The 288,358-nt window shown below is 39.0% G+C and overlaps 1 protein-coding gene across 3 annotated transcripts; it reads left to right on the forward strand.

Moving 5' to 3' along the window:
- The first annotated feature begins 7,929 nt into the window (after positions 1–7,929).
- dtwd2 (DTW domain containing 2) lies at positions 7,930–114,627 on the forward strand. Of its 3 annotated transcripts, none has more exons than XM_003223007.4 (6): positions 7,930–8,230; positions 49,595–49,685; positions 57,994–58,088; positions 72,359–72,548; positions 105,766–105,894; positions 111,008–114,627. In XM_003223007.4, exons 1-6 carry the CDS (start codon positions 8,058–8,060, stop codon positions 111,176–111,178), a joined length of 849 nt encoding a protein of 282 aa, XP_003223055.1. In that variant the 5' UTR covers positions 7,930–8,057; the 3' UTR covers positions 111,179–114,627. The 3 variants fall into 3 exon arrangements, with proteins under 3 accessions (XP_003223055.1, XP_062828228.1, XP_062828230.1); XM_062972158.1 differs by lacking the exon at positions 49,595–49,685 and adding an exon at positions 63,193–63,428 and having other exon boundaries at positions 8,092–8,230; XM_062972160.1 differs by lacking the exon at positions 7,930–8,230 and adding an exon at positions 63,193–63,428 and having other exon boundaries at positions 49,654–49,685.
- Positions 114,628–288,358: the final 173,731 nt, after the last annotated feature.

A 288,358-nucleotide genomic window follows, 5' to 3' on the forward strand; every position in this document is an offset into this window, starting at 1 on the left:
AAGATTGGTTGCACTGACCTACACTAGAGCAGGCATGGCAAACCTCGGCCCTCCTGGAGTTTTGGACTTGAACTTCCACAATTCCTAACCATTGTGGGAGTTGAAGTCCAAAACTCCTGGAGGGCCGAAGTTTGGCCATGCTTGCTGCAGAGTTACAATAGAGTCTCGCTTATCCAACATAAACGGGCCGACACAACGTTGGATAAGCAAATATGTTGGATAATAAGGAGAGATTAAGGAAAGGCCTATTAAACATCAAATTAGGTTATGATTTTACAAATTAAGCACCAGAGCATCATGTTATACAACACATTTTACAGAAAAAGTAGTTCAATACATACTATGTAGCAATTACTGTATTTACTAATTTAGCACCAAAATATCATGATATATTGAAAACATTGACTACAAAAATGCGTTGGATAATCCAGAATGTTGGATAAGTGAGGGTTGGATAAGTGAGACTCTACTGTATGTCTTGTTAGGGTTGTTGAGCCAGTATGTTCAGTTGGTCACCGTTTTAGGTCAAGGAGTCCATTTTCGTGACTCAAATATTGTTGTCGACCGCGTTTCTGGGGGATCGGGCCCCTTAAGGAGAGAGCCGATCCGGTCCTGAGAGAACGGACCTTGGCGGAGCCAATAGGAGAATATGAGCCGCAATACAACCTGGAGCCGAAATGAAGAAGGTCCGCCAAAGTTGAAGGAAAATCCGCCAAGGAGTCTTTATTGAGCGATTCAGCTGAAAAGGACACTAGTAGCGATCATTCAGTCTACTAGCGTCCCATATAACCAAAATAAAGCCATATTTATACAATGTTTCAGTCTGACAGCCCCTTGAATTTCCCGCCCCGCTCCCCCGCCCATCTGATCGCGGATAGGCTAAAGTGTTGAACGAGGCGGGCTTTCGTTTCCCGCCTTGCTCTGCTTTTTGTCCCCACTCGGGCCAATCAGAGCTGCTTTTTGTCCCCACTCGGGCCAATCAGAGAGGAGAAGGCGGGAGCTATTGAAACAATGAAGTGACTGAGCAGGAAGGATCGGATTAGCTCCTGCCCGGCCGAATTCTAAAGGGATTAATGACAGCCATCAGGGGTTCCTGTCATGTACACTGATTTTAGATATGCCTTGGGGTGTCAGGGGGAAGTGGTGATGGGTGTTGATGAGCCAAAATTGACAGGCTCCACAGGGCGCCTTCTTGAGGTGTCCTGGAATTTCCTTAAGATGAGATATGACAATGTTTGCCTTGGGGGCGAATCACCTTTGGACAATACTCCGAATTTTGGTGACTCAAGCCTTATATTGTCCATGCCATCTGAATTAGATTGGGTTAAGCTGTGGCAGATTATCCTTTTGTTTTTGGGAAGGTAAGCCTGGGTCATAGAAAATGGGGCAGGTCCTGAGGTTCAAGTTGAGTTCGAAATATTCCCTATCTGATTTCATGACTTGGCAATTATATGAAATAAAATGAAAAATAAAATAAAGTTGGAATATAAACCCAGCTGGGAAAAATGCATGTTTTCCGGGGATCCCAAAGAGTACAAACACATATAGGCAGATAGATAGATTTCGAGGAAATAAGGGAGAATCCATAAAGGTGGGTTACATTGCATAAAGGGGAATCATGAATGATATAAACAATTGAAAACATTTGATAAGAACGAAGTTCACAACATCTGGGGAACCCAATATGGAAATTCATAAAAGTGGAGTTTTAGCAGCATGATCTCACAATTCATGAAGTTAGCCCAACGATTAGAAATTCATACAACAGTGATTCATGAGGGTGTCCAGGTACATAGAATATGAAAATTCACGGATACATGAGGAAAAGAGTTCATCTATGGTGGAAGGAATTCATAGAGATGGCATGGGGAAGGGGCACATGTGGGTTGCAGTCTTTGGAAGTATAAGATTTCATAAGTCCAGGGATAGGTCTGGGGAAGAGTGTTCTTCTCCTTCATAAAATTATGAAGGTATGGATGAAACGTGGAGGGCGCCCGTCCAGGCACCCTCCTGGCAGGCTGTAGAGAGGGCGAAGGTCCTTGGAGAACTATGTCTCCCCAGCGGGAGAGCGATCCCCCATCCCCAATTCACAGAAATGGGCCAGGGATCTCCTAAAACCATTCCGCGGGTCGCGGGGAGAGGAAAGTCCGGGATAAGGCTGGAGGAGAGCAGTCCGGCTTGAAAAGAGCAGTCGGTCCCGTTTGACAGTCAGCTGTTGAGGTGCCGAGAACCGGACCGATTTCGGTTCCGCTGGTGGTCCTTGAGTCAGGGGCCTTAGAAAGGGTTAGGACTAAAAGATGAGTGTGCTAGGGGTAATTTTGATAAAGATATGAGCCAATTTGTACCGTCCGCCGTATTAATCTATGGCGGAGAAGCCTCCGCCAGGGTTTAAAGATCAGACGGGTTAGTGAGAGGGAGAGAGAGAGAGATTGCATGCAAAGGAAGGAGTCAGAGAAAGACACAAAATAACCAGATAGAGAGTGTTACTGTTAAAATAAATGCTACTTTTATTGGGGGATTTGTTACATAGTTCAGGGAAGGGGAAAGTGAAGAAAAAAAAAGATCTTTTAATAATAGTCTGCTGCGGTCCCGCTCCGTTCCTTTGGTGATGGATCTGCGGAACTCTCCGCTGCGGGTTCAAATCAATTTGAAAGCCGGGGTGACGGTCATCAATATTAGCCCCATTTCTGGGTATATCCGACCTGCCGATTCCAAAAATGGCACCAGTTTTCCCCTATCTGCTCTAGTTTTATTGGGATATAGGATAATAGAAAATTGGAGTTGGAAGAGACCACATGGGCCATTTTGTCATGCAGGAAAAGCACAGTAGCCCTGACAGATGGCCATCCGGCCTCTGTTTAAAACAGTGGTTCTCAGCCTTTTTTTTAACCAGGGACCACTCTCCCAACAGTAGTACCAAAAGGATTACGAATCATTTTTTGGTCAACTTTATATTCGGTTTGGTTATTTGTAGTGCTGATTCAGAAAATTGCATTGGATAGACCACATCAGCTCTAGTTTCTGATACAGAACGTATGCCATCCAGTAGTTGCCATCTGCTTGCCCACAGAAAACTGTATTTAATACTTTAATGTTGAATGTTTTAACATTTTATGGTATGTCTGATGATAGTGTTAATTGGCCTATTTATTGTTAGGTGTATCAATTTTAGACTTTTAATGTTTTCTTTTATATGGTTGTATGGCATTGAATCTTTGCCATTTACTAGGTTGTTAAACCGCGTTGAGTCCCCCTAGGAGTGAGAAAAGCAGTATATAAATGAAATAAATAAATATTTAATAATCTAGAGCTGATGTGGCTTATCCAATGCAATTTTTTGAATCAGCACCCCAAATAACCCTAGGAACAGGCCTAAAAACGAAAACCCACTTCCAGGCGTCACATGAAATAGCTCCGCTCAGGAGGAGGGAGGAGGAGAAGCAGCAGTCAGGAGGCTTGTTGTCATGCCTTTTGTGGGTAGTCAGCCTCTCTCCTCCTGACTTCTCTGTTGCCTCAGCACTCTAAGAGGGTTTAGAGAGACCAGTCGCTCTTGTTGCAACAGTGTAGTAATGGTGAGCCCATGGACCATATTTTAGTGCTTGGGGATCACTGGTGGTCCATGAACAACAGGTTGGGAACCACTGGTTTAAAAGCTTCCAAGGAAGGAGCTTCCACCACACTCTGAGGTAGAGAGTTCTATCACTGAATAGCTCTTACAGTCAGAGCATATGCCATATACCAATCTTCATCTACTTGCCCACAGAAAATCATGAATTCCAGAGGAAAGAAATGGCAAATGAACCTTGGGATTATTATTCATCATAAACTGGTTATGAGCCAGCATTGTGAATGCTATTTTAACCTGCATTAATAGAAGCATAGTATCTAAGTAGAAGCCATTATCCCACTATATTCTGTGCTGGTCAGGCCTCATTTGGAATATGTAGTGCTTCAGTTCTTGGTGCCTCAGAAATATAATTGGAGCAGCCTTAGATATAGGCAAAAAGGATGTGAAAAGGTGTGGAAAACAAAATGTGTATGAAGAAAAGTTGAAGGAGCTGGGCTTGTTAGGTTTGGTGAGGAAAAGACGGAGGGATGACAAGATCTCACTCTTTAAGTACCAAAAGGGTTGCCAAAAAAAGCACGGTGGAAGGCCTGTTCACTGTTGTCCCAGGGGGTAGGACCAGGTTTAACACAAGTTAAAATAAATAACAGGAGGGTAGATTTTGGTTTAACATTAGAAATTCAGTCACTAAGTTCTAGACTGCAAGAGCAGTTTATTAGAGGAAGCAATTCCATAGATAAGTGAAATCTTCTCAATGTCTTCAAAAAGAGGCTGGGCAGCTGACTGCTAAGGATTGAGCAGCAGGTTGGACTTCATGGGCCATGAATCCCCTTCAAACTCTATGACAGATTTGAACTATCTGGGGATCCTGCATTGAGCAGTGAGTTGGATTCAACCGTCAATGAGGCCAAATTCCAACTCTTATGATTATGGTTCAGCTGGTTCTTACATTTTTCAAATAATCTTTAACACCCTACAGTTTAAATGTGAATTGAGAATGTATTCAACATTTCTAAGTTGATAGAGATGGCTTGCCTTTATGAATTCGTGGTATTGTTAGTGTTATTGATAGATTAATGAAGATTTTTTTGCTATTGCTTAAGCAACAACATTTCTTCAATTTACCTTGGACACATTATTTGGATCATCCCAAATGCTATTTTGAACAGCATGTTGTTAACTATAGAATATTTTAATAAAAATAACAACACTGGATTGGACAGATTTAAAATGGGATTAGAAAATTTGTGGAGGGCAAGGTCCTAAATGGCTACTAGTTATCATAGCTATATAGTACTTGCAATATGCACCTATGTGGCAGTTACTGTGAATCACAAGAGTGTGATATTACAGAGTATGGAGTTAACTGCTTGGTCTCTGCAAACAGCATGCTGAACTAAATAGGTCTTTTGTCTGTTCTGGAGAGGCTGTTCTTAAGCACCCCACTGCGTTCACAGAGTTCCTTTGATCATGTGCAGAACATTGCAGCCTTACAGTTTAATCATGTTTACTCGGAGGTTAGTTTCATTGATTTCAATTGAATTTTCTTCTATGTAAATGTTGATACCATACTCACAGTAATCATTGACTTTTAGCTTGACTGATGCCTGATCTGAAAAATGAAGGCATGCTATTCTTTGTTCTGCCCATACGTTCTTTTTATCCATAGTGGTCGATGTTTGTATCATTACCTCATTTTGCTTGGTCATTTTATGTTTTATTGTATGTTATGTTTTAACCGATTATTTTACTTGATTGTTGTACCATTGTTTTTAGTTATTGATATGTGTTTTAAATTGTTATACTGTACTTTGTTTCTGTGTTGGGCTCAGCCCCATGTTAGCTGCCCCAAATCCCTTTGGGGAAATGGTGGCGGGACAGAAAAATAAACTATTATTATTATTATTATTATTATTATTATTATTATTATTATTATTATTATTATGTGATTCATGGGTATTTCCAATTTTTGCTGCCTTAAATAACTACAATAAAAAATGAAGCTGCATAGCTATTAGGGGTTTTTGTTTGTTTGTTAAATGTTCCCCTTTCTGATTATGATAAACACTTGCTGCCCAGAAACTTGCTGTTTATGGTAACCCAAACTGTATGCTTTAGTGAAAATGCAAGAGTGGTCTTGGGGCTTTCCAACTGTATCAGCAAAATTTCCACTGAACAATTGCTTCCTAAATTCTATTAGGAAATGTGCAGAAATCAGAAGTCTTCCATGAAAAAGTAGTACATGCTAGCAAAATAAGGTAGCAATCCAGCAGCAGACCCATTTCTGTGGTCATGAAATGCCAGCAGACCTTAGGAGGAATGGCTTCAGTCCTGAAAAGCCACATTCCACAGCCCCAACACTTTGTTGTATGTCTCAATTATGGATCTTGGTTTCTGTTTTGGTCCCACATTGGTGTAAAACACACTGGTGACTTTATTCCACTTCACCTTTCACTGTATTTGTATTGAAAACATACCCATACCTCCTTGGCCATGTTGACACTTTATACTTCAGCAGAGAAAGGACTTTGGCACAAAGCCAGAGTATGCCTTTGGGGTTAAAGGAAGTGTTTATATGCTAATATTAGTTGCAACAAGGAAGTTGTCTTACACTAAGGCTGCATCTACACTGGAGAATGAATGCAGTTTGACACCACTTTCACTGCCATGGCTCAATGCTATGAGTCATGGGAGCTGTAGTCTGGTGAGGCGTCAGCCCGCTTTCACATAGAAGACAAAAGACTTGTTAAAACTATTACACTAAACTACAAATCCCAGGATTCCACAACATTGAGGCATGGCGATGAAAATGGCTTTTTTTTTTAAAGTTCAAAGTCAATTTGATATAGGAGCCCCCAGTGGAGAGTGGGCTAAAGCCTTGTGATTTGAAGGTTGGGCTGCTGATCTGCAAGCTGCCAGGTTCGAATCCCACCCGGGGAGAGCACGGATGAGCTCCTTCTATCAGCTCCAGCTCCATATGGGGACATGAGAGAAGCCTCCCACAAGGGTGGTAAAACATCAAAACATCCAGGCGTCCCCCGGGCAACGTCCTTGCAGACGGCCAATTCTCTCACTCCAGAAGCGACTTGCAGTTTCTCAAGTCGCTCCTGACATGAAAAAAAAAGTCAATTTGATGGTCTCTAACACCACAAAGCATAGCTTTTAAATATATTTTGATATTTTAATTCATAGTTTGCTTTTTAAATCATATACTATTTTATTCTAGGTATGTATTGTTTGAATTTGTCCTGCTAACTGCTAGGAGTCCCATATCAGGAGAAAGGAAGGATAAAAACGAATACATTCATATTAATAACATATTTAAAACAATACAAATTCAAAACTATAAAAATTAATTTTAATTCCCCACACTTTTGAGAAACACATTTCTTAAATACAGTAGAGTCTCACTTATCCAACATTCTGGATTATCCAACACATTTTTGTAGTCAATGTTTTCAATATGTCGTGATATTTTGGTGCTAAATTCGTAAATACAGTAATTACTACATAGCATTACTGTGTATTGAACTACTTTTTCTGTCAAATTTGTTGTATAACATGTTTTGGTGCTTCATTTGTAAAATCATAACCTAATTTGACGCTTAATAGGCTTTTCCTTAATGCCTCCTTATTATCCAACATATTCGCTTATCCAACATTTTGCCAGCCCGTTTATGTTGGATAAGTGAGACTCTACTGTAATAGCACACATGAATTACTGGATGTATAACTCTCTTGTGTTGTCCAAGGCTTTCATGGATGGAATCACTGGGTTGCTGTGAGTTTTCCGGGCTGTATCGCTATGTTCCAGAAGCATTCTCTCCTGACGTTTCACCCACATCTATGGCAGGCATCCTCAGAGGTTGTGAGGTTTGTTGGAAACTAGGCAAGTGAGGTTTATATATCCGTGGAATGTCCAGGGTGGGAGAAAGAACTCGTTTGCTTGAGGCAAGTATGAATGTTGCAATTGACAACCTTAATTAGCACTGAATAGCCTTGCAGCTTTGAAGCTTGGCTGCTTCCTGCCTGGGGGAATCCTTTGTTGGGAGATGATTAGCTGGCCCGGATTGTTTTTGTCTGGAAAACTCACAGCAACCCTAGGAAAATCTTCCTCGAATGCTAATGAAATAGTGCTGACTCTCGTCATCCCGTGACGCTTACCATCACTGATCTTTTAGGCTTCTAAATTTCAATTCCCAGAATCCCTGATCATTGACCAGGAAGCTGAGGCTTCTGGGAGTCGAAGTCCAAAAGAGACCAGTTTGGAACTCATGCCATTTTGTTGCGCAGGCGCAAAACTCTCTCCGCTTGACCTTCACGTCGCTTTCTGATTGGCCGAGCACCCTGGAAGGGGCGGGCGGAGGCCCTTTCCATCACATGACACTTGAGAAAGGCGGGGTGGCTACCCCGCACGGGGCCCATCCCGACGGGTTTTCCGCAGGGTCTTACTGCCCCCCTATCCCACTAGCCACCGTATAAAACGGAAGCCATGGAAGAAGAAATGTTGGCAACGGGCGCGGCGGGCCCTAGAGAAGAAGAAGAGGAGGGCCACACAGCTCCCACGAGTGTCAGCGCTCCCATGGAGGACAGCGAAGGCTGCGAGGGCCTCTGGGAGCTACCCGTGGAGCTCAGCGAGCGGAGACCGGAGTGCAGCCGCTGCGGGTGAGTGGGAAGCCAGGCCGGCCTGGCCTGCAGGTCACGTGATGCTCCCTCCCTAGGACATGTGTCGCGCCCCCTCTGCTGGCCGAAAGCGGCGTTGCAACTCTTTTTCCCGCGATAAGAAAGGAAAGAAAACCCTGAAAGCAAACCAGGCAGCTGCAGCCAAAAATAATTGCACCTGAGCTGTGCAATGAATGAAGTTTGATGTCACTAACTACCATGGCGCAATGTTATGAAATTATAGGAGTTGTTGTTTTGCAAGTTCTTTAGGCTTCTTTGCCAAATTTTCCCCGATTCCATATAGTATTGAGACACAACAAGTTAATGTGGTGTCAAACTGCATTCATTCTACAATGTAGATGTCCCCCTCTCCTCTCTTTCCTGAGCGGTGCTTTGGCTGGATTGTTTTGCTTTCATTGGTTTCCTCTCTTTTGTTATTATAGGTGGAACATTCCTTATCCTAAAATGGCCTATATTTCGGATTTTGCAACATTACATAATTAAATGCTGGGGGCCATGTCTGCACATGAAATCCATTCTGCTTCATATACTCTGCATCCACTTAGCTTGAATACACAGCTCTTAAAAATGCATCAAATGAAGTTTGTTCACACCATATCCTTAAAAAGCAAAAGTATCACTATCTCAGCCACTCATGTGAACAATTTTAGAAAAATTCAGGATTCTGCATAAGAGTATTGGGAATTGACTGGATTAGACCTGTTAGGATCACAACTCATCAGGGTATAGATTATGACCTGTTAGGATCACAACCCATCGGGGTATAGATTATGACCTGTTAGGATCACAACCTAATAGAATAGCAGAGAATATTTGGTAAAGGATGATCGCTGGGCACATAGATATTTTGTTTTTATTAGATGCTTTCAACAGACAATGATGCAAGCAGACCTTTTAAAAATAACAAGTTTGTGTACTCATAACTTCTTGTATTTAATGATACGCACATTACTTGTCAAGGGTTAAAAACTTCAAAATGTTTAGAGAGTTTCTATCTTAAGATGATAAACTTTAACAGTCTCTTCATAAACTGTGTTGTTTTGTACAACTCTCTTTAATAAGAGTTTATTTCCTAAAAAAACACAAGTCTCAACAGTTTTATAACTTTCTACACTGCCTTCTGCACTCTAACTGACTTCTATACTCAAGCTGACTCAACACTGACTTCTAACAGGCACAAGGCTCAACTGACTGTCATCCGTTTAAAATGGAACATTCTAAACTGTCACTAAGTCAGTCACATTACCTGCAGCCCCTCTCACTGCTTTAAGTATATAGAGATGAGGTAACTGCAAATTAAATAGACATACACTTCAAGATACAAAATGGCATACTAATAAAACAGACAAACATCAAATAGAGGAGGTTTGAGAAGGTTGCTTCCTCCAACAAAAGGATGCTCAACCTGTACTGCTCTTTCCACAGAGGTGAAATACGTTCCTCCTTTGTAGATGTGTGAAAGAGGAATAACTAAAGATTTGCATTTGTTAAAAAAAAAGATAGCAATTTTCAAAAACTTTGATGTGACTCTTGTGGTTTCAAAGTGTGCCCCCTGAAATCCCTAAAGTGAGAAATCGCTAAAGACCCTTAAAAAACCCCACAACATTTGTGGCTGATTTTTTATTTGAAAACAAAGTGACGTGACCTCAGCAACCAGCTGGAGTTCAGTGGTTTATTTTGCTCTAACCCAGTGGTTCTCAACCTGTGGGTCCCCAGATGTTTTGGCCTTCAACTTCCAGAAATCCTAACAGCTGGTGAACTGGCTAGGATTTTTGGGAGTTGTAGGCCAAAACACCTGGGGACTCAGGTTGACAACCACTGCTCTAACCACATAGTGCCGCCAACCTCTCCTAAAATTTGGGAAAGATTTGTATCACTTCATTAAATATTGCAGGGAGGGAGGTGCCCCCAAATTCTGCAATTGACCACTTTGGCCTAGTGCAGTGGTTTTCAACTTGTGGGTCCTCAGGTGTTTTGGCCTACATCTCCCAGAAATCCCAATCCCAGTTTACAAGCCGTTACGAGCTGTTAGGATTTCTGGGAGTTGAAGCCCAAAACATCTGGGGACCCACAGATTGAGAACTACTGGCCTAGTGGGTTAACAATAGGAAAAGTTACGGTATTAAAAGTAACCACCAAATCCTCTCTCACTTAAATCTTTTTCTCCCGCTGAGTAGCATGATGCTAGAGATGGGATCCAGCAAACCTTGGCTGCCTCTATATTGTAGGAAAAAATGCAGTTTGACACCACGTTAACTGCCACAACTCAATGCTATGGACTCATAGAATCATAGAATCATAGAATAGTAGAGTTGGAAGAGACCACATGGGCCATCCAGTCCAACCCCCTGCTAAGAAGCAGGAAATCGCATTCAAAGCACCCCCGACAGATGGCCATCCAGCCTCTGCTTAAAAGCCTCCAAAGAAGGAGCCTCCACCACGGCCCCGGGGAGAGAGTTCCACTGTCGAACAGCTCTCACAGTGAGGAAGTTCTTCCTGATGTTCAGGTGGAATCTCCTTTCCTGTAGTTTGAAGCCATTGTTCCGTGTCCTAGTCTGCAGGGCAGCAGAAAACAAGCTTGCTCCCTCCTCCCTATGACTTCCCCTCACATATTTATACATGGCTATCATGTCTCCTCTCAGCCTTCTCTTCTGCAGGCTAAACATGCCCAGCTCTTTAAGCCGCTCCTCATAGGGCTTGTTCTCCAGACCCTTAATCATTTTAGTCGCCCTCCTCTGGACGCTTTCCAGCTTGTCAACATCTCCCTTCAACTGTGGTGCCCAAAATTGGACACAGTATTCCAGGTGTGGTCTGACCAAGGCAGAATAGAGGGGGAGCATAACTTCCCTGGATCTAGACGCTATTCCCCTATTGATGCAGGCCAGAATCCCATTGGCTTTTTTAGCAGCCGCATCACATTGTTGGCTCATGTTTAACTTGTTGTCCACAAGGACTCCAAGGTCTTTTTCGCACGTACTGCTGTCAAGCCAGGCATCGTCCCCCATTCTGTATCTTTAATTTGCATTTTTTCTGCCGAAGTGAAGTATCTTGCATTTGTCCCTGTTGAACTTCATTTTGTTAGTTTTGGCCCATCTCTCTAGTCTGTCAAGATCGTTTTGAATTCTGCTCCTGTCTTCTGGAGTGTTAGCTATCCCTCCCAGTTTTGTGTCGTCGGCAAACTTGATGATCGTGCCTTCTAACCCTTCGTCTAAGTCGTTAATAAAGATGTTGAACAGAACCGGGCCCAGGACGGAGCCCTGCGGCACTCCACTTGTCACTTCTTTCCATGATGAAGACGACGCATTGGTGAGCACCCTTTGGGTCCGTTCGCTTAGCCAATTACAGATCCACCTAACCGTAGTTTTGTCTAGCCCACATTTTACTAGTTTGTTTGCCAGAAGGTCGTGGGGGACTTTGTCGAAGGCCTTACTGAAATCCAGGTACGCTACATCCACAGCATTCCCTGTATCGACCCAACTCGTAACTCTATCGAAAAAAGAGATCAGATTAGTCTGGCATGACTTGTTTTTGGTAAATCCGTGTTGACTATTAGCAATGACCGCATTTGTTTCTAAGTGTTCGCAGACCACTTCCTTAATGATCTTTTCCAGAATTTTGCCTGGTATTGATGTGAGGCTGACCGGACGGTAATTGTTTGGGTCGTTCTTTTTTCCCTTCTTGAAGATAGGGACCACATTCGCCCTCCTCCAATCTGCTGGGACTTCTCCCGTTCTCCAAGAACTCTCGAAGATAATTGCCAGTGGTTCTGAAATAACTTCCGCTAGTTCCTTCAGTACTCTTGGATGTAGCTGATCTGGCCCTGGGGACTTGAATTCGTTTAGAGTGGTCAAGTGTTCCTGGACAACTTGTTTCCCTATTTGGGGTTGGATTTCCCCCAATCCTTCGTCCATTCCATGTTGCTGAGGTTGAAGATGGCTTTCTTTTTGTGAGAAGACCGAGGCAAAGAAGGCATTAAGTAGTTCTGCCTTTTCCCTGTCCCCTGTCGCCATCATCCCTGTCCCCTGTCGCCATCTTCTCCTTGCAATGGCCCTATCGCCTCCTTTTTCTTCCTTTTTCTACCAACGTAAGCAAAAAAGCCTTTTTTGTTGTTTTTTATGTCCTTGGCAAGCCTGAGCTCATTTTGCGCTTTAGCCTTGCGAACCTTTTCCCTACAGGTGTTGGCTATACGTTTGATTTCTTCTTTGGTGATTTCTCCCCTTTTCCACTTCTTGTGCATGTCACTTTTGAGCTTTAGCTCAGTTAGAAGTTCTTTGGACATCCATTCTGGCTTCTTTGCACTTGTCTTATTTTTCTTCTTTGTTGGCACTGTTTGCATTTGCGCCTTGAGTATTTCACTCACGGAAGTTGTTGTTTTACCAGGTCTTTAGCCTCATCTGCCAAAAATTGCTAGTACCTCACCAAACCCTCAGGATTCCATAGCACTGAACCGCTGTAGTTACAGTGGTGTCAAACTGCATTATTTCTACAGAATAGATGTACTCCCAGTCACCCCCACTGCAGGGGAAGTCAAGAGCAAATACAACAGGGTTGGGGAATATGAGGCCCTCCAAATGTTACATGCCACTCCTGTGATCCCTCACCACTAATGATATTGGTTAAGACTATTGGGAGTTGCACTTCAAAACTTCTTGAGGACCACTGAGAGCCCACTAGTAATGTAGAACTTTGCAGAAAAAAGGACTTCCATAAGCAGCTATAATGGCTCCACACTGTTATCACGAATTTTGCTAGTAGGGAAGGCTCAATAAAAGCTTGGCGAAATAAAACTTGTCTAATCTACATGGAAAAAATAACCAAACTTAACCTGTGGAAATTCCAAACAGTAATTTTGTAACACTTCATTTACACAGTGTTCCACTGAAATTAGGAATTTTTGATGTGTCTTTTAATGCAGAGTTTTCTAAACATTTCATGTTTGATAACATACTTTTTAGACCTGCAATATTTTGCAACACAATTCTGTTTTATTAGCAAACTGGAGTGTAAAGTAATCCCTTATAAGAGATATGGACACATCTATAAAGTTTAATAACAAAATGTATGTGGACACAAGATCTCATGAAAATCTTTCATTCATATTTTTATAAATATAGTTTACAAAAACCTAGATTCAGAGGTTTTTTGTTATGTTCTTGCAACACACCTACAGGCTGCTGACACACAGTTTATGCTTTTCTTCCAAAGAAAGCATTTCCATTCTGGGTCAATAAATGTACAGATCCTATGTATATGATGAGCAATGTGCAAAGACATTGACTCCTGTAAATGGTCATTGATTTCAATGTGTGACTGTTATGTATATGAAATAGCTATATGTAGAGACATTATGCCTAAAACCTATGAGCTTTGCACCTTTTTCTTTATCAAAACAGCAAAAGCATAGTTACTTGCAGTCACAGATTATTAATACTTGTATTTTATTAAGCCTATTTTTGAATGATGAAGATGAACATTCCTCTATGGCTTGGAACTTTAATAGCATGCAGATTAATTTGAGCAATTGTGAAGATAAGTTTCCAATCATCATGACAAAACTTAATTGAGTTGTCAGCATGAGGAATTTGTATCAGACATGTTCTTCAAAAGCCCAGGAATGGCAAAGAATGCTTTCCAGAGTAAAATTGGCCGTCTGTATAATCTGTTTGCTTTCGAGTGTGGAAATGGCTTTTTAGTTAGATTTAAGAGCAAACTATTAATGCATTTATTCTGATCATAAAATGTGTACTTTTTGTGATAGCTACTGGCCATGCATGATTGAGTGATGCTATAGTGCCATCTAGTGAACAATAAAGTATATACAATACTTCAACCACATTTTGCATTGCAAGTTTCTTTTTCTTTAGCATAGTTTTAATCATTAAGTTTGTATTGTCATGATTGAGTACTACTCAGTAGGCATGTGCGATCCAGGAAAAAATGGTTTTAAACGCTCTTCGAAAGTAGGGAGAGCTGGTGCTTCAGTTCTAAAGTCATTTCCGAATTTTGAAGGCAAAAAGTACAAAATGTTACAAAACTTCCGAATCTTCATATGTACCTTGTTAATGGCGGATGCGCGTGCACATGAAGGAAAACATTATTGTCAATGGAGAAACTTGAGGGGCTTCTCTCTCCCTCATTTTTTGAGCAATCCTAATGAAATTAAGCCAGTTGCTAGCCCCAGCCAGGAGAGAAAATGCTCAGGACTTGGTTTCTTTCTATGGTGCTTTTATTAAGCCCGTTGCTAGCCCCAGCCAGGACAGAAGATGCTTAGGACTTGGTTTCTTTCTATGATGCTCTTATTAAGCCCGTTGCAAGCCCCAGCCAGGAGAGAAAATGCTCAGGACTTGGTTTCTTTCTATGGGGCTCTTATTAAGCCTGTTGCTAGCCCCAGCCAGGAGAGAAAATGCTCAGGACTTGGTATCTTACTGTGGGGCTTTATTAAGCCCGGATGCTAGCCACTGGAGAGAAAAGGCTCTTCCCTTTCTGCCAAGACTCAGCACTGATTGGGCAGGGAGGCAAGCCCAGGCTAAGCTGCTTCTCCCTGCAAACAAAATTTGGTTGAATTAAAAATGCTTTCTCATATATCCAAAGCTTTTCCAAGGCCATTAAATAAATGGGCTCCAATGTTTCGAATTGGAAGGTTAATTCCGAATTGCCAAACCACCTCAGATCCCCGTTCAGAACTCAAAATTTATACGATTTTATTCCGATTAACGATGATTCCGAGGAGTTCACACATGCCTGCTACGCAGCACAATAGAACAGTGATAAATACGACACATTTAAGGAATAGGGGAAGATACTTCCCTATTGAAATCTATTTAGAATTTGCATTTGTGACAAAAATATCCAGGTGCCTACATAGTATGAATCATATGAAATGCTGCCTACATAGTATGTAGACAAGACAGCCCTTTGTATCTGTGTGTCATTTCTACTGTAAATGCCATCTTAGCAAGGAAAGGAATTACTATTAGAGATAGAGGAAAGAGGAACTTTAACCTCTGCTTTTCTGTAAATATCCACTTCAGTAAATCATTTTGTATCTAATTTAGAAAATCTACAAGTGGTCCTGATCTGTATCTGAGCTAACCATGCCCTTTTTAGACTGCCCCCCTCCAGCATTTTATTCCCATTCTGGTGTTCTTAAATATTTCTGACATTGTTAAAGGTTTGTGTATATTTGAAATGACTATGCTGAAAACTCTCTTCTGGTTTTCATTGATCCCTGCCATTTTATCTTGTACCCATATTTTTTGTGCCCATTGCTGGAGATTGGCCTCATTTACACTACACAATTGTAGCACTATTATTCTACCTTAACAGTCATGATTCCTTCCTATGGAATCCTAGAATTGGCAGTTCAGGGAAGTGCATGTATAATTCTCAGTTAGAGCTCTCTATTGTCTCATCAAACTATAACCTCCAAGATTCATGTGACATATTTACATCTTATTTGGACTAATATAACATATATGACTCGGTAGCGATATAAGTATTATTGGCCATCTAGCTGCTTCCACATGCAATTCAAAGTGTTAGTTCTATTACGTTTTCTTGATGGCTAATTACAGCTCAGAACATTTTGGTTGCATCCCTTTAAGCATTTATGTTGCACTTCTTTGTGGCTCTAGATTTGTATTTTGTACTTTCTTAATAGTACTGTTGTGGTAGTAAGTGATATGTTTGTACACTTATTTTGGTTTTATGCTATTCATGCTGTGCTTGATTATTGTGGTGTGTTTATAAAATATGTCACTAGAAAATGATGGAGAAGTAACACAGTGGGAATTAGGGCACACAGTAAGAGGGCTAACCTTGAAGGGTCAGACAGAGCAGTGGAAGAGAAATGGGGAGAAATATATTTTAACTACCATATATGGAGCCCCGGTAGCAGAGTGTGTAAAAGCACTGAGCTGGAGACTGAAAGGTCCCAGGTTCAAGCCCCGGGAGCAGCGTGAGTGGCAGCTGTTAGCTCCAGCTCCTGTCAGCCTAGCAGTTCGAAAACATGCCAGTGTAAGTAGATCAATAGGTACGGCTCTCCATGCAGTCATGCCAGCCAGATGACCTTGGAGGTGTCTATGGACAACGCTGGCTCTTCGGTTTAGAAATGGAGATGAGCACCAACCCCCAGAGTCAGACATGACTGAACTTAACATCAGGGGAAAACCTTTAACCTTTTTTTAGACCAGGCACGAGGAAACTTCGACCCTTCAGGTGTTTTGGACTTCAACTCCCAGAAATCCCAGCCAGCTCTTCAGCTATTAGGAATTGTGGGAGTTGAAGTCCAAAACACCCATAGGGACCAAGTTGCCAAAGCCTGTTTTAGACTGTATCCCAACCAACAGAATTGGAATTGCCCTGTCAGCCATGCTTCTCACCTGTTGATGCAAGTGTTAAATGATTAGTTAGTCTGATCATTTGTCAAAATCTCAACCAACCATGGTTTGATCATGGATGGGAAGATAACCTATTGTGTTTTACTGAGACTGGAAGGAGAGTTTGTGTGATGCCTCTGTTTAATGCTGTATCTAAAAAGTTGATGATTTGGATAAGTTCTCAACCTTTGGCCCTCCAGGTGTTTTGGACTTCAACTCCCAGAAATCCCAGCCATGTTTCCAGCTGTTATGAATTGTGGGAGCTGAAGTCCAAAACACTTGGAGGACCAAAGGTTAAGAATCAATAGGTTAAGGTGTGTCCTTGTGATCCATAGGAATTCATTTGACCTTGCTGGAGCCCTTCTTAGATCTGGTCCAGAATCTGGTATATCACTAAACACAGAGATAGAACAGGGCCAGAGTTGATGTGCTTCCTGCTTCTCTGCTGCTTTTCCTTAGATGACAAAAGTGACTTCCATTTTGATTTTGGAGACTCCCCCATGCTTTTACTACAGCAGGATTTCAAAATTTATGCTGGTGTCTGGGGCATATCTCAAAGCTTAATGGCCACCATGACAACCATGAAGCTGTTTCAATACAACACTAGCCCAGTACATTTTGCAGGTAATCTTTGAATCAAGCCTTTGTTGATAAAGTGGAAGGGAAAGTTCTGTAACTGGATGTATGTGTAGTGATTGAATCTCATTATTATGGCCTTACAATTTCCAGATAAGATTTCGATTTACAGTCACTGTTCTTCCCTTCTGCAGTGGTTGGGAACCGGTTAAGGAGATCAATTCAACCCTCCATTGTATTCTGAGATAAAGCAAGGTGGAAAACAGCTTGAGCACAAGTGATTGAAATCTCAAAGAAAATGTGATCAACACTGGCGAGAGACTGTTATGCTTACCATGTGACAGTGATAACAGCTAAGAGAGCTAGTACACTGGCTGTCCCCATTTTCAGAGATGTCTGATCTGGTTATGTTGACATATGGCTTAGTCACATCCTGCTTGGATTGCTGCGACAAGCTACTGTATCTCAGTAGACCTACCCTTGGAAAGTTTTTGAGAAGATCAGCAAATCCAGATGCTTCAGTCAGACTGTTAAAGGAAGTACATGATTTCCTTGTTATTTTGACTTGCAAATATTCCCTTCTTGAGCAATATGTTTTAAAAAAGGAAAACTCCATGCATACCTGGAAGAGGCAGATTATTTTGACGCATTCCTGTCTTGCTTCATACCAGAGCTAAGCAGTGAATGCAGGTTAAATATCCCTTATCTGTAATTCTGCAATGCTTGGGATCAGAAGTATTCAGGATTTCAGCCACCACCCACCCTGCCCAGGTTTTGGAATACCTATTTGCATATTTTGTACAAAGATAATGAGATAATTTTGAGATGACACCCAAGACTAAGTATGAAATTCATTTGTTTCATGTACAGCTTATACACATAGTAGAAAGTAAATTTGGCAGAATGTTTTTAATAGTTTTGTGCAGGAAATCAGGTTTGTGTGTACATTGAGCCATTAGAAAGCCAGCTGTGTAGCTCTGTTTTATGTAGTTTAACGGGAATTTTAAAAGGTTTTATTGGTTTTAACTATGTATTTTAATAAGTCCTGTGTTTAATTATATTTTAACGTTTGTATGCTTTAGGTTTTAATGTATATATTGCATGATTTTAGTGTAGACCGCTTTGATTATGTTTTATGTAGTTTAACAGGAATTTTAAAAGGTTTTATTGGTTTTAACTATGTGTTTTAATGTACATATTGTATGATTTTTAGTGTAGGTCGCTTTGAGTCTCCTTTGGGAGAGAAGAAGCGAAGTATGAATACATACAACAGCAGCAGCAACAACAACAATATTTTGGTGTCTTTTGGATTTCAGAAATCTGGATAAGGAATGCTCAGTTTGTGCCTATCCTAGCACCTTCAAGATGGTCTGATTCCTGAGTGCCTTTCAGAAGAAATGTCTTTCTTGGTTGCCTAGCCTCTTTGCAGTGGTTTCACCTGCAGTGTGTTTTGAATTAAATTTGAGTGGTATTTCCTCTTAAGCGACAGGACCCTCCCTCCCATGACCCAATGGATGTACAGGTGCGCTGGGCCCAAGGAGCAGATTCCTAGAGACATTTGGGAAGAAACTAAAGATGGCATATGGCTTGACAGCTATTTTTTTCTCCTTCCCTTGACTTGACTTTTAAAAAGAAAGATGTAAAAGAAAAGAGAGGCACAATAGTTAACCCATTAAAAGTAGAGTTTGAAAAATTTGATAATAATTAATGGTAACATTGTCACCATCCCCAAAGCCTGGTTGTTTCAAAAAGAAGATATCCATGGATAACCATGGGGGAATATTTGTCACAGCAAACACGAAGTCTAAAAGCTTCTTTTTAAAAAAAAAAAATACTTTTAATTAATATTACTCAAAAATGTCATCAGAATGTCTTCTTAAAATGACAAGTGCTTTCACAGAGCTGTGGAATGACATAGACCTAGCTGTTGATTAATTAAATGTGTCTCAAAAGAAATACCAAGTATTATCTTTCAATGTTTCTCGCAGTAAAATGATGAAGTGTTAAAGAAAGAACTGAAAGAAGCATCTTTGCATAATTTTACCTTGTCCCGCACAAGATTGACAAAATAAACCCATCTTCTTCTGAAACCCTTTCTTCCAAAAAGCAGTGATGAGTTGTAAACATATCCATTAGGGACTTAATTAGGAGGGACTAAAACATTCCTCATAACATGTAAAGCTTATTCCCACCATCTAACACATTAGTCGGTGCATTAATTCTCTCTAAACCAAGCCAGCCTTTCGTTGTGAATTATGAATGAGCTATTTCAAAGACTTCTCTCTCCCCCCCCCCCCCTTTGACTGACAAATCTCAAAAGTTAAATTTAATAAATCACTCCTGATGATGATGGTCATGACTGACATGAGGAAAATGTCAAGGCTACAATATCTCTCTGAAGTACAGAGATAGCATTGCCATGATTAGAATGGAAAGTTCACAGGTCATGGAGGAATAATATTGCATATCAAAATGTCTCTGGTTTATTAAACTTCACAGTTCACTCACTTCATAGTTCTTTAGCACAAAGCATTTATTTGCAAGTCTCTGCTTTGCATGTTCATCTGAATCCTCCATCTGGTCTGCACAAATAGTGGTGAGGTATTTTTGGACTGATAGATATTTTTAGTACATAAATCATCTCAGACAGTAATTATCTTGCTTTCAAAAACACACATTTGGAAAAGTGAAGCCAACAAAGACTGGCTGCAAGAAATTGACAGGTTGCAAGATACTGTTTAATCATCCAAAGGAAACCGGATGTTTTCATAGAATACTAGAGTTGGAAGAAGCCACATGGGCCATCCAGTCAAACCTCTTGCCTGCAGGAAAAGCACATTCAAAATACCCCTGACAGATGGCTGGATGGTTTAAAATTCTCCAAGGAAGGAGCTTCCACCACATTTTGAGGCAGGGGTTCCACTGCTGAACAGCTTTTACAGTCGGGAAGTTCTTCCTAATGTTCAAGTGGGATCTCCTTTCCTGTTATATGAACCCATTGCTCTGAGTCCTAGTCTCCAGGGCAGCGGAAAACAAGCCTGCTCCCTCTTCCTTATATCCTTTCAAATATTCAAACATGGTCATCATGTCTCCTCTCAACCTTGTCTTCTGCAGGCTAAAACATACTCAACTCTTTAATCTAGCCCACTAACCCCATAGTTCATATAAAACAAAAAGAGCAGAAAAAATCAGTGATTAGAAAACAACTTTAATGTGTTGTATATCTGAAATACATGCATGAGAATTTTGATACCACTGCATTCTGCTATGATGGTGAAAATCATGTGGTCCTCTATGCTACACGATGGCATCTTTAGGCAGGTTTTCTCATCTAAAGCCAGTGTTGAAAAATACTGAGAGCTGCAGTGAAACAACTACTTGGACAGCTACATGATTCTTATCCCTACACTGTGAGGGCAAAAGCAAATCCAGAGAATGGCTAGTTGCATTATCAACACTTTTCAGGAAGTCTGGGAACACATTAGAACTGGAAGACCAATGCAACTTTAGTGGCCAAAAGCGAGGTTGGTCTCCCTGTAACTAAATAATTCTATGAGAAAATGCAAATGAGATGCTGGTGATAAAAGTAGAATTATTGGTGTTTTCCCCCTCCATTGTATATCTCATGCTGGGTCCTTTTGCCTTTCTAAATGTTTTAACACACTTCTCCCCATTCTGGTAATACAGTGCCTCTTGCCCTTTCAGGATTTGTGGAGGAGGGTTTCCATAGCTCAGTAATAGAGATAATACTTTTCACCCAGAAGGCTCAATCCTTGGTTACTTTATTTAGAGATGGCAGAACTCCAGATTGGAACTGTGGATTATCACTGGAGGACAATGGCTGTACTAAGCTACATGGATTTATAGTCTGATTTTGTATAAATTGGCTTTGTGTGGTCATATGTTTGCTAGCAAATGCAACGCCCTTACATGCAGTAGATATAAGTCTGCATAAGAAAGGATAGGTGAAATAAGAGGTCATTATTTCTTACAATGAAGAGTTCTTGACAGCTGTGTTCCCTTTTCCTGGATTTTCTAAACCTAATAGTTTAACTCATCTTTGAATGGAATAAGGGAAAGAGGCTGTTAACAGTACTAGCTTTGCATCTGATAAATGATAGTAGGCAGGCAGACTTCATGGGGCTTGGGCACGATGAGATGAAAGCCTAAGTGGTGGCTGTTTCAGGACCTGACCTGAAAGATGAAAACAAAAGGGCCCTGTTCTACCAAGACTGCCTACTTACCGTAGTTTCCTATATTGCTTCTTGACTCACTTTTCACCCCAAACCTTTGCTAATACACTAGAATAAGAGCTGTAGCAGTTACAAATTTGGATCACTTCCAGCCCTCTTGAAGACAAGACTTTGCTGAAGAACCAACACACATTAAACTTTTTTGATTTTGTGAATACATTGCAATTTATCTTTTATTTTCATTGTGAAGAACTACAATGAGTTTCCTCTTTACTTTTTTATGGATCATCTCCAAGAAAATCCTTTCTGATTTGTAGTACTATTGTCAAGTTGTTCATTTTCTTAAGGACTCTTGGAGAAGTACAATAGAACATTGACACACACGAGTTTTGCCACTTAGTGAAGAAAAAGCAGGTTTGACAATTGCAGGAATTAGCAGGCTTGATTATATTTTAAGTTACATGTTTTATGAACTGTAATGATTAAGAAGATTGATTTAAGGGCTCATGATTACATCTTTTATGCATTTTTAACTGACACATAATAGGGATTTCAGGGTAGGTTTCTGTGTAAACTGGTATACAATTATCACGTTAACAAGACGTGCAAGAATTCTTGGTGGTTTTTGGTGGGAGGGAAGAAAGTATTCCTAAGTTTAATAAGTATGTGTTTTCAATATTAGTTTTCCAAGTTCTTGCTTGAGTACAAATGTTGTGCTAAATATGATGCGTAAATAGTGCAGTGTGATGACTGATGTATCCGTAAACTTTGCATGATACAAAGAAGCCAGTATATATGAGTCTTTTGCATCCCTCTGTATATCTAGGTGCACCATCATGTCATGGTATCTAGACCCAGGGATTAGGTGTTGGTGTGGGGAGTCAATTTTTTTCTTCATTGCATTTCCAAGTGCAGACCTTTATTTTTCCTTGGTGCAAGTAGCAACCAATTATATGAGTGAGAGTAAAGAAGCGCAATTGGATACACCATTGGTGAGAAAGATAAATTAATGTCCTGCCCCTGATCATGTTAGTCATTGAAGCTGCCTTGTGACGTGTTTTAAATCTAATCAGGAGTAAGCTCTGTTGTGTTCCCCAGGACTTACTCCTAAGTAAGTGTATACATAATATATTTGTTTCATGTAAGAGCATAAGGCTGGGAAATTATTTGGGGAACTGGATTTATAGACAAACTTTAATTGGAAAAAAATAATTTCACATACCATCTGATTTTATGTGGCTTACATTTTGTGAGTAGGGATGTTGCCAACATATGGACATCTGCCAGATTACTAGAACTGAGTAACTATATTATTGTGGATTTTTGCTAAAATCTGAACCAAAATATTTTTATTGCAATTTCATTCAATGACTCTAGGGACACTGCATACTTGGTTCTGAATATGGATAGAGGGGTGGGTGTTTTTTTTTGGAGGGGGGTGTTATTCCAACAGAAGTTGTGCTTTGTTCCGAGCATTCATCTTATGTCCATTCAATTCGGCAGTTACATTTTGTTCTAATGACATTAAGACCTCCCCCCCCCCCCCCCCGCAAAAAAAGAATTGACGTCATTGGATGGCTATATTCTTTGACTGGTGAGAACAACAGAAACCTCTGACTAAAGGAGTGACTAATCTGTTTAATTAATGTCACTACCTTTTTGATCAGTGCTGTCTTCTATAATTATATTAACTTCATGCCTTGAGGACTGCAATCTTATTGTGTATGATTGAGAGAAGAAGGCCATTTCAGCTTAGAATAAAACTGGAAAGAAACATCATAAGCTGTATTAATAATAGAAAATGTTCACTTACAAGATGACCTATTTTAGAAAAAGCAAAATTGTCTTTTTTGCCTTTCAGCGCCTACCATATATCCTTGCAGAAGAAAAAGAACAGTACTGATTATATACCAAAGAACTACTTACAAACGAGGGATGTTTATTCCTTCCTTCATTAAATTATGAAGGTGAAAAAATACAAGTAATATTTTGTTACTTGATTCTAGTAATTGTGATTTGTGTTTTGAGCTTTTGGATTATGGTATGGAAATATATTTATGAACATTTCATAATGCGCCTGGATTTCTTATGCCATATAATAATGCTGCTGGTTAAAGTCTCTTTCAGCAGTTTGGTTTGTAATATGAGCAAAAATCAGAAAGATTATATTTGACACTAATCCCTTTTTGTATAATTTGAGTGCATTTATTTGCTTTCAAATCTTGAAAAAGTAATTAATTGGCATATATGTCCATTATCTTGATATATTAATCTCAATAATAGCAAGTCACGTTTGCTTTTCCTTAACCCAAGAACTATGTATTCTTGCTTGATATCTTTAAAATCTTAATTGGTTCTGTCAAATCCCTAAAGTTTTTGCAAAGATTCTAACTGCAAGATAGGAATATAGGACATTCAGTTAACTATAGTAATAAAGTGTTGCCTGACAGTATTCAGATAAAGACCTCAAAATACTGATGAGGGAAAATATTCAAGAGGCTTTTAATCAACTATGGATTGTTTCACTATGTATTAGGGGTGTGCGGAATTCTGGAGGTTGTTTCGGAATTCGGATAATGTCGACGATTAGGCAGCTGAACTGTAGAATACAAACCAGAAAGGACCTCCTCCAAAGCTTTACCGGAACTAAACACGAAGTTGATTCTGACTTATTTTTCATCATTAGTATTCTTACCATTCGTTTGTTTTGCAAGCACAAGCAGCAATCTCTCTGTGATGGGGGCAACAAGGCTGAGCGGCAAGTGCAGTCACACTTGCTGCATCACATTTCTCAGCCAATCACAGGCCTGGTTCTCTCCATTTTCCTCCCTCTTGTGGTGCGCACTGGTTTGGACTTCAAATCCCAGAAGCCCCGCTTGTTTTGTTATTTATTCATTCAGTCACTTCCGACTCTTAATGACTTCATGGACCAGCCCATGCCAGAGCTCCCTGTCAGCTTCACCACCCCCAGCTCCTTCAAGGTCAAGCCAGTCACTTCAAGGATATCATCCATTTACTTTAGCCTTGGTCAACCTCTCTTCCTTTTTCCTTCCATTTTCCCCAGCCCCTCTTGCAGTTTTTAAAAAATGTTTAAAAATGTTTTTTAAATGTTTAAAAATTTGTGGAATAGTGAAATGTTCTGAAACTACCCAAAAATGGAACTGAAAACAGAATGGATTTCTGCCATTTCGCATACCTCTACTATGTATTGTTAAATGGCAATGACTGCTAAAACATTCACATTGCCAAAGTTTAATAACATGTGGTGTGATATAATCTGCATTTTTCACATCTGCGCAGGACCTTGAAACTGAATCTCAATGGATATGGCAGGCCCGCTATATTACAAAATGTCTTTGTGCCTTTTGGAATGGTTTTAGAAGCTTTTCTCTATTAATTGCTTTGTCATTGTCTTGAAAATTCTTACCAATGTGCTCAAATCTGCTAATAGAAGAGGAGCAAAGGAAAAGGGGAGCGGTATATTAATTTTTGTGAGGAACATTAGAGTAGCATTTTTTCTGATCTGAAGTAGAGATATTTCTTTTACAAAGAATTGAAAGGAGATGATAGTGAAGACTGAGTGAATGCATCTTGACTGAGATTACTCTAAATCTGACTTCAGTAAAATGAGTCATCTGAAATGGTGTTGCTGTATTTATCATGAAAGCGAGTTAAAAGGAAACTACAGAGAGAGAAGATTGCACTTATGTATATATGTAAATAATTGGGAATTATGGAGATCATCAGCTAAAATCTATATAACTGGATCCTCACCCTATTTCACCCACACCGATCAGCTCCCAGGGCAAGATAAGAGCTCTACATTAGCTTCACCTCTTGCCGGATACGAATGTCCAGAAATGGAGATGATACTGCCATGAGGAGATATGGCTTCCTTCATATTAAACTGAGATAATATGAAAAGAGCCTTATTTTAGCAGTATGCCCTGAAGAAATTGAAAATTCATCCCATAAGACTTTGGTCATTCCTGCTTTGATCACTTCTGCATGACGTTGAAGTATACTTCAGAGCCCAGTAGGTGCTTACAAAGTACTCCAGATTCATTTAAAGTGGCACACAAAAGGGTTGTTCCAGCCAAGCCAGCTTTTCCATGTGACACAATGTCCATCAAGAAGGTTCCAGAGTACATCTCAGAGGCATGCTTGTTTTTAGGATGCAGATGGACGAGGAGGCTGAGCAAATACTGTACATGCAGTGCGGGTGATACAGGGGATGTATCCTTTATTGTTGCTTTGGAAATTAAGGAATTATTGTAATAATCTCCAGTGAAAGCCAGTAGAAATAAATAAGCACAATCAAAAACTGCCAAAATGTACTTTGTGCTTGTACTTTTGATAGTCTTTTATTTTCTTTTGAAATAATTATTCTGAGCGCTTAGAGTGATACAGACAGCTTTTTGTGGTTTTCAAGAATTCAGATCAATAAAGCAAATAAATAGAGATAGGTGCCCTTTAAAGCTTCATTGAGTAAGTGGTCTACTCAGTCTTTTACTGCTTTTTATTTTGACATGTTTGTAAAGTAAATCTATTTAAAGATGTCTTGATGCATTCTGAGCATGAAGAAATGTTTAAAAACCCACAAAAAACAATGCCATAAAATCCTTCTAACAAATAGCAGTGTACCCTAAAAATGTCCTGCAATAAATTCCTAGTCTTTGACTAATTTATTGACTAAATTGTTCCTTTTTCAAAGAACCAGAAATCTATTTTTAAAAAATTATTTAGAGCATTTATACATTATCTCTTAGACCAAAAGGTTTTCCAAAGCAGTGTAAAATAGATACAAACTATTTTTATAAACCACTCCTTAGATAAAGAATAAAATGAAAGAGTTAAACAAGGCCAATTTCAAGGACGAGGAGCCATGCGAAACAACAACATCTTACCTCCCACCAAACAATAAAAAAGGATGGAGGCAACCTGATTTATACTGAGGGAGAGATTTTTTATTAATGGTCTGCTACAGAGACCTATCATGTGCACCCACTGACTTATTCTTACAGTGGGATGGAGCATGCAGTAGGGCCAGAGCTGAGGATCTTAAATTTTGAGCAATCATTAATGGTAGGAAATCCTGATCTCATCATTTAGGGCCTTGTAAATAGAAATTAGTACCTTCTATTGAGTTTGAAGTAAGTGGGAAGCCACTGCAGTGTATGTAAGATCAATATTATATGCTTCCTAATACACACACGGAACAGTAGTCTAGCTGCTATAATTTGCTGTTTCCAAACACTTTAGAGGGGCAGATCCATGCAGATATCATTTCAGTAGTCTAGTTTGGAGGTGATTAAAACCACCTGAGCTACTGGATCTTTGAGGAAGCATTCTAGATTCAAGAGGACCCTGAAACTGATCATTTTGAGGGAGTACAGGGCCATCCAGAAAAAGGTTGCGACCCCATCCCTGAGTTAGACTTTATACTAACCAACCGAACTTCCATCTTATCTTTTTAGTGACCTGCTGCACCCAGACAAGATTTCAGAACACACATCCAGCACACCTTGTAAACATATATAATTATTTTGCATATTATTTGGGAAGAAAGGCTTTTGATATGGTGGATATGGACCTGAGCACAATTTTTGAAGACTTGTCTCTGAACTTAGACTCATATCAAACATTCTCTGAAAAGTGAACTGACTTGTTAGCTTTCTTAATAGAACAGCAGGATAATTACACACTTCCTTAGCTCAGGTCTTTATAGGATGATAAAAGTGACTGCACGCTTAAAGCCAGATGTGCTCTTTCTGCTGAAAGGATATAATTCCTTGTAAATTTGGAGTTCTATTTCAATCACTTAAGAGCAGAGGCTTCTGAAGGTGATAAGTGTGTGTGCGTTTCGCTTGAAGAGAGAGAGAGAGAGAGAACGGCAATATAATTATTTGAAAAGCTGTCACATAGGTGATGGAACAGATTTGGTTAAGGCCCAAATCACTGGGTTTAAGTTACAGAATGGGGTGATTACAACAAGACATTAGGAAAATGTCCAAATCCTTCACCAGCACAACCTCTGAGGATGCCTGTCATAAATGTGAGTGAAACGTCAGGAGAGAATGCTTCTGGAACATGGCCATACAGCCCGGAAAACTCACAGCAACCCAGCAATGCTATAAACTGATGATTTGAGAACTCCTATAGTAAAACAGACTGCCTTGAAAGGTTTCTTTTGATTGGAGTGATTTCACTTTAATTGCAGGAAAGGAAAACTTACAGTGTTTTTCTTTTCCCAGGTTTGCCTTGTCTGTAGTTAAATCAAACTCTTTACTATGGAGAAAGTGCAGCCTGGGGCCACATTGAGACCCTTGACCCTTTTGATGTTCTCCAGAAGCTATTTTTTACAACCTCGAAGTGGGAGAAATCTTGAGGAAAATCAGCTAACCTTTTAAAAAGACTGAATGGGCACTGCACTATTTAACATAAAATAAGCCTCCCCTGCACCAGACTTGACTCCAAACTTTTGGTTAGTTCAAGGTTTTGTTTTTGTTTTAAATTATTGTGGGCAATTCATGCAACCCCTGGACATTTTCAGAGGCTGAAAATTTGCTCCTTGGCCCACAGTATTTTTCCATCTATGCTTTGTAGTTATGGGCAGGTAGGGATCAGTGTTAGTTGTTAGTACCTGCCCTCTATTTTCTCCCCTCCCCTTCTTCTGTTAAGACACTCTGAATCCCATTCTCTATGTTTTACGTTGCTTCCTCCTCTTGTTAGGCAGCATCTTAATAAGCTGGCAGGTCATTGTGGTTTCTCAAACTATGTTGCTACCTTATTTGCCATCAGTCAGTGGGCTAGAGGATTAAATGAAGAAATTGTTATGAAATGGGATGCCTCTCCAAAATTTGGTGTGTGTGAGTGCTTCTACACAGACACTATAATCCAGTTTGCCATGCCTAAAATCGATTTGAGGCCAGGAAAGTGGTTACATTTTTCATGGAACCTGACCTTAAATCGATTTGTAGGATTTTTGTTTTCATTTCCAGGAGAGTTGTGCAAAAATGCAGCTGAAGCAGATAGAGTTGAGGGGGGGGGGTGGCCGTTTAGCAGTAGAGGTAATCAGTTAACCCTCCCAGGGGGCAAATTAACTCCCTACTGCCCGGCCATGCCCTTGGGGTATGCTTTGCCAGCCCCTGTTAGAGCTTCTTTACTACATCTCAGTTAGGGCAGTGCTTCTCAACCTGTGGGCCTATAACTCCCTGAAATCCCAGCCACTTTACCAGCTGTTAGGATTTCTGGGAGTTGAAGGCCAAAACATCTGGGGACCCACAGGCTGAGAACCACTGAGCTAGGGGTGTGTGATTCCATTCCGTTTTCGTTCTGTTTACATTTCGAATTTCAGGTGCCCCCCCCTTTTTTTTTTTTGAGAAGATTCCAGGGGCCGTTCAAATTAGTAGTTCAGAGCCCTGAGTTCCATTTCAGTTTTGGGAAGAATCTTCCTGAAAACAGCATGGGGCGGGGGAGAGGGGCACCCGAAAACAGAATGGATTCTGTGCCATTTTGCACACCCCTAATTTCAACAGCAGTGGGTATCTATAATGTGTTCTGCATGTTGCGGAGCTGATTTCATCCTGGATCTGGGATACACTTGCATCTGCTGCAGTGCATTTTTGGCTACTCAAGGACTTCCTGATACTTTTAAAATTGTGTTTATATCCTTAGATTCAAGTTGCAGTGCACATTGTCGGTGTCCTGTGGCTACCTTAAGTTGACATTGAATTGCATTATATGGTCAGTATAGGAGGGCCCTGAGAAAAAAAAGGAAGAAACAATTGGGTTGGATGTGGCTTTCCCCCAGCAGAAAGTATGATAATTGAAGTAGAGAAAAGTATTCTCTCTTTTATTTTACTTCTATCTGCAGCAGAGACACCAGCTTCTGAGACTCTCTGCATGTGTGATTACCCATCAAATTGAAATCTCTGTATGTAAGCAGGCCCCATGGCAGGGGGGTTTCACCCAGCTTGGAGACACCATAAAAAAGCAGGAGCAAAAAGGTTTTGAATTTTTTTAAAGCTGCCTTTCTTTTTCTTTAATTAGGTCTTTTAATTTCCTTTCTGGATAGGTTTTTATTGTGGTCTTTGAAAGTCTCTTGGGATTTGTGTTTGTTTTTTATTATTTTTTTTCTTTATGATATTCTAGGATTTGTGGCTCTTTTACAGCTCTGCCCCTCCTGTCAAAACCCCTTTGCTCTGCAATAACCTTTAATTTAACTTTCGTGTTTCAATTTCCCGTTCTTTTTACAGTGAATTGCTGATGATATAGAGGAAAGTAGGCTGTAATATGGTTACCCAGTATGAATGTAAAAGTCTGCTATGTATATGTCCCGCCCTCCTCTAGAACTAGTGTTACTAGGTGGAATACAGGACAGGATTCATTTAGCTTTAATTGTCAGTAGATCATGAATCAGGAAGAGATACTGTCAAGTTCTGTCCGATGGACCTATGAATGCATTTTCTCCTTCATCTCCAACCCCTCTGTTTCAGCATTTCCAGTCCTCTGCATGGCTATTTAGAGGCTGGTGGAGGGAGGCCAAGGAGAAATGTCAACTCTCTCCCAGAACTGGATAAAGAGTATGACCACCATACCTTTGGGGGATATATTTCATGTCTGCCCCTGCACACCTGACACCATACATAATAGTGAACCCTATATTTTGACCATACTTGGTCTGGAGTCATACCATAGAATTGCATTCAAGGATTTACTTAAAGAGATGCATAAACACTTTGGAGTGGTGGTGGTGGGTATTTTTAGGTGTGTGTGTAGGTGAAGGCTTGGATATCAAATCTGCAGATAAGTGAGTTGTCTTATATGGCAATAATGTCTCCTTCATTGCTGTGCATCCATTTATAAGAATTGATTTAGATGCCAGAACAGCTAAAAAGTGGGGTTGTATGGTGGTGAGGGAGAAGAACTGTTATAGGTCCTCCTGCATGAACTTTACTTTTCCTAATCCACAATCTGCTAACAGTTAAAGCTATAGGCACCCATCCTTTATTGACCTGGTAACTCTATTCACCAAGCTTTGCTTTCTGACAAGATCTTAACTTTGAGTCAATTCAGTTTGCTCTTTCTTTACAGAGGATTACTAGAATGGAGTAGGGAAAAAAGTAGACTCAGGGAAAAAACCCTTATTCACAGATTCGATATCTGCAGTTTCACTTATCCACATCTCCCCCAAATATCCCTTTCCCAGAAGTGATTGTGGGCCTCTCAAAGATCTTTCAGTGCAAGATCTAGTTGGATCATTCCATCATGATCCATTTAGCATTTCTTCATGGCAGGAGCAACTTGAGAAACTGCAAGTTGCCTCTGATGTGAGAGAATTGGCCATCTGCAAGGAGCACAGATTGTAATTCACAATATGGAGCCCATGACAAAGTATAAAAAGATAGTAGGTGAACTCATTAAACTTCCTAATGTTCATAATACCTGCCAGTTGTTATGAACAAGGCTAGGAGAGTTACTTTTTTCACACATAAAGCAAATTTCAAATAATGTTTCTGGTCTGTTTCCTATTTAGTATTTTATTAAATTACTTGGCCCCCCAAATCGTCCTTTAGCACTGAACAGAGTAAGACATAATGTGCATTCTTTTCAAAATGTCCAAGTTATTTCTAAATATTACACACTATACAAAAATATTTTTTCTTGCTTGTGTTACTTCTGAAAAGCAATTGTTACATCTTCATTGCAATGCCCTTCCTCTCTTCCAAGAAGTAGTGATGTGTTACAGATCACATCTGTATTTTCAAGCTCCAGTTAAGAAGAAGACAGGAATCCCATTAAGAAGCACCTGGCTCATCCTTAAGAAAAATAGTAATACCACACTGTAATATACCATTGCTTCCTGGAGATGAAAATCAATACAGGGATTCTGAACTGAACTGTTCTTGGACATCAAACAGTAAACAACAGATTTTTTACTGTGTCATCCTTCTCTATTACACCTCTAATACCTCTCCTGGCTGGTTATGCAGTGTTATGCTGCCGCTTTTAGGTATCTCGTGTGTAGATGGGAATTGTGTAGATGGGAAATCAGCCAGAGATGTTCATTGTTATCTCCAAATTAGAAACAAACATCACACATGATATTTGCGGAACTTCCCAAACTAGTTTGTCACAGTGTTCCAATAAAATATGTCACTTTGAATTTGTAAAGATATTCGATTTTTCACCATTTGTTTTCCTTTCAAATGTTTTTCTCTTCTTGCTATCTACAATAGTGAAGAGATAAAACTAAGTCAGACATTTTGTGTTGCTTGCAGTATATGCTTGAATGAGATAATTTGAGTTGAATCATTGTGCTTTGGATAATTTTTTTCTTAACCTGTTACCCTTTCCAAGAATGTTAAGCATGGACAAAAATGGAGCATGCTTGTTCTCAAATGGACTGCAGAGGGCAGTGGTGCCTTTCAGTACTGAATATTTTTACATAAAAAAGGTTGGTTTGAAAAAAAATCTCACTTGCTTACACATATATGAGTTTCCGGAGTGCTTACTGCTTCTCTCCTTAATGTATTGGAAAGACATTGCAGGCAATGTGTGATGTGTATATTCTGCAATGTACACGTTTTGAATTGTATAAAATGCTATAAGCTGTGAATGTAATAGTCCAGAAATTAAAAACAAACACAGAACGTTATTTATGGTAGGTAATATTTCACTTATTTGAAAATGCTTTTCTTTCGACCTCTAAATGCTTGTTTTGTCATCTGTGTTATACTACTATGTATTCAGAGCCAACTAACTTCAGAATTGCTTTTGGGACACATGAAAATTGTGACTGCCCTGCAGACATGAAATAAGGAGTCTTTAAACAGTATCCTAGACTTAATTATTTCTTTATTGTTGCACTTTGCATTTGATCTACTGTAGAAAAATAGTAATTGACATGTAGGAAATAGATTCTTCCTTATAAAAGGTGTTCAACAGTACATGACATTTTGAAATATAATTTTAGTAACTTTTTCAAAACTGCATCCTTAAGTATTTCAGTATAATCCAGGATCAGACAGTAAAGATCGTAACAAGACAACATTAATACCATTCCAAACATATCTGACTTTCAGTAACTTAATTTTTCAAGCTCTGAAATGTCAGGGCTAAATCCAACATTGGGCTTACCTAGAGTGCTCCCATTGAAATCAGTGCAATTACCGGTAAATTACTTGTGATTGGCAAATCCATTCATTTCAATGAGTTTGCTTTGAGTGAGGCAGATAGCCAGTTTAGCTATCAGTGGTATACAATAAAACCTTAAACTTCCTCAAGTTTATGCCCCTAGTTGTGACGCTTATAGCTGATAGCTTTGCATGGCAGTGAAGATTTTAGAGCTGATGTTTTCAAAGGTAAAAAGAGCCACAGGTTCCCAGCGTTCCTCGGTTGTTACCTTGAGAGTTGACTGTTAACTCATTAGGAATAGCAGCTGACCTAATAACATTTGCTTGGTTTTAGGCCTGGCCTTTTCATGACCAGGGACCAGCATTTTTCATAGACCAGATTACCATCTCCGCTAGCGCAAATCCCTTCAATTACATTCCAGCATTTCTGTGACTAAGAGGTTTAATTCAAAATGGACACACATAATATTGTACTGTAAAGCTCATGTACAGCACATATTGTTCGACATAGATTTTAATTGGAGTATAAAACTACAGTGTTAGAAGAGCTGCATGGTAGAACAGAACCTTTTCTGTGATGTCCCCAGATATGCTTTTCAGTTATATTCTTATGCTTCTACCATGGTTTTCAGAGAACCTTGCATGACCCATTTGCTATAATAAGCCTTTTAAGGGCTAGAAGAGTGCTTTGGTTCTTTGTTGTTGTTGCCTCTAAATATTAATTTTGTCATATGAATGTTTGAGTTTTGTAAGCCAGTTTAAGTATGGTAATTAGGTGAAACATAAATATATTGATATAATCTTCATTGCAGTCTTGTCCTGGGGGATGACAGTGAACGGGATCAGTGGAACAATACAAAGTCAATCTGCACATCACTGTTGATGTGTTCTGAAAGCATCTATTTTTGTTGTGGCCTTGAATATTCAAAACGACACTCAACCCCAGTTGGTGCCTTGATTTTTTTTCTTGAATTAGATAATATATAAATTGCTAACTATATAACTTGAAAAAGTTTTAGGTAAAGAAATAGTATTTAAATTTGAATATAAATTAATTTTTTAGGGAAGATTTCTATGGATTATTTTTCCATCAGGCAAGGAGTTCTTTTGTTCGCTTAGACTTTACAGATTCAATATGTAATATAATTATATATTTAAAAAAATCTCTGCATTGATTGGGTACAAGATTTTCCACATCTTAAAATAGATGTGTTCCATATGTGCTATAAATAATTCTTAACTATTTTCCCTGTGGTTTCTCACAGTAGTTTAACTTATAGAAATCAGGGAAGATTTTCCAGTATTCTATATCTGTTAAAAAATAGAGATAATGAGACAGCAGCTAAATTTCTGCTTAAAGATACTGGCATTTAAGAAGCAATTTGCAATCCTAGCTCTATATCTGTGAAAAGCAAGTCTTGTAATCCAGAGTTGTGTGTTGTGCTTTATATTTTAAGTCTATACTTGACAGTAAACCTCATTTAACTCCATTTTTCCTCCAATATCCAACTGACTGTTATCCAATTCAGTAATCTATGTTAAAGAGAAAAATGTGTGACCTTCAAATCATTATTGTGCATTTAGGAAGCTTCACTTTGGGGAAAGAATGAAACAGTAATTAACAGTTTTAAACGTTAAATAAAATTTCTTTCATTAAAATTAGGAAAGATACAAAGTGAGCTGGTTTTTAACTATTTCTACTCTTGTTAATTTTTTTCTATGGAACATTCACATAGCTTTTCCAAGGTAGGATGTCATTAAAATATAAGCACAACTTGCAAGTTACTCTTACCACTAGAGGGTGATATGTTACTAAGAATTTCCTCTGTCAGAAACAATGAATTCAGTGCCCTTATAGTAGCAGGAAGGAACAGTTATGGAGCTATTTCTCATATGCAGACTGGATAAAAAAGCTTTTACTAGCGTCTTCTGTTCTATAATTTATCAGTTTCTGTTATGTTCATTTGAAGCTACCTGAAAAGTCATATTCAGCCCTTTATTATACCAGTTTCCATGAAGATAATAAAATGTATTTCTGTCCACAGGAATTAGTTTTGGCTTAGATGTACAAAAATGATGCAAAGAAATACAAGAATGTTTTCAGATGAAACACTAAGAGAAGTTTAATTATTGCCTTTTTATCAAAGTGTATCAGAAGGAAAAAGTGAAAATGCTTCATCAGTTTTTCTGCAGTAGAATAACTGTCAAATAAATTGAGTAAATTTGGCACTAATTGTTCTTAATGGTGATAGGCAAACTTCCCCATGCTAGATTCACAGTTGGCCTGACCAAAATCAATGAGGGCACAATTTAATTTATTTTAACTGTGATCCATACTCTCGCTGCTTCATAACCACAGCATTTACTCTTTTTGCTATCATTCTTTCCCAAACTTGCCTTTGCAAAGTGGGCTGTGATGGTATCATAGCATTCCAAGGTTTTGAATTAAGATCTAAGGTCAGCCAAATCTATCATATCCATTAATGTCAGAAAGTAGAAAGATTACTACAAAGGAACAGAAAACTTCATAGTTGTATAGCAGCCTTTCATGGCTGCTTTCACTTCAAGCAGACCAGACATAAAAGAGAAAATTATTTTTGCCCAAACAGGTACTATTTTGTTTGGTCTATTGCTTTTAAAAAATGTGCAGGGTTTTTCAGGTAACTATTCTTCTCTGTTCTTACAGTTAATACAAGGCAGCTCTTGGTAAAGCTCAACCCATCATTCTTGCTGTTAGAATTCAGTCCATGCGTTTATGGGAAAGGGAGATTAGTGTCCTTTTTAAAGCCAGCAAGGGAACAAACAAACACACAAGAAATAATAGAGGAAAGACAGTCCAATCCCAAGGCTTACATAAGAATACCAACACAAGCATGATGCAGGCAGGCAAAGGTTCAAAAAAGGAATGCAGTCTTGGGCAGAGTCCAAAACCAAAAAGAGAGTTACTGAAAAGATTAGTCCAAAGATATGTACCAAAAGCCAAAGAACAAGAGATGTCAGACAGAGCAGCACACAGGTGTGGATACTATTGTTTTGCAATGTCAGCATGGCATGGGATGAGAAAATTTATACAGGCAATCCCCAAGTTACAAACATCTGACTTCCATATGGCTCCTAGTTACAAACGGGAGTGAGACAACAGGAAGTGACAGGAAATCAACCCCTAGGAAGGAAAATTCACTCTTGTAAGAGTTGTCATGGAGGAAAGGTGTCTTCACTGAAACTTTATCACTAATCCTGGTTTCCATGACAACCCACGATTTTCAAAACCCAATTGTCACAAGGATGGAAAGTGAGGTAAAATCTTCAGAAGAGGGCGACAGGTAGCAAAAAAAATTACAGGCATGTTAACCCTCTGTGCTTACCAAAACTAAAAAAAATTGACTTCAGTTACACTTAAAATGTATCTTAATTACATACAAATTCAACTTAAGAACAAACCTACATAACCTACCTTGGGGACTGCCAGTAGTGAGCAGACAAATGGCCCTAATGGCCTCATTAGCTCAGCATCCTGTATTTAAAGTGGAGCAGAGAGTTGCCTGACATTTTGCCTGGAATGGACCATGGTGCCATGGCAAGACTGCTAGCACCTACAAGTAGGTCCAAGTAGGGACCATTTGTTTTTTAGCCAAGGAAGATTCCTCCATATAGAGCATGGTGACGTATGCCGAATATTTACAAAGCTTTCAGAAATAAGTTATAACCGTGCGATCCAATGTTTGTTGATTAGGCGCACCCCATTGAACTTGGTTGGATTTCTAAGTAAAAGCATCCATAGGCTTGCAGAGCTTACAAATAAATACCAGTTTTCAAGTAACTCCATGGTAGAGCAATTTTCATGCTTTTTCCTCATGAGACAGGATCAGCAGCATCTTTGGAAAATGTAAACAACTGATTAAGATTCATTTCACACTTTCTCCTATGTCTTGGCCTCTGAACAAGCAAAAGTTAGAAGAAGATGAGAATTCTTTTTTGCAATTAAAGGCACTTAAGATCAATTCTCCCATTTTCTCATTAGCTTAATTTACTGGATCTTGAGAGGTGGAAAATGATACAAACAAAAAACAAAACACTTCTAGAATAATATAAAAACAACTAGATTTGCCCACAATTAAGATCAGTGAGTCTATGTCACCTTTTCTCTAAATTGAAATACATACAAATGTAATTAAAAGCATACATATTAAAAATAAGCATATTTATTGTTGTATAATTAAAAACATATAAAATCATAATTAGAATAGAATCCAACTATTATAACCATATAAAGCAATTTAAAACATACTCTTTAAAAGATAACAGTTTAGATAGTATAATTTTAAACGATAAAGCACTCTCTTAAAAGCCCTTAAAAGCCAAAAGTTTTAAAAAGCTGTTGGAATAATAATAATATTATTAATAATAATGACTTTGCTTGTTACGGAAGGACAAAAAGAGGGGGTGGGGCATTCAAAGGTCTTTAGAGAAGGGATTTCAGAGTCAAGAAGCACCCATTGAGAAGGGTGTATCTTGTTTTTCCACCAACTTTACCATTGAAGGTGATGAGAATGAAATATGAGTTTCTCTTGTTCATCTCAAGATTCAGGTAGTTGCACAGGAGATGTTTATCAGATACTATGGACCTAAACTCTACTCTGTGATATTGGTGGTGTGATTATGGTGTGATTATGAATGTATGTTTTAAAGTTTGGTGCCATGGGCTCCTACGAAAAAGAATGGGATGTGTGGCATGTTGGAAATCCAGGTAATCCCCAGAGACATGCAGTTCTTGGGGTGGTCTTGTGCAAGTCATTCTCTCAAGCTTTCCAAGCCACATAGGGTGGGGAAGGGGTAATCATGTAGGTTTCCTTGAATCCACTAAAATAAAGACAGGGTATAAAAGTAGTTGGATGATGTGGTTCTGTATTATAATGTGAAGTAAGAAATTCAGTCTCAGGTTCAGTCCTGAATTTTGCAAAAGTTGAAAAACCCTTGCTTTGTCCTCCTGCAACCAATACTCCCTATCTTGAATAGTTAGTTAATGTTGCATCTCAAGTGATTTAGTGCAGTTATTTTCTTTATTTTCCCCAAGAGTTCATTAGCTGTCTTTACTGTCTTAAAAGCTATGCATGAATATTATACTTTTTAGGATATTTAAAAAGCTGCTTCAAAGCCCTTATCCATTGGGGGTATGCTTTTGAAGGTTTCTTGCAGTCTTAACTTTAGCAAGTAATGACTTAATACTGTAATGAGAATCTTTCAAATATATTGCCGCATTTGTTGGAAGTCAGGCTTATTGAATTATGAATGAAAATCATTATGATCAGATGTCTGTTTGGGGATCACATAATGTGATTGGTGATGTCAGGTTCATTATTAACAAAGGAAGAGTCTCAATCAAAGCTGGTTTTAATTCTCACCCTTACGTAGCTATATTTAAAAGCAAGCCAAAGATTTAGGTGGATGTGGAATCTTGAATGAAAGCAAGCAAGTTCTTTACTTGAACCTTAAGATAATCATCATCATCATCTTTATTTATATTCCTCTTCCTCTTTTCAAGGGGACTCAGGGCAGCTTACAACAGGAAAGACAATATAAATAATAATAAATGCCCGGCAATTCGGGGGGAAATTAAATCAACAAAAGTAAAAACAAATAATACTTAGAAAAGAATAAATAACAGTAAATATGTTAATTATAAGTCAAAAATATCACCCATAAGTATGAAACTAAGTAATAAATTAGAACATGTAAAATATTAAAAACATCATAAAACTTGCTCTTGTTGATATGAGCAATAAGATCCAGTTATTTATTTATCGTGTCAGAAGCGAATTGAGGGTACAGTTATAATGTATTTTTAAAAAACACGAACAAAGTTAAGAACTTGGCATTATACTAGATTTTCTTTGACCAGAAGCTGGCCACTTGGAATGCCTCTGGTGTCACTGTGAGAAGGTCCTCCATTGTGTGTGTGGCAGGGCTCAGACCATGTTGTAGTAAGTGATATGTGGTTTACTCTTCTCCACATTTGCATGCTGTGGACTCCACTTTGTAGCCCCATTTCTTAAGATTAACTCTGCATTTCGTCGTGCCAGTTAAAAATAGTCCCATTTAATGCTCCAGATGTGAAATCTCTTTATATTTTTACTAGATGTCAAGTGAATTGTTTTTCATTCCGAGAAAATCTTGTTATGTTAAGCTTGCTGGTATTTATTTGAACTTGACTGCCCCCTCCAACCACTTTTAAGCCAGTATCCAAAACTTGTGAAAAGCCATCCTCAGATGGGATGTCCCATCTTTTGCCTGTTTAGATGCAATTTCTTCTAACATTTTTCGTCCTTCGTACATGCCCAACACTCAACACATGCTGCATCCTTTGATTCCTTCTATCCACACAGTAAGGGAGATTCAAGGGCCTAAAGTAGGAAACCTCTATGTATGTAAGCAGAATTTGGAAAAGTCATATTTTGAACTATAACTTCCTTTCTGCTGTTTACCTTCACTGCATTCTTTTCATGGAATCAAGCTTAAGGTCCTACCTTCTCTTCTTGCCTCAGAAGACCTTCTGATCGTAGTTGCTGAGAAGAGGAGAACTACCATTGTATCTTGAAGTGTTAGTGTAATACACAATAATGTTTATTCATTCTTCTCATTGTATGTGTCTCATACTCATCACTGGAATTTGAAATGCACAATGTTATCATATAAGGCAAAAGAATGATTAAAAGTGGATAACATTTTTGTAGAGAATACTGTGTTCATTTTCAAATAACATACTTTATCAAATCATTCATTTAAGCCTGACTTAGGAAATTAGATTCCTATTATATGAATAGACTGAAACCGAAATTGTAAGCACCTGTTTCAATGTTTTCCCTTGCCTTTTAAAATTTTACCAAGTAATAACATTCAGTAACTTGCTTCTGATTCCCGACACTACCACCTCCATTCCTTTCACTTCATTTTCCAATAATGATTACACTGGAAATAAGAAATGTTTTGAAAACTTTTTCCCCCTGGTGTTCTGTACACCTGTGATCATATTATTTTACTGCCAACTTCAAAAGAACCATATGTAGCAGAAGCTTATTCCATGTTTGAAAAGTGTCCTAATGAAAGACGTTGCAGTTGGAAAAGATTTGTTTGAAGACAGACATTAGTTAATTCTTTTTTTAAAAAAGCATACTGAATTCCTCACTCCTTTAGGGTTTAGGGGCTTACACCCATTTTACAATATACATTATCAAACTCGGATTAACAAGCAAAATCTCATTTAAATAAGTCTTTCATCACTTCCCAAAATGCCCAGGCTTGGACATTTGCAAACCTCCTGAGGGAAGTTCTAACGCTTGAAACAGCTGCTGACAACACATGTATTTCTGCCCTTTATGGTTCCTATTTGATGTACTTCTTGTTGTGTTTATACCGTAGCGTTTTCCCAGTTAAGAAGTGAGGTAGCTTAGAGAGTTAAAATTTGCAGTAGCACAAATCAAACATAAAAACTAATATAATGAAGCAGCCAATTAAAACGTTTTTCTCACAGTTGTTCCAACGAGCTGCCGCCTCCAGCTGAAGGCAGCCTTGTGTAGAATGAATCCCAGAATTATCCCCTGGATTCAGTTCCACTTGCTTGCATCTTGTTGCCAGCACCAGCTTTGTGTGTGCATCAAAAACAAAGAAGAACAAGAAGCAACAGAACAGAGTGTTGCAATTAAGCTGGTAACATCTTAGGCTGGAATCTCTACAACAGGGAGCCTACTGGTTTGGCATAAGTGAAAAGGGAATCAAATAAATATCCTTTGGACACGATGAGGGACAATTCTTAAATTGTTGTTTGATATTCCGGTTGATATATTGAACTGTAGAAATATTTTCTAGTGTAAAAAATATAAAAATCTTACTTATGACTGGCTCAGCTAGGGAAAAATATTTATGAATGTTCCTTCATGTTACCTGTCCATTTATTGCAACCCCTGAATTTTGTGAGGTTATCTTAGGTAATGAATAATCAGAAGTGTTTTTGTGTCAGGACCCAGTCTGCAGAGCACCAATAACCTTGCACAGAGGCCAGTCTCTATCTAATATCTTTATTAAGGAAATATATAAAAACAATAAAAACAAGTGAAGAATATAGTTCAGAAGTAGACCTTTCAGATGAGGTCAAATATAGTCCAGAAAGGTATTGTCCAATATAAGATATTAGAGTCCAAAGTTTTAATCCACTTGACCGAAACACACACTTTGCCAAGCAATAGTGTGGGGAAACAACAGAGTCCTTAAAGTCCAATGTAGCTAGACAACAAGGCTGGAAAATAAACTTGATTCTTGGCTGGATCCGTGACTAGAAGACGAGGCAAACATGAAACATGAACAGAGTCCAAGGAAGTCCGTGAGACAAGGCAAGGCTGGAAACTTGATCCGGGAAACAAGGAACTGGGATTACGAAGTCCACACACGATCTCTCTCCTCAAGCTGATCAATTGACTCCGCAAAGTATCCCTCGTGCCAAGCACCTATATTGGGTCTCGTTTTCCCGCCAACAGAACTCTTTCCCTAGAGAACGAGAAGCGAAACCCAACTCTGTCCAGATGTGTGACTCCTTAGAATTTCCCAAGGGAAGCAAGCCTAATCAGCTTGATTTCTGGCAGCAATGCGTGAACTCCTCCGATGAGCCTCTCTGTTTCCCCTTTCCCGGGAATAAGATTCTTTTCTGGGAAACGGGGGGGGGGGGGGGGGGGAGTTCTGCCCAAGGCCTGTTTGGCTGAATTCTTGAGGACAAACATCAACATCCTGCAGGTGAGGAGACTCCGGCTCTGGCTGAACCAGCAAAAATCCCATGTTTTCCTCTTCGTCTGTCACAATAGTACTAGGAACAGGACTACAAGGCCCATGAGTCATCACATTTTGCCAGTTCCTTCCTCTAAAATTGCCTCTACTGTACCTGGTATTCATTGACAGTCTCCCATCCAAATACTAACCAGAACTGGCCCTGATCAGACAGGATCTGGTCCTTTTAGAGCCGTGGTTCTCAACCTGTGGGTCCCCAGATGTTTTGGCCTTCAACTCCCAGAAATCCTAACAGCTTGTAAACTGGCTGGGATTTCTAGGAGTTGTAGACCAAAACCCCTGGGGACCCACAGGTTGAGAACCACTGCTTTAGGGTACTTTGCAGAGATGATAATCAGTGGTCAGAATGAATTAGGGTACTCTTAGAAGATCTTAGTCTTCGCAGTGGTTGGTAAAGGGAGGCATCTCAGTGCCTGGGCATGTTGTAGCTACAGTACATGCTAAGCCAAGAGACTTCTTCTATGCAGTATACTATTCAGTCATATGATTTTTCCTTCTAAGATTTTACAAAAACATTAAAATCATGACTGGCTGTGGAAGACCTTCAGACAACAACCCAGTCAAAAGAGGGAGATAATGTATTTCTGTTGTTTTAATTCTTAATAGTTTAAGAAAGATACATTCAGAAATTGTCTTCACAAAGTCAACACAGTTGTAGTGCAATCCATTTGATTCCAGCATGGGCTTTAAATTAAGTGTTATTGGGGGAAAGTAGTGATAAGTCATCCTGAAAGCATAAAATACAAGGTATTAAAGAAATAGAAAAATAATTACCCTCATTTTAACTCCTTTTAAATCAAAACAGACTAATCAGAAAATCAGGTGACATAGTATTTTTCTCCTTTTAAGTTACTCGAAGTCTTGGCTTGCTGGAGAAATGAGGGGAGAGAAGGTGCAGCCAGCCCTCCTGTGGGAATGAATACTACATCCTGGGAGCAACCACTAAGAAGACTCTCTCTGGTGTTCTCACCAAATGGGCCTGTGATGGTGGTGGGGCTGACAGCAGCTTCCAAAGACAGACTCACGATGTGTGTGTGTTATAAATATCTGAGCAAAGCTCACATCTTGAGTCCAGGACTATGTCCTTGCTGTGAACCTGAAATGTCAGGTGCAGTGTAACCCAATACAGCACTGTAGTTAGATGGAAAAGACACATTTGATTGTACATTATAAGCATATTCTTGACACTGAAGTCCCAAACTTCAGACAACAACCCCCAGCATTTCCATATAGATGTTAAATAGCATAGAGAGCAAAATTAAACCCAAAGTTATCCCATAGGCCAATAGCAGGGGGTTGAAAAGAAATTTTCCTGTGGCAACTTCTGCGTTCTCCCCTCCAAGGAGGGGTAAAACCCTGGCACCAGTGTCCCTAAATCTGAGATACCATGGCCATATTTGAATGCCATTGAGAGGCTTTAAATATGGTGGTCCAGTAGAATCATCAAGGATACATTTCCCTTGTTCAGTTCCTGGAATGAGTCATCCATCAATGTGTCCCATAGTGAGGCCTGATGCAAGATTGAAATGGATGTAGATCATCCATTTCATCCAGGAACCTGTAGAATTGGAAAACCACCACATACTCCAGGACCTTTCCTGAAAAGGAATGTTTGGAGAAAGGTAGGATATAAATGAATACACTCATCATCATCATCATCATCATCACAGAGTTTAATCAGGTTCAGGGAGCATGTTTTTAAGACAAAATTTCAAGGCCCTCGTGGAGGTTTTTAGACAAACGCCAGAGGTGGCATTTACACTTTTACACTTTCCATGCATGTGTTGAATGCCTGCTGCAAGCTGGTTTTCAGTTTAATGACACAGCTATGGACCAGGTACAGAAATAGAAACAGAAATTGTGGAATTGGGAGTTGCTGGTGGAAAAGAACACTGGCATAATCCGTGAAGAGCAGCTAGACTTTTCCTTTTTAGAGGAGCCCAGATCTGCTAAGGAGAAGAAGAGACCAACTCAAATGTTAATTTAAAAAGCAATAATGTTATAACAAACCGATCCAGTTTTAAATCAGATATATAGGTAAAGGTTTTCCCCTGACATTAAGTCTAGTCGTGCCCAACTCTAGGGATTAGTGCTCATATCCGTTTCTAGGATGCAGAGCCGGCGTTGTCTGTAGGCACCATCCATGTGGCCAGCATGACTGCATGAAGTGCTGTTACCTTCCTGCTGGAGCAGTATTGATCTACTCACATTTGCATATTTTTGAACTGCTAGGTTTGCAGAAGTTGAGGCTAACGGGGGGGGGGGCTCACCCTGCTCCCCGGATTTGAACCACTGACCTTTCAGTCGGCAAGTTCAGCAATTCAGCGGTTAAATCTGCTGCGCCAACAGGGGCTTCAAATATATAACATTATACAATATTCCAGTGATTTGGATTTGTACACGTCTTGCTGGCTGGTGAACGACAGTAAAGAAGAATAGAATAGAATAGCTTTATTGTCATTGTGCTATTGCACAACAACATTAAATGCCTTCCCCAGCACACACCACAAAGCAATGCACCCATCCCTTCACACCCCCACCACCACTACACTGTCATCAGTGTGAAACCATGGAGTTCAACATAGCCACAGTTCTAGGATAAAAGCTATTTCTAAGTTTATTTGTCCTTGTCTTTGTTACCCTGTATCGTGTGCTAAATGGCAATAAAAAAAGAATATGCCAGATGAGATGGATCTCCAAGAATGCTCTGAGCTTTCTTGAGGCTGCGGGACCTACACAGTTCTTCCAAAGAGGGAAGGGCAATGATTCTCTGTGCAGTAGTGGTGACCCTTTGGGGCACCTTCCTGTCTGCCATTGTGCAGTTACCAAACCACAAGCAGATGCAGTAGGTTAGGACACTTTCTATAGCACAACAGTAGAAAGTCACCAGTAGTTTTTCATTCAGTTGCTGGTTCCCTAGAAGTCTCAGGTAGTACAATCTCTGCTGGGCCCTCTTAGCTTAAGAGGGTGATAAAACTGGGCTTAGTAGCCATGTGCTGTCTGACTTCTAAAGGTCTGTTTTTCCCATTTTCAGTGTAAACACTGAAGAAGAATTAAGAGGTGCAGCTGGGTCTATTAATTTAGTCAGGTAAAGAGCATGTAACATTCAATTTCTGTTTTAAAATATTTCCCAGCAATATCTTTAACCAGAGTTAACAGCCCTATCTGTACACCTTAAAATCCTGTTCTGGAGAGCTGGAAACCCTCGAGCAGTGTCTCTCTGACTCTGGTCTTCTGCGTATTTTTGGAATCATCTCCCAGAATCCCTGATTATTGCCCAAGGCAGCTGAGACTTCTGGGAGTTAAAGTCCAAAACACCTCGAAGATTAGAAATTGAGATATCACTGTTGTTTTTTGTGCCAGAGGAAACTACATAGAAAGGGAAAAAATTCTAATTCTCCTGACATACTTAATCTCTTCACTGAATCTTGGCTAATACAGTATGTGAAAGAAATGGAGGTCAGTGTTACTGTGTGGATCCTTTAGAGTTAATCTTGGTCACCTTAGGGCAATCTGTCATTCTTTGGGAATACTACATTAGTGTAAAAATAATTTTTTCAAGCAGCTGCAATTTTTCAGAGATTGGTTTTCCAATGCGGTCATTCATTTTGCAAGCACACACACACAACCATGTTGAATTTGCTGTGTGCTGAGCTAATTGACCACTGGATGATCAGTGGGTGACCTCAGTGCCATGACAGCCATCTTTCAATGCTAATGCAATCCACAATTGGTTGCACATTGTAGATCCAACATAACTACGCTAGTATATATTTACACTGTGCTAAAACTATGTATTTAATAGACTATGTATTTATTGTTTATCCTCTCCTGTCATTTATAGGCAGATGTTAGAAATACTTCTATTTTTTCTGGCTATGCCTATCAGACAAGCTACTTACTGACTATGGAACTTCCTCCGCAGGGACATTAGATCAGCCCCCTCCCTCCTGATCTTCCGTAAGAGAGTAAAAATGTGGCTTTGCGGCCAAGCCTTTGGAGATCCTGTGCAATAAACAGATTTGGAATGACATGTTATGACTATAGGAACGGCCTGATTTATGCTTGTGGATTATGTGATCAATTGAGATTGTATGGTTTTTAAATACCTCTAATTATTTTAATTGTAATTATTATTCTATTTTAAATGACCATCAGATAGCTGCCTACTATCTGATGGCCGCCTTGAGTGCCCTTCGGGGTAGAGAAAAGCGGGATAGAAATATCGTAAATAAATAAATAATACTTGGCCTACCAGTCTGAAACTTCCTTATAGTTTCAGTGCCTGGGAGACAGAACACCACCTATATGGTTAAACTCAGCAGGAAGAGGAGAAAGAAGGGGTAGATGCAATATAAACTTAGTAGAAGCAGAGAGACTAAAGAGTAAGATGAATTTTTAGATGGAGAAAATTCCTGTAGTATCAAGAAGGGAGAGACTCATCAAACCCACTGATTGTTAATCCTTACTTCTGATCCACAGGAAAACAAATGATACTGCCAGATAAAGCTGGGGGCATATAACAACTCAATATAAGGTTCTTGGTAGGTAGATGAAAAGCTTGGGGTGCAGGTGGTTATTTCAGCAGTACTCCCTGAACATGTTCATTGCCTAGGATGACAAAAAAGAATACTGGAGGATGAGAACATGTGGTATAGATAGTATTTTGGAGAAATATTTGAGTTTTTTAACCATGGTCTATAGTTCCATGATGTCAACCTTCTATCAAGAATAATTAATTAATTAATTAATTATCTTGTGTGTCTTTCAACATGGGATCCAAGGTGATGCACAACTGTTTTAAAGTCACAAAACAGTTTTAAAATCCTTAATACGAAGAGATTACACTCAACAGGGCTGTGAAGACCATATTGCCCAGGAGATTAATGAAGGAAGGAAAATAGCATTTAATAGGCAGTGAAGGTGCCGATGACTTGAAGTGTGGAAGATTGGTTGAGAACATTTGGATAGAAATCAAATTTAAATTTAATTCATATTACACTACTTAAGCCTGGTAAAAATAAAATACAAAATTGATTGAAATGCTTATTTTTTATCACAGTTTTTAAATCACAATTCAGCTTTCAAAAACTAGCGAGATACTATAATTAAGATAGTATAATTGATAATTAGCTACTCGTCTTGGATTCAAATGTGTCAGTAGCATGTACAAACAAGTGGCTGGAAACTATAGTGCACTATAGTGAGCTTTTTTTTTTTCGTGTCAGGAGCAACCGGAGTTGCTTCTGGAGTGAGAGAATTGGCCGTCTGCAAGGACGTTGCCCAGGGGACGCCCGGATGTTTTGATGTTTTACCATCCTTGTGGGAGGCTTCTCTCATGTCCCCGCATGGAGCTGGAGCTGATAGAGGGAGCTCATCCACGCTCTCCCCGGGTGGGATTTGAACCTGGCAGCTTTCAGGTCAGCAACCCAACCTTCAAGTTGCGAGGCTTTTATCCCCTAGGCCACCGGGGGCTCCACTATAGTGAGCTGAACAATCAGAAGCTAAAATAGAGGCGTTAATCTCTGTTTTGCAGGACAGGGATCTATAAATATGAGCAATTTTCTGTTTAGAAGGTGTTTCATACTCCTTGATTGTCCAGATGTATAGTTGTGTTATAGTAGTGCCCTTACACAATTTCATTGATTGCAAATGTTGTTAAATAGTATCTTTTTGTCTCCCTATATATGTGTGTGTTGGAATCATTCAACATTAATTAGGACCCTTCTTTTTTATAAAAGCTACACTTCACAGCACATATAAAATGGTGTTATATAGTTTTTATATGGGATCGGGACTTACAATAATGGATTATAGAAAATTAGGTGAAATTTCTGTTTGCTAGTTAGATTCTGGATACAAAACTGGAACAGAATTCTTCTGGTTCCTTTTCAGATGGTGGGAGGACTCCCTTTAAAAAAGATCAAAAAATCTTGTCTCATTAAGTATCAGGATTAATAGATTTTTATATTTTGTGCTGTCTCATTAGAATTTTATTGTTCACTTATTTTTATTGATGCTGTTTGTTAAAATGTGTTGTTTAATGCTGCTTTATTTTTCAGTATGGGAGTAAAAAGGGAGATTATATGCCGTGTCTCTCATATTCTAAAAGCTGGTAAAACAACTGTTGGCAACTCCTCAATTTAGGTCTTTACTTTTGAATAACATAGAAAGGGCAGAGAATAGCTTTGACACTAATTGTCTGTTGCCATAATTGTACGGCAGAGGTAATTTACATTCTTGGAACTGTAAACAAAAGTACAGTTAAATCATCTATCAGTGTAAATTGTTAATACCATTGGATGCTTCTCTAATGAGAAAGCATTTGGCTACCAAATGTGAGATAGAGAAGAATTACCCATAGATAATCACCAGATTTGTTCTCTGACGTTAATAACTTGTACCATTTTGATTCTCTCTCTCTCTTTGCTGGAATCCCTAAGACTGAGGGCTTTCCTCCCCCAACCCAGTTATATTATATGATTTCAGAAATATATGACTATGTATGAATCATAAATGTGATGTCATTGTTCATTCAGAAACATCAGGTTCTTAAATTCACAAACATTCACTTAGACCCGAAGAATCTGCTGTGCAAGTAAAAACATTTATGTGTGGGTAGGATCCTGGTACTCCATATACAGACATTGTGGTCCTTGAATAGTGAGTGTAATGATGCCCCGAAGATAGTTATCAACAGATCTGGATGCTGCTAGCTATTTTACAATGAGATCTTGATAGAGTAATCTTTTCAATTCACTTCCTTGTCAATGCCTAGGAACTACTTACTAACCCAATGTACATTGTTTTGATCATTTTTAAGAAAAAGTAGGAAATAAATAAATAAATAATCAAAATTTCTGTACTGTATTATTCTATGTACTTGAATTAAATACTCTTGGGGTATTTGGAATTTTCTTCCAAGTTTATGATTTGTACTTTGTCTGAAATGTCACTTTCTTTGGTTTATTAAACCAGCTCTTAAACTATTGCAAATACACATGTCCTCTAGGCGATTCTTATCCAAAATATATGGACAATTTCCCCCAAATGGGAGCAGGAACAAATTTTTGAAATAATCCATCTGATTCGAGATACAGGTTTAGTATCTCGTATCCCAAAATCCAAAATGCAAAATTGTCTTCATGAATAGCTGAGATAGTGACACCTTTGTTTTCTGATGGTCCAGTGTATACATACCTAACTTTAAGCACAGATATTGTGTATGACGTTACCTTCAGGCTATGTGTAGAACATGTTCATGGAAATTTAAATGAGTTTTGGGTTTAGATATGGCTCCCACCTCCAAGAGATCTCATTATGTATATGCAATTATCCCAAAATCTGAAGTGCAAAATGCACCTGGTCCCAAGCATTTTGGATAAGGAATACTTCATCTGTAATAAGGCAGATGGGACATTTTAATCACCCAACCTCATGTGGTGTTGCTGAATTCACACACAATTGCATCTACAAGATAGGCATTTTACAACATTGAAGAACGTAACTTGTGTTTCTGAGTTTCATCCAATTGCCAGTACAATTTTGGATTTCGCCCACCAGTCAAAAAATAGCTGGAACAAAATTTGTTGTACCAGGGTTAGTGCCTATACATTGGTTTCCTTTTTTGTTTAAAAGAAAAGAGTGGCGGTGATGGTAATGTGGACTTGACAGCTACTTAGAATCAATGTTTGTCCTCAAATTTAAATACTTTTCTTTGTTGTGGGCATTTGGATATTATAAGTATATCCTATCTGTGATAACCACAACTGGGTAAATGAATACAAAGATTATCATAGTCTCACCGAACACTTGGGCAGGACATTGCTTTCATATTTTACCTTGGCCCTGATTGTGTATACATAAACATTTCTGTGGACATAGAAATACCCTATAATTGGGGTCATAAAAAACCCAAGATTAAGGCACTTAATAGATATTTTTTCTGTTTGTTTTAATCTGCCTGGATGAGGGTACATTATTTAGTATCATCTTCATGTTGCAGGTCATTATGTTTACCTCTATAGTGAGAGATAATTCCAGAGTCACAATTCTATTGTTTAATGTTTCTGAATATTGACCTAAGAATCTGTTTCAGAACCTGTTTGGAATGGCTTCAGAAACACACAATATTTGATCTGAATATTTTGTAAAAATACATCACAATCAAAGTGCATTATAAATAATGAACTGCCAGTATATTTTTTTCTATATCTTTGTGTCCTATAGGCGTCCTCAAAAGGTTTGTCTGTGTCCATTCTTGCCAGTTCATCCCTTGAAAGTCTCCACCTGTCTATATATCATCCAACATCCAGCAGAGGTAAGTCAGACCATGGAAAATGCCAAACTTGAATAAGGATACAGTGCAAATGAAAATTATTCCTGCTGGTCTTTTGTGATGTAATTTTAATGGCAGGAGCAGTCAGAAGTGCAGTGAGGACAGCTAAATTGCTTTAAAAAATCCATATGCAGCCCATAATCCATGTGTGGCCCACCCTGGTTTAGTTCTGTTTTGAAGAAGGCCTCCTTGGATTCGACTAACCCGTGTAACTACAGACCAATCTCTAACCTTCCATTTTTGGGCAAGGTCTTGGAGTGGGTGGTTGCTTCCCAGCTCCAGGGATTCTTGGAAGATACAGATTTTCTGGACCAATCGCAGTCTGGCTTCAGGCCTGGTTTCAGTACCGAGACGGCTTTGGTCGCCTTGGTGGATGACCTCCGCAGAGAGCTGGACAGGGGGAGTGTGACCCTGCTGGTTCTCTTGGACATCTCAGCGGCTCCTTCTAGGATGACTCTCCGGGATGAGCCTTGGGGGTACTGCTTTGCAGTGGCTCCAGTCCTTCCTGGAGGGTCGTTCCCAGATGGTGAAGCTGGGGGACTCCTTCTCGGGCCCCTGACCATTGACCTGTGGGGTCCCGCAAGGTTCTATTCTGTCCCCCATGCTTTTTAACATCTACATGAAACCGCTGGGTGAGGTCATCTGGAGTTTTGGAGTTCGGTGCCATCTCTATGCGGATGACACCCAACTCTACTATTCTTTTCCACCTAAATCCAAGGAAGCCCCTCGGGTACTGGATCAGTGTCTGGCTGCTGTGTTGGCCTGGATGAAGGCGAACAAGCTGAGACTTAATCCTGACAAGACAGAGGTCCTCCAGGTCAGTCACACGGCTGATCGGGGTATTGGGTGGCAACCTGTGCTTGACGGGGTCGCACTCCCCCTGAAGGCGCAGGTCCACAGCTTGAGGGTCCTCCTGGATTCGGGGCTGACTCTGGAGGCCCAGGTGTCGGCCGTGGCCGGGAGGGCCTTTGCACAATTAAAATTTGTGCGCCAGCTGCGACCATACCTCGAGAAGTCAGATCTGACCGTGGTGGTCCATGCCTTAGTTACCTCTAGACTGGATTATTGCAATGCGCTCTACGTGGGGCTGCCTTTGAAGATGGCTCGGAAATTACAATTAGTACAACGCTCGGCAGCCAGGTTTCTAACTGGAGCAAATTACAGGGCGCGTTCAACGCCTCTGTTTAAGGAGCTCCATTGGCTGCCGTTCATTTTCTGAGCTCAATTCAAGGTGCAGGTTATTACCTACAAAGCCCTAAATGGTTTGGGATCCACCTACCTTAGAGACCGCACGATCTCTTCGCTCGTCAGGGGAGGCCCTCCTCTCGCTTCCACCACCTTCGCAGTCGCGGTTGGTTGGGACGAGGAAGAGGGCCTTCTCCATTGTGGCCCCCCGGCTTTGGAACTTGCTCCCCAGGGATATCAGGCAGGCCCCCACCCTCCTCTCCTTCCGGAAGAGCCTGAAAACCTGGCTCTTCCAAAAGGCCTTTGATGATTGATCCTTGTAGGCTCGAGTTGTCTGCCTACGTAACAATAGACCCACTGATTCGCCTTCTCAGTATTATTTTTAGCACTTTATTGACAATGTCAGCTGTGTAACTACCTCTCCCTGATTTTGACCCATTTCGCACTTTGGCCCAGATCTGTGAATTCATTTCCTGTTTTAACGTTTTATTTTGTATGGTGACCTTTTATGACTGTTTTTTATCGATGCTGATGTTTTATTGTTGTGTAATTTGTTTTATTGTTTTGTTTATGCTTCTATATTGCTGTGTCTGGGCATGGCCCCATGTAAGCCGCCCCGAGTCCCTTCGGGGAGATGGGGCGGGGTATAAGAATAAAGTTATTATTATTATTATTATTATTATTATTATTATTATTATTATTATTATTATTATTCATCTGTTGTAATAGTAAATAACACTGCACCTTTGCTCATTATATCTGTCCTAACTCTAAGCATTTTTGAATGGCTCTACCTTTTTATTTTGCATGAGTAAAACAAGCAGGTTTATCTCTTTACTTATTGAAATATTTTTAGCCTTGTCTTGATCCCTAAAGGCTCCCAGGGAAACTTATAAGGAAAATAACCCTATTTCCCTGAATGCACCTGGAGGAGATCAATTCTATGTTTCATTATTTCTGTTTTTTCCATCACGCTCTACATATGGAAAGTAACTTTATAAAAAAGAGGGTCCATGGAGACACTCCGTGTGATTGGAAAAACTGATTTTTAAAAGTTTTCCAAATCACATGCCTTTTCAGAAAGTGGTCCTTTATTAGGGTGGAAACTGAGGCAGAGCACATGAAGCTAGTATGTTTCCCCTTCTTATGTCTTTTGTAAACACAATTACAAAACATCTGAATAGGGTAAAAGTTATGTTATAAAATAAAATAGAAAAATACATGTCTAATGTGAAACTCAAGGGAATGGGATTAATTGTGTCATTTTCCCCCTTATGTTTGTGTTTAGTTTTCGCCTTATTGTCTGGATTTTATTAGCAACTAAGTTATTGATTAGATTTTACTTAGATTATCAACTCAATTGCGAGAAGGTTATTTTGTCCTATACATAATCTATAACCATACTCGAATGCATGTAAAAACTGTTGTACAAAATACTATTTCCAAATGTATATATAAATGAATATCTAAACTGAATGTAAATCAGTTTTAGTATCACTGTCTTTGAGGATGATTTTTATCCTAGCTAAGACTTATGTAAAAATCAATGAAGAAAATTTAAGTCTGTAGTGTATCTTTCGACTGTTATGTTCACATGTATTGATCTCATGCCATTAATTAACTTTACTGCTTAAAGAATTCTCCATTGAACAATGAATATTGAACTCTGAGAATTTGTAATGTTACATATTACCCATTTCAGAGGAAAATAAAAGATCAATTAAACAAATATCCAAAAGGAATTTATAAAGATATCAGTGTATAACATTTGAAGTTCCATATAAGAAACATTCCTCTTGATTAATGAAAACTGAATAATTTGTTTGTTGACATCTGTAGGGGTCATATGCCAAATGTAATTACTCCTAGAATTGGGCCTTTAGTTTATAGAAAGAGCAGAAAGTCTGGAGGGCAGGGCACCTCCTCTCTGCAAAATAGGTACAAGTAGCCTTTTCTTTACTCCAGTGCAAGAATGCCTGGCTTATATGATACTCGTACAAGCAAAATTCTTAATGAGAAAAAAGAAATTCCTTTGGATCTATAACCTGTTTTCTTTAAGGCACAAAACCAGGTCTCTTAGGGCGCAAAACCAGGAAAGGTTAGCCATAAAACAATTCTGTTTTTGGTCAGTAGAACGGGGCCGGGCTGTGGCGCAGGCTGGTTAGCAATCAGCTGCAATAAATCACTCTGACCAAGAGGTCATGAATTCGAGGCCAGCCCGTGTCAGGGTGAGCACCCGACAATTAAAAATAAAATATAGCCTCTGCTCGTTGCTGATCTAAGCAACCCAAAATATAGTTGCATCTATCAAGTAGGAAATTTAGGCACCACTTATATGTAGGGAGGCTAATTTACGACACCATAAAAATCATCCAGCCGCCGTTGGAATGAGGAAGTGCCATCGCAGTGGATGATGAAGCAGGTGCTCCCCCTGTGGCCGGAATCAAGCATACCCTCAGGGAAGCTGGAAGCTGGAGAAGGTTTAAATTGCCTCTGCGTCTGTCTCTGTCTCTGTTCTATGTTATATGGCACTGAATGTTTGCCTTATATGTGTACAATGTGATCTGCCCTGAGTCCCCTTTGGGATGAGAAGGGCGGAATATAAATACTGTAAATAAATAAATAAACGTAAGGGCATAATTGCAGTTATCTGTGGGGATCCGTTCCTGGACTTCACATGGATACACAAAACTGTGGATAATAGTGAACACTGTTGAAATGAAGGACTGCCAGCACAAGAATACAATTAATTCTTGTTGGAGGAACTAGAAAATGCCTAAAGAGGACAGATTTTGTCAGTGTGCATACTTTCCCCATGGATATGGGCTATAAGCAACAATACCAGTGGTTTCCAGCCTTTGGGCCTCCAGGTGTTTTGGACTTCAATTCTCAGAAATCCCAACTAGCTTACTAGCTATTAGGAAATGTGGAGCATAAAGATATCTAGCCTTCTTTAAACTGTATTGATATTTTTTTTTAAAGCAACTAGAATTAATGGACAGATACTGTAGTAGTTCTTTTAGTTCAACAAGGTCTTTATATTTCATCTCAAGCAAAGGATATAACTAACTGATCCAGCCATTCTTTAAAAGTACTACCTTCAGCAAACTGCTCACACCGGTGTCCTGAATATCTTCATATTTTCTTCATTATTAAGTAACACTTTAATTGCAATTATCATCTTTTTTAGTTTTATGGATATAACAGTTTCTCTTATAAGTATATCCTATTCATGATAACTGCAATTGGATAAATGAATACAAAGATTATCATAGTCTCACCAAACACTTGGGCAGAAATGTATTGTTGAATGCTTTCATGGCCAGAATCACTGGGTTGATGTGAGTCTTTTGGGCTGTATGGCCATGTTCCAGAAGCTTCCTCTCCTGATGTTTCACTCACATCACAACCTCTGAGGATGCCTGCCACAGATGTGGGCGAAACATCAGGAGAGAAAGCTTCTGGAACATGGCCATACAGCCCGAAAGACTCACAGCAACCCACTTGGGCAGAACATAGTTTCATATTTTACAATGTGCCTCTAATCCTCTGGTTCTCTTTAAACAATTCAAAGATAGACATTTTGCCACCTAATGGGCCAAACATGAATCCATGCTCTGAATCTGGATCGGTTATTATGTTTATGGTGTAATTGCAGCATAAAACTGTGTGGCAATTAAGTGTCCAAATGTATTACACAAGTGTAAAACGAACATAGTTACAACCTTCCTCCTCTGCAAGTGTTGCTGTTTTTGACCCCTATTTGTCTACCTCTTGCAAATAGCAGGATGTTTTGAAATTGCTTGGGTAATGGATGCAGTTCTTTCTAAGAACGTTAAAGGAAAATTTGGTCCTTGTTATTATCTATTGAATGGCATTTATCAAAGAGCTTCCTTAGTTCATATATAAATAAACATATATTTGAAATAAAGTTCCTTAGATGCCAAAGCCATTTGAAGATTATCTTAAATTGAGACTATGTGCCACTGTCTTACTGTCTTTTCAAAAGTATTTCAGGATTTGCTTCCTTTCCAGTAAGAATATTTTGCAGGTTCGTTTACATTATTGCACCAAGATAGACAGGTGCACCAAACTGCTATTGACTATATAAAACACCTTTATCATCCACTTGTACACATTTGGGCTGCTGTTATAAAACACGCTTACTAGGGAATAAGTTCCATTGATGTTTACAGGTCTTGTCAGAAAATAAATGTATGGGAATATGTTGGTCATCCCCACTTCCTCAATCTGGCTAACAACTCCCAATTATTCTGTCATTTAATGATAGAAAAGCAGAAATGAAAATGCCTGGCAGAGCAGCAAAGACCTTTTTCTTTGGGATGGTGGCCTTTTATTGACATGGATTAGCACTAGTGTTGGAAAAGTAGAAGTTCTAGTAACTGACTCCATTCCGTATCACATGGGTATCCTGGATGAAGTTCTGTTCAGACATTTGGAACCTAAATTAGCCATTCCTGGCATTTGAAACCCAAAGACAAATGTAATGTTCTGTTTTGGAATACTTTGCTACTCATGCAATAAGATGAGAACTCTTGAGATGACAGAGGCAGACCAAGCCAGCAAGAGCACAGCAGACTGGAGGAGAGGAAGGAACACTGGGAAATTTGTTAGACCATTTTCTTCCTGCAAATAACGGGAGGAAAATTATTTATGCTAGGTCCAGTAATGGCATAAATTTCTCTCAGAATTGGAGGCACGCTTAGAGAAGGAGAGGATTTGGATTCTGGGAGCAAAAGCTACTTCTGATCCATCCATATCCTGCCCACCAATCTGCTTCATTTTTATTTCCACTAACATCTGCTATGTCTTGCCAACTGATCAAGGCTGATAATAACAAATGAATGTGAATTCTATTTCTCTTGCTGATTTGTGCACCATCTAGATACGCGCCATCCAAAATTCTTGGTTACTTACAATGATATATTATAGTGACTGTTTGGGAAAGATTAAATTGCTTCCATAGAACAGTTCAATGGTACAGGTTATAAAACTGCAGCTTTCCCTCCTCCCCCTTTTCATGAAGCTCTGTTAATTTCTACAGATTTAAGGCACAGTCCTTTTTCATCACAGATCATTTTTCTGTTGGAATAGCAGTCTTAAGAACTTTTTAAGGCTTAAAGACCACTCATAAAATACTGTTCCCATGGAAAGCTCTCTTAGATTTTAACCTCTTACTGAGCACAAGTTCACTGAATACATTCTTATTATGTTATTCTCTTGAGCAATGAAACACAGGAATAAAAACTTAATCCATAAACATCAGTCATCAAGTCCCTCCCTGCAGTTCCTTTTACATATGGAAGACAGCGTATTACCAGGCACATCTTTTGCATACGCTTGGTCCTGAAAATCTCAATTGAAAAAGTTTTTCAAAAAAAGACCTCCAAAAGATTTTAAAGTAAAGAATCATGGGCCGGTTGGAAAAGAATTACCTGCCAAATTTGATTACTATAAACCAGTAAAGATTATGAACTGTACATGTGCCTGCATATAAAATGACCTTTGTTGTTTCTTGTTGTTCTTCAGTAATGGTATCAGGAAGCACTTACAGTTGCCTAAAGTGCATCTGATTATGTTTGTGGATTTTTCAAATCCGTTCAATAACTTGTTGAAACATATATTTAGTTTACTACACAATGTGTCTGTAGCTTGTTTCCTGTGTTTATTCCAATTTGCTGTTAGGTCTGGTGAGATTAACCCATGTTTTCTTTGTTCCATTGTAGCATCAATTATCATTTTTAAATAAGAAATTCAGGGTTTTTTTCTTAGATTTTTCTTCTTGTTGCTTGGTAAAATTGCAGTAACTGAGTTTTAGCCACCATCACTGCATGAAAAATGTTTTAGGCCACCCTTGTTTGCAATTCTGATAGAAAATAGATACCAGTAGTTACATAGTGAATTGGGCAATCTTCCCCATTCCCTTGAAATGAGCTGATGGTTGCTTTCAGTGCATTGCATCCAAATAAATGTGTATACATAGTGGTGGTTTCTGCATGATGAGCCATTTATATGCAGTATCTCAACATGTAGATCAAGGAATTTTTTACACCTCACTGCACATTTCTAAAACAAAGTGTCAAGTGGAACAGAGGAAACTGTTATCTGCATTATGAGGAACTTTGCACAAATAGCTCATGATGGAAACATCAGCTGCACTGAGTCATTTTTAAATACTTCTGCATGGCAGCCACATCACATGTCTCAGTTCATTTTAACTGAAGCTTGCATGTTGTGCATAAGTCTCATTTTTAGTGGTTCTGATACATTCGCTAATGTTATGTGGATTAAAATTTCACTTCTGGCTTAAATGTGAGAAACTATAGTAGCCCATTTTCACACTATTATGGGATATGCAGTTGTTCTCTATTCATGAGACAACTCTAGCCTGAATTGACCAGGGGTTGACCTTGATGACCCATAGACTGGGCGTCCCTTGGGCAACACCCTTGCAGACAGCCAATTCTCTCACACCAGAAGCGACTTGCAGTTTCTCAAGTCACTCCTGACACGCAAAAGAAAAATTAAAACCTGAGAAAGAAGAAATCTGTAACTATACGGTAGAGAAGGAATATGGTCGCCGACGTAGGATGAAGAATAGTGGTGGCACTAGAGAAAGATAGAGACAGCATTGACGGTTTGCCGTTGATTGATTTGACAGGTCATGAAAATGACCCATTGATCCCCAGAGTGTACCCACCTCCTGCTTTAGAAGGAGCTAGTCGTGATTTTAGAATCTTTACTAGTGTAGTGGACTATAGTGGCTAAATTAGATGGAACATTGTTACAATGTGTGTGACAACATAGAATGTCATTATTTATTTCATTGTGTAAATTCCTTGACTACTGTATTTGGATTATACTATTTATTAGTATTTTTACTTTTAAACTTTGATGTGCTTTCTTTTTTTAAATCAAATTATGCCTTGTTGTAAGCTGCCTTGAGTCCCCTTCAGGGTGAGAATGGTGGAATATAAATGCAGTAAATAAATACATAAATATAGTAAAAATATGAAACTGAATAATAGATTACTATGACATAAAAAGTTTTTGTTCTTGTTTTTATATTCAACATGAACTGAAGGAAAGTAGAGTACTACGGACAGTTCCTCTTCTTGCTGCTTGCCTACCCGAAGACAAATGTAAAGTTTTGATTGGTCGACGCTTTAGTGAAGACCGGTAAGGAAAGTTTATAATTGAACTTGTCTGTATTTTGAGCCCTAAGGGTAATCTACTGGAGAATGCTTCATGTTATTAGTCCCATGCTTGATGAACATATTCATAATAAAAATGAAATCAAAAAATTCTCCAAATGCATAAATAAAAATATCATTCAATACAATCCCAAATGACAGATATTATTATTTCTTTTCTCAGTTCTGAAGTCTACTTTTCTTTTCTCGTCCAGGGTTGCAATATTATAGCCTCCCCAAATCTGGAGAGGTTTTTTTAATATATAGAAAGTATATTTATTTCTAATTGCACAAATCATATGAGGATTCTGTTATCTTTGAATCCTTCGCTAGGAGAAAGGCAAGAAATCAAATAAAACTGACTAAACTTTCTATTCAGAATTTTTATTTGCATGTTAACTTATTCGGTGGGAAGCAAAAAGTGTGTCATGCATTGAGTCTGCATATTTTATTGAAACATGGACCATGGATCTCATGTACCCTTATACCTAAAATATTTTGTATGACTCTTCAGAATTACTTTTTTTTGCTACCTTTTTGCCATACTTTTTTCCTCATAATGTTCCCATGTCTTTAACAGGAAATGCAGATCTTCAACAATTATAGATTTTCCATTAATGAGTATTTTGCAAAGTTTGCTATCGTGTTTTAGATATGATTAAAGTACCTGTCCCAATGAGATAAGATGTGGATATCAAAGTATCACTCATCAGTTATCAGTTTATGAGTCCTCAAAATGTAGACCAAACTGTCAGTGACTCACTGGTTCATGGAAGTTAGTAGCAGGCTTGCTTCTTGTAAAATGGTGATTTCATATTCCACAAAATATCCAATGTCTATATAACAACACACAGAGTTTAGGAAAGAAGCAGCATGCAGTTGAAGCCCTAGTTCAGAGAGTAAACGTGACTTTATAGGCATAACAAACACCTATGTATAAAGAATGAAAGGAAGGACAAATCATCAAGGAAGAGTATAGATGTGTAGCCTAGACTTGCAAGCCTGGTATAAAGAAAGCTAATGAGTGAGACTGGCTAGATAAGTAAGGAGAAACAAAAAGGCAAGATAAATTCAAGGCAAGAGAATAACCAAGGAGACAGTGGGACCATTGTTCGGTAAGGATGGCAAAATACTAACAGAGTACAATGAATAGACCAACACCTGTTTTCTCAAAAAGGGAACTATGTTCTTTTGTACACCAGGTGCCTAATCACACTAGAGCATGACTCCACTTTAAATCCGGTTTCTGCCTCCTGCAGAATTCTGGGGTTTGTAGTTTGGTGAGGCCCAGGACCTGTCTGGCTGAACTGTTTAAAGCCCCCTCCCCAAAGTTGATTTAAAGTGGATTTAAAGTGGATCCAAGCTCTACTGTGATGAGGTCACTAGAGAGACAAGGGATCTGGATTGCAAATCAAGATTGATAGAGAATTAATTAGGAATCATCATAACCAATCTAATTCAAATCTTCAGGACCATATAAATTGCATCACAGACTACTGAAGGAACTTGTTATTGTACTCACTAAACACCTTGCCAGCATTTCTGAGAAATTTTGGAGAAGTAGTGTACCAGAGGACTGGAAAAGGGCAAACATTGTTCAACCTGGTGAAAAGAAGATCGCAGGACTGGCATAACTGCATTCGTTAAATTCCTCAAGGTTATTTAACGAGAGCAGGGTGCAGGCATGTTCTCTGCTGCCTCAGAGTATAAGTTTAGGTCTAATGGTTTGAAGTTACAGGAGATTAGATTTCAACTAAACATTAGAAGGAACTTCTTGACAGTAAGAACAGTTCAGCAGTGGAATCAATTGCCTAGAGATGAGGTGGGATCCTTTTTCAGAGGTCTTCAAAAAGAGACTGGTTGGGCAGTGGATTGAACCTGATGACCTATAAGGCCTTTTCCAACTCTTTGACTTATTGTTCAGTGATTCTGGTATTCTAGGTCAGGTGCTGTGGGACTAGATTGATCTGACCTAGCAGGCCTGTGTTTCAAATTATTGTCTGGAAGCTGACACATATCTGTTATATTCATTTGTTGTTGTGCCTGCTAGTCTCTCAACTAGTTTGGGGACCTGTATTTTCTGAATTATGGCTTGCCTGAAGGCATTATCTCTCCTTCTTGGCTTGCTGGTTCTTAGCTCTCTCCCCAAAGCCTTTGCACTTTCTCTCCCCCTTCCCTTTTGCATTTGCTGATATAGCTTCAGTGACGTTCCATCTTGCTTTATCCTACTTCCATCCAGATAGTCCCATTCCCTAGTGAGTCACTATTGAGAGAATTGCCACCTGGGGCATTCTGCTAGTTTGAGTCATAACCACTGAATGCTTAAGGACTGCATCTATGTGTGGGTGTATGGCAGATAATAAATATAATGCCATGAGGAAAAAAAAGTTCAGACTTTTTAGAAGCACAGAGAAATGACATAAAATATACATCTGCCCTAAGGGACAGTAAAGTAGCATAAACTGCACCCAGAGATCAGATTTCAGCCTTTATAACTTGTCTGCTATTGCTCTGTGTAATCTCTTGGCAGAAATCTCCTCAAAAAAATAGTATTAAATTCATAACATATACAGTAGATAGTTGTTTATCTATTTACCATCATGCTTAATTTAAAATACATCATAAATAAATAAAGCTATATCCGGTAACATATTATGGTTTATTTAATAATAACTGTGTATTTTTGACCAAGTGCGTGTTCTATTATTCATCGTAAACATTCTAGCAGAACAATAAAAGCCCTTATTCTGGGATTTATTCTCTTTAAGATTTATAATACATATTATTGCAACCAATCTCAAATCATAAATACTATTTTGTTTGAACTGTAAAAGATCCTAATGCTTATTCCAAAGCAAACATTACTAGCAAACAAGAAGAAAAATCTTGGTGGAGCTTTTTAGAATAATTTTGCATTTGCTTAAAAAGTCCTTTGTACTAGCTTCTTAATTCACTGAAATGTGTTTCTTGATGCTATCACAATCCTGTCATTTAAAATCAGTTTTTTTAAAAAGCTCAATAAATAAAACAGTCCAAGAATGCTTTTTGCTTCAATGGGCTTTGTTATATTTTTCTCTGGCACTTTTATTTTTGAAAGGTTTTCAAATTAACATAATGTTTTAATAAAATGTATATCAAACAATAATGGTTGTTAATACAAATACTCCTAGATGCAGAGTTTCCATACTTGCAATTGTTATAAATTCTGGTCTAACTTGTCACACTTGCAGCTATCTGCTGTAAAACAGGGCTTCCCCCCCCCCTTCCAGCAGATCTTGATGCTCCACACAAACTTTCTCCTGACATTTCCTATAACTTCAGAGCAGGTTCTGAATGTAGCCTAGAACTTCAAGGGAAAAGGTAGGTTTCACGTATGGCAAGCATTACATCAAAGGAACAATACTATTGGATCTTGACCTTCAAGTTAATACATATACTTATGTGAGAAATAGAAATATAGATTCTTGTAATATATTACTGATAATCTAGCCTGAGAACTTACCTGTCGATTATCATATCATGACACATACGTGATCGGCTAAAAATATCAACCTACGTTTGAAATTATGATGATGATATTATTGTTATTATATTTATTTATACCCCTACTTTATCTCTCCCAAAGGGGATTCAAAGCAGCTTAACATAAACCGTTATTGATCTTAATAATCTTCTGAGTCCCCTCGGGGAGAGAGAGCAGAATGCAAATAAAGCTATTATTATTATTATTATTATTATTATTATTATTGAGACAAAGAAATATTATGACCCAACAAACAAGATATATATGCTGGATTTCGTATCACAAAATCACAAGTCGAACACTTCTCAAGTGTTTAGGATGGTGTGATGTATTTTCGGATGACGCGTGCAGATCCCAGTAAGGTGGCCTTTTGTAGTTGACAGATCATAATTTTGTCAATGTTTATTGTTTCCAAATGCCAGCTGAGATCATTTGGCATGGCACCCAGTGTGCCAGTTACCACCGGGACCACCTGTACTGGTTTATGCCAAAGCCTTTGCAGTTCGATTTTGAGGTTCTGATAATGGCTGAGTTTGTTGTGGTGGGTGGGCTTAATTGCTCCAAGGATGCTGAGAGCTGTACTGATGGTAGTGTAGCTATCGGCAGGTCCAACCAAGCCAGAGAGGTCTCAGTTGAGGAGTGGAACTAGGAGCACCTAACCCATTAGCACTATAGAGAAACGAACCAAAATGAAACTTATACTGACTCGGTCGTCGCCCAGGATAAAAAGGACCGCGGTGGATGCTGCTGATTCTGGACATCCATCGACAAGTGGGCTACGGAATCAAAATACAAATGAACAGTCACAGAAGCGGCAGAAATATACAATGCTGGAAAATCGCACAATAATAATAATAATAATAATAATAATAATAATAATAATAATTATTATTATTATTATTATTATTATTATTATTATTATTATTATTTGAAACACAACAAGTTGAGTCCACAGCAGATACTCTGCTGGCTGTTGTATTGGATTACACGTCGGACACTTCCAAGTGTCTGGGACTGTGTGATATATCGGCGAATGATGTGTGCAGATCCCAGTAAGGTGGCCTTCTGCAGCTGGCAGATGGTAATTTTGTCAGCGCCGATTGTGTTTAAGTGCAGGCCAAGGTCTTTAGGCAGTGCACCCAGTGTGGCAATCACCACTAGGACCACCTTGACTGGCTTGTGCCAGAGTCTTTGTAATTCGATCTTTAAATCCTCATATCATGTCAGCTTTTCCAGTTGTTTTTCTTCAATCCTGCTGTCCGCTGGGATTGCCACATCAACAGTCCATACTTTGTTTTTTAACATGATCGTGAGGTCAGGAGTATTGTGTTCCAAAACCCTTTCTGTCTGAATTCGGAAGTCCCAGAGTAGCTTGACATGTTCATTCTCTGTAACTTTTTCTGACTTGTGATTCCACCAGTTCTTTGTCACAGGTAGATGGTATTTGTGGCACAAGTTCCAATGAATCATCTCAGCAATGGTGTTATGCCTCTGCTTGTAGTCTGTCTGTGCGATCTTCTTGCAGCAGCTGAGGATGTGATCTATTGTTTCATCTGCTTCCTTGCAGAGTCTACATTTGGGATCTGTCGTCGACTTTTCAATTTTGGCTTTGATGGCATTGGTTCTAATGGATTGTTCTTGGGTTGCCAGAATCAGCCCCTCCGTCTCCTTTTTCAAAATTCCATTTGTGAGCCACAGCCATGTTTTTTCTTTGTCAATTTGGCTCTCAATTTTTCCCAGGAGCTGTCCATGGAGAGCCTTCGTTCACCAGTTTTCTCTTCTGCTCTGGATTGTATTTTTACGGTATTCACTCTTTGTCTTTTGCACTTGAAGCAGTTTATTACTATTGACTTCGCTCAATGTTGGTTCTTGACTGCCTTTCACATAATCTGCCAGGGCATGTTTCTCTTCTTCTACTGTTTGTTTCACTTGCAGAAGGCCCCTGCCTCCTGATTTTCTGGGCAGGTAAAGTCTGTCGACATCAGTATGCGGGTGTAATGAGTAGTGGATTGTCATCAGTTTTCTTGTTTTTCTGTCCAGATCATCTAGCTCTGCTTGTGTCCAGTTCACAATTCCAGCAGTGTATCTAATGACGGGGATGGCCCAGGTGTTGATAGCCTTGATCATATTTCCACCATTTAATTTGCTCTTCAAAACCTTTCTGACTCTTTGGATATTATTATTATTATTATTATTATTGTTATTATTATTAGGAAACCTATTGAATAAAAAGGTTTTAGACTGCTGTCGGCAGGACAGCAGGGAGGGGGCCATTCTGGCATCCCTGGGTAGAGAGGTCCAGGGTCGAGGGAAAGCCACCGAAAAGACCTGCTCTTTCATTCCTACCAACCAAGCTTGAGATGGAGGTGAGACTGAGAGAAGGGCTCTCATGAAGATAATAATAATAATAATAATAATAATAATAATAATAATAATAATAATAATAATAACAACAACAACAACAACAACAACAACAACTTTATTTTGTATGCTGCCTCCATATCCCCAACGGGGACTCAGAGCGGCTCACACAGGGACAAGCGCAATACAAATCACATAACATCATAAAATCAAACAATTAAAACAACAAGCATCACATTTTAAAACAAAGTAAACAGGTCATAGTTTAGAAAACATAATTAAGAGCAGGAAATATAAACAATCATCCACAGCATTAAAAGGTCCAATATGGACATAAATGGGCAAACAATCAAACTGATAAAAAGAGTGTATATATCAAAATAGAACATACATCAAATAGACAAAGCAGGTAGGGAAGATAAATATGGGACGGAAATCAAACTATAACATGACAGGGCAAATTTCGATGTGGGTAAGGGCTAGGATATAACGGATTTGTCTAATCGAATGCACGACAGAACATCCATGTTTTTAACTGCTTCCGAAAGACAGCGAGGGTCGGTGCTAACCTGGGGAGGTAATTCCAGAGCTGGGGAGCCACCACAGAGAAGGCCCTCTCCCACGTCCCCACCAACCGCATTTGCGAAGGGGGAGGAAGTGAGAGAAGAGCCTCCTCAGAAGATCTTAGAGATTGCACAGGTTCATAGGGAAAGATGCAGTCACGAAGATAGGCCAAACCATTTCAGGCTTTATAGGTATAAGATCTCAGGGCCTGGGCAGGTTCATGCAAGGGGATGTATTAAGTATTATATCTATCATTTGCACTGGGATGTTTCCAATCTCCTTGTATATCCAGAAATTTACAAAATAGTTGAATTTGCATAGCTGTCCATACAAAGTAATCCTGGAAGTTGCAGCTTTGAGGAAGCAGGACATTTAACAATTTTGCATTCTTGTCTCTTCATTCGTCTGTAGGGAAGAGGTTGTGTATCAGGGCTGTGCAGGAAAATGTTGGTCTACCACAAGTGATTTCCTCTCTGCTAAATTACAATAGTAATGTTTCCCATGCAGAGATACTGAATATTACAGAGCAACTATCCAGCTCTTATGTTTCACTCTGGTGGAGGCCTTTCTGATGTTTCCTGTTGCCATCCTCGATGTCTTAGAAAAAGCAGGAGACATTAAGTTTTTTGTGGGAAATAATATAATATTTTGATTTAAAAAAAAACCCTAGCCCAAGCATTTCTTAGGAGCATCCAAACTGGAATTAAGGGCTATATCCAATGATAATCCCAACTCAAGTAGGCACATTGAAATCAATGGGACCTACACTTTTGTGAATAAGAAGTGCTATTCATTTCAGTGAGTCTGATTTAGTTGGTATTCACAATGGATTTATTTGTAAGAGTGCAATCCTAATCATAATACAGCAGATACAGTGGGACTTGGATATGAGTAAATATAGTGTACCATACTGTATGCATTTCTTTACATCCTCTTTCCTCTGTTTCATGTCTTTTACATTGTAAGCCTGAGGAAAGGAAATGTTTTGATCTTTGTAAGCTGTCCTGGGAGTCATTTTCAATTGAACAGGCTGCAAAATGCTTTAAATAATAAATAATGCACCCCATTGAATCGGGCTTCTTAACTCAGGCCTATCATACATTACTAAGCCTTATGTGATGGCAGAATGTTGACAGAAGAATAAGCTACCCTTCAGAGAGTTGCAGAGAGCCCAGGGAGGCACCTGTTTTTCTTCAATATGAGTAATACAGAACTAAAGAGAGACAGTTTTGGGGAAACATTTTAGGAAAGTGATTGCTGGGATGGGTGACAAGAGACGAGCACTGGTTAATAATCTGGGAAGGAAATTAAGAAACTAAGAAGAACTTTAGGAATAAGTGCAAAGTTGCTTCAGATAGTCACATGAGAGAGATTACATTTGAAAAATGGACAGTGGATTCTCAGGACAGAGAATTCTTGGGACAAGTAGCTGTCAAAAGCTTTTTCCCGAGGCAGTATTCAAATGCATGCTAGTCAAATTATTAAATTGCTTTTCTCTGTTCTGGTGGGGCAGGGGAAGAGAATTGATGGCCAGTAAGGTATTGCTATTCATAATTGTTCAAGCAGGTACTCATTCTTCCTTTACATGTCTCGGCTGTCTCAGATGAGATACATAGCATTAGGACAGGTTATCCAGTCTAGCACCTGTTTTATAAAAATTATTCAATTTCTCAAATTATTGTTTCCAGTGTTCAGCAAATGCTTGTCTCTCCCTTGCACTTTGACAGGCAGGAATTTGTTCTAATGTATGTTAGACCTGGGCACTCTTTTCTGTGATAGAACAACTCCACTCTAAGATAGTTGAGTTCCTCTCAGCAATCTTACTTTCCCATAATGGTCTCAGGTTTCACTTTTTATTACAGCTTCCCCGTGCTTTCAACTTTGAATACGCTGCCCTTGAATGTGCAGGGCTTACAATCACCCCTTCCACTTTTTCTCAAGCTCTGAACACTCTGATATTCAAATGCTGAAAAAGGAGGAATTCAAAAATGCTACTTTTCCTGCCCCTGCCAATCTAACAAAAGGGCAAGGTGGTGGTGATGGCAAGAAGAAAAGTATCGTAAAGTGAAAAAAGTACTAGAGCTTGCCAGATCCAACCCTTTTGGGGCCTCTCAGGGGACTAAGTTTCCAGACAATCCCAAAATGGGTGTTGTGTTGTTCTCAGGTTATATGGCTGTATTCTAGCAGCCTTTTTTCCTGACGTTTAGTCTAAATTTGTGGCTGCCATCTTCAGAGGATCTGACGGTACTCAAGCAATTGCACCCTTTACACCTGTTTAACTGACAATGGTTCTTTCCTCCCACCCTGGACATTCCACAAGTATATATCCTCTCCTTGCTCGACTACCTTCAGATCCTCTGAAGATACCAGCCATAAATGCAGGCAAAACATCAGGAGAAAATCTTGCTAGAAGACGGCCATACAGCCCGGAAATTACACAATACCCCAGTGATTCCAGCCATGAATGCCTTCAACAATATATTGAACAATCCCAAAACAACTCTGCAGGGACTTTTCAAGTCTTGATTTTCTTTACAAGGTCTCCTCAGTCTCCCTTTGCCCTCTTACAATGGTTGAATTCTCACAGTACATCAAGCTACTACCTCAGTTAGGTGTTACTGTTGTGTGCCTTCAGATTGTTTCCAGTTTATAGTTGCTTTCTTGGCAAGATTTGTTCAAAGGGGCTTTGTTCCTGCTATCTTTTGAAGTCAAGACAGTGTGATGTGCTCAACGTTACCTGGTGGGTTTCTATGGTTGAGCAGGGATTTGGACGCTGGTCTCCCAGATTCCTAGTCTGGCACTTAAACTACTACAGTACATTGACTTCACACACACACACACACACAAACCATCACTACCACCAATTTACATTATATGACTCGTATTCTCCAAGGGGCTCAGCCAAGCCTACTGATTCAATTTTTTCTGAGAGACTAGACAAATCCTTCCAAAAGGCAGCTCCTCCATCATCTGAGATACTCTTTCTTAGCAATTTCATATAGGTGAATAAAGTGTACTAGAATAATTCAGCATCTTCTGTGTTATGTTCTTGCTACTGATTTCCCACAGGATTCCCTATTTGTGGCTTTGATTTGCTCCTCCACTAAAACAGAGCAATGATACCTTTTTAAAAAAAGAGGAAAAGCAGTCAGCCATTAAGAAGATGCACAAGGATGCACAGCCATTAAGAAAATGCACCTTTTTAGTCATGTACAACCTTTAGAGTGTTGGGGAAAACACATACCTGGACTATTGAACTGTATTTGAAACACAGAAAATTATTCTGCCTTTGGATGCATTGTTTGTTGCTCTGGAATGAAGGAAGTTAGAGTCTTCTGATAGACTGGAGTGATGAGGTTTCTGATTTGTGTCTCCTTAGAGGAGGAGCAGAAATTACGTCACCACACACCCCCACTTCCCCAGATTTTGTGGTGGGAAACATTCACCATCTGTTCATTTGCTAACTTGGGATGTTGCGACTTGTAGCTCAACCTAGGGCTATGAAATGAGGCCAGCTAGTTTGAGATTCCCACAATTAATCACATTAAAAATCTCTCATGGAAATGAGTGGAAAGGAGAAGCAAAAAAGGCCAGCTGTGCTCTGCATGTGCTCAGATTTCTACTTTAGTATCCTTTTGGTAGAGAACCCATACCCCCAATAGCACATCATAATTATGGGTAGGGTGCAGGCACTAAATTGTAAGGATGCATGTCCTCCTACAGTTTGCCCTTTATGTGAAATTTTTTTGACATAAAGGAGGCACCCTATTTTGTCACAGAATAGCAAGGTGAATTGGAAATATGTAGCTGAGGGCATTTGTGCTCATTCGTCTCGACCCTCATGATTACTTCAATATCCTTGAAGTCCAGGGCTGTTGCTTGCACATTCCTCTTTCATATCATGGGTTTTGTCTTCAGATTTTAACAAGTGCTACAAACCAGAAACAACAAACTCCCAAACTGAGATTTGTGACTTTGAGAGTTAAGGAATGGAACTATCATTTTTGCTGAATTAACTTTTTTGTTAGCATGAAAGGGATGTGCATTTTGCTGGTAAGAGCTGAAAAGATGGAAGAATAAATCCTTTGCCTGTATACGTAGAACTTGTATGCACCAGTTCCGTGAATAGAATTCTTTTTTGAATTATACCAGATAAGGATTATGAAAGAACACAAAACCCACTTTTGTTTATTTTTAGTAATGCTAAATCCTTAGAGGCTTGAAAATGCTGGAACTGAAGTAGCTAACCTTGGTAGGAACATTCATTTTGCCCTCGATTCGCACTGAAGCAGCTGCCAGTCTTTTGTCAGCTTCTTTGAAGCAGCTGAAGTCTCAGAAAGAAAGTGAGTTCTTCATAAGAAAATCATATTTTTATGGAACACAAGTTTATTTTTCTCAATTTACATCAAGATGTAAGATACTTAAAACTTTGTCTTGGAATAGAGGAGGGGTGATTGTTCTTTGGGATAATCAAACACTTGCATCTTCTCTGCTTGAATTAAGAAATATTGTCAAAACCCTTTCTACTTTTTGATATATCTTTGTTTCAGGATAATATTCTTTTCATAATTATTCCTACATAAAGTTATGAAGTACCACAGAAATTGTGTTAATTTCAAATAGACTACAGTCGACCACCCACATTCGCGGGTTTATCTTTTGCAAATTTGATTACAGGCAGTCCCCAGGTTGTGAACAAGATAGGTTCTGTAGGTTTGTTCTTAAGCTGAATTTGTTTGTAAGTCAGAACAGATACATTTTTAAGTGTATCTCCAGCCAAAAAATTTTTTTGTAGCTTTGGATAGCATAGGGAAAGATTAACACCCTTGTGGTGTTTGCTTTGCTGTCTGGGCTCCTGTGAAGATATAGCTGTAGGGAAGACACCTTTTCCCCATGGTAACTGTTCTAGGAGTGAATTTCCCTTCCGGGGGGGTAGATTTCTCTCACTTCCTATTGTATCACCCCCTTCTTATACAACATAACATGTAGATATAAACACATGACTTTTTCCAGAATTAGTGCAAGGAAATGGAAGGTAGGATAGTAAATATCCTCATATCACAAAATGAAAAAAGAGGGTTTTTATGTAATTTTTAAAAAAGTTTTTTTTGGGTGGGGAGGAAGGTATAGGACTGAGTGCAGATAGAAGCAAGAAGATAGGGCTGGTGAGGAATTGGATTCTCCCCATGTGGACTCAAGGAATCAGGCTATCCCTTCCCTTCTGTAAACCACCTCAATATTTAAACAAACACCCCCAAATGCCTTTTCACAGCCCCCACCAAATGCATGCCCACCATCACTTCCTTTGCAAAATAGTAAAAAAAAAAGAAGCAATGAAAGAGATTAAATTAAGAAATTTAAATTAAATTGCCAAAGAAAAATTTAGGAATTGTCCAAAAGCAAGCGAAGAGCAGCATGATGGCACTGAGATAGAACATGGGGCAAGCTAGCACATGTCTTTCTTCTTCTGATTGACTCAGGTAGGCAGGAGGGCTCACAACCTCACAGGGAAACCCCTATGCGCACGTAGATGCCTCTCCGTGCTCCACGTGTAGCTGAAAGAAACTGAAAGCAGCCGTTTTCAACAACTGTGTGTTTTGTTGCAGCCGAAGAAAACATGACGGCCCAACCCATGCTGTTACAGGCGATCTGGAACTCATTTTGAAAAACATATCTGTGCACAGTCCTACTTGGGAGCAAGAACAAAAGCTACAGTGGCCATGATTAAAATAGAAAATTGTGTACTTTTATCTTCTGAAATTTACTCATAACTTCTCCATCATTCTGCTTTGCTTTGATCTTTCTCTACTAGCCAACTGTCACTTTCTTAATATCCGTTTTAATCTTGTGGGGATATCTCTGTCTTGGATATAGCCACCAAGATGTTTGCAGTTTATTTTATATCTTACTTGCACATACTCCATTCTTGTCTGTGATCACTGACTGTCATGGCGAGATATGGTCAGCCAGAAGCAATCCCCAACTTTGCTAAGCATAGAACTGAATAACTTCTGATGCTTGATGTAAAATGTCATATCCTTAGTGAGAAAATTAGTAGTTTGGACTACAATTTGCATATTCCTTTGCCAGTGGCTCTGTTGGTTGGAGTTTCTGATGGTTGATTATCCAGACTTTGGGGAAGCCACAGCTTCATCACTATGGAGTACTGGAAGGACTTTATATTGGCTATCTAAAAGCAGTCATTACCATAGGTCTCAGATGTGGGGCAATTCGTATACTTTCTTCGTTTCAGACCAAACATTGAGTTCTCTCCAGGGAAATGTTCATCTCTATTTTAAGGTCTCAGTCTAAAAACCATTTCATAATCTTGCCTTATCATGTCCTAAAATGTCCTCTTTCCTGATTTAACTTCCATTACTTTTCTGTTGCTTTAGTTTATGTGTTGTTGCTCATCTCTGCAAAACCTTAGATGGATAGCTGTTTTAATTGTTCCAGCAAGAGCAGCAAAATAGTTTAGTGCTTTTAATATTTAATGAATTTATTATTGTATTAACTTTGGGAGTCCATTTCATTCATTAGATACCTTAAGTGTATCCTCATTTGCCAAGTTGGGGGGAGGAATGAGGAGGGAGGGGGTAGGTTAAACAGTAAGGCCAAAAGGAAATGAAAGCACAAAGATATAAAATTGCCTTAAACATCAATATATGTAAAATATGTCCAATGATCATTCCCAAAGTAGTGTTGACAATACATGCATTCTACTATTGCCCATGTCTTAAGAATTCAACACAGAATCATAGAGTTAGAGGGGTCTGTGATGTCTGTCTAGTCTAACTTCTCACCTTGCCAGATTACACAATTAAAACAACTTTGGATATATTTTAAATGGTTTTAAATTTTATAAACAATTTCATAGATATTTTATTTTATAGACAACTTGAATTACATTTTAAAGACAGTTTTTCTTGTGTTTCATATATGTGTGTGTGGGGTTTTTTTTTTAAACATAAATTTCTCATTATTTTTAAGCCACCTTGAGTTTCATCTTTGGGAAAAGGCGGAGTAGAAATAAACCAATATGATTCAATTCAGTAAATATGTTTCAGTAAAATTTCAATCCGAACCTAACTGTATGAATAAACAACTCAAATCAGCCTTGCATAAGAAAACAAAAACATTTTGAACTATGTAGAGACCATTTGAAAGCTTCTTCCAAAATGCATACAGGGACTTTTTCCTTTCTTTCACCAGCCTCCATCTTTTTTATGATTTCCATTTTGGTGGCCAAACTTGTAGATCTTTGTTCTTAAAAAAATGCTGGGGAAAGCTGGTAAAGCAAACTTGCCTTCTCTCCCTCTTGAGCATTTCATGCAGGGTCAGATTCTAGAGGGAGCTGCTGTTTACCCTGCCTGTTGTAGGCAGGCACACAAAGTTACCGTACAAGCCCATTTTTCCTTATCTGAATCTAGGTAAACTTCGGCCTTTCAGGTATTTTGGACTTCAACTTCCAGAAATCCCAGCCAGCTTACTGGCTGTTAGGAATTGCGGGAGCTGAAGTCCAAAATGCCTATAAGGCCGAGGTTTGCCCTTGTCTGAGCTAGACAGTGGAGAAGGAAAAGGGGGGCTGGTCAGGCACAAAAATCAAAAACTAGTTACTTTGTTAGAGGCTTTATTCACTGGGGCATGCCTGCATTTAGAATTGATTTTTAGATGCCAGCCACACCTTAACTGCAGTTGGGTGTAAAGCTGGGTAACTGAGATAGAATGAGATGAGGTAGTTATATGTCTAACTTATTTTAATTAGAAGAAAAACTTAACTTTCTTTTTTTTTTTTTACATTTATGTAGGTACCCAGAGTTGGCAACTGTCTGCAAAAATTCAAATACTTTAATATTATATCCTGGAGCTGGAGCAACAAATTTGGAAGAAATAAATATAAATTCCTCTGATCCCTGTGTAATTATTATCATTGATGGGACATGGAGTCAGGCCAAGGATATATTTTTTAAGAACTCACTTTTTCGAATACCTAAACAGGTAAGCTTGTATATGTGTGTTTCAGTCAATGACTGTGATCTATGATTGGAAAGGATGGGTAACTGCCACACATGGCATGCAGTTTCTCTTTGTGTCCATATTGTTTTACATAGTACATGCATTCATGGAAGCAGTGCTGATGAGGTGCCAGCATGTGTCTCTGTGTACAAGGTAATAGATTTCCAGGTACTGTACACATACAGTGATACAGTATAATTTTTCACTTCACAGCAAAAGCAAGATTTAAAACTTATTGAGACCTTATGTGGATGACTGCACTAATTATAGCTTTTATTATGGTACTTTTACAAACAAGCCTTTGTCATTTAAATTTCTGCATTAGCACATTGTCAAAGTAGTGCTGGGTTCAAACAAGAAGGAAAAAGATCAAGGTCTTGGCTATATAATCTGACATGATGCCACAAGAATGTGAATGTATGTTATTATTTTAAACTGTTTATTTTATGATGTTTTATACTTATTACTGATTTGTTTGGATTGTTGTTTATATGATTTTAATATGTCCCATGAGGGAGAAAAGCAGGATACAAATAAAGATGATGATGATGTTAATATTGCCTGTGCATTACCTGTCTGACTGCAGGTGAAAGCCAGTTCCATCACCACTTGCAGTGTTCTTTTGAAAAGAGACAATTTGTCCTTCTGTAAATGATTTATCATAATTGATATGTAGTCAGTAGGTTCTAATGTGAAATCATAATGACAGTTTAATCTTTTCCACATACTGACTTTATTGGTATGATATTGTTTAAAAAGATTAATTTTGACATTTTAATAATGATGTACCAGCGTTTGCATTCTTTTGAAGTACCACATTTTACTTTCATCAATTAGGTGCTGGTTTTGCTGGCTGACAAACTGCCAATTTTTCATTCTCTTTCATTATACGAATGAAAGGTGCAGATGAAGAACTATCATTGTTTTAAAGAACATAACTTCCTCTCACTTACACTGAACCCAAGTTGATAGATTTCACTATGCTCTTTAAAGGTCCAAGCCATGACTCAGAAGCTACAAGGTCTAAATATGGCTCCCACATAGTTCAGGATAAGGAATTGCTTTCCACATCCCAGCACTGGAGGAAAAGAGAGAGATGAACTGGTGTAGAAGATGCCAGAGACAGCAGATTTGTGTGTCGATCCTATGGGCAGTTTGTTTGAAAGAATTACAACATAAATTAGATTTTGTGCCTAGCTTCCTTCTATTGGAAAATGGATTCTTCAGGGGGTGGCCATTTTTGTTAAAGGAAAAGAAAACCTCATGAAACATTAAAGGATTCAGCTAGAACCACTCATTAAAAACATTTAAAAGGAGCATTTTCATGTGGGAGAGGATCCTTCCTGTGTCAAAGCCTCAGGGAGGCTGGTGAAATTGACCGCTGGATTTGTGAGAAACAGGCTTGTTTCATGCAGGATCGGATTAAGACCTTTTGATGGAAAATAATATTTATTTTCTATACTACTTCCATTTTATGTATATTTGAAAAGTTTTCTCTTTTTCTGATTGCAAAGTATTTTATTGTGGGAACCTCTTTTTGTGGTTTAATTGCACCATTTGCAGTTTTGCACCATATGGTCCATGGTAAATCTGGCAATGGGAACTTTCTGTGGTGTCCCCTTCACTTGATGTCCTAAGCATGTGCTTATTTTGCTTAAGTGTTCATCCAGCCTGGGTTTCATGCTGTGTTCCCCCATAAATATAATTTTGATCAGACATAAGAGAATCTATAGCCTGTTCAATGTGTTACATTCACATTCCTTCTAGGCCTAAGGAACATAAAACAGCATATGGAAGGCAACAAGTTTCACATCCTTGACCTAAAGATTCCTTTTTTAATCATAATAGTGCATTGTACAAGAACATCTACAGCACTCTGTTCAGTAAAAGATGTGTGTATGGCAACTTCATGACTTTCATAGGCTTTTTAGGGCAAGGAAAACTCAGAAGTGGTTTTGCTGGTTCCTTCCTCAGAAATATAGCCTGTATCATTAGGGGTCTTCCATCCAAGTACTAACCAAGGCTTAGTTTCCATGATTAGGCAGGACCTGATGCCTTTTGGGGTATTTAGGTCCAGTTCAGTAAAAAGTATCCTCAGCTATGATGGTCGGATTATATTGACAATAGATCTTGTATGCTTGATGTAAATGCCAAATTCAGCATGCTATATAAAACTTTCTGACAGGATATAGGTTTTCACAGAACTTCTTGGTTGGGAAGTATAAGAACATACATCAAGTCAGACCATCATTCTGTCCTGCTCCCTGTTGGTTGAATGCTTCTGACAAAAGTCTTTCCCAACCCTTCCTTCACATGTCAGTGATTCAATTTGCTGGGAAGGGATGTGTTTACTACTGAGCCTCTGCCCTTCCCCTTCTCATAAGCTTTTAAAATGTCAAACATAATATGAATGTATGACAAAATTATAGAAGTCTCCATCTCTGCTCATATTGTGGTGCAGGTGCCAGAACGAAGGACTATAAATAGAATGTCTAATGGTTTGTATCTCATTTGAGAAAGATGTAATATTGATAGTGCTGTGTATGCCAAATCAGTTAACATAAAAGGCTCTCCACCACAATCCTGAGCTGCTATCTTTTTAATCTGCCATTTAAAGTGTTCATTTAACTTTTGTTTATTAGTTTTATTAATTTTAGAGTGGCTTTCATGGCCTCAGGCCCACAAGAAGAGCAACTTATGTTAATACATCTTGAAGCATTACAGAGAGAGATGAATGAAAGCGAATTAATACATCGTTCTATCTTACAAGCTTAGTAGTACTAGACCTCGTCTACTCTAAAACTCTCATGTAATGTATTAGATTCCTTCCACATCCATTTTTTGTTTGCTACAATTTTTATTAAAATAGTGTTGTTAATTTTTTGTTAAGGACTTGCTATTGAATTGAGTGGGAACCATTACTATAAAAGAATGACTTGGACCTTCAGAAATGATACTCAGAACTAGGGTTTTTTTCTTGTTTGCCTTGGAATTCAGTTTTCAAAAGGGTGGCATTTTTCAGGACCACAGGAAGAACAAGCAATAGTTTGTTGCCACATTCCTGCATTTTTCAGGGAGAAAGAATCTATAGATTCTTCCAGAAAGGAAACTGAGAAGGGAGTGAAGTAGTGTGTATTACCAAAGTCATTATTATTACTATCATTATTATTATTATTATTATTATTTTATTTTATTATGACACAGCAAACAAGATAGATATGCTGGATTATTATTATTATTATTATTATTATTATTATTATTATTGTGTTGCTGTGAACCATGAAATGAATACAATCTGGCTCCAAGTATTCAAAAACACTAAAATCAGAATATATAAAAATTACTGTGGTATAATAAAACAGAACAATATAATCTCTAAAATCAGAACACTAAATAAAGAACAACACTCTGAAAACAGGGGAATTCCACACAGGAAACTATCAGGGCCAGCTAACACCTCCCAACAAAGTATTCCCATCATCAAAGTCTGGCAAATCCTCTGTTTTCTCAGGGCCACAGACAGTAGAAGCACATAAAATATCGCAAACAACACCACTCTGAAAACAAGGGAATTCCAGACAGGAAACAATCAGGGCCAGCTAACACCTCCCAACAAAAAATTCACTCAGGGAGGAAACAGCCAGGCTTTAAAGCTGCAAGGCCATTACATGCTAATAATTTTCCCTAATTGCAGCATTCATACTTACCTCCAACAGACAAAAAAAAACAACAATCAGAAATATTGTATATTCACAACCTTTAGGAAATAATATTCCCCTGATGGTGCAGCGTGTTAAAGCGCTGAGCTGCTGAACTTCTGAACCAAAAGGCCACAGGTTTGAATTGGGGGCGCGCAGAGAGCCCCCACTGTTAGCCCCAGCTTCTGCCAACCCTAAAGTTCAAAAACATGCAAATGAGAGTAGATGAATAGGTACTGCTCTGGCGGGAAGGTAACGGTGCTCCATGCAGTCATCCCACATGACCTTGGAGGAGTCTACGGACAACGCTGGCTCTTCGGCTTAGAAATGGAGATGAGCACCAACCCCTAAAGTCAGAAGGCTTTATGAGGTAGGCCGGTGGAGATATCAATATGCTGCTAACAATGGACAATCCTGAAAATGACTTGGTACATAAAGTATAACATTCTCTTTGCCAATTCACAAAAGGGGCCCTATTGAGGAATATGTGCCCATTGTATTAAAAATAATACATTTACATCAAAGCAGAGTAATGATTATTGGGAAAATGTGGTTTAAATTCAGTTGTTAGTTCTAATTCGAACAGACCTGTTAAATCAATGGGAGCTTTTTAAGCCAACTTCACATAGATTCCATTGATTCAGTGGGTCTACTTTAATCGGGATTAACAATTGGATTTGGGCTACATATTTACCTTTAAGTGCATCTTACCTTTAGACTTCAGGGAGCCAAACTGAGCCCAAGTTTATGTCAAGTTTAGTAGACTCAGACAACTGGATAAAGAGCTGTTTCCGTTAAATAATTCATTTTTATTAAAAGAATATTAAAATGGTTTTCCTTATTTTATTATATGTAGCCAGTCAATTGTTATTCCAGTTTATAAAATTTCCCTGTGAGACACCTAAATTAAAAGATGGAATATAAATTGAATAAATAATTATAGGGAGATCCAGAAAAAATGATTTTTTTTCCACTGTCAGAAAGCTTGAATATTCATGAGTGCTTGATTCACACAATCAAACCAGTATGCTAACTAAAAATGAGCATAGAGTGAATTAACACAGAGATTATGGCTGTCTAGTTGCTTTCTGGCACTGCTAATTGACCCCTAATTTTTAATATGCGAAACATTCCAGAATTGATTGGATAGCTATATTGTAAAAAAAAGGGCTGTATTTTGCTTTGGTGTTTAGGGAAATGAACACCATGCTTTGCCATGTATTCTATTACTATCAGCCTCTGTTTTCAGCATTCCAATTTAATTGTAGTAAATAGTTTTGTAAAATGAAGTGTGTCAATCTTTAAAAATATTTCCCTCAGTAAATGCAAAGAACTTTCTCATCACTTAACATCTAGTTCTGTGCTGCTTTTTAAAAATTCCTCTTTGGAGCTATATAAAGCTGTTGAAAGAGGGGGTGAAATAACTCTTGTAAGAGTTCATAATATTGTTACTTTTCATGAATTTACATATGAGAAGAACTGTAACATTTTGCGGCTATCACTAAAAGTTATTGGTACATGAACCATAGCTTTTATTTATAGCTCAAAAGATCAGCCAAACACTGGTTGAAAGAGTTTCCTCTATATTTTATTTCCATTAATACAAAGATTATATTATTACACTATTTTGTTACAATCAAAATGTCTAACCCTTTGAGAGTAAACTATAAAACACAGAAATAAAGTACACTCCATGTTTTTCTTCTTCAGAAACAATGTAGTTATGCCTTGCTTTTTCTAGAGAATGACTTAGTTTTTATTGTTTCTCTTTTTCTGTTAGCCTTTTTTGCTTCTGGCATTATTAAAAGTTTTATAATGACATAAAAATTAAGTATTAAGGCATTTTCATTGTCACGAATTACACGTATTACAAGAAAGTTAGAGCAAAGTATTTTTAGTACCATGGGGGTTGTAGTTTGCTGGGGCATCAGCCCTCTTTGGCAGAGAAGGTTGAAGACCTAGCAAAACTAGCTCCCAGGATCATATACCTTTGAGCCATGGCGGATCAAGTAAAGTGGTGTCAAACTGCATTGATTCAACTTTGTAGATGCACCCTTTGATTGAAGACTGGAAATACACTTTCTTGAATGTACGGTACTGCTGAAAATGGCAATCATACATTTAATTTTCTCCTCAGGGTTGTTGTATGGAACATGGCCATACAGCCCGGAAAACATACAACAACCCTGTGATCCCGGCCATGAAAGCCTTCAACAACACAATTTTCTGCTCCCCTTCTCTATTGACTTATGCCTGCAATCAGAATATATGCATTTACATTGATTGCACCTTAATGTAGATTACCGAGGCAGCCTTCTCAGAACATCTTTTGCTTCCAAGATTTAACTGGAAGCTAGACACTGAGGAAATAGGCTGCTTAGGACCCTTTTCTGATTTAGATGGTGACAGCAAATGTGTTCTTTGACTTCCACTGGTGCCCATTCCACCTTATTTACTCCATTCGCTGCCATGCCCGCCCCCTTTCACTAGTATAGTTATATTAGGCAACAGGGCCTTAGCACAAAACTTTAATATCAATTAAGTAATTGAAGCTTTCCAATATCAGTGAAATTTTTAGTAGATAGAAGTTCAGTGGTGACATAATTTCTGTTTTTATAGAAAATACCTTTAGTCCAGATGAAGTGTTTCATTAGCATGACTACAGTCTGGTTGGCAAATTTACAGACATTTTACAGGCTTTATATGGTCATTGTTTATTCATATAATGCAGTTCAACATAGTTGCACGTGCAGAAAAACTATCAAATGTGCTGGAAGCATATCTTGACTGTGATTGACAGTTTTTTCTGAATGTAAAGAAACTTCTTGAGATTTCTGTAACATTGCCAGTGTCAAGAGCAACAAATGAAAGATTGTTTTCAACTCTGAAACATTTGAAAACATACATACGAAGCAAAATGGTGCAAGAAAGACCGACTGGACTTGCACTCTTCAGGGTCCTCCAAAATTTATCGATGGAGTCTGATTTCAGTCAAAGTATATTGACACAGTTTTCATGTGTTTCCAACAGACGTTGTGGTATTCTTTTGTAACCACTAAATCACCAATTAATAGTCATTTTTGGGGTTTTTTTTTAGACTTGAAACTTTGAGACTAAAATAGAAATTTGATTTAATTAAGTCTATATAAAATATAGAACAAATCATACAATTTAAATTATTTTGTGTTATGGAACTACTCTTCATGATTTGCTAAAAATGTTTTAACCTCCCCCCTGAATTTCTTTTCTGACCATGGCCCTGGCTCTTATATTGATCGGCTCCAGCAGAGAAGACTTCAGAAACCAAAACATAGAGGGCAGCACGCAGGATAGTCTCTTTGGTGAGCAGAAGTGGCATCCATCCGTCCATCTATCTAGAACGGAATTCATAAGACCTATTTATTTATTTACAACATTTCTACCCTGCCCTTCTCACCCAAGGGGACTCAGGGCGGCTTACAACGACTGGCAAAATTCAATGCTAAACAAATTAATAAAAACAGCAACACATCTAAAATCATTAACAATAATCCATAAAATACAATAGTCAAGCTTAAAACATATACAGTAGAGTCTCACTTATCCAACACTCACTTATCCAACATTCTGGATTATCCAACGCATTTTTGTAGTCAATGTTTTCAATATATCGTGATAATTTGGTCCTAAATTCATAAATACAGTAATTACTACATAGCATTACTGCGTATTGAACTACTTTTCCTGTCAAATGTGTTGTTAAACATGATGTTTTGGTGCTTAATTTGTAAAATCATAACCTAATTTGATGTTTAATAGGCTTTCCCTTAATCCCTCCTTATTATTCAACATATTCAATTATCCAACGTTTTGCCGGCCCGTTTATGTTGGATAAGTGAGACTCTACTGTAGTTACTTATTACCATTCTTTCAAAGAACCATTACACATAAACCTAAGTTCAGACCATGTCAATATAGTAATTATTCATTAAATGCTTGTGCACAAAGCCATGTCTTAACGTTCTTCCTGAAGCCCAGAAGAGTTGGGGCCTGCCGGATGTTACTGGGGAGGGCATTCCACAGCCGAGGAGCCACCACTGAGAAGGCCCTGTCCCTCGTTCCCACCAGCTGTGCCTGCGAGGCTGGTGGGACCGAGAGCAGGGCCTCTCCAGACGATCTTAGTGTTCTTGATGGTTCATAGGAGGAGATACGTTCGGAAAGATAAGTTGGACCAGAACCGTTTAGGGCTTTGTAGGTCAAAACCAGCACTTTGAATTGTGCTTGGTAGCATATCGGCAGCCAGTGGAGCTGGCTTAGCAGGGGGGTGGTATGCTTCCTGTATGCCACCCGAGTTATTAATCTGGCTGCCGCCCGTTGTACTAATTAGAGCTTCCGGGCTGTCTTCAAAGGCAGCCCCACGTAGAGCGCGTTGCAGTAATCCAAACAGGATGTAACCAGAGCATGGACCACCGTGGGCAAGTCAGACCTCCCAAGAAACGGGCACAGCTGGTGCACAAGTCTTAGTTGTGCAAATGCTCCCATGGCCACCACTGAAACCTGGGGCTCCGGGCTCATGATGAGTCCAGGAGAACCCCAGACTGCGAACCTGTGTCTTCAGGGGGAGTGTGACCCTGTCCAACACAGGCTGTAACCCTATTCCCTGTTCAGCCTTGCGACTGACCAGGAGGACCTCTGCCTTGTCTGGATTGAGTTTCAATTTGTTCACCCTCATCCAGTCTGACACAGCGGCCAGACACCAGTTCAGGACCTGGATAGCCTCCTTAATGACAGGTCGGAAGGCGTGACAGAGCTGGACATCATCTGCGTACAGATGACACCGCACCCCAAAACTCTGGATGATCTCCCAGTGGCTTCATGTATATGTTGAATACATGAAGACCAAACTATATATACTATGTATACTTATACTATGTATAAGAGCTACTATATCATACATCATTCATATATGGTTTCCTTACAGACCCATGACAGCCCATTATCAAGATGACATTTGGAACAGATGTATTCCTCTTATTTATAGTAAACAAAGTGATATGAATGATAAAACTTCCCATAGAGATTGTTGCCTTGTTTCTTAACTGTGTTGGAGGCAAATGCTTCATTTGAAGTATGAACTTTTTCGACGTATATGAAGAAGCACATACATTTTAGTATTTTGTATAATAATAACAATAATAATAATACCCCTGTATCATCATCAGTAAAATGATTTAGCTTATGGCCAGAAAAAAGGAGGGCACAAGAAAAGATTCAGAGATTTTTTACCATTGACTATACTGGTTGAGGCTGATGGTACCACATTTGCATCATAGGGTGCATCTCTACACTATAGAAATAATGCAATTTGGTCTCATTTTAAACTGCTGTGGCTCAATGCTATGGAAACATAAGAGTTGTAGTTTATCAAGGTCTTTGGTCTTTTCTTGCCAAAGAGTGCTGGTGTCTCACCAAACTACACTACCAGGATTCCATAGCATTGAACCATGGCAGTTAAAGTGTTGTCAAACTGCATTATTTCTACAGTGTAGCACCATACTCATTTATCAGAACCTTCATAAGTATGTCAATCCACCAAAGAAGAGCCACAGTATCAAAATGAAGCAAGTCTTCAGTGTTCTGCTCTTTTTAAATATACTTTTTAATAGTGCCTTTGGCTAATTAAAATTGGTTGACATTTGGTTAGAACTTTTGTTGGTCAATATCACAGTCTATGGGTTTGCAAAGCTATCTTCCTTGAGTCTCACTCAGATGATAGAAGAGAATTGTTAGAGGAAGTAGACAGACCCATGTATGCAAAGCCTAGCTGAAAGGCAGCTTTTAGATTTAGCTTTCTGGTTTTGTGTTTAGGTTTCCACATGCTTCACAGGAAGAACGTATTACCAAGCAGTGTTTTTTGTATGGGCATAACTGTGAGAGGCTCTGAAGGGCTTCACATGCGCCACAGTTATCCTTGCAGCAGCTGTCATGGTTGGCAAAGGAGATACAAAAGAAGTGCAGCATTAACTGGCCTACTAGATACAAATTAGTTCAGTGAAGGGGACACGTTGGTGTGCACAGCAGGTGTGGTCGCATAGTTAGGCGACTGGTATTTTGCACAAAGCAATCACTCTGCTCTGTGAGATACCCTGCTTTTTATGAAGGGTGATGTGCATGGCATGGTAGGAACAGATGGCTAAAAAGCACTTGACCTTATTACTTCATTATACATGCAAAAAGAAGTTTCAAACTGTAAGGTGAAATGCTTTTACTTTCTAAGCCGAGTGTATTCCTGGCTGTTACAGCTTATCTGTGGCAGAAGGGTAAGAAATCTGATCATAATTAAAATGTATATTGATATTTAATCAATGACTCACAGGCCAGGGTCTGTAACCTGATTTTGTAGTCTGCCTGATAAGCTGTCAGAAGGAAGATACTCTGGAAGCCATGCCTTCAGGGCTGAAAGCCTATCACTACCAGGTCTTTCTGATGCCTTTCTGTCACTTTAGCTATTATAGCATCGGTTCAATTAGAGTCATGTCAAATGACAAAGAGTGCATCCTTCTCAAATATAAACCAAACGAAAAAGACTCGGATTTTTCCAAAGATCCTACTTGCAGTACAGATGCCCTGCTCCCAGTGTCAGGACCAGAATGGAATACACTGGGAGAGGAGGCTACTGGTGGAGGGGCAATACTGCAGAATTCATGTAAACAGAAGGGCCTTTTGCTCACCTCCCTTTTGATTGATTGATCTGTCTATCTATTCTCATTTTCATTTATATGTTGCCTTTCTCCCTGAGCATGACCCAAGGTAGCTCACAGAAAGAATAGATTAAAAATCCTGAGAAATACTGTAGTAAGTATTGGTTACATGACAGGACAACATGGTGTTTTGATAACTGATGGTGGACTTGCTTATCTACTACACAGTGGGCCCTCGGCATCTGCCTGTGTTTAGTCCCAGGACTGCTGTGGATGGCAAAATTCTTCCATTACACGTTCTGTTATACACAGTGGCATAATACAGTGGCATCCCTGATATGAAATGTCAAAATGGGATTTGCTTTCAGGATTTTTTTTTCTCTTTTTGGAAATTTTTTTCAACCATGGATGGTCAAAACCATGGATGAAGACTAATTCTCGTGTGCCTGCATTCAAATTCTTTCATTTCTGATTGTCATATATTTTTTAGAAATAATATATACTAATTCACAAATCCTGTCACGCCCAGGCCGCAGAGCACTAGAACCAACACACAGAGGCCAATAACAGTCTAATATCTTTATTAAAGAAATGAGTAAATAGGATAAAAACAGATAGAAAATAAAGTTCATCAATAGACCTTTCAGGGAAGGTCAAATATAGTCCAGAAATATATTGTCCAGTATATAATATTAGAGTTCAAAGTTATAATCCAAAACCGAAACACACTCAACTTCCAAGCAGTTTGAGTGGGGAAACGTCCAAGATTTTACTAGAGTTCAAAGTAAGTCCAAGGCAGGAAACTGAAGACAAGACTGGATACTTGGCACAAGATACAAGGCTGGGAACACGATGAGACGGGTCAAGAACACGACAAGGCAAGGCACGATGAAACTGGAGTTAGCGGACTCAAAACGCAGTCCACACTTGGCTGGAACCGAAGTTAATCCTTGAGCTGACTTGTTGACTCCGCGCGGGCTAGCCCGTGCGGGGAACTTTTAAAGAACTTCAAATCTTTCTACAAACAGGTGTCCAGTGCTTCTTTTCCCAAGGGAAAAGAACTGAAACATATCTTCATCCAGGTGCGTTCCTCCCTGAAAACTCTCAGGGGAAACGAGCTAATTAGTACTCTGTCTGGCCGCTAATCTGGCGCTTTTTCTTGTTTGCGCTTTCTCTGAGCGACTAGTTTCAAAAAACTCCCTTCTCGCGAAAGGGGGAGAAGCGCTGGGAATAGCCTGTTCAAGGTCCGTTTTAATGAGCTCTTGGCAAGAATTGTCAACAAAAGGCATCTGGAATGGAACAGTCTCTTGCTGAGACGGCAGAAATCCCATGTCTTCATCACCGTGATCCATAATGGCGCTAGGGTCAGGACTCAGAGGCCCATGGGGCATCACAAATCCCTGTAAAGGAACTACACGGATAATTTAGGTCAGTGTGAGGATGGATCACGCTGCAGGTGGCTACAAAATTCACATGGACTGATCCAATTTAATCTGGGGAAAGCCGCATAATGTGGCAGTACCCTGGGTTAAAATTCTTGGGGGGTGGGGGCAGGGGAGTGAGACGAAACACTGAATCTAGTTCCAGGAGTCAGGTTCTCCCTTGAATTATGGCAGTCCAGACAGCTGTCCCATGCTCCTGAGCTCAGGTGGCCCAGGTATGTGGGATGTTACTCCCCTCTAGTCTCTTCCCCTCATGGAAATAGTAGTAACATCCCACATACCTGGGCCACATACAACAGGGACTGAAAAAAAAATCTACCTCTTGGAAGGGAAATTAGCTATCCAAAGCTAATATATTTTTGGTGGTTGCACTTAAAAAATATACCTGTCCTGCCTTATAAACAAATTCAGCTTAAGAACATACCTACAGAACCTATCTTGTTCATAACTTGGGGACTGCCCGTGTATTTAATTATAAAGTGTGAAGAATGCAAACCGTTTAGATTTGAATAAACAATAGTGAGATATTAAACAAATATCAAGTAGTAAGCAATGATGAAAATAACCATAATTTGAATTTTAAAATTAAAATTTAAAAATTAAAGCCATAACTGAAAGGTTTGACAATATAAATGAAAGGCATTGCCACTATGTTACTTTGCTGGAAACCACCCTGAGTCCCCTCTGGGAGATAGGGTGGGTTATGAACAGGAGGCTACTATATAGCAACCTGGAATCCCAGTATTAAACACACTTCCTTAGGAATAAACTCTGCTGATTTCAGTGTACTTTCAAATGACTATGTTTAGTCTGAAGTAATAAGAAGGCTTACTACACCAATTATTACAGTGGAAAGAAAGTTCCCCTTCATTTGTCCTTCGTTGTTACTTTTCAGACTTCTACAGTTAAAACTATAGTCTTTTTTCTTATTAGGCATACCATCAGTTTTGCAGTTCATATTACAAGGTATGATAAGCATGATAAAATTGTGTAATACAAAATGATAGGAGCTCCTTTCTCATAAACCAATCTATTTCATCCTTTACTCGATATTTTTGAGTACATTTGGCAAAAGAATAGTAATCAGAAAAAGGAGTTCTTCCTATAATAACCTTACTCTGTGTTTGTAATCCCATATGAGTTGAAAATCAATTTATTACTTGATCTTTTCATAAATTAATAATCCATCAACTGTCTCAGCACCATTTTTTCCTATAATTTTCCTTGAATGTGTCCTTCAAAATCACTTGAACTTGTCCTTCAAAATCACTTTAGCCCTTTTTTGTCTAGAGCTTCTATGGGATTCCCAAGGTCATAATTCTTTAAACACTATTTTATTTCTCTGTCAGCTTTTATTGAAGTTAGCCTTTCTAAAGAATACAGCCAAATATACACATACCCATTTTGGCACTATTCTTTCAGTAATGACATGGAATCTCAGAATAAACAAATATAATGGCATGCTATGTTTCTTTCATTTTACTGGGACTATGTTTTTGGGTAATTGCTGAGAAAACATACGAGACGGTGTGGCTCATTGGCTAACCCTTTGACATACTCACATTTTGCTTTTAAAGAAGAAGAGAAGCCTTTAGACTTGAAAAGCAGACCTTTTCAAAAGGACATATCTTTTCATTTTATAAAGAACACATTTTCCACAAAATATTGCAAAAGCCCAGGCCTAAAATTCTTTGTTTAGTTGTAGTTTAAAACTGAATGGTAAGGAAAGAAAAGTCATCATGAATTTTTTCAGTTGTAATTATTCCTCATTCAAGTAACAACCAGATTTTCTGTTTTTAGCTGAAATGAGAAAGGTTGTAATATAACATCCTTGCATTTTGGAAGACCAGTGTATGCTCCCAGATGATTTGGCCAGCCAGTTATTTAGTTAGTGGAAATCATTGTGCAAAGTACTGCCATGTGCAGATATCGAAGAAATAGCCATATTAGTATCCTACAGCATAAGTAAGTAAGTAAGGAAGGAAGGAAGGAAGGAAGGAAGGAAGAAAGAAGAGGGAAGATGAAAAAAATGAAATGTGGTAGGGTAGCACCTTTATGTTTGATTAGCTGTGTGTGATGCCTCATGGGCCTTGTAGTCCTGTTCCTAGTGCTATCGTGGCAGATGAAGATGAAAACATGGGGTTTTCGCCGGTTCAACAAGAACCGGAGTCCTTTCACCTGCCGGATGTTGATGTTTGTCCTCAAAAATTCAGTAAAACAGACCTTGGGCATTCCTCGCCTCTGTTTCCCAGGAGAGAATCTTACTCTAGAGACAGAGGAGTCAGAGAAGCAAATCGCAGGAGTTTACGGATCGCTGCCAAACAACAGGCTGATTAGGCCTGCTTCCCTTGGGAAATTCTAAGGAGTCTTGCATCTGGACAGAGTTGGGTTTCGCTTCTCGTTCTCTAGGGAAAGAGATTGTTGGCGGGAAAACGAGACCCAATATAGGTGTTTGACGCGGGAGATTCTTTGCGGAGTCAACAGAGCTGCTTCAGGAGTGAGATCGTGTGTGGACTTTGTAACCCCAGTTCCTTGCTTCCCGGATCAAGAATTCAAGTACTGCCTTGCTTTGCTGTTCCACGGACCTTGTTCCAAGATTCACTGTTTGCCTTGTTTCTAGTCACGGACCTTGTCAAAGAACCAAGTCTATTTCCAGCCTTGTTGTCAAGCTTCCTTGGACTTCTAAGACTCTGACATTTCCCCACACTATTGCTTGGCAATAGTGTGTGTTTCGGTATTGGATAAAGAACTTTGAACTCTAATATCATTTATTGGACAATACATTTTTGGACTATATTTGACCTCATTTGAAAGGTCTGCTTCACTTGTTTTTATTGCTTTTATATATTTCCTTAATAAAGATATTAGATAGAGATTGGCCTCCGTGTATGGTTCTTGGTGCCCAGCTGCCAGGGGTCTGACACTGTGCCCGGCCACGCGTTGCTGTGGCGTTGTCTGGTGGTGTTGGTGAGAACTTGTTGAGGTAGTGGTGGTACTGAATGTCTGTTGTATGGTTGTCTTTATGTTTAGTATGCATTTGGTTGTTTGTGTACTGTGAAAGTGGTGAGGGTAGAGGGGGTCTATGTCCCTGTGTAGTATTGTATAGTATTTATATGTTGTCCATGTGTTGTGAATGCTTGGATTGTATCCTGCTGCATAGTAGAAAGGGTTGGGCTGGATGGCCCTTAGGGGTCTCTCCAAACTCTTGGATTCTATGCTATTATTATTATTATTATTATTATTATTATTGAGAGGCTGGGTGGCCATCTGTTGGGAGTGCTTGGATTGTGTCCTGCATGGCAGAATTGGGTTGGACTGGATGGCCTTTAGGGGTCTCTCCTAACTGTCTGATTCTATGATTCGATTTGTATTATTATTGTGCAGATCTTGGATGGCCATCTGTCAGGAGTGCTTGGTTTGTGTCATCCTGCAGGGTAGAAGGAAGTTGAACTGGATGATCCTTAGGGGTGTCTCCTAACCTTATGATTGTATGATATTTTTCTTTTTCTTCTTCTTCTTCTTCTTCTTCTTCTTCTTCTTCTTCTTATTATTATTATTATTATTATTATTATTATTATTATTATTGAGAGGCTGGGTGGACATCTGTTGGGTGTGCTTGGATTGTGTCCTCCATGGCAGAATTGGGTTGGACTAGATTACCACAGTAATTATTTCATATTACAGTAGAATCTCACTTATCCAAGATTTGCTTATCCAGTGTTCTGGATTATCCAACGCAGTCTGCCTTTTAGTAGTCAATGTTTTTGTAGTCAATGTTTTAAATTCATTGTGATATTTTGGTGCTAAATTTGTAAATACAGTAATTACAACATAGCATTACTGAGCATTGAACTACTTTTTCTGTCAAACTTGTTGTATAACATGATGTTTGGTGCTTAATTTGTATAATCATTACCTAATTTGATGTTTAATCGGCTTTTCCTGAATCCCTTCTTATTATCCAACATATTCACTTATCCAACGTTCTGCAGCCCTGTTTATGTTGGATAAGTGAGACTCTACTGTATATTTATAATCTTATATTATCTGTTTAGAACTGGATTATATGAGGCCCCTTCTACACAGCTGTATAAAATGCACACTGAAGTGAATTATCTGGCAGTGTGGACTCAAGATAATCCAGTTCAAAGCAGATAATATAAGATTATAAATGGGTAATATAGCTGTGTGGAAGGGCCTTGAGTCTACACTGCCATATAATCCAGTTTAAATCAGATAATCTGTATCTTATAGGCAGTGTGGAAGAGGCCTCAGGCCTAACTGTGCCTGTCCCCTGGGCTGAGTAGGTTGCTAGGAGACCAAGTGAGCAGAGTTTAGCCTTGTAACTGGCAGCAATTGGATAAAAACAATTATTCCTCTCCCTCTAATTAGGACTTTATTTTTCTTTTCTTTTTGTTGTATGAACATAGAGTCATGGATGAGGGGTTGTGTTGCCAAGTTTAGTGTTTCTGGGATGTGTAGTTTTGTTGTTTTGTCCTAGGCCGAAATGTTTTTATCCTTTTATAAATATATCCTTTTATTTATATATATAGATAGGGTTGTATTTTTACATGCACTTTTGTAAATATACATCCACTTGTTTGGATGATGGACAGAGTGATAATAAATGTTAGGGGTCAGTCAACATTACTATGCCGAATAGGTGAAAACACACTGAATTTATAGCACTGTGATTGAAAAAATAACAAAAAATCCTGCAATCTTGATTTGAATTACTGCAGTTCGCATCTTCTCCAGCTTGTCAGTTTTTTTAGTTTTTTTAAAAACCAACAACAAAAAAACAAAAAAACAAAGCAATTCCCTCATCTTTGTCTGTGCTTTATTTCTATTTCTTTGGATTCATTTTTATTCTTCTTTGTCTTTTGTTTCTCACATTGAGGCTGTATCAAAATCATTTTGTTTTGTTTTTTTCTTTATAACATTGCCCAAATGGGATCTCTTCTTTCTGCTTCCTCTGCTAAGATTGTAGTTCATGCATTGCTCATTAAAAAAAAATCTTGCTTTGATTGTTGTAATCATCTTTTGACTTGTCTCCCATGATCTGGCTTCTATTCAACATTCTTCTGCTAATGTTATCTTTTTGGCCCATTGCTTTGATCGTATTACCCCATTTTTGATATCTCTTCATTGGTTATCCATATCTTCTAGGATTCAGTATAATCTTCTTGGTTTTATGTTAAAAGTCCTACACAACCCAGCTCTCCACTATCTTTCAGCTTGTATTTCTTTTTCCCAGCCCACTCAGGATCTGTGTTCTAGGAATCTTAGACTTCTCACCAAACCAAGGATTTCTTTTTCTTAGGTTCAGCTCCATACTCCTGGAATTGGCTCTCCGAACATTTGCAGTCTCCTTCTTCCCTTGTTATTTTAAAATTTAAATTAAAGCCTATTTTCCAAAGCTTTTGGAATTTTACGGTGATATTGTTTTATGGTCGGGTATATTTTGAATACACATATTGATTAATTTGCTTTATATTAGGAGCTTAGGAGCCCCCGGTGGCACAGCAGGTTAAACCGCTGAGCTGCTGAACTTGTTGACCGAAAAGTCAGTGGTTCGAATCCAGGGAGCGGGGTGAGCTCCCACTGCTAGCCCCAGCTTCTGCCAACTTAGCAGTTCAAAAACATGCAAATGTGAGTGAATCAGTAGGCACCATTCTGACAGGAAGGTAATGGTGCTCCGTGCAGTCATGCCGGCCACATGAGTTTGGAGGTGTCTGCAGACAACGCTGGCTCTTCAGCTTAGAAATGGAGATGAGCACCAACCCCCAGAGTCGGACACGACTAGACTTAATGTCAGGGAAAAACCTTTACCTTTACATATTCTTTTGCATTTGGATAATTTGTTTTACAACTGTATTGTAGAGTTTAATTTTTATTACTCTTTCTTTCCCTCTTTCTGTGTATATGTATGAACATATATTTTAGATTGTATGTCTTTGGCAGGATTCACTATTATTTGGTTGTATTGTACAGCTCTATGTACATTGGTGGCACTATATGAATTAATGATTAAAAACATACCTTTTCAAATTTAGACTCTGATCACTGTTTGTACATGAATTTTGCTGGGTGAATTGTGCCACCCTTTAAACTTTACTGGTATGTAATAAATGATAATGTCTGTAATAATAAAACGAGAATCCAAAATCATTCAGTGAAATGGAAGGAACAGAAATGCTCTTCCTATGTTTCACAGAAGTTGTTTTTGGAGAAGAAATAACAACTCCAGCTTTGACACCTGCAGTTTTACCATCTGGCTCTGAAAAAATGGTTATTTGTCACTGAAATGAGATAGAGGGATTTACTCTTAAGTCCATAAAGTATCATTTCCCAATACAGAACGAATCTTCCTTCTCTTTCCCGTAATACATTTGTCATCAAAATTAGTTTTTCCCTTTAGGCTGGTTATAATTTTTTACTCTCTTCTAAATGGCATAGAGATAAATATAAGTACTTAACCAACATATTCTTGCTATGGTATGTTTTGTTTCTAACAATTAGGGCCTAAATATTCCTAGAGCATTTTCATCATGTGCTTTGCATTTTGTTTGCTTTTCTTTTAAAAAATAATAAACAGATAAATAAATTTATCTAGCTATACCATATGGTATATGTAAATATAAAATACTGATGAAATACATATGGTGAGGTATCAATTAACTAATGACTTGAGGCGTGCAGTATGCAATGCTTTGTTCTTTTCCATAAATTTTTGTACCTGTCTCACAGTTTGGATAGATATAAGTCTTGAGAGTGGAAGTGATATAGTTTATGGGGGAACAGGAAGCTCTTTAGGGTTGGTGATGCTTGAAAATCTTTTCATAAGTATTCCTTGAAATATTCAAATAAACTGCTCATTTTCATTTAAAAAAATAGAATTAGAGGAGACTCAAGCATCCCAGCAAGCACCAGGCGCTTTGAGAGGCCCCTGTGTGTTGCTGCCTAGAAAAACAGCTGTTTTTCTAGGCAGCCAGGTGCTTATCGGGAGGGAAAAGTCACTGCCCACCCTGCCAAGCACTGGGCTTGAAGCGTTGCTGCCTCCTTACTAAGCCACCAGCTTCCTCCGTTGCTGCCTAGATAGGGAGCCCGGGGCTTGGGGAGAGAAGCATCCCTTCCCTCCCTGCCAAGACCCCGGCTTCCTCCATTGCAGCAACGGAGGGAGCCCGGGGCTTGGTGTGTGGAGAGGCTTGGATAATAGGGCCTCCCTATTATCCAACAGTTCCCGTTGTCTGTCATTCAGCCCGCCCCTTTATGTCGGATAACTGGAACTCTATTGTAAATGTGTGTGTGTGTGTGTGTGTGTGTGTGTGTGTACAGTATATGTATACACTTTGCATAGCATAGGGAAGGGGTAATACCCCTGTGGTGTTTGTTTTGTTGCCTGTCCCTCTTTTCAAAAGATTTCACCTCACTTTCTGACCCTGTGATAATTGGATTTTGAAAAATTTGGCTTGCTGTGGAAACAAGGATTGGCAAGAAAGCTTCAGTGAAGACACTTTTCCCCATGATAACTCTTTCAGGAGTAAATTTCACTTCCTAGGGGTAGATTTTTTTTTCCTGTTGTCTCACCCCGATTTGTAACTATGAGTCATTTGTAAGACAATGTTTGTAACTCAGGGACTACCTGCATTCCATTCTTTTGAAGAAAAAAAAGTGCTAAACTGTATTTTCTACAATTGCAGTTAGAGATGATTGAACCTTCTGGAGCTATCCTTAGTCTGACTTCATTTTTTCCTGCATTTTCCAGAAAACAATTTGAATCTTAGAAAAATGTTCAAAGTCAATCTGGGATCTTACAAAGATGTCTCCACCTTGACATCTTTCAAAATCACCTATTAGCAGGGTTGATAAAAGTGGGAAGGGACAGACCCTTTTCAGTTCTCCAGATTACTTTCACTGCTGCAGTGCAATAACAGAAGTGGCCAGTTTTGGCTTCTTTGGCTTGCAAAGTTGGCCAGTTTTCAATAGGCTTCTCTCATATTTGCTTCTCAGCTTATTTTTCACAAGCTCCCAAACCTGCTTCCCAGTGTTTGTGAAGTTGTCTTGTATTGAGCCTCCCTAGTTTTAACTTTTATTAGATCCTAATACTGCAGGTTTTCAGGTAGATACGTTTGAGTTTCTAAGATGGTTGTTTTTTAACGGTAATTGTGGCGTGTTTTGACCACCCAGTACAAACTGACCTCCCGATGTGGATTTCCTTCTACTTCTGTCTTTTGCTATCCTATTTAAATTTTGGAAGGAAAGATATGAAATAAGAATAGTACTGATTTTACTCATAAGAAAATAAGCAAATCAGGAAATCAATGAGTTTCCATCAGTTGTGCCACAAGTTTAAGGTAAAAGCTTTAAGATATAATATACTGCATTTCTTCAATTCTAAGACACAGTTTTTCCTATATAAATATGTCTAAAATTGGGGTGTGTCTTAGAGTTGCAGTTTTATTTTATGTATGGTGGTAGAACTGAAATTAGAGTGCATCTTACAATCAATGGTGACTTGCAATTGAAGAAATATGGTATAACCTGACATTTACTATCCTTTCCCTTTGCAGTTTAGACCAGAGCTTTTTAAACTTTTTTACTCACAATCCTTTTCCCTTCCAAGAAATGTTTACGTAATCCTGAGTATACAAGTATACAAAATAGATATAAAAATCAAACATTCACTGTTCATAAATAAGTATTTTCAAGGCTTGCTACACAAATTAATTTTCCCTTTTATGAAGTGCAGCTTCAGGGGTTGCAGAAGTTATAAAAACGTTTGAAGCTAAGAAGGCAAGCTCCCTTCCTCATTGCTGTATGTGACGTGTGGAATGAGAATGCTCAGTAGCTGGGGAATGTGGAGTAACAGGTGGAAAACAAAAATGGAACATGCCCGAGGGGGAGGTATGCTCTGCTTAAAGCAAATGGAGATGGAATTCTGAAATGGAGCATTCATTTTTGGATGAAGCAACATTGCCACATTTTTGTAGGTCGGTTTGTTTCCATCTATTTTGTATGTGTGTCATGATTACTTTTTCTTTGTCACAGATATGTTCACTGAAATCAATATGCCTATGCCACTTTTAAAAATTGTCTCACATATTTTTATTACTATATGTTACTTCTTTCTTAGGTCAGTGTGTAATCAGTATCATTAACAAATAATCTAAAGCAATGGAAACAAAAATAATTAGGAGCTTTGACAATACTTCAGTGTGAAGGTGTTTCTTTAAATGTTTCTGCTATTCACCATTAATTAAAGTTCAGTATGTATAATTATAATGTGTGTTTTATACTGCTACTGTTTTTATTCGGGCTTGGCCCCATGTAAGCCGCCCTGAGTCCCCTCCGGGGAGATAGAGGCGGGGTATAAAAATAAAGTTGTTATTATTATTATTATTATTATTATTATTATTATTATTATTATTATTATTATTACATTTTATTTCTTTCATAGCCCTAGCTTGAAATCCTTATTTTCCTCTGTGCCTCCATTTCCTTGCAGCCCTTTTCATGTGCATTAATTATTAAAAGAATAGCACTGCATAAAATATTGATCTATTGCCTGACATTCATTTCAAAAATATATGCAGAGCAAAAAGGTAATGTGAGGAGACTTTTCAAGATCTAGCCTTTCCTTTCTTTCTTGTGCTTCAACAAAGATGTAAAAATGTGAATTCTGTTTTTAATAGCTTATTAAAGTTTATTAATAGCTACGCTGAATCACTATTCAGCATAGAGATTTTTCAAAAGAATGCCAGTTTTTATTAAAAATTAAAACCTTGACCTGTCAGAGATAAAGTCTCTTTAAAATAAAACTATTTTAGTGGCAATTGATGCCCCACAAACAAAAACTTTAATCAATTACAATACTAGGGCAAGAAGCATCTAAGATACAGGACATCACATTTTAAAAATGCAATTTCTTTCCAATATGGATGATCGCTGTAAGACAACATTCAGTCATAATATATTAACTGCACATTTCGATTGCCAAAAAAAAATTGCTTTCACCATCCTGGAAAAAAAATAAATTCTAACTATTTCTCGTTAGTATTCAAATATTTAAGCTATTGATATGATGAGGTGAAAGCCAACTTGGTATAGCAATTTGAGTGTTGGACTACTACTCTGGGAGACAAGGGTTCAAATCTTTGCACAATGGAAGGAACCCACTGGGTGACCTTGGGTAAGTCATACTCAATTAATCCGAAAAGAAAACAGTGACAAACTTCCTCAGAATAAATAAATCTTGCAAAAACAAAAAGAACCTGTTGGTCACCATATGTCAGAATCAGTTTGACAGCATATAACAGTATAGTGCAGTAAATTATTCATCTATTCTGTATCTATACCTAGAGTTGAAGTGATAGACTGTCTAATTATTTGAGCCCATTATCTGGAAAAGGAGCAGGTAAGCCCAAATAAGGATCGCTCAGCTCTTATATTAAGAAAAAACTATTTCATTCTACCCCAGTATTTCCACAACTACCTACATACATATTGATTCTTAACTATTGGGGACTTTAGTAAGAGAAAAACATGCAGAAACAGTATTTATCCAACATCTAGGGGTGAAAGAAGAAACTATAAAGTATGATGTTACCGCAACACTCATTTCCATTTCAATCTGGCTTCAGGCCGGGACATAAAATGTAAAGGGCTTTGGTCACCTTGGAGGATGATTTACGCTGAGAACTAGATAGAGGGAGTGTTACCTATCTGGTTCTCTTGGACTTCTCAGCAGCTTTCGATACCATTGACGATGGTATCCTTCTGGAACGTCTCAAAGGGATGAGGCTGACAGGCACTGTTCTGCAGTGTTTCCGGTCCTTTCTCTTGGGTCGTAACCAGAAGGTGGAGTTGAGGGAGTCCTGCTCGACCCCATGGCCGCTAAACAGTGGGATCCTGCAGGGCTCATCACTATCCCCTATGTTATTTAACATCTACATAAAACCGCTGGGAGAGATCATTCGAAGTTGTCATGTTTGGTATCACCTGTATGCTGATAATGCCCAACTCTACTACTACTTTCCACCAGACTCCAAGAAAGCCACTTCACATCTGAACCATTGCCTGTCATCAGTAATGGACTGGATGAGGGTAAACAAATTTAAACTTAATCCAGACAAAACGGAAGTACTACAGGTCTCGCATAGGAAGGTGTGGGAATAGGGTCACAACTTGAGCTAGACGGGGTTACATTCCCCCTGAAAGCCCATGTCCGCAGTTTGAGGGTGATTCTGGACTTCTTAAAGATGGAAGCTCTGGTAGTGGAGGTAACTAGGATTGCCTTTTAACAATTAAAACTTGTGTGCCATCTGCACCCATTCCTGGAGAAATCAGACCTGGCCACAGTGGTACATGCTTTGATAACATCCCAATTGGACCACTGTAATGCGCTATATGTATGCCTATTTGTCATGCTCAAGGCAGCGGAGCACCAAGAACCATACACAGAGGCCAATAAACTATCTAATATCTTTATTAAGGAAATATATAAAAATGATAAAAACAAGTGGAAGATATAGTCCAGAGGTAGACCTTTCAAATGAGGTCAAATATAGTCCAGAAATAGTTTGTCCATTAAATGATATTAGAGTCTAAAGTTAAAATCCAATAAACCGAAACACACACTATTGCCAAGCAATAGTGTGGCGAGTTGTCCAGGGTCTTTCAAGGTCCGTGGTAAATCTGCAACAAGGCTGGAAACAAAACTTGATTTTAGGAACAAGGTCCGTGGCTAGGAACGAGGCAAGGCGATTCTTGAATACTTGGATAGGCAAGGCAAGGAAACTGGATTTGCGGACTTTGCGAAGTCCACACAAGGCTGGAAACACGAAGTCACTCCTGAAGCTGCTCTGTTGTCTCCGCACAGAAACAACCGTGCCAGGCACCTTTAACTGGGTCTCGTTTTCCCGCCAAACAGGTGTCCAGCGCTCTCTTTCCCTAGAGAACAGGAAACGAAACCCAACTTTCCAGATGGGAGACTCCCTGGATTTTCCCAGGGGAAACATGGCTAATCAGTGTCTTGTTTGGCTGCAATTCTTAAACTCCTGCGAACCCGCTCTTTCACTCCCCTGTCTGCAGCAAAGGACTGTCTCCTAGCGAAGGGAGGTGAGAGCTGCTCAAGGTCTGTATTAATTGGTTCTTGGGCAAGAACATCAACATCAGGCATGTGGAATGATTCCGGCTGTTGTTGATCCGGAGAAAACCCCATGTTTTCATCCTCATCTGCCACAGGGACACTAGGAGCGGGACTACAAGGCCCATGAGTCATCACACTATTATGAAAACTGTCCTCCCACCCGCTACCTGTATTCTAGAATCCAGAATAGAGGTATGCAGCTGTATTTCTAATTGATCCTATGCCGTATGAGATCCAGGACATATAAAATTAAGAATGTTTTCACATATATATAGTGAAACTGTAGAATTCACTACCAGAAAGAGTATACCAACTTGTGAGAAAGGGTAAGGCTTTAAAAACTGATATGAATATATTTATATCCAGTACTGGAGACAGCATACATCTCTGCATCACTTGCTGGGGATTATAAGCTAAAATGTGCTTTTTTGCTAGGATCTTTATGAGTAGACAATTACACCTGATTTTCATGCATGGCCAGATGTTTTGGAAAATTCTTAAGTTATCCTCATAGCAAACCTTCAGAGGCTTTGAGACAATGATCAGAATAAGTTTGTGAGTCCCCATAACACAGCTAGACTAACTTAACATATTTTGAAATGCTAAGATTTGATGTGAAAGATTGAAATCCAGAATGCAAATGATACCATGACACAACTGCCGTATCCACTCAAAATAGCATGTTCCCAGACATCTTTAGGAGATTGGTGATGTGATTATTGGGACAAAGGCTGAGGCATGTAGAACAGGAAAACATCTAGGTCAGAGTAAAAATCATAAGCTGCCCAGATGTTGTCAGAGGAATACTGGGAGTTACAGTGCAGCAACATCTGGGGGAACACATGATTCCTGACTCTGATCGTCTCTTTCATTTATTCAGCAACTTGAAGTGAATGCTGATTAATGGGAGTCATGTTCTGGACCTGCAGCAACTTGCCAGATATTTTATCTGCAACGAAGTTCCCCGCTTTCCTAACTCAGTGTCACATACTGTTTGGCATTGTAGTATCATTTCAGAAGCAATTATGAGATTGCCATGCTATTGTTTTAATGGGCCACCGTGACCGTCAGAAATAAATGCACAATTAGGGCAGTGTTACCCAGCCTGAAGATGCCATCAGCAGAGAAGGTGATTGTTTACTTGACTACACTGGTCCCTTGCAACAAACCAGAGTAGGATTTCTCAGCAATCCCTATTGTGATAATGTACACTGACACAGTTTCCAGAGACACAGCAGAAGTGTCTGTCTTGCTGTACTGGCTTTTAACTCTGCCGCCATGCAGGTATAGGGCTGTAATTGTCCCAAAGGCAGCAAGTACCCAGTATAATGGGACCTGCAGAGTCTATGATCTCTGTGTTATGTTTTAGTTCTTAGTGTAGAATTGAATAGCTGAATATAGGTTTGCTCAAGTAGGCAACTTCCTGTTTCCCAGCTGCGTTCTGATTGTCCCTGTTCTATAATTGAGGAGCAGAACATATTGATCGTATTTTATAGTACACCAGCCCTAATACAGGCCTTTGTCTAAATGCTAGAATCTAACAGTAGATAAATGCACTTAATAAGATGAGAAAACCAGAGATTCTCTACCTTGATAGTAGCAATCATGTAGAAAATTGTGGGGAAATGGATTTGCGGCCAAAGAGAAGATGGAAATTTAACAAGAAGCTTTTTTCATGCCTACTGAAAAGTCATAGAGATCCTTAAGTGCGCATAATACATGGGATGCACTTATTTTCCTACATTTCTGTAAATATTCTACTATACACAAAGATAGTGTGATTGCCTACGCATATGCAAGCTTAAGAACATGAAAAAAATCAGGTTTCGTGACATCAATTTACTTTTTCTGGCTATCTGTTCCCAACAGTTGCATGGCAGCTATTCTCTGTAGAATATGAAAACATGGAGCTCTTAAAATGTCACTTTAAATTAAAGCCAGGATGTTTGAAATGGCTAACTTATTTATGTTCTTGATGTAAATTTCAGCAGTGGGCTGAGACTCACTTTAGCTGTGCTTCTTTTTCTGTCAGAAAGGCAACTGCTGGAACTTTATTCAGCAGCAAGTCAAGAGAGGTTGAATCTGTATATAAAAGCCAAAGGAAATACTCCTTTTCACCATAAAGAAGATATTGTTACAGTGTAATAATATTTTGCCAAGTATAGAATATTTTTCTTGAAAATGATTTGGGCTACATTGGAAGGCAGCAAAATTCAACAAAATCTAAAATGCACATCACGGAGATACTTTTATTAGGCCAAGGAAATGACATAAAATATATTGCGATAGCTTCAAAGTTCACTGGCTTTTCCATCAGGCAAAGATGTTAAAAATCTTATGAGAGAAGAAAAGTGATGATCAGAGGCAAACATCTCAACAAGATGCAGGGCAAAAATAGTTATTCCCGACAATGTACATGGTAGACCAGCTTATTATGTTAACTTGCTGAACATGGTTTTGTTTATACATGAACAACTTCTAATACCATAAAATGGCTCTGGATGACCTAGAAAATGCATAGACAAATATTCCCTCTTCTGGAAGTTGACCATATAATCATGCTGAAAGCCTGGAGAGAACACTTCTGCAAGCATTTACTACCCTGTTTCCCCGAAAATAAGACAGGGTCTTATATTAATTTTTGCTCCCAAAGATGCACTAGGTCTTATTTTCAGGGGATGTCTTATTTTTCCATGAAGAAGAGCTCACATTTATTGTTGAACAACAAAATGAACATTTATTATATACTGTAAAGTAGTTGTCATCACAAACCAGCATAACCAGACAAACTATGAATCCTATCAAGAATTTCTTGTTACTACCATTATTTACATGTGCAACAATCTATGGTACCTCTTGCAGTTTAGGTTTCACAAGGTTTCCACGCTGATTTCTCTCTATTCTAGTTTCAATGTAGTCATGAATGATGAATAATATAATATACTATAATAATAATAATATGATAATATAATAATAATAATATAATGATATACAATATATTAATGAGATAATATAATAATAGGATATAAAAATAACAATATGATAATAATATGGTATTAATAGGATAATATAATAATGGGATATAATAACAGAATAGCATAATATAATAATCATAGAATAATATAATAGAATAATAGAATGGAATAGAATGATATAAAATATATTAATAGGATAATATAATATGGAATATAATAATAAAACAGAATATGCTAATAATAATAAAATAATAATATGATAATATAATAGAATAATAGTATAGAATATAATGATATAAAATATATTAATAGGATAATATAAAATAGAATATAATAATAACAGAATAATATAATAATATGAAAATATAATAGAATAATAATATAATGATATAATAATAATAATAATAATAATAATAATAATAATAATAATAGAAAAAATATAATATAATGATATAAAATATATTAATAGGATAATATAATAATGGGATATAATAATAGTAACAGATATGATGATAATAATATGGTAATAGAATAATAGTATAAAATAATCAGTTTCATGGCATAGGATTGGAATAAGGATGAGAGGAGAATCCCTATGCGTCCTGTACCTTTAAGAAACAGAAAGAGCAGGAAAGCCCTCTTCCTTCCTTCCCTCCCACCCTCCCTTGCCCTGGCTCCAGGAGCCAATCAGAAGCCATGGGGGCAAAGGGAGCAGGGCCAGGAACAGAGCCTTCTCTCGGAAGGAAGAAACGGCAGCGCAGCAGCAGCCACGGAGGCTGGGGGACAGGCAAGGCAAGGCAAGGCCAGCAAGCACTTTCTCTCCCTCCCTCCCTCCGGTGTGTATGAATGAGTGCTGCTTCTGCCCTGCAGCCATGCTTCCCAATGGAACTCTGCTGCAGCCTTAATTGCTAGGTCTTACTTTCAGGGGAGGCCTTATATTTGGCAATCCCCCCAAACCCCTGCTAGGTCTTATTCTTTGGGGAGGTCTTATTTTCGGGGAAACACGGTAGGTCAAGAGTAATTCTGTAGTATACTTTGGTTGGAAGTCCAAGACATAGTTCATTTCAGGTGAGAAAAATTTGGTTCCATGTTACATTAATGTCGTATTATGCAATGAGTTCTGGAACTCACATAATACATGCACCTACTGTACTTTTCATAGAATCATAGAATTGGAAGAGACTACTCTATGAGGGCCATCCAATCTAACCCCCTGCTATGCATGAATATACAACCAAAGCAAACTCTCAACGTTAGTCATCCAAATTCTGTTTGAAAACCTCCAAAGATGGAAAGTATCACAATTCAAGGCAGCATATTCCATTGCCAAATGTTGGTTTTTTGTATTTTGATGCATGGCCAACACAGCTGCTGCAAATACATATTCTTTGTTAGCTTATGTTAGCTTATGAATACCATTCTCACCCTTATGGATACTGCCATCCTCATGAGAGGAGCATACCAAGGGCCTTGTTCTGCTTGTGATGATAGTGCACTGTTAGAATGTCAGATTATAATTTTCCCCAGATAATGTTTTTTTCACTCTAATTAATACATTTGTTGTCATTATGTAAAAAGCTTATTTTAATATTTTTACAATGAGCTGCTGATAATAGTATTATAATAACCATAGTGTGCTAATGAATCATTATACAATAAGGACCTTTGTGAATAGATTTAATACTGAAAACTGACACTTTGGTCCTGATTTTGCAGAAATGAAATGTTTTAATAAGTTACAAGTAATCTATCTCTTATTGGCTAACTATAAAATTGTACTGTGTGCATTAACTAAAATATCAGTCATATGCTCTGCTATTCCATTTGCAAAAATGTGCTGAATAGTAGCTATGGATGAAGATGATACTTAAGTAAGGATGGCAGTGAATCTGTACCAAGAAATGTAAGCTATCTCCTCTCCTCCAATTACTATAACATGTATTAAATCACATCCTTTGCATGTCCTCCTAATGAGTTCTAATCGCTCGTGGATAATTTGTATCTGTTTTCATAATTTTTATTTTAACTTATTTGATAATCCTGTCAAATGGAAATATTTTAGACTTCCATAACCATATCCATAATTCCAGAATTGACCACAGAAATTTTGCTGCCTGAGGAAGAACATAAAATATTAATTCCCTTTTCACATTTTCCACTCCTAAGACAAATGCATAGCACCTTGTTATAATCTTTTTCCAGTGTTCAAGGAACACAAAGTACAGGTTGAACATTTTTATCCGGCATTCTGAAATCCAAAATACTCCAGAATCTAAAATTATCCATATGAGATGTAACACTGTTGTTTCTTATGTTTCAGTATCTCAAACGTTACTTCTTGCACAATATAAATAATAATATTCTGTAGAAAATTACCTCACAGCAATGCATATAAGGTGTGTATGAAACATAAATGAATGTTCTGCTTAGACTTAGCTCCCATCTTCAAGATATCTCATTATGTACATATATGTGCAACAACATGTATTCCAAAAAAACAAAAACAAAATCCGAAACAATTGTGATACTTACCAAGCATTTTGGATAAGGGATATTCAACCTGTGTTTTAAAAATACATCAAACAAGGAATAATATATTGTCAGCTACAGGACACTATTTAATCATAGGTATAAATCTGCTTTTCTACAATTCTTGTTGTTAAGAATGTATCAAGTCCTATTCAGAATTCAGACGCTGTATGTGTCTGTTACACATGTTTTAGATTTGATTCAGAAACAATAGCTCTATAATATTTTTATGGCAACTCCTACTCTAGTGTTTTATGTACTATCTCAAGTTCATCAGGGTGTACCTCACCTCCAGACATCACTCATTTCTTTTTAAAAGATATTATCGTAAACCTCAGTGTATATATTCTTGTTTTTTCATTTATAATAATAATAATAATAATTATTATTATTATTTATTTGTAACCCGCCCTATCTCCGGGGGGGGGGGGGGCGCTCAGGGTAGTTTCCAACGAAAGTGGCAAACATTCAATGCCAAAAACAAAGAACAAATAAAATAAAAACAATAAACAAAACAATCACAATATACAATTTATAACTAATCCAAAAAGTAACCAAAATTATTAAAAATTAACAACTTAGATAAACAAAGTGTAACATATAACAAACAATTAGCACATAATAGCAGTAACAGCTAAAAGGCATTAAAATATGGGATGAATTAAGGCAACCAACAGGACTGAGGTAGGTTTCCAATATGTAGACAAGGATAAGAATTAAGAGATTATATAGATTTGTATGAATGTTCTAATGATCTCATTACATTTATTGATATATTGACACCTGAAGTGTCACTTCACTGTATGAAAACATCCTATGGGGGAATAGAGAAGGGATGGGTAACTACTACATAGGATCCAGCAGACAGTTACCTGCCGAATCCATTGGAGGCTGCAGCAGCAACTGTTGGCTTCTTTTTACTTCAGTGGTCATAGAATCATAGAGTTGGAAGAGACCTCGTGGGCCATCCAGTCCAACTCCCTGCCAAGAAGCATTGCATTCAAAGCACCCCTGATTTTCTAATAGACTAAAGTCTTGCTTTAGTGTATGTGGAAGGTTCTAGCATGGTTTTTAAAACAAAAGTGAACTTTCAGGTATTTTCACGTTTGAAAAAACATTTCAAAATTGTATTTGAAGCTGTATTTTATTTACATTTTATAATAACGCAGTAAGCATGATAAGCAAAAACTGCCAAAACTCCCTCATTCTTATGTTTTGCTCCTTCTTCTCCAAATGTCAATGCAGCTTATGTGGGAGAAAGAAATGATGAGAAGATCATTGAGAGTATTCGAGTTCTAGCATTGTATAGAACTTATTTAATAGAGGTTTTCTCTTTCGAGCCTTTAAAGGTCAAGTAGACCCAAGCAAACAAACCAACAGCTGCACAGTCGCTCTCATTGTGGATGCTTTGATTCAGCAGGCCTAATATGGACTTTGTTTTGAAAATCCTGATGATTGTTTTCCTACAAGTGTTTATGAGAGAGCTGTTAATATTTGTCATTCTGAAATAAAGCTGCAGTAGTGTGGCTACTGGAGGTTTTACTTTTGCATTCATTTCATGTTTAGTCTTCTAATTGCTGACCTCTACTTTAGATCTCAGCATGAGGCTTTAGCTATGCTTTTATTGCCCAAAAAGTCAAAGTAAGAAAACATCTTTATTAGAACTAACTTGGCCATGAGTCCTTTTAAAAGAATCCTATATAATTTGTATTTGCTTGCTTCTGTTTCCAACTAGTTCCAACTAATTTGAACAATTTGCTTTTATATTTTAAAAATAATAAAAAACAATAATGTGTTAGAAAGGAGTGGGGGAAGGAAATTCCATGTCTATATAGAGTTAGCAACAGCATTCATGAAGCAATCCCAAATTTGAGATGGTGATTTACAATTAGGAATTTCTTAGGTTAATAAAATATTTGATGGTATAACTGCTGCTAGATCAGTTACCATAATATATTACATGGCTGAAAACTTTTCCTGAACAGAGTACAAAAAATACTTTAAAATGAGAAGCCTGGTCAGCTACACTGACTATGATTCTACATTTTGACATGTTTTATGCTTAATGTTGCTGTTCAATTATTATTCATTGGGTTCCTTCAGATTCACATAGAATCTGAATATTGAATGGCTTCAAAGCCAAAATAAGGTTTTCACCTAAGATCTAAGCCTCGAAAGGTCTCCCTCCCTACCTTCATAAAATTGATCAGAACTTAAATGGGAAAGTGAAGAAAAACCCAGAAATGTGTTTATTAGGACTAGAAGGTGTAGTGGCATAGAAGATGAAAAAAATTGCCAATATTGCTTTGTTGCGGCAAGACTAATAATAGCTAAAACATGGAAGGGGGAAAAAGAACTAACTATTAAAGACTGGCGAGATGAAATAGTAGATTATATCCAAATGGCCAAGCAGACAAATAGTAGCAGAGGAGGAAATAATGAAGAATTTGCCAACGAATGGAAGCTGGCATTTGGATATCTGGGAAAGAAGACAAAGGTAGTTTTGATTATTTCAACAAAGGGGATCTAGTGAAAGAAGACATATAGGTAGTTGCTGGTTAGTTATGTGATCCATATTGGGGAGGTGTTGGAGGTCATGGGGGCTGGGGTCACAGGTGTTGGGTTAGAGGGATAAGATATGTTAAGGCATAATAACTGTACAGCAAATTTTGATTTTTCATACATTTAATTACTGCTGACTGTATACTATTTTGTAAACCTGCTTATTCTTTTTTATATTTTTCCTTTTTCTTTCTTTTTTCTTTTTTTATTGTCTGTTTTATTTCCTATATACACAATAAAACAGTATTTTTTTTAAAAAAGAAAAGAATAGGTAATTATGATGAAAACAAATAAGATTCTAAGGCAACAGTCCACAGGTCCCTGTTCATCAGGCACTTTTTTCTTAATTGGAAATGCTGCTAGTGTTTACAACTTACTTGTTGGCCTACTGTTTATTTGGTTAAACATGCCAAGGAAGAACTGTAGAAACATGAGATAATGCAAATATAATATTAAAGGAAATACATTCTCTCACATTTCAGAGTGTTTTTACATTTCCTCTCTATTATGTTCACTGCTATAAATTTTAGGCGAATACTTTCTTTTGGCTTTGAGTTTGAAGCCATTCAACACTCAAATTCTGCATGAAACTGAAGAAATCCAATGATTTCAACAGCAACACAAAGCATCATTTTTCAGTAACTGGAACAATAAAAGGGTTCCAATCTGATAAAACATGTAGCCTAATGGTGTAATGGTGCTTGTCTTTCTTGAAAAACATTTAACATATGTGATAGTGCTAAGTGCTTATCATTTTAAGCAGAATGAATTAATCACTTTCAAACATTTACAGCGTACGGTTAGATACGCATGCACTCTAATGATCTCTTTTTATTCAATTCTTTATATTATCGTTCGTTCATAAAACAATGCAAAGTAAGTAATAAAAATAACCTCATATAATATTTTGAAAATATTAAAAGTAACTTTACTGTTTGTATCTCTTTGCTACCAATTAAGGACCAGTTAGATTTTTAAATCCTTGTATTGTGAGTAACAATATATACATAAATTAGAGTTTTGATTTTGTTGGCATGCAAAGAACCATTGGGGATCACTTACACTGATTTTTAGAAGTTAAGTTCATATTCATTGTAACGTCTACTTGCTTTATCACTTAATAAACAAATAAACAAATATTATAAATGTTTGTTGCTTGCAGGTGGAACTGAAAACTAGCCTTTCAAGTCAGTATGTAATTCGCACACAGCCCACAAACACCTGTCTCTCCACACTTGAGTGTGCAGCTGTTGCCCTTGCCATCATGGAGAAAAATGAGAGTATTAAAGAGGTAGGTAACTAAGGTTATTGATTTTACTAATTGAATAATGGGAAGGGTACAATGCAATGTAATGAATGGGACTGTATTTAAAGAACCACAACCCCTATAACACTTTGTAAAAGCTTGCAATTTGTTAACTGCAAAGAATCTAGCTGAAGGAAGTAATATCTCCAAAAGTCTATCACACTTTCTTACATAGTTACTTCCATATGTCCTTAAAGTAGCCACATAACTAATCTTTTGTCATTGCATGTTTCATCCCAAACTTGTGATACACCCCAGAAAACCCTTCTTTCAGCACTGTGTAATGTGGATCTCCCAGTATGACCAAAAGCCTGAGCTGTTGTGAAATCCATTTTCCTACTGTAGGAAATTATTTCAGATAGTAGTGAGATGGAGATGCAAATATTTCAAATAAAGCATCAGTGATGTAATGTAATCTAAAAATGTTGAGGTACTGAAGGCAAACTTGAGAAAAATATGGAATAGTATGATGAAGGATTACTTTTCTTCTGAATGGATATGAAGGTGATATCATCCCATTATGGATTGTGTCCTTAATTAGATTGTTTGTAAACACTTAGTGTGCTTTGCTGGAATGGCAATAAACTCAAGGTGGGAAATGCATGCTATTTTGTTTCATTTTTGTAAAAAAATGTTTATCCTATTGTAAAATTGATGGGCTACAAACATATAATTCAAAAAGAAACCACAAGATGTATTTATTAAGAACGTGTGTATTTCAATCAAAATAGATTTGCCAGTATTTCTTGTGTCTCAATCTTTGTCTCCCTAAATATACTGTATTAGAGATTTGTCTTTTTTTAAAAGAATGTTAATTCTAGTATTCTAATGCATAAAAACATGGCTGGAATTATAACGTAATGTTCAGGGCAAATTGTGAAAAGATGTGTAGTTTTGTGGATTAGAATAAATGTATTTTAATCAAAATTAGTCATATTGATTTCCATTGATTTCATTCACCCTCCCACACACACTCAGTTCATTTCAGATGCACATATGGTCAGAGTTAAATATATGTGCCTCAGTCAGTCTTCACTATATTTAAGAACCTAGATGAATATGAAGTACAATTCCAGTGATCCCCATTTCATTTGTATCATTGTCATAGCTGTTGCAGGCCAATTGTATGAGCCAAAGCTTTGAATCTGATTCCATCATTATGCTTGTAAACTGTAATGAAGTTAATTGTCTTCTCTGTGTATGTAAAGTTTCCACAGTCATCTCAGGATGAACTAAGAATTTGCTTTAAGTAGGATATGATTAGCTTAAATCACAGCAATCACCTTAATTTTCTCGATATAATGCAGATAGTTAAAGCCTCAGTTAAAAAAGGTGCCTAGTTTTGCCTGGTTAAAATATTTGTTTGCTTTAAAACAGTTGGGTAAGTCATGGCTGCATGTGACTCCCAAGACTATTTTGAGGCTCCAAAGGCCCCTCTCCTCACTCCCTGTTGTTTTTGGTTTATCTACTTAGGAAATGGGGACATTTCTATTATAGGAGGAGGGAGCTGTAAGCCTGGGAGAGTTCTTTAAAAAAAAAAAACAAAACAAAAAAACAGTACATAAACCAGAAGTTGGTCCTAGGGATGTAGGGAGTATTTTTGTTTATTTTTAAAGTCCTTCACAACCCCTGCTAGCTCAAGTTGCCATAAGTGGATCAGTGCAACCCTGCCCCCCCCCTCCCCCACACACACACTGCCCTTTCCACATAAAGTAAATCACAAACATATGTATTGCATCAAATTAAGTCCTTGGTCTCCCTCTCAGAGAGTGTTGGCAAAAGTGAAATGTTTCTGGATTTTAGAAAGTATGGGTTCTTTTTTTCACCCCCACTCCAGGTTATATGTGTTTATTTTTCTTGTATATCACAACATTTCATGTGTAACCAAAAATTCTCTTTACTTGAAATAGTATCAAAAACTTTTTCAAAGGTATGATTAACTCTGAAATATTATGAGGTGCTGCCAATCCAGTATAAACAAAACAATTAACAGTGCTGTCTAAAATTCATTTCTGTTTTGCTACTCCACAAAGATGACCTGAGCAACCCTTGAAGCGAGTTTGAAGATTAAAAAATATTTGTAAACCCATCTCAATAATCTGAAGCCTTCCTCTCATCTCAAAAGTGTAACCCACTCAGTTGTTTCAACCTACTAATCAGCTTAAAACTGCCAAGTGGCATTACAAGAACTTGGAACATGAGAGCCGGGAAGTCTAAGTTTATTCTACCAGGTCAAAGAATAACATGAAGGCATTAGCCTTTGCCTTCCAAGTTATCCCACTAGTTTGTGATGGAAGACTCTGTCAAGATTTTAAAATAGCTTCAGTGCACTTTGCCTCTTGTCCCCAATGCTGGAAATGTTACATAGTCATTAGCACTTTTTGAGAGAATCCTACCAGAATACAACATGGTACAAAACTAATTTCTCATGGAGTTATTTTTATATAAAAGAATAAATGGATGTCTGAAAATTTATTTGAAATGTTTAAGTTTAAGGGTCAAGTAACATAACAGATATTGGCTTTCCAACCCAACTTTCCGGGACAAATTTATTTAATGTTATCCTATTGATTGACTGATATCCCACCATTTTTCTAAATGGGACTCGATAGAGCTTGCAATATCATGAAATCATTGGAACACTTGCATACGATATATAAATTTTACATTTTATTTGTTTATGCATCTAGAATGTACCATGTGAAACCAACTGAGAGCGCAGTCTGGTTTCCACTCTTTTAAGTTGTTTCCTTTTGCAATTTTGAAAGATAATGAGGTGCAGGTTATGTTTGGAGTGCTATTCCATGCTGTCTCTTTTCAAAATTTAAACTTACCTAGGCAATCATTTTTATGATACATTTGTACACCTACAAATACTAGGCATAACTGAAAAATATTAAGTAATTCATAGATCTTGGAAAGCTACTTTAAGAATAATTTTTCTCAGTCTATAATTCAGCAGTAGCAGGATGTCTGGAAGACAATTCTTGTTTTTTAAAACTTTCTAAATGGCATTTTCCTGCATTGTGTTGTAGACCAGTTATTTTTAAGAAGAGGACTGGTATTTTTAAAAAGGGATTGTTTGAACTTTCCTTCCAGAAGTCAAGAAAAAACTACGATGTTAATAGATTAACTCAGTATTATCTTCCACATTGCAACTATGCAGAACAGGAATGAAGCTGAAAGAAAGTCTATCTTCCCTATGGTTAGTTCATGGCACAGATTAGATTTGAACTGGAACTACCTCATTCATAGTTCATTCTCTAAATCACTATACTTACACTATGCTACATCATCTTTCAAACAGTAATCAAGGCTTCATGAAATAGCCTATAGCCTTCAAAACTATATCCCTCCTGCAGCATAAAATACTTCATAATGGAAAGAAGTAGTTAATTATTTAAATGGTACAGGAATTCACTTCAGTATGCGTAAAACAAAAACTGGGTGATGGGAACACCGTGACACTACTTAGTATACTACTTAGACCCTTGCATGTTGAGTGTGAAGAAAGCTCTGTAACCTCATTTCACTGAATGCAGTTACAAAGTTTCCATTAGCAGGAACCCAACCTTATGAGGATTCCCAGTTACAGAAGCTTTGTCATCAAATTCAATTTGTATACTCCATTTCAGATACTGTCACTCAACATACTCGGGGCCAAGAACTAAGATATTTACCTTTTACCTAATGCTACCTTTTTAGGCGAAATTGCATTGCCACAATTAAGGTGCACATAAAATTTGTTGGTGGGTTAGAATTAAGCATATAAACCCACTTGAGTAAAAAGGCCAGAAGGAACCTGGAACTCCGCAGGCAGAAAGGGAGGCTGGGGGAGGGACAAAGAGGCTTTTCCTGATGGTGGAAAAAGCCTCAGAGGAGCACCGACTGATGACCCAGTCGTTTGTACCTTAGTCGTGGATCCTGCCTCCCAGATAACCCTCAGAGTCTCTTCCCCTTCTCCAGCTCAGTGCCATGCACTTCCCAGCTGGCTTCATTAATCAGGCCTTCAGCACCCCCCCCCCCTCGGTTTTGAAGGCTTCGTGAATGAGGCCAGTTGGGAATCATGCAAGGCTGGTGAATTCGCCATCATCAGCTTCCCAAATGGCCTTATTCATGCTGCCTGCCACCTTGAAATGCTATGTCTGCTCTGTTGGGCAAATTACATTTCAAAATTCAGGTGCACATTACATTTGTTGGTGCATTATATTTAAGTAAATATGGGCATATGCACTTTCATATTCCTTTCTCTAGTTGCAGCACTGTGCATGTGTCGGCAACCCCCCAAATCAGAATGTTAGTCTAACTAATGCTTAACTAGGGCCCCCGGTGGCACAGTGTGTTAAAGAACTGAGCTGCTGAACTTGTTGACCAAAAGGTCGCAGGTTTGAATCTGGGGAGCGGAATGAGCTCCTGCTGTTAGCCCCAGCTTCTGCCTAGCAGTTTAAAAACATACAAATGTGAGTAGATCAATAGGTACCGCTCCAGCGGGAAGGTAACGGCACTCCATGCAGTCATGCCGGCCACATGACTCTTTGGCTTAGAAATGGAGATGAGCACCAACCCCCAGAGTTGGACACGACTGGACTTAACATCAGGGGAAACCTTTACCTTTACCTAATGCTTAACTAGCAAGATATTGCCTTCAATGCATAACTGAATGATTGCACTGCAAAATGTTTGGGAGCTTTCACAGCTTCTATATTTATTGAATATAGTGAAAAGCATGGATTCCTACAAAATCTATGCTCTTCTTGTCCTTTAGTCTTTGGATTTTCTTTTAGAAATTCGGATTGTTAGTTCTGCGTACTTCATTCTACCCTTTTTTCACAAACCAGTTTTTGTTTTATTCTTTTCTGCTTTATTTAAAAATAATCGAGATATTAAAAGAATATGAAATACATGATAATATATAGCTAAAGCATCCTTACTTGAACATGATTTCTCTGAAAGCAGTTCTAGTTCCAATAATATATTCGGGTCATTTTCTTTATATAACTGCAAGACTGTGAAAGCTAGATAAAATAGTATCTGAAGACTATAAAAAGACATCTGAAGCTTATATTTAAAGACATTTTCTTTTTCTTCTTTTTCCCAGACTGTACTCCGTCCTCTTCAAGCTTTGTGTTCTTTCCAGCTTCAGCATGGTGCTCAAGTTCATCACAGCAAGGAACATCTTCTTAAAAATGGTTTATACGACAAGCCAATGCCAAAAAATAAACGCAAGCTCAGGAGAATGGAACTTCTAGTGAATAATGTTAAAATTTAGCAATGTCGTGTGGATTTAGTATTAAAAGGTTTTTGTAAAATCCCTTTTAGCTAATGAAATAGAGCTTCATATGGATTTACTCCAACCAACCATCTCTTATAATGGCGTACATTCATATGGCGGCTTGCCCAGAAGATCAAGCATAATCCAAAACCAGACAGTTTGGATCTTTGCCTTAGAGAAAGAAATACACAGGAGGTGTCATCTCCCTTCCACCCCATATTTATCAGTCTGTGATCTGTGTTACTGCGTCTTTGATTTTTATTATTAGGAGCTTTGTGCATTCCTGCAGAAGTAACATCCATTTTAAAGAACATTAGGCCAACGAGAAGGATTCAATAATTGAGAACAGAATATTCTCATTCCGAGATTTTGCTTTGATTTGTAATGGAAGTGGGGATAAAACCAAAATTTGAATATTTTCCTTTAATTTTTTATTTTATTCAAACAAATGAAGAGACATAATAATAGTCTTCACATTAAAGAAAGAATGAGGTTGTCAGAGAGAGTTTAGCAGTAAATGTGATCGGTGGAAAACAAGGCTTTTGTCTTGAAAACAGCTTTGTGTAAATGAAATTCAATAGATACCACACAAATATAGTAGTGTTTTATTAATATTGTGTATAGTAAACATGTACACTGTGAGCAGTGGTATGCATCTTCAAAATGCACAATGGATGCGAGCCAGTGAGCTGGGGCCAACTGGATGGCAACACAATAGTATTAGTGTTTGGCTGGAATTTGCTATGGTGAACATCTGCAATAGGGTAAAAGATGTGGGATTTCAGATTCCCCCAGCCACAATCCTCTGTGGGTCAGATAACCCTGAAACAACACGGAGTTCACTTGCTGGAGGAATTTGGTCCCAAGCCATTTATGTTCCCCACCCCTTCTGTATGTGTTAACTGTATCACATTCCAGTCTAAAAGTAATACATGTATTTTATTCAAAATGAGTTTACACAAGTTTCAAAATAATTTAATTGTGAGTACATTCAGTACTAGACTTCAGTGTTTCAGTTTTCAGTACTGCTAGTGGAGGTATCTTAACATTATGGGTCATGTAAAATCCTGAAGTACACAAGAATAAGAATGTTTGGTTTCTCAAAACTTGGCTTTTTAGACATATGCATTTCTAAAGATCGGGTTATACAATGAGTTATTATTTTAAAGTAATGTCAAAATGTTGGAAAGTCTGACTTTTGAATGCAAGGGCATGAGACTTTTAGTTTTTCCTATGAGAATGGAATTTTTTTTGAAAGTTCTATACCTAATGTTTAAATTTGATGTACTCACACCCTTCTGAATCATGGCCACTAACCTTGTCTCTGCTTTAGGTTGCTGTTAGAGACTACATCTGTATTGGAAACATTAAAATCTTATCTAGCAGATCTTTCTAGAGAAAAAATATTCTGAGTATGAACAAGTTGTAGAAAAATATGGTCAATATATTGCTGAGCGTCTAGATATACATACATATATTTTATACTCAGAATATAGGGTGTGGGTATCCAGACAATACTAGTACTTCTGAGAATATAAATTCAAGTAAAAACTGCTGATGCTGACATAAAACATTTCTATTGTAGATATACTCAGGCAATTGTTTCTATGAAACAAATAGCAAATAAGCTTTGTACATATTAATGGAGAAAATTCTCAATTCCTTTGATGAATTCTTTCATACTTCATGTTCAGCAATATTACAGTTTAACACTTTTATTTTGTTATGAAGTCTATTTTCACCACCAGAAGACTAATCATTTTTCTTTAATAAAATATTCTTTTAAGGTCTGAGGATAAGAGGGAAATATAATTCCCTTAATTCACAAACAATTGAAAGAGAATGATTTAGTATTTGTAATCAAAGAAACCTTTCAATTATAATCCTATAACTTGTATTTTTATTTAAAATAGATTAAAGCTGCATATTTATGAAAGGTCTTTCATTTCTTATATACTTGTATATAGTCATCCTAATACAATGGCATTTTTTATTATTATTACTCAGAATGTTTTGTAGAGTGACATCATTTAGAATTAGAATTTGGCTGGATATTTGTTCAGACCTTCTGTTTGTGATATATCATATGGTTGAATCAGTTTATTCGTTTTATATAGGATTCTTATGTTTAATTCTGTTTTATCTTTATGTTTATCAGAAGTGTCATACATGGTGTATTTATGTTTATTACAAATGTTCCCATTATTTTCAGAAAAAAACACGAGAACAGAAAAGAAGTTCTAAAACTATTGTTTATGGTTATTTTCAATGTACAATTGTGTAAATGAGATCTGAAGAAAAGATCCACATGTTTAGGTTTAATTAATTTTGAACGTTAGCAAGATATTAAACTCATGTGTCCCCCCCCCCCCCCCCACCAAATTTATAGAATAGGATGTTCTATTCATTTTTAAAGTGGCAAATGACTTATTCATTCTGTTTCAAATCTGAGTTATATACTGTTTTAATTTTTTTTTTAGAAAAATCAGTTCTGCAAGATTCTCATGACTTCACAAAAGCAAGAGTTATTTAACATGCTTGATGTAGTATATTGCTGAAATTAACATAATCTAGTACTATTCCTCCATTGAATTCAGCTTGGGATCTTATGACTAGGCATGCATAGGATCATGTTCTTAAGGTCATTCAAGTTGATTGATCTGCAGTCCTTTACCAAAGAGGTAGGGTTTCTTTACTGAGTTCAAATTAGAGGCACTGTGCAGAAGACTTGTAGAGGCTTCCTCTTTCCTTTGACATCCCAGTCTGGCCACCGCCTGTTCATTTATAGGAAGTGTGAATATTGGTTGGAAGGCTATTGTCTAAATATAATTCGACACTAACTGAGTGAAAATCCTCAATGGCATAGCTGTAGTGCAGTGGTTCTCAACCTGTGGTCCCCAATTGTTTTTAGCCTTCAACTCCCAGAAATCCCAACAGCTGGTAAACTGGCTAGGATTTTTGGGAGTTGTAGGCCAAAAACATCTGGGGACCCCAGGTTGAGAACCACTGTTGTAGTGGATTATTGTTTGCAGAATGAGTTGCAACTGATTTGTACATCTGTATGCATAGTAATGCATTGAATGTCAAAATATGCAGCAGCTACCACAGTGATGACTATAGGACCATAATCTTAATCCGCATGGAAATGCATAATGCCCTTAGTGTATGCCATAAACTTACAAGGTAGGGTTCAAATTTGAAAGGCATCGTTCTCTAATAATTTCTGATGTTTTTTTTTGTTGATTTGGTACTTATTCTGATTCTGAAATTTTCTGTGTCATTTTAGGCTACACAGAGTCAAAGCAGAAATTTTGTAGTAGTTTGTTCATTTTTTAATTAAATGAAAACTTTCTTTTTTAAAAAAAAATGTCTGGACTCTTTATTGATGGGAATATTTTTAGCATTTGATGCTTGCTTGATATTTGAATAAAGTATTAAGCCCTTTACTTGATTTTGATATTAATTGATCATGATGTTGGCTACCAAGAAGAAGAGATAGCCCAAATGAAAATGGAAAGGAGTTGGCTTGAAATTTCACAATTGACTTGGAGTTGCATGAAGGCAAGAACTTGGACAGAGACAGAGGTGATGATTCAGATTTTGGTAGCTAAGTTATAATTCATGACCAGTTAAATTTTATAATGAGATAAAAAGCAGATATGTAGCTGTTAGGTGATGTGAGGGCATTGCATCCCCAATAAATATTATCCCCCATAGATGTTTTCTTCAACCCCCAAATTTCTAAAACTAGGAGAACTAAACATTTCAGCTGGGTATTTAAAAATACAATGTAGACATCCAAGGGAAATATATCAAAGGAATGTGAATACAGAAACATGTATTTTAGGTGTTAATTATTTTTAATGTCTCACTTTCTGCAATGCTAATAATCCCGAAAGGAAGTCATATGATGTGTCAGCAATGTCCTAGAACAAATGGCAGAGCTTTATAGCATGGGATAGAGTCTTACTCAAAAACCCCACCTACTAAGTTTTGCTTCTGGCCAATTAAAGTGCTAATGCTTTTTTTGTATTGTCAATGGCTTTCACATCCAGAATCACTGGGGTGTTGTATGGTTTCCGGGCTGTATGGCCGTGTTCTAGCAGCATTTTTTCCTGACATTTCGCCTGCATCTGTGGCTGGTATCTCTGATGTTGCCAGCCACAGATGCAGACAAAACATTAGGAAAAAAATGCTGCTAGGACATGGCCATACAGCCCGGAAACCACACAACACCCCTATGCTTTTTTTGTTGAAATAGCTAAACTGCAATTTTTTCCAGTTTTGGCAGGCCAAGGTGCAGGAGGCTGAAATTTGCAAGTGAATAACAAATAGAGGGAAATGAGGATTTGGAATGGCAGGAACACTTATAAGGTATTCCCGTTGGATGCCCACAATACCTTCTTTAGGGGATAAGATTTTTCAGAGAGTGGATCCATTTCATAATTTATGGTGAGAAAATATATATTAAGTTAATCTAATTCTAATAGAAAATAGTCTGCAGATATGGAATTAGAATGCTGCATACTATATTCTACTTTTGGCATCTGGCCATGGATCTTATCTCTCGTTATTTTTTTCAGTGCTTTCAAACTCTTAATTCACTGCTTTGTTTTAATATGTTAGCTTATTTAAATGGTTTTAAAATTGTTCTTCAGTGTTATGGCTGTTTGGTTTTTTGCTCTGTTCTAATTTAATTCATGTTGTAAGCTGCCATTGGGAGAAAAGTAAGATATTAAATGATTAAATTAAATACTAGTTCATGCATGTCTGAGGAATGAGAGATGTGGCAGAGATTGCTCTCTAATATTTGTTTCCTAAGATTTGTAACCCCTTTTCTAGCTCACAGGGCTCTTGAAGTGGCACACAGAAACTATGCACCTGCATTAATGTAATAGACATTCATCATTATTGTAGCACATAGTGCATGGATATGCATTAAACATATTTCAGTAGCTCCGTGGGCACAAACCACCCACTGCCAGCTGCCACATCTGTTAATCTTTGTAGGATCAGAGTGCAAAGGATTTAATTTATATTTGTTAACCACTTCTGATTGTCTTGATGATAAGCCAACAGAAGTTCAAAAGTGCTACTCATTATTCCATAAAATACTATGGCATTTTAAAGTTTTCACAAATTAAAGGCAAAACAGGTAGTGCACAGTGGCTGGCCACAATGTTTGATAGTAGTTTGATATTACTACTCTCATGACCAGGAAAATAACAAAAATTAATTATAAAGATTAATAACACATCTTTTCTCAAAACTTTGATTTGTATAAACTAGGAAAATAAGTTCATGCCAACTTACTCTTTCACAAGAACACTAGGCATCATTTTGTCAAACTTTTAATTGGAAAGGATTATTAAAATGTTTTTAATAGAAAGCAATGATAATTTAATACAGGGAACAAAACACTGAAGCTGAACTGGATTATTGTTAATCCGCTACCTACATAGCCAACTTGAAAGTGGAGCTTAGAAAAGTAGCTTGGACAACAAACCCCCTAGCCAGCATGACCAGATTTGGGGAGTTTGTACCCTTTCCCAAATGTACCATTTTGAAGTTTTGCCTTCAAGGGAGTGTATCGATTTCAGGTGGTACTGAACACAGAAACCAGAATGCTTGTGTTGCAAAACCTTTAGTGTGTGCAACACCAAAATGAACAATGTTTGCTTATTCATTTCTGGTCTGGTTCTGGTTTTTTTTGTTTGTTTGTTTGTTTAATATCCTAATGGTTTAGTCTTAGTATTTTGAAGGAGCACCTGGATCCATGTGAACCTATTTAGACCCTTTTCTCTAGTCTGCTATCAAATTACGTCATATTGCCAGGTACTAGAAAGAGAGATTTCCAGAAATACTCCATGACATTTGATATCCAGATGTGTGCTTTGGCTCTTTGACTCAATATATTGGTCCCACTTGATGTCTGATGATTTTATGATGGTTTTCATATTTTAAACTGGTGTCCATAGATTAAAGTACACTGATGTAGATTCCACTGATTATTTAAAATATTGTTATTGTCAATGTATGCATATGGACCAGAGAAACCTGGATTAAAATTTTAGTTCAGCCCTGAAATGTGCTGAACCACTCTGGTCTAGACAATGCTCTCACACACTAATTTATTTTTCATGCCTTTTTTGAGGTAAAACTGCAGCATGATAGATGCTGCATAGACATCCTTGGAGAAAGGTTAATCATTCATGGAAAGTATTTATTCATTGCTTTTCTGCCCACTGAGGTCACTAAAGTGCAAACAAATTTTATTTTAAAACAGACCTAACACAGTTCAAACTTTTTTTAAAAAGCTAGATAAAATTATGGTTTGGTGAACCCCACAAGTTCAAGAAAGATGAAGTCAGTCTTGGAATGGAACTCCATGCCATCCTAAAGAAAAAATCATGGTGCTCCTACTAGAGAAGCTCCAAGAACATGGTGCTCCTATAAAGAGAAAGTATCCATCAATCTATAGACCCTTAGAACTATAGGCTAGTCAAGCCCCAGGAGACTTATGTGATAAAGTGCAATAAAAGTAAAAGTGTAATGAAATTATTTTGGATCTCAATAGGGATTCATTGGAGACATTAGGTAAAAGTAAAGGTTTCCCCTGATGTTAAGTTTAGTCACGTCCGACTCTGGGGGTTGGTGCTCATCTCGATTTCTAAGCCAAAGAGCCAGCATTGTCCGTAAACACCTCCAAGGTCATGTGGCCGGCATGACTGTATGGAGCGCCGTTATCTTCCCTTCGGAGCAGTACCTTTTTTTGTGTGTGTCGGGAGCGACTTGAGAAACTGCAAGTCGCTTCTGGTGTGAGATAATTGGCCGTCTGCAAGGACATTGCCCAGGGGACGCTCAGATGTTTTTGATGTTTTTATCAACCTTGTGGGAGGCTTCTCTCATGTCCCCGCATGGAGCTGGAGCTGATAGAGGGAGCTCATTTGCGCTCTCCCCGGGTGGGATTCAAACCTGGCAGCTTTCAGATCAGCAACCCAACCTTCAAGTCACAAGGTTTTAATCCACTATGCCATCAGTGGCTCCTATTGATCTACTCACATTTGCATGTTCTGAACTGCTAGGTTGACAGAAGCTGGGGCTGACAGCAGGCACTCACCTTACTCCCTGGATTCAAACCACCAACCTTTTGGTCAGCAAGTTCAATAGGTCAGCGGTTTAACCCACTGCGCTGCCGGGGGCACCACCGGAAGAAATTAGGCTACATGAAAGTGATTTGCCACTCGATCACAAGTACTATTGGATACCGGTTTGGATACTGAACTCTATAATTTTCCCATATATATTTGTTATAAAGCAACTTCTCTCTTGGCTGAAGACAGACAGTTATGGGTCAGGGAATGCTGTGAGGGGAGTCTGTAGAATGATGAGGCAGATAGGGTTTAAATTTGACAAAGATTTGAGAGACATAAGGAACAGGTGATATAGAGATAGGATAGGCAGAGGTCTAGGAGAACTGGGTTTGAGTGATTGAGAGTTCCAGAGTTAATATATTAAATCCATGTGTCTTAATAAACTTCCACCTGTTTGTTTGTTTTTACCACTGTCTCTGTTTGTTCTTATTAAGTTTGGTGGAGGAGTGGTCATGTTAAGTACAGCAAACCCACCACTACAGCACAGCCACAAGTCCACATATAAGGGGCCATCTGATGCTCAAGGGAGCAAGACTAAATGATAGGATTTGAAGGACTGAAACTATGAGACCAGCCTGGAAAAGAGATCTGTCTGAGTCTTACTCTATCAAAGCAATTGGAGAATCAGGAAATGTAGCTTTACATGGTAATATAGACGGCTGATTCAGCTGTAGTGCCGATAAACATCAGACATGAATAAATTCCTCATCCATGGTGTGTATGTGTGTGTGTTTTAATGGAAGAAAAATTAATTTTCTCTCCTTGAATGACTGTTCTTGATTAACATCAGCTCAAGAGAGGAAATAAAATATGTTGACAGAACTTTCCTTTTTCTGTTACGTTAATGATTCCTACATGAAAATATCTAATGCATAATTCAGTGAAGGCAGGAGGAAGTTCCTGCGTGGCCAATGATTCCAATGAGAAAATCACATTGGAGCCAAAACATCCTATGTAAAATGCATGATAAGACTTAATGCTCAATTTTAAATTTTAATTGGCTTGGTCTCTTAAGACAAGCAGAGGTACAGTTAGTACATATTTCCAAAAAGCTGTTTGGCATGCCAGCTATTAGAGCTGTTGGAAGTATTTATTTGTAAAAAAAAAATCCATTAGTTTACCTGAAGCTGTACCAAGTGGTACTTTGACATGAGGCAACAAAGGAAAAAATTCCATTTGCAATGCTAAGGTTTTCATACATGTGTTGAAAATGATTGTCATTGAAATAAACACATTTCTGAGTTATTGAGTTCAGTGACCTATATATTTTATCTTAATCCTAGGGTTGTATCCACAGCGCATACTTATAACAGTTTGATTCCCCTTTAACTGTCATGACTCTATCCTGCATTGTACTACATCTGAAGATAGGTGTTAAATCCATGAAAGCTCGTGTTAAAATAAATGAGTCTTAAAGACAAAGTGACATTTCTTCTCTCCTACTTTTCTTTTGTTCTTTTTTAAAATGAGGAATGTTATCTATTATTGTTGCCATTGTAATGTAACATGGCTATAACATTGTGATTAGAAAAGGGAATTAATTGCAAGTGACTATCATTCAGGAGCCCCCAGTGGCACTGTGGTGAGCTGCTGAATTTGCTGACCAAAAGGTCAGCAGTTCAAATCTGGGGAGCAGGGTGAGCTCCCGCTGTTAGCCCCAGCTTCTGTCAACCTAGCAGTTTGAAAACATGCAAATGTGAGTAGATCAATAGGTACCACTCTGGTGGGAAGGTAACAGTGCTCCATACAGTCATGTTAGCCACATGACCTTGGAGGCGTCTATGGACAACTCTGGCTCTTTGGCTTAGAAATGGAGAGGAGCACCCCCTCCCCCCCAGAGTCAGACACAACTAGACTTAATGTCAAAGGGAAACCGTTACCTTTAACTATCATTCAAAACTCATTACACTCAGACTGGATTCCTTGAGTTGTAACTCATTCCTGTCTCTGAACAATCACCAAAGTGAGGGAGAGTGAGTTAATTAGGTTTTGTTGTCATTTTAAAGGTTAAAAGAAAGCAGCAGCTTTACTTTAATATTAAGAAAATATTGTGTTTCCAAATTCTCTTTCACCTAATTACCATAAACAGGCTTTCTAGGTATCAATGCAAGAAAGGGATTTACGCACAGTACAGATTCCCAAACCAAACAATTCTCTTAATCACTACATCCTGTTGAACATTTGTGTATGAAGTTTATGCTGCTTGGCAGATGTTACTCCAGGATTTGGAGCTTCTGATATTAGCTGTCTTTTTTTTTACATTAATTATTTTAGCCACAGTTCACAGCTCTAAGTTTGGCTTGGGAGTATTAAAGCAGAAACGCTATCCAGTTAGTATTGACAATAAAGTTCTAGAATGACAAATGTCTGTCAAAAACAGGCATTAAAGAAATATATGGGAATCTGAGACGGAAACCCCCGCTCCTCTTCATTAATGCTTCGTATAGAGTGTCAGCAGAAAGCAACCAGTATAATGGAGTCATACAAATCTCTAGTTCTGTTCCACACAAGATTTAGAGACTGCCCATCTGCCATTGTTCCTTACCTGGCAGTAAAATTTTTATAGCTGTGGCAGTTTATGAAGGAAACAATGCTTCATGCCAGAAACTAAAATGAAATGGCTTACATCTTTCCTGAAATTTTAAAATCACAATTCCGGGTAGTCTTACATCAGGGGCAGAAAGAATTCAGTCCTCCAGATGTTGATAAATGGTTATTCCCATCACACCTCATTATTGGCCAGGCTGGCCAGGAGTGATGGAAAATGTAATTCAGCAACATATAGAAGATCATGGATTCAGCAGTAGTGATTTACATTATGGTATCAAATGGTTCCAATGTTACATTTAATCGCTAACAGCTATATTTCAGATGGTAAATACATTTTGACTCATCCTACCCATGCACATAACCTTCGAGAAATAGACAAAGTATATCAATGATTAGCAAAAAGTATGGTATAAGAAGAAGAAACTTTAATACATAGTTTGTGTCAAAATGGGAAAACCAGAATGGGACAAAAGTTGATTTCTGGTTTTAATAAAGCTGTAGATGTTGCAACCTAAGAAAGGTGATCAGCTTCTCTTAAAGGTTTTTAGGGAAGTGGACCATCCTCCGTGAGCAGGCGATATGAAAAGGGCAACGCAGGGACTCCGTGGGGATGGGAAAACAACCCTGGGATGCATATGTGATCTCAGTGATGGCCTTTGATAATCTCAACTAGAGTTTCTGAATTACTTACCTTTGACTCACAATGGGAGAGGAAAAGCAAGTGCAGGATGATTGCATATTGGCTCTCTATTGGCATCTGTCATAATTCTGGTCAAACCAAAGGAAAGGAAAGGGAATAAGAGTCAGAAAGTCAAGAATTCTTAAGACTGTCAGGATATTCCTCAAGCTTCCCTATAAGCCATTCCGATTGACTAGAGCAGAATGCCTTGAGTGTATTTGACCAATATTTGCATTATAAACCCAAAGTTTCAATTTCTTGTTTGTTGTGTTAATCTTCTGGGTTTGTCTGCATATTTTGTGTTGTGAGTGACAATTATTGTATAGGTTTTTTTAATGTCAGGAGCGACTTAAGAAACTGCAAGTCACTTCTGGTGTGAGAGAACTGGCCATCTGCAAGGACATTTCCCAGGGGACACCTGGATATTTTGATGTTTTTACCATCCTTGTGGGAGGCTTCTCTCATGTCCCCGCATGGAGCTGGAGCTGATAGAGGGAGCTCATCAGCGCTCTCCCCAGGTTGGATTCGAGCCAGCAACCTTCAGGTCACAGCCCAACTTTCAAGTCAGCAGTCCTTAAACAAGGGTTTAAGCCAATATGCCACCGGGGGCTCTGGTTGTGGAATGAAAGATACAAAGTAAATAAAATGTCAGAATATGGAATTTGGAATGAGGTGTTATAATGATACAGGATGTCTTAGAAAGGAGATTAGACAAGATTATAGAGGATAAGGGTATTAGTATGTACTAGTCATGATGGCTCGCTGGTCACATGGCACCTAGAATTAAGGGCAATATGTCAGAATACCCAGTTTCATGGGGTTTGATCATGTGGGCCATCTGATTGGCTGCTCTGGAAAGAGCAAGCTGGAGCAGGTAAGCCAGTTGTTCTCAATCTGTGAGTCCCCAGATATTTTGGCCTTCAACTCCCAGAAATCCTAACAGCTGGCAAACTGGCAGGGATTTCTGGGAGTTGTAGCCCAAAACACCTGGGGGCCCACAGGTTGAGAACCACTTAGGTAAGCTTTTGATCTGATCCAACAGGATTCATAATATGTTGTTGCAGGCTTCTTTTCTGTCTTGCTTTATGCTAGCTTTTTAAGATTGCCTGTACCAATTCAGAGAGGGTGGGTGGATGGCTGGGGTGGGGTGAGGAAGTTAGTCAGTTCCAGGGTAGAAACCAGTCTGTGATTTGTGATATAATTGCAGCCAGGCTATTTATCTATTTCACTGCTTATATTATTATGCACTACCCAGCACACTTCCAACAGGACAATAAATTAAAACTATAATTCTGTCGAGGTAACTGGTGACAGAAATAGAAAATTCAAGCTGTTTCTGAAAGTTCCTGATGACACCCAGCCTTCTCTAGTAATATTAACAGTTCCTAGTATATGCTTGAGACAGGTTATATCACTTCTACTAAAAAAAAGATCTCAATACTAACTAGCCACAATTGTCTTGTTCAGAGAAAAAGTTATATGATGTAATATTAAGATGAATGAATGTAGCATTGCCAGGAGTATAGAAGAGTATGACAATGAATGTAGAAATATATTTGAATGACAAAAGGATCGTCTATTCATTTAGTAGCATATTTGTCCAAGCTTCAATTGTAGGGCTAAAGTGGGGATTCGGATGTGGCTATGCGAAAGCCCTAAACCTTCTTGCATGCCTAGCAGCCTTTCACAATGTCAACTGTTGAGCAAAAAGGTCTGGAACCATATTTGACTGAACATAGTTTATAGAGTTTCATGGCACAGCAACCCTCGAAGGCCAGCTCAATCTCAGGAATTATGCAAACACATTGAACACTTACAAAACCCTAAACAGAACCTTGTTCCAAATGCCTGAAAGTCTGAAGGACATTTGAAGGCAGCAGTCATATGTATGCCCACATCACTGTTTCTACTTTGGCCTCACACATAAGCATGTAAAATTTAATATAGGGTCACAGCAATCATAACAGCATATTTAATATCTGAATCCTACTGGTTTGCATTGAGTGTCCTTTCTGAAGGGCTCAGATAAGGCCCTTCTTTGTATTTTACTGCATGGTTATTAAGAACCGGTATAATGGGTGCTGTAGATAACAAAAAACTGTTAAATGGGTAGTAGTATATAATTCATAATAGATACGTAACTTCTGAAAACATGATAAGGGTTCATAATATTGAGAAACTATTTACATATGGAATGAACCTCATTGAAATTTTACCTTTACTTTGAGTTTAGATGCCAGTCTTATCCATATAAGCAAGTAATTTCTCATCTTGTCCTTCAATCTTGGCTAAAACTCAATTTTCTATATAACAGTGTTAGGGGGCAGGGAGAACACAGAAATTCTCAAATGCTTGTAGATGTCTTAGCTGATTTTTATTCTTCCAAATAAAAGTTTAAGGTTTTGGCCAGATACTTGAGCAAGTTAACTTGGCAAAGACTATGCAGCAAATCAAAGGATTTTGTGTTGCTGTAGTAGTAGTATTTAACATCAAAATAATGATTTTTGATCTTGATAACCAGATTAAACCACACTACCTTAAAAATAAAAAATGGTGACTCAGCATGTGCATCAAGTTTAGGCTGCAGCCTTTAAGCTCTTCATGTTATGCTAGTCTTTAACTGACAACATGTTTAGCATTTTCCAAGGGCATAATGTGCAATCATCAAGAAAAACAGGGTACCATATGACTGCTTCCCATTTAATATTATACCCTTTTATCACTCTTTGATGCCTGTAAAGAGCACATGTAGCTCTATTCTGCAGTCTTCTGGCACAGTAAAATGGCCTTAATAGTCAGTGCACTAATAAAAATAATGTCTGTGGTCTCTAATGGCTTAACTTTTAACAAAGTCTGCTGAGGACTTTAATGTTCTCTCCTTTTAAGAGAATAACTTCTAAAGGATCCTTTAGTAAGGAAAACCTTATAGCACATAATCTAAAAGTAAAGTTGTCATGCCTTTACTCTTCATTATGGGGCGATGGTGGAAGCAAGTCGCAAATATGTCATGCTAATGAAGGCTTGGATGATTGTAGTCCAATTTAGTTCCTGCTGCTTGCAAATGGAAAACCACTTCCTCACCATGACTTTCTAGCACCCAGCAGAGCTAATGCAAAACTTGTAAATGCCTTTCTTCAAAGCAAGATGTTTGCCCTGGCTGGATGGAATTTCACTTTACTGAGGTATCCATTAGATTTTGGAGACAGGCTAATTAGTTGTCTGTCTTTTGCTGGGGAGATATTAAGTTTTAAATTCTAGGGCACCCAAAGTTTGTAGAAATCCAAGCATCAATCAATTGGACAAAAGAAGGGGTAAACAAGTCAATTTTATTAGACTTCAAGACTCAAGTTGATTACACTGAGAAAAAACAGGACTAGTTACTCTAACAGAGGGTTTGCTCTTGTAATTGATTAACTGCTGCTGCCCGCTCTATTGGCCTTCACTAATTTGTTGCATTGCCTGCCATCCCTTATCTTTGCCTATACAGAAAAGCTTTTTAGGTAAACATCACATTACTAAGGCTGGAAACTTTTGCTGCCTCTGTAGATTGTTAATTTTAATTATATACCTGCTCAGAGGTTTTTTGTTGACATCACTGTTACTATTGCTATTACGATTACAATTTCAAGTACAACAAATTCCAAAATCCACAAATCGATGATGCCTTGAAGATAGTTCAATGTTGTGGATTTTGTTGTGTTTTGCATGGCCGAGATGCCTATCCCGAATATATTTCAAGTATAGAAACATGTACCTATAGGCTGGGAGCAGAGAGGAGATAACTGGCAAAATTATTTCTAGAGTATTTTTTACCTAAGAATCCCCTGTGAAATTCATGGAATTGCCATACTGGACAGGCAACTGGAAGGGACATACACACAGAGGGGAAGAAAATATGGGAAGACACACACCAGACTGGCATAAACGGTCGGCAGTTTTACTGCATAGAAATCCAGGTGTTTAGTATAAAGATGGCAGAGGAAATGTTATTGGCCAATTTGGTCTGTGCAAAAGCAGGCAAATTGAATGGTAATGGTAACAGCACATTCAGTGTACAAATGCAAAAGGTAGTTACTCATCCTGCTTTTTCTGAAAACTCCTATAACCTTTATTTTTAGTCTGGGAACATCTTTCTTTTAGAAATTGTATGGGATGTTCAAACTTGGACAAAAAGTGCTGAGCTGTGAGAACACTCTACAGAACAAATTAGCTGCAATTGATTTACTGACTTCCTTGTTCCAGAAGGTTGCTTCTCATAATACACTAATATGTTTTTTGTTTTGTTTTTAAGCCCTTCATAAATGTGTAGCTCAAATGAAGAAGTTTCTGACAGTGTTGCATCGCAATCCCCCACAGAACTCTTAAACCTTCACATTGTTCCCTTTTTTAAAGAGCACCAAGGAGACTATATAATTGTTAGAAACGTGCAGAGCATTACAGAAAAATGCCATTTAATGAGAGAGCTAAGACTTCATTTATGATACTCTTATAGAAAGATGTTTTTTTTGTGGAGTCTGCTAGAAGATCTAGAGCAGTCAGCAATCATAAAGCTCTCCAGTTGTTGTTGATTTGGAACTGCCAGACTTCTAGTGACCATAAGGAATATGGCAATAAAGTCTGATCTGGTGGCCACGTAATTCCCACCTAGAAATGAGAACAACCAATGGTACAACAATGTCTGATATGTTGGGGCATATCCAAAATATCAGACATTGGTATCCACTTTCCATGTTCATTTCCCGTCCATCTCTAGAACTTACATCTAGGGCCAGGCTGTGGCACAGCTGGTTAGTAGCCAGCTGCAATAAACCACTGAAGGGAACAAGGGACACCTGACCTAATTTGATTAATAAATAGCAATAGGTTAATCAGGAAAATAGCTTTAGCCTTAGAAATCAATCGGATATACAGTAGAGTCACACTTATCCAACACTCACTTATCCAACATTCTGGATTATCCAACACATTTTTGTAGCCGATGTTTTCAATATATCATGATATTTTGGTGTTAAATTCGTAAATACAGTAATTACTACATAGCATTAATGTGTAATGAACTACCTTTTCTGTCAAATTTGTTGTATAACATGATGTTTTGGTGCTTAATTTGTAAAATCATTACCTATTTTGAAGTTTAATAGGCTTTTTCTTAATCTCTCCTTATTATCCAACATATTCGTTTATCCAACGTTCTGCCAGCCCGTTTATGTTGGATAAGTGAGACTCTACCGTAGTTTTAATGTTAAACACACAGATCTTCTGTCCATGGTAGCTGAACAGAAGAGAAGCAGGCAATTAACAGACCATCAATTCCTTAGAGGTGCAAAAGGGATCAATTGGATGGTCTAGGGATGTCAAGCCATAACCAAGGCAATAAAAGCCTCAGCCAACAACCGCCTTAGATGTAGGGGTTGGAAATGTCATTTTGCTGTAGTTTGATTTTGATCGATTGGGCCACATTGAGGCTTCAAAGGGCTCAGATGGTATATTGATAATATTGGTTATAACCAGACATTTGTCTTGAACTGTTTTGACAAACATTTCATCAAACGTACCATGCATGAGAAAAGACCAGATGAAAAGACAAAGAAGACATGAGAACAGCAAAACATAGAGGTGTGAAATTTCCCTGGAAAATGTATAAAAACTTAACGGAGTTTGTGTTCAGTGTGGCACTTCTTTTCATGCTACCCATAGATCTTATTCTGCAGAATAAAGCCTGTTGTGTCACTCTCCTCGCCTCAGAATCTATTTTGACTCACATGCTTCGGAGGTTTAAAGCAGCCTAGCCTCAACACCACTACTAACTGAGAGGACATGAGTTCGAAGCCAGTCTGCGTCGGAGTGCCTGACCATTAAAAATAGCCCAGCTTGTTGTTGACCTAAGCAACCCGAAAGGTAGTTGCATCTATCAAGTAGGAAAATTTAGTTACCTCTTATGCGGGGAGGCTAATTTAACTACAGTAGAGTCTCACTTATTCAAGCCAGCAGAACCTTGGATAAGCGAATATCTTGGATAATACAGAGGGATTAAAGAAAAGCCTATTAAACATCAAATTAAGTTATGATTTTACAAATTAAGCACCAAAACATCATGTTATACAACAAATTTGACAGAAAAAGTAGTTCAATACGCAGTAATGTTATGTTGCCGGCTCTTCGGCTTTGAAATGGAGATGAGCATCAACCCCCAGAGTTGAACATTTACTGTAAATAAATAAAAAAATATCTTTGGATAATATCAAAACAGAATTCATATGTGTGCTACTACTATAGGTAAAGGTAAAGGTTTTCCCCTGACATTTAGTCCAGTTATGTTCAACTCTGGGGGTTGATGCTCATCTCCATTTCAAAGCCGAAGAGCCGGCATTGTCCGTAGACACCTTAAAGGTCATGTGGCCAGCATGACTGCATGGTGCATCATTACCTTTCTGCAGAAGTGGTACCTATTGATCTACTCACATTTGCTTTCGAACTGCTAGGTTTGCAGAAGCTGGAGCTAATAGTGGAAGCTCACACCGCTCCCCAGATTCAAAGTGCAAACCTTTTGGTCAGAAAGTTCAGCAGCTTAGTGGTTTAACCCGCTGTGCCACCGGGAGCTCCACTACTATGTACTAGTCAAATTAGAAAAAAGAATGACCAACATGACCTGTAAGAACATTCTCAATCTAATGCTACCAAATCAGTTGCACTTCAACCTTCACAGCCACCATAAACACAGCAAGGTATGCTGGCTGGGAATAGTGGGATTTGTAATCCAATGCTTTTAGAAGACACTTTATTGTACAAAATTGTACAAAATCGTTCTGTGTTTATCCTGGCCTCTTAGAACTTTCTCCCACTGACTTATCAGAGATAGACATTGACTATATATTAGTTACTGACCCATCCAAACCCATAATATGATTCTTCTTTGTGTCATTTTTTCCCTTTACTCAAATATTACTTTAAAAATTAACTCTGCAGTCTCTTATAATTCTGAAGAACTTTGCTTCTTTTGTTGAATATATATTAACTTTTCTACTTATACTATTTTGAACTTCTTGAAGTCCATTGAATTTTCTTTTGGTATTGTTCTCTATAATTTTTACTATATATGCAATGTCATATCATCAGCATATTTAATTAACACTCCATTTAATTCTTCTTCCACCTCATTAATGGAGAGTGAGAAATAATGCAATGATTTGCAGTCTCTAATTAGGTAAGAGGAGTAAAAAAAATGGTATTATGTCTAAAACAGGAAGATAGAACTCTGCTATAGTGCTTTTTGTGCTATAAATCCTATAAGGAATGTGAGGGAGGGAATATCTTTGACAGATACAAGCCAATGAACCTGAAGTTCTGAACTCATTTATCTAAGAGTAAGTTCCCTGAGTTTAGGAGGGCCTACTTCTGCTTAGGCAACTGTAAGACTATGCTGCTAATGACTTAACTCATTTTGTTATCTTGCCATATCTCACTATGCAAAACTATTACAGTATTAGGATGGGAATGCCTTAAAACCACTGAAGGCTAGAACACATTGGCAATTTTGCTTATATAGCTTGATTACTAATTAAGAGAAACAGTTTGATAATTTTTCAGGTTCAAGAGTCCGTCTTCTTCTGAAGTGACATTTGTGAAGGCAGTTAAGCTGAGACAAGAAAATCATTGCCTTCAGCCCCAGAACTTTGATCCTGCTTTGATTGAGAATGCTTCCAGGTGATGAGGCATAAATTCTCAGTTGCCTTCCCTTAAGGATAGGACAGCGAAGACAATAAAATAACCAGTGAACATGTTTAACCCTGAAACTATATTGTTAACACTTTACTCCCTCAAACATCACTTGTTTCATCCTGCTTCCCCTCTTACCAAGATGTCTGCAGGTGATCACTACTGATGAATAATATAAAGGGCTTAAGGCTAATACTGCTTTTCTGAAGTGATAAAGCACTTCTGATGTATACTGTGATGCTAAAAGTCCATCACAAGTAGCTAACTGGTTAAAATCTAAGTGGGCAAGAAAGTCTCCAACTTAGCCTGTGTTTAAAATTATCACAATATATTTGAAAAGCTGCTCTAAACTGAACTCCCATGCACAATTCCCACATTATAAGCTTTAAAAACATGGCATCTTATCTCTCTCAGTAGGGTGAGGAGACAGTGTACAGTGTTTCCTCACTTATCGCTGGGGTTAGGTTCCAAGACCACCCGCAATAAGTGAAAATCCGTGAAGTAGGGATGCTATATTTATTTTAATATTTATTCATTATTTTAGTAGTTATATACTATTTTAAGTCTTTATCAACCAATCATGTGTTGATAAATCACCTCCTCCTCCTCCCGTTGCCACTTGGGCTCCTTTTCTCTCCTTCTGGTTTCTCCTTCCTCCCTTCCTTAGGCTGTAAATTGTAATTTTTTATGATTTATAATAGTCTTTTAGAGTTTATTGAAAAACCGCAAAACAGTGAATCCATGAAAAGTGAACCGTGAAGTAGTGAGGGAACACTGCACATCCAGTTGTGTTTCTTTTTCTTTGTTTTTACACCCAGTAGTGGAAAAGGGAAATGGGAACTGTGATGTTTCTATGTTTTAAAATCGGCTGGGTTGCAGTTAAATATATATAAAAAAACTAAGTTGATGGCAACCAGACTGATTGATAACTGGCAAATAGAAGGAGAAAATGTGGAGGCAGTGACGGACTTTGTATTTCTAGGCTTGAAGATTACTGCAGACACAGACTGCAGCCAGGAAATCAGAAGACATTTACTTCTTGGGAGAAGAGCAATGACCAATCTCAATAAAATAGGGAAGAGCAGAGACATCACACTGGCAACGAAGATTCTCATAGTTAAAGCAATGATATTCCCTGTAGTAGCCTATGGATGTGAGAGCTGGACCATAAGGAAGACTGAGTGAAGGAAGATAGACGCTTTTGAACTGTGGTGTTGTAGGAAAATTTTGAGAGTGCCTTGGACCGCAAGAAGATCCAACCATTCCATACTCCAGGAAATAATGCCAGACTGCTCACTGGAGGGAAGTATATAAGAGGCAAAGATGAAGTACTTTGGCTACATAATGAGAGGACAGGAAAGCTTGTAAAAGATAATGATGCTGGGTAAAATGAAAGGAAAAAGGAAGAGGGGTTGACCAAGGGCAAGATGGATGGATGGTATCCTTGAAGTGACTGGCTTGACCTTGAAGAAGCTGGGGATGGCCACGGTTTACAGCGACATGTGCCGTGGGCTGGTCCATGAGGTCACGAAGAGTCGGAAGCGACTGAACAAATAAAAAACAACAACAACAACAACAACAACAACGGGCAACCTGAGGGGATGGGTTTGAAGAGGCCACATCATGACCCCATCCGTCCTCCAGAATAGACTACTTCTTCCCTCACTGCCTTCCACATTGCCAATTGCCAGTGAAATTCAATAGCAACTGAAGAAACGGTGGTGCAGGAAAGTGATAGATCTTCTCACATCATAGAGTAGCATGGAAGTGCATAGCATTTCACAAGGGCTCCATGGTGTACGAACACAATCTATCACTTTCCTAAACCATATTGCTGCACTGCTTTTTAGCAGCTGTGTTGCTCACTGAAGCAGCAGGAAGAGCGTGAACAAGCATCAGGTCTCTATTTCTCTAAAACTTGACAAGAGGACACTTTCTACTTCCAGAGCTATTCTGATCAATGAAAGTTCCATTAAGTTAGAGAAATTAAAAGCAATGTCATATCTAAAATGAACATTCATACTTCATTTTGAGAAGCCTTCAAAAGCCGCTCAGAAAGTGCTTTTAAAAGCATTTTAGTATTTAGTTAATCCTTCACCTCAAGGCCGTGCTGTATTTCTGTGAGAAAGACAAGTCTGAGGGCATGTTCACTGGATTTTTATCTCTGGGCAGTAGAGAAATGGGATCGGATACATTAGTTCAACTCATCTTGACCCTATAAAAGACAGGTGTTTGTATAAATCCTTGTTTGATTCCTCAATAATCTGAAAGAAAGTACAAGGCCCTTGAAACCAGCATGAAAAACAATGTCTGCTGCACAGAAATGTACAAAACTATCTACAGCAGTCTATGAACTTTGCAATCCTTTTTCCATTTCCAGTTGAGGTCTAAATGTGTCATTGAAACACTTTGTGTAGGCAAGCCTTGAGTATCTGATTTGCCTCAGCAGAATGTTGTATGCTTCGTAGCTACTTGTGGTTGTGCTGAGTGGAGAATTCTGGGAGTTGTAATAAAAAATGTTGATTTTCCAAATTCTGAAATTTAGTTAATGATAGGACTTTATATAGGACTTGTGATTTGGTTTATTGTTGATCATAATATAGATAGTCTGTTTTTAGTAGCCTTGAACTCATTGTATGGGTGCATTGGAGCAGAGGGGAGCTACTGTAGTGATTATTGCAACAGCCTCCATGGTGTTGCGAACATACACAGTAAGACAGCTCTCTCCCTCTTACAGAGAAAAATGAACAAGTGCTAGAGAAATGGATTACCAGCATTGATAGAACCAATTCTATCATCAGGTACTGGAGGGCATGATTGATTGTGAGTCCTCATGCTATTTTTTGTTATGGGTTGTTGCTTTGTTCTTAGCTGGAGGGTTGAGCCATTCCTCCTAAAATCATCCTACAGTCTCATTGTCGATACTAAAATGAGATATCAATGCCAACCCAGTTTCCTTTGTACATAGAATGGGGGTGGAGTGTCAAAATTGCTTTGTTGTCACTAATGTCTACATTGCCATAGATTACAGGAAGTGTGGTGAGTGGTATTAGTGCAATGTTATAAAGTCAAACATGCAGAAGGTGCTAATTGTACAGAAATTCTGCTGAGTGACAAAACCCAGAAACCATTAGTTTTACTATATATTTTTTCTTGCCTTGGACATGATATAGATGTGAAGAAATGGTACTTTGTTAAGTGGCTGAAAGGAAATGTCTTAATGGATGCATGCTTTTATTCAGACCACCTCATACTTTCATTCCTGTAAAACTGTGGTGTTACCCATAATGAATTCAAAGGCTGGCAGGCATCATTTGTTTGAAATGTAATTCTTTGGTTGCAGCTGTATTCTTTTTTTCAAATCTTCAAAGAACATAATTTAAAATGTATTAAGGAGCCTATCTGCAACCAGGTTAAAAAAATCAATTTATTGTTTGAACCAAGAATGACTTGTTTCATGGGAGCATTCTGATTACAGTCTTTCTTGATCTTGAGAAATGCCTTTTCACTTGGTTTAAATCAGTGATTCCCAAAGTGAGCGCTACCGCCCCCTGGTGGGCACTGCAGCGATCCAGGGGGGCGGTGATGGCCACAGGTGCATTTTTTGTATTACCTTTCTATTCTGAGTTCAAAAAATAGTTTCATAATTTCAAACTTCAATGTTTCTAATTTACACCTTTCTTTACTATATTTTACGAAAAAGGTAGAAACATTAATACATATATATTTCTGTTTAATTGCTATTAAAATTAAAAAAATAATTTCCAGGGGGCGCTGAGTAATATTTTTTCTGGAAAAGGGGCAGTAAGCCAAATAAGTTTGGGAACCACTGGTTTAAATGGTGGCAGCACATGATGAAAGCCTATAATAACAAAGCCTATAAATGAGTAAATATTTTAACTCTGATTCCCCCCAGACCCAATTTGTGTCAAACAACTTGAGAAAAGGAGCAATCCAGACAGAATACTCTACATATTCTGTGTTCATGACATTTTTATTGACTGAGGTAAAGATTCAGCAGGAAAGTACTGCCTGCAGTTCTGTTAATGGCTGCTGTTAACCTGTTGTTTCACAACCTATCAGTGGGCAACAAATTACTGACTGTTCACTGGATTCTTATGGTCCAGCAAATAGATAAAATCACTGAGAGTGCACACATTATTTTAAAAGTGTTGGATTTTAGACAGTGAAAAAAGGACTGCTCGTTTTTCTATTTCATCACAAGTGCAGCCTTTTATATATTGCTGCAACTCCCAGATTGGCTTGCTGGTAAGGACTGAGAGGTGAAGTATGATGATATCTAGCTGATTATCCATTCCTACATTACATTACCCATCCTAGCATAGGCTTTATATGGCTTTGTACACATTACATGGTAGGCTTGATGGCAAACACCTCTGTCTTGTCTGGATTCACTTTCAGTTTGTTTTTCTTCATCCAGCTCATTGCCTCCTCCAGGAATTTATTCAGAAGAGACACACTATTCTTAGCTGAAGGCATAGAAAAATATATTTGGGTGTCTTCAGCATACTGATAGCACCCAGCCGCATGCTTCCTGATGGTTTCATGTAAATGTTAAAAAGCGTTGAGAATAGAAACTTTCAGTCTTTCTCTATGTTCCATGAGGTCGCAAAGAAACATGTACTCTTCCAGCTTGGAAGAGTACACATGTCAGTGATAATCAGCTTCAGCATTTAAATCCTCAAGCCTCTTCTGTTTGTTCCATGAAATACAGTTTTGTGTGGTGTAAGGGTCTGAGTGTTGGACTGTGGCTCTGGAGAACAAGGTTGATTCCCTCCTCAGCCATGTAAACCCACTGGAGTGATCTTGGGCCAGTCACACACCCTCAGACCTAGAAAATCATCTTAAGCCGGATCTCCATAGGTTGGAAATGACCTGAAGGTATACAATAACAATAAACTACATCTCTTGCATTATGTTCCCCAATATCAGCTGTATTTTGGGAGAATCTAGCTTTAAAACATAAACCAATGGGAATATAATCAGTTTCTGCCTATTTAAAATAGTTTCTGTTTTGCATCATTAAATAGAAAATAAATTGTTCAGATACAGTTTTGTCATTGTACTCATTATCCTCCCTCAGCCCCCCTCAAAAATTAGATAGGATCCCTCATCTTCCAACAGATTTTCTTCTTTTCTCCCACTTTCCTTCCTTTTGTTTTAACAGATAAGAGCATTTTCTTTGTACACAGGAGCTTTAGCTTAGTTGATCAAGATTTCTAACCAAATGTTCAGATGTGATTTATTGTTTCTTATGTGCAGTCCAAAAACGTTGTACTTTAACAGAAAAGAAAAACGAGACTGAGAAAGAGGGAGAGAGATTTGAAACCAGTTATAGAACTCTTGGACTATGGGTTTCTACCTCTACAATTTATGCTGCTGTTGAATGGAGTGCATGTATATACTATATGAACACATCTTACGAGCTCATCATATGGGGCTAGATTCAGTGGCAAACACCGATCTAGCCCCGGTCATCCATGGAGCAGGCTGGCTCCCATCAAACGGCTTGTGGTTGCAGAGGGGCAGAACCGGCATGCCACTGCCCTTGCAACACGGGAGGCTTCTTGTGTTGCCCAGTCTATGTGCTCCACCCTCCCCCCCCCCATGTGATCACCCTCAAGGTGAAATGGTTGATGTGAGGTGTGGGGCACACATCTACAGCAAGGGGAATTGCTCTCAAACACCAGCTGTCTTCATCTGGCCTTGCTACCTGGAAAAGGCTTTGATGTCATAATTCATGGAATTTCATTGTGAGGTCTGAATGACAATGCCTTACACTTGTAATTCTTCTCTGCTGCTGCTTTTTTCTTTATACCTAAAAACAGAATTAAAATATGAAAAAGCTGCAGAATGTCGTCTGACTAGTTGTTCTAGATTCTCCCTGTCTGGAAGAACTTTTGAACTGGGCCTGCCTCTCCCCATGTATCATTTTCTTTTTCTTCTCCAGGCTCTCCTGTTTGTGCTCAAAAACGGATCCTAAAGTGTCATGTAGCCAGATCCCAGGGCTGAATTTCCAAGCCCTGAATCTGACTTCATAACATAAACAATCCTGCAAGCACCTGGCGAGAGAAGATAAAATGAGCCTGGGAACTCAGGGTTGAAAGTATAAACAATTATAATTGATGTAGTGTGTGGGAATGGTAGTAATGTGATCCAGGGGGTGGGATTTGATGATGATATTTGCGTGTGGTATTACGTTGCATCAGAAGTGATAAAATTAGATGTATGTAAACATTAGGTCATTCTCGACTTTTCCAAAGTCATGTATTCTTCAATAAAGATTGGATTTGAGAGCAGCTATCTTTGATCTGCGTTCAGACTGGTCCTTTGAAGTGAGCCTGACATTTAAGTCGAGAATCCAGTTCTCACCCTCCTGCGGAATTCGCAGTGAAGTGATAATGAGTGAAGAAGGAGATCAAAGCCCAAATGGGGCAGGGAGGCCTTCGCAAGGGGCCCAGCCGAAGAGAGAAGAGACGCTGCAAGCCATAGCTTCCTCTACGGGGTACCCCAGGCCGAACGGCGTGACCCAGAGGATTCCCAGGGGAGGAAGAGGCGTCTCTGCGGCTGCAGAAACCAGTTGGGGATCTGGAGGAAGTATGCCGGAGACCGTGGCCCTGCGGTTATCCATCCTGGAAACAAATTTATCCAGGCTGTCGGAAACCGTGGGGAGGTTGGTGCCACTATTGGAAGAGAATCTCCAAAAGGAGCCCATCCGATATGGCGCCGAGAGAGAGCCAAGTAAAGAAGGAGATTGGAGCCAGATGGGCCAACGAGCGTCAACGCAGAGTCCCGTGGCGGCAAGGGACGAGGGAGATGAGGAATACTGGCAGGAGCTGGAGTTCCGAGACAGAATGGCGCGCGAAGTGGAGCGCCAGCGAGCTCTGGGAACTCTGAGGCCGCCATCTCCAACAGAGCTCCCAACCCCCCGAATGGGCGTCGGGGTGGAAAGGCCACTGGGGCCAGGGATCGGGTCCAGTGGATTTGCAGACGAAGGCGGAGAGGAGCGGGGGATCCAGGAAGAGGAGGAGGATGTGCCGTACGACGAGGAAAGGCGAGATGAGGGGGCTACAGCGAGGCCAGTATGCGGATGGGTGGAAGGGCCGACAGCGGCGGCAGACTTTCGGGAGCCGCGCAGAATAACCACCGGAGTGGGGCGCGGCGTGTTCCAAGGAGCCGCCCGAGGAAACCTGATGCAACCCTTCCCCATGCCTCCCAGACAGCATCAACGGGCCGCAGAATGGATGCCAAGAAGGGAAGATCTCAAACTGGAATACGGAGGGGAATCAGATGAACTGAACTTTTTTCTAATTAGCATCAGAGGATACATGGAAGACAATGCACACACATTCCCCTCCGAAGCAAGCAGGGTTCGAGCCATCGGCAACACACTAAAGCGAGGAGCAGCCAGCTGGTACGTGCAACTCCATGCCAGACACGACCCATGCCTGAGGTCAGTGCCCCGCTTCCTCGCCGCACTGGAAAACCGGTTCAGAGACCGGCTAGAGCAATTGAGGGCTCGAGACCAGCTGAAAGGAATAAAGCAGAGGGACAAAACAGTGCCCGAGTACGCAGAGGAATTCCTCCACCTCGCGGAAAGGGTACCAGAGTGGTCTGAAGTGACCAAAGTGGAGTTATTTAAAGAGGGACTACGCCCCGAGATTTTCAGCTGGGCAGCGCACAGAGATGACCCCGAAACGCTCCAGGGATGGATTCAACTAGCGGGGCGCGTCGAATCCACCCTGGCCCAAGTAAAGCGCTTCAGGAGCAGCAGCGGCCAGCAAAGACCGGTGGCGAGAGGTCGAGGAGAAACGAGGAAGCAGGAAAGACCCGGAGGGAGGCCGGGGATTCCCTCCAGAGGAGATGACAACAAACCTAAACCGGGATGCTTTGTATGTGGGAAGACGGGCCATCGAGCAGCAGAATGCTGGGCCCGGAAGGGGGAGCCGCCAAAACCCCCAAAGCCCAAGCCAGCGACCGGGAGGCGCGCGGAAGAGGAGGTGCAGGCCCCAGAATCTTCGGAAAAACTGGTGAGTCGGGACACACGCATGATAGTAGTGCCAATCTGCCTCTCGGGGCTAGAAAATCGGGCCACCTGCAAAGCATTTGTGGATTGTGGTTGTTCTAGAAATATTATAACTCCGGAATTAGCAGGAGCGCTGAAATGCCAGCAGATGGCGCTTGACTCCCCAATTGCATTTTCGCAGCTAGATGGATCAGTCGCTGCTGGGGAAGTATCTACAAAGGAAATACGGGGGGTCCCATGTAAAATAGGCAAATGGGAAGGAAGAATATCCTTTGTGATAGCCCCTATTGCCACATACCACGTAATATTAGGGATACCATGGCTCGAACAGGCAAATCCTGAAGTAGATTGGAGAGGAAAGAGCCTAGCATTCAAAGAACAGCAGACGCAATGGGAGATAAGCAAAATTGCAGAAGAGGAGGACGAGGAAGATGAAGCAGGTGAGATAAACCCACAGCTATTGCCACCTGAATACAGAGACTTTGTGGATGTTTTCAATCAGAAAGAGGCCAGTAAATTGCCTCCCAAAAGGAATATAGAAGTAGAAATTGAAATAACCCCAGGAGCAAACTTACCAAAACCAAAAGTGTATCCCATGTCTGTGCAGGAGAAGGAGGAATTGAGGAAATATATTGATAAAAACCTGGCGCGAGGCTTCATTAAGCCATCCAACTCTCCTCTCGGGGCCCCAGTGTTATTTAGGAGAAAGAAAGACAACTCCCTACGATTGTGCATTGATTATCGAAATTTAAACGCAATTACTAAGGACAATAAATACCCTATGCCCTTAGTAAAGGATTTAATTACCGTATTGAAGAAAGGGAGCATATTTACTAAACTGGATTTAATTGAAGCGTATCATAAATTAAGAATAAAACCGGAGGATACTTGGAAAACTGCATTTTCCTGCGCATTCGGCCATTTTGAATATAAAATTTTGCCTTTCGGTTTAAAAAATGGAGGCGGTTGCTTTATGCAGCTTATAAATGAAATACTACACCCATTGTTGTACAGAGGGGTATTCATATTTCTTGATGATATCTTGATCGTGAATGAAGATAAGGAAAAGCACGTAAAATTGGTCCGGGAAGTTTTGCAGAGACTAAGGGAAGCAAAGCTGTACGCAAAACTGTCCAAATGTGAATTTAATAAAACTCAAATTGACTTTCTGGGGTATCGGATATCTCCAGAAGGGCTAGCTATGGACCCAGCTAAAGTATCAGATGTGAAAGAATGGGGAGTGCCTCAAACAAGGAGGCAATTGCAATCATTTCTGGGGTTTGCAAATTTTTACAGACCCTTCATAAAAGGCTTCGCGCAAATAACCGCACCCCTTACTGAACTTTTAAAAACAAAAGGGAAAGGGGAGACAGCAAAAGTAAAAGCTCCTGGCGCCAGACTAAGTTGGACGCCAGAATGCCAAAAGGCATTCGAAACCCTAAAAGAATGCTTCACAGAAGGACCCATCCTAAAACACCCCGATATCAGGAGCCCTTTCATAATCCATTGCGATGCCTCAGACTGTGCGTACGGGGCAGTACTATTGCAAAAAGATCAAAATGGGAACTTAAAACCCTGTGGATATTTGTCCCGGAAGTTCAGCGAAACTGAAAAAAGTTGGCCAATATGGGAAAAAGAGGCATTAGCCATATTAAAAGCCTTAGAATGCTGGCGACACTTCCTCGAAGGAAGCGGAATCCCATTTGAAATTTGGTCTGACCATAAGAACCTCCAGTATTTAAAATCTCCTAGAAAATTATCTCCCAAACAAATCAGATGGGCGCAATACTTCAGCAGATTCGATTTCCAATTAAAGTTTTTTCAAGGGAAGCAGAATGTCTTGGCAGATGCTCTTTCACGCATGCCTCAACACGAAGGCATAACCACAGCAAAAGAGGGGACAATATTCTCTGACAAACAATGGGGCTTAGCTGTCAGGACAAGAGCACAAACCCAAAAGGAGAACACGGCTTTTGTTGAACTCGGCGGGGAAGATAATTGGGGAAATGAACTGAAACAGTCTTATGAAGGAGATCAATGGATCGCATCCAACGCAGAGAAGGGGGAGCAGAAGGGGGGATTTTGGTTTGTAAACAAGAAACTGTATATCCCAGCAATATTAAGGATTAAGATTTTGCATCGTTTTCACAACAACCAGAGCGCTGGTCATACAGGAATTACAAAAACAACAAAGGCAATAGCAAAACATTGTTGGTGGCCAGGAATGAGGAAGGACATAAAGAATCATGTTGTTCAATGTGATGATTGTGCCAGAAATAAATCGAGAGGAGGGAAGCCTATGGGATTATTACAAACGGTAGCGGAACCTACCAGACCCTGGGAATGTGTAGCTATGGACTTTGTGGGGGAACTGCCGGTTAGCAAAGGACATCGTTATATTTGGACAGTATTAGACCTGTTTTCTAAACAGGCCCACTTTATAGCGCTGAAGAAACTACCATCGGCCGAGAAACTAGCTGAACTGTACATAAATCATATTTACAAACTGCATGGATGTCCCAGTAGAGTGGTCAGTGACAGAGGAGTACAATTCACAGCAAAATTTTGGGAAAAATTCTTGGAAATGCTAGGAGCAGAAAGGAGTCTAAGTTCTGCTTTTCACCCCATGACAAACGGGGCGGTAGCACGTACTCAGCAGACGCTTGGGCAGTTCCTTCGAATGTACTCTAACATGAGACAAAATGACTGGTCTAGGTGGTTGGCTTTTGCGGAACTAGCTTTTAATTCGACTATACATTCAGCAACAAATAAAACCCCCTTTGAAGTAGTTTACGGGTATGAAATACAGCCTTTACCCCAGTTGCCAAGATGGACAGAAAATGAGGAAACAGAGGCAGGGAAATGGAAAACGCAAATGCTAGAATGCTGGAGTCAAGTGACTGCATCCTTAAAGGAAGCACACAAAAAGTATAAAGCGTTCGCAGACAGAAAGAGGGTGGAAGGCGATAAATTAGATAAAGGAGATCTAGTTTGGTTAAGTACCCAAAACATCAAATTGGGGCTACCTTCAAGAAAACTGAGCCCCAAATATATTGGACCATTCAGAATACAGGGTGTTATCAATGAAGTAACTTTCCAGTTGGCATTGCCAAAAAGTTTAGGGAAAATACACCCAGTATTCCATCGCAGCTTACTGAAAAAGTATATGGGGACTTTGGACAAAATGGACACATAGAATTATTGTTTGATTTATTTCAGAACTATAATGAAAGAAGAACCGAAGAGGAGGACGAAGAAAACGAGGGCGCCATGTCATGTAGCCAGATCCCAGGGCTGAATTTCCAAGCCCTGAATCTGACTTCATAACATAAACAATCCTGCAAGCACCTGGCGAGAGAAGATAAAATGAGCCTGGGAACTCAGGGTTGAAAGTATAAACAATTATAATTGATGTAGTGTGTGGGAATGGTAGTAATGTGATCCAGGGGGTGGGATTTGATGATGATATTTGCGTGTGGTATTACGTTGCATCAGAAGTGATAAAATTAGATGTATGTAAACATTAGGTCATTCTCGACTTTTCCAAAGTCATGTATTCTTCAATAAAGATTGGATTTGAGAGCAGCTATCTTTGATCTGCGTTCAGACTGGTCCTTTGAAGTGAGCCTGACACTAAAGTAATATGCAACAGATTAACAGTTGACCTAAAAGAAGGTTGTTGAATTACATCTGCTATTGCTCCCTTACCACTGACTATGCTGCTAGGGCTTAAGCATGCTGCAGCCCAACTAATCTGCATGCCAAATACACACACACCCTTTTGCCACAGGAGTTAAGAGCCAAAGGCCTACTTTCACAAAAAGGCCTTTTCCTGCTGGTAAAAATGTTATTGAACTATAGCGTGTTTTCTCATATGATAATCCTGATTATTTTAAAACAAGCATAATTTACCAAGGTTGATAAAAAGATGAGCATAAAATATAGACACTGCTATTCTTCAGTTGAAAACCAAGCAATGCACCATAACACAGATTGTGACCGGATCTTCAGGCTTGGCTGGTCTGCTTGCTACATTGAGCTCCAGACTCCATTCAGGATGTTAGGTACCTAACCCGTATGATAGAGTTAACTGTACCTTCTTCATGAATGATGTGACACCAAAGTGCTCCTCCATCATTTGATGCTGTATTGTAGCCATTTACACAGGATTAATTATGTTTGTTTTGGAAGATTTATAACACCAAAATCAATTTCAGCTGAAGTTGGGGCTTGCCCCCACCCTGCTGAGGTAGTTTATCATGACCTTTCTGTGCTTTCCCAATGCTGTTTATCACTTAATGATCAGTGGGATTGAATGGAAAGCGGCAACAAAAAAGAGCTAATAAATGAAGCCCCACTTCCTGAGTTGCCCAGTGTTTAAAACTAGTCTTCCCTTTCTTTGTGAGCCAATTTCTAGGGTCTATCTGTACCTAAATTTCCTCCCCAACTGTAAGTTTCCTAAATGCTCTGCCAAAGCAAATATTTCCCTCATTTTATCTCTCAAGGCCTGCTGAAGTTCCATAAATTTCATTTTTTAGAGATGCTTTCTGCTATGCATAGACTCTCTGTATCTAAATGAAGTCTGCAGTGCAGAACTTTTTCTTCCTTTCTTCTGTTATTTTTTCTTTTATTGAAAATGAATGTTGTGTCATTATTTTTGCTATAATCAAATGTTTAATAAAAATAAAAACCATGAGTTACTTCCAGGCCTGTAGCGAGGGGGCGGTTTTATAACCCGAAATTTTTCAGGTTATAAAAAAAAACCTGGTTTACTCATGAATTTTAACTGGTTAACCCAATCCCCATGCTAAGTCTATGAGACGCAAAACATTAAGAGTCCCTCCAGGCACTATTTCAAGCAAATATTGACAGGTTTGTAGCGGGGAGAGGTGTGTGCTAGGGGTTCAACCCCCCCCCCCCGAAATTTTCAAAACCCCTCCCAAAAAATTTTTCTGGCTACGGCCCTGGTTACTTCCATTCATCTTTGTTCAGGATTAATGTCCTAAATGGTGTAGCATCATAAATGGATGATTAAGAAAACCAACAGTAAACACAACAAAGATGATATTGTGTGGTACATCACAAATGACATACCCCAATCCTAAGCAGAAATATTAAGGGCCAGAAAAAAACTGAAAACAGCCAGAAAAATACCTTTAATTTTTCTTCCCTAGAAAATTTTTCCCTAGAAAAACTGAAATTATTTTCAATATTAAACAGATTATGGAGTGGATTCTTTCACTTATTTCTTTTGTAAATATTTATTATTATACATATTTTATAGTTCTGTGTATTTTCTTTTATAAATATTTACGATAAGGTGTTTGCCTATTTATTGCCAAAATAATTTCTAAAACCTGCCAAAATGGTTTTTAGTTTGTAAAAGGCTGCTAATAGTGCAATTTTTTTAAAAAAATTCAAATAATTTTTGCTTTTGCCACTCTCCCAATACAGAAAAAAAAATATCATCAAGGCGTCTGAATTTCCAAAATTTTACATCTATAGTCCCAAGTAGATATATTTGTAAGTAGTCCCACTATCTTCAGGTTGATACACGTCTAAATATAGGCTATTGAGTATACATAACAACTCCACCAGTTTATTGAAAAAGTACGGGCGACTGAGAATATACCAGCAGATTTCATGGATGCCATCATCATCACCCTCTTCAAAAAGGTGAAAAGAACAGACTCTTGAAACTTTTGAGCTAACTCCCTTTTAACCTCCACTGGGAAAATCCTTGCAAACCGTCTTCTACCAATTTCAGAAGATATCCTCCCAGAATGGCTTCTGTCCCTTCAGTAGACTGCACAACAGCTCCAAGAAAAATGCAGGGAACAAAATCAAGCTCTGTCCATGGCATTCATTAACCTTGCAAAGGCATTCAACATAGTGAATTGCAATGCTGTCTGGATCATCCTCTAAAAGATTGGATGACCTGACAGAATACTGCGGCTCCTCCATGATGACATGATAACAACAATCTTGGACATCAATTGCTCCCAAAGTGACATATTTAAAGTGGAATCAGGTGTCAAACCTGGATGTGTTATTGCTCTAACCTTACTTTCCATCATCATCACCGGATTCTGCACCTTGTTAATGGGAAGCTTCCTACCAGCATGGAAATCATCTATCTGACAGATGGCAAACTGAAAGCCAAAACCAAGGTCACAACAGCATCTGTTATAGAACTGTAATATGCTGATGATAATATAGTCTGTGCTCATTCAGAAGACCTACAAGCCACTCTAAACACCTTTGCAGAAACACACAGAAAGCTTTGCCTCTCACTGAACACTGAGAAAACTAAAGTGCTTTTTCAACAGGGGCCAGCCAATCCTTTTGCAATGCCAGAAATACAGCTTAATGGTGTAACATTAGAAAATGTTGACCATTTCCACTACCTTGGCAGCCACCTCTACACAAAAGTCAACATCAACACTGAAATGCAATACTGGCTGAGCTCTGTGAGTTCAGCATTTTTTCGAATGAAGCAGCGAGTGTTTGAGTATCAGGCCATTTGTAGGGATACCAAGATGCTTGAATATAAAGCTATTGTCCTCCTAACTCTGTTATATGCCTGCAAAACGTGGACCATCTACAGATGTCACACTCAACTTCTGGGACAATTCCATCAGCGTTGCCTTCAAAAAATCCTGCAAATCTCTTGGGAAGATGGGCTGACAAATGTCAATGTTCTGGAAGAAGCAAAGATCACCAGCACTGAAGTGATGATCCTCCACCATCAACTTCATGAGACTGGTCACATTGTCCAAATGCTCGATCACCGTCTCCCAAAGCAGTTACGATACTCTCAACTCAGAAACAGAAAATGGAATGTTGGTGGACAGGAAAAGAGATCTAAAGATGGGCTTAAAGCTAACCTTAAAAAGTATGGCATAGACATCAAGAACTGGGAAGCCCTGGCCCTCGGACGTTCTAACTTGAGGTCAGCTGTTACCAACAGTGCTATGGATTTTGAAGAGGCAAGAATAAATGGCAAAAGGAAGAAACATGCCATCTGGCTCCAACCTGTAATACACTAGCAGTACACAATTCACTGCTGGAAATGTTGTAGATATGGACTACAATATGGTTGTCTGGTGTATCTTCCTATGAAATGTCTGGAATAAAACACTTCTGGACCTTTTGAAGCTGTTTTACAAGGATATTACTAAGGAATCCTAAAGGTTGCATGAAGAAATTTTGAAATCAAAGGGACTGATGAGATTACATGGGAATTGAGATGGACCAGCTCTAATACCTCAGAGGTGTGAGGATGCCTGCCATAGATGTGGGCGAAACGTCAGGAGAGAATACTTCTGGAACATGGCCATACAGCCCGGAAAACATACAATAACCCTGTGATCCCGGCCATGAAACATATTTAAGATTTTATTTTTAGAAAGGAAAAATCCTAAAATTAGAGGATGACCCAAACATTATGAAACTTGGTGAGCCAGCAGTGGTAGATGTGTCCTCCAAGTGTGGCCATTTTTATCCTGATCATCCTAAAAATGATGGGAAGGGAAGCCCGTGAAGCCCCCCATTGCCACCAATGGGCTGAATCTAGATGCATTTTCCAGCTCTGGGCTGAAAACAACTATACAGGTATCCACTTGTTTTTGCGAGGGGAGCAAAAACAGATCTGTGGGGCCCCCCAGAATCTGGAAAGCAGAAATGGCTTGAGGTTCAGCCAAAACGCATAAGCCTATTATACAGAAGAGAAGGGAAGGTGGGAGGAGCAGCACCAAAATACAAAGAGCAAGAGAGTTAGACATAGTAGTAGCATGAAGTGGGGGAAGGGAGGATGAAGTAAAGGGATGGGATGAGGTAGCAGTATAGCAAGTAAAGGGGCCTAGAGAGCATTAGCAAAACAGATTTTCAGGAGGGAAGTAATGCTGTTATTTGCTTTTGAAACTGCTGCATCAGGTGCCATCTCAAAATGCTTCACTGAGGAAAGGAGGGACACAGAAATGGCAATAGGGGATGATAGAGAGAAGCTTATCGACATAGGTACTTGATGTGAATCTTCAGATTTTTAGAGAAATTGTTTTGGAAGGAGTAAATTCACATTGATTTCTCTTTGGAGTATGATATGGGCCTTTGAATTGCTCATTCATATCTCATACACATCTTACTATGTTAAATTCACATTAAGTAAACATGTAGATGAAATGCATGTATTTGTATTTATTAGGAACATCATTTCCGTTTGCAATGAACGGTAGAGTTTACAGATTAGAACCTCTCAGGTCTCTTCTACACTGCTATATTATTTAGATTATCAAATCAGATAATCCAGATTATCTGCTTTGAATCAAATTATATAAATTTACATTGCCATATAATCCAGTTCAAAGCAGATAATCTGGATTTTATATGGCAGTGTAGAAGGGACATCAGAAACAAACTACATCACAATGCTTATCACCCCACTAAAATAGATGTCTCAGAATTTCAAGAATGAAACACTCAAAGCCCTGAACAAAGATGGATCAATCTGCCTATTTCATTTTCTTTCACGTTTTATCCTTTAAAATCCCAAGTTCTTTTCTAACTGAACAAGAAGAAACTTTTGAATTTTGGCAAGTTCTTACTTAAAGAAAACAAAGTGAAACATTATACTTACTAATCTAACAGAACAGGATGTGTTTAGTTTACTTTTTAAAAAGTAATTTAATAATTCCTTTTTAATGGGAAAGCTTTTGTCTGTTGTTTCACCAGATGTTTGGTGAGTGAAGAACCAGATTCATAAATGTTAATACTTTTTAATAAATTAATCAACCAGTCAATCGATCTGTCAATCATTGTGTTTGCCAAGGATTTCTTGGGGGTGTTAGTCCCCAAGAAAGTGTGCTGTAAAACTAAACCGTGTGCAATGCTAGAGCATAGGCTTTGTCTGAAGAATGACCCCTTGTAAACTTTATAGACAATACATCTACTTGTCCAGAATGACTCTCTTAGGAATCATAAGGAATGCCTTGCCAAAAGTAACAGATTTGAGAAGCAGACATGTGAGATCTGAAACATTTGCAGCTCATAAACAAAGCTGCTAGGATGAGAAGCAAAGAGGAAATGCAGGGTCTTGCTGTATTGCTTGTGGCAGCTCTGTGGCAAGGCAGGGATATTTACTAGTCTGTGATCACTTTCCCTGAAAGCACTCTATGAATAATTCATGCCTATTTAGGGATGCACAAAAATTTCCCCCCACCCGTCTCTGGAATCTTATGACATTTGTAGTAGTGACAGCTTTTTATGAAGTGAGCTGACACCTTCACATGAAGCCCCCAAAACATGAAATTCCTTTATCTAATGCTTCTAATTTTGCCTCACTCTCGATATTTTTTCCTTATCTTATAATTAAACCTGCCAACTAATTAAAGTTCTAGTGGCCAATTAACCAGGCTGATTTAACTTAGCACTTAATCAGTTTGAGCAACTAAATGCTACAGGATCTTGATAAATCTCTAGGGGCTTCCATGCACAGATGCTTGGCTCTCAGATGCTCATGTCCTTGCACAGCAGTGCTCTAGAGCAATGGTGCATAAATAAATAGATACAAAATAATGACCTCGAAAGGCTTTTTCTAATTTCATGACTAGTTAACAAGATACTTTCCCCTGACATGGAGGCAGTTAAGAGCCAGTTATATGAGAGAAAAGTGATCTGATGTGTACTTGATTACAATTTGATATTTCCATAACAAGAACAATACTTTTCTAACCCCAATGACAATGGAAGCTACCATAGATAGTTAAGTTTAATCAGTAATTATTATTTAGGTCAATTTTTAATTTCCAGAAATTGATCCTCAGAACGCCTGTGTGCAATGTTTTCTTAAGAAGCTTACATAAGACAAACACAAAAGACAAATGTGCCAAAAAATAATGAGTTCTAAAATGCAACATTACCAATAAATATATTAATACATTAAAATTTATGCATCAATCTTGTAGTTGAAGGAAAACACAATGAAATAGCAGTTCAGTAGATATCACCTCCCACTGCCTCACTTGTTTTCCTGTTTTGCGTTCTTTGTTTCTGGTTTCCTCTAGTTTAAGCCTGCAGGGGAAGAACTCTTGAAAGACTTTCTATACTGTACCTTTGTGAACAGATATGAACAGCTACTGGTGCTGAGTTATAAGATTCAGCACAACCAACCAGCATCCTGACTTGAGCCTCGAGAGATGGAATAAAAGCACTAATTGACAGGATGATTTACAGATGTTGATAATAGTTTTCCCTGTGGAAGAATTTACCATTTACTAGCAGTACTAAGATTACTCCAGAACCTCTAACAGCAGACTACTTTTAAACTGTTAATAACTTAAAACAGTGTTATAGCAGTCGAGACCTCCTGCTCTTCATGTTGTTGCTTTTCCTAACATGCACATAAGGGAATTATAGTGAATACACCTCATTAAATAACTTTGCCTTCTTCATTTGTTTTGTCAAAGTGTCGCAAAGCCTCTCTCCAACAAATGTTTCAGCCCAACTCCCATGGCTCTGTGTTATCCATAGACAATCTCCCCTCTCTTTGCTCCTTAAGCTTTTTACTCCCTCCCTTTTTTGTTCCTACGAAAACTAGGATGGAGAAGCTGTTTCTGGCTCTTAGCTTCCTATAAATCTCCCTCTGATCCTTTCTGCCTAAATACGAGAAAGTGCAGAGACTGTGCACTATGTCCTTGTGAGGAGATCTTGAAAGATTACAGTTATCCTTCAGAAAGAAATGAGCATTCTTACTGTCAGTGAGCATGACTCTATCTGCCCTATATTTTGTTTTTCTATAATTTGTATCTTTTATATTTAAAAGAGAGACTGAGATAGCAGCTTCTAAACTTGTTTTAAAAACACAGCAGCTAAGCCAGGCTGAAACGGAAATTTAACAATCAACAGTTCTCTATTAAGGAAACAACAGTGAGAAAGGGGGCAAGGGAGAAGCAAAGGCTAACAAGGGACAGTTAGGAGCAAATATAGATACAGGTACTTAGGCTTTGTTTCACCTCGGGATGAGAATTACAAGGTTAAGTGAGTGGGTTCTTGAATAAAGTGTGTTCCACTTATGGCTTCTAGCAATCTTGTTGAAAGGCAAGCTCATGCCTTGAGGCCCAATAAATTAGGAGACATCATTGCTCACTGATATCCAAACCTGCATATAGGACCTCATTACACGAAGGTCCAGAAGCCAAGGGACAGTGTGGGAAACTGTGGGTCAGTACCCAGCTTTGTCTCCTTGCCATGGTTGGTTGTGGGCTGCCATCCCACGACATTTCCCGACTGTCCCCGGCTTCCTCCCCAGTTTCTTCAATGACATGGGTAGTCACCTGTCTTCTCAGGGCTCCCTCTTAGTGCGCTTCTGGCACGCTGCTGGGACAGAGCCCAAAAGAGCTCTGCCAGAAGTAGTCCTGCATCATATGTTGGGCTCCAGTGGACTTCATCCTGGCAGCATCCTGGTAACATGCTAGGATGAGGAAAAAAACCTATCTGATGAGATGGCTGGTCACTAGACAGTGAGTTTTGGAGGTGCAGCTGAGAAGAAAGTTGGAGTGATGGGAAGAGAGAGCTACCAGATCAATCACAGGACCAGTCAAGATCCCATAGTAATGTTCGAAAACATTCACTTTGGTACCACAATAGCCTTTTCACTGCTTGAAAGCTTTTATCGACAGCTTTCCTTAAAGAATCCAGGTTTTGAATTTCTTATATGTATAGCATCCAGTTATTAAAAATAATTTTCTGATGAGAAATCCTAACTTCTTTCTAAAAGCTTTGGTATGGGGTGGAATTGATGGATGGGTTCCTTTCTGTTCTTTTCTTTTCATGTTTTTATAAACATATTGAAGCAATAAGTGAAGAGGAGGGACAGATTTCTCTTTAGTGAAGGATGGATGGGCATGTAATCATTTTTGGTAACATACAGCTAAGATAAGATAGACATATTAGCATCTGTTAGTAGAAAAGACAACATTATGATCATAGTTAGTCTCCATACGATTTATTAGATTCTCTATTTCTCTTCCTATTGGAGGGGAAGAATCTGAGCCCCTTAACATCCAAGAACAAAGATAAAGCAAATTTGTGTAGAACAAAATTATTTTTAAGGGTACCTTAATGTGTGTTTTTCTCAGAATGCCTATGGATTAATTACTTCTATGAACTATCAACATGTTGTTGAACCCAACTGACACTGTACTGGACTTGAACTGGTTGATCAGTTGAATATTGTAAGCACCACACTAGCTGCAAAACAGCCAAATTCAAAAATTCAGAGGCACACTAACTACTTATTACTACTTATTAACAATGTTATAGTAACTATTCTAACATCCTTTCACACAGTCCAACTCCTAATCTCGTCTCCTGTCATGAAAAACAAAGGCCGGGGGCGGGGGGCAATGGACAAATTAATTTAATAGCAAAGGCCATTATGAGGAAAGAGAACTAATATATGGAACCTCAATGTGAATAAACCACAATTCTAAGAAATCTGAAATGGGAATCACTCCAAACCCAAAGGTGAGAATTTACAGAAATATTGGATTTAGGTCTGAGGCTCAGTCAAGGGGACCTTTCACACTTTTCAATTATACAGTTATAATTCCACTTGAAGTTGGCATATTTCTCTCCTATGAATTCCTGGATTTTGCATTTTATGGATATTTACAATTCTGAAAGAGAGAGAGAGAGAGAGAGAGAGAGAGAGAGGGAGAGAGACTCACCAAACTGCCTTGCCAATATAAGTGGAATCATAACAATATTTGCAAGTCTACACATTCTCTTTCAATGGAGGATAGAATCCTAAATGGAGAATGTGGTACCATTTAAGCCAACTCCAGGCCTGTATTTTTGTTTTTTGTGATGTTGATATTGCTACAACAGTTGTGGCTGCATTACAATCGCCTTTTATCTAGCAAGTTCTAGTTGGGATTCCAAATTTCGACTGATATAATATGGAGATGCTACCCCTCTTAACAGCGGCTTCCAAGATAAAGGGACTCACTAGGCACTGACTGCTCATTACTGGCTGGGCTCAGTCCACACTCAGAGTTCAAGAAAGAGTAATGGATTGTACTGAGGACTCGGGCACCGCCCCAGGATGCTTCTGATGACCCCAGAAAGACCACTACTTCTTGCTGCGTGTGCGGTTTGACCATTTTTCCCACATAAAAGATTCCTTTCAGATTCAGAGAATGCTGGAAGAAAATTAACCCACTGAGGAAATGGTTGCAAACACAGGATTTTTCTTTTCACCTGTAGAGAAATGTTGGTTGGTTTTGGTTAGGGAAGTATTGAAACATATGTTACTTACTTGCCATCTGGGGTGAAACTATTTATTCTGCCATTTCACTCCCATTCCATTTTTCTGCATGTGTGGATTCAGCCCGAGTAAGAATACCCTGTAATGCAGTGGTTCTCAATGCATTACTGTGCATATAGATGTACAATCAGTTGCAACTCATTCTGCAAACAATAATTCTCCACAACAGTGGTTCTCAACCTGGGCTCCCCAGATGTTTTTGGCCTACAACTCCCAGAAATCCCAGCCAGTTTCCCAGCTGTTAGGATTTTTGGACATTGAAGGCCAAAAACATCTGGGGACCCCAGGTTGAGAAGCACTGCTGTAATGCATAACTAGGACACTCTTGGTAGTTCATCATCATGCACTGGATTGTAAGTCATTCTGCAACTGCCCCTAGTATATAATGTTCCAGTCCCTTGAACGGGACCAGTTAATCTAAAAGTGGGGAGCAAGATAGTTTTTAAAGTTCTTAAGTCAATAGTTCTTATTTTGGAATGTCAGTGAAACGTTGATGTAGCTTACAATAGCTTATGACAAATATTTGCCCTTAATTACCTGCTGCACACACAGGACTCGGGAAGAAGCATAATGCAAACAATAGCTTTTCGCAAGAAGAGGCTTAGTCACTTCACAACCAAGTATTGTGTTAATAAAAGGACTAATCACTCTTTATAAAACTTTATGCAAATGTAGTCAAATTAGATTTATTAAAATGATGAAAGAGAACAGGGAATTTTTTAATAAGCAGTTATGTTGTGCAGTATCTGTTCATAAAGGAGATGTAATGATGCATTATAAACTCTGGGAAAATGTAATCAGTGTAGAAAAAATATAATGAAATGGTTGTTTAAACAGTGTAAAGCTAATGTTATAGTAATTGCTTCCCAGTGAGCTAGGCATGGAACACATTACCGAGACTGTGTTGCGAGCAACATCTGGCCATTTGCTCAATTTTATTTAAATATGATTAATTTAATGTAATTTTCAAGCTTAATGTGATCCACAAAAATAAAGAAATCAGAGGTCACAGGTTAGAAATGGCATTGACAGAATCCATAGCATCATTGCATGTAAGACCACTTATTTCTGTATTTAACAATCTTCAATTGTTACCTGGTGTGTATTTTTATTAACATTTTGTAATCATAATGTTAATATGAGCCCCCAATGGTGCAGGGGGTTAAACCACTGAGTTGCTGAACTTGCTGACCAAAAGGTCGGTGGTTCGAATCTGGGGAGCAAGGTGAGCTCCAGTTGTTAGCCCCAGCTTCTGCCAACCTAGCAGTTCGAAAACATGCAAATCTGAGTAGATCTAGAGGGAAGATAATGGCACTCCATGCAGTCATGCAGGCCACATGACCTTGGAGGTGTCTACTGAAAACACTGGCTCTTCGGCTTAGAAACAGAGATGAGCACCAACCCCCAGAGTCGGACACAACTAGACTTAAACCCTTACCTTTAATCAAACATCCACACTGCTCCAGTAGGAATCATATTTGGGGTTATTTTTCAGCTACCTTCCACCAGTAATTGAGGCCGTGACATTCAGAAGCAAGATCCTTGTTGCAATTCTTCAGCACAGTCTCAAGCACTGCTGGGAGAATGATGGAAATATCTCCTTCTACCTCAATCAGCAATTGAACACACATTATATATAACACAAAAAACCTAAGGAGCTAATATCAGCAAAGAATCTTGTGAGTGTGCTATGCTAGTGACTACGTTTTTTCAAGATAGAATGGTGATGTTGAAGGAAGATGAACAAAATCTGCCAGCTGGGAGCATTATATTTCTCCAGTATCTTATTTCCTTCATAGCCACTGCATATGGGCCATTTCTCTCCATCCACAACCACTTATTCTAATGTAGAAGACCTACAGAGTTTGGCCATAAACTGCAACTCTCAACAAAGTACACTATAAATGTGCTTCTCTAGATTGCTGTCATTGGAAGTCACATTTCATGATACTTTGGAAATAAATCTATTTACCTTGTAGTAGGAATTCAGAATCTATCTCAGTCTTTAGCAACAGTCCCTTCTGGGAAATTCTCAGAAGGGGAATGTCAAAGTTGTAAAGCTCCCAATGGAATTAGAATTTATTAATTGTCAAATGACATATAAACCCACAAAGTGGTGGAAGGGAGAGAGCTTCTTCAACTTTAACCATCGAGTTCTCCACTCCCAGTAAAATAATGCCTATATTGAATTCAATGAATTTTCATAATAAAGTGAGAGTTTTGTAGTTTGTGAGCTATATTGTATAGGAGTCTCCCCTTGATTTGACTTTTTAAGTGTGAAGAAAGCCATGTCAGCTACTTAAATGGAAGGTCTCCCCTTAAAGGAGTAATTAATCAGCAGAACAAAAACAAAAAATATTAATCATTCATTAGTACTAACAAGCTGGTACTAATTTGATTACTGGCAACTGGATGTTTGTTTGGCAATGAATGGTGTTTTGAGAATGTTCAAGATGTCTAGCTACTATTTGGAACAGTTGCTGCAAAGGGGCATTATTCTGGATTGGAACAAAGAGCAATTTCATGTTATTTTAAGACAGGGACAGGTGATGTTTGAAAATCCTTAGGTTCAAGAAGAAAAGAAGTGTATGACTTCTACTTTAAAAAAAACCCAATGCTAACAAATTGGTGAATTGTCACCTTATCACATGGGGGAGCCCTCCCCCATGTAGTTTCCCTAGCAGGCGTGAAGTACGTTATGCACAGTTCTGGTGACTGCCCCAACTGACCTCATGACCATAGCAGAGTGGAGAGCTGTCAAATAAATTCAATATGAAGACTACATTGGCTCACTTTATACATGCTATATGATGTTGGAGCACATAAAATGGGGTGCCACAATGGTAATGTTTGAATGAGGCCCCAAATATATACTCATTAAAGTTTATTTACTAGAACTACTAGATTATGGCAACATCACTTGGTTTCATTTTTTAGTCTTCTTACAGGCTTTTTATTATTAAAATTTAGTGCATATTTTTGAAAACCATTATTTGTATGTTGTGATGGCACTATATTATATATATCTCCTATCTTTATCCTGAAGGTAGCCCACTTGAATTAAAATCAAAAGTAAAACAAAACCAAGCACACAATTATATAATACAAATTTTAAAACTACACTGAACTATTTAAAACCATGACAATGCCAATAAATACCATAGAGGTTCCATTAAATAAACTTTCAGAGAAACTATTAAACATCTGCCCAAATAAAAGGGTCTGTACCTTTCAGTAGAATGGGAGCAGGGAAGGGGGTCAGCTTTGTCTTCCATGACAGAGGGAGCAGCCAATGAGAAGGCGCTCTATTCTGTCATTACCAAATGTATCTGTGAAGATGGCAGAACTGAGCTCTTCTCAGGGACGGCCCAACACGGAGGCCACGTGAGGCGGCCGCCTCGGGCGCAGGGCCCGGGGGGTGCCGTCAGGCTTCCCCCCTCCCAGGGGGGACCATGAGCTCGCTCGCCGGCGAACAGGAAGGCCTGTTCGGTGACGAGCGAGCTCTCATGGCCGGCTGGGATGGCCCTGGATGGCCGGCCTGTGCGCCCTGGCCCCGCCTCTCACGTTGAGTGAGAGGCGGGGTCAGGGTGAGCTGTGTGGGAGGCGGGGCCAGGGTTGGCCCTGCCTCCCACGCAGCTCAGCCTCGCCCGTCTGGCCTTTTCCAGGCGGGCAGACTGCACCGAAGGTCCCTGCAGGCCGCGATCGCGGCCTGCAGGGACCTCCGGTGCAGTCTGCCTGCCTGGAAAAGCCCAGGGCGCGCGGGGCGGGAGGCAAGGCCCCGTCTGGGCGGAGCCCTACCTCCCGGCCTGTGCGCCCTGGCCCCGCCTCTCACATTGCGTGAGAGGCGGGGTCGGGGTGAGCTGCGTGGGAGGCGGGGCCAGGGTTGGCCCTGCCTCCCACGCAGCTCAGCCTCACCCGTCTGGCCTTTTCCAGGTGGGCAGACTGCACCGGAGGTCCCTACAGGCCGCGATCGCGGCCTGCAGGGACCTCCGGTGCAGTCTGCCCGCCTGGAAAAGCCCAAGGCGCGCGGGGCGGGAGGCAAGGCCCCTTCTGGGCGGAGCCCTGCCTCCTGGCCCGTGCGCCCTGGCCCCGCCTCTCACGCTGGGTGAGAGGCGGGGTCGGGGTGAGCTGCGTGGGAGGTGGGGCCAGGGAGCAGGAGGCGGGGCCCGCCGGCGCTGCGGTAGGCGTGGCCATGTGCCTCCCGCGGCACATGGCCACGCCTTCCGCGGCGCCGGTGGGGGGGGGCGCAATTTCCCCCCTCGCTTTATATATAAATTTATCTCCGGCCGGCCCTGGCTCTTCTCCAAGGATTTTGATAGCCTTCTAGGCTCATATGAGAAGATAGAGATACAGGGAGTTCTTTACAAAATCTAGACATTGCATGGTGATATAATTGTTCTCAAAGTAAACATGCATAGGAGCAAGTCGCTCAACTTAAATCATATGCCCAGCATGTTCTTCGCTCATGTCTGCAATTGTAGCCATGACATGAAGATGCAGAACAACCCTCCAGCCTGATTTATCTTTGTCAGAGTGGTAACAATGCTAAGTCTCGAAATACAAAGGTATACATGATTCCAAGAAGAGCAATTTATCTAGTCTTTCAGTTGTCACAAATTGAAATGAAACTACTTTGCAGACTCCAGAGGTTACTTTGCAACAGGAAGAATTCATTGTCTAATGTATATGCAGTGGAAAAGCTTACACGTTTGAAGTAGATTGGGGAGTACAAAACTAAAACATTTTGGGTCACACGCATGAAATATAAATGATGTGACACGTCTCTGCTAAGGAACTGACTGCTTGGCAAACCATCTATTTCTTCATATAATCCAAGACTGCTTTTTTCTGTCTCTCGTCAATTTGGATTAAAAGGATTCTTTGCTGGTTTAGAATTGCCCTGCAACATAAGGCCTCTCTTCCCTCTGACAACAGGCAAACTTTAGAATGTTTTATAAGATGTTTCTAAACATTTATCATGATGCAAATTTGTTTTATTTTAAGCATATACCAGAACACACTGCCAAAGGAGCAAATCTTCCTTGAGATATGGGTTATTATCAATATTTTATGAATAATTAATTGTCGGTTTTTAAAATTAACTTTAGCCACTTCTTTCTCAAGCCAGCTGTTAGCAAGTAGACCATTATTATTTCCATTTTATAAGCCGATGGAAATGGCACTGCCTATATCAGAAGTGCAAATTGTGAGATTCTTCAGATATTATTGATTTGCAATTCCCAGCATTACTTACCTTTGGCTATGTGGACTATTGCTACTGGTAGTTGCAATTCAATGTCATCAGGGGGACATCTACACTGTGTAATTAATGAAGTTTTACACCACTTTAACTGATATGGCCCAAATCTATAGAATCATGTAGTTTTACAGTGTATTTTGCCTTATCTGCTAAAGAGTGCTGGTGCCTCAGCAATCTACAAGTCCCATGATTCCATAGCCTAGAGTCAAGGCAGTTAAAATAGTGTCAAAGAAAATAAGATATTATATTAAGGTAAACGATAATAGAACACCAGGTAAACATAGTAATATAAAATATATAGATAAGTTGAAAGACAGAAACAGATAGCTAGATAAGAACACACCTGCATACTAAGAAGTAGGAGAAAATGAAAGGAAACGAATGAAGAAAAGAAGAAGGCAGCAAAGGAAAAGCACCTCGCCGGGAAAGCTGGGAAGCCCCAGATGTTTTTTCTTTTTCTTTTCATATTTCATTTTTTTTCCTTTCCTTCTTCTCTCTCTCCCCCCCCCCCCATCCTGTTCTTTTTTTAATCCATCTTGGATGTTCATTCCTTCTTTCCTTTTTTTTCTTGCTTTTTTCTCTCTTTTCTCCTATACCCTTCACTTATCGATTTTATCATACTGTATGAAAACTTTCAATAAAGATTATTTTAAAAAAAATAGTGTCAAACTGCATTAATTCTACAATGTAGGTGTGACTCTAGAAGGCCACACAATTCCTACTTCTGTTATAAGCAGTATAATGAAGCACAAAATCCTATCCGGTAGTCTTCAGCACACACATACACACAGAGAGATATAAAAAATGGAAGGCTAAAACATGTGTTCTACCTCATTTCCCCAAGAGCTCCATAAAATACATTTGTTCATTGTTAACATGTTTACATCCTACCTTTCAACATCGACAGGAATACCAATGACAGATAATCAAGTTTGCTTGTTTTAAAAAAATCAATTTTAAAACAATAGCATGCAAGTAAGAACAGCAGGTATATTTCAGAAAGCAAGGGAAGCAGGCCAACAAAAAACCTTCACATGCCAGTTAGGGCAAATGCCTGCCAGAACAAATATGTATTTAGCCGGTGTCAGGAAGCCATCAAAGGAGGCATCAGATAGATCTCCCAGCCTGGATTTTGCAGCAGAGTATCCCCTCTCACTCATTCCTTTCAACTGCACCACAGACGTTGGGGGTATTGGTCTACAAAAAGAGCCTCTTCAGTTGACCTCCATCCAAAACCCTCTTGTAAGTTCAGATCTTTTGGGGAGGGGGTGGCTCTTTTATCCCAAGGCATTTGGAGCTTTAAAGGGAATAACTGGCTCTTTGAATTGAGCCTGGTGATGGAACGGAAGCCAATAAAGCTGATATAAAAGAGGAATTGCAAGCTCTAAAATACTGGCCCTGGTCCGAACTTTAGCAGCTGCACTTTGTGAAGTTTCTGAACCCTTTTCAAGGGCAGCTCCACACAAAGCATATTGCATGATCCATACTTAATGTAGCTGATACATCAAGTTGACCTTCCATAAAAATGTGTGCCATGGGCGTCCCATAACACCACTGCCATAGCATCCACCTGGAAATGTAAGAGTAAGGTCAAATCAAGGGCATACCCATGCATTAAAACTGATTTCCCAGGAAAAAAATTTCAGAAAAAAACTCAAGCCTTCAAAGCAATAGTGAAGCAAATATTTGTAAATTTCACATTGGCATGCAATAATTAGTCTTTAACTATTTTTTTCATCATTGCAAGATGGTTGTTAAAACTGATTTCCAAGTCTTTACAGTCGAAAGATTTATTCTATATAGAACAGTGGTTCTCAACTTTCCTAATGTTGTGATCCCTTAATACAGTTCTTCATGTTGTGGTGACCCCCAACCATAAAATTATTTTCGTTGCTACTTCATAACTGTAATTTTGCTATTGTTATGAATCGTAATATAAATATCTGATATGCGGTATGTCTTTTCATTCACTGGACCAAATTTGGAACAAAAACCTGATATGCCCAAATTTGAATACTGGTGGGTTTGGGGAGGGATTGATTTTGTCATTTGGGAGTGGTAGTTCCTGGGAATTATAGTTCACCTACAATAAAAGAACTTTCTGAACTCCAACAATGATGGAATTGAACCAAACATGGCACACAGGACTCCCATAACCAACAGATAATACTGGAAGGGTTTGGTGGGCAATGGCCTTGAGTTTTGGAGTTGTAGTTCACCTACATCCAGAGAGCACTGTGGACTCAAACAACGATGGATCTGGACCAAACTTGGCACAAATGCTCAATATGTCCAAATGTGAACACTGGTGGAGTTTGAGGAAAATAGACCGTGACATTTGGGAGTTGTAGTTGTTGGGATTTATAGTTCACCTACAATCAAAGAGCCAATGATAGAATTGGGCCAAACCTCCCACACAGAACCACCATGACCAACAGAAAATACTGGAAGGATTTGGGAGGAATTCATAGTGATTTAGGTAAGATGCAGTTCACCTACCTCTGGAGAGCACTGTGAACCCAAACAACAATGGATCTGGACCAAATTTGGCACAAATACCTATGTGTTTTCTGATGGTCTTTGGGGACCCCTTGGATACCCCCTCATGACCCCCCCCAGAGGTTCCAACCCCCAGGTTGAGAAATGCTGGCACAGAAGAATCGGCCAGGTATCTTTTGTACAGAAAATTGCATTTTCTGTGCAGAAGCCATGTTTCTTCCTCAAAATTTCCCATGCATAAGTCTTTTTTCTGCACAGAAAAATTGTGTTTTGTATTTTGGGCATATAAAAAGCTGTTTTGCATGCAAAATGCCTACATGGATTTTCCACCCAGCATGAGGCTTGTAAGCCACATTGGAAGGTCCTTAGCTATGCATGAAAAAACCTATTATTGCATGATATCGTCGTAAACTCACTGCAAACCAATCTTCAAGTTGCATTGAAGCAGTAGTTTATGAAAATTGTCACATCCCATCCTACAGCTGCTCAATGCTCATGCAACCAGTCTTCAAAAGTGATTTCAGATATGTGGTAATCTTATGTTGCTTCTGTAGTGATTTTGAGACCAGTGATGTGTATTGAGGGTTGTCCCTTTCTTTGCTGCTGTTGTCTACTCCCAATCTGCTGCCTCTGCCATTTCTGTTAGGAAGACTGAGAAATCTAGCTGCTAGGGTTGGGCAAAAAATTCAGTTCCTGTGTATGTCACATCTAATTCATTTGTTTTGTCGCTTTCGAAGCGACTTTCGAAGCGGGTTATCCAGTCATTTGTATCTCGCGATATCAAACCGCAATAGCCTACTTTTCTAATGGAGTCGGATGTTTGTCGGAAGAAAGCAAGTGCATTTTCAAATCACCGAAACTTGGTTTGAGGGAGGTGCAGACTAGCCTGGGCTTGCCTTGCCTCCCTGAGGCCAATTGCAGAAGGGAGGGAGTCTTGTTTGTCTTTCTGCGTGGTTGCTTTCTATGGGCCTCTTAAACCGGGTTGCAAGGGTGAAATCCCTTTCCCCTTTCCCCATCCTGGAGTGGTTGCTGAAACCAGGTTGCAAGAGGAGGGAGTTGGCATTGCAGAATCTCTACTCTTCCACTTTGCAGCCTTCCTTCCTGCTTTTGCCAGAAGGTTTAAGTGAGGAAAGGGGGAAAAGGAGGGGGTATCAATCCCAATCCACGATCCAGATCACTTCACTCAGGTTTTGTGCTGGCAAAACCCCAAGCTAGAACTCTCCACCCAGGTTGGTGACTTCAGGGGAAGAAGAAAATTGGAAATGGGCGAGGAAAGCTAATATATATATAATATTAATAGTATCATTCTGGGAAGGGAAAAGGTTGCATTTTAAATCTATGGTTTTTTTTCCTTTTAAAATTTGCTCTATATTTGTGTGTATGCGACATAAGCCTCAGTCCTGAGCGAGTTCCCTCCCCTCCTGGTTAGACGCCCCTTCGGAAGAAATCCACTCCTAGAATATCTTATACCAGATTATCTGGCAGTGTGGACATATAATCCAGTTCAAAGCAGATAATCTGGGATAAGTTCCTGGGATAGAGTGTTGAAGATCTACACTACCTTACATCCCAGGATCTGATTCCAGATTATCTGATTTAAACTGGATTATATGAGCCCCCACTGCATATAATCTGGGATAAGAAGAAAAGGAAGGAAGGAAGGAGGAGGAGGGGGAAAAGGAGAAGAAGTTTCCCTTGGCTTCCCTTTCTCTCTCCCTCTTTTGCACAAAAGCTCTCCAAAGCTTTGCAAACCTCCTACAAAAGAAAGAGGAGGAGGAGGAAGAAGAGGATGAGGGGGAGGAGGATGAGGATAATATACGTCCCCACTGCATATAATCTGGGATAAGTTCCTGGGATATAGGGACAGGGCCTCAGACGAATCTACACTGCCCTAATTCCCAGGATCTGATCCCAGATTATCTGATTTAAACTGGATTATATGAGTCCCCACTGCATATAATCTGGGATAAGAAGAAAAGTGATTGATCTGGACCAGGTTTGGCACACAGACCCAATATGGCCAGCTGTGAATCCTGGGGGAGTTTTGGGAGGGTTGACCCAAGACTTTTGGGAATTGTAGTTCACCCGCATCCTTAATACATTTTCTCATGGGATCATTCATAAAAAACAAGACTGAGGTTTTAAGCTTCATAGGAAGAAACAGCGGGGGCCCTTTTGGGACAGCATGGTGTAGTGTAGTGGTTTGAGTGTTGGACTATGATTCTGGCTTCATTCCTCACTCAGCCATGGAAACCCACTGGCAAGTCACACACTCTCAGTCCCAGAAAACCCAATGAAACAGTTTCAAACCAGGAACAGATTTCCTTATTCAGAGGCTGATGGCCATCTGTCAGGAGTGATTTGATGGTGTACTATGATTTCTGTTCCTGGGTGATAAATGTCATTTCCTAATTGGTTCTGTCATAGAAACATGGCAAAATTTTATGACACTGCCTGAACATTGTCTTTGCACAAGGGACATGGTGCTATAGCACATATGGTTTCCTGGGACACTGTCCACCAATTTAACAAAGTTTCAGTCACAAAAACAAAGTTTCTGAAGTAGAACAATGACTTTCAAAGTAAAGACAACCCAATGAAACAGGAAATAAGACTTTCAAACCAGGAACAGATTTCTGCAATTATTAAAAAATGATTTATTATAAAAACTATGAAAATTTGCCAAAAATCAGAGGATAAGGGAAACGTTCTGAATTTGAGCTAGCAGTGTTAAATGTGTTCTACCACTGTACCAAGTTTGAAGAGGATAGCTCAAAAATTGAGGGCACGAGAGTCCTGTAACGTTCCCCCCGGTGCTGTTTTAGGCCACTGCGCATGCGTGTCCACCATTAATGAATTAATTTCGAACATTCCGAATATTCCTAAGTTTCAAAACTTTTTTGGGCCAAATTTCGGAAGTAGTTTCAGAAATGAAGCACCAGCTCCCCCTACTTTAGAAGCGAGTTTAGAACCATTTTTTTTAATGGATCGCTCATGCCTACTAGCTGCAAAGCCAAACGTTTCTCCTTTCTCCCTGATTGTTTCCTTTAAAAAAATGAAATCAAGGAACTACGCAGCTCTGGAGCTGCAACAAGTTACTGATATTAATGTTCCCTCTTAGTTAAACATTTCCTTTTTTTGCAAGGCAAGTCCATTTTCTAGGACGTCCCACTCATGCATGGTTTTGCCTCACTAAAAAGATTTCAAAGTTCAATCTGCATCCCCACCTTACAGAATAAACACAATAGGGAAAAGCCTTTTAATTACAAATGCTATTTTATTTTTATTCAATATTTTAAGTGTTCACATGGATGATGTTTCAGTACTTTGAAAATCCAGATGTAGAATTCGCATGGAAAGAAAGAAAGGGGGAGTATATATGAAGAAAGAGAATGGACGAACTGGGAGGAGTTTCATCCCTACAACTGTCAGAAGCTAAATATAATTTGGGTTTCTCCAAATAATGCTAATAAAGCTTGATGTGCTAAGAGGGGCTTGGAAGGAATATTCCAATCGCAAGAAAGACAGGCTTGCAATGGGAGAACCTGTTTTAGGAGCCTTGTGCAATAATGTCGTGAATAACTTCACCAGTTTAGATTATCTTCTTCAGGATTTCTCAACATTCAAGAAGCAAATTTTTGACATTATCTCCAATATTTTTTTAAAATGTTATTTCCATCTCTATTGCTGCATTATCACTCAAACTGGGAAGGAACACTTTCGTCATGTCTAGACCTCAAGCAAGAGAGGTTTGCAATGGTAGAACCCACTTTAGGAGCCTTGTGGAATAATGTCCTGAATAATTGTATCAATTTAGATTCTCTTCTTTAGGATTTCCCAATATTCAAGAAACCCATTTTTGACAATCTCTCAAATGTATTTTTAAAGTGTTATTTCCATCTCTTTGGCTGCATTATCACTCAAACTGGGAAGGAATACTTCTGTCATGTCTAGATTTTGTTTCAAAGTATTAGCCGTCACTTAGGTTTTTACTCATCTCAGGAATCATCTCAGGAAGACATAAAGGATAAATAAGGAATCCCCCTCACCAATTATATTTAGATAATAAACAGCATGATGCCTGTCTTCCATTGTAGTCCCCCCCCCCCCACGATGCCTCTGATGAAAGACTTTACTTTGCTGTATTGTGAGTAGTTAAAATGGCAGGTGGTTCACATCTCAGATGGTAGCACTGCTGCTGCTTATGGGTGCTTGCAGGTCACTCTATCAGAAGATATCGGAGTAGACAATAACAGGAAATAATTATGTCCTTAAAGATCGACTTAGTTCTGATATAATTATCTTCCTGACCAAGCTAGGCAGCTCAGAAGAATAAGATATGTATCATCATTCAACAATTCATTGACTGGGTCTGGTATAATTGGGACTTACCAACAGATATCAGTAATAATTGATGGTATCAGAAGCCATGTTGATTAGGGAAGGACAGCAGAGGTGGTAACTCTGTGAACGTGGACTGTATATTCACAGGTGGCTTTTGTGCCAGTATTAGAAACATTTGGGGTAGGTGGGAAATAGAGAATCACACTTCCAAAGGCTTCTAGGGAGGAATAATTCTCCTATTAAATGTTATTTAAATCCTACTTGCATGATTTAGGTTGCATTTTGAAAATATAAGCAATGTTCTGGTCCCTTCCACTTTTGTCAAAGGGGCACTTATGGTCCCTGGAAATAGAAATGGGAGTGGTGGCAGAACTAGGACCTTTTGTTATTCTTCATCCATGGTATAAGGTCCCCCTCATCCATTTGTTATAGTTACGACCTGTCCACTTTTTGCAGGCAAGCTTAGACTTTTTATTTAGACAGGCATTTGAGTGAGTTTAATCATATGGCAGAATATTGTTTAAAATGGACTGCTCTGTTTATATTTTTATGTTTTAGATGTTTTTAAAAGTTGATTTAAAATGTGTTTTAATAGAACTGAATTTAATTGTTTTAACTTTTTGGATTAGACATTTTAAGCTTAATGTTTTATTTTAAACTTTGTAAACCATCTTGGGTACCCTGGCAGGAGAAAAGAAGGATATAAATTAAATGAATACATACATTTCTATTGAAGAATGGTTCCAAAATTTATAAGGCTGCATTAAGCAAACAGTTTGGAATAGTATGTGTCTAAAAAATGTTGGGGTTTATATTTAGTTAATTTGTTCAATTACAATTCTGAGAATTCTCCAGCCTGATTGGTCACCTGGGGAATCTGGGAATTGTAGTTCAAAACATTTCAAACCTCTCTAAGAAATGCTAACTGTCATAATTCAAAATATTTCCAACCTCTGAGAAATGCTAAATGTCTTGGGTACCTGGGCTTTCCAGGAATTATTTAATTCCTACACTGGAACAAAAAATAATTCTCCACTTACATCTTAAAAAAAGAACATGTGTGAAGCTTTTTATATTTAGTTTGGGAAGAAGAAGCAGAAGACAGCTTTATGAGTGGCAGTATCTCTAGATTCTCTTATTCCATTCCCAGCATGCATAGTGCTATCGGTGTAAGACAGCAGCTGGAACAAAATATTTCAAGGTATAAGTTTCAAGTACTTTGGCAGCAAAGGGAATACAAATATATTTTAATTAGAGACATGAATGTAGACAAACTCCTGCTGGCACAAATAATGAAAGAATTATAGGATTTTGTTCAGGTGGAAGGAATTGTAGCAACTGAAATAAATATTCAGCCCTTTAAAGTTGTTAAAGTGTTGGCTGGTCTTTTCCTCACTTAAATCACACACATGTGGCTAAATCAAGAGTACTGTTCAGGGGCAGTGAAACGCATGTTGACAGGAAAGATTTGCAAATGAGACGTAACCGTGTTTAAATGAAGACATTTATAAAACTCCATGTGACTAGGAACCGAGCCAGTCCATATCTATGTGTCTGCATCTTCAAGTCACTTTTCAACTTATGGTGACGCCATGAATTTCATAAGTTTTTCTTAGGCAAGGAATATTCAAAAGTGGTTTTGCCAGTTTCCTCCCCTGAAATATAGCCTACAGCACCGTTATAGCATTTCCACTGCCAGGGTTTCATCCTACAGAAGTGTTGGTATTCTGCAGTTTAGTGCTGTACTCAAGAGTACTTCATAGCGTAGTCAGCATGCAAACTGGAGAGGATATTTCAGCAGGTGTTGCTTTTTACTTGGTTGTTTGAGAAGCAGGTGTTGCTGCAATTCCTTCTTCTACACAGGCACAAGATATCTCTCCAGTTGTTATTCTGGCAACTTTGTCTACTAGAGAGCTCTAACGCTGTAGTAGAGAGGAATAATTTAGAGATCTCACAAGAATACATTATTTGAGCATTCTGAAGAATTAAGTCATGACATTGGTATCAAACTAATGTAACTAATGCACAGGGGTAGGAGCAGGTCTTCCCATCAGTGGACCGTGGACCCCTACTGACTCTTCCAAAGGACCTCTGAATAAGTAACCCAATTGTTGAGAGGGGAATGTTCCCTAAATAATGAGCTATTTCTTTTTGCTCCCAATGTGGAAAAAACCAAGGAAAGCCTCTCCGTCCCCAAACTATGAAAACACAAACAGTAAGTTACATCCAGTTTCATTTTCCCTGCACAGCATTGATTCAGAGGCGGGCATGGCCACATGAAAATGTGATCAAATGGGTGTGGCTAAGCCACCTGGTGGTGGTGCAGTGTGTTAAAGCGCTGAGCTGCTGAACTTGCAGACCGAAAGGTCCCAGGTTCAAATCCCGGGAGCGGAATGAGCTCCCGCTGTTAGCCCCAGCTCCTGCCAACCTAGCAGTTCGAAAACATGCAAATGTGAGTAGATAAATAGGGACCGCTCCGGCGGGAAGGTAACGGCGCTCCATGCAGTCATGCCGGCTACATGACCTTGGAGGTGTCTACGGACAACGCTGGCTCTTCGGCTTAGAAATGGAGATGAGCACCAACACCCAGAGTTGGTCACGACTGGACTTAACGTCAGGGGAAAACCTTTACCTTTAAGCAACATGATGCAAAAAGATATTAAGCAAAGAATCTTTGGAATGAAGGGCAAGACTTTCCCATCCCCTCCTCTTTCCCTCCTGTTAATTACATGTGAACTTTTTTTGCAGTTTGAAATTATTATGCAGCACTTGAAATAACCTTAGGATAAAAGGAGAAAAGGCAAAAACTGGAACATTTTAAAAACAGCTGAAAAAGTGGGATGTAGAAGATTAATTGGAGGTGTTCCAGTTAAACCAGCACAACTGGAAAATGTGAAGATAGTTTTCAGATATGACTTTCTTTTTGTTAATAAACCTCATCTAGCCTTCTGTCTTGATCACTTTTTAGGATTTTTTTAATTTCAGAAGTATGCTGCCATGTTATTATAAGTATCTATGAACCTCTCTCTGTCCTTGAAACTCTTGACTTCTCTCTTCTTGGTATTAAGGTAACAAAGCATGGCAAATTTTGTGTGCAATATCAGGAAAGAAAGTCATTTATTTTTATGCAGTTGTCCCTGTTCTATCCAATTCCAGTTGTGTGATACGATCAGTGTTTAATTTCAAGTATTAGGAGGGTTTGAAGTGGCAGCATATATTCCAGTAGCAGGGACAGCTTTAGGGGCCATGAGAAATGAAAAGCATAGCTCTGAGGAATCTGATTCAACAGAGGCCCCTCAGGAACTCTAAATTAAATGTCCTTACTATGAAACAAAGGAATTCTTTTATCTGCTCAAAATACTGTTAAACACTAGACATTTGCCTTTTGGACACACTAACATTTCACTTCATATTAAGGCTGAACTAGAAAGTGATTACAGAAATAAAAATAAAGCCAAAGCAACTTTAACATTTAACACTTGCCTTGGAATCTGATGAAGTCCCTTCAGAACTCTGACAGACCATAAAACCGCATTGCTAGAAGTATTACACCATAAAAGCCTTTCTACTTGCTCTGAGAAATGATATTCTATAGTGGTGACTGACCAGTCTGGCTAGTATCTATTAACTAAAGGAGGAGAAAGAATAATATGCCCTAGTGAAAGTGCTGTAGTGAAAATATTACACCAAAATATACACACACACATACTTTGTGGCACCTTATAGTTGACCAACATATTTTGGCTAAAGATTTCATAGAATTTATGTTGTGACTGCGCCTTCGGGGATTATGGTTGATGGGGATGGAATTCGAAGAGGAAGAAAAAACCCTCGTGATGAGGGTTCACTGGAGGAGTTGCGCAGGAAGCGACTTAGAGAGCTATATGGGGGATCTTCTGAGGAAGATTCAGATGGGGAGATGGATGCTGAGGAACAGGTGGTGGCTGGGGAAGCGGGCACTGAATGGCCACAGCCACCGGAGATGTCTGGGGATTTGGGGCTTATGGATACTTCTGAACCTGGGGTTTCTGCAGGAGCTGATACCAATTGGGATGCTTGGAGAAGGGAGGATGGTTCTTTAAGTGTTCATGGGGCTAAGTGTGGGCAGGATGATTGGGACTCCGACGAATTGCTAGGTACTCCAGATCCACGAGCTCTAGCTGTGTGGAGTTCAGACTCTGAGTAGATTTGGGACACCTGGTGTTTGGGTGTGAGTGTTTGGTCACCCAGGAGGAAGGGGAATAAAATGGGAATGTTTGGCCACTGCACTTTGCGTGTGGCAAGGTGTTGCTGAGGCGCCATTGGGATCTCTGTGTTTCTGGACTTGGACTGTGATTCGGATCTGCTGATACCATCTGGCTTGGCTCTCGCTGTGTCTTATCGTGGACCTGTTTTGGATGACTGCACCCTCTTCGGACTTTGGATTGAATTTGACCTGGCTTCTGTCTACGCCCTCTGACTGACGGCTACTCCCGGCTTCTGACTATTGGTTTGTCTTTCGGAATTTCTGCTGCCTCCTGACCTGACCTTGGATTCTTCTGACGACGGCTATTCATCATCCCTTTGAGGCTCTTGGCTTATCTGCACCATGGAAGCAGCTTTACTGCTTTTCTAGTTTGTTTATTTTCCAGCAATTAACTCTATTTGTTTTCCAAAGCTGAATTGAAGCGTTATTTAGTTTTTTATTGAATGCCAGCATGGGAAATTAGCGTGGCTCGTTTTTGAGTTATTATTGTCCAATCTACTCTCGAAACACTGAAAAGTGAAGTGTTTCAAGGATATTTCCTGTGTTTATGTTATTTTTTGGCTTATCTTCAGAATAAACTTTGTTTTGTATGTTAACTGGCGTCTGACTCTTGACAATTTAGGTATGTGAATGTTGTAATTGGCATTAGTCTGGGATATATATAAATGCCTGAGTGTTTACCTGTAATGGTACATGGAAAAATATGAAATATTGAATTGGCAGATCATTAAATACATGGAAAACGAATTAGGGTTGTAACATTTCTATGCATCAGCCTACGAAATTATAAAATACTGTATAGCAGTAGTTCTCAATCTGTGGATCCCCAGGTGTTTTGGCCTACAACTCCCAGAAATCCCAGCCAGTTTACCAGCTGTTAGGATTTCTGGGACTTGAATGCCAAAACATTTGGGGACCAACAGGTTGAGAACTGTATATAAAAGCACAAGTGATATATGGCATATCACCAACTGCTGCTCACTAAAGCATTCTAACATATCATGAGTTACCTAGAACCTATTCTAGGAATGATTATTCTTCTCTCATGCCAAACTTGGGTTGTAGACCTATTATTTACAGGCATCCTTCATCTAACGTCGTAGCTCTCTATCCATAATCAAATAGAGTCAAGTTCAGGATCTAAGTACTGCAACAAATTCAGATTTCAACTCTTTCCCACATGTTCTCTGTTAGTGATATCACAGTATGCAATGGCATCATTTTATCAAGGGCTTACCAGATTGGTCATCCTCCAACAATAGAACATATGTTCTGCAAATAGATGGTCACACCATCAATCTGTGGGATCCTGTTGAGGCCTAAGAAAAATTCTGAATAGTGCATGTTGAGCATCCCTTGTTGAGAATTCCAAAATCTGAATAACTCCAAAATTGTCCACATGGGATGCTGGGATAATAACATATTTTCTTTTTGATGGTTCAATGAACTCAAACTTTGTTTCATGTACAAAATTGTTGCACCCTAGGCTTATGAGAATGCTTTGAAAACCAAGCAACAGCAAAGCAGTTTATTGAGGATTAAATGTATATGCAAGCAAAAAAAGTCTCCAAAATATATAGTCTATAATAAATGGCACTTGACTGTGCAATTATTGTCCATCAAAGTCTCAGAAAGTTATAATCCACAGACAGAACTCAATAGTTCTACACCAAGAATCAAAGGCAGGAAGTAATCCGAGTTGCCAGAGATCCAAACAAGACGTAGCAATTTCAGCAACTGTAATCCACATGGGAAGCGTTCATCCGGAGTAACAAGAAACTGGAACAACAAAGCACGGTATACTCGACAGTCATAAGGCAAGGCGTAGCTTGGATGGAAAGTCTTGAATCAGGAAAAGGAAAGCAAGGTAAACAAAGCAAGGTTTATTCATGAGTCACGGGTGCGTGCAACACGGCTTGGAGGCACAGGAACACCAGGCATGGAAACAAGGCAGGAAACAAGGCTAGGAGCTGGATACTGGAACACGGGCACCTCTTCAGAGGAAAACAAAGATGACTCCGCAAGGAAATGCGGGAGCGAGGTCCCTTTAAGGGATTCTCAAGGTTGTTTACCTTGAGAATCCAGGCACCTCGCGTTTCACAAGGGAAAGTTGACTCAACAGTGTTTGAGGGCTAATCTTCTATTTTGCCTTAGACATTCTCTTTGACTCCTTTCTTGCGAGATAGATTGTTTGCGGCCAAAGAATGTATCCTTCCCAGCCACCTCTCCATCTGATGAATCTAAATTTGGGTGATCATCGGAATTTTCCCCAATTAACTGACTTTCTGAAGGTTTAACCACAGGCAGCTGCAAGGTCATTGGGCTCGGATCCCAGTCTTGTAGAGGCCCATCATCCGATTCAGTCTCTGAGTCAATATCCATCTCCTGTGAAGGGCCTGATCCTGATGGCTGGGCTACAACAAAAATTATTAAAAATACTATTATTAGCAAACATATTGCTAAATGCATGTGCGATGGCATTCAAGGAGCAAGGACATTAGTAGCTAAAGTTTAAAGTAATCGTTATTAAGTAAGTAGTTGCTGATTCTGACCTAGCCTGACTATATCCAAGGGAATAAGAGAGTGGAAAATTCCAGTGACAGAATGGAAACTGAGAAGAGGCAGGGTAAACCTGAGATTATCAGTCTATCTCACTCACAGTGGGGGCAGGATAGTACAATATACACATGCCTTTGTTGTTCTTTACCTTCAAAGAGTTTCCATCTTCTGGCCACTCTAAAGGAGTTTTCCTGGGAAGATTTATTCAAAGAGGTTTGACCTTCTCAGAGACTGTGAAAATGTGACTTGCTCAAAGTCATCTGATGGGTGTGAGAGAATTCTGGTGTGAGAGAATTGGCCACCTTCAAAGACGTTGCCCAGGGGACACCCAGATGTTTTATCATCCTGTAGGAGGCTTCTCTCATGTCCCTGCATAGGAAGTTGGAGCTGACAGACAGGAGCTCACCCCATTCCCTGGATTTGAATCGCCGACCTTTTGGTCAGCAGTCCTGCTGTCCTGGTGTCACAAGGTTTAACACATGTGTTTTCATGAAGAATGTTATATAGAAATGGTGGAACACCATGTAGAGGACGTCTGCAGTACCTGTTGGTAACTTCAGGCTCAAAAGTGATTGGGCTGAAATAGCCATTACTGTTATGTTTAGTAACTGTGCTATTCATATTCTTCAACATAACCAGCTTTGTAATAACTCAGACCAATAGTGCCACAGACTGTAGCAAAGCAATGTATTGGATAAAAAAAGCTTTCCCAGTGGTTACGGAATTGGGCAGCAGACTGTGCTAATATGATTTGAGCAGCTGCAGCATTTCCAAGCTATCTATGAAAGTACTATTAGAATAACATTTAGGTAGCAGGTTATGGGAATCTGTGTTTTTCGAATAACCACCTGGACCCATCTCAGGGATAAATAGCCTGGCATTGGGAAGCAATTAGAGAGGGGAAGTGGACCCGAGCCATCTTGGCTTCTTTCATCATGGAGTAAATATAAGATCAAAGGTTGGGGAACATACAGAGGTCCATTGAATGCGAATCTTGGTGAAACAAAAAACTGGTTGAATATCTGGACAAGGTGAAATAGAGGAGAAAAATCTTGATTGTATGATGTTTCAAGATGGTATTGCTATTTGCTATTTCTCTAAATAAAATCATGATGGTAAAATCTGTTTGCATTAACATGGTTCATTATAAGCAGTTCTGCTGAGTTCTCCTCCACCCCCTTCCCTGAAAAGGATGATGAGTCACATAGCCAAACATTAATGTCCTTAGACTGCTCCAGAGCTGCATTCAAGAATATCTTTTATGGATTTCATAAAATGTTTGTGTTGCATTTTTATATCCTTTTGCTAATGGCTCTCTTGACCCATTGAGTTCTGCAGAAAACAACTGTAATATCTGACACTGTAATTTCCTGTTCTGTAACAGGAACAAATACATAGATCAGGACTCTTATCTGAAAGCCTTTGACACATAAAATCAAGAGTGCCCAGCTGCTCTGGTCAGCTCTTTTCATTTGTTTTAAAAATGTGCCTCATTTCTACAACAACAGCTTTTATTTTTGGAAAACGCAAGCAGCTAAGAGCTTTCTTCATATGAGGAATACTCAGTACATCTTAATTAAGGTATACATCTCATAGTGATAATCACTACTCTTCACTGCGATTGCACCATTAAAATTGGAAATGGAAAAAAATATATAGGGGAGATTTTCAAAGCAAAAGTTAATCTGTTGAGTTTACTCTTTCCCTTTCTCATTTTTATTTCTGTTCCATGATACTGATGGAGCACAAAGTCTAAGAAACACAAGAAAGTGCCTTTTTATAAGCTTCGGTAGCCTCAAAGGAATTGTTTTACTTTTGCAGCCTGGCAGAGGAAACAACTTCAAAAACAGATAAAATCCGTGCTTGATAGCTGCAGAAAGATGGAGTCATCCAGCAACAAACATCAGATGTAGTATTACCATGCAGTTTGAAACTCCTTTTAAGGAGAATATTGGTCACAATAGGAGTATTTTTTGTTCCCCCCACTGCATTTGCTCAAAAAGTGTGGAGAGTATATGAGAGTTTGTGTGATTTTGCTGAATATTTGCTGGGAATGGCTGCGGGGCATTGTTTATGGGGAGAAACAGGACAGTTTGGTGATTGATTCTTTTATAGACCCATCCTCTGGAGCCTGCACGCAACAGAAACCGCCATCTCTAGTAATATAATAATGCTTGTAGGTTCCTTTGAGAGACCCTGTTTCATATCTCGACAGTGCATGAAATCGGAGCTGGGTGGAGCAGACAAGTGCCTGCTTTACAGAAGCCTCCATTGAGGCATTAGGTATCCGCATTTGCCAGTAGACAGCAGTTGTAGTCGAGTCAGAGACAGACACTGACAGATTTAGCACATCTTGTGCTGAGTGTAAATGTTGCCCAGGGAGAACAAGCACAGGCTTGCTGTGTGAAGAAGAGCATGCCAGAATGTGGCATGGGATTCGGCATATAAGCCGCACCTGTGCTGCCAAATGGCGTGGGGCTTGGCAGCCATTTCCTTCCGTGGAGCCTCCTGGCAAGCAGATTCTCAAGGTCATCCTCCTGTTTCTGCCCCACCAGCGATGCAGCGCTGTATCATTCAAATACAAAGGCTCCCTTTTTTCCCTTTATGAGAGCAATTAGGCAGCTCACGTAAACCCTGGTGCCTGGAGGCATTCTCAGATTTAATCGTCTAGGCTGTAAATAAATGCAATGTGACCAGGAAAGAAATCACCATTACATTGATCACTCAGGTGGAATGTTTATTGATTCCAGGTTTTGGATCAGAGGTGTTCTATAATTGTTTTGCTCTCTGACTTGCTTTCAATCACCCAAAATTAATGGGGAGAGAAGTGATCCTATGTATTTCTTTTCATGGTCAATGAGACAGGTCTGGTTTTTATACGCCCACTTAGTGGCATGATAGCTAGTTGGGTAATGCAGCTGCTGTTTGGTATGGAAGAACTCTCAAAACCAGCTTTTGGTGCATTTGTGGCCATTTCACCCAGTATAAGCCATCCAGAATGACTAAGTTGGGTTTTCCAAAAAACGTTGTAGCTGTAAGGAAAGCTTTAAGAAATGAGATTGCTTCCTTATGTGCTCTTTTGAAAGAAAATATGGATGAAGCATTAGGCATTTCCTTGTAGCCATTCTGACATTTCCTGTCGTCCTTCTAAGTGGATTTTCATACTCTCCCCTTATAAAATGATCCTTCAACCCTTTCCATCAGCACCATGCAGCCTCTCACAGATTGCCCCTGGGGAAATGCAGTCCTTCTCAGAAAGAAGATAACAATTTTTGCTGTAGGCCAATACTGTTGGTTCTAACCAGCAATAGTTCTCTGATGTGCAGTTTGGGCACTTTTTGCTGAAGCTGGTTCGCCTAAAGTGCCAGGGATGAAACATTGAATCTTATTTGGAATGTATGTGCAAGAACTGGACTACCACTTCTTAGTAAGCTGTGGCAAAGGATATATTACACTACCACCACCATGTTTCTGTAGAAGGACATCAAAACTTGATATGGGGCACTGTGACACAATGATTCAAAGAGGCATTTATTTCATTGACTTCCTCAGGGCTCTTATTCACAACGAGGTCATCACTTGAGACTGTTAAGTTTTAATACCGGTGTTGAAGGATATCACTGACAAAGAACAGGAATTGATACAACTCAGCCTTCAGACACCACAATTTGTTCCCTTAGAGATCTTGCTGCCCATTCAGATTCATCAGTGTTAGGGTGAGATGGATGCATTTTTCAACCTAAAGCAGTGTACAAGAGAATGTGTATCTTGTTCTAGAGAAGAATAAGTGTGACTCACCTCTAAAACCTTTGCATCTGGTATTAGTTTAAAAATCCAATTTCCAAGAAATCAGATGTGGAAAGTCTGGTTCTATTTGCTACTGTCTGTCCAGTTCTTGACAGTGTGATGAGTGGTATGACATTGCAGCAAGGTTGGGTAAGTGTGTGAAATTAGTCCTTGGTTCTACCCTTTACACAGAAGCTGTGAGGGTATATTTCTTATATATTCTTATATTGGCTGAAGTTTCAATAGACTTTTAGTAACTACTAGAAAAATGATGAAGTTCTTTTTCATAATATTCTAAGACAGATGTGATAGATGAGGCTATTTTAAAGATACTTGTGGGCTTCTGATTTGTGTAACTGGCAGCTGGCTCTCTTATCAAAGATTTCCACTATGCTTTCCCTTGTGAGCTGATAGATCATTTTGAGTTCCTTGGAAGCAAAGTAAAGTATGAATTATATAAATAAAATAAAATATTAGGTGCTAAATATTTTAGGAACTATCTCAACTTTAAACGAAAGGAGGGCAGGGCATCACAGCTGATTCTATCCAGAGATTCATTAAGGAGTATTTTTTTTTCTTTCAAAGACATTCAGAAAAATTCAGTTACTCACTTGCTATACCGAATACATCTGCAAGTTGCTGTCTTTGGATTGTCTCTAAAATAGACAAGAGTACTTTGTTTTTGAAGTCTCCTTTTCAAACATCTGGTGTTTTCAAGATATTTCTGGAGGCACATTATCTTTTTTCATATACCCAAGAGCCAAAAGTATGAGATGTTTCCCATCATAGCTTTCTCCTGGGAAGACCCACAATGGGCAAAATTGCATATGGAGACAAAACAGTACTGGCATTTTTTTAAAAAAATATGCAGAGCCTGAAGTTACAATACATGCTGTTTTGGCCCACAAAGGGATCATGTAACCATCATTACTTTTTGTTCTAGTAGCATAGGTATAACATTAAGGCAGACACAGCCTTGATGTTGACTGTATTTACATTGCCTATCTGTCAAGGCAAATCTTCATGTGCAAAGAAAAAAAAATACTATGACAGTTTCTTCTTGGAAACCATTTTACACATCCAGGTGTTTCTAGTTTTCCCTAGTGTGGCCTCAGGATGTTTTTTTATTAATCAAAACCATGTCTTTGTGTTAACTAGCCTGCTGTGCAGTACAAGAACATTCTCTCCTGAGTGTGCTTCCATTAATTTAGCTTGTGTCTGATAGATGGCATGGTCATTAGGTTAGGGGTCTACTCTCCTTAGTATTGATACATGTAAATGGCTGACATTTTTCTGGAATGTTGCCACCATTTAGCAACATCATGCACCTTGCATGAGGAACAATTATAAAAAAAAATCTAGGATAAGGAAACATCAACACATGCTCTTCTGATCTGAGCAGGAGATAAGACATGAAGAATGGGAGGAAGGTGATGGCAGACACTATCATGAATGGATCAGTTAACTTGCTGCCTCATCACATTGGGGTTTTTGGTCTCTTTTTCCTCTTCTGGATGGAGCCTGCTGAGCACCATCAGATGACGCTGGCATGGCCCCATCTCCATTCCTCCTAATGTGTTATTGTTACTCTCTAGATCTGGCTGTATTTACTCAGGTTTGACCAGGGACACACTGTTGAGCCCTGCACAGAAGCGTAAAGAATACAGTTCCAAGATCAAAACTATTCCTGGACATGAGATTTCAGGGCAAAAGCCTGAGACCCAGGGTAACCCCTTGTGATGTCACTAGAAGTGGCCCTGATGATTTTACAAGGGATGGAACTTAGTGATATCATCAATCATCAGTAGCAGTTAAACCAATTATATTATTAAAATGAAAAACACAAAGTTTGGCAGATGATGATGATGATGACGACGACGACGACAACAACAACAGCAACAACAACATTGTACATTAGAAAATTCAAGACAAATATCACTTAAGTAAAATAAACATTTAATATTAAACAACCAAAAATATGTAAACCTATACTTTTAAAGGCAGCAGTCCATTTCCTGAGATCTGAGAACCTAAACAGTATTTTATAATAACTATACAGTACAACCCTTGCATCTGCAGAAGATACATTTCAAGATCCCCCATGGATATTTGAAACTATGAATAGTGGCTAATTTCATGTTCTGAAAATACTTAAGCTGGAAACAAATTGGGAGGACCTAGAGAGGCCCACAAACTTATTGTGATATAATGAAAAGTTACTGTGAGGAGTTACTGCGATCCCTCAATGTCCGACTATGATGGCCCTCCAAGGGTAGTGTCTTGACGGTGGACACATAAGTGACTGTGAAGCCCTATTCTTGATCTGCATGTTCTTCCACAGTGAGGGCATCTGTTTCCAGGTGGAAGGTCAGGGTTGGCTTGACATGCCTTCCTTTTGGCAGGTTTCTCCCTTTCGCCCTCCATTCGGGCCTCTTTGAATTCCACTGCACTGCTGGTCACAACTGACCTTCAGTTAGAACGCTCAAGAGCCAGGGTTTCCCAGTTCTCAGTGTCTATGTTACAGTTTCTGAGGTTAGCTTTAAGCCCATATTTAAATCTCTTTTCCTGTTCACCAATGTTCCGTTTTCCATTCTTGAGTTGGGAATATAGTAACTGCTTTGGGAGACGCTTCAATGCTAGTGATCTTTGCTTCTTCCAGCATGCTGACATTTGTCCACCTGTCTTCCCAAGAGATTTGCAGGATTTTTTGAAGGCAATGCTGATGGAATCTTCTAGGAGTTGAGTGTGACGTCTGTAGACCATCCATGTTTCACAGGCATATAACAGGGTTGGGAGGACAATAGCTTTATAAACAAGCACCTTGGTGTCCCTACAGATGTCCCAATCCTCAAACACTATCTGCTTTATTTGGAGAAATGCTGCACTCACAGAACTGTTGTATTTCAGTGTCAATGTTGACTTTTGTGGAGAGGTGGCTGCTAAGGTAGAGGAAATGGTCAACATTTTCTAATGTTACATCATTAATCTGTATTTCTGGTCTTCCAGAGGAATTGGCTGGTGACTGCTGGAAGAGCACTTTGGTTTTCTCAACGTTCAGTGAGAGGGCGAGCTTCTGTTATGCTTCTGAGAAGGTGTTTAGAGTGGCTTGTAGGTCTTCTTCTGAATGTGCACAGACAACGTTATCATCGGCATATTGGAGTTCTATAACAGTTGTTGTTGTGACCTTGGTCTTGCCTTTCAATCTGCTGAAGTTAAATAGCTTGCCATCTGTCCGATAATTTTCACTCCAGTGGGAAGCTTCCCATCAACAAGGTGCAGTATCATAGTGATGAAGATGAAAAATAACACATCCAGGTTTGACACCTGATTCCACCTTAAATGGATCGCCTTGGGAGCCATTGCTGTCCAAGACTGTTCCGATTACGTCATCATGTAAAAGCTGCAGGATATTCACAAATTTGTCAGGGTATCCAATTTTTTGGAGAATGGCCCAGAGATCTCTGTGATTCACTGTGTCAAATTCCTTTGCAAGGTCAATGAATGTTGTGGACAGAGGTTGATTTTGTTCCCTGCATTTTTCTTGGAGCTATTGTGCAGTGAAGATCATGTCCAGTGTTCCTCTGGAGGGACAGAAGCCATTCTGGTATTCTGGGAGGGTGCCTTCTGAGACAAGTTGAAGGCGATTTGCAAGGATTCCTGTGAGGATTTAGATGTAAACCCCATGGAGTTCAGTGGTACTTACTTGCAGGATAAGTCTTCAGTTGTGCTCAAGTGGCTTTAAGCTGGTAGTACTCAAATTCTGTCTTCCAGCAGCAAAATTAGAATAATGACAATGATGATAAGCTGAGATCTGACCTGTTTTCCCCTTTCACTCTGTTCATAAGACGTAAGTGGACAGAATGAAAAAGATGCCTTCCTATTGCCCTTATTGCCTTTGTATTGTTTCAAAGGAAAAAAAATAACAGCAAAGAGACAAATGGTGGCAAATTAAAGACCAAACATTTTTCTTCTGACAGCTTAATTATCTATGTATAACTATGATCTATGGCTATTTAATGGTCCTCATAGCTTCTTTTGGTGGCTTGCACTAAACAGGATTTATGTCAAGAATGAACCTTTTTAAAAGATCAATGATGTGGAGGCCCGCATTAGATAGAATTAGATAGCATGGTGCCCATTCTAAATATATGTTTCTCTGCTTCCCATTTTTAAAAGTTTTCATGTTTCTTGGAACTCTATAGGAACTGTTGCAGCAGGTAAAGGCTGAACTGATGCAGTCTCTGCTTTGAGATCTAAAGACAATAGATCCTTATCTTAGGAAGATGCTTTGAGATATTCACACCTTAGGTAAGCACCCCTCCCCTTCTTGAAAACTAGCACAAGTGAAAAGAAAATCTGCAAGAAGTGATGTTGTGGCTTCCTGACAAATGTTACACTGACTGGAATTCAATTTGGAAAAATTAGGTGTGTTGTTGTAAACCACTATGTTCTAAATAAAGAAGAGCCACCGGTACTGGACCTCTCAGATGATCATGCCTCCTAAGAAGATGATTTTCTCCAATTTTCCCCCTCCCCCGTGGGATGAAATCCTAAGAGGAAAGGGACCATGAAGCAGTTTTGAACCAAAGGTTTTATACCCTGTGGTGACTGGAATTTTCTCAGTGGCCTTTGACCAATCACACGCGCACACATTCTTCTCTCTTTGCCATTATGAGACATAGGATGTCATTATCTTGTTGTTTTAACATTGATACAAAGGGATAGAGAGGAACAAACTGGGTACATTCTGTTATTGTTTTAAGGACTACTTCCTGAAACAGTTTTATTTATGTGAATACAGTGTTGCATGTGTGGCTTGCTTATTTTCCCAGTTCAGGTCTTTCAAAAGTACATACTGCCCGAAGTCCAAGGGATGCCAAAACATTTTGCTGCCTGAGACAGCATCCTCCACCCAAGCTAAATGGGAGAGCAGCAAATGGCATTTCCAATCATACCTTCATAAGGTGTGGGCAGAGGAGTGCTTGTCACTTGGATTTCTTCATGTATGTCACCAAATGACCAACCCTCTCTAAGAATGCCATTAAAGCCTTGATTTTTTCATGTCAGGAGTGACTTAAGAAACTGCAAGTCACTTCTGGTGTGGGAGAATTGGCAGTCTGCAAGGACGTTGCCCAGGGGATGCCCGGATGTTTTGATGTTTTACCATCCTTGTGAGAGGTTTCTCTCAAGTCCCAGCATGGAGCTGAAGCTGATAGAGGGAGCTCATCCATGCTCTCCTTGTGGTTGGATTCAAACCGGCAACCTTCAGGTCAGCAACCCAACCTTCAAGTCATCGGTACTGACGGCACAAGGGTTTAACCCACTGTGCCACCGGGAGGCTCCATGGAAGCCTGGACGAGATAACCACATATCTTCTTACAAGCAACGAAGCTCAGATGTGGCCATGCCATTTTACTCTTGACTTATCAAAATTATTTTTTAAAAGTGGATTTTAACTACTAAGCATTTCAATCAGTATAGCTGTAGTGTGATTGGAAGAGAATGTAACAGGCCTGATAAAAAAGAGAATGTTAGTAAAGCCTTAGCTGCTTTTTTTTTTTTAAAAAAAGCTTTTAACCCCCCCCCCCCCCCCAAAAAAAAAAAAAAGCTTTAGGGAGTATAATTACTGATAAATATGTTCAAAACACTTGAGATGGAAGGGACCAGAGGGAGCACAAACAGGCAAGGCAGCCAGTGTTTGTAAACACTGTTTATTTTCTTTGAGTCACTTTTTGCTTGTTTATTATTGGCTTGACTTTCAGAATTTCAGGCAGTGCCTAAATAGCTGATGAGAGAGAAATGGTTTAGAAATAACAGAGGATAAACTACAATCTATGGACCCAGCTGAAACCTACAGGGGCTGAAGTTGTGTGCCGCTAAATATTCTTGTTAAGCAGAGTGTTTGTTTTCACAAATAAAGATTGAGTTCTCTTCCTTTTTGTGGCCATATGTTTTAAGTATGAAGTGCAAAGGAGACCTGAAGGTAGGCGAGAAGAAAGGAGCAGCCTGAAGCAGAATGGCGGAATCCTTCCCTAATCTTCTTATCTACCCTGCACATTTGTTAGTGATTTGCTTTACTAGTAAGTGCCACTTAACTGACTACTAATCCACTTTTCTGCATTGGCAGGGATATGCAGAGGAAACAATCAAACAGCTGGTCGTCTTAATGAAGTTTCAAGATGAAACATTTTTAAAAAACTTCCTCATGAGTAAATAGTTTAGAATTTGATATGCCCATGGTACTCTGTATTAAATCATGTGAAAAATATGAAATGGAAGCTAAGAATTCCTGCAGCCATTTATTTCTAAACCAACCTTCAGAAGAGATATTCGGTATATCTATACTGTAGAATTAGTGCAATTAGACACCATTTTAACTGTCATTGCTCAATGCTATAGAGTCTTGAAGTTTGTAGCTTATCAGCATTTCTTTGGAAGATAAAGCAAAAAATCTTGTAAAGCTACAACTCCCATGATTTCACATCATTAAGCCATGGCTGCTAAAGTAGCATCAAACTGCTAAACCTGGGATCTCATCATATGTGCCGTTGGGACTGTCACGGATCGTGGCGAATCTGGCAGTGCCTGGCTGGGGGCATGGAGAACCTGTCATCCCACGCCACACATCACCCGACTTATCCCAGGCCTCATTCCATGGGGGAAGCATCTGCTGTCTAGGTTCTCCCTGTTGATCTTAATGCAACATGGGAAGCCTCTTCTGTTGTTGCAGGGGCAGGATATACCAGTTCCTCTTCAGTTTCATTATGGAGCCCCAATGGAAGTAAATGTATATTGTGGGATGGGAGCCGATTGGCTCCATCACAAAACTGAAGAGGAACCGGTGTATGCTGCTGATTTTTTACCCTGTCTGATGAGGTCACTTGTCATATGAACCAGAGGGGAGGAACATGTTATTCTAGAGAAGTTCTTGAATTGCAAATTGCATTGGGGTTTATTTATTTATTTCCCATACTTATATACCACCCGTCTCACCCTGAAGTGGACTCAGGACGGTCTCACAATCGTTTGCCAGGAGAAAACTAAAATGTTTCTTTACTTTATCCAAAATGCTTGGTACAGAAGTGTTTAAGATTTTAGATTGTTTCAGATTTTAGAATAACTGTATGAGATATTTTGAAGATGAGATCCAAAACTAAACACAACATTAATATATGCTTCATATAAACCAGTGCTTACTAACCTTTTTGACAGGGATTACTTGACCAGGGACCACTCTCCAACATTAGTACCAAAAGGGTTACGAATCAGTTTTTGGTTGACATTAGATTCAGTTTGGTTATTTGGGGTGGTGATTCAGAAAATCGCATTGGATAGACCACATCAACTCTAGTTTCTGATACAGAACATATGCCATCCAGGAGTCATCATCTGCTCACCCATAGAAAACCATATTTAATAGTCTAGAGCTGATGTGGTCTATCCAATGCAATTTTCTGAATCAGCACCCAACCCCCCCTCCCAGAAATAGGCCTAAAAACAAAGGCACCAAGAATTTTTTGTTGTTGTTTGGGCTGTGTTATTATCCATAGTGGTAAAGGTGAGGCCGTGGACCATATTTTAGTTCTTGTGGTACACTGGTTGGGAACCACTGATATACACCCTATACTCAGAACTTGAAGAGAATTTTAAACAACATTTTAAATATTTTTATGCATGAAAAATGTTTATGAACAACCAGAAAGCAAAGATGTCACCATCTCAGCTATTCACGGACGATTTTGGATTTTGGAAATTTAAACAAGGGATGTTCAACTTGTAGCTGCTAGGAAGAGCCACTGGGGTTAATGTGACAAGCAACGTCTGCAGAAACTCCCTTTTCCTGCCTGATTTTTCATTTGGCAACCTTACACCAGCATAGTTGATCTTGAATGATATTGTAGTCAAACTGCCTGTGTGAATAAATCCACCAAACATAGCTTCAGCTTGATCTTGGGAAAATAAATGTGACAGTGACTGATGAGGTCTTAGTGACCTATCTGGTCAAATAAAGGACTAGATGTCTGCAGTGCTTTGTGAAAAGTAGGCAGGAGTTGTTTCTGAGACTTCTTCCATCTTTGCTTAATTACTACTTTCCACTTCTAGATAGGTCAGACCCTGCCATATTGATTTATGCTGCTGTAACTTCTAGACTTCATTATAGAAATATGTTCAATGTGGACTAATTTTGAAGATGTTTCAGAAGCTTCAAATCTTACAATATGCTGTTGCTTTATGCCTTCTAATAAGTCCTTGGTGATTGACACCTATTCATGTACTGCTTGTCAAATTTGCTTTTGAGTCCAATTCAAAATACTCATTTTAAACTTCATAGTTTTTCATAGCCTTCAAATCTGAATTTCAAGTGCTATTTCCCTGGCATGTATCAATTTGCTAGTCATAGGTAAAGACAGAAATGCTGTTATGTTTACACTAATAATTTTACATTTATTACATTTAGGGGAAAGAAGGGTGTTTGCTAGATCGAATTTAATTCTGAATAACCATTTAAATTTGTTACTGCAAATGAAAAATTCCATCCACAATTTTACCTTACCCACAATGTGTCTGTTTTGAGCTTGGACAGGAAAGAAATAACTGCATAGACTTAAATGCCTAAATCCTATGTCTTGAAAACTTGAATGGCTTTTATAGTATTTGAGTTATTTTCAGTAATCCTGGCTGTGACATTGCTGTGACATTGCATCTTGAACTGGACATACACATGTGGGTCCAACTTTATATTTCAGGGGAATGAAATGTCCAAATGCAGTCTTAGATGCACCCAGTAGTTCAGTGAGCTGTTACCCTCAAGGAACCCTCCCAGTCCTCAGTGTAGCATTTACATTCATTGCGCTCTTGGTTTTCTTTGCATATTAGCTGGCTCTAGTCTGTGCAATTTTGTTTCTCAGAGGCTTGAATCACATGAAAGATGTGTTTCTTGCGCCATTGAAAAAGCGACTTGCTGGTCCTGAGGAGGCCAAGAGCCTTCTTTTGACATCCCACACTCTAGCTTCAAAGACACCAAAAACTTTGGCTCTTGTCTGAATGGGGTTGAAAAACACAATACACAGCCAGCCTTTCAAGGGATGCTATGTTCAAAAGCCTGATCTGTCCAAAGGTAGTTAAAGGACTCAATGGGAGGACTAACAGCTGGTTAAGCCTTTATTAGGAACCAGAGTTGTACACAATGCAGAATGCAGTTCAAACATAAAATGTTGAATTGACAGTAAGAAGTCAAAATGGATCTTGACTCATCAAAAGAACACAACAGACACGGAGCAAAACAACACACCTTATGGAAGAGAATTTTTGAAGGGAAGCTACTTAAGTTGTGGATGTGTCTGGACCAAAAAAGGTTTCATAAAATTCTAACATAATCTTTAAACCCTAGCTTGGCAACGGGATGAAGAAACCATTGTGTTCAATGTCAGGAACATATGGCATTCATACTACTTTTTCTCACTGCAAGGCATGGCCCCCTGAAATACTCACAAAAATATGTACCACATATTTAAGTAAAGCTCTGTCTTTGTTTATATATTAGTATAATCTCTGAATAGCAACAAGGTAGTGAAACTCTGCATATTGAAATACAAGTTTATTTATTTCTCATGTCAGAAGTGAACCGAGGGTACAAGTTGTAATGGATTTGCAAACATAGAGATTTTTTTAAGAAATAAAAAAAACTTGGCATTAATACTAAATGTCTTTTGCCCAGTAGCTGGCCACTTGGAGTGCCTCTGGTGTCACTGTAAGAAGGTCCTCCATTGTGCATGTAGCAGGGCTCAGAATGCATTGCAGTAGGTGGTCTGTGGTTTGCTCTTCTCCACAGTCGCATGTTACGGACTCCACTTTGTAGCCCCATTTCTCTAGGTTGGCTCTGCATCTTGTGGTGCCAGAACGCACATTCCAAGTCAGCGCATTCCAAGTCGCCCAGTCTTCTGTGTGGCTGGGGAAAGTCTCTCATCTGGCATCAGCCACTGATTAAGGTTCCGGGTTTTAGCCAATGTGTTCTGCAGCCTCTAGAGGTCCGTGAGCAGGTTTTTACTATTTTGATAAAGCACTCGTAGTCCTCAGGGATTGGGGTGACTGATATGATCTTGTCATCTAGCATGTCTGAGAATTTGGACCAATCTCTCTTTCTGAAGTTGAATCTTCTTTTGAATTGAACTTCCAGAGGCCTTATGGTTGGGAACAATTGGCATACTATTGGCCAATGCTGTGTGTTTGATATTGGTGGTCACACTGATTTAGAGTATTGCTGCACAATGCTGTTGTTCACAAATAGGAGATCTGGGTTATATCCTCGGTGCCATCTCCCACTGTTGTAGGATGGTGGGAGCTTACTCTCGTGAAAAAGTGATAGTTTATGCAGTTTAGCCCAGGAAAGGACAGCCTCTCCATTTTTATCCTCCCAAGCATAACCCCATATGTGGCTATGGCTGTTAAAGTCACCAATTATTACAGTCCTTTGGTGACTATCAAAGTTCTCTGGAGAGGAGAAACAAAACTCTTCATTTGGGGGTTTGCAGACAGAGGTAATCGTGATGTTATTAAGCTCTACAAAGATGTTGCCCAGGGGACATCCGGATGTGTCACGATCCTGTGTGGAGGCTTCTCTTGTGTCCCCCGAAATACAAGTTTAGCACCAGGGATGAAGGGAGGAATGCTGGAAAGCAGCCTCAAAGAATGAGCAAATCCCATGTGGATCTTGGAGCTATGTAGCTGGGTCTTTTTCTATACAATGTCCCAAGCTTAACGATTGTGTAGTAGATTCGTGCACGGATTCATTTTGGCCGTTTGTCTTTGGCTTGTTGCCCGGACAGCCATAACAGCAAGGGCATGGCCGCCTTGTTTTTTTCACCTGAAATGACCCATGTGGCTGTCGGGTGTGGCTACTTCCCTTCTATTTGGGAGCATATGGCTCACGGAGAGGCTGCTACATGCTCACACAGGGTTTCCCTGTGAACCCTGTCTATTGAATCAATTGGAGTAGAAGAACGCTGTGACGCATCTTATGCAAGCTGTATCTATTTCATGGTACAAGTGCCTCCATTGCTCAGTTGCATCTTGGCTCTGTGAAGTTGCTGGTTCAGTCTGATTGCCTTGCCTATTTTACCTTGCCTTGCCACTCACTTGCTGCTCTGTTTTACCTTTTTGCTTGGCTTGGCTTCTAGCATTGAATCTTTTTGATTTACCTTTATTTTCTTGATTATTTTTATTTAGTGGGACTGGGAGTTGGAAAATGCAGGTGAGTGGGTGTGTGCATTTGGGGTCTTGGGAGAAAAGAAAGAGCATCTCTTGTGTGATTGGGTGTGCTTTTCTTTAAAAATATTAATGTTGTTCTGAGCCTTGAGTTATCCTTTAGCAAAAAGCAGTACAACTTAATAATAATAATCCTATCAGTCCACGAGAACCTTAAGATCATCCGGGAAGGTCCTGCTCTGAATCCCACCTGTCTCACAAGCGCGGCTGGTGGGGACGAGAGACAGGGCCTTCTCGTTGCTGGCTCCTTGGCTGTGGAACTCCCTCCCAAGTGACATCTGGCAGGCTCCATCCCTTCTGGGTTTAGAAAGAAGTTGAAGACCTGGCTATGTGCGCAAGCGTTTAATGAATGAACTCAGTTAGCGTTGACATGGATTGGATTAAGGCCAGTGGCCAGGCCTCCTACTGGGAGCCAGGGGGGGGGGGTACTACCACAACTGCATTATCTCATTCTCCAGAATCACAATCACTGCAAACAGATCCTCTTATGACACCACCAAAAGTACAAAGAACAACAATAAAATCTCATTTGGGGGCTTCTGCTGATGCATAGCCTCAGGCTGTTGAGGAAGCCTCTGAGATACCACTGTCAATGTTATTTCAAATTCCCACTAGTAGTCTCAGTGGGGACAAGTCAATGTAACTTGTGCAGGAGGAGGGAGAGGAGGAGGAGGAGGTGGTGGTTGTCTTAGCGGAAGCATCTGGCCAAACTTTTATCCACTTCTCCATAGACCTTTGAACTTGCACTGCTCTGGCCCACTCTGATCTCTCTCTGACTGCACATTGGTGGGAGAGAGAGGGGAACATGGAGACAGGGCATCACTGCTGGACCATGCTCCATGTCGAAGTCATGGACAAGGCTCACACTACTGCTCACTTGTGCAGCTCACTGAGGTCATAGAATACATAATTGATGTGTCTTCCTGACAATGCCTTTTCTCTCTTCCATCTTCAAGATGGGCAGGAAATTTAATTGCTGCTCAACATGGAAATAAGTTCACTGCATCCTCCACATTCATTGGGTTAAGGAAATAGAAGCCTCACAGAAATGGGAGAAACAGAAATAAAACCCACTATTTTTTACACTTGAGAATCTCTAGGAATCTGTCTAGAAATCTGTCTAGAAATCTCTAGGCCCTCCAGCACTATGCTACAGCCAATTTCCAGTGAAAGGTGGCTACATATCTAGTATTGCTGGAAAACCTAGAGATTAGAAACATATTAATCAAATCCATAAAAAACTGTTCTACAAAATTCAAACCTTTGTGGAGGACAGAGTGGTGGAGATGGTCTCTTGAAAGCAACAATGATGGTTCATTTGCAGAGACAAAACAGAATTGTGGAATCAGGAGACATAACAGAGATGCTCTACTTTCTACCTCACCCAATTGGAACTATTTAATCCTTTAGAGCCAATTCCATCAAGACATTTGAATAATGATAGACAAGTAGAAGCTTATTTATATTAGTAAGTATTCAAAAGTGACATTTCATTCATTTCCATCTTTGTATGTCATAAAAAAAATTAACATCTAGCTTAAATTTCAATGACCCACTTGTCTTGTACATTACTACCAGAAAAAAATGCATGGACCTTCTCCTCAACTAGAAAAAGGCTGTTGCAAAGTATGGATTTCAGATTGAGACACTGAAGTGTCTGTGAGGCATTGTTTACAATGGTCTAGCCATTTGAAGCTGCCATGTATGTGACAGCTTTGCCTTTTAACGATTAGTTGACATGACTTTCTCTCTCTTCGTTTGATCTGAGGATGTCCATTATATTTGAAGAAGTTTTAATCAGTGTCCAGGGCTATGACATGTTAGTGAAATGTCCTTCAATGCTGTTCTTACAGACGTTACAGTGACTAACTCCTTAGGCTTGAACTGAAGACATATCTAATGACTGGGACTTAAATGTATTTCAGTGAGGCTGTATTCTAGTGACAGATATAGATTTTGTGTCCAGATGTCAGAGGAAGTGCGCAGTGTATGTTTTTAATCTTCTGTGCTACTATGAACTTCATTTTCATTGTAGCACAGAAGGCTTTTCTTGACAAGATTTATTCATAGGAGGTTAATCTTCCTCTAAGGCCGAGAGAGTGTGACTTGCAGTCACCCAGCAGATTTCCATGGATGAATGAGAATTTGAATTCTTATCCAGAAGAATCCTAGTCCAACACTCATGTGACTTGACATGGCTTATATCTTATCCCCTTTCCACATAAAAATGATCATGAAATGTCTACTCTTTATATAAAAGGAAGCATGAACAAGACCTGCCTCTTATTTGAAAAATGGTGTAAGTTAAATTCCAAAATTCATATTGTTTATTGCATTATCAAAGTGTTATCCAAAAAGGCACAAAAATCTGGCAGAAAGTTTTGTACCCAAATATTCTTTTATCAAAGATTTATGTTGTTGTTTTTTTTAAAAAAAATGTCAGGGAAAAAGAATAGAAAAAGGTAACATGTTAGAGTCCAGTATTCTGCATGTTGTCTTCAAATGATATAAGAAGGTCTGCCAGCTATTAAACTGTACTTACTGGGCCATACCCCCAAGTCAGTCTGGGACAAGAAATGCAATCAAAAGAAGCAGATTAATTTGGTTCACCATTTGAAAACAAAAATAATCCTATAAAAACCACAAAGGATCGCCTTGAAACAGGCACATTTGGACAAAGGGTGTAGTGAACAAAATAGATAGGTATTGTGAAAGTGATAATCTAAAATTTTATGTTTCCAAGTTTTAATCTGCTCTTAACACAATTGTGCTAATGAAGTGCTTGCTAGTAAATCCCATTGAGCTTTCTGGAGATTTAGGGTGATGCATACAAATATTTCGATAATGAAGACAGTAAAGGTTTCGGAAACCAGCTCTATAAAGTGTGGCGTATGGAGCAGGGTATGTTTAGCTTGAAGGACAGAAGATTGAAAGGTGCTGTAATACCCATCTTTAAATACCTTATAGAAGATGGAGTAAACTTATTTTGTGCTGCTAGATTAGACTCAACCCAATTGATTCAAATCACGTACACACAAAAGAGATTCCACCTAAACATTAGGAAAACTTCCTGACACTAGGAGGTGCCTCACAGGTGATGGATTTTCCTTTTTAGTATGACTTTATACAGGGGTTGGTTGGCAATTGTTCAAGGAATGCTTTAACTGTGTATATTTGCAGGACCGACTAGTTACTTATAATGTTATAATTCTATGTATACACAGGCAGACAGCCTCAAGAGATGACACATTTTTTTTCATTTTGCAAAAACATGCTTATATGTCTGTGGGCTTGCCACATGCTGGGAAATTTCCTGTTCCTTAGATTGCCTGGGATAATGGATAATTTAAATTTGGCTTGTTTTTTGTCTTTACAACCTTGCTTTTGTATCAGCCAAGTTTTCTGCAGTAGCTAATTAACTGACACACTAAGTAGATTGGTTTAAGATTTACCTTTACCCTATAGAGAAGAACAAACACATCCATTATGTTTGTGATCAAAGCTCAAGAAGACTGTGGATTGTGCCATGGATCAAAGATGATCTGTCAAACTTCATAACAAGCAAAAGAAAAGCACTCTGACTTCCAGCATTATTGAATCATTCTTGATTTTTCTCTTCAAAGAATAAATTTCCAAACAGCAGAGGAACCAGATTTCAACACATGCAGACCTCCTGACATCACCTTCTGGCTTTCCTTCTAGTTCGATCTTTCCTCTTATTCACCTTTAATTCTTGCTTCTGTCCTCTATTTTGATTTGGACTCCAAGAGATTGCTAAACTCTTTGACTTCCTAGTTCACCGTTTGCCATAAATGAATGCTAGATTTGCAAGGTTTTGTTAGCGTATGGCTGCAAGTATATCTTTTTAAGACATCCTTCTGTCATGTATTATTAATGTGGTAAAACAAGGAAATTCTTTAGGTAAGCAGAGAAATAAAAAGAGGCAGTTCTAACTTCTGAATCCTAATTCTAAGAAGCTGGGCACTTTGTTGCTGTGATGTGGGTTTGGACACAAAGAAAAAATGGAATTTCATATTATATTTGTGTCAGATTTGAAAAGTAGAACAAAGTTTTCCAAACATTTCATATTGATGGCATACTTCTTAGCCATGCATCATTTTGTGACACAGTAATTCAGCAAACCAGAGGTTAAACCAACCTCTTGTAAGAGATACAGACACAGGCATGAGCTGTAATAACAAAATGTATGCGGACACAACATATCTGTAAGATAATCACATGCATTCCCAAGATTTTAATTATTTATGAGTAGCAATGTTACTAATACTAATACTAATAGTATTACTAATATTAATTGGCACATTTCCTGCATAAATATGCATGCTAGTTGGTATTGTTTAGTTCATATAGACTCAGCACAACACATCAACACAGTGCACATGTGGGTTGTGACACACAATTTGGAAAGCTCTACAGTAGAAAAAAGGATAGTGAGGTCAAACATTCACAGAGCTTGGAATCTCTGGACTGCAGTTCCTCAAATAAAAAAACCTTTTTATGAACTCTGATTTCATACACAGTGGTTGTTTGCACAGCATGCACTGCCTTCATTTACCATACAAATGTTATACCACAAATTATTACACATTATTATTACAAATTATTATATTGTATGACTAATAACCATATCATTGAAAGTGCTTTAAAAATAACCTCAGGTATTTATTACATTTTTTTCAACCTATGCATGACTTTTGGAAATTTTGAGAACATCATGTTATCACTTTCAATAGTTAGATATATTGTACCAAGCAGATAAAGAAAAGAGATAATCTGGATTACTTCACTTTTTATTAATTTAATTTATGTTCTGCCTTTTTTCCATGTGAATCCCAAAACTTCTAATGCTGGGAAGTATCCATGCTATGCATAATTAATTGACAAATAGTTGAGGAAGATTTGAAAAGGCTAAGATGCTGGCATATTGCTATTGGTAGCTTTGGTGTTACTCATCTTCAGTATTGTCATCTTCAGCAGTGCATTGTTGCAATCCATATCATCTTTTTGCACCAAAGCCCATAATTTCATTTCAAAACCCCTGCCTGTGTTTCTGGAAATGGGATTTTGTGTGTGTGTGTGTGTGTGCGCGCGGGGGGGGGGGATGTGCTTTTCCTCCAAAAATACTATTTTCATGCAACACTGTTTTCAAAAACAGGAATGTTTTTGGGAACAGTGGTTGTTTTGCACACACACAAAAAATCTTATTTCCACAAACTATTCTTTTTGCAATCTCCATAACCCCTTTGCACAAAATTCTGCACAGAATAGTTTCTTGAAACACTTTGCAATTAGTAAACACCAGACAAAAAAAATCTACAGAAACGTGGGGATGAAAAGTCTCCACATTAACTTGAAAGAGCTCTCCCCTCCTCTTATCCCCTTTAGAATGCATTTGTTTTATTTCCCTTTTATTTGTTTCAAGTAGGAAGCCATTCTATCAGCTGTGCACTATTGAATATATTTTTCTGCAGTGATTTTCTTTTAGCTGAATAGAGAGATCTTCTAAACAGACAATATTACTGATAATTGTTGTACTCTTCAGTTTCTCCTTGTTTTCACTCTGGTATTCATGTGGTTTTTTTTTTTTTTTTTAGAATTCTGTTCTTTCCCTCCCTTTTTATTTGCTTGAAGTATGGTGTGTGTAGCCCCTTCTCCCCAGTCAACGAGAATTGCAATAAAGGGAAGAAGGTCTCCATGGTCACAGTCATATGCCCCATTCATGTCATCAGTGGGAAACTGAGACAATGGAGACTGACATAATTGTTAGCAATAGAGAAACTCTCTCATCTTCAGCTCTATCAGCTCTTCCTGGGAATTCACAGAAAATAGGCTAGAAGAACAACTATGTCGTTTATATCTTTTAAAAAAATTGTTACACATACAAGTGTGATTCCCAAGGACGTTCAGCAATTTGAATTAGCCCTCAATGCAAGCCCATGTTTTACCTATTCTCAGATCAAGAAGCCTCACCATTTTTCTCCTCACCTCTGAAACACAAAGTTTTTTTTCTATTTTCAACAAGAGTATATTACATATGTTAGAATGCTTTCTGTATAAATTATTCACCAAATTGATCCTGCAAACGTTCAATAGTTGTGAAAAAGTGTAAGGCACTGACTTTTAAAATTAGGAGTGCCAGGTGTCTTGTTTGCATCTTTTTCAAGCATTTGCTTCTATGCTTTTTTATGGCATGGATGTCAAACTCATTTTCACTGAAGACCACATCAACCTTTGGATTGTCTTCAAAGGGCTACTCAATCCATGGATGGTGAATCCATGGATTCAGAGGGTCAACTATAATTTATTTACGTAGTGGGTGTTGCTCTTTAATATTTATCCAGCTTGGGTCCCCAGATGTTATTGAATGACATCCCCATCACTTTTGATTATCTGCCATGTGGACTGGAGATAATGGGAATTGCAACCCCACAACACTTGTGGCTCTAAGTTTGGGGGAAACTTAGAGCACATTTTAATGTCAGACATCATATCCACAAGCCTTGTATCTCAATTCAAATCCCACTCTCCTGACTAAACAGAACAGCCTTCCACATGTTACTGTATCACAATTCCCATCAACTCTAGTCATGAATAATGAGGAATTCAGGAGTTGTAGTCCAGCATCTGGAGGGCCACATAAAATGACAAAGAAGGCTGGATTTGGCCTGTAGGTCTTGCACTTGACATGTGTTTTATAGGAACAAAAGAAAAAAAAATAATACTTTTACACAAAATATAGCTTTTGCACAAATTAAGAAAGACTTGATAGAAGAAAACTCTTCACTACCTTGTTCTTTTACTAGAACTCAGAACTTTTATGGATCTAGAGATTTAAGGCAGTTTCTCCGTAAAGACTTTTAGAAATCTTACCAAGATCCCTTACATCTCTTGCTTTGAAACAGACTGACTGCATATGTTGTGTTGTTGCAGCAGCACTCAGCAGGCCTTGTGCAGCATTTCTCTGTATGCGTGTGAAGCAGGAAATTATATCATAGAAACAAACCAAGTGGCACAGTCCCCAAAGCTAGCCAAGTTATTCAGGTGTCTGTGGCAGAAACTTCCAGCAATTCTTTCTATCCTTGTAAGAAAAAAAGTTGTTACGTACTTTGAAGTCATTTATGACTTATCATACGGTTTTTTGCAGTTCAGATTATTTGACCACAGTGGGTCTCCATGACTGAATAGGGAATTGAATGTTGGTTTCCAGAGTCACAATGCAGTGCCCCTAATTACCATGCAAGTAAGACATTCAATAACCTATAATTTACATTTCTTTCATGGCAGCCTGAATCTGATGGAGCAGAGAGTGTTTGATGATCGGGACATCCGTAGAGATACCAAGGTGCTTGTTTATAAAGCCATTGTCCTTCCAACCCTGCTCTACGCCTGCGAAACGTGGACAGTCTACAGACGTCACACTCAACTCCTGGAGCGTTTCCATTAGCGTTGCCTCAGAAAAATCCTGCAAATCTCTTGGGAAGACAGGCGGACAAATGTCAGCATGCTTGAGGAAGCAAAGACCACCAGCATTGAAGCGATGCATCTACGCCATCAACTCCGCTGGACTGGCTACGTTGTCCAAGTACTCGATCACCATCTCCCAAAGCAGTTGCTCTACTCCGAACTTAAGAACGGGAAACGTAATGTTGGTGGGCAGGAAAAGAGATTTAAAGATGGGCTTAAAGCCAACCTTAAAAACTGTGGCATAGACACTGAGAACTGGGAAGCCTTGGCCCTTGAGCACTCTAATTGGAGGTCAGCTGTGACCGGTAGTGCTGCGGAGTTCGAAGAGGCACAAATGGAGGGCTTACGGGAGAAACCTGCCAAGAGGAAGGCGCGTCAAGCCAACCCTGACCGGGGCCGCCTTCCAGCTGGAAACCGATGTCCTCACTGCGGGAGAACATGCAGATCAAGAATAGGTCTCTTCAGCCATCTACGGACACACACCCAAGATGGAAGACAATCATCCTCGAACTACGAGGGTTCGCCTAAGTAAGTCATGGCAGCCTGAATCTGGTGCTAGAGGTAGTTGCCTCAATTTACCTAATGGCTGATCTTAATGCACAGGTTAAACAGTATTTTTCCACTGCATGTGTAGAACTAATTTCTGGGAGATGTGATTGGTGCAGAGCCGTCCTTAGGTAATTTTCAGGAGTAGGCAAATGGGGTTTTGGCGCCCCCTCCATGGCGCGGGAGGCAGGGCCACGCAGGGTGGAAGGCAGGGCCGTGTGGGGCGGGAGGCAGGGCCATGTGGCACGGGCGGTGGGAGCTGCCTTTGTCCCTTCCCTCCCTCCCTCCTCGCCTCATCACCCGCTTCCCAGGAGGCGGAACCACAGCGAGGCCCCACACACCAAGAGTTGGCTTCTTCCTCTTGGGACGACAGGAAGGAGGCAGCTGCGGCCTACTCGCTAAGGCAGCCGGTCTATGAACCCCCACTTCCTCCGCGGCCCAAGCTTTTCCTTCCCTCTTCCCACAAGTAAGCAGCGGCAGACGAAGGCCGGACCCCTCCTCCTCCCCTCCCTCCCTCCTTTGCGAAGGCCTGTCCCACCAAGAGAAGTGCCCTGTCCTTTCCTTTGCATTCCCTCCCCCGCGCACAGAGGAGGTTCTACCTCACAGAAGCCAGCTGTGCCTCACGCCCAGATGCTTGGGGAGGGCGCATTGCGTGAAGCTCCTGAGTCCCACCACTTCTGCTCTCACCAGGCCGCGCAGTGGGGCCAGGCTGCACAGTGCAGGAGATGGGGCCAGGCCGTGCGGGCGGCATGGCGTGAAGGCCCAGGCTGCGGCGGGAAGGCCCGGCCCGAAGGAGAAGGAGGCGGGGGTGCCGTCATCCTCCAGGGGGCTTCAACTGCGCCCCCAGGACAATGGCGCCACAGGCAAATGCCTAGATTGTCTGGTAGTTGGACCGCCTCTGGACTGGTGGTAGAAGCAGACACATCACATCACAGGTGATCACTTCTGGCTGAGTATGATTGCCTCTCCAGGGTGGTGGGTCCATAAGTAGGGGTGGGTCCATATGTGACTGTGAATACCTAGTCTGGATCCACATGGTCTTTCACAATGAGGACATCAATTTCCAGATGGAAAGTTGTCAAAAAAGGGTTTGCTTGACGTGCCTTTCTCTTGGCATGTTTCTTCCTTTTGCCATGTAGTTTTGCCTCTTCAAAATCCATAGCACTGTTGGTAACAGCTGACCTCCAGTTACAATACTCAAGTGCCAGAGCTTCCCTGTTCTCAGTGTTTATGCCACATTTTTTAAGGTTAACTTTAAGCCCATCTTTAAATCTCTTTTGCTGTCCACTGACATTCCCTTTTCCATTCTTGAGTTGAGAATGGTGATCAGACATTTGGACAACATGGCCAGTCCAACGAAGTTGATGGTGGAGAATCATCGCTTCAGTGCTAGTGGTCTTTGCTTCTTCCAGAATGCCAACACATATTGACTTGGTGACATGTGTTTTTCCTTGGCGTTAGTTGTTGAGGATGAAAGAGGAGATAGCAGGCATGTAGCCGGGGGGGGGGGGGGCTTGAGGGGCTTAACAACCCCCCGAAAATCTCAGGGTGGTCTGCGAGAAGGCCTTACATTTATTATTTAAACTGTTATGTTTACTCATATCATGATCTGATCACCATGCTCAATATATCCCATATCCATGGGGGTATTTGGATAACGATACAAAAGGTTTGCTAGGGTAGATCCTCTCTCACTCAGACTCAGCCCCCCCCAACCAAAATCCCAGCCCCCCCCCCGCCCCCGAATCAAAATCCTGGCTACGGGCCTGCCTTGGAAATATCTGTATCTGTTGCATCTTAAGTAAAGCAATATTGTCCTAATAAGTCAGGTAGGAGGTAGTCCTGTTTTTGCTAAAGTCAGGCTACTTGAACTGACAGAACACATACAATCTCTAAATATTAAACTCTAATGAAACTCACAATGATGGAACTCTATAGAGTGCTTGGATCTCATGCCTATTGAATCCATGCCAGTTGCACCCATGATTCTGGAAATCAATGTACAAAATGAGTTTACTATAAATATCTGCAGATAATAAATGAACTAGTACAGCCCTGTTGTCCTAACAAAATATCATATAGAAAATTTTCCTCATCCAGCATATTTGTATTGATAGAACACCTCAGAAAACCCAGCTCTGATAAAACTCACAATGATTTATTTATTATTTCTTTATTACAAGCATTTATATCCTGCCCTTTTCACACCTGAGGGGGGACTCAGGGCGGCCTTATAATTAACATCATTAGACGCTGAACAAACCAGTATAAAACATAATATTTAAAAAACAATTACAGTTAAAATAGATAACAATTAAAACATCCATCTAAATATATATAAATATACATTGATGGAATGTCATAGTGGTTTTGGGAACATGCCCCATTTTTCTAGCCATTGATGGGTGGAATTATTTGTAATTTTTTCCAAGCAGCTACAAAATGGTGCTGATTCAGTGCATTAAATGCAAATTCAGAGCTAGCAGCCTATTATTTACGTTGGCTTTGTTTATTAGGTACATAGTACTTTTGCTTCCTTAAAAGCTAGCTTCAGAAGGCAAGGAATTAAGAAGGTATACTATATCATACTTATCATGAGACTGGTCAGAATAATTGATAGTGAATTGCTACAGTTACTTTGTGCTTGCCATTATGGTATTCTAATTTTGACATTAATCACACTAAATACAAAAGCTACATAAAACATGTTATGACTACAATATACAGAATCTTGAATACCATGTTTAAATTACATCTTAATTTTAATCATTTTAAAGATAGCCCAGAGTGTTTTTTCATTCTTTCCTAAGCTGTTTCTTTTTATTGGAAGCATCCTTTAAATAATCTGTACCCCATTCTTCATGAACTTTGATCCAGTAGGTGCAATTATAAGTAGAAACTGTGAACAAATAAGCAAAACGGGGCTTTATTATTAAAAAATGAACTCTAGCTACCTCCAGCACAGCTACTCAATTATTTATTAAAAGTTGGAGGCATTATTTGTACTTTGCCTTTGTAAATCCTTCTCGCAGCCCTCTTGGGCATACATAACAAGCTATTAAGTGGCTTCAACTGCAATCCAGAGAGAAAAAGTTTCATGTTGTAATGATTTCTGCAAATCAACATATGAAACAAATTTACTTGAAATCCTTGCAGATCATAACTGCACTTAATGTAGCCAGAAAAGTCTCTGACTCTCAGTTGTGAAATGGGTAAAGAAAACACCTTTTGTGGGATGCTTCTATCAATTTGGATGCAGTGGGTCATGGGTTTGATTAAATTCTGCTTATGCTGCTCAAATCATATTGGAATAAACAGGGGTTTACATAAAAGCAATATTGTTTGGCCTTCAGCATATAGAGGCTCCTTTGTTCTGTAAGACCAGCATGGGAGCGGTCCCCTGATCTTTCTTTAAGCAATTCCACCTGGTGGCTCAGTGGGAAATGTTTTCTTTGTAGGTCCAATTAGCAACTACCTTAATATGCACCAGACTTTTGATGTCTGCTATCTGGGTCATAGTGCTATTTGTGTCTTCTCATTCTGTGTTATGGGAGGATATGTTTAACCTCTTTCTCAAGTGAATACATCATGCAATGAAGTGACTTTTTAGCAAGTAAAATTCAGAAACTTTAAATAAAACAATAAACAATATAGTCAAATATGTTGTAACCTACCTAGTGCCATGAGGAGAGGTGGGTAAGATATAAAATTATTATTTTTATTAATTTATTTTACATATACATAACAACACAGCACACATGCACATTAGGTCCGAGTGCCTGGAATAATAATAATAATAATAATAATAATAATAATAATAATAATAATAATAATAATTTTCTTCACAATATTTCTTAGCTACCTTTCCACAGCTAAAGGTACTTTAAAATAACTGTTAAAATAGACTAGAATTGAATAACATATAGAATAAAGGAAAATAAAGACTGAACTAGGATGTATTCATATTTCACAAATGAATGAGTTTTATCCCGCTTTAAGTGCCATGGTTAAAATATATAAAATATTAGGATTTGTAGTTGGGAGGGGTATTTTGAGTTTACCAGTGCTTCAGTGCTACAGCTGACTTGAAAACAATTCTAAATATCACATGAAATTATAAATACCAGGATTCTATACAGAGAAAGCATGGCACTTAAAGTTGCATCAAACTGCTATAACTACCAGTCTGGTCAATCTCATGGTGGCCAGTGTAGTTGTATAGAAATAAGAATATTTTTTTGTATCTAAATATAAGCAGATAAGGGATTGCAGTGTGGTATAGCTGACTTTCTTCACATTCTATTGTTTTACTTAACCCAGACTACAATAAGAAAGAAAGCCACCAAAGGTGAAGAAAAAGAGACTTAATGGGAGAGCATGTGTTTAATAACCATCTATTCATCAGGTTTCACCACCAAATCTGAACCTAATTTAGAGGAAGACTCACTAGTTTTGAACCTACTAGTGTCTGAACATCTGTAGCTAAGGTATTTATGTGCAATAATACCGCTAGCTCATGTACCAGCAAAAGCTGATAAATGACAATCTGAGTCAATTCAGTCACTTGAGCCTCAGTGACAAAGAGATACCAAGAACTCCCCCTAGGCTGTGAACTTGATATTTCAGACTGGGATGCAAGAGTATGACTCCTTTCTGCACAGGTAGTCCTCTAACTCAGGCCCCTTCTACACTGCCATATAAAATCCATATTATCTGATTTGAACTGGATTATCTGACAGTTTAGGTAAAGGTTTTTGCCTGACATTAAGTCTAGTCATGTCTGACTCTGGGGATTGGTGCTCATCTCATTTTCTAAACTGAAGAGCCAACGTTGGCCGTAGACGCCTCCAAGGTCACGTAGCCAGCATGACGGCATGAAGCGCCATTACCTTCCCGCTGGAGCAGTACCTATTGATCTACTCACATTTGCATGTTTTAGAACTGCTAGGCTGGCTCGCTCCCCAGATTCAAATTGCCAACTTTTTGGTCAGCAAGTTCAGCAGCTCAGCAGTTTAACCTGTTGCGCCACCAGGGGCTGTATATAACTTTCTAGACTTCATTAAATGATTGTCAAAATACCACCAACTTGAAACTCATTATTTCTAGCAATTATACAATTTAGTGTAGCAACATGAAAGCTTTGAATGACTGGATGTGGCATAGGGCAAGTATTACAGCACAACACTTCCTATCAGTAGTGCCACATTTGGAGAGAACATATGTGTTGGATCAGCATAGGGTGGACATTAACACTCCCTTCAGTTTTGGCTTGATTTAAAGTTCCAGTCTTAAAATTGGGAAAAACTCAATGTGGACTGCGTGTCAGGAGATGTATAGCAACTATTCATCTTTGTGAAGCAATGGAGTGATTTTGACCAATACAAATGATATTTGCTCTAATCGCTGTAAAGGTAAAAGCTAGGTATGTATGTAGATGTCACAGCTGTAATCTTCTGGAGGTGGAATACACCTGCTATTTTACTTACTGCACATGTTGTGTTTTGTAAAGCAAACATAAGAGCTGTGATATATGAGTTATACTAATTCTAGGGTTCCAGGTCTTTCTACATCTTTTAAAACTTCAAACTTGTGGAAATCAGCATCAAAGTTTCTTAGACTAAGTTTGCAAATTTATAGTTTTGGATGACATCTGGATGACTTAGCACTGGCTAAGTGACTTTGCTTACTTTTGATGTGTGTCTGTCTTTCAACCTACAATGATACCTTGACTTAAGAGTTTAATTCATTCAAAGTGAATAACAACAACAACAACAACAACAACAACAACAACAACAACAACAACACTTTATTTATATTCCTCCCTATCTCCCCAAAGGAACTCAGGGCAGATCACAGTACACATACACAGCAAATATTCAATACTGTTTGGATAGACCGTACAGACAGACAGACAGAAAGGAGATATATCATGTCAACGTCCACCTTTGGTGCCTTGGAGGTTGTGCTGAAATCCAGCCACAGGAAGGTGCTGTCGCTCTATCCTCTATGACGAAGAGCCATCAGGACTTTCTCCTTCCTTTTGGTCACCGGCAATTTCTGGTCTTTTCTATATGGTGCCATAAAATATTGTAAACTTTCCCATTGAAATGCTATTACCCCCCCCCCTCCCCATTTTTGTTAGCTGTTTTTAAATAAGAAAATGTATTTTATAAATAACAAATAATGTATACATGTTTATTCACATGGAACAATAAAAAGATAAACTTTTAAATGGTAGAAGCACAAAGTTGTGGAAAGGAAACACAAAGCACAAAGTGATAAGACAGAAGCATCATTTTCTTCATATTATACTCATTACAGCCTCTCCCCCATTCTTGCTCTTTCTCTCACCCTCTCTTCATGAAGCCAAACATATCAGGAATAAAAACCACACAAAACCAACTAACTCTTAAGTTTCTCAAAGTGGACAAGAGCAAAGCGGACAGCCATCTGCCAAAGCAGGATGAGGCTCGAGGCATGGAGGCTGCTTCCCTGAAACTCTAAAGCCCTGTACTTTTGTGCTAATGATCCCTCTGGCACTATCTCTTAACCCCAAATGCTGTTCTTATGTCAAAACGAAACCCAAGCCGAGCGACAGCTCTTAAATTGGGACACTCTTAAGTAGAGGTTCTACTGTATATATGCACCTGTCAGCCTAATGTCTCTGAGAAGGACCAGGATGCTTGGTTAGTTGACTTGGCATAGAATATTTGTCCTGCTGATTTCATCTAACCAGAATATAAAGTAAATAGTAGACATTAAGATTTTGTTGAATCTTTGCAGGCTGTTCAGTTGCCATCTTTGTCACAATAGTTTGCCAGGCATAGGTTTTTAAATCTTTCAAAAGTGGCGAGTTTACTTACTATTATACCAGCATAGCAAGAACATATTGTTATTGTTCAATATTCGCCTTTCTTCAGTTAAGTCATGCACTATATATCAGACAGAGGACAAATATTATTAAAATGATAACAGGCACTAGACTTGATCTTATGATGTTACTGTAAGTGAAGATTTAAAAAAATGCTAATAATCTTTGTCCTGAATGTGATACAATAAACACATAAAACTCTGGAAAGTGATGTATTGGTTGTTAAATGTTCTGCTTTATCAGGCTTAATAACTCATATGCAGTAGAGATGAAATATATTTGCATGATGTGTTTGGCTATGAATTTTGTACAGACCTAATAGATTGAACTGTGCCTTTTTACAGAGTTAGTTTTTACAGCTGAATGGTAATAGCTCTATTAGTAAAAGGATGGCAGTACTGTAACATGCTGTTCACAAATTGTTTATATCTGTCATGTGATACACATTGTATCTATGGCTTGTAAAGAAAATGCATATCGAAAAGATAGTGGCAGGAAACATGTGGAATTTAGGCATTTAAAAAATTAACATGGGCGATTATAAATGTGAAAATAGAGCTTCCTTTTTAAATCCAGAAAAGCAGAGCCAGTGATACAGTGCTAAAGGATTACAGCATGGATCTGGTATGCACTGAGGCACCAAGCCAATAAAGAATAATGATTCCCCTAAAAAAGCACTTCTCAGATAGTTCTACACATGGATGAACCAGAGAATGAATCTTATGTGGTGGGGAAATAAATAATTTTGATCAGGGAAAACTTGTATACCTGGAGAGAAAAAATCTAGGCAAGTTTTTCTTTTCCTACCAATGTGTTGCCACAGGCTGCTTGTGTGCTGCCCACAGTCTCTATTGTTTGTGAAGAATGTCTGTTATGCAGAAGAAAATCTCTGAATTATAGTCACTGGACAACATTTCATTTTTTTAATTCCCTCACTGCCATGTAGTTTTTGTATGACTTCCACCATTCTGGTTATAGGCAAGGCTCAGAATAAGTTACCTTCATAATAGAACACTGTAATTATCAAGCATCACTCTAATATTGAACCTGACTCTGAGTGCCAAGAGTATTTGCATTGAATGTTTGCTGTTGTATGTTGTAATCTGCCTTGAGTCCTCTCGGGGATATAGGGCGGAGTACAATTAAATTATTGTACTATTAAATTATTGTTATTATTATACCTGCGGAAAGCCAACCTTCAAAAAAGTACAAAGAAGGAAAAATATTAATGGGCATCGTGGCAACTGGTTGCACCCATGTCAGTTGGCCAGTGAAGGCAACTCTGGATTTTAGTCTGAACCTTGAAGTTGCTATCCAAGCAGCTGAGCCTATTTCAGTGATAGGATTTAACACCTTGGATTGCTCTCTAGCCAAAAAACTATAGTAGATTTACCATCCCAATAACAAGGGAATGTGGCAACTCGTTCCCAATCTTCTCCCAATAATGACTTGCATTATCATGGACTGCTGAATCTCTGAAAAAAGTACTCTGTTCTATATTCAGCAGGATTCCACTTGTTATGGTGTACTTATGAACTTATTTGAACATTTGTAGACTTGTGGGTGCTAGGTACGCTGTCATACATTGGAACACCTGAATGAAAACAGGCTTCTTACTATTGAAGACACTTTCAGGCATCTGTCCGATTTCATGTCATGCATTGCGATATGACATGATGCATGTATATGTGTATGCATACATTACAACTAGGGTTGCTAGACTGAAATCTTTAATAGTCGTACAGAAGAATTTCAGGAGGTGCTTTGAAAATAAGCAACACCTCCTGAAATGTATTCCTTTATACAATCATAAATGCTATTAGTGGAAAACTATATCCACTAGTTTCCAGTCTGGAAATTTTAATTGCAGATGAAGATTTTAAGCTTTTATAATCCCTGGAATTTCACAAGGATCCAGATAATGTTACTTTCCACTTCTACCCTTCTCACAGCTTCTTTTACTATTGGGAAACTGCTAAGGAGAAAAGGATGTAAAGGAACAAAATGTGTTTGAATTAGAAGCATTAGGATATGTCTTTCTGGTAGCACCATGCTTGTGTATATGAACATGGTGGTGTTGCCATTTTGCAGTGAAGAGAATGACAAAACCATTCATTTACTGAAAGCAAAGGGCTGAGAATTGCTTTATCTGTTGCCTTTTTTCAAAAGAAAAAAATATCAATAGGAAGTCATATAATCAGGGTGTAATCTGTATTATTTTGACACAGAAAACAATAATCAATGTGTCATAAAGTTTAGAAAAGTGCAGACTTTTGTATTCTTGCCTGCAATCCTGTTTTACAGACACATCTAAAACATTTTGCATGTAACCTATGAAATATTTAATGTGTGAAGCCATGTCGTTGCAAGAAAGGTAATGTGTTCAAGAAAGTCAGATGAAAAGATCACTTAGTATTGCCTAAAGATTCTAAGCAGCTAAAGTGTTAAGAGGGCCGTAGTTTATAAATGACATCACTCTAATGCAGAAGTTGAAGCTTGCTAAGTGTAAAGGCAGAGAATGTGCATTTGAAGCTATAACACCAAAACCCCAGGTGGTGGAAAATGGCTTTTCAAAGAAAAGAGCATGGTACAATGAATTATCGCACACTTCAGTCCTAGATATGTTAGAACAGTAGTAATTTTTCAATAATTTAATGAAACATACCTTCAGGTGCATATTTATTATGGTATTTATTTTGTTCTTCATTCATTGAAGACAGTCTTGGACTGCTTATCCTGCCATCTTTTCAAAGCTTTGTTCTTTCTCTGGCCAAAGCAACTCTAAGGATACTGGAACAAGGGCTCTCTTCCTCAAAGCTGTGCTGTGGCTTATATATGTGGCACAGTAGCTTCACCATCTCCTGAGAGGGAACTTCTAATTTAGCTTTATCTGTCCTGCCTGATTGCAGTGAGTTTAGTGACTGCTTTGTAGCAGATGGCTGTGTGGAATGATGCATCTATAGATGTGCATATAAAGGAAAGAGCAGTAATTGCTATTTTACAGTAGCAGGTTGTCAGTTTAAAACAAGTATTAATAATTTATTTTCAGAATCTGTTTGTCTCTTTTACATTGCATTCATTTAAAAAATCAAGATTTTTTTAAAAATGAAATAAAATATTGTATATTTGATTGTGGACTTGGCACATTTCTACATATCTCACTATAAATAGTAAATATTTGATCTGTCTATGTATTTTTTATGGGGCCTCCAGTGGTGCAGTGTTAAAGCATTGAGCTGCTGAAATTACGGACCAAAAGGTCGCAGGTCCGAATCTGGGGAGCGGAATGAGCACCCGCTGTTAGCCCCAGCTTCTGCCAACCTAGCAGTTCAAAAACATGCAAATGTGAGTAGATCAATAGGTACTGCTCTCACTTTTTCAACTGTTCCTAAAATGTTTCACTTTATCCCTTCTCCTCCCAACTTCTCTCATTATTATCAGCTTAGAGTAGTTGGTGCTAACTGCTTTAAAAGTACAGTATAAGCATACTTTGCTCTAAATTAACTTACTGGGCAGAGAAGATAGGAGGGGACAGACATTCCCTGACCTTCCCTTTCTCAGCAGATTCAGACGAAAGCAAACTGCTGCGGCATCTCTTAGCTGGTGGATTCTTTCCCATTTATAACTTTTGCCATTGCAACCACTGTTTTGTATTGTGTGGTCAACCCGTCCAGTTTTCATCTGTGAAATGCCAGAGGGTATGAGCTCTTTGGATTAGCAGGTGTTTGTAAACACTCTTCACAGACAGTTTAGCATTAAATGTGTTAAATCCAAAGAGGATGCAGCTAACATATATGTCACCCTGGTTAGAGCTGACATTTTAAGTAAAGCAAGTTGTTGGCACACTCATTTTAACTGTACAAATGTTTTCCCAGCCACCCAGTAAAGTCAGGCTATCAGGTTCAAGAGTATAGCCACTGCCATATTTCCATTCCATGAAATCTGGGGATTTGAAATTTAGGGAGGGCTTGTTAAAATTCTTTGTCAGAAACCTCTAGCATTGTCACCACCAGACTACAAACTACACTTTCCTCTATGATTCAGCCAGTTATAATAGAACCATAATGTTATATTTCTGTAATATGAAAAGGTCCCAGAACACTTAGAAACTCTGTGATAGGAATAAGTTCTGATTTTGCTTTCTATATCAAACATGTTGAGAAGTTGTCATTTTCCTCTTCCGGTCATAAAAGTAAGCTGCTTTGGAGAATTCTAAAGTTGTGATAATCCACGCTACAGAATTATAGTGGGTTGACAGCACTTTCACTGCCATAGCTCCATACTATGGAATCCTGGGATTTGTCATTCTTTGTGGCACGAGCGCTCTGGCAGAGAACGGTTAATATTTCACAAAACTCCACATTCATAACATTCCATAGCATTGAGCCGTGGCAGTTAATGTGGTGTCCAACTGCTATAATTCTGCAGTGTGGATACAAGTCACACAGCCCATTTCACATGTCTAATCTATGAGTTTATTGAGTGCAGCAAGCAGTGAGGTAGTGGCATGATGGCCCATTTACTTACACTTTACCCTGCCATTTGAAGGCAGTCACGCTGAGCAGATGTGCAAAAAATGAAACAGTTAAACATAAGCTTTACAGCATGGCTAGCTTGAATAAGGACTAAATCAACTTTTTATCTAGTTATGGGAATTCTGGGAATCAGTACAAGACTTTCTATTACACCCCTATGCTTTCATTTCATTTTGGAATTACCTGTGATTTGACCCTTTAGGCTGAAGATCACAAAGGGTCATTCTGTACTTCTGAAATTATGGTGTTCCTGAGATTGATAGTATAGACCTGCACCTTCAAGTCAGTCGTGGCTTCATGTGAATGGATGAGCAACTGCAACCGATGTCTTCCTGCTAGTATTCTTCACTATTCTGATACTATCATCAACATTGGTGCCTCAGCGCACCTAAACACGGCTCAGTTGATCATGCAATTTGCCTCCTGTTTTAAAACAGTGTGGCTCCTCACCATTGATTGGCCCCATGTTTTTCATGTGGATAACCCCTTGATTTAGGAAGTATCTCTGTGACATGTGTACTTTACCTCCCGTTAAATCTCCAGATGCTGATCCTTTCCTCCTTGGACTTCTTTTCTCTTTTTAGATCATAACCTCTCAGATTTCTGCTAGTGATAGAATCATAGAATGATAGAATAGTAGAGTTGGAAGAGACCCCATGGGCCATCCAGTCCAACCCTCTGCTAAGAAGCAGGAAATCGCATTCAAAGCCCCCCCGACAGATGGCCATCCAGCCTCTGTTTAAAAGCCTCCAAAGAAGGAGCCTCCACCACGGCCCGGGGGAGAGAGTTCCACTGTCGAACAGCCCTCACAGTGAGGAAGTTCTTCCTGATGTTCAGGTGGAATCTCCTTTCCTGTAGTTTGAAGCCATTGTTCCGTGTCCTAGTCTGCAGGGCCGCAGAAAACAAGCTTGCTCCCTCCTCCCTATGACTTCCCTTCACGTATTTGTACATGGCTATCATGTCTCCTCTCAGCCTTCTCTTCTGCAGGCTAAACATGCCCAGCTCTTTAAGCCGCTCCTCATAGGGCTTGATAGACTCCAGATGCAGACAGCTTTGAGGCTCAGAATAGATTCATTCTTCTGATGGATGGTTATTAAAATTGAGTCTACACCTTAACTGAATATGTAAAGAACACAGCGAAATCTTGTGATCTTGCTTGAGGTAAAGTATAATAACAGTTATGTCAGTCACAACAAAAACAGTAGCAACCAACTGGCACTTCATAGTCTAACAAGTTTCATCTGAAGAAGTGGACTATAGTCCATGGAAGCATATGCCAGATAAAATTTACTGGTCTTTAAGGTTCTATTATGCTCTTTTTATTTAATAATAAATAAGCGATTTGCTAATTTATGATTAATTCATTTTTCTTCACTAGTTAGGCACATTTCCTTTTTTTCTTGCACTTACTCACAAGTATGTAAGTATAACTCATATGCACTCTCCAGTTTTAAAAAAATAAACAGTTTTAATAACTTTATCTACAATAAACATGGAAACTGTCATTATCTGATATTTTTTTCCTTTGTGTGTGTTTTTCTAAGAAAGGCATTTAACTACATCTGCATCATCCAGAATTGGCATATGAATGTGAATAGTCAAATATGGCTGGGCTTTAGCACAACTGGTGAATCACCAGCAGTAATAAGATCTATCAACTGAAAGGTGGCCAGTTCGAAGCCCAGTCGAGGTGAACACCTGACTGTCAAGCCCAGCTCACTGTTTACCTAAGCAGTTCAAAAACAGCTTAGAGCTGTAAGTAGAGAAATTAGATACCACTAATTAAGTGGGCGGTGGCGGTGGTGAGGATTTACAACACCATAAAAAAGAAAAGGAAATGCCGGTGACCAAAGGGAAGTCCTGATGGCTTTTTGTCATAGAGAATGGAGGAGCAGCAGCACCCTATGGCTGAATCTGAGCACAACCTCCAAGGCACCAAAGCTGGACCTCGTTACAACATGCCTCCTTTCTGTCTGTTCTGTTTGTCTGTCCAAACGGCATTGAATGTTTGCTGTGTAAGTATACCGTGATCTACCCCAAGTCTCCTTGGGGAGATAGGGTGGAATATAAATAAAGTATTATTGTTATATATGTACAAAATAAAAGTTGGGTATTTTCCTTAATGATACCGAGTAACTTCCTCCCCCACCAAATGTATACTGTTCATTGTGTTTATATTGTGTATTTTGATATGGCCAATTGACTGATCAATAAAAATCATTTCATTTTCCTCCCCCATCATAAGGCCTTAATCCTGCACACATTGCTCTGTGTACAATAAGGTAACAAAGAACAATCTTTGGATAGCACCTGCTGTATGCTGGCTCAATGAGAAGAGTCTAGCTGTGATTCTATTGCCTTCTCTCCCTGAACTGTCAAAACAGGACTAGTGAAGAACGTCTTATTTTAAAAAGAGGAGATAGAGAGTTTAATTCAATTCATGGAGGCCCCATCTGCACTGACAATACAGTTCAAAGAATGCTTCAAACTGTGGCAGCCAAAAACAAACTCCCAGAAAAAGTACATGGAAGAAAGCCCTTAATATGCATCAGTGCTCTGTGGTTTCTATAATCATCATCTGATTCTCAAATTACTTCCAGAATTTCCTATGTAATAATCCGCACAGCAAAATCACTTTCCTTAATACCAGTTTGAAACTGAATTAAATGGTCAATGTAGATGAGGCCTGAGATACACCTTCCAAATCAATAGATACACAAAACATTTTTACCATTCAACAAATGTTTTAATTCATCTACTCTCATTGAAACAAGAACTTTGATTTGGCTTAGAATAGCCTAGCAAGCTGCCAATTGTTCCCGTTAGGTGGCCCCTTCTTCCATCTGCTGCCACAGCAAAGCTACGGAAATACCATATTGTCTTCAGATGAGAAAGGTTTGGGTTTCATAAAGATCCCCCTCATAACATTTATTTTCCATTTTCTCTTAACACTTCTTAACTCCATTTTTGGTTCGAAGTTTGTCTTCTGGAGGAACAAAGAACAAGCCTATTTCATCTTTTCTATGATATCTCAAGGAACCTAGCTAACACACAGCCTTCTTTCAACAATTTCTTGGAGAACAGTTTGTCGATATCCTTTACCACTTTGGCCACTCTCATGTATGTACATGTTCATCTCAAAAAAAAAGTAAGCAATTGGTATGCCTTCAGGCAAACGATATAACGCATCCCTGAAAGCCAGTGAAGTTTATGAAATAAACCTTGTCTTGCCTCAGCGCTAAAGTACAATTGAATATGAATAAGAAAACACAGATGCTCTGAGACATGCAAATAGCACAGTATCTCTACATTCTGGAGTACACTATAATCATGATCTGGGAGCAAAATCCACTTGGCTGTTGCCGATTGAGAAGACACTAAAATTGTGTCAGACAATTTTAACTGAGTACTGCTTAAGGGTCCTTAATGTAATAGAGTATATGCAGACAGTAAAAAAAAAAATCTGTGCTGAATCATAGAATATGAAAGCCATTTATTAGGCAGCAATGTTCCTTTTTGTTCCTGGAATCAGTTATGAGTAAGCGTAAAAATACATGTACAATATATTCCAAGATGGCATTTGTACATTTAGACCTGAATCTAATGATTGGTCCTAACTAAAGTGAAGCCATTGGATTAATTGCTGAATGGGCAAATCAATATTTATGTAAATCTCATTGATTCAATGGATTTTGTTTAGTTGTAATTTGGGATTGTATAGAAGACCCATATACTTGCTCACTGATGGTGATGATAAATTTCTTTTCATTCAATTAACCCAGCAGAAGGCAGCCTACCTTTCTATTCCAGCAGAAGAGGTGTTGTTGCAACTTATACAATGTTTGCTTAAATAGCTTTCTGACATCAATTACTTTTTAAAATAGTCTCCCACAGGACAAACTCAGATGAGTGATTTTTTTTCATGTCAGGAGCGACTTGAGAAACTGTAAGTCACTTCTGGTGTGAGAGAATTGACCGTCAGCAAGGATATTGTCCAGGGGATGCTCAGATGTTTTCAAATGTTTTACCATCCTTGTGGGAGGCTTCTCCCATGTCCCTACATGGGGAGCTGGAGCTGACAAAGGAAGCTCACCTGTGCTTTCCCTGGAATCGAACTGGCAGTCTTCAGGTCAGCAACCCAACCGTCAAGTCAGCAGTCATGCTGGCACAAGAGTTTAACCCATTGTGCCACCGGGGGCTCCAATGATGAGCGATGTCATCATGTCATAAGCCACAACTAAAGTCAATATTATCCTGATACAGTTCTGCTTTAGCTGCCTCATGCAATAGGCTGTAAGTAGCTATTGAGTATGCATCACTACTAAAAAATTACCCCAGATTTAAGGATAATATTATTTACATAAGCAGAGTCTAGTAGATATCCCTAATCTGATTGACCAAACAAAAGCTGGGAAGGATATAAAACTAGCCCAGAAGAGTTGTCACCCTTCTCTCTATCATGATGGCTGTTGAATAATAGTTATGCTGATAACTGCCTAGACCATGTGAGAGAGAATCTTTGCTATCAAATAAGTTAGATATGGTTTCCTATCTGAATATATACCTATTCAGAACAATGGATGCCCATTATAGCTGTTAATAAATATAGATCATGGGTGATCACTTGTGGCTGAGTATGGTTGTCTTCCAGAAGCAGAGTCTTGACAGATCCGTAAATGTCTGTGAAGACTTTTTCTGGATCCACATGGTTTTTCACACAGAAGCCTTGGACCTTGAGTTAGAAGGACTGAATCCATACCCATCCCCATATGTCAGCCTGTAGTTAGAGGCTTCCAGATTTCACAGTCCTGCCCCCATTGCTACTCATGAAACTTTTGTTGGTTTGGTCTTGGAAGACACCTGTGCATTAATTTGTTTTATGTGTGGGAATTGGTGCACAGATACCAACAAACAATCTTCACATAAAAAGGTTCTAATCCAATGGCATGGATACCAAGATATTGGCAGCCTCTTTTCTGTTGCAGTCTTGTTATCATCCACCTGATCTACCATTGAAGACTTTCTTGGATTGTTCTTTGTCTGCTTCCTGTCCTGTGACCATGGTTGCTGCCATGGTTGACATTGTTGGCAGTATATGACTCCTGATGGCTTTTCTCATATGTTCACTGGAATGCACAAGTCCATTCACCATGACAAGGTGAGATATATACAGGTGTAACAGGTGCTGCTATAGGTATATAGCAATACATGTGTGCTAATGCACAGAGGTTTGATAAGATATGAACTATACAACTCTAAACAGGCACCTATGGTTAAGCACATGCATTCACAGTGAATTGAAAACTAAGCAATATTATATGAGAGACAGAACTTCTTAGAATTTATGGGTGTATGATAACTTCCACGTAATGTAAATAATATGCCTAGCCACTGAAAAGTCTATATTTCTCTCTAAAGGAAATGTATAATGATATATTCACAAATGCATTTAGCTTGAAAGATCAACAGAGAGCCTGCTCATTCCCCCATATAAATATCCAGAGATCCCAGTGCTTAAGAATGCTTAATGTTGATGCTATGTGAATTTCACCATACATTGGAAGTGCAAGATTTTGTGTATTCTCAAGTATGATAGTTCCCATATTCCACATGTAGGCAAAGAAGCAAAACATATCAGATGAAAGTGGCAATGTCACATCAAAGGTCTCTAACTAGCTGAAAAAGTCTTCCCTGGATCTGCTAGACCTTAATAATTACAGACCAGTAACCTTCTTTTTTTGGGCAAAGTCATTGAGAGGGCAATTGCCCTCCAATATCATAAGGTCTTGGATGACACACATTTCCTTGACCCATTTTAATCCTGCTTCAGAGCAGGATACAGAGTTGAGATTGCTATGGTCGCCTTAGTGGATGATCCCTGTCTTAACACTGACATAGGGTGTGTGTCTTTATTCATGTTTCTAGACTTCTTGGGGACTTCCTTCTGGAATGCCTGGAAGGGCTGGGAATTGCAGGTAATATGCTGCAGTGGTCCCAGTCATACCTATAAGGCAGGTTCCAGATGGTGATGCTTGAGGGTAGCTTCTCCTCAAAAAAAGTAGCTGTTATATGGCATCCCACAAGGTGTCATTCTAACCCAATGTTTTTAAATATTTACATGAAAGCACTGGGAGAGATCCTCCATAGGCATTAGGAGGGTGATATCAGTATGGTGATGACACCCAAATATATTTCAATCTCCATGTGTTCAAAACCAACCTCAGCTAAGGATAGCATGTCTCCTCTGAATGAATGCCTGGAGGAGGCAATGGGCGGGCTGTGGCGCAGCTGGCTAGTAACCAGCTGCTATAAATCACTACTGACCAAGAGGTCATGAGTTCGAAGCCCGGGTCGGGTTAAGCCTCCGACCATTAAAAAAATAAATAAATAGCCCAGGCTTGCTGTTGACCTAGCAGCCCCGAAAGACAGTTGCATCTGTCAAGTAGGGAAAATTTAGGTACGCTTTATGCGGGAGGCTAATTTAACTAATCTACAACACTATAAAACTGCTCACGAGGAAAAGAAGAGGAAGAACAGCCACCAATGGACGGTGAAGCAACAGCTCCCCCTGTGGCCGGAATCGTGAAGCTGGAAAAGATGTTAAAAATGCCCCTGTGTCTGTCTAAAAACTGAATGTTGTTTGTCTGTTGGCATTGAATGTTTGCCATATATGTGTTCATTGTAATCCGCCCTGGGTTCCCTTCAGGGTGAGAAGGGCGGAATATAAATACTGTAAATAAATAAATAAATAAATAAATAAATAAATAAAATTAATAAATAAATCTAAATACCAGCCCTGGTAGTTTCGGCAGTCAGGAGTGCTTATTTTCAGCTTCAGATGATATGCCAGAACTGGAGGACCAAAAGATGGTAGTACATGTGCTGTTAACCTTAGGAGCAGACATTGGTTACCTTTGTACCATGTTTGGAAACTCCAGTTGGTTCAAAATACGACAACCAGATTGGTTACAGGAACATCCAGGAGTTAACATAATACTCCCATACTAAAGTCATTCCACTGGCAGCCAATTAGTTTCTGGGCAAAGTACAAAGTGTTGGTTTTGACCTTTAAAGCCCTACATGGTTTAGATTCAGGTTACCTAGTGTAAGAAATACGTTGTTGTTGTTGTTGTTGTTGTTGTTGTTGTTGTTGTTGTTCTACCTATACTGTGACTTGTTGACACATGTTTGCATGTGTCTTATCCACTTCCAATAGCTTTAAGTATAAAATATTGCTCAGACCTCTGTAGGGGAAGAACCAGAAATATACATAATGGAGAGAAAGAACCATCTTGAGAACTGTGATGATTCATGGGCCATGTAGTCCTGTTCCTAGTGCTGTTGTGACAGATGAAGAGGAAAACGGGTTTTCCACCATTTCAGCCAGAAAAGGAACTATCCCAGCCAGAAATGGAGCCTTTGCACCTGCAGGAGGTTTGTCTTCCAGAAATCTGCCAAACAAGCCCTGAGTCGAAATCTCCCCCTTTTTTTCGCCGAAATTATTATCTCCAGCAAAAAGGAGTGCAACAAGCTAATCGCAGGAGCTTGAGAATTGCAGCAAAGCATTCAGATGATTAAGCCTGCTTCCATGAGAAATTTTAGGGAGTCATACATCTGGACACAGAGATTGACTTTCGTTTCTGATTCCCCAGAGAAGTGTTCTCTGGTGGGAAAACGAGGCCTATTTAGGTTCCTTGCTCCCGAAGGAATCTTGCGGAGTCAATTCGTCAGCTACCGGAGCAGCGTGTGTGGACTGCTACTCCTGCTTTCAAGCCTTTGTTCCTGTTCCAAGCCTTCGTTCTCAGCCTTGTTTTCTCCCCGGATCTTGCCTTGTTTCCCGGACCTCGCCAAGTAATTACCACGGATCTTGTTCTTGCTCCTCGTTTCCTTGTTGCCTTGAATCAAGCTTTGTGTGCCAAGAATCAAGTTATTTCCTAGCCTTGCTCAAGTTCATGGACTAAAGGACCTTGTCATCTCCCCTCACTTGCTTGGCAAGTGAGTGTTTCGGTTATTGGATTACAACTTTGGACCTTACTATTTCATATTGGACATTGCTTTTTTGGACTAATTTTGACCTTTCCTGAAAGGTCTATTTCTGGACTATTTCCTATACTTGTTTTTATTAACTTTATATATTTCCTTAATAAAGATATTAGATAGATTCTGGCCTCTGTGTATGGTTATTGGTGCTCTGCAGCCTGGGTCGTGACAAGAACATTGTGGGAATCATTCTAAAGAACATATAACTACAGTTTTGAGAGCTGCTGATTCCACACATAAACTGCTACTTGTTTTTTTACTGTTAATTTGTGTTTCAGATGAGAAAACTTTGCTCAAAGGGAAATGCAAAATCACTCTTCTGACTTTAAATGAATATTACCAACACAAGTATAGGATTGGAAAGGGCACTAGCTGTTTCCAGGTAATTCCCCACAGAGAGATGTAATTCATTTTTGTTATTGTGTTATCCTTTGATATACTTAGAGATATATTTTCTTATAAGGAGATAATATTCATTGGAATGACAGTAAATCCCTTCAGGGGCAGATTTACACTATTGATGTGAGTGCCCCTTCTCGCAGACTATCCATCTGATTATTACAGCATGTACTTATATTAAAAGGTTTGTAGGTATTGTGTAGCTAGCTGAGCTGGCTGAGAGCTTATACATATATTTTATTGCCTACATAATCCCCAGAGACTGACTGCATAGCTGTTACATCTATTTCTTGACAGAATATAACAGTATAACTCCAATATTCAGCATCTCTGGCTGGCAGGATATAATACTAAAACACCTTCAATTCTGTACTTTGCATTGGATGCTCAGTTGTACATTGATTCAATATAAAGGATTACACTGACTATTAAATGCAGTTTCAAACCAGTATTGAAAGAAAGATGATTACATAGGAAATCCTGGAACCAGTTTGAGGCCAAGGTGGCTATAAGACAAATTACAGAGCACTGATGTGCATAAAGGTCTTCCTTTTGCAAACTTTTGTGGGAGTTTGTCTTCTGGTTGCCACACTTTAAAGCTAAATGTGAAACATATTAAATGGTCAGTGTAGATAGAGCTCATGCCATCCACCTCTATTCCCCTTAAATGATTAACTGCAGTCATGACCAACGACACCAGTTTAATAAGCAGATAGTCAATAGGACTAGTCAAACACCTTCTTTTCCCACTATGGGAATACCAAAAACAGAACTCCCCTACTGTTGTTCTCCTTTGTATGTGGCCAGTATACACTGGCACTGATGGCATTATAATTCATGAATTTGTCTAATTGCATCTAAATTGGCCAAGTTGGTGGCTACCAAGTTGGTGTTGCTCTGAAGCATTCCACAGCATCACTTTTCAGTGTCCTGTATTGGAGTGTGTTATAAGTCTTGTTATGGGATATCTATCTACCTACTATAATTCAGACATGCCACTACAGGTCATAGTCATTTCTTGCAGATCAAAGTGGGACACTTTCTTTTATTAGATAGGACGTTTTGTTGGTTGAATATCTCATACTGGTACCTGCTGAAGAAATATCAAAAGAAAAGGGAGCTTTTTGCGTCACCTATTGGCATTGAGAACTCCTCATATGTATGCTTGCCCGCAATGCCCTGCCTCATGTACGGAGGAGGAGTTGTTTAAAGCTATGGACAATGCGATTGCTGTTGCCCGCTTTTGGTCCAAAACTATTTAGCTGTTTGTGATTCCTTTATTTTATCACTTTTAAACTTATTTATTATGCAATGCTTTTGACACGAAATAAATGAATGAATTGAGAATGCAGGAACTTGCATGCAAAAAGCCAATTTACTTTGACTAAACAGACCAGCTTAAAGCAAATAAGACACCTTGGATTGTACTGTTGTAAACTTTAGTTAGAGTCATTTCTGATCTGTACTATCTTTAATAGTCTAAGATCCAAATGTGCATTAGTATTGGTTCATGACAACCATTGGCTCAAAGCAACCAACTTTCTGCAGTTTGTTTCATGTGGCATAGTTATTTTTGGCTACACAATGGCAGAAAAATCAATAGCCCATGTGGTGTAGCATTTTGAGCAATGGCCCAGGACCAGAATTCAAATCCTTATGCAGTCACCAAAAGACATTGGGTGACTGTGGGCAAGTTATACTCTCGGAGCCTAAGAGGGAAGCAGTGGCGAACCTTCTCTAAAACATCTTGCCATATAATATGTCAGAGTCAGCTTGAAGGGACATAGCAGTGTTCCAGGGTTCTGTAATATCTGCATTTGAAAGAAGATTCAGATTGAGAAATATCTAGTCACCATATCATTGTTGAGGGGAGGGACTCATTGCCCTTCAGATATTGTTGTGATGCAACTGCCGTTTAGGTAAGGCTGGAGATCCTGGGAATTGTAATCCAGCACAATTTATCCTTGTCAGGGGTGTGGTATATCAGATCTGAATTTTATGATAGATTTAAAAGTAACTAAACTGCACCCTGTCATGGAAACCACTGGTCACTACGAGAGGGGCTCCGTTGCCCATGCTTCAGAAAAAGTGAAGTCATCCTATTAAACAATATATACAAATATCCCACTGAAGAATATTCATATTTTTAAAATTTCTCTTGTGTGAGAAAGCCAGCTGTTGCAAAAATGTATAATTAATAAACCGTTCATGCCTTATTAGTAAATAGATAATAACACTGCTTAGTGAATTGTGCTTCATAATGTAGGAACAAAGTTTTTCACATTTTTCTGCACCATCTTGATCTCTAATTATCTACTCTGTTGATTCTGTAATAGCAGAGCAGGAATGCAAGAATGAACATCGCTGTGTTATTGCTCTGAATATTCCTTTTATTGCCTTATGCCCTAGGGGATTGTTTTCCCACAGGGAATAATGAATCTGGGAAATACTTATGCCCTTCCAGTTCTATGGCATTCCCCTTAAATAAAACACCCATTGCTTCAAAATTGCTCCACAAATTAACAATTTGCCTTGGGATTGCTATAGTGGGACATGGATTATTTAAATCCCTTTCTGTTTGCTAAAAATGTGCTGTAATTTGGCAGTGTCAGCTCAGATATATAATGCAGAAAACTATTGGCTTGTGGTGAGCTGTTTTCTTTTCCTTGCTCCTTCATAGATTTGCATCCTTATGGGTATATCAGTGTTAGATGAGTACTGACAGCCTTACAACTCTGTGTGTGTGAGCTGTGAATGACTGCAAGAGAAAAGGAAGGGGGAAAAACAAACAGCCTGCTGGGAAAATGCCAACTGAACAATGTTTTTTCTTCAACTCCCCCCCTCCCCAAATGCAACAACTATTATTTTATTCATGAATAAGACATTGTCAATGAGCCAATTAACTTGCCTACTAAACTGTTGACCCATTTAAAAAAAGATAATTAGTGATTTACATGTAGCCATAAAAGGCCTCACCAGAAACGTACCTTGAAGATGGCTCTGCTGACCACTCCATGAACTACTAGTTCAGATATAATAATATATGGATCTGTCATGGGAAAACGGTAAAGGAAGATAAAAGGATATTCACTTCTAAAATTACAGGAGGAAGAAATCAAAATTTCTAGTAATTTGAGACCACAGTGAAAAGCCTCCCTAATTCCTCTGTTGGAAGAATATGATGAGGAAGAATGTAGTAGCTCTAGTCCAGGTAGATCCGAAACCAAGGAATGTAAGGTGGAAGCCAGAAGTGCATATTACTGAAGCTGAGTGGTCTGGACACCACTTTCACTGTCACTGCAGTTTTTGAAGGCCTTTTGGCTTCTTTGCCAAAAGAATCTTAGGATTCCATAGCACTAAGCCATTGGTATCAAATTGCATTAATTCTATATTGTAGATGTACTCTATGTGGCATAATTTCAGGAGAAAAGGGGGAATGCAAGGAAGTCCCCTTGCCTATTGCTAAGCTAAGTGACAGTCGGCACAAGCACTGGAGGCCCACCATCCCCTGCTCACTAGACCAATTGGCTGCCTCACTCTCCCTGCTTTTTTTTTTTTTACGCTCCTGGGAAGACTGTGGGAACTCACAGTGAAAGGCTTACCTGGGCAGCAGCTTTCTAGAATATCTTCTAGAGTCCCGTCAGAATTCGCAATATCATGGAGATCTGAAAAAAGTGATTTCTGCAGAAAAGGAAGAAAACATAGGCTTAGCAGCAATTTTAGAAAGAGGCCTCCAGGAGTAGATACAGCTCAAAATTATTGACTGATGCTCTAAATAGATTCCCACCTTAGAAAAGAATGCCTACAATTGAATTTAGAATCATTCTAAAGCATCTTAATCAGAAAGTGAATCATCAAGTTATTTAAAACAAAGAACTATTTTTGATTGTGCTTCTCCTGCAGGGCATAGGGTTGGACCAGATGGCCCATGTGGCCTCTTACAACTCTATTATTCCATGATTCTATCTTAAAACAAACTGTGCCTATCTGTGCTTCCTGAAAGGCATTTCTTTGATAATTTCTCAAGCAAACACCTACTTAAGAAAGACATTAGATACATGTTACTCTGATCATTCTTGCTCCTATCAATGAAATGTCCTGTCTATAATGCTTGTTTACCAACTGTGGAGCCACATTGTGAGTGGGATACTACTTTTTCTGCTGGGTATTCAGTATTTAAATGGTTTAATCAGTTTTCTCAGTAAACATGGTGATGGTAGGTAATACAGCTCATACATGTGCTAGCTGTAAGATTGGACTGGAGAGGCTTTCCTGCTAATTCTTGCTGCTCTCATCCCAACATCCCAAACCATTCCAATTTAAAATGTAAATTTTGAAGTGGAAGTTATACAGATACGGTTGTTTCCTAACAGTGCATGTGAGTATGTATGGGATAGGCCATCCAAGTTGGCCAGTGGTGTAAAAGGACTGAGGTACAGTCATTCGTGACATTATATAGCCATGGCCTCCAACCAGAGTCTAAAGATTCAGGTAGCTTTATTTGGCCAAATCAGTTCTATGAGCTTTTTTCTCCATTAGGAGCTGGTATTTTATAAAGATAAGGGAATTTAAGTCTGCCACACTGCAACATATTTTGCATAAGAGATGTTTCCCAATACTTTATTGATGCTTAAAAAACCCATCTCTCTTCCCCCTCCCCCTGCTTTATATTGCAGCTATGACACTGGTCCTGGTGAATGGGTCTAAGCCTCTTAAATAAATCCATGAATGGGTACAAAGTGGAACTCTCCAACCCAGCTACTTATTATGGTTATATCCCCATTTAAAGTAAAGTGCTGATTACATAGCAAATAGGAAACATATCAGGGGAGGAACTGAAATTGGGTTCTGGGCAGTTCAGCATGCATTTTGTTTAGGCTGACTGCAAAGCTTTTATCTAGTGTTATTTATGCTGCACACTCGAGTGGATGCACCGTTACTTAGGCCAATGTAAATGTCAATGTTTCTGCTCCATTTATTTCCCACAAGTGGAAGTTATGTGCAGGGTTTCACATGCACTAATGTTAATTGTGCTGAATTGTCTTTGTGCCTCTCTTCTACTTTGTCCAGCCTCCAATTCATTACAATATATGTGACTAGAATTTTAAGGAATAGTAAAGCAAAACAGGGTCATGGATAGTGTGAAATAAGATAGTTATATGTTATGTGTAAAATTTAAGGATTTTGACATTGTTTTTAAAGCCCCATGTGACTTGCTTTGGCCCATGGTTCAGATATGAGTATTTTGGAATCAGACTCCTGGTATATCAAGGCTCTGAGGATGAAGAGACTATCTCCATGGAAGATGCCAATACAGTAATCCCTGTTGTAGAGGATGCCCTAAATAAAGAAAGGGAGAAACCAAGAGATTTTTGGAATTTTTGATAGACCTTGGTCTCAAAACAAATACTTGTCAAGGAGAAGCTCCCTTGCTCCTCGCTAATTTTGTGCCTTTAGTTAGATGATTCAGATGAACATTAGAAAAACACTCTAGGTCATTGTTTCTCAAACTGTGCTCCTCCAGGTGTTTTGGAAGTCTTCTCCAGAAATCCCATCCAGCTTATCAGATGTCAGGAAGAGTGGGAGCTGAACTCCAAAACATTTGGAAGAGCACAGTTTGAAAAAGTCTCATCATACTAGAGCTTGGATCCACTTTAAATCCACTTTAGGGAGGGACCTATAAACAGATCAGCCAGACAGGTCCTGAGCCTCACCAAACTACAAACCCCAGAATTCTGCAGGAGGCAGAAACTGGATTTAAAATGGATCTATGCTCTGGTGTGATGAGGCAGTAGGTCATCTTTCTCTGAATGGCTTCAGTGGGTCATCTCCAACTTCTGTTTCGCTATTGGCTGCTTGCATGCTGTGATATCGTCAGCACAAAAGCAAATGAGGCAATGGGAGGCAATTTCCCCTAATAGAGTTTCTCATATAAGCAAATGGGGCAGCTTTCATTGATAATAGGCTTGTCATACAACATATGTTCTTATTGTGCTAGGATACCGTGGCTTAATCCTATGAAATTTATTTATTTTTTATTTATTTCCAACATTTATATCCCACCCTTCTCACCCGAAGGGACTCAGAGCGGCGTACACAAGTGGCAACAATTTGATGCCGACACATAATTAAAACACAGCAATAAATAAAACCCATTACAACCAATTACTACAGTATAAAAATATAAAACATATAGTTAAAATAAGTTCATCCAATATCCTCGTGCTTTAGCCATAAATCAGTCCAGGTCGTCTGAAATCCTGGGGTTCACAGTGAGGTTTTAGACCTTTCTGCCTGGGAATTCTGTTCCCACTGCAAATCTCAGAATTCCATCTGATGTTGCCAGATAAAGCACTGTGTTAGGATTTATCAATGTGTCTAAAGAACACTGTAGGCTGGTTTCCAAAGTTGAAGGCAAAAATAACTGCATTGCTCTCTAGATTAGGGTTGTAGGAAATGTGGCCCATCTGATGTGGACTCCAATGTCTATGTTCCCTTAAGTGTCACAGCACATCCCCTGAGTTCCTGGACTATGCATTTTGTTTTAGAGAAAATGACTCAAATTACTGCAGCTGGTTAGGATTTAATTGCTCCTATAACCCACAATGGGGAAAATGGCTGAAAATTAGCTGAACATGCAGGTAAAACAAAACGGGAACAAAATGCTTTGTTTTGCCTTTATTTTTTATATTGGGAGGGGCATACAGGAACAAAAATTGACATCTGCCCCCATTTTAACAACAGGCACGAGACAGCTTGGTTTAGTCACTTAAAAAAACCCCAGAAACTCAAAGAAAGGATGGGGTGTGGGGAGAGAGAAGAAGTAGATTCTGTTTGAAAAAACATGTGGCTTTTGGGTGGCAGGAAAATAAATGAGGGCAAGTGATCTCTTATCAAGTATCAGAGGTCTGGGAGAACCACTTCTGTTCAGCACACATTGCCCATTTCCTTTTGTCTTATGACTGTGTGTCATTGGTTCAGATCTTATTTCAAGTTAAATGACAAGAAATTTAGAATAGTCCCTCACATTGTATTCTGAGAAGAGAAAGTAATGGCGCTTCATGCAGTCATGCCAGCCACATGACCTTGGAGGTGTTTACGGACAATGCCGGCTCTTCAGCTTAGAAATGGAGATGAGCACCAACCCCTAGAGTCAGACACGACTACACTTCATGTCAGGCGAAAACCTTTACCTTTTACTAAGTGTAGTGTAGTTTTTTTTATTATATTTTATGTGCTTTTTAATACTGTTTTTATCTTGTTTTTAGCATATGTTTTAAATAGAAAACATATTTAAAATAGAAAATTAATTTACTTTGTATTAAAAGTTTTTAAAATTGCACTGAGCTTTTTAAAACATTGTATGCCTCCTTGTATTATATGCTGAGAGAAAGGCAGACTATAAATGAATGAATGAATTAATAAATAAAATATCTATTTGGTAGTCTGCTTCTATTATTCCAGGGATAGCTTAGATGGCCGCTGCCAGTAAAACAAGATATTGCTTCCGGGACCTTGGTTCAGCAGAAATCATAGGAGGGAAATAGGAATGTTGGCACTATAACAGAATGTTTCTAATGCTTAACTAGTTTAATATTGCTAAAGCACTTTAGCACTTTCACTGTAACTCATGAATAATAATTCACGAAGGCTCAGTAGAAATAGCTGAATTCAATTTCTGAAATGTTGCTTGAGTCTAGATGTGACAAGTGATCCACAGGAAGGGAGGGGGGAGGCCTCAATGGAATGGGGAAGAAGAGAAACTCAAGGTATTTTAAGAAAGAGTTGGAATGAAAATACAGGTCAAACCATAACAAGAAAAACTGAAATATCTCAATACATCCAGAGACCTTTTTCCTTTCTGGATGAACCATTAGATAGATAAGAGCTAATATGTACTGAAACAGCTCAGTATTTTGGCTAGTGAAACACATTGTTCATCATCATATGTCCCAGTTATTTACCATTCTGCTTATGGGAGCTGTAGTCAAAATCACTTCTGGAAGGCTACAGATTCTATATCCCAGTGCTAGATATAGTTCTGTTATGACCAGAGAGCCTTATATGGACAGGTAGCTTACTAAAGTTAAATTCCAAACTAACACACCCAAAGAGACACACACAGAGAGACTAGGCAGACACAGAGAGCTTCCAGAAATGGCAAGGAATGGAGACGCCAATGGTGAGGGTGTGGTGACTGTCATCATCTTCACCACCTCAATTTTCAGCCTCATCATAAAGGCCAGGCAAAACATCCAGGAGCAAAGAGGGAGTAGGCCCAATCTGTCGCCTCACATGCAGCTCCCTCTCTGTGATGCTTTCCTAAATATATACACCATTTGCTATATATTGACATCCAGTGGCATATGCAAAGCCTCCTGATCACTGTCCATGGATGTCATCAAAAGCATACTTTCCCATACAGAGTCTTTTGCCATGTTTGTATTGATACGTATTCTCAGCTGATAGTGCTTTATTATCTTCAACCCCAGCTCACACTAAACTGTGGCCAGCTATCTGCTCTAGAACCATAATTCTTCACATGGAGGTGATAATGATGCAATTCTGAGGATGTTATGCCTCTTTCCAGCATGTTTGGTCTGTGTGTTGCCCAGGACCTTAGCACATTCAAGCAGTCACACTAACTAACTGTTAGTAAATCTTTATCTCTTATTGTTGGTGTGCTTGTAAAGAATTCCTCACTGCGTGTGGTCAGTTGAGCTTCCCAGACATGGTTACGGAGAGCCAAACCCTACCTTTTTTTCTCCCTTGACATGTAGTCGCTTGCTGTAGTCATGGCTGAGAATGTAATCCCTTGTCTTTGATCATTTGAAAATAATGATTTCTTCTCTAGTTGTCTCAGGGGCTCTTTGTAGTCCTAATGAATTTAAACGGGTTGAGGGAATAAGGTACTTTCTCAGTGCCTGGCTCATTTCAGGTTCATTTAAAGTTAATAATAGAAGATATGACTCCTATTGACAATTTAGCATTTGCTGAGACTCTGATGTTCAAATATTAATCTCCTCTCCTTTGCTTTAGTACACACACAGAGGAATATGCAGAATGCTTATCAGCATTTCCAGTATGAGTGTAGTAGAGAGACGATGCCAGCATATCTTGTTATCAGCTGTCATTGCTGATTTGCCTTCTTAACAAGTATGGAAATCAAGCTTTTCTTTCTGAATGCCACTGAAAAACACCATAAGTATCAAAGGGATACTATTACATAAAACATGCCTTATTGCATATATGCCTCTTCCTTAAAACTGCTTGCATGTTTTTAGTCCTTGTCTCTTAGCTTCTAGAGCAGGGCTGTTAAACTCCTCTTCATTGAGGGCCACATCAGCCTTATGGTTGCCTTCAAAGGCCATTGAATCTATTAATGGAGAATATGTGAATACAGAGGGACAACTATATTTTTAGATGGTGATTGGTGCTCTATAGTTCAGTTATGGTCCCCAGATGAATACTGAATGACAGCTCCCATCATTTAGTATTATCCACCATGTGGACTGGGGCTAATGGAAATTGCAACCCAACAGCAATTGTGGCAGACATTCTACCCACAAGCTTTGTATCTAAATTCAAATCTCACTATCCTGACTAAACAGAACAAACTGCAGCCGTCCAGTTGTTCCTGTATCTCAATTCCCAATTAGTGCTGTCTAGTGATGAGGAATACTGGAGTTATAGTCCAGCATTTGGAGCCACATAAAATGACATGGAGGGCTGATTTGCCCTGTTGGCCTTGAGTTTGACACATGTGTCCTAGAGCATAAAAAGAGTACAGAAGTCCTCTTTACAAACAGGATCACTATAAAGAAGACATTCTTTTGAGTGAATGAAAAGAGCAAAGCATTTTAGTGGAACCCAATATGTAATCCAGCAGTTCATATAGCAGATTTCTCAAATATAGGGATTTTGTAGTTATGTAAGACACAAATTTTTGTTCTAGCACTCCTAAGTCCACACATTTTTTATACAACTTTCACTATATACACAATTTTGTGTGTACATATTTCCAGAGCTCTATGTATCCTTGGATGTTGTTTTTGAGCTAAGAACTGCAACACAAAATTGGGAGACATGTACAACTATGCTCTAATTCAGATATTAGTCTGACACAAGGGAATTAGACTGGTTTTAAGATTTGGATTGTTGTTGTGTGCCTTCAAGCCATTTCTGATTTATGGTGACCCTAGGGTGAGCCTGACACAAGATTCCCATCCCCTTGATCTGGTCATGTAAGTGTGATTTATTGTTATAATTGTATTATTTTACTTTGTTTAATAATGTGTATTATGTTGTTATGTAATGTTTGTGTGGCTTTTATGACTGTAAACTGCCCTGAGTCCCATCCGGGAGATAGAGCGGTATATAAATAAAGTTTTATTATTATTATTTATTATCTTCTGACAGAATTTGTTCAGAGGGGATTTGCTCTTGCCTTCTTCAGAGGCTGAGAGAGTGCAGCTTGCCCAAAATCAGCCCAGTGAGTTTCCATGGCTCAGTGGAAGTTCAAGCCTTGATCTCCTTGAGTTTCAATGTCATACTGGATCTCTAAAATATGGAACAAACTAATTTTTTCCTCTTTTCTACATAGATCTGTTTTCACTGTAAAACTATAATCCATCCATTTGATCCTGAACAGTGTTTATTCTAGATTTCTGGTTTAATGCAACTTCTTACAAATGGTATTAATTAATCAATTCCTTTTTGCAAGGTTACTTGTCAAGAGTCAGATGCCAATTAGCGAACAAAAATAGAGTTTATTCAGCAGATAAGCCAAAAGGTAATGTTAACACAGAAAAAACCTTGAAACACTTCACTATCAGTGCTTCAAGAGCAGTTCAAACAAAAATATAATTCAGCAACACAAGCAGGTAAAAACAAAGCTAAACAAACTTAGTGCAAACTGCACTTTCTGAGTCCAAGCCCTGCCAGCCGGCTCTGTAGTTTTCAAAGGAACAGTTCCCAAAAGAAAACACCAAATTGGTCAGGAAACAAACAAACAAACTAAGAATGCAGTAGACTGCTTCCACAATGTGGATAAAGCCGAAGGCTCCAAAAGGATGGTGAAAAGACGTCGTCCGGGATTCCAAGGTCAGGTCAGGAGATAACAGCGGTGTCCAAAGAGCAAGCCAGGAGTCAAAAGCCGATAGTAGTCATCAATCACAGGGCGAAGGCAGTAGCAAGGTCAAATTCCGATCCAAGGTCTGAAGAGGGTGCAGTCATCCAAAACAGGTCCACGATAAGACACAGCGAGAGCCAAGCTAGGTGATAACAGCAGATTCAAATCATAGTCCAAGTCCAGTCTTCATGGAAACACAGAGATCCCAATGGCGCCTCAGCAACACCTTGCCACATGCAAAGTGCAGTGGCCAAACATTCCCATTTTATTCCCCTTCCTCCTGGGTGACCAAACACTCACACCCAAACACCAGGTGTCCCAAATCTACTCAGAGTCTGAGCTCCACACAGCTAGAGCTCGTGGATCTGGAGTACCTAGCAATTCGTCGGAGTCCCAATCATCCTGCCCACACTTAGCCCCATGAACACTTAAAGAACCATCCTCCCTTCTCCAAGCATCCCAATTGGGATCAGCTCCTGCAGAAACCCCAGGTTCAGAAGTATCCATAGACCCCAAATCCCCAGACATCTCCGGTGGCTGTGCCCATTCAGTGCCCGCTTCCCCAGCCACCACCTGTTCCTCAGCATCCATCTCCCCATCTGAATCTTCCTCAGAAGATCCCCCATATAGCTCTCTAAGTCGCTTCCTGCGCAACTCCTCCAGTGAACCCTCATCACGAGGGTTTTTTCTTCCTCTTCGAATTCCATCCCCATCAACCATAATCCCCGAAGGCGCAGTCACAACACTATCCCTCCCCGCAAAGGCCCCTCCCACCGGAATTAATGTGGGATCCGAGACCTCCGCAACTACTGAGGACCGGTTAGATGACGTGTCCAGTTTTAGTAAAGATCGATGAAACACCGGATGAACCTTCAGAGTGGAAGGTAACCGCAATCTAAATGCCACAGGAGAGATCTTGGTAACAATGGGGAAAGGTCCTAAGAATTGAGCTCCAAATTTTCCTGCATGCGTCCTGATGTGCTTAGCAGACAACCACACCATATCCCCTTCCTTCAGTTCCACTCCAGGCTGACGATGTTTGTCAGCTTGTGATTTTTGCATTGCTTTAGCTTCCAGCAGAAGCTTCCTTGCAACGTCTTGCAAGGCCCTGAGTTCACTGGAACGATATACTGGATCAGGCGACACTGTATTCTGCGCAGGCGCTACTACCCCACGTGGATGGCAACCATACATAATTTCAAAAGGCGAGTATTGGCTAGCGCTATGTGTCGCTGCGTTATACGCAAACTCTGCCACCGGTACCCATTGAACCCAATCCCCAGCTGTTTTGCTGTGAACAAATACAGCGCAAATACTGTTCCAGCAGACCATTTACCCGTTCAGACTGCCCATCAGTCTGCGGATGGAACGCAGTGGAGACGTTCAGCTTAGTTCCAAGTTGCGCATGGAACTGCTTCCAAAATTGCGACACAAACTGCGGTGCTCTGTCCGAAATAATAACTTCTGGAGCACCGTGCAAACGGAAAATATGGCGCACAAATAACTTGGCTAGAGTAGTAGCCGCCGGTACTTTAGAGCATGGGATAAAATGAGCCATCTTGGAAAACAAATCAACCACCACCCAAATACAATTATATCCACCCACCCTAGGCAAATCAGTAATGAAGTCCATAGAAATAATCTGCCAGGGCTTTTCAGGGATGGGTAGAGGCGATAATAAACCACAAGGTCGACCCACTGGATGTTTACACTGCTGACAAATAGCACAGCTATCACAGTACTTTAAAATGTCCTGCCTCATTTTGGGCCACCAGTAATGACGAGTGATGGCTTGTACAGTCTTAAATCTCCCAAAATGTCCCGCAGTTGGCTCATCATGATATACTTGGATAATTTACCAGGCGGTACAAAAATCTGCCCATTACGTGATAGTACCCCGTCCTCATCTTGTAAATTAGGCAGTATAGTCCTCATATCTTGAGAGAGCAATATCAGCTGTTCTTGCGTCCACCTATCCTCTTTTTGAGAGGACAACACCCGGTCATGAAGATCCTGCCTATCCTGTACCATATTTAACAATGAAACAGGTAAAATGGTTTGCTCAGAGGATATTTCAGCAGTCTTAAACTCAGGCTTCCTAGACAAAGCATCAGCCCTCAAGTTCTGCTTCCCCTCTACAAATTGCACTCTGAAGTCAAACCTGGAAAAGAACAATGCCCACCTAATTTGCCTTTGGTTCAATTTCCTTGCAGTCTGCAAATGCTCCAGGTTTTTATGATCAGACAGGACCACTATCTGATGTTTAGCCCCCTCCAACCAATGCCTCCAAACTTCGAAGGCCACCTTGATAGCTAGCAACTCTTTCTCCCAAATCGTGTAGTTTTGTTCAAACGCAGTGAGTTGTCTAGAATAGAAACCACAAGGCCTTAATCTACCAGACGGGTCCTTCTGCGAGAGCACTGCTCCCAGCGCATAATTAGAAGCATCTGCCTCAACAACAAATGGTTTGTTCACATTTGGATGTACCAGAATGTTCCCATTCTGAAAGCTACGTTTCAGTTGTACAAATGCCTCTTTGGCCTCTGTAGTCCATTCAAATGAACGCTTCTTTTGCAGGAGTTGGGTTAAAGGCACCATCAATTGTGCAAAATGGGGAATGAACTCCCTATAATAATTGGCAAAACCCAAAAACCTTTGCACATCTTTTTTGGAGGTTAATTCTTGCCAGGTATTGACAGCGTCCACTTTTCGCGGGTCCATTTTTAGCTCCCTCCCAGATATAACATGTCCCAAAAACTCCACCTCAGACACATGAAAGGCACACTTTGAGGCCTTAGCAAACAACCCATTTGCCCTGAGCCTTGACAGAACCTGACGCACATGTTCCCCATGTTCACGAACGTTTTTCAAATAAATTAATATATCATCTAAATAAATCACCATAAATTTGTCCAAAAGGTCCCGGAACACATCATTAATGAACCGTTGGAATACCGCTGGCGCATTTCACAACCCAAATGGCATTACTAAATTTTCGTAAGCGCCATAACAGGTGTTAAATGCAGTCTTCCATTCATCCCCAGCCTTTATACGCACCAGATTGTAAGCCCCGCGCAGATCTAATTTAGTGAAGATGGAAGCTCCCTGAACCCGAGACAATAACTCAGGAATTAGAGGTAGAGGGTACCTGTCCCGAACAGTGTACTTATTTAGCACACGGTAGTCGCACACAAGTCTCAAGTCACCTGTCTTTTTTGCCACAAAAAAGACTGGAGCGGCCGTAGGTGAGTTAGAAGGTCTAATGAAACCCTTCTGCAAGTTCTCATCCAAATACTCCCTTAAAGCCTGTCTTTCAGGTACCGTGAGCGCATACAACCTGCCTGCAGGCAACTTAGCTCCTTCCACCAAGTTGATTGCACAATCATAAGGCCTATGTGGTGGTAATTTATCCGCTTCTTTTTGACAGAACACATCCCAGAAGTCCCGATAACAAGATGGAACACCTTCCATATCCCCACCCACTTTGTTTAGAGTTAAACACACTGGCGAGTCCAAGCTAATAGTTTTGCGAGCCCAATCCACCCGAGGATTGACCTGTGTCAACCAGTCCATACCTAAGATGACATCATATCTAGGTAGTGCAGTGACATCAAAAGTTAACGCCCCCTTTTGCCCTTGCACTTGCCAGGTTACACCCGCTGTTTCTTGATCCACCATCCCGGAATGCAACAACCTTCCATCAGCACTCTCCACCCAAGCTGTGACTTTTTTCTTCAATATTGAGATCTTATTCCTTTCTGCAAAACTTTGGTCTATGTACGAAACGGTAGCCCCTGAATCCAAAAATGCCTGAGTGCTAACTGGTCTCTGACCCATTACACTTAATTGCATGGCCACAAACACATGCTTATTTCCTCTAGGCAATTGCATCATAGGCCCTAATGCGCTGGACTCATGGCGCATTAGGGCTTCCCTTTTCCCGGCAGCTGAGACTGTTTTAAAGAGCAATTATGAGCAAAATGCCCCTCATTTCCACAGTATAAACACAGCCTTAATCGTCTGCGTCGATCTTTTTCCTCTTGGGACAGTTTGCGTTGCACTCCAAGCTGCATGGGTTCCTCCCCAGAGTTCACAGGGGCACTAACATGATACTCCACAACTGGAGTCCTGTGAGTTTTCTTTTTAAACTCCAACCTAGCCTCAATTCTACAAACTTTGGTTACCAACTCATCCCAATTTTGAGCTGGTTCCACACGAGACAGTTCATCCTGCAAACCATCATTCAACCCAGCAGTAAATGCCAACATAAAAGCAAGTTCTCCCCAGTCCAACTGATGCTTAAGCAAATTAAACTTATTCAAATAGTCAATTAAAGATCCTTTACCCTGCTTTAACCGATATAAAGCCCAACCCGCATTTTCCTTTTGTAAAGGATCTCCAAAAGTCTCAGTAAAAGCTGCCTTAAAGTCCACCAAATTATTCTTAATTGGGCTATTGCCCCTAATTACATTAACTACCCAACGCCCCGCTGGCCCAGTTAGTAAACTCAAGATAAATGCAACTTTGTTTGTGTCTGTAGGAAACGAGAGGTAAGATATTTGCAAAAAGTATGGGTCCACTTGAGCCAAAAAGGTTGGGAGTTTCTCCCTGGCTCCATCAAAACATTCAGGAACAATAACTTGTCCTTTGATCTGCTGTGCCTTCTTTAAGGCTTCCAATTCGAGTTCCAAAGCTGCCACTCTGGCATCCAGCCCAGCCATGTTAACTTGGCCCTTTGTTGTTGTTGTTGGGCGTGTGGCAATCTGTCAAGAGTCAGACGCCAATTAGCGAACAAAAATAGAGTTTATTCAGCAGATAAGCCAAAAGGTAATGTTAACACAGAAAAAACCTTGAAACACTTCACTATCAGTGCTTCAAGAGCAGTTCAAACAAAAATATAATTCAGCAACACAAGCAGGTAAAAACAAAGCTAAACAAACTTAGTGCAAACTGCACTTTCTGAGTCCAAGCCCTGCCAGCCGGCTCTGTAGTTTTCAAAGGAACAGTTCCCAAAAGAAAACACCAAATTGGTCAGGAAACAAACAAACAAACTAAGAATGCAGTAGACTGCTTCCACAATGTGGATAAAGCCGAAGGCTCCAAAAGGATGGTGAAAAGACGTCGTCTGGGATTCCAAGGTCAGGTCAGGAGATAACAGCGGTGTCCAAAGAGCAAGCCAGGAGTCAAAAGCCGATAGTAGTCATCAATCACAGGGCGAAGGCAGTAGCAAGGTCAAATTCCGATCCAAGGTCTGAAGAGGGTGCAGTCATCCAAAACAGGTCCACGATAAGACACAGCGAGAGCCAAGCTAGGTGATAACAGCAGATTCAAATCATAGTCCAAGTCCAGTCTTCATGGAAACACAGAGATCCCAATGGCGCCTCAGCAACACCTTGCCACACGCAAAGTGCAGTGGCCAAACATTCCCATTTTATTCCCCTTCCTCCTGGGTGACCAAACACTCACACCCAAACACCGGGTGTCCCAAATCTACTCAGAGTCTGAGCTCCACACAGCTAGAGCTCGTGGATCTGGAGTACCTAGCAATTCGTCAGAGTCCCAATCATCCTGCCCACACTTAGCCCCATGAACACTTAAAGAACCATCCTCCCTTCTCCAAGCATCCCAATTGGGATCAGCTCCTGCAGAAACCCCAGGTTCAGAAGTATCCATAGACCCCAAATCCCCAGACATCTCCGGTGGCTGTGCCCATTCAGTGCCCGCTTCCCCAGCCACCACCTGTTCCTCAGCATCCATCTCCCCATCTGAATCTTCCTCAGAAGATCCCCCATATAGCTCTCTAAGTCGCTTCCTGCGCAACTCCTCCAGTGAACCCTCATCACGAGGGTTTTTTCTTCCTCTTCGAATTCCATCCCCATCAACCATAATCCCCGAAGGCGCAGTCACAACATTACTATAGTATAAACACATTTTACCTTTTGAGTAACTGTAATGTTTAAAATTAGTTTTGCTATTACAGGAATATTATCTCACTAAAGGGTAAAGGAGAAACATCAAATGGTTAAAGTACTGCCTGGCTATTGCTGTGTCTAATGTCAATGTTACTACATTGTGCTCTGTGGGGAGTCTGCTGTATGTTGCAGCAGACAGTAGAATTCAAAGAGTTTTTAAAGTAACTGCAAAGTAAGCATCTTACCTACTTCTGAGAAATACAAAACAAGAAATTTAAAAAATCATAATTATAATATAAATTACCTATTGGTGGGCTAGTGTTATTGGAATGGAATGGTTTGAATTAATAGAGAATGCTCATTTGTCAGGCCTTGATCTTTACTGGCACTCTGCTTGCCTTTAAAAAAACAAAAACAAAATGCTTCCTTATTGTACTATGAATAATATAAAATGGTAAGGGCCTAAAATACCCTAAAAGCACCAATTCCTATTTGATCTTATTTATTTATTTATTTATTTATTTATTTATTTATTATTCAAATTTATATGCTGCCACTCCCCTAGGGCTTGGGGCGGCTTACAAGAACAGGGTAAAATCTAATGTCAAGGACAGAACGCCACAAGATCAAAGATAACAGAGTTTATTGGATTTACAGAACTCAAAATGCCCGTAAAAGACAAGGGCAAGGCAACTTTAGCCTTTAAAAACAAAAGGGGCAAGAAAAACGTTCAAAAGATAAACCGGATTAAACCGGAGTTTAATCCGGGTAAAATCAAAACAGCTTGCTTCAGCCTGGGGATAAACAAACAGAAGCTGGGAAACAAAGACTTCAAAAGAATGCAACTAATTGGCAGCAGATGCCTCTCTGCTGCCAGCACTATGTTTTGAGTAACTAGGAGTCACTCCTTCACACAGCAAGGCAAATTTCCAATACAAACTCAGCAGCCAAGGATTGAAGCAGTAGCGTAGTCCCAGTTCGTTCCGAAGGTCGAGAGGCAGAATCAGACGTTTGCAGTTTTCCAAGTCCAATAGGAGAAAGCGAGCCCGTAGTCAGTTTTCAGTCCGTAAATCCAGAGTAGCAGATGGCGTCCGTCAAGAAGACGACGGAAGGTCAAAGCTATTGAGATTAAGCAGAGGTTTTGCACAAACAAAAGCCCACACAATTCCTCCCGCCGTCTGAACCCAAATTCCAAAACAACTTACGTATCAGCACACGAAAACACACCAGTCTTCAGGAAAGCGTCCCACAAAGATCCCAAGCGTTCGTCCAGATTACCTTGCCCAACGCAATTTGCAATTGCTCCCAAGCCTCATTTTATGCCAGTTACAAATCCTCATCACTATCAGCTGCCCTCCTTAACCCGGGCGTTTCCTCATCACTTTCCTCATCAGAGCTGGAACACCTCTGACTACGCCCCACAGCATCCCCAGCTGTGGATCCCGTCCCATCCCTCCAGCTTGTCCATGGGTCTAATCCTGAAGGTCCCCAATCATCCTCCATCCCATCATTGCCAGTGGCACCCAACTCCTCCCTTACCCGAGTCCAATCCATCTCATCCTCTTCCGAGCTAACCAGCTCTTCCTCCATTCTCTCCGTGAACCCCTTAAAAGATTCTTCGTCAGATGGTTCTGCAAAGATATCTCGCAGCCTCTTTCTTTCTCGCTCCTCGAGAGTATCTGACTCTCGAGGAGTCTTACGTCCACGTCTGCCAGAAGCAGAGCCATGAGGCTCAATCATAACATCTAACAATTTGAAAACATTTTAAAAACATCTTTAAAAACATCTTAAAAACACTCCTTGAGAATTATTCAGGGTTAGCTCCAGTTAGTAGTTGGATGGAAAGCTGCCAATGAATACCAGGCACTATAAAGTTATATTTCAGAGGAAGTAACTGATGAAATACCTCTGAGAATCCTAGCCCAAGAAAACTATGAAATTCACGGGGTCTCCATAAGCCTATAAGCAGCTTTCGGGCACATACATCCACCCACAAAATGTGAAACGGCAGGCCAAATACATTTATATTGTTGTAAAATGTTTAGCAGGTTAAAATTACATATAGAGGCTGGTGAAGGGAAATGTTTTTGAGTTTAACTCTATTAACAACAGTATTTTTTATTGCTGTCACTTCACACATGTAATTCACTCCTGTCTTACAGACTTCAGGGTAGGTGATATGATATGATGTATTAGGTCTTACTATGCACCACTGAAGCTGCCAGAGGTAAGCAAATTTACAATTGGGATGATGTAGACTCCCTTCCAGAAATGAAGGACAAAATAAGCTGTAATTCACACCACACATTCATTATTGCCTCATGTGCTATACAGTTATCAAAGTCAAAATATCCAAAATATTTCAGAAAGATTTCGTCATTGCCTTATGAAGGATCCCTCCACCCCTAAATCTTTCAAGCTTTTATGGAACCTTTAGCATTTTAGTTGTTTCTGCAGGTGCGGTTTGTAAACTGGCCACTGAAAGTTTGAAGCGTGGGGAAGAAAAGGGCATGTAGGAACATTTGAAGAAAGGAGATCTTATGTGATTTGGAAAAAGTTGCAGTTAAAATGTATGAGATCTAAGGGCACTCCCAGACATGACTTAAACCTGCGTCAAGGCAGGTTTAAAAATCTTGTGTTGGTGTGGATTTAAGTCCCCACAAGTTCCCCAAACTCCCGGATTTACTGGGGAGGGTGGCTACAGGCCATCCTGATTATTGAGATGGTATGCACCCCCCCCCACACAGCCCCCCAAAAGAACCACTAAAAAAAATTACTTGATAGCAAATGGGGACTCACCCCCGGGTAGTCCCAGGACTACCCAGAAGTGAATCCCTACAGGCCAATGACCCATTAGACCCAGGATTTTCAGGAAGGCCTAGATCTAATGGGGTATTTAATTAATTTGGAATAACCAATTTTAAATCAATTAAATACCCCATGAGATCTAAAGATAGATTTGGAATAACCAATTCTGAATTAATTTGTTTTTAGTGAGGGTGTTGTTTGGATGCCCCCAGTAAAAACCCAGATAGGTCCTGCATTTTGGGCCTGCTTGGACAGGCCCTAAGTCTCAAGATATTTTAGGAATAGGTAAACACTGTTAGACTACAACTCTCTCATCTCTGACTATTGGACATAGTCTGGAACTGATGAGGCAAAATGTCTACAGGATATCACATTTCCTACTTCTGGTATTATTGATATTCTTGTTGACAAGCAATTGAACTTTCACATGATTGGTCTATCCCCAGAACTAATTATGACTGGAAGTGTTGATCTCATCCTTCACTCAAATATGGGCTCCACCAGAGATCAATATTTTCCATATTCCAAGAGTAAAGAAGGAAAGTGAAAGCTATAAATAATGTCCCACCTTTTCAAGTCATCACTTGCAGAAGTACATCCAAACAAATGCTATTTTCTGTTGTTAGGGAAGATGTTTTTAATTAAAAGGTGTCCTAGATACCCTCAATGCAAATATAGTCTATCTTATCTCCAAGGTGGCCAAGGCAATAGTTGTGCTGCTTCTCAGATTATGAGTTCAATTATACTGAGAGATAATGACTAACATGAAATCATCTCAAAAATATATATCATGGGTGAGTGGATACAGGCCCGTAGCCAGGTTCGGGGGGGGGGGGGGCTGAGTCTGAGAGAGTCTATCCTAGCAAACCTTTTGTATCGTTATCCCAATACCCCCATGCATATGGGATATATTGTGCATGGTGATCAGATCATGATATGAATAAACATGACAGTTTAAATAATAAATGTAAGGCCTTCTCGCGGACCACCCTGAGAATTTCGGGGGGGGGGGACTGAAGCCCCTCAAGCCCCTCCCCCCCCCCCCAGCTACATGCCTGAGTGGATATATGAACCAGGAGCTCTCAGACCTATCCTGATACCCTATACCATTAAAACACATTGGCCGTAATTAGCAGCAGTCTCAAGCCATCCTTCAGTAATATGAAATGATGGTATATCATCATTTCTCAAGGAATACTTGCACATTATATTGTCTTAGTACAATTAATATGTTTGCATTTTGGAGCAAGCAAGTATATGATTTCAGCAATTTTATCCACTGCAGAGTTAATACCAGCCAAACCAGTTCTAGTAGATAAAGGATGGTTTGATCAATGCTAAGGTAGTATTAAAGGCTCTTGTGACAAAAAAAAAAAATTAATAGGAGAAAGGATGGGAAGTATTGTTATCTTCTGTTTCTAGAACAGCACCAAGCAAACCAGATTTAGAGTTTATTGTACCTGTTAATTATACACTGTAGTCTTCTGCTTTGAGGTGTGTTAAATTTAAGCATTTCTGCAGCTGTTCCTTGACCTCAGTTTAATTAGGGCCCTAGCAATATCTTTGCAACAAGAATCGCCTTTTGATGGCTTGCTTTAAAAAAGTGGAATAATTTGCTGTTGCTGATATATTTCCTGACATAAAAAGACAGTGTCACAACAAAATAAAGAAATCTGAAGCATATAAAATTAGGCTTAGATTGATGTTGTTTGGTAGCTGTGTCAAGCTCATGTACCTGAAATTCCTTATTCAGGTGATGCTCACTTGTGCCTTTTCACCTAAAAATCCCCATGGTTATTATGAGAACCAGAGTTGATTGAATTGCTAGAAATTCCTTTCATCTTCCATTGTCAATGTAGGTATCCTTCCATATCCTGTCTATCAAATACTATTATATCTCGGATGAGGGGTGGGGAAAGGACTGGTTTCAGTTTGGGCATGATCAGAATTTTCTAGTTCCCCCTCCCCTGAGAATCAAATAACTGCTCAAACAAAATAGGTAATCACCAATCTGTACATGTATAAACTTTCATCTGATTTGCAAGCCAAAACAAGTGTCCAAATCAAGACAGCATCAGGTTCTTTAGTTATGCATTATTTTATAAATCTCTGTCACAACCCCTATCCTAGCAATGAAGTGAACTTCATGCATAATTTTATAGCAATGATGTTGGTTGCACTGGAAATTACCAAGTGCCCAGCAGAGCTTCCAAAGATATAAGACATGGAACAAGAAAGGGCATTGAACTTAGAAGCTGCTATTTTGAGGCTCAGTTCATGGTCCCCTAGGTTAAAAGCCACATAAAGCCCCTGTCTCATTAGGAAAGGTACAGGTATAGAGTGATGGCTACCAAACATTTAATCTCGTCTTCCTGCAATTTGACCAACTATGATTTCACCAAATTCTATTTAGTACCAAAACATCTGGGGAAGTGAAATGCTCCTTGTCTCAGCCCCCCTTCACCAGCCTTCTCATCTCTTAGTAATGGAAATCTGGGTCAACTGATGGATCACTGCAACCAGCTTTCACATAAGTAAACCTGTATATATGCCGGGGTCATAAAATCCCTCAAAAAGCTTTTCCAGTGTATCCTCCTGAATGTTTGGATTGATTCTAAGTTTGCTACTATACATTTGGTTAGGATTTGCTTTTCCACATATCCCACATCACCTGGATTCCTTGTCACAAACATCTTTCAGGCAGTTTAATATGTGACTTATTCATACAAACAGCTTGATCTACATGAGTCCTCTTGTGTATATGTGTGCACTATATTACACTGAGGTCTCTATGACTGGGCAAACCAAAGGAGTGACTTTCCTGGATCAGTTTTGGTAACGAACTGTAGTTTTCTTAGTGGAAATCTATGGTTTCCCAATTCGGAGCCCTATATTCCTGTTTTCTAAGGGTAACTATGTATAAACAGAGTTAGATCAAGGCTTGATAACTCATTACATATTCCTTCCTGCATACATGCTCTAGATATAGTTGCCCAGCTTTTCTATGAATACAAATTACAGTTTAAAACAACTAGAAATCCATTTATCTATTCAGAACACCCCCTCTAATTCTTTGCACAGTGGTTGTGAATAGAAGTAAACTCTAGGTAATAAAACAAAACCCTGACTCATCCCTAATTAAGTGGCCAATTTGTAAAGGGAATTAAAGTTTACAAGTAAGAGGAGGGAGTTAGAGAAGAAGAAAGCGATAACTTTTAAAAATAGTGCATTATTAACAATCTGCAGCAAATCGATTTATACCTGCAGTTCAGTCAACCTCTTAAAAAGCTGGACAATAGCTGAGGTAATTATTTGGGGAAATTATTGCTGTTATAAAATGCAATCAATGCTTTATTGTACAAAAATACATTTTTGCCATGCTTCTGGCTTTGTAGAGCCAAGCTGACCCTGCGTGTCTGTACACAATGCAAACAAATGAATCCTTGCTATTGATCATAGTGCAGAAATGCAAGTCACATTTTAAAGGCATGTTCTTTTATCAGCAAACTGTTAGAAAATTATTATTATACAGCTTGCCTGAAGACTGTAATCTCAGACCAAGTGTAGCTTTTGGGACTGGCTGGAAAGCTAGTAACTATGGATGTAAAAACTGGATGGAGAAAAAAGCTGAAAGGAAGAAAATTGAGTCATCTGAAATGTACTGGAGAAGATTTTTACAGATAATGTAAACTGCTAAAAAGACAAATAAATGGGCCCTAGAGCCAATCAAGCCTGAACTGTCCATAGAAGCTGCTGTACTTCAAACATATCATAACAAAATAAGATTTACTAGAAAAAGACAATAATGCTTGGCAAGGTAGAAAGCACTGAAAAAAAGACCCAATTACAAATGTATAGACTCAGCCAAGGAAGTCATGGCTCTGAGCAGGGTTGTTGATGACCTGGCGACTTGGAAATCTGTCATTCATAAGGTCACAATTAGTCAAAGTTGAATTGAAGACAGTTTAGAACAATAGTAACTATGGAATTGTGCCAAACAGTAACAAATCTTAAAAATATCATAGTAGGTCAGGCCCGTAGGCGGGATTTTGATTCGGGGGGGGGGGGCTGAGGGTTAGGGTTAGGGTTAGGGTTAGGGTTAGGGTTAGGGATCTAGCAAACCTTTTGTATTGTTATCCCAATACCCCCATGCATATGGGATATATTGAGCATGGTGATCAGATCATGATATGAATAAACAGTTTAAATAATAAATGTAAGGCCTTCTCATGGACCACCCTGAGAATTTCGGGGAGGGGGACTGAAGCCCCTCAAGCTCCCCCCCCCCCGATACATGCCTAAGTAGGTCTATCCTAGAACAACAACTAATTCAAAGCATGCGATATGTCCATCCCAAAGAAAGTGGCTTATAGGCAGGCTAATTCTGCCTACTCTTCAAGTGCCTGTCTGTACTCTTCACATGTTCAGCTATAGCAAAAAGCCTTTGTGTGCAAAGAAGCAGGATGGGGACTATGGAGCCGAGTGTGGAGTCCTGAGGCAGGAGAACCTATAATGCAGTGGGTGTCAACAGGTGGGTCCCCAGGTGTTTTGGCCTATAACTTCCAGAAGTAACAGCCAGTTTACCATCTGCTAGGATTTCTTGGAGTTGAAGACAAAAACATCTAGGGACCCACAGGTTGAGAACCACTGCTATAAAGGTTCCAAACAGAAAAATATTACCAACATGTTTAGATTCTGCAGATAGCATGTCTTTTTCTCATGTTTCTCTTCACTTGTGTAATCACAGCTGTGTAAAGATCTGACTACTCTCATTTCCATGTCTGAATCAGCAGCCAAAAGCTTCTGGGATGCTATACAGCCACTACATGGTTGTGAAAATATAAGACCTCATTACATTGATGAGGTCCAGCATTGTGATTTGCCAGCATCTGTGGGGAACATGGGTGGTAGCAATCCTGGAACCCTAGCCACCAGCTGACGCTTGCCCATCCCATGTGGGAAAACGTTGCCACTCCGCCAAAGCCTCATTGTTCCTAATGGAACACAAGGTAGCTTCTGTGTTGGTGGCAGCAGCCTCACACAACACTGCCACCTCAGTTCACCCATGAAGCCCCACCAGAAGCCATATACCCTCCCTCCGAACATGTTGTGCTGTTTTTGTAGCCCCTTTGTATGGCCATTCCATACCTCATGGGGAGTAGGTGGGATTGCAGAAGCATCTGATCATCTCCTGTAACCAAACACAAAATAATTATATCCATGCTAAGATCCACTAGAGTCCTGGGGAGACCTCAGTGTTACTTTACCTTAACCATTGCTTGACTCTGCTCCAATGTGACCCACAAATGATGTTCCCAGATAGGTCAGGAAGTGCTTAGTTTCTTTGTTGGCCAGTTAGTTATAAAGAACATTTTTACTGTTATGAATTAATGGAAAGTTTGTATTAATTTCAGTGAAGCAGAAGTAGACTTACTGTATGAAATAGGAAGAAGAATGCGTCAGACCATTTCTCCAGCAGCAAACCGAAGAGTAAAAACACTGGAACATACAATGAAATCACAGGAGACCCATTCTGAGAACTATTTATTTTATTACAGTATTTGTATCCCACCCTTCTGACCCAACAGGGGACTCAGGGCGTCTTTACCTTTTAAAATAAATTTCACCAAAGGACGTTCATGTATGTGGCACAAACCAGCTCTTCCTATCCTATGTTCCCAGAATTTGCAAAGGTACCAAATAAACCGGGAAACCAAAATATTCCCACAATTTTGTTGCTAGCTAGGATAGCTTCCATATTTGACTTGTGATTGGACAAGAAATTAGGAACAAATGAGGAAAATACACTCTTATGTTTTTAACTACTGACAACATGACTGCCTGCTTAGGTACATAGCTGTAAATCTATGCTGACAGCTGTAAATGGAAAGTAATAAATGAATTACACAAGTAAAGAAAGCTAGATCCTATTCCTTAGAGGCTCCATAACCCACACTGCTAATGTTATCAAGCAAAAACCGATCAGGCCCTAGCTGCTTGACTCAATTCACTTTTGTGTGGTTGATTAAAAAAATAGTTTTTAATTTTTCTGACTACTGTATAATGTGTTTGGTATACACCTTGTTTTTAATGTTAGGGTAATGAACAGATAGCTGATAAAAAAAGCATGTGTCTCCCAAATTCCTGTAGTTGTGTTCCTTTGTTTACAAATTATGTCAAAACTAAGGTGAAACTAAGGTCACCCAGTGGGTTTCCATGGCTGAGCAGGTCTCCAGAATCACCACATTGGGGCTTTTTTTCAGTGTTATGTTGGCATCACAGTTTAGGGGGGATATTTAGAATTCTCAGCCAGAGAACTTGCATTTCTCATGAAACTACAAATTCCAAAAATTCCACAATACATGGCTACCACAATTAAAGTGGAATCATAGGGCTATGACTGGATAGTCTCAGGGCCCATCCAGACAGGCTCAAAACACGGGATCTGTCTCTGTTTTACTGGAGGCATCCAAATGATGCCTCAGTTAAAAACAAATTAATGTGAAGTAAACTGGGCTTTCCCTGGTTTACTCCGCATTAATTAAATACCTCATTAAATTCAGACCTTATTGAAAGGCCCGGGTCTAATTAAGTATTGGGCCTGTGAGGATTGACTTCCATGGTTGCATTCCACGACACTGGGGGTGAGTCCCCAGAGTCATCCTGCTTCTTCCGACTTTAAAAAACCCAGAGAAGTGGGATGGCGTCCCCCCCCTCCCCTCCATTTATGTTCCCAAACTTACTGGAGAGCCCTGCTGGCAGCAATGAGGGCTTCGGGGTGGCTTCATGTAGCCCTCCCTGGAAGGTCCAGGTTTGGGTCAGGGTGCGGGGACTAGAATCCATACCAAAGTGGATTATTTTAACCTGTTTCAGCACGGAGTTTACTCATGTTTGGAAGCTCCCTCAAAGGGTCCCTGGTGAAACATTACAGTTTTTGCTGAGCAAAACTCATTAGGGATGAGGTAAGTGTATTCAGACTTGAAAAGTTTCACAAACAGTAAACTTTCTTTCATGCCCCAGAAAAGGCCCTTGTATTGCGTATTCATGGAGCTGTTACTTCTGGCTGAATAAATGACTGCATTTTTTCCCAAACTGAGATTGAATATCTGGAGAGATAGGCCCCCAAAATGAATTAGATTATCTTCAACAGATTTTTCCCTCTCTTCTTCCGTTTAGTTTAGTTTTAATATCATTGCAGATTCAGCTTTTCTACAGTGTTTTAAGCGATTATCATCATGTTCTGCAGAAATTTAATATAACTCTGAGGAAGAGATTCAAGATTGTAATCACTGAAAGCTGTCTGTACTATCTTCACACTTCTTCCCCTCACAAAGACTATGTCCTCAATATGTTGGTCAAAACCATAATATCCAGTAGAATTTACAGCTAACTTGTTATATGGGGAAGCCAAATTCTGTGCTTTATATCTAAGCAATAAGCAACAACAGAAATCAAAAACATAATAGATTCTACTTTTATGGGACAAGGAAGAAAGCTCACTTGAGGACAAGTGTTTCTACAGCCAAATTAAAAGCCTTCTTTTCATATTTGAGGCAGTCTGAATGAATGCCCACCTCATTTTCTTTGTGCTTCTTTCTAAAGCAGTGATTCCTAACCTTTGGTCCTCTGGTGTTTGGACTTCAGCTCCCAGAATTCCCATGGGTTGGCAAAGTTGGCTAGGGCTTCTGATGTCCAAAACACCTGGAGGACCAAGGGTTGAGAACCACTATTTTAGTGGCTTAAATCCATTTTTGTACATTTATCCAAGACAGAGTTCCATGTTTTCTCCTGTCTTTATTGATCAAGGTCTCATGGTATCTTTTGCATATTCTTGTTCAGTCTCATGGTATCTCTTGTATATTCTTGTCTGTGTACTCATTTTCATAGAATCATAGAATAATAGAGTTGGAAGGACCACATGGACCATCTAGTCCAACTCCCTGCCATGCATAATCAAAGCAGCCCAGACAGGTGGTCACCCAGCTTCTGTTTAAAAGCTTCCAAGGAAGGAACTTCTACTACACTCTGAGGCTTGTTTCTCCAGTGCTCTGGCCTACATCTGGAGCAATCAACTAACCTCTGTTGCTTTAGCCTTTTTTTTTTAAGGCTCAGGTGAGGAGTGATAGTAGGAGCACCTTACACATGTGCTCGACTACCATCTGCAGATTTCAGGCAGAAACAATAGCTTCTCAGATCCTTGAGATAAACTTCAGGAAAAGTACAGAAAAACAGGGGGCTACTCCTGAAGATTCCAGGCCAAACTTGATATTTTTGTATGCCTACACCACCAAGTGAATATATTTTGGTGGAGGAACATAGAACAGGAGTTCTGTTCATAGGTTAACTACCACCTATGAATGGTGGTGATTTTTTTTAAAGAGTTTTGATTATTCTTTGAATTGTACTTTGAATTGTGCTTATAAAATGATTGGAAAATTAAAGTGTATATTTAAGAAACTATCCCATTCTATTTTTCTAGACACAGATGGAGTGAAAATTCTAAATATCCCTCCTGCAAATCCTAGAATTATAAGTGCTATAATGTGTATTAGGGCCATATTGTGTAATGTAAAAAGACCCATAGTCTACCTAGAGTTAAGAATGTTAACAAGGGATGTTTTATGCTACCACTTTGGCTATAGGCTCACTTTTATTTTAAGCAACTGAAGAAGATGGGAGCCAAAATAATTGCTTATTAATTGGTTTATTAACTTCTTATTTTTATAAAAGGAGTACAACAGGCCCTTTGTATCCACAGATTGTGCATGCATGGATACAACCATCCAGAGACTGCAAATATTTTTAAAATAGTGGGAGCCCCTGTTGGCGCAGCATGTTAAAGCGCTGAGCTGCTGAACATGTGAACCAAAAGGTCACAGGTTCAAATCTGGGGAGCAGAGTGAGTGCCCACTGTTAGCCCCATCTTCTGCCAACCTAGAAGTTTGAAAATATGATAATGTGAGTAGATCAATAGGTACCACTCCGGCGGGAAGATTAGAAATGGAGATGAGCACCAACCCCCAGAGTCGGACATTACTGGACTTAATGTCAGGGGAAAACCTTTACCTTTACCTATGGAAGTATGAACATGGTTATTTATTATAATGTGCATTTATAAATATACTAACATACACATATCCCTTGCAGCAGTGGTCCCCAGATGCTTTGGCCTTCAACTCCCGGAAAGCCTAACCACTGGTAAAGTGGCTGGGATTTCTGGGAGTTGTACGCCAAAACACCTGGGGACCCACAGGTTGAGAACCACTGCCTTAGGGAGAAAATAGACATGTCATGGTCTATGTTAATTACTTTCATTATTATTTATTTATTTACAGTATTTATATTCCGCCCTTCTCACCCCGAAGGGGACTCAGGGCGGATCACATTATAACACACATAGGGCAAACATTCAATGCCCATAAACACATCAAACAGAGACTGAGAGACACACGCAGAGGCAAGTTAACGTTCTTCTGAGGGGATGTTCGATTCTGGCCACAGGGGGGAGCAGCTGCTTCATCATCCACACTGACGGCACTTCCTCATTCCAGGTCGTAAATTAGTTAATCTTGCCTCCCCACTTTATAAGTGGTACCTTATCTCCTACTTGATAGATGCAACTATCTTTCGGGTTGCTAGGTCAGCAATGAGCAGGGGCTATTTTTTATTTTTTAATTGACGGGTGCTCACCCCACCACGGGCTGGCCTCGAACTCATGACCTCATGGTCAGAGTGATTTAAGGCAGCTGCTCAACAGCTGCGCCACAGCCCGGCCCCTTACATTACATTGCATGTAAGGTGTTACATTTTCATAAGGATTGGGCTTTAATATAATCTGCATTTCTTTAGCTTCTCTATGGGTAAAGGTTTCCCTGGACATTAATTCTAGTCGTGTCTGACCCTGGGGGTTGGTGCTCGTCTTCATGTCTAAGCCGAAGAGCTGGCATTGTTCGTAGACACCTCCTAGGTCTTGTGGCCAGCATGCTACATGGAGCACCGTTACCTTCCCACTAAAGTGGTACCTATTGATCTACTCACATTTGCATGTTTTCAAACTGCTAGGTTGCCAGAAGCTGGGCCTAATAGCGGGAGCTCACCCCGTTCCCCGGATTTGAACCACCGACCTTTCGGTCAGCAAGTTCATGAGCTCATTGGTTTAACCCGCTGCACCACTAGGGGGCCTCTAGCTCCTCTATACTTAATACATTAATAGAGAGAGGAAAATCAGTATCTGAAAAAAAATATTTTGTTCTTGTGTGCATTCAAGTCATTTCCAACCAAATAAACCCTAAAAAACTTGTCATAGGTTAGAGAGCATATTTTGTTATAGGGTTTTTTTGCCATTTATCCACTACAGAATCTACAAAGAAATGTAAGCTTTACATCTGTGGCTAGGCTCACAAGCATCCAGAGAGTTAATCCCTGGACACTGCTATATATACAACAGCATCTATTATATATCTATAAACTTTTGTAACATGCATACATAGTGAGCATGTTAGATAGAAAGCACATCTAGCTTAGTAGAGAGTAGAATTACATTTCTTGGCATGGTCTCTCTTCATCATCATGGTCTGGGCAGATATTAACTAATAACAGCATAATTCTTTATCAACATTTATAATATGACAGAGGTGGATGTTAAGATCACCTATCATCTTCTCTTTTTCTGTTTTAAAATTTTCCTGTCCTAATCATACGGCATATCTTGTCCAATTAGATGAGAGATACTTAGCTTACTATACTTCATGTGGTAAACATTTAGTCATCCCTCTAGGGCTAATATTAAGTACACTTGGCTCTTCACTGCCTTTCATCATATTACCTCAACTATCTAATTGCATCACTTTTAAATGTGGCATCTGTCTTGGCTTCATTATCAATCAAGTTACTGTTGCAGTTTTTAATAATTTTTTATAGCTGGATTGGCTTCATACTTGGAATTAACCAGTCGCCAAGTAATACACACACATTCTACAATATATAGATTTTTCTGTTTTGTATTTTATGCTTTATAAAGTAATTGTTTACATCACTGGATTTTAAATTACATTGGCGAGAACGCAAATTAGCATGCACCACCTGCATCACCAAGACAAATCCACATATTTGTTATTTCTCTAGTTTGAAAATCACCAAGGAAGAAGTGAGAAAAATGATTAAATCTCCTTTTAAAAAACTTTTCTATATCACCATGACTTTGCCACTACTTCATCATCAGACCCAACCATGTAATAATGCTTTTCTCCATGCTGGAATAAGGTTCACATTCTGATTTCTCAAATGAAATGGTTGAGCTGACTGATCAACAGATGATAAGGAGAATAATAAAACACCACTTGAAGGTATAGAAGCAAGAAATATGCATATTGATTACGCAACAGGATAAATGAACCATAAGAATGAACCATAAGAATTTCTAAGTGTTGTTGAAATGCAAACATTTACAGGAGTTTTGAACTACATACATTTTAGATGAGTTGTTCCTGTACATATGATGCTTGAAAAATGTTTTCTTTAGTAATCTGTTTTGAGAGCCTTCATTATCTGAATGAAGGGCTATTGGTTTTGTAACAAATAACTAAAATAATAATGTATCCCACTCCTGATCAAGCATGAACAAGTATTGAGTGGCTATGTATGGAAAAATGACAAACAATAAATATTTCTTCTAATGAGAAAATCTTAAAAAGGGGGTGGGAATAGAGAAAGATCAATGAAGAACTCTACAACCATGCTTTGGCTTTTCAAAAATATGTATCTGTGACTTAGAAGAACTAGCTGCCTGCATCCAGAGTGATTTTTTAAAGTATCTGCCTACTGTCATAGCAGAGTCAACATGGCCTGTGTGTAGTTGCTCTTTCAAATCTTGTTCTGATATGTTTTAATTAGTGATAGAAAATGAGAGATTGAAAAGTAAGTGCAGTTAGAGCTCCATATTTGCTGAATTTCATGTAGGACCCTCATGAAAATGGAAAAAACTGTAAATGAAAAACCACTATTTGTTACCCGAGAGAACAGCTCTCTTGTTCTGCAATTGAACTGGAGGACTTTGAGATTTCATATTAATCAAATCTGGAGATAATCAAATTTACAAAAGTTAAATGTTAAATATGAAGGAATGATTATAACACTAACTGACATTATTTTTTTAAAAAATTATCCAATTCCATTGGAGGCTGGTGGCTTCACTATCAGCAGGATGGTGAATCCACACTGTGCTTTAATATGGATTTTAAAGAACTTTTCCAAAGTCCTTAAAACTTATTTCAGGATAGGGCTATAGCTCCTTAGCATTCATTATAAAACCTGGAGATAGTTCAGGATCCAAATACTACTGTCCATTTAGTGTTGTTTTCTTCTTCTTTTGATTATAGTAAATGCGTATGATGCAAAGTATGTGCCTTTGGGATAATTAATGTAAATGTGTACATAATGCAAAATTTACATTGACATGGGCATACAAAAATACATACAAATTTCTCTTCAGAAATGGGCAAACATATTTGGAGTCCAATATGGACTATGGATCTGAGAATACTAGAAAATTCTGAGAATTTTTTTAAAAGTAGATGGTGTTATTTCGCATTGTGATGATGATGATGATGATGATGATGATGATCATGATAATAATAATAATAATAATAATAACAATAATAATAATAAAATAATTTTATTTTTTACCTGTCTCTGTTCATGGCTCGAGGCAGGTTACAGAACAATTAAAACACATAAACATTGCAAAAACACCACAAATATACATATATGCTCTGGGTCCCCCTGGGAGAGAAGAGCGCTATATAAAATGAATGAATGAATGAATGAATAAATAAATATTAAAACGTCCCTCTATAAAAACTACACATAAAACATATTTCTATAAAATACATATTAAAATACATCAAACAGAGATTAAACAAAAGACATGGGTTTAAAATTCATACTTAAAGACTGTCTGGTTCAGCCTAAAAGAATAAATACATTTAGAAGTATGGTGCAATTCCACAGATTTATTGCTTGGGGAATAATTCTTTACCTGCTGGATTAAAATATGCAAGGACTCATTCTAATTCAAAACGTTAAATATGATATATCTAGCTATTGCCTTTTTTGCATATATTATACCTTTGGATGTGGAAAGGACAGTGCGTTATTAAACCTTGATATTCCTACTGAGAAAGAATCTAAGGAAAGTTGATTTCCCCCCCTCTAGGAACTATGTTTTCACTCTTAGGAACAAATGTGTATATTTTAAAAACTACTATTAAATTATACATTATGTAGCATATTTCCCCAACACCCGGTTATCTTTTAAGCAGCACTATAAAACTTTTTAGCAGGGGTTTCAATGAGCTATAATGATTTTTACAATCCTAATTTATTAATATATCCAGTTTTTTGTAACCATCCTACTTTTGCCATTTTATGGTAGTTGTTTTTGTAATGAATGTTTTAAAGTTCTTTATGTACCTTTATTTATTAATGGACAGGAAACCCATAGGACTATGCGCATGCTCTGATTCCATGCAAATATAGAAAAACTATAAAATCTGCCATCCTGAGATTCTTGGATTTCAATACAAATTCACTCAGAGAAAGTTTTCTGCTTTTATGACTGCACAAATGCTCCCAAAACCTGGTGAGGTGACTCTGGAGAGGCTTCAAGAAGATTAGCAAGGGTTTCTTGTTAAACCCAAATATACCATGCTAGCAGAGATATTCTGAGGAGCTAATATGCTAAACTAGCATGGTTTTTTGCGCATACACAATTCAGCCAAAGGAGAATGGGTCTGATTATAGGAAAAGAGCTGAATGTATGTCTGTTCATTCTACTCATATCCAGCAAAATGAGACTAGCAATGTCGACATGGGAAGAGCCTGTACTTCTGAAGAAATATGTTTGAAAGGACTAGCATCAGGATTTGTACATATGTCTCCATAGATCTTGACTTAAATATAATGTCCTTATTACCTCCAGGGTATCAATATATGTGTGTAGAACTAAGTAGGAAAGTTAAAACAAAAGACAGAAAGGGAAAACATGGGCTTGTCACATGGACTAAAAAAATTAATATTCACCTCACAGGTGCCCTCATACCAACACATGGCATTATGATTTGTTTGCTGCATGTTACTTTGAGCTTTAGCTCATTTTTAAAAAGCCCTTGCATTTCAGCCTAAGGTTTTACAGGCAATTTGGACCTTTAGGCCTGCCTTCCACGTAGCATCCCTTCAGTGTGGAATGAGGCGGGGAAGGACAGAATTGGTTGGTGGGAAGTGAGAATTCCCATCTGGAAGTGGTTCTTTCTTGGGTTAATTTAAAAAAAAAAGAGCAATTTTGTGTGTGCAGTTATTTGCATGTCGGCATTTGCTTGCCTGCATGTAACAGAAAATATATTTATGTATATGCAGGATGGTACAAAAACCTAAATTATAACACTGTGTGATTGAAAATACTGTGAAGAATTGGAAATGCAGATCATTCCATAAACAGTAAGGTGAGTTATGGTGATCTCACCATGTTGTCACCATGATGTCACTGCACCCCAAAATACTAATACCCCCATGTTTTCTAGTTTGCAAATGCTTGTTTTTTGTCCTTCTGTCAAGTGAATGGCTAAGAATGCATGCCTGATATATTTTAAATCCCCAATTATTGTTTGGATGTTCATTTTGCTCAATTTGCCCTTTTCTTTCCCTTGTGATAGATATTATTCACAGATTTTGCATGTCTATATTTGTTTCTTCTATTAAATATTATTTTTTTTCTTTTTATCTGCCATTGGATTTCTTTCATTTCCATTTCTCTCTTTTCATTTCAAAAGATGGCATCCTCTCTCTCCCCCCCCTTTTTTTTTTAGCATTCTTCCCTTTTTTAGCAATTCCTTTTTGAAAGCTAATACTGTTCAGTATATATAAGTATTATTTTCTAGTTGTGATTTCTTTTTCACTAAAAAGTTTTCTTAGGAGACAAATAAATGAAACAGCTAACAATTTTAAAAAGTGTACTAAGTATATACAACACAAGTCTTTCCAGAGGATAATTGTGTTAGTCTGTTGCAACAATCAACAGAGACTCATAGCATCTTAAACAAACATTCATCTGCTAGTGGGATGCAGTGAATGAAAGTTAATATCAAATAGAGCTTGTTAGTCATTAAGATGATAAAAGAATTTTTAACATGAAGTAAGATTGTTTCATAATTGTCATAAGAAAGCAATTAGAAACTCATGTTTATAAACAAGAGTTACTTGTTACTTAGAATTACCAACTTGTGACTGGTTTGTATTCATAATCCCTATAGATATTGACTAGATTAGATAATACCATGAACACCATGCAGTCTTCATTTACTGAGTGGCAGCTGCGGCAAGCAACAGGACTCTCTTCCTCTGTTAATTGAGAAGCAGCTCACTAATACTTCCACTCTTTCATTTTACAGCAATCTCTGATGAGAGTAAGAATTGTGACAGAGCCCCTGGTTCTGACTGTTGCACCAGAGATCACTTGAAGGAAGGGGTGGAAATATCAGTCATCTTCTTCCTGAACAACAGGGGAACAGATATCTGTTACTTGCAGTGGTTGCTGCCTAGTAAGTGAAAATTGGAGGCAGCAACCTAAGAGAATACTATAGATTTCATGAGGCAAGCAAATCGGTATCGCTGCTGCTCCCTATTAAATGACACGGTATGTATATCCCCTGCTGGTCTGTCTCACCTACCCTGTGATTTTCTTTTGCTAGCTATTAATAGATAAAACCCATCAATGGCTTCCATTCTTGTGACATTCCCATCACCTGCCTTGGTGTGATGAGTATCTTGCACTTCTCTTCCAGCATGCTGGCAGTAATGTCAGAGGCAAGATTTTCTTTTTCCCCACCTCGGCCCTCCTCCTTGCTTGTCTCAAGATATCTGTTTCATTTCATTTTGTATTTTATATTTATATTTGCCTTTTTATTTTTAAATGGTGGAATTGGGCAGCTGCACTAAAATGAAAATAAAAAAATTAAAGAACAGCAGGAGTGTGAGAAAGGCAGGGTTTTTGAGGGGCGTAGAAATGCAATTGTACGACCATGAATGAATGAATCAATGCAACTGTGCTAGTGAAAACAGGTGCAATATTGAAGATGCTCAGCCCAATATTATCTGCTATTAATGATAATGATATAGTGGAATAGTAGGTGCATACAATAAAGTCCTATCCAAATGTGAAACTAAGGTGGCTAAGCGTTTATGAATTTGTGAAACATAATGAATTCCAGCCTACATTTACATGTTTCTTTCATCTAAAAATAGGGATCGAGGAAACTAACAATATAAAAATAGAACACACAAAGTTTAAATTAAAACATAAGTCTTGTTAATTAGAATATTCATTTATTATTATATTATTTTATTAATATATTTACATTCTGTGCTATATCACAAATGCTCATGGAGTCATGCACAGATGAAGTAGCCAGAGAATTAAATCCCTAATTAGAATACATATCTAACATAAATCCCAATACAAAAACTCTGTAAACAGACCAATAACAGCACCCACCAGATTTTAAACCCAATGTTAAGTCAACTTAGATACCCAAAACAACCTTGAACACAAATTGATACGTAGACTATTTTTAACCTCCCAGAGCTTTCTATAATTTGAGAGAAGCCATTGAAAATAATGATGATGATGATGATGATGATGATGATGATAATAATAATTTATTTATCACATGCCTCTCCTCATAGTTTGAGGTGGGATACAACATGGTTGAATCAGACAGACAAACACTATACCATTAAAATGCATATATCGAAATACACACAAAGACCAACACCATACCAAATAATGGTGGATTATGTGGATGGGTAGGCTGGCCTGCTAGAAGAGCACCTTGTACCTTGAATTCAGACAGCTGATTTAGTTGTTGAATCTCTTCTGACAGTTCATTCCACAGTCTTCGGGCAACTGATGAAAACGTATTTTGGGTGATGGCTGGCAATTCTGGCTGGTTGGAGTATCTGCCTCCCAGAGGACCTGAGTGTCCTAAAGGGTGGATTGTATACGAGAAGACAATTCTGTAACTAACCAGCATCCAAACCATATAGGGCTTTAAAGGTTGGAATCAATACTTTGTACTTTGCCCAGAAACTAATTGGCGACTAGTGAAATGACTATAATACCGTGTTTCCCCGAAAATAAGACAGTGTCTTATATTAATTTTTGCTCCCAAAGATGCGCTAGGTCTTATTTTCAGGGGATGTCTTACTTTTCCATGAAGAAGAATTCACATTTATTGTTGAATCAAAAAATGAACATTTATTATATACTGTACAGTAGTTGTCATCACAAACCAGCATAACCAGATAAACTGTGAATCCTATCAAGAATTACTTGTTACTACCAATATTTCCATGCACAACACTCTATGGTACATACATTTACCGATCCTGCATGCTCTGGTGTTCTGTTCATTGGGCATGCTTCCAAACAAAAACTTTGCTAGGTCTTACTTTCGGGGGAGGCCTTATATTTAGCAATTCAGCAATACCTCTACTAGGTCTTATTTTCTGGGGATGTCTTATTTTAGGGGAAACAGGGTATGGGTGCAGTATGGTCACTCCTAGATGCTCCTCAGTCTGGCTGCAGTTTTGAACTAATTGGAGTTTTGGAGTAATTGGGGTTTCTAAACTTGGTACAAAGGTAGCCTAATGTATAATCCAACCTTGAGGTTAGCAGCATGTGCACTCTCCCTTTCTTGTGCTGTTGAAATAGCAGCAAAACAAATTTGAGGAAAATCAGAGGTACACATAGTGTATTTCTTTATTGAAAACAGGAGTAAATAGGAATCATGATGATCTGAACTCTTAACAAAACCTAGCTATAAAATCAATCTCATTGTTGGAAAGCAAAATGCATAGCCAAAGCATCAATGCTATATCTGAAAGCAGAGTCCATTGGACAAAGGAGATAGGTGGATTTAAAGAGCAGACATGCAATCATGTTCCAAGTGATGGGCAGGTTAATATCAGAGTGGGCATCAAAGTCAGGAATGGTTTGATTATAGCCCACAGGACATTATCTTCAGGATTGATTGATATTGAGTTCCACATTTTAGGCTAAATCTAATGGTTAGTTTCAACTACAGTACACACAATGGAATATTCAAAAATATTGATTTACAAAGTCCCCACTGATTTAATTTAGTTGGGACTAACTATTGAATTTAGCTTTTCAGTTGACAGAAATAACAAGAAAGAGGAAGGAAGCTGCAGCTGCATGCTTACATTTTGGGTCTATCTTCTAATAATAATGCAATCTCATGGGCCTGGAAAGCATAGAATTTAGTAAGGAAACCTGCTTCTTTTGTTTTGGTCTCCAGGGGCATGCTTAGCTGTTTGACAGACATGCCAAATCTCCCCATTCCACTAAAAATGTCATCCTAGCATCTTCTGCATTGGCACACTGTCATACAAAGAGAAGGGAATGAAAAGCATTTTAAAGTGCAAATTATTTCTTTTTAGCTGATTACATTTATTTCCTTCCACAAATAACTCTATTTCCAATGGAGCTCGATGCAGAAGCTTTGACACTTCTTTGTTAGTACTCAGAATTATTATTCACAGAGCCCAACTAATTAAGTAAAGCCGATTTATTTAACAACATATTAATACGTCCAGCCTTTCCTACAGTGACATCAATCTGTCATTGCTGAAAATGTTCAAAAACTCCACAACCCCTTTCCTTTGGAGAATAGATGGAAGATCTTTGGTATTTTCTTTCTGTAACCACAATAATATATTGTGGATTGTTTTTTTAAAAATAGGGAAACCCCCATCAAATGTAGTTTTCATTGGAATTGATTTTTGATTTTCAGGGTATTTTTCAACACTAATCCATATAAAAAACAAAGAAATATATACTGTCAATATATCTGTGATAACACCACTAGATTACTAAATCAATGACTTCTCTGAAAAATGAGAATTATACGTTGGTCAGAACAGAGGCTAAGTGACTCTTTTCTCAGATGTTGTTTATAAGGCAAATTTACATTGCTGAATGTAAGCTTCATGTACAATACATCCCAGACTAAAGGAATTTATGAGTCTTTCTCCCAGATGGAAAATGCCAAATCATAGAAGACAAACATTTTTTATTTTCTTCAGATCACATCAATTACATTATTCAATAATTGAATTTAGCATTTACAGGTATACTTTAATTTTTACACTAAGTATTAAACTGCATCTAAAAATATTCATATAGAGGACTATGTGGAAAGTCTTGGGATCTGCAAGACACAAAAGAGTTTATTTTCTAATCTTGCTGTACTAATCCTAAGAGTACTTGTGATTAACTTCAAATTAACACTGACTTGAGTATTGTAGTATTGGTAGTCGACTTTTAGATGAGAATTAACATACTTGGTAGGGAAGTGAAAAGAAATTTCATTGGACTTGACATTCTCAATTTATGTAGTATTTTCTCACCTCCTGAGTTGCAAAAAGGGAAAAGACTGTACCTTGCCTTATTATTTTCTCATTTACTTTCAAGGCTTGCAAAATGTTCCTGTGAAATAAAGGAAGCATTAAACAATGTTCATATTTTAAAATGGGAATGGTTACAGGGTGTATAATTGAATATATATATATATATATATATATATATATATATATATATATATATATATATATATGTAGAAACATGCTTTAACCAATGAGCAAGCAGTTGTCAAAATTAAGCACTTTGTACAGATAAATGCACAATTTAGATTAAATGCACTATACATTATAATTTCTGCAAATGTTATGGTGAGAAGAAAGCACAGTGCCTCACAAATGTGACAGATGCATGGGAAGACAATGCAAGGGGTATACAGAGAAATAATCCTACAGCTTTTCATATTTCTCACTTTAACATTGCTTTTGTATTGCATATTTGTGTGTGTGTGTGTGTGTGTATTTGGGAGAAATTGTGTTTGGGGGCGGGGGGGGGGGGGAGACTCTGGAGACCTGGATTTGAATCCCTGCTCAGCCATGAAAATGCACTGGGCGATGTTGGGAAAGTCATGCTGCCAGCCTCAGAAGAAGACAAAGACAAACCCTTTCTGAACAAATATTGTCAAGAAAACTCCATGATAGATTTGCTTTAGGGTTGCCATAAGCTGGAAACTACTTGAGGATACACAACAACAAAGGGGATTGGGTAGCAGGATATGAGGAAGCATGTTCTGCCCTCCAAAGTTCTATTATTTGTTGATATTTCATTGTTGGACCCATGTGGTGCCCAGATGGCTGCAGAGAGTGGTATTAATATCATGTGATTGTCAGCAGGGATGATGGGTAGCAGAGTGAAATCCAAAAAATTCACCATCCCGGTCTGCCTCCTTCTCTCCAGATTGTCTCCCGGTGTGGAAAACAGCACTGGACAAACTCACTCCAGCAGATGAGGGTTCAGTTGGTAGTCCAACGGCAAACAACTTTATTTACATGATCTATTTACAGATAGAGCAAATTCAGTCCTTTCTCCTCCATGAGTCCTTTCCGAAAAACTCATGCACACACACAGCACATTGCTCATCGCTGTTCTCCGCTCTACACAGCAAAACTAACACCCTCGCATTCCACAGGAATTCCACAGGAACAAGATAGTACGTCCCGGTCAAAACACACTTGACCCCATTGGTCCTGTGATACATCAATCATAGCAGACTCTCATTAACTCCATAATTGCTGAATCCAGATTGATTTTAACATTTCACAATACACAATACCCTGACAGTGATTGGGTGAAATTATCTCACAGCAGGGCACAGATTGGTCTGACAGAGGCTCAGGGGAAGATAACAGAGGCTTCATTAGTCCCAACTACCCTGCCAGCCTACTCTTTCTCTCCAGCACCTCCAATGCATTGTACATTTATCTGGTCATTTCACCAAGTTTTGCTTACATTATGTTGTATTCAAAAAATTAGAAAATTTTCTTCAGGTGATGTCATTTAGCAGATAGTAGGGGGAGAAAACATGATTTCTGGTGAACATTTTTGACATCTGTTTCGTGAAGGGGAGTTTTTTTGGAACTGTCCCATTTTGTCATGAAACTCAGAATTGAGAAAAGAGATTGTTCATAGAGGGGGCATTCTTACTTTAAACCCTGGAGTGGGGGGACCTTAGGCTTCCTTTCCAGCGCAGGATGGTCCAGGGAACAACCTTGGGTACTGAGGTGCCCCTGGAGCTCAGGTGTTTCAGCCAGGGAAAACTAAGAAGGGGGTCAAAAACAGACCTCCTGTCCCAATGATCCCACACTAGGTTGCTTCCCTCTTTTTTGCATTCACAAGTCAAATTACAGAGTTTAATATATTAAAAATATTCATATTTGCATCAATATATATGACTTTTCTCTTTTTTCCAATGGTAGGTCAAATTGATATTTTTTGTATAGGATTGGAGAATTTGGAATCACCACTTAGATATCTTTGAGATATTACTTCTACAGAGAACTTTCTCTTGGCAAAGAGAAAAGGTTGCTGATCAGTAACTTTCTGCTCATATCTTTTCCTCCATTTAAGGCAGGCCCATGAGATAAAAAACACACTACAGAAATAGAAGACTATTGATTTCCATTAAAAATATTATCCTTACCTAAATTGTGTTTTTAAAAATATATACACTGGATTCTCATTCTCTTTTGCTATAGTATTTTTGCAGTACAAAGTACAGCAATGATCATTTACGGGGAGAGCTAATTTATGAATAATTGTTCTGATTAAGTCCTATTTCTTAACTCTCCCCTAAGAAGGGGAGTGGTAAAGCTGTAAGATGTAAGAAAAATATAGATGTTAAAAGAAGTAGGACAACCAAGTGAAACATATATTTTTGGAGAGCATTTTTCCAGCTTTCAAAGTCCTTTACAGGGCAACTGACGGTTATCCATAAGGAATTGTTTCTTTGTTTCTGCACCAGTTTGTTTATACTTCTGCCCTGGCTTTTTCAGTCAGTTTCTATTTATTTTGTTGCATCCTCTGTATGCTTGCTGCATCTTGGCAGACAGTTTTTCACATTCAGCAAAGCATTTGCTTTATCTTAATTCTTTGTGTGAGTTCCTAAGCCTCTTTGGTGAACTTGGGTTGAGAGAATAAGAGGGGGCGATATAGAATATTTTTTTATGTTGCAAAGCTTTCTCGAATCTTGCTAAAGAAGTTCTCAAGAAGGACATTGTGAGGTCTTGGCATAAAGTACAGATTGATGCCTTCCTGTGAAAGCATCTTTTTGTTACAGATCCATATTGTTAGCTAAAGGTGTCCTTTTTCTATAGAAGTCCTGTTTGATTGTGAGCCAACAGAGGCAGAGATGCTGCCATCGTCACCATCTTTTACTCCCAGACTTGGATGAAAATTTGGTTCCCATGATTCTGTAGTCTGAGTCACTTTAAGAGGGATGTATAAGTTGTGAAAGTGGCAGCTATTTCCTGAATGGATTCAAATGGTCTCTGTCAAAGAAATCATGCCTATCTGTTAACACTGAACCAGAGGGCTACGATTCTTCAGGGTCTAATATTTTGTAATGTGAACACACTATATTTATTTTAATAAGAGCATAATACGAGTCTTTGTTCGGAAACCTCCACTTTACCTTCCATTTTTTTAGACATATTTATTGCAGAACTGCTTTCTTATGTGGATCTGTTTGCTGTCTTTCCATTTGTAACACCGTGCAAGCTGTTATTTGTTAAAAGTATTATAGTCAACTTATTGCAGTTGATGAACTCCTCTGCTTTTTCAGGGAGAATAAGACAGCAACAATATGAAGTTATGAAAAAAGCCGAAAGTCTATTTAGTCAAAAATCCTTTTCCTATAGTGGGAAACCAGATGCATGTAATAGGGATCGTTTCACACTTACATTTTTTCAGCAGCAGCAATGGGGGTTTACAACTTCAGCTATAGAACCCAATGGCTATCATCACACCCTGGAGAACTGCTTTTAGGGTGGCCAACTCTTATAAAAAAAGGAATCATTCCCTTCTCTGAGTAGAATGGCAAAAGGCAACATCCCAGGAAAGCCTGAAAGCACTGACTACCTCTACTCTTTCCATCATGGTGCCACTTCAAGACCTTTTTGAATGTCTGGATGGGGAAATCGCAGTGGTGGCCACCAGGAATAGCTGGCCCTCCGTGGCAGCATTGGTACTTTCCTCTCAACTTATCAATGAGTCATATCAAAATCTATAATTTTGGCCAAAATCTATTTTTGATAAGGTCAACATATACATGAATGTCACCATCATCATAGGCTATCACTCATTGCTGAGTATGATTGCCTTCCAGGTGTAGAGTTTTAGTGGTGAGTCTGTAGGTGACATAGTGACCTATTCTGGATCCACATGTTCCTTTGCAGTGAGGACATTGACTTCCAGATGGAAGGCGGTCCTGACAGGGGTTGACTTGACACACTTTCCTCTTGACACGGTTCTCCCTTTTGCCCTGCACTTGTGCCTCTTTGAATTCCATAGCACTGTTGGTAACAGCTGACCTCTAGTTAGAATGCTCAAGGGACAAAGCTTCCCAGTTCTCAGTGTCTATGCCACAGCTTTGAAGGTTAGTTTAAAGTTCATCTTTAAATCTCATTTGCTGTCTACCAACATTCAATTTTCCATTCCTGAGTTGAGAGTATAATAACTGCTTTGGGAGATTATGCTCGGGCATTCGGACAACTTGACCAGTCCAGTGAAGTTGATGGCAGAGGATTATTGTTTCAGTGCTGGTGGTCTTTGCTTGTTTCAGAATGCTGACATTTTCCCACATGTCTTCCCAAGAGATTTGCAGGTTTTTTCAGAGGCAACACTGATGGAATCTTTCCAGGACTTGACGGTGATGTTTGTAGACAGTCCACGTTTCAGAGATATATAACAGGACTGGGAGGACAATAGCTTTATAAAGAAGCATCTTGGTATCCCTATGAATATCCTGATTCTCTTAAAATTCTCTAAAAAAAATTGCTGCACTCATAGAGCTTACACAGCGTTGCATTTTGCATTGATGTTAACTTTTATGGAAAGGTGGCTGCTTTTATGGAAAGGTGGCAGCGGAAATGGTCAACATTTTCTAGCATTACACCTTGATTAAGCCCTTCATATATTTTAATGTTGCTGATGTACAAAATTCAAAGTTACTTAACAACTTGATTCTATGGTATTACCCATACCAGCTTTTTTCCTACTGAAAGGCAAATAGGACATTGCATGATCCATGCAAATTACATTGCTGAAAAAGATGACCCCTTTTCTAAGACAAATAGCAAGCTTAGGATGAGACTACAATGGAAGAGTTTCTATCCAATTTGAGACAATAACAATTTGAGACAGAATGCAAAGAGGTAAGTGTCGGACTCCTGCTTCAGTCCCAATCCATATTGGGGTACCACACCTTTAAAAAGACATACATTTGCACGAATTGCCTTTTGTCTAGTTTGGCCCTTAGTTACAGTGAATTCAATTTTTTTGGTGGTTTGTTTGCCTTTAAATGATGGGAAAATTAATCTCATTGGTTTTCAGGGATTTCAAGTATTAGTTATGAAATGATTCTCTTCTAACTTTTATCTCATTTAAATATGGTATTATATTTTCTACAATTATCACCAAACATATTTAGTACTTCCCAAAACTGAGAGTGACTCAGAAGCATAACTGCCTTTATGTCCATTTATATTAGAACAATAAATCAAGAATAATAAATAAATAAATTGAATTCTACTCAAATAGTCCAGTTTAAATGACAGTGTGGTAGAGGGAATAGAATATGATAATGAAAATGATTTAATCTACATTTATTTGAAACAGGTTTTTAATGAGGTTGATGCTTAGTATACATGAAGGCTGGAAATTTTTTGGTGGCACAGTCTGGCCTAATTTTCTCTTATATCAGTGTATGACCTTTTGTGGTCAGTGATGAGGGAGTTATTCTCTGTGTACAATGTCCTCCATGGAGCCTTAGCTGATGCCACTAGGGTGCTCCCCCCACCCCCGGTGGCAAATCAATGGCTAGTGAGGGCATGTTAGGGATTGTGGGCACCATCCAGCTGTAATTTGTACCAAAAGAAAAAGAAACAATCAAGTCACTAGAACTCTAATGGTGATAATGGGGTTACCATTGATCCTTTTTCTATGCTGAAAAACCACAACTTGGTGGTGCTAGCGAACTCCTTGCTTTAACAGCCACAGATTGCATGTGAGAGTGTGGGCCCATCAACACTGACCACTTAGGCTGCTGTGAAACTGTCAGAGATGGAAGCATTGTTCAGATGATTACATGTGAAGTTCTGGAACCAGTTTGAGGCCTCGATGGTGCTTATATCCACCACAGAAGCTGGTCTAAGAATGGTTCCAGGATCTGCAGTATCCATGGCTTCAGGGTCATGGAGAAATCAGGATATTTTACATCTTCCCACACTGTAATTTGCATGTTTAGAGGAGCCCCGGTGGCGAAGTGCGTTAAAGCGCTGAGCTGCTGAACTTGCAGACCAAAAGGTCCCAGGTTCAAATCCCGGGAGCGGCTTGAGCGCCCGCTGTTAGCCAGCTCCTGCCAACCTAGCAGTTCGAAAACATGCAAATATGAGTAGATCAATAGGTACTGCTCTGGCGGGAAGGTAACAGCGCTCCATGCAGTCATGCCGGCCACATGACCTTGGAGGTGTCTATGGACAACGCCGGCTCTTCGGCTTAGAAATGGAGATGAGCACCAACCCCCAGAGTCAGACATGACTGGACTTAACGTCAGGGGAAACCTTTACCTTTTTTAATTTGCATGTTTAGATTTCCAGGACACCTGTCCCTTAGCTGGTTTTGCCATGCAATGTAGGTTAAACTTTAGCATGCTGATGCTCATAAAGGGCTTTATTTTGGAGTATTCCCCAGCTTTGCTTATTCTGGTTTAAAGCCCTTAATGTGTTTACTGTATGCTTTTGCAGTGTGTATCATCTAAACACTTTGCTGTCAAGCTGTTTTCAAACTGCAATAAGTAGTCAGTGTAGATGTTGCACAGGTGATAGCAATTCCTTGGAAGTACACCAGCATCATTTCCCACTCTCTAACACAGTGGTCCTCAACCTTTGGTCTCCAGATGTTTTGGCCTTTGGCCAGAAATCATAACAGCTGGTAATCTGGCTGGGATTTCTGGGAGTTGTAGGCCAAAACACCTGGGGACCCACAGGTTGAGAACCACTGTTCTAACACAATATAAAATGCTTTGGTATGTTATTTAGCTTCTGTCATTTTTAATAGAAAATCTCTATCATCTGTCTATGTGTCTATCTAGCCTCTTATAATCTATGTCATTGCATAGTAGAAGACCTTTCCATAGCACAAGAGATTTTAAGATAATTGACATGCATAATATAACCAGAATGTTTTTGAGAGAAGTGTTTATATATATATATCAATGGCGCCTTGCTTGCATTAATCTCTCCTTGCAATAAACCCTTCCTCTAATTTAGTCATGCAGAATAGCTGGTTCTTCTGCCCATTTATTATGGGCATCTGTGGCTGCAGCACAAATATGTTGCTATAAATTCACAACAAATACAGCCATGGAAATATAACTGTTTAAAAGTATAACTCTTTGCATGATAAAATTCAAAGCAATATATCCTTTATTGCAATTACACGAATTTTCAGATGCCCCAAATTCTAAGATTTAGTGGAACTGACACTTGTGCCACTCTTCTCATTTTGAAAAAGCAGGATTACTTCGTTTCTGAGTTAGGCTTGGTATTTCTGTTTTATGGCTGTAGACTTTTCAGTTCTTCTCTTGTATCTTTATTATAGGAATAAATGCAGATCAACTTTCAATGTAATCAGCTATATCGACATTTAGCGATCTGTAGTAGGATGCAGAATATCTCTACATGGTATTATCGAAATCTGCACATCTGTTCATTAAAGCTCACATATATTAGATTTCCTATGTGAAATGCCTTTGCATATATGCAGAAAAAAAATAATTAAGGCTATCTTATTTTAGCAGACTACTGAGAGCTCTAACTTAGAAAGAGAAAATGTGGTTGAGGACAAGAACTGGTTTTTTCCATTTCAGAGTATGTAGAATGATGGATCTGGATGGCTTTGTTAACTGTTCTTTAGAAATAGCATAATCTGCTTTTTCAGAAATTCTTTGTGAAACTCTAAATATTTCAGTATTTAGGGTTTTTTTAAAAAAGAAAAAAGTATTTAGATTAATTTCAAACACTTGAGCTTGATTAGGAGCAAACCCAATGGTTTAAAAGAGGAGAAAAGTAGCTGGATTTCATTTGCTGAAAGCAAGAATGATAGTGACAGCACTTAGCCCAAACAATAACAATAGAAAAGTCCAATCTATTTTACCAGCCTGCTTTTTTGTTTTGGTTTAAATCTCCAATAATAAATCACAGAAAGGCAAAGCACAAACAAGAAAAGTCAGAGGCAGGCACTGGCATGAATTTTAAACCTTAATTAAATTAGCATAGGAAATAAAATAACTGGAATGAAATTATACTGAGTATAACAGGAGGGAGAGTCGGAAAGGAGGGCCACCATCAGCTTGCCTGAAAAGACAGAGTTTATCTCATGTTTTGTCTCTCTGCAATTGGCATCTAGCCATTTTGTTTTCACTAATAAGTAAGCCATTCTGACAGGTTTCTCAGCTGTACAGTAGGTTATACATATTGCAAATTGTAAATAATTGCAGTGAATCTTCCTCAAGGTTTAGCTCAAACACAGTGGTGCAATGGGTTAAACTCTTGTGCCAGTTGAATTGCTGATCTGAAAATTGGGTTGCTGACCTGAAGGTTGCCAGTTAGAATCTGCGAGAAGGGGTGAGCTCCCATCTGTCAGCTCTAGCTTGCGGGGACAAGAGAGAAGTCTCCCAGCTAACACATCCCGGTGTCCCTGGGCAATATCTCTGTAGACAGCTAATTGTCTCAAACCAGAAGTGACTTGCAGTATGTTCTCAAGTTGCTTCTGACATGATAAAAAAGCTCAAATTTTTAAAAAGTTATGCAAGGTGCTGGACCTTTTTGGGGATAGTGTTAAGCACTTTGGATAGCCATTGGACAGTTTTTGTGTACATCAGACTAAAATTTGAAGTGGATTTGCTGTTTCACCAAGCTTGGAGCCATTAGCCTCTACTGGTTGTGTAAAATGCAAAAGTACAAAGCAGCAATAAAATAGAAGGACTGATGATTTTTATTAAACATGAGTACAAAACACAAGTTCTGCAAATCAAGTAGATTTCCTTAGACAAGGAAAAGGCAGAAGAAGAGACTGAAGAGTACTTTCTACATCATGCTAAATTTGAAAGAGACTCAACATGTAACTATGAGCCGTGCTAGTAGGTGGAATAAGGACACACTGACTTTTGGGGATTATGCAGGCTTCAAGAAAGATTAGGTAAGCATTCCTAAATTCTAAAGAATTATTTCTGTATCAAATTTGATGTAATTACTTCAACTCATCCATTGCACCCTGTACATTTACTCATGCATACGTATGGAAATTGAAAATCATTTGAAATGCATTTGGCAAGTACAAAGTCTCCAGTGATGCTCGGGCAGGATTACACTATGGATAGGATGGAACTACATGAAAAACACCATGGAGTACTCGTTTTTCCTTTTCTGCTGATGCTTAATTTGGATACATTCCCAGTCCTTCCAGGCTATTCATCCTAGCAGTCACAAACATGACATTTTGCATTCTTGGGAGAGTAGTAATGGTAAGCAAAAATCTAGTTTGGTTATGGGGGAGAATATCTGTAGCAGAAAAAAACAGTTGAGTAATTTTGTTTGAAATGCATCATGTTTAATTGATTCTGAACATGATATTTTAAGGACAAATGTGAAAGAACGAACAGGAAAGCTATTGATATATTAAAAAGCCATAGTATAGAAAACTAATTATATGGCCAAAAGTGGGAACTGATGCCATGAATCTAGGTGGCACCCAACGGGCAAATGTCTATGCTTTCCCCATTAAAACCTTTGGGAAGATAGGAAGCAGCTATGGATGGCCACCACCACCTGTACAAGGTTTGTCAAAGGCCTTGGATAATTGTGTTCTAATTCTAAAACTGTGCATTTAATTTCTGAAATTAGGCTTAAGTCCTTTAAAAATGAAGTTAGTTATGATAGACAATATATACTATTGTTAATTGGTCTGATGTCATGAAGATAGGGCAGAATAATTATTTTTCTTATGGAAGAACAAGGTAAAATAGGCTTAAAATACAAAGTAAATATAAAGAAAATGCCCGAAGACAATATTATGCAAAATGTACGTGTGCTATGGAGGCTCTAGTTGGAAAGACTCCCATTAAGTTCTTCAGTTAATGGAATGGGTTCTGTCAATGTTTGCTCTCTCTGAATCCCATTTTGTATTAATAAAATATGCTTACGAGAGTTCTTGGGCAGATTTGGGGAGTGTGTACAGAAATGCAGTTGGAAGGAAAACAGGGATATCAAACATATACATCAATCTGATGATACGTGCTGGAAGTTGTCCTCTAATTTTTTAATTTATTTTTTAATTTATGGAGCTTGTTTTAATTCATGGGTGAGCCACTTTTGGCCCCATTTATGAAAAGGAGGGAAATTGTTAAATAAGTCCTAGTACCTTCATTTATAAGTAGATTTTCCCAAGGATTAAAGTTTTAACACCTGTATACAACTATTTAGTTTGGCAGAGATATAGAATCTACACTTTCTAATGGATGTGCAAGGCAGTAATGAATGTCCAGCACTTCTGGAAAATGCCAGTTTGAGAAAATCTGACATACATTGTCAGAAATAGTTGTACTGATTCAGACTACTGGGTCATCCAATTCAGCCTCCTCCTCCTCCTCTGTAGGAAGTCTAGGAAGCAAGGCAAGTGGGGCTTCCTCCCTGGGGGCATCCTTGGTTGGGGGGGGGGTGTTAATTGGCCCTGAATGCTTCCTGTCTGGGTTTCCTATTTTCAGAGTGTTGTTTATTTAAGCTTTTCCTTAATCCCTCCTTATTATCCAACATTTTTGCTTATCCAACACTTTTATTTTTCAGTGATAGGTTTTTTTTGGGGGGGGGCACCAAAATTTCTGTTTGCCTACACTAGAAAATTACCTTGGACCGGCTCTGAGTATCACAGAACTGAATGATAGCTGTATGGGAGAGACTATATTGGACTCGGCCATTAAACCTCTAGTGAAGCTAGTGAGAAAGCCATTAAAGAGATTATGTAAAGGTAAAGGTTTTCCCCTGACGTTAAGTCCAGTTGTGTCCGACTCTGGGGGTTGGTGCTCATCTCCATTTCTAAGCCGAAGAGCTGGCGTTGTCCATAGACACCTCCAAGGTCATGTGGCTGGCATGACTGCATGGAGCGCCGTTACCTTCCCACCGGAGTGGTACCTATTAATCTACTCACATTTGCATGTTGGCAGAAGCTGGAGCTAACAGCGGGTGCTCACTCCGCTCCCCGGATTTGAACCTGGGACCTTACCTTACCGCTGTTTATTAACAAAAGATGTATATTTATTACATCTTACCAGGACCATACTGTTTTTTTCCTTCAGATGTCATTGCCCAAGGGCTAAAACATCACTCTGAACATTTATATTAAGACAAAATGTGTATCCAAAGAAATATTGGCCACATTTCTTTAGAAAAAAACATAATTTGCCATTTTCATTTTTCTGGGTAAGACTGAATGAGATGTTTGCATGTATTTCTTCTCCCAGCACAATTACTGTTTCATGGTGGAAATGCTATGTGGATTTCTAAACTTCTTGTTAGTACAGTGCAGCTGATAAATCAAGGTCTTAACACTTACCAGGGTTGTTTATTTAGTTGTTTACTATAGTGCTTTCACAGTTTTAATCTAAAAGGAGAAGACTTAGCCAATGTTTTGTCAGATTATCTCTTGGAGAACAGTAAGCATACTAGACAAAGGGACAGCTGTGAGCAAAAGATTAAAGGAATATTCTACCAGAGATCAAATGATTCCCTTTCCAATATAATCTTTTTTCTGTTTGTCAATTTAGTTCATACCATTTTGATCTGTACATGTAGTTCACATATAGCTGGTTCACACAGTAGCTCCTAGACATATCTGCTAATTCCTTCTCTTTGATTGTTTCTCTTTCCATATCTCCATGGAAAATACATTTCCTGCAATCCTGGAATTCTGTTTGAGATAATCTCCATAATATGGAGAATACATATGATAGTAAAGGTGTGTCATGCAAGAAGGATTGTTCTGACATTTCTTTGGATCATCTGGCCTAATTTTTAAAATTTGTGACAAGATGTAAGAAATACGTTGATTGTCATCATGTTCAGCTAAACTTGTGGTATCATAACTGCTGCAAATTCATATTTACAGTCATGAACAATTAAATGTCATTCCCTTAGACCTAGCCAGCAGCATGGCAGTGTCCTGATCAAGCATTTCCAATGTGCTGAAGATGAGGCTGCTGGGAAATGATGTCTACAATGCAGTCCCAATCACAGTGTGCTTTGGGACAAGTAGATGTGGTAGATCTCCGAGTGGTTTATCTGAATGCCTGTTCTCAAATTCATCTGGGAGTGAGCTGTTGATATCATCTCAGAAATGCATAATTAAGTGAAATGATAGAATGCAAAGGCAGGTTTGGAAATGTTGTCTGAAATCCTGGGTCTTCCCAGCATGCCTGAGCTTCAAAGAAGATATTCAAGGATGGAGGCAGGAACAAAAATGATTTGTCATTGGCCAAAATGGATGTCAAGGAATACAGTGTAATCCCAGATCTGACCTGCCTCACAGTGAAATTCCATTGCCTATATTTGAGTTATCTTTTAGCAACAATCTAATCACACTGACTGTTTATTAATGCTATCACAAGCTCTAATCCAAAAATCTTTGTGAAAGAGTTGAGATGATGCTGAACATTCTGAAGCTATTTCACTCCAATTGTAATGAGTTGTTTTGACAAAATGGTAAAAGAAATGACAATAGCTTGCAGAAGTCTGAAGTTAATTCATTCAGGAACAGATCACAATATTGAAAATATGACCTGTCATTTATTTGTTTTCAGAGAAGGGAATGAATCAAACATCAATGATGTACTTCGTATAAGCAGCAAGCCTCCCCCCCCCCCCCCCGCCTCTCCCAAGTTCAGCCATGGACAAAGCTATAGGCTAATCCTGCATTACTGGTCATAGAACTCTTAATGTACTTTCCCATGAAAATAATGAATGGCATAATCAGCTTTGACAACATTTTCAAGTTCAAATAGATAAGCCTTAGATTTAGTGCCCTCTTTGCCAGCCATTTACCTAGGTAGAAATGGACTTTCTGGCTTTATTCAGCATAAATTATTCTGCATAACATTACCTTTGAAGATCATATTTCATTTCCATGTGACATATTAAAATTTATAAGTGTTTAGAGAAAGGATTGGCTGTCATCATAAATGCCACAAGAAACAAACATTTATTTTAATACACTGAGAATGGAGTGGAATAATTGTTTGTTGTTAAAAGCATTCAAGTGGCTTCATGTGACCTTTGTGCTACAATGTAAAAAAATTCATCTATGGAAGCATCAGTTAAATTTATAGCAAAACATGTCCTGTGAGATATTTTTTGTTTGTTTTTTTGTGTGGGAGAGACAATGGGATTGAACATCTTCATTATCCCTATAAATATATATTTTAGGGACCAATCCCAGATCTGAAGGTGGCTTATCTGCATTATAACTTCATATCCCAAATTTACCTATCAAATGATCACTTTTCTTGAATAGAGAGATAGCCTATTAATGGGATCAATACAGAAAGATTTTGTACTGAGTATATAGTGTGTTTTTTACAGTGCTATATTGGAGGCTACAGCTGCAGCCACGAAATAAGTATATTTCTGCATGCAGCAAAGCTAAAGTTTAATGTTGTGGTTTGAATGTTCACAGTGTGGCTCAGGGAAATTAGATTTTATATATTGCTTAGCCATGAAAGCCCACTGGATGAACTGGGGCAAGTTGCATTGTCTTAAGACCCATATACGTGGACCAAATGAGTTGGGGCGGGGGATAAATGTACTCCAGATAGTGCACGGGGGCACATTTGCCCTAACACCTAACAAGGCTGCTTAATATGTGTAGCTTTGTCCCCCATTAAAAATATTGTGGGATGTTCCAGAACTTTAGGAAAACTCTAGAGTTCACCCACACTTTGCAGAGGTGTGAACGCTAGGACCAGTTCCTATTCAGAACCTGCCATGGCTGTTTACATAGCTATTTGTCTTTTCCCAAGGGACAGTGAATGGCACTTACCTTCTTCTTTGTCCTCAATTTAGTGGTCATCACATCCACTGATGATGGCCAGAGTGACAGTGTGATCGGAGGCAAGAGAGGCAAAAATAGGGAGAGATCCTCCCCCCCCCCCACACACACACCTTTTACCCAAGTCACTATATTGCTATCTCTAGCATCAGTGCATAAGATGAGCAACAACTAGCCCAACAACAATTTCATGCCCAAGATGTTCCTGCTACACAGAGGACAAGAGGGGGGAGACAAAGGTGGTGGTCCAGTGGTGCTGAATCAGGTTCAACACAAATGGGTTGAGCTGCTGGGGTGGCTTGGTGCTGTGCAGTTCTGCTAACACAACCTGTTTTGGCAGCTGGCTATGCAGACTCCCATGGCACTGATCTGGAGTCCCCCACTCAGGATCAGCATCGACATGTGTGACCAATGTAGATGGGTCATAAGCCTCAGAAGGAGGTAATTGCAAACGTTTTCTGAATTAATTATGCTAAGAAAATCCTGTGATTGGTTTGCCTTAGGCCAGAAATGAGTTTAAAGTATGAATCAACAACAACGGAATTGAGAAACATCCATTCATGAAGTCCAGTTAGAAAAGAGATTTAAAAATAATAATAATTGCTTTTTAAAATGTGTGAGTTTCTATGCCTAAATATGCAATAGGATATAGTACATAGTGTGTAACAGCATCATCTTTATCTGAAGGATGCTACATAATGTAGAGTGAATCCCATTAATCGGTGGAAATGTAGAGGTCAATCAGGAGAGAAAGATCTTAGAGAGATGTCTGAATCAACAGTAGTACACAATAGCTAGCTCTTTCATCCCTCTCCTGCTTAGTACATTAATGGATCACACTTGTATATTCTTTGTTGTGAACTGGGGATATCCCCCTATTCCTTTTCTGGTAAGCTTTTTTGGCATGTCTGTTATAAAAACAATAAATGGCTTTCTAGTAGCCTAATCTGCTGCAGAAATATGTTGAAATTGGCCTCTTTAAAAATAACTGTTTTCATTTTACCAAGCATCTTTTTTCTCCATGTCTTTCTGCATTTCATAACATGTCTGTTTTTTCACAATTTAGCAATCTAATGTTGTTTTCCTCAGCTTTGATCAGGATATGCTCATTCAGACCATGACAGTTTTAATTACAAGCAGAGATATGGTAACAAGGCAGGCTTTCCCCTGCCTACTACATTTAGTATCTTAGTGCGTATCATTGATCTTGATTTTCTAGTATTCTGTAATCCTTTGTCTGAATTAAGATGACTAATGAAGCATTGCAAAAGAAAGTTTCAGCTGAGTTCTGCTTACTGCTTTTTAGAAAAAGCACAAGGTGTAGTATGCTCATGCTGCAAAATGTGTGTCATGCTAAATACTGAAACCTAATGATTTATTCTATGCATAAGAGAAAATCCACACTTTTCCATAGAAACAGCAACAAACAAGCAGGGCACTGACAACAGGGAAGAACTAGATCTACTTTTACTACAACCAACAATTATCTGCCAGAAGCACACATCTACATGCCACGGGCAACTAGAATATAGACTGTTTGGATGAGCCTCCTCTCAACCTCAGGCTTCAGGAGTAAAAGGTTTGTACTAGGTTGTCCACCTGTAGAATCATATAATTCCAAGTGAATTTGGAAGATATATTCCCACATCTTCCATTTCCAGAATTCCACAATCAGTGAGCCAAAAGTACTCCAAAGATGATCCATACCTTGACCATTGGTCATGTAAGTCTGAGCAGCATGTCTCTGGAATTACCATAAGAGTACCTCACACAGACAGCATGCATCCAGATGCAAACATCACAGGTATCACTCCACTGTGCCCTCATGTGGAGGCATTTTTTGGCATGAGAGAACATCATACAAGTTTTTCTTTGAATGAAATATAGCATAATGTCCAAATTAGGGGCTTTATTTTATGTTGACTTTCAATGAATATCCTTATTAGCTATCATCTTCTTGTTATTTTCATATTTGTTCATTCATTTGTCCTTTCTTTCCAGGCCTAGTTTTCATTATTGCTCTGAAGGAGAAAACAAGGGGGTTCACTATCCTTACTGTTGTTATGGACCGGTGGAGAAGCAAGAAGAGCCAGGGGGAGGAACAGGGCCAGAGGGTTCTTGACATCATCCGTTTCCTGCCAAGGTAAGGGCCTGAGCGATGTTGGCCACTTTGTAACAGATACACAGTCCATTCGTCATCAATCTGCATACTAATATTTCCTGTTGTTAAATGTATCCTATGCTATGCCAGCTATTACTTCTTCTAGGATATAAGCACACACAGTTGTTCTGCCACTCAGTGGAAGGGATACTCCTGCCTTTCTCAAGTTGGTAACATAATCAAATTTGTGAAAGTGAAACCCACAGAAAGTATTTTGGCTACTGCACACTAAACTGAACTGAGCTTATTGAACACCGTTTCATCATTGTCCAGTTTCTAGGATTTTTTCCTTGAAAGTTGGAAGGCTAGTGCTGGGTTTGTTTGGTTTTTTATTTTTTTCATTTAAAGAGCTAAACTATACCTGTTCAATGTTTTAAAATGACTTGCATCCTCACCTGGTGCAAGGGGATGTAATAAAGATGATTAAAAAAAGCAATCTAGAGGAGATTCACCCCTATTACCTGAACTATTAGCAATAGGAGACAGATTTGCTCTACGATTAAATATTGGAAGTTTTAATTAAAGATACAGCAGACTTGCAAAAATGACGTTTTGGCCATAGTAGGCTGGGGCTGCAATGCCTCCTTTATTGTAAAAATAAAGTCACAAATCACTGGAGGGGAGGGGGATACAACATATCTCAGGAGGATGCTTAGTTTTCCTGTTCTGGCATTTCAATAATTGGCAAAGACCACCTTGTTTAGAAAGCTTTTTTATTCCATATTTACAAGTCTGAATAAAGAATTTGTGTTTGCATCTATCTTTGCAATGCTATTGAGCTACTTTTTCCTCATTTGTCTATTGTTTTTTATTGCACTGTCAAATTGTAACTTCGTGTCACTAGGTAGATTTTATTTACTTATTTGGCAAAAAAGCAACCTATGCATTTTAAAGAAAATCCATGTGTCTAACTCTTTCCACCTGCAATGTAGTTGAATATATATTCAGAATAGATTTAGTGGTGTTCTGATCCACTCCCCTCATGTTGCAATGGGGGGGGGGGATTTAATTACAATTTCATCACATAGTATGCAGTCTCTTTTTCTATCACTCTCTCTTTCTCTCCAACCTCCAAAGGAATGTGTGGGTTTAGGCAAAACATTACTGCATGGAGTGCTTATAATGCATTTAGGAAATAGCTGTTATTAACAATATGGGAATTGCACATATATCAGGATTTAAAAATTGTCATATGTAGACATACAGGAAATTGAAAATACAAAGGATTACTGTGGGGTTTTTGAGCGTTTGCTATAAAAATTATTTTCAAATCTGAATGCAGAAAAGCTTTCTGAAAAAACAAAAAATCACCAAGTTCTTTCACTTAAACATCCGCACTGTTATCCTGTGATATACAGTGCTGCTCTTTTTCCCATGAGAGGGAGTTAATTCCCCTACCTCAGGTAGCAGAAGAGGTAATTAATGGTATCTTCACCCATTTTGGACTGCTCCTCTGCCACTGCTATCTTATTAAAATGAGGCAGCACCACTTTGGGTGCCCCACAGAATCTGGTCAGCTCCATTATCCCATAGCAAGAAATAACTGAAGAGGAGAGCAAATTCCAGGGCCTGTTGGATCAAAGATGGGCTCGATGTTCTGCTCTGAAGACTGCTCAAAGTGAGACAAAGTGTTCAGAGTCAGGCAAGTGAGAGATATTTCTGCAGATATTGCATTTGCCAGAGCTGGAAGTGGTGGTAGTGGTTACAACATTGATTGGGATGGTTTCTCAAGTGGGAGGAAAATTGCCCTCTTTCTGGTGGACAGGCCTGGTTCATCATTGAAGCCCATGAATCCGCCGCTTCGGGCACAGCCCTTCCTGGGTGCACTCAAAGTGGTGGTGGCGGCGTCAACCATTGGGTCACTTGCCGCGGAAAAGGAAGTATTTTGTATTCTCGCGAGATCTCACGAAATCTCACGAGAATACAAAATATTTATTTATTATTTATTTATTACAACATTTATATCCCGCCCTTCTCACCAAACAGGGGACTCAGGGCGGCTTACAATAAAACACACATATAAAACCTGTACAATACACTATAAATCAGTTAAAAATTAACTTACATAAAACATTCATAAAACGCATTATAAAATACAGATACAAATACTTCCTTGTTCCGCGGCGAGCGACCAATGGTCGCTGCCGCTGGTAAGTTTGGGGTGGGGGGTGTAATTTCGGGGGGGAGGGTGCTGTGGCCCTAGGTTTGCTTACATACTGAGAAAAACTAGGGCTGCTCCTGCTGGTGGAATATAAAAATACTTCATGTGATGTAATAATTCCATTTTTTCTTCAAGAAAAAGCATCCTGCCAGGATCTTTCTCACTCAAATATATAAGTAGTTTGGAGGAACACCAGCAGTGTTTGACAACTTTTCTCCTGGTCTGAGAAAATTGAGTCCTCAGCAGGATTTATGGCTTCCTGTCTTTGGGGTTCCCATTTTGGCATTCTCAGATCATGACCTCTTTTCACCAGAAATGAAAGAAAGAATAGACAAACGTTTCTTGCACTTTAACCTTCCCTTGCTTTAATTATTTTGGAGGCTCTAGTCCCCTCCTTCAAGAGTGCAAGAGTGGGGAATAACATAGTACAGGATCAGTTGAGGCAGGACTTACTCTTGGCTTTCTCCTCAGCTTTCCCCTGGGCAAGCCACGTGAGCCCCAAAGGCAATCTAGTTGGATTGTTCCTTATCTGACCATGTGTTGGAGGACACTCAAGGAACAACCCCCCCCCCCCCCCGGAGTCATGGGAGTAGTCTCCTTTGCCACTTGCTCAGGTCATGGGACCTAGAGGTTTTCCGTCATCAAAAGTTTGCCAAGGTATATGCCATTACTCTTTACATTATCCTGCCTTATTCTCTGCCAAGTGACCATCTACTTTTAAGATACCACTCAGAGCCACCTAATAGAGGCAAAGTAGGAAACTTCCCCAGGCAAAAGGGAGAAATTCCCTCCCAGCACTGAAGTGACCAGCTAAACTCACTCTACTTTGGAGGTGGGAGGGTAGGCTGCAAATGTAATCCAAAGAGTCTGTAAAGGGGACAGTCAGACCACAAGCTCTCCAGGCATAGCTTCATACCTGACACATACATTATTGGTTTCTCTTTCATGGAAGCCATTAAGTTCAGAGCCAACCACAACATATGCATCTCCTACCTGGGAAACAAAGAATAGAGTGCCTGAATGACGAGGGAGTTCTGGTGGTAAGAAGCAAGAGGTGCTGATGTTTTCCCATGTAGGCTACACATACCAGCCAGAAAATGTGGCTGGCATAGTAGACAAATGAAATGAGGAGATACAAGATTAGCTAATAAGGTATATCACTAATATGGGAGGGCAATGAAAAAGACTGAGAGAATGAGATATGTCAAAAACACTGCCCTAGGAGAGAATACTTCTGGAACATGACCATACAGCCCGGAAAACACATAACAACCCTAAAAAATGTGTGTTTTGTGACTGATTTTCCCTGCAGCCTATGATTGTTTTTCTCTTCAACTGTGTTGAGGAAAATGTATGAAGTAGTAGGAAATTATTCCTTTGAGTATAGTACAGTTTATCTTATTGTACATATTTTCCCCACTTTTGTTAAGTGCAATGCTTGTTCAGGCAAAGATCCAATATCCCAAATTTCATCGTACACGGAGTTTCATTTGTTGTCAAGGAGCAAATCCCATAACCGGTCTGAGGAAAAACAGCTTTTGGTATTATATTTAATAGCAACAATGTTATATGTATTCTAAGTTTTGCTTTGGGGCAATTGGAAGAAGTCCCATAACTATCGTTAAGAAGAGTATTATATGAACAGTTTTGAGTTTACAGACTTGCTTTATTTTCAAGGCTAGATTCTTTTCAATGTAATTGTTTTGCAAGATATTTTATTTACTGATTTCATTTGTAATTGTTCAAAGTAGTTACATTTCACTTCATATAATTTGTTCCACTTATTTCCTGAATTTATTTCAATGAATGCAAGAAAACATATATACTGTATATACTCGAGTATAAGCCTAGTTTTTCAGCCCTTTTTTAGGACTGAAAAAAAACACCTCCTCGGTTTATACTCGGGTGAGGGTCCTGGTGGGCTTATATTCAGGTCGGCTTATACTCAAGTATATATGGTATATTTATTATTTTTCTCTATTATTATTGGTATTGTTACATTTATTATTTTACTCTATTAATTATTATTATTATTACATTTATTATTTTACTCTATTGTAACTTTTACATTTATTTTACTCTATTTTTATTATTATTAATACATTTATTATTTTACTCTATTTATTATTACATTTATTATTTTACTGCATTTATTATTATTATTATTATTACATTTATTATTTCACTCTATTATTATTAAAAGGATACATAAGCACACTTACATTGAAGAAGATGAAAATAATGATTTAATCAGAGTTGAACAGTCATATCTTAAATTACAGTTTGATGTAAAGATTCAAAAACATTTAAACTACTAATGCCTCAATTAATGTAATTGTATTGGTATCTCGGCTTATACTGGAGTCAATGTTTTCCCAGTTTTTTTGTGGTAAAATTAGGTGCCTTGGCTTATAGTTGGGTCAGCTTGTACTCAAGTATATACGGTATCTGTTATCCTCCATGCTTTGTAATCCTCAGAACAGTCTGCTCAGGTAAGTAAGACTGAATGAGAATTTCTCCAAAATAACAGTCCAGTATGCTAAATGCTGCACCCAATAATGGATGAGACTTTTACTTCTGTTGTTTCTATATTTCCTACAATGCATTGCTAGATGTCCCCTTGCCTTAACATCCAGCATGTTTATTTTTTGCTTTTGTTTTCCTTGTTTCTGTAATATAGGTTTTATAGTCATTGGTAACATTCCAATTGGTTAATCCCATATCTATTAACTAGATCAAATACCTGTAAATAGAAAAGTAAAATTACATGTCTTTTATACACATGATGTAAAATTATAGGATGAACTGAAGCCATTCAATTTATAATCAGAAAAATGTGAAAATAGAATTTAGCCTTGTGAAAAAAGTAATCAAAGTTAAGAATAAAGGTCCTTTGTACTGATAACACTAACATGTTAATGACACATTTTGGAAATCTGGAGATTAGCCAAAGCAACCTTATAATCCATTCATGTTTGAAAATCCTCTTAGCAACATCTCTAGACATAGTGATTTAAGTTGTATGATTAGAGCTGGACAGATGTGTTCCTTTCTCTTTTTAATACTTTTAATTTCTTTTGCCAAATTCATTCAGCACCCCCCCCCCTTTCCCAATCTCTTTCCAAATTAGGTAAAAGGCCAGTACCCATGCAGTGAGTCTTGAAAAACCAGGTTTTGGATAATGGATATCAATATTGTATATTAGCATTACTGCAAACAGGAAATCATTCATTCATTCAATGGTATGTATATACAATTGGCCCTCCATATTTGTGGGGTTAGGAGCAGAGAACCCCCCTGAATGTGGAAAACTGCAAATATCTCTAGGGGCAAGCCAAGATGGCAAGAATGCATATGCACGGTAGTATAGCCTTCCCTGAAGTATACTAGCCAGCAGATTTCACCGGTGAGTGGATGGGAACTAAAATTGGCATTAGCTTCCCCTGTCTCCCAAAAACTATGGGGCAAGGGGGGAAACAGCAAAATGCTTGCTAACTGCCCCAAAAAGCATACTCATCAAAAGACTTTGGGGAAGCACCAAACCTGAAAATAATCAAATCTGCAAGTGCTGAACCTGCAGATGTGGAGGGCTTTCTCCTAATATGGGACATAATACAGTTTACAATAAAAGGTAAAACAGAATACATTTGAAAAAAGTCAAAGTTAACACACTGAAATAAAGTTATTTTAAATTATAATTTTACAGCAGTGTAAAAATAATAAAAATGAAATAATAACAGAAAATACAGCACACACATTGATGAGCTCCTCCGGATCATTTTGCCAGTCTCTGTGATGAATCAGGAGGCAGCGGGGCAATCCTGGTGCCCGCACCCCACCTTGTCGGCCGCTGATGCTTCCCCATCACATGTAGGGATACACTGCTGCGTGGCTTTCCCCTGCAGTAATCCTATTGTTCCAAATGGAATACGATCAGGCTCCTGTGTTTGTGGCACAGCATCCTAGGAAATTGCTGCCCCAGTTGACCCATGGAACCCCATCAGAAGTGAGGCTACATCATGTGATAATGGGCAGTGTGGTGGTCTGTGGTTCACCTGGGGCAGAAGCATCCTAAGATGCTGAAATTGCCTCATGTGATGCAGCCCACATATTAAAAGAATTTCTGCAAATGTCAGTTTAAAACCCAGGTTTGATTTAGTACCAGGAATTCATGAAATACCATTCTGTTCGAGCCTATCTCTGGATATCCGTAGCTTTGTGCCCCTGAAGAAGATTTAGAGGTATCCTGTAATCAGCAGATGTGTGGTTTGTTCCTTTCCTTCCTTTTCTATGGAATTTTGTTTTTGCTGTCCTTGTTAACTCTTCTGATCAATTTAACTTTCTATCCTCTTTCTCAAGACATTTATTCCAGATATTACTGGTTGTTACAAGGGGAGTGTATTTGATGTTGATGTAGAATTTTTTCACTATTCATTTGTGATAGCCATAAGGTGTTCAGTGATTTCTCTCTCAACTTCTGAAAGGTGCATTGCTTTTTTAAGTCCCAAATTTGAATGTCACTGTATAGAAAAATCTGAGAGTCTGCTACTTTTGAGACCTGAAAGGATAACTGTTATTTGATTTTTTTTCTGAAAGAGTTATGATACATTTGTGAGAAATCACTTTTCCAAAGAAACATTTTCAGAAGAATGGTGTCAGTGTTTATGTAACTAGAACTTCAGAAGCATGAAGGCACCTCTTAAAGGTTGATTCACTACATAACCACCTTGTTTAATAACTTCACAACTCTAGCCACTTGGTCCCCATTTATGTTTCACATTTGTTGCACACCTGGGAAACAAAGGAGGTGTTTTGGTAGTTTGCTTCTTGTGTTAAATTATTGCCTGTGATTTCTTTATGCAGACTTGTCTCCATAAATGAATACAGATGCTAATGCTATGGCAGCCCTAAAAAAAGGTCACGGACACACAGAAGAATTAGCTAGAGGAGGAAACAATTAAGTTTGCCACTGAAATAGTCTGTTAAAAACTTGTTAAAGGGGGAATAATTGATTTTGGTTTGTATTTTTCCTTATCACCATGTTTCCCATTGTCTATGTTGGCAAATATTTGACATTTAATGCTTTTGACCAGATAGGCATTCTTAGCAGCAACCACTGTAGCACCCAATGAATTGCTTTTATTTTATTGTGGGTGTGTTTTATAAGAGGTTCAGTAAAGTGAAAGAAACTACATTTCATGTAAAAAATATAATTGAGAGAGGTTGATTTATTTAGCAACATAGCAAACTCTAATTGCTTTTCTAAATTTAAATCTCAAAGAGAATATTCCATAAAATGTCTTAAGTGAATGAGAACATTTTGGGCAATAGTTTTTCTAGCTAGAAATACATAGTTTTCTTTAGGAAAAGAAATTCTTCTCCAAATTTGATCATTTTAGACCTCACAACAAGTCCCTCCAGAAGTAATTTTTTTTTAGTTCTATAGGGCTTACTTCCCTTTAAGTGGATAAAGGAGTCATGTTTAGCAGTACGATACTGACTAAAAATATAAGTTCAACTGATCTGAGATTTACTTTTAAGTAAGTTTGGAATATAATGAAATCATGCTTCATTAAGCATTCGTGGGAAAGAGAAGCCATTATTCACTTCATCCCAACTAATCCTAGCTTTCTGGCCCCTTCTACACTGCCATATAAAATACAGATGATCTGCTTTGAACTGGATGAAATGGCAGTGTAGACTCATATAATCCAGTTCAAAGCAGATAACGTGGATTATCTGCATTGATAATCTAGATTATATGTCAATGTAGAAGGGGCCTTAATCTGCTTTTTCCCAAGTCCAATAATCACTCATCATCTACTGAAAATTTTCTGACCATATCAGTCTGTCGTAGAAAAAGGGGAGCATTTGGTAATGCTCAATACAGATTTCATACAGATCAATTCCAAGTTTGTTTCATAAGAAGTAATTTTATATTAGTTTGTATAGATGGAATTACAGTTTTGCAGAAGTAGAATAGATTTTACTGCATATGTCATTAATTATTTTCCTTTTCCGTCTCCTGGTATTTTTTACTTGAGGATGGAGGTGGTTCTAGGTGGTTAAGCCCATACATTTTTCTTCTCATAACCGGACTAATTGTGCTGTTCCCAAAATCCATCATTGCTTTTGCTACTGCTGCTCTTCATCTTCAAGACACTTTAATGGGAGCCAAATTCTGGAAGATTGGGACAAGAGACCATACACTTTTCCTCCAGCCCAGAACAAGCATTATAGCTACCATTCCATCACAGTCAAGATAGAATGCTGTCTTCAGTTTATTTGATGTTTACAAGTCATTTATCAGGGAGAATTTGAGATGTGAATTAGACTGATTCCATCTCAGATGACCTCTTGCCTATGAACTTCACAATACCAACCCTCTGTATCACAAAAATTCAATTAGTGTTGATAATGAATACATATTGTGTTGAGGTCTTTTGACATTGCATTTCTCTTCATTGTTGTGATCCTCCTCAAGCTGTGGGGAGAGGCGAGTAAGAAATAAAATTATTATTAATTACTATTATTATTCAATAGCGCAATTGGGCTGGTTCACCAGTCTTATTTCCACAATCAGTCTTCTACACACCTTCCTGTGTTATTCCTTATATAGCAGCTTCATGATTCATCTATTTGTTTTCTTTTTAGTGCAACTATGCATTTCTATTTTTTTAAAAAATGGCAAATATAAAAAGCAAAGCAATATATAAATAATATAAGACCAAGGAACCATCTTAGGAATAGCGAGGTTGAGAGGGAGGGGACAGGAGGGAGGAGGAGAATCCTTCCTACTGATGTTACATGACTTTAAGCATGGAAGGGACCTATTGCATTGTGGTAGGTAGTGGGAATGTAGTGGGATGGGGAGCTATTTATGGGATTTACTCATTAATAGTTAGTGACAGGAAAATCATGGGGGTGTGGAGGTAAAACAGTTGTGGGGTGCTCACAATATCATGTCATAGGAATTGTAGTCAACTGCAATGCTAGTTTGCCTGCTTTATGTGATAAAGTCCTATGCCTCTGATGACTTCATCCTCTGCCACTGTCACAAAAAACTGCGGTATTTTGTCAAAAAATTGTTTCAGTTTCAGTAAGCAACTATATTCTTTCTATTTTTTGCATTTTGGACACCTTAAAAATTGTTTTTTTCTTTTCCAGAAGGTCCTATACAGGTTAGCAGTAAACAACAAATTAATTTCCTTTGATTATTTAGAGTAAAGTGATGTTTTCTCTCTTGTGTATTAATATACTGTATTTCTTTGAAGAATTTCAAAGGGTTTCCGGCACTTCAAAAATATTTTTGATTGTATTCCAATGTGGTTTCCAATTTGTTAGTTTAGGTAGATGAAAGTTGCTTACAAAGGGCACGATATAACCCAAATTAAGCAAAGTAAGATCAACTGACTTAAAGGGTAGAGTTAAAATGTACTTAAATCTCATTCAATTGTGTCAGACTAAAGCATACTTAAAACCAGGCCCAAAACATATTGTAGAAACTTATTATAGTAAAAATTGAAAAGATCCAGAGAGGTCACAAACAAGCCCAACAAATTGTACTGCTGTTAGGTCACAATTATGGCAGCACCTTTCATTTGTAAGAAGTATCAAAATTGCACAGCATATGAAACAGAAAGGAAAATTAAACAACACACATGTTATAAGTAGTGTGGAGATGTGTAGGAAAGTGGGGCCGAATGAAGCAGAGTGGAAGACTTCTTGTGGGATTGTGTATCGCTGAATCACAATAACACTACTGAAGATGAGTTGAGAAAGTGATGGTTTCCATACTGGAGCCTTTATGGTGTGATTCCTACCAGACAACAGGGTGATGTGATAAAGCCCTTAGTATGACATTACCACCTTGAGAGATGCAATGCTTATTTCCCCTTGGTTTGCCAGTTACGCTTTATCCATTCAGAGACTACCTCAAATGAATGTCATCACAACAAGTCAATTACTTTTTGCCAATTAAGTATTCCCCCAAGCAATGTAATATATTTGGACAAAAAAAAAGTCCCATGCCAGTGTAGAAAGGGCCAAAATCTCTTTCTTTGAGATCAGGTCTTTTCCTGCTTGATGCAGACAAAAGCTTCTATGATTGCAGATTTTCCTGGGATCATAAAATACCCTAGAACCTACTCAAGGGAATCCTCTTCTTTTAAATGGAGGAGAGTTTAAAATGGTGTTAATTGTTGGTGGGAAGTGTAGATATATTTTTCTATTCAGGTTGCTGTTTAAGAATGTTACTGTGGTGCCTTCTATATTGCCATATAATCTAGATTATCAAAATGGATAATCCACATTATCTGCTTTGAACTGCATTATATGAGTCTACACTACCATATAATCCAGTTCAAAGCAGATAGAGTGTTCCCTCACTTATCGCAGGGGTTACGTTCCAGGACCACCTGCAATAAGTGAAAATGTGTGAAGTACGGACACTATATTTATTCTATGTGTGGAGGAGAGGAACCACAGACCACTTACTACAATGCAGTCTGTACTTTATTTTAGCAGTTGCAATATGCAGTACACTGGTAGAGAAGAACAATGGAGCTAAGAGAAGACGCTAAATAATCTTTTTAAATTTCCAACCCTTCCCTCCCTTCCCCCCTCCTTTATTTCTCCCTTTCCCCCCTTCCAAAACCCTTTGCACATCGCAAAAACCTGCAAAACAGCAAAAATACTACGATAAATGTGTACATTAATATTAATTGAAAACCTGCGAAACAGTGAGGGAGCAAAAAGTGAACCACGAAGTAGCGAGAGAACACTGTAATCTTGATTTTATATAGCAGTGTAGAAGGAGCCTGAGTCTGTTTCCAAAACTGATTTTAGCGATAGAACTCTACAAAAACTAGGATCTGGATCTACATTGTCCCATATCCCAGGATCTTATCACAGATTCTTTTCTCATCTCAGATTATCTGGCAGTGTATAATCATGCAATCCAGTTCAAAGCAGATAATCTGGGATCAGATCCTGAGCTATAGGGCAGCATAGATCCAGAATGACAAAGCAAAGCAGATACAGAACAATTTGTCTTTTTCATTAAAAACAAGTGAAAATGTTAATTAAACCAATACTCTTAATTTATAAAGATTTTTGCAGTAATGCAAATAATTGAGTCTGTAGTCCTGTGTTTACTTACCCTAAAGTGAACGGTACTCATCTAAATCATTTTCTTGTGAGTAAATATGTATAGAATTGATATGCAAAGGGCTTATTTCATGCCACTTGAGGCTCCACTTTCAAATGAAATATGTCAGTGGGTTAAATTTCTAAAATATTGTGTAATATTCCAGTGAATATAATATCAGTAGAAGACTGGTGGATAGACAGACAGACAGACAGACCGACAGATAGATAGATAGAATTCCAGGGTAAAAACAACTTTCCTCTTTTTAAATGATAGGGAAGGCAATTGTAGTAACCAAACAATATTTCTGTCATGGTCATCTAAATTTTCAGTGGATGGAAAATGCTCATTAACATTTTCCTTATTATATATGCTGTTTGTTTTTCACTGTGGAAAGTTCATCCATATTGGTAAATGTCATTCTGTACTGCTCATTTTTAACCCCCTCCACCAAGAACAAGTAATGAGAAAATGGAAATGAAAACTTCTATTTTTTAAATGAGATTTGTGTGAGGCTAATTAATAAGTACCGTTAGCATGAGATACCATCAGCAACCAAGCCTGATCTGTTCATTTGCATCAAATAAATTGGACAGACCACATTTGCCCCACATTTCATGCTGTCTATAAACATTAGATGGGCTGTGTCCTTGTTTGGCCATTTTAAAAAGAAATGTTCTAGTAGCTGCTCTGAAAGCATCGATTCACACAATCAATCTAATAAGTCTTAATGATGCCTGGCTACAGTGCAAAACCCAGATTAATTAAAAAGATTTTCACACAGGAAGGAAAACTGTACAATACTTGCCTAGGAGAAGACCTTATAAATTGGGGATGGGAAAGAATTATATAACATCTGACTTTTGAAATGAATCTAATTTGTATTTTAAAATTAATATCAAAAATATGTAGATAGTACCTTTATGCATGATCTTTAAGGATAAAATTCACAATGATATATGCATTTTTTCCTCTTTAGGAATTATACACAAATAAATATACACAGGCCAATATATGTGTCTTTGGAAAATGTGGGCAAATTGTTTGTTGTTTATTTATTCAGTCTCTTCCGACTCTTCGTGAACTGTAGTCCATGAGAAATCAATAGGGGAAAGTGTATAGTTTTGCATAAAAGCCACTAGCTTGCATATTAAAGAAATTGTGTTACTAAAACTTTATTTCTGCACACAATGACTTCTTGAAATGTTTCTAGACAAGCAAATACTGGGAAAAACAGTGCCCATGACATGGCAAAAACTATTTCGTTGGTTCTAAAATGTCATCAGCTTATTTTGTATCAAAAGGATTGCATAAATTAGTATAAAACTGATAAAAAATAGAAGGAGCACAAGTGGCTAAATATCTTTTAACCGAAAACAGGCAACAGATGTCATCAGTTGTGAGATGCACACACATTTCAGTACCACCATTAGAAAAAAAATCTATTTATATATAGGAAATGCACCTGTGATTCTAAAACCCCTTCCACATAGCTGAATAAAATGCCACATTATCTGAACTAGAATACGTGGCAGTGTGGACTTAGATAACCCAGTTCAAAGCAGATATTGTGGGATTTTCTGCCTTGATATTCTGGGATATATGGTTGCTTGGGAGGACTGTAAGATGCACCTCATTTTAGGGATGTTTATATGGGGGGCGTGGAGTGCATCTTGGAATGGAAGAAATAAAGCATTTGTTTTCATTTTCAGAGATGAAATAGTGGAAAATGTATATCCCTACTCTCCAACAAATTCCCTTCACTTCAATGGAAAGGTTCATCATCATACATATTAGTCCCAGAGGCAATTTGGAATCATTTTTTGATGTGCATTGCAGTTCTTACATGGTGTAGTCCCTTTATGTGATGGAAACCTGTTAAAAGAAAGAAGAAAACGAAGGAAGTGGCAATCTATGGACCACCGTTAACAAATTGAGTATGGTATATATGGATTCAGAGGGAGATCTATATGCCAATCTGCATTCTTATCTAGGAGATGATTAGATGAGTTCATACAAGAATATGGACCTGGCATGATCTCATTCTGCACTCATGTTTTCCTTCATTGTGTGTTTGTGTCTGTGTCAATCCTTAGGTTGGGAATCTTTTGCAGCCTTATCTATAGAACCTTCATTACATAGCCAAAGCCAAATAAATCTCTCCGTTTCTGCTGAGAGAATTGGCTGTTTAAATTATGATCTCACTCCCCAGAGAGATAAAAATCTGCTTCCTGTAGGTTTTGGAGAATGTGATATGTTGTATAGTGTTGTCAGTCTCATTTTTTAAAAGAAAAAAAATTGCAAACTTTGTGACATGGCCCAGACACTCTTTTGAGTATGTAGCATCTTTGTTTAGACCTCCACAACTGCTTAAGTGCTGCAATCTTTTTTTTTTTAAATTGTTGGCTGGAAATCAGATTACAGGTTAGTCTTGTCATCTGTATCTTATGATTTATAGGTTTTTGATTGAAGACCATATGGTTGAGTCTGCGACAATGAAAACATATGGAAAAAAGCAAGTAAGACAGTATCTTAGAAAAGCAAAATCTGTCACATTCCAATTACATAAAACATTGCTATTGATATCAAAAAGTTAAATTTAAAGGAAAGGATAATTGTGCAGCTGGGATTTTTTTTTAACAACTCCCACCCCCATTTCTCTCAGTCATGCCAAGCATGGTCCATAAATGAAGCCCTCCAGCAACAAAAATGACAATCATTACCAGGTTTATGATCAGTATAATGTTTAATCTGGTTCTGACTTACTGAAGGGTAAAGAAGTGGCCTTATTCACTTGGATGGGAATGCACACATTAAATTTGCTCTACTCTGTTGACTGATAACAATATAAATGCTGCATCATTAAGAAAAATTAATTTCACCAGGTGAAAGTAAATGCTGCTTAAACTGATTAAGCCTTTTCACATCAAATCATCACACATGAGCAGTTTTCAATGGCCTGTCACGATACTCTGGTGTCATTTCTACAGCAGGAATTGTAAAAAAGTTCTGTAAATGGGTTGGATAGGCACTGATAGCCAAAAGGCTTGTTTTCCTGATTCCCTTTGCATTCCAGAGAGGTTCTTAGACACTGCAGTTGGCACACACATGATCCCTGGCCATTTTTTTCATCCAGTTTTCTACTTGAAAAATCTTACCCTATGATCTCAAATGGATAATACCTCAAAAATGAGGTTCTTTGAGTCTCCTTTAAAAGAAGAAAGTGGGATATAAATAAATAGAACAACAAAAACAAGAAAATATACAATCAACCTCATCAAACAGGGTTGAATTTGGTGGCATATACCAGTTCCCCTTCTTTTTTGTGATGGAGCCCACCGACTCCCATCAAATGATGCACAGCTACTGCTATCAGGGCTCTGTGATAGAAGGGAAGAGGAACTGGCATATGCTGCCACAGCCACAACACCGGAGGCTTCCCATGTTGCATAGAGATCAATGGGGGAAGCCAGGCGGCGGAGGATGTGTGGCAATTCTGGCGGCAAACAGGATGAGGTCGCTACACTTTTCAGGAGGATAGTAAGGTAGTGCTGGTAAACGAGTATTGGTAAGAAAAGGCTTGAATCAGATGGCACACCTATTTACATCACATTTGTTTGTGTTAGCAAATGAAGCAAAACAAAGAAATGATCTGCTTTGAGCTAAGCCCTCTTGAAAGGTTATATTAATCATTTCTTTAATATGTTCACAACTGGTAGTAGCTCAGAGATCTCATCACATTGCATGACTGCAGTCTTCATCTAGTCTGTTAGTAGGGAACACTTGTAATATGAATCTATCCTTAAGCCACATAGTTTAAAGTAAACAAGGTATTCTGTCACTGTTGAATACAAGACAAGTGTTGTACATTGACATTGCTCTCCTGGAAGAAAGGTGAGATTTCATTGCAGTAAATATACTTTTAAGAACTTAAAGCTGCCATCTTTTGTGTACATTATTCCTTGCAAGTAATTGTATTTTTTTCAAATCACAGTAATAGCCAGAAGAATATTCTCCAATAGCTTGTATCTACCTTCAACAACACTAAAAACTGGTTTCAGACCATTCTGAAACCAGTGATTGATGTATGTATGTCTGTGAGTGGCTAATGGAAAAGAGAGAGTCAAAACATTGAACTAGCATCACAAAAACTAAAAGCAGAATGACAACATGAAATAGGGAGCATCAAACCAGATTTACATCACAAATCCAAAGCCATCACCTAGCATTGAAGAGACTTTAGGATTGATGCCTAGTGTAAATCGTCAAGGACAGCCTTCTATGTTGTGGTACTACCGAGAAGGCTTCATATCAAATTGCCAAGTGACTTAGTAAAGGCAGGAGATTTGAAAAAGGCTGAGTGGATGGGTGGGTTTATTAACAATTAGATTTCCTTAGGCCATGTCTACATGAACCAAATAGTGTGAACTCACCTCTCGGCTGCTTTAACATAGCAGCTGGATTTGCACCAGAGGCACTGTTGCCAATGCAAGGAGAAATGGGATTCACTCTTGAGCTTCCAGGAATCCCCAAGGCAATCCTGATGTTTTGGAGTGTGTGGACAGATCCAGCCTTATCCAGTGTCCATACATTCAACAGACCCACCACAGTGACCACAAACAGATTTATTGCGGTAGCTTGCTAGCAACATTGCTTCTGGTGCAGTCACAACAAGGTGACCAGTCATATGACTAGGAAAAGTGATGCTGCCTTCAATGTGCATGTGGTTTTGCTGACTGTCTAGAAGCCAAAAGGGTTTCTGGGGACACTTTTAGGTTCAACAGGGGTCAGTACTGAGTGGTTTGCTCCAAAATATTTAAGCATCCATATAGCCTTATTTGGAAGAAGGCCATCCTTAGGACACACGGCTTTTAACACTCCAACCAGTACTTTGAATGATACCAAGACACTGCCAACCTGAATAGGGATGAGATGTGAAAACTTTTATTTCTTTTGGTTTTCCTCAGAATCCCTCCAGTATACTCCAGTATACTCCTCCAACAGTTGCATATCCATTACTGACACTTGTCTTCCTGCACAAAATATGTATAATTATTTGCACATTTAAAAATGGAATATTTTGTGGGATTTTTTTTACACATTTCATAGGTATTCTGTCCATATTTTCATATCAACATTATACTTTTTATTAAGACAAATCACACTTCACCAAAAATGTGTCCGTAGACACCTCCAAGGTCATGTGGCCGTCATGACTGCATGGAACGCCGTTACCTTCCCACCGGAGCGGTACCTATTGATCTACTCACATTGGCATGCTTTCGAACTGCTAGGTTGGCAGGAGCTGGAGCTAACAGCGGCCGCTCACGCCGCTCCCGGGGTTTGAACCTGGGACCTTTCGGTCTGCAAGTTCAGCAGCTCAGTGCTTTAACACACTTCGCCACCGGGGCTCCATAATAAGATATAGGGCAGTGTAAATCTAGCATGATGTCCTAGTTTTTATGTGTGAAATGTTAGATGGTATTTAAACCCATTCTTTAGATGGAAACTGTAGACTGAGTTTGCAGAAAGTCTAAGATCAGATCCTGGGATTTAGGGCAGTGTAGATCTAACCTGAGTGAATCACTGGCTGGGTATAAATATCACCAAGCAGAGCACACTGGGACAAAGAATAGATATCTGCTCTTCATTTCTGAAAACACAACAGATGGTTTCAACTCCAAGAGATGGTTTACTTATACTGATTTACCTTAAAATCACCTATACTGCCTAAATATCATATAAGGCACCAAATCCTATCTGATCTTCAAAGCTAAGCAAGGTCAGCCTTGGTTAGTACTTGAATGATAAACCACAAATATTATGTGCTGTATATTTAAGAGGAAGAAACTGGCAAAAACATCTAAGTATTTCTTGCCCACCCACCCCACCCCCCCAAAAAAAACCCGTGGAGTCACTTTAAGTCAACAGGTGATTTAAAGGCATGCACACACACACATTGATGAAGAGCTCTTCAAAGCTCCAAGATCTGCATACTTCTTACGTAACTAATGCATGTATATGGGCAATTATCAAGAAGTTGCGATTTAAACAAGTGTTTTTCTGAAATTTACACATGGTTTTGTATTCACTGTTTTTTCTTTCAGAATATATAACAGTCCTCAGAACAGCATGGATATTCAAAAGAAGGTAGACTATTCTGTTGCCAAAATGTTTTCCAGTCCTGTTTTTGTATTGAGGTATATGTTAGAACAATCCAGATGGATTTCATGGGAACCATGTGAATGCTTCTTTCACATGCACGAAAAACTATAGAAAACTCAGTACAGATTGAATATCACGTCTCTGGAATTCCAAAATCAGAAATGAATTCCAAATCTGAAACTTTTAGAGCTACTACATGCATGTACCTCAGTCCCCTGTTGGGTGAGAAGGGCGGGATATAAATATTGTAATAAATAAATAAATAAATGTACCTGTATTGTATCTGCAAAGGTGGAAAGAGATGTAGTTGGAAAGAGATGCAAAGATCTGATAGGGAATTCTCAATCAGTACATGCAGTTTTTCATATAAATAAATCTGATGGGTTTTGGGGAAAGAAATGTATTCAGAAAAAGGGCCATGCTTTGTGACAATTTCATGTAACCTACATCCTACTTGAGGGCTTTTACATTACACCAGGCCTGTAGCCGGGGGGGGGGGGGTTGTAGGGGTTCAACCCCCCCCCCCATTTTTCAGATTAAAAAAAACCCTGGTTTACTCAAGAATTTTAACTGGTTAAGCAAATCCCCATGCTAAGTCTATGAGATGCAAAAAAGTAAGAGTCCCTCCAGGCACTATCTCAAGCAGATATTGACAGGCCTCTAGCGGGGTGTGTGTGTGCGTGTACGTGTGTGCTAGGGGTTCAACCCCCCCCCCCCTGAAATTTTCATAACCCCTCCTGAAATTTTTTTCTGGCTACAGCCCTGCATTACACTAACATTGTGGGCTACTTAATATGCACTTTTTTCTCCTTTAAATGGTTCTTTGAACTTATAAGCAGTTGCTTCCGAGTGGTCATATACAGGCAATCCCCAGGTTACAAACATCTTGACTTACAAACTACTCATGGTTAAGAATGGGAGTGAGATAAATCTACCCCTAGGAAGAGAAATTCACCCCTGAAAGAGTTGTCATGGAGAACAGGTGTCTTCACTGAAGCTTTATCACCAATCCTTGTTTCCACAACAAGCCAATTTTTTCAAAATCCAGTTCTCACAGGGGCAGAAAGTAAGGTGAAGTCTTCTGAAGAGATTTCTTCAGCAAAACAAACATCACAGGGGTGTTAACCCTTCCCTATGCTATTCAAAGCATGCATACACACACACACATACATACACATATATATACAGCTGGAGTTACACATAAAATGTACCTGTTCTGATTTACATACAAATTCAGCTTAAGAACAAACCTACAGAACCTATCTTGTTTGTAACTTGGGGACTGCCTGTATAGGATTGCATTTTTGCTTGTCTACTCTATTAATCTGAAGAAGAATTTGTATGTGCATCTGGACCTCCCTCGGGCATTAATGGACACAGAACCAGGGAGAGAGGTTAGATATAAACTGATTTTTTTTTTGGAGGGAGGGGGGAATCTCCCTTGCAACATTCATTAGGATTCCTGTGTGGTATTTTCTAGATGTTGACTATGGACAGGAGGAACTGTGCAAGACCTTTCCTGGTAATTCAAGCATGTGTGTACATAAATTGGAATCCATTTTTGCGCCTGTGTGTGTAAAAATGCTCACACATCACAAGCCTGTGGTTCTATGAAAAGTTGGTTACTTTGGATGAATGGCTCAGATAAAACAATCCCATTTCAGTTTACAATGAGCTGTTATGCATAATAACTGAAGAACATTGATTGATTGATTAGGTTTTATTTTAGGTGGTGGAACAAAGACATGCAGATGTAAACCACCTGTACCAAACACTGACATTGTGTAACCTGAAGTGTGGCTAGAATCAAGTATTACCCATGTTAAGTCTTGAGAAATCCAGAACTTTCAATATGAATTCCAGAGCTTTTTAAAATGTAAATTTAGTAGAGCATAGTATGTATAGAGATAATATGTGGAAATGCTCATCCCTCCTCCAACACACAGTAACTTTCAGCATATGTGCTGCGTGTGTTACTACCTATATACACACTGAACATAAAAAGCATTTTGGAAAGCTAATCAAAAACTTCTGAAGATTATTATGCATGTTTAGTTGTTAGCTACTGAAAAAGAAAACCTTTTGCAGAAATCTTTCGTACAGATTTTTAAAACAATTTCTATCCAGGCAAATTATCTATTTTACTTCTTAGTACATATGCTTACTTCCAAGATACCAAAATTGTTTCTATTATAACCTTAAGATAGAAATCACTCCATATTTCTATATGTCTATATTTCTATTTTTATCTACTGTGCACTTTCAGTTTGGCCCAGTTTTGTATTTCAAACCAAAGACGGCTGAGTCCGTCTGACTCAAGTGATGTGCAAACTGAACTCCCATTCCAAAGCAGGGTGAACACAAATCTAAACATTTGGAGACACAGAGATAAAGACAAGAGTCTTCAAAGATTTATACAGTTTCCATAAGGCTCTCCACATAGGGAAAATATGAGAGAGAGAGAGGGGGGGGGGAGAGAGAGAGAGAGAAGAAAAAGGCATACTGGGAGGAGGCATATTGGAAGAGTTTTCTGGGTAATGATGGAATGTAACATTGGGTGTTTGTTTGAAACATACTGGATGTATCCAAGCCTTTGGGTATTGTTCATTCCTCATCCATCATCCATGCCTGTCTTCTTTCTCTATCTCTGAGTTTGATATCAATTCAGAATATTTTTTAAAGACTGAAACTCACAAGCATCTGCACCTGCATTACCCTTCTGAAATTTTTGGCATTTTATCATACCCAAAGCTCTTGGAGGATAAATAGGACTCAAAGTCCCACTTCAAATCTCCTTTCTTCCCAGCCAAAAAAGAACAGCTATTCCTACTGATTTTATTCCATTCTACAAAACAATTTGTTAAATTTTCTGTTGTTAGCCCCTCCCTTTTACAAAGTACAAAAAATTCAAGGCAGTATCTGTACCTATTTCCATAAACATTGGAAAGCACACTCCCCCATAATAGTGATTGCAGATATCAACCAATTCAGACACTTAGGGAAAAGAAAATTCAACATAATTAAAACTCAGCTGAACTGAACTGAATCAGTATTATTTTGTGAACTGCTGAATTGAGATCTG

Source organism: Anolis carolinensis, chromosome 2 (assembly GCF_035594765.1).
Source record: "Anolis carolinensis isolate JA03-04 chromosome 2, rAnoCar3.1.pri, whole genome shotgun sequence".
NCBI classification, from domain to species: Eukaryota; Metazoa; Chordata; class Lepidosauria; order Squamata; family Dactyloidae; genus Anolis; species Anolis carolinensis.

Bases quoted from the DNA above. Each gene is read 5' to 3' on its own strand.
- dtwd2 (XM_003223007.4), top strand. From the start codon at position 8,058: ATGGAAGAAGAAATGTTGGCAACGGGCGCGGCGGGCCCTAGAGAAGAA. The intron at 8,231-49,594 runs GTGAGTGGGAAG...TGTGTCCTATAG, and splicing joins CCGGAGTGCAGCCGCTGCGG to GCGTCCTCAAAAGGTTTGTC. The intron at 58,089-72,358 runs GTAAGGAAAGTT...ACATTTATGTAG, and splicing joins CGACGCTTTAGTGAAGACCG to GTACCCAGAGTTGGCAACTG.